The 243,793-nt window shown below is 38.9% G+C and overlaps 3 protein-coding genes and 1 long non-coding RNA gene across 5 annotated transcripts; 3 read left to right on the top strand and 1 right to left on the bottom strand.

The window, feature by feature from the left end:
• The first annotated feature begins 5,553 nt into the window (after positions 1–5,553).
• mboat2a (membrane bound O-acyltransferase domain containing 2a) lies at positions 5,554–72,929 on the top strand. Its single transcript, XM_046855691.1, has 13 exons — positions 5,554–5,834; positions 36,836–36,981; positions 41,943–42,020; positions 52,039–52,134; positions 58,180–58,235; positions 60,436–60,490; positions 61,802–61,985; positions 63,911–64,103; positions 65,635–65,738; positions 65,834–65,898; positions 65,986–66,118; positions 67,463–67,614; positions 68,824–72,929. Exons 1-13 carry the CDS (start codon positions 5,754–5,756, stop codon positions 68,990–68,992), a joined length of 1,512 nt encoding a protein of 503 aa, XP_046711647.1. The 5' UTR covers positions 5,554–5,753; the 3' UTR covers positions 68,993–72,929.
• Positions 72,930–74,334: 1,405 nt separating this feature from the next.
• Positions 74,335–127,397, top strand: kidins220a (kinase D-interacting substrate 220a). Its single transcript, XM_046856088.1, is given in 34 exon segments — positions 74,335–74,582; positions 78,073–78,330; positions 84,199–84,363; positions 85,213–85,311; positions 85,916–86,014; positions 86,819–86,843; positions 86,846–86,916; positions 87,140–87,238; positions 87,843–87,941; positions 88,575–88,772; positions 88,927–89,025; positions 90,062–90,160; positions 90,254–90,352; positions 90,622–90,799; positions 90,899–91,063; positions 91,186–91,365; positions 92,621–92,786; positions 93,089–93,192; positions 93,195–93,239; positions 93,337–93,623; positions 94,975–95,115; positions 97,067–97,304; positions 97,440–97,531; positions 99,098–99,242; positions 100,615–100,777; positions 112,793–112,971; positions 113,585–113,784; positions 114,170–114,286; positions 114,779–114,835; positions 118,737–118,766; positions 120,817–120,945; positions 121,916–122,014; positions 123,120–123,338; positions 126,018–127,397. Coding segments are annotated over 32 exon segments (4,947 nt in total). The 5' UTR covers positions 74,335–74,582; positions 78,073–78,330; positions 84,199–84,231; the 3' UTR covers positions 126,912–127,397.
• id2a (inhibitor of DNA binding 2a) lies at positions 102,436–131,394 on the bottom strand. Of its 2 annotated transcripts, XR_006926708.1 has the most exons (7): positions 130,902–131,394; positions 130,647–130,707; positions 129,023–129,825; positions 104,933–105,367; positions 104,287–104,427; positions 104,048–104,144; positions 102,436–102,712 (listed from the first exon to the last, which is right to left on the bottom strand). XR_006926708.1 is itself a non-coding variant. In XM_046856090.1 (3 exons), the coding sequence occupies exons 1-2, from the start codon at positions 131,253–131,255 to the stop codon at positions 130,651–130,653; spliced, it is 411 nt and encodes a 136-aa protein (XP_046712046.1). In that variant the 5' UTR covers positions 131,256–131,394; the 3' UTR covers positions 127,543–128,176; positions 130,647–130,650. The 2 variants fall into 2 exon arrangements, 1 of the variants encoding a protein (XP_046712046.1); XM_046856090.1 differs by lacking the exons at positions 102,436–102,712; positions 104,048–104,144; positions 104,287–104,427; positions 104,933–105,367; positions 129,023–129,825 and adding an exon at positions 127,543–128,176.
• A 96-nt stretch (positions 131,395–131,490) lies between these two features.
• On the top strand, positions 131,491–133,323 carry LOC124390261. Its single transcript, XR_006926709.1, has 2 exons — positions 131,491–131,624; positions 132,749–133,323. It is a non-coding gene; the product is annotated as an uncharacterized LOC124390261 (long non-coding RNA).
• The last annotated feature ends 110,470 nt before the right edge of the window (positions 133,324–243,793 follow it).

Genomic DNA, 243,793 nt, shown 5'->3' with positions numbered 1-243,793 from the left:
GACAGTGTACAGTGAATGCACTGCCTCCTAGCGGTCATTAAGTGTTATCCTAAAATGGGTTATTTCTTACATTTAAATACATACAAATCTAGATTCAAAGCAGAATTTTAAATAATATTTACTTCCTTGGTTAGAAATATTTCAGAATTCTAAACATTTCTGTTTTCTTCTTTCCATTAGTTTAATCTATTTGTACTTTTTCTTTACCATTTCGAATGATATATTTATAATAATCTGTTGTGTAGTTTGCCAATGGTTCATCTGAAAAACACTATTTTTGTGGATTACTTATTTTGTATACCAAAAACTATACAAGTGGCACATGGATAAACATGGCTTTTATTATATTTATCATATTATTATTATTATTTTACAAGTATTACACATACACTACAGAAGGTTGTGGACACCTGGCCTTGAGATTTGTATGTGCTTTTTGAAAAAGTCAAAGTCAAATCCAAGAGATATGTACAAAACTACACTGCAGCACAATACAATTGCTAGAGGAAATATTTTGAGAAAAAAAAAAAAAAATATATATATATATATATATATATATATATATATATATATATATATATATATATATATATATATATATATAATGAAATGTTTCTATGTCTTACTGACAAACACTACTTGAAACAGATTCCTTTTCTACCTATTGGCAAGTGAGAGTAGAAAAACAGGAGTAGAAATAGTGAGCAAACTTTTGGTCTAAATTTACCATTCCAGGAAGAAAATAACACCAAATATAATGTTGTTAAATTTCCCAGGCAGCAAAACAATGAGCCAACTTTATTCAGTCCACAGTGACAGGGTTGTTATAAAATTGGCTTCTTTGACAACTTTTGGTCAGTGTTGACCCAACATTTGCAGCCTTATTAAATAAAAAATGATCCTTTGCCATTAGTAGGCCAGCATTGAATCAGCTTTAACAGGATTGCTATGAATAGAGCTAATTTCCCAACGTTGCCACACACCCAGTATTGTATAGAAAGAGACAAAATAGCCAATTTGGTTCCTCAACAAGGTTTTCAAGAGCAATTTTAAGAGAAATTGAATGTGATATTAAATATAAGCACATCAGGTAGGTAGTGTTTTAGTGCTGAAAGATCATGAAAAGAAGATTTATTAATAAAGAAAGTCTAACTGAACATTGTGAAATGAAAGGAATTCACCATGTTGTCTGTCATCTCTCATCACCAGCACATGGTGGCAGTGTCTGACTGCTATAGAATTCATTGTCTCGCTCTCAGTGCTTTGGTTGAGAAACAATTTTTCCTCTATAATTTTAACAGTCTTGTACATTCACCCCAGGTACAGCACTGTTATACTGTTATATTGTTTGTATGAGCTGTTAGGAAGTTAAGATAGGTCTCTGGGTCTGTTCTATACTGTCGGAGTGCAGATTTAATATTTTGTATTTACCTAAATTAATACTGTATATTGTTATTAAAAATGTAATCAGCACAAGGTTGCAAACATCCTGAACCATCTAGAGACGTACCGGTGCCAATTGGATCCCACTTCATCTAGAGTTTGGACACTCCTTGAGTGTTTAAAGGCTCTGGCATGGGGAAGCTGGTGTTGGATCTGTGATGATTGGAAATGTTGAGCTATTTAATGAGTGTCTTAGATGCTCCTAGTTTTATAACCACAAATGACTGTATAAGACTGTAGAAAGGACATTATTTATAATCTTACATTCCAGCGCTCATGTTAGTTCTCACTCTCCAGTGTTCTGTATTGTTTAAAAGATTTATAATCACACTCTTGATGTCACCCAAATGAGGATGGGTTCCCCTTTTGAGTCTGGTTCCGCTCAAGGTTTCTTCCTCGTAACATCTAATGGAGTTTTTCCTTGACACAGTCGCCACGGCTGCTCATCGGACTCTTAAATTCTGTATAATAATATATATATATATATATATATATATATATATATATATATATATATATATATACAGTAATATATCAAATTTTTACACATTAAATATACTTGTTCAATCCTGGTAAATTTAAAAAGAACATATGCAGATACCAGATCAAACCAGGGACCCTGAATCTGTAACCCATTCATATGTGCTGCCACATGACATTTAGTTATGTTTAATAGTAACTGGTCTTTGATTAGAAATAATAAAGCGAAGCATTTTACTTTGTGACCAAATCTTGTTTGTTAAAATCCCCAAATTACTAAATTTGTTGTTAAAATTTGTTAAAATGACCTTCATATGGTTGAACTTTCACTCTTGTAGATCATTTACCCTTGTGTTTATTGTTGCGATATTGTTGTTGTCAAAAAATGCAAGTAAAAACTTCACTGCAGATTCTTCCCTGTAGTTATGTAAATATGAATCTGGCCAAATGTTTTCAACCCAACAGTGTTGCTGAGAAGTCAAAAGAATTTCATGCTGTTGTGGCTGATATACGTCTATCAGCCACACACACTTACTCTTCAGTGTCACTGCTGCAGTGTACTAATGGTTCCCCACCCAAATAATATCAGGCCCTGTGGTGGTCATTTTTCCGAGATAGCAGGCATAAAGCCGGGTAAACAAGCTGTAATCAAGTGCAGCAATTGCAACAAATGGATTACTTATAATACCTGTATACATACTTAACTGTCTAACATGGGAGGTATATCCAGGAAAAAAGTACTGGTCAGAGTATAGTATATAACCAGAGACGACTGATTGGAAGGAGTTTTTAAGCAAGGTCCTAAAACCCCAGCTCAATTAAAATCAGAATCAGAAAGAGCTTTTTATATACTGTATATATATATATATATATATATATATATATATATATATATATATATATATATATATATATATATATACATTTACATTTACATTTATGCATTTAGCAGACGCCTTATCCAGAGCGACGACAAACGTGCTTTAAATCTCTAGTAGTGAATAAATCTACACTGGTATGCAAGAATACAAACTCAATATAAATATAACTCGAATTCTACAAACTTGGAAAGTGCTAATTTAGGTATTTCAGGAAGAGGTAGGTCTTCAGTCGTCGCTTAAAGATAATCAGGGACTCTGCTGTACGGACATCTAGGGGAAGTTCATTCCACCACCTCGGTGCCAGAACAGAGAAGAGCCTTGAATTGTACTTACCTCTCATTCTGAGAGAAGGTGGTACCAGTCGAGCAGTGCTGGAGGATCTCAGACAGCGTGGTGCAGTGCGAGATGTGATGAGGTCACTGAGGTAAGATGGTGCTGGTCCATTTTGGCCTTGTAGGCAAGCATCAGTGTTTTGAATCTGATACGTGCAGCTACTGGAAGCCAGTGAAGGGAGCGCAGCAGTGGGGTGGTGTGGGAAAACTTGGGCTGATTGAACACAAGTCGTGCAGCTGCGTTTTGGATCATTTGCAGTGGACGAATAGCGTTCAGGGGAAGACCTGCCAGCAGAGAGTTGCAGTAGTCCAGTCTTGAAATGACAAGAGACTGAACAAGCAACTGGGCAGCCTGTATGGACAGAAATGGTCGAATCCTTCGGATGTTATAGAGAAGAAATCGACAAGAACGAGCAACATTAGCGATATGTGGGAAAAAAGACAGTTCATTGTCCATAGTTACCCCAAGGTTACGAGCAGTGGCTGAAGGGAGAGCAGAGAGTCATGAAGTGTTATTTGTAGATCTTGACCTGGAGATGAATCACCTGGGATGACCAGCAGTTCTGTTTTGCTGGGGTTGAGTTTAAGTTGGTGAGCCCTCATCCATAAAGATATGTCTGACAAGCATGCTGAGATCCGAGCGAAGCTGTGGTATCTGATGGAGGGAAAGAAAAGATGAGTTGAGTGTCATCTGCATAGCAGTGATAAGAAAACCCATGTGAGGATATGACTTCACCAATGGAGTGGGTATAGAGGAGAAAAGGAGGGACCAAGTACCGAGCCTTGTGGGACACCAGTGGTGAGTCTGCATGGGGCAGATGTGGATCCTCCATGTTACCTGGTATGAGCGACCTTCCAGGTAGGAAGCAAACCATTCCCATGCTGTTCCGCAGATACCAAGGCTCTTGAGGGTTGACAAAAGTGTCTTGTGGTTGACTGTGTCAAATGCTGCTGAAAGGTCCAGAAAGATAAGTACAGATGACAGCTTGGCTGACCGAGCAGCATGTAGTTTCTCAGAAACAGCCAATAGGGCCGCCTCTGTGGAATGTGCCGCTTTGAACCCAGACTGGTTCGGATCGTGGAGGTTGTTCTGTGAGAGATAGACAGACAGTTGGTTAAAAACAGTGCGTTCCAGAGATTTAGAAAGAAAGGAAAGGAGTGATACCGGTCTGTAGTTGTTGATGTCTGATGGATCCAGAGCGGTTTCTTCAAGATAGGAATGACCCTTGCTTGCTTGAAGGTAGTTGGTACATAGCCAGATGTTAATGACCCATTGATGATTGTGGAGATGAAGGGCAGGAGATCTTGCGTGATGGTCTGGAGCGAGTTGAAGGGATTGGATCTAGAGGACAGGTGGTGGGATTGCAGGATCGGATGACTTGCAGTATCTCATCTTCTGTTAAGGTTGAGAAGCTTGATAGAGACGTAGTGGATTGTTGGCTGTGTTGTGTAATCATAGTTGGAGAGGAAGTGAAGGTCTGGCAGATTTTCCTAATCTTCTCATCATAGAAGGAGGCAAAGTCATTAGCAGTCAGGAGGATGGAGCAGGTGCAGCAGGGGGGTTTAGTAGAGAAGAGAAGATGTTGTGAAGCTTACGAGGATCTTGTGCAGAGGCCTCAAGCTTTTCCTTGTAGAAGGCAGTTTTGGCAGAAGTCACCTCCAAAGAAAATTTGGTCAGGAGTGCACGGTAAGATGAGAGGTCTACATATATATATATATATATATATATATATATATATATATATATGTACACATATATATATATATTGTGTGTATTTGTGTATTTGTGTATTTGTGTATTTGTGTGTATATATATATATATATATATATATATATATATATATATATATATATATATATATACACACAAAATAAAATAAATAAATATAAAATAAATAAATATAAAAGAATAAAAAGTATTATTGCAAATGTTGTATTAAGAAATAAAAATAAAGAGTATTTATTTAAATAAAATAAAATAAGTGCAAGTCTCTTTTAATAAAGGATGTGTTCTAAATGCAAATGTAAGTAGAAAAATACATGTCTATGAGGACCCTATGAGTTTATTAGCAGTTTGGGGCGGTTTAGTGTTTGTTGATTATATAATCATATCATTTTTAAAAAGCAAGAAGAAATCTCGTAAAAGTCTTAAGCTAAATACATGAAAAAGCTAAATACATAAAACCCACAATTATTTCCCACTTTTATTACTGCACTATTACCCCGGCAGAGCTGCGAGCTGAGTGGGCGGAGTCACAATGTAATGGGTGGGAACGGACGCGCAACCACGCCCACACGGGATCAAGTACAAATAGCTTTCTTCTTCGTTTGTAAGTGCACTACTTTGGCGAACAAATGCTCCTAATCCTACAGCCTATGTAGTGAACTATGTATGCATTTAGATGCGAGCCGTGGTTGGGAGCTGTTGCGCCTCGGACAAGTTCCCGAGAGGAGAGCAGTGAGGCAGACAGCGCGCAGAGGAGAAGAGGAGGAGAGGAGGAGAGAAGAGAGAAAAAGAAAGAGAAAGAGACGGAGAGGCGACTGGATAAGGGGGATTTAAAGGACATTTTTTCCCGAAACGGATTCGGTGTAAAAGTAAAGGATTTATCAGACAGTCATGGCAACTGAGACGACGTCTTGTACAGGCTCCACTCTGCTGCAGCCTCTCAGCGACATGATTGACCTTCCTCTGGATCAGGTAAACTGATACTACTTTATTCATCTATTATTATCATTTATTAAAGCTAATTCAGTATTGCTGACGTCCAAGCTAGCGGGCTAGCATTCTCCTTCCCATTCCACTGTTTTGTAAAGTGATCATGTAATGGTTTTGTCCACACAGTGCGCTTGGGCAGAGAGAAGCTGTAATGTCACTGCATGTCGTCCTTCTTTCAGTTCTTCTCCTTCAAAACACAACAAGGATTACATTAGAGTTAGCTGTGGGATAGAGCTAGCTAACTATCACCATCACTTCTATTTCTATCAGCCTGGGATCAGCTTAAACACGAGATCAGATCAGATGAGAGGCTGAGTTTTGCTTCAGATCAGAGTAAGGCAGTATCTAATCAAGATCAGACCTGAGTCAAGATCAGACACCAGTCAGGACTTGACTCCAGTAAGGATCAAGCAGCAGTCAGGGTTACACACCCTCTCGTGATCAGACATCAGCCAGGATCAAGCTCCAGTTATGTACGATTAGACAGCAATCAGACTTCAATTAGGATCAGAGATCTTTACAGATCATGCAGCAGTCCGGGTTAAACACCGTACAGGATCAGACATCAGCCAGGATCAAGCTCTAGTTATGAGTGATCAGACAGCAAGCAGATATCAATAAGGATCAAGCAGCATTCAGAGTTAGACACAAGACATGATCAGACATTAGTAAGGATCAGACACCAGTTAGGTATAGCCTCTACTCAGAATCGGGCTCCAGGCAATGTATCATTACTACCAGGATAAGACTCTAAACTCCATCTGGACCAGAAACCAGTTAGAATCAAACACCAATCAAAATTAGACATAAGTCCGACTCAGGCTTTTCATCAAGGATCAGACTGCGTCATATCTGGAACGTTGTTTTACTCATGACAGTATTTTAAACAGCTTTCTGGTCTTTTTTAAAATTATAATAAAGAGAATTGAATGCATAGTTTTGTGGTTGGTGATATACACTCGACTGTTTGCTCTCCACCAGGAGTCTGGGAAGAGTGGACAAAAGTGTGTGTCTTTCTTCCATTGATTACGTTTAATCCATAACAAGAAGTAGTGTTTAAATAACAGTAGTGTGGTTTGTTGGTGGAAAGTTGAGGAAGAAGGAAAAAACAAGAAAAACTAGACCCATGATCACATGCACATCACTTTCTCTAACATTGACATCCTTCAGGTGACATTGAATAAGTCTCAGTCTCGTGATGACTGCAGCACTCCAACATGTCGGGTGTGTCTGAGCTGGGCCATCGAACACGGGATAGTCAATTTCTTAACACGCTCAAATGTTCCATCTGTCTGTGTGTCTTTTATACATTTCACTCGTCTTTGTGTGCCGTTGATGTTTATGACTAAAGTCCAGTGTTGACTTATGTATAGTGTTTATTAGAAGGATCACGGGGAGGTTCATCTGTCGTTACAGTTAATCGTCTGGTAAACACATTCGACATATGTATTACATGTAAATGAAAATTGAATACTTCAGTGGTTGGTGGTGGAAAAAAATGACACTAATTAAACACTTGCTTACGAAATCATATTGACATTTCTGAGTGCAAGAAATCGGATGAAAGGTACAAACTGTACATAACTTAAATACACATCTAACATAAATGTTTAAATATAGAAAATAATGCAAAGTGATTAACAAATAGAAAAATATTGTGTTATGTTTATGATGTTCGGTACTTCTTTAATAATATATCGTCATGATATATTGTCGGAAAAGTAGGTGCATATGATAAAACGCTACGAAAAAGACACGAGGCTGCTTATAGCCGTTTTTTGGGAGTCTTGGAACACATACACAACGTAAGGCAAGGTGTTTCTCTACGGGTTTGTTTGCAGTACACCAGGTAGGTAAACACCTGTGATCCAACCCGACAGGCAAGACAAGTGGGATGAGCAATTTGTCAATAAATAGACGGACTGTGATAAGCGTAGGCTCGTCCGTCCTTCCTATGACTCATCACGAGTCGACACATCCGAGCGTCATACAGACACTCGGGTTTAGCTTCTCGGTCAGCGTTTTGGCAGAAATGCATGCTGCTATCTCCACCCAAACTCTGGAATGTAGAGGGAAAGAGAGAGATCGTCACACCGCTGAGAAATCCGCCTTCCTTCTCCTCTGTGAGCAACGGAAAACAAAGAAAGAACAATAAGCGTCAACTTTCTCATGCTGAGTTTGCAGGTTTTTCCTTCTCGTCCTATTTTCGACGCATCCTGCAGCTCCTGCGATGGTGAACGTCCGAGGTGCTGTTTGTTTTTGATCTTCTTTTTTTTATATATATAACTGGCGTTTATGAATATTTATGAGATTTTTGTTTCAGTGACAATTCTTATGATATTAAACACGAATCAAGCAATGAAACAAGGATGCCTTTTCACACTGAAATAAGAGCCAGTTTTCTCTTTCCTCTTCCACTTGTCACCCCTTTGATATATGTATCCGTGTCTGAGAGTTTTATCGCTTAGGAGACGTGTGGGGGAAAAAAACGATTACGAGCACGTCCCAGTGATAAACATAATTCGTTCCCGATTGAGGCTCTGACTTATTACTGTACACAATTCTTGTGTACTTATTACTGTACACAATTCCAACCCGTAATGAACTCCTGAGCCTTTTTCAGGAACGAGATAGAAGCTTCTGAATGTGATGCTTCGCGTATATAGTATAATCACACACTCATTCAGAAAGTAAGAGAGTTTTACTGAAAATCAAACCTTTAAAGTGCCAGCTTTAGATTCTCTTTTTTTTGGGTGAAATTCACTACACTACTTTTCCAGCCATATCTGGTTCTTTCCCAAACTGTTACTACAAAGTTGGAGGAACACAAGTGTTAAAGATGTATTGGATGTGGTAGCACTTGAACTAGGAGACCCAAACTTCTTGGAGCGATCTCTCATGAAGAAATGCATATCGAGTCACCTGCTCCAAGCTTTGACCTCAGCTCTACTGAACACCTCTGGGATGAATTGGAATGTTGACTGCACTACAGACCTTTTCAGCAGATTTCACTAATGATCTTGTGTCAGAATGATCACAAACCCTCAGCCACTCTCCAATATCTAAGGGAAAACCTGAATGGATGAATGAAGTGTCTGTGACTATTGTAAACCAACAAACAGGGAATTTTTCCACATCAATGAAAGTTTTCTGAGATCAGGCCCACAAACAAGCCCAGAATCAGTCCTGGGTGTGAACTTGGAGTATTTGGGCCAAGTTTAAAAGCAAACTCAATCGTCATAGTTTATTTTCTGATGGATTAACATCGACATCTTACATGTAAATATAAATGGTTTAGTTTTAAACATGATTCTGACTCACAAACAATCTGCTTCTACTGGTAATGTTGTAGTAAACGACCACACTAGCAGATGAAGCATGGTTTACTGCAGCTGTCTAGAAACGATCAGTAATTACATTCAGCCGTGACTTCAGAAGGTCAAATACCCGACCCATCAAACTCTGACTGACACTAGAGAATTGTGGTCTTTAAACTTTCACACAAAGCCATTGTGCTTTTTGGTTTACGTGACATGATATTGATTAGGGTTTCCTTCAGCCCATTTTTGTTTACTTCGGCGGGTTCGTGTGTAGCGTATCCTCACGTCTGTGCTTCCTCCTGGTTTTCACAGCGCTAGCAGCTAGCGCCAGGCTACACTCTGATTTCTCAGAGGAGGACGAAGCGCTCGCTCTCTCCTTAGACTTAATTGTGCGTGTCTCGGGACTGACTGGCTTTGATTGATTTCTATCTGCTGTACTGTGCTGCCATGTTGCTAATGTTATTTTCCCCCTCGATGCACGAGAGTTCGTTTAGGTCAGTACTGATTTAGAATGACATAACCATTCATTAATAATGCGTCGAGCTTGTAGGACATGGCTCAGCACGAGCAGTCTAAATGTTGAGATGTCCAGCTTTGGAAGATCAGAAGATTAGTCTGGTGCCAGACTATCATGCGCAGAACAGTCCAAATTTTTCTGTCCTTCAAGCTTTTTTCTGAATGTGGCTTGAATTTGCAAGAAAGCCTCTGACTGTTTATATATTCAGTCCATGATACAAATCACTGAACATTGCAAGCTTGATGGACACATGGTTATAAGATCTTTATGTGCTTTTTAAACATCCCATTCCACATTTAGTCCCCAGTTACTGTTATTAATAACAGTCTCTTCCTTTAAGAAATTCCACTAGATTTTGGAGTGTGGTTGTGGAAATTTTTTACCACAAGCGAGCAGTTTAAGTCAGATACTGATGTAGGTGAGGTAAGGTGAGGAGGCCTGGGGTGCACTGTGCATTCCAATTCATCCCAAACCTGTTCAATATGGTTGAGGTCAGAGCTCTAAAGCAGGCCACTCAAGATCTTTTACTCCAAACCATGAAAACCATTTTTTCATGTGCACAGGAGCATTCTTATGCTGGGACAAATTTGGGTCTGCAAGATAAAGTGAAAGAAAAGTTTAGCGCTACTGCATCCAAAGACATCCTATACAATTGCGTCCCTCTTATTTTGTGGTACCAGTTTTCAGAAGAACCACATATGGCTAGAAAAGTCACCAGAAACGCCTTTTCCACCAAATTATAAGTCGTAAAATGATTATAAGTTGTAAAATGGAAATGACTCGGCTCAAACAGTCATGCTGTAACTGGCATCTGATTTCCATCCGCTTTTCCTTCGTGATTTTATAGACGCACTTCATCCTAACGCATTCAGTACTTTTGTCCGAGATATTTGCGACACGCTTGGCAATTACCGTGCCAGTGTGACAACCGGTACTGTATTTTAGCTCTTTCTTTGACAAGTTGACATCACAAGGAGATATTGTTAACACGAGCGCAGTTACAATGATGTTCAGTAAAAGAAATGAAGAATTCATCTCAAACACAAAGGATAACACAAAAGGTCTTTGTGTTAACTCCAATACACTAGAGCATGCATCATTTTCAAGTGAAGTCATACATTATTTAGAAAAGCGCCAAAGCGCCACAGGTGTTACGTACTTTTGAGTGCGATTGACACAAAGCAGCTACTTGGTGATGTACAAGATGACGAGCATGATTCTATTAATGGTATTCTTGGCATGAATATTGAAGCTACCAAGTATTTTTGCAGAGTTTTACAGGACTGACTACATTTCTACATTATTACTCACTGTAGGTAGAGATGAAGCATGAGGTCGAAGCAAATCCCAATCGCTCTATTATTGGTTGCCAGTCAAAGAAACCACCAGATCTGATTGGGCTAATTAGATTTTTGGAATAGTTTTTTTAAAAGGCCATTTTCGAAAATCTTTTAACCTTGAAGCCTATTTTAAGGGAATTCCTGGTTTACAAAGGAACAACATGAAGTACAAGACTCACTGGCAGTAGGCACCCAAGGAGATTTTTAGATTGAAACATTTGTATATTTTCATTTTGTTAAACTGCAGAAGTATTTAGGTTCGGAATGAGAACCCGCAAATTTTCCAAACAGCGAGTTATGAACCGTGAATTATCAGGGGTTTACTGTATTTTGGTTAGTCCGACTATATAAAATAACCCCCCCTTCTATGCCGTTTTGAGTCATTTAAGGCCACCTGAACTGCTCGAATTTGAAAAGAGACCGCAATGGATTCAGACAACTGAATAATCTATGGTCCAAGCTGGTGCCTGCTGGCACCAAGATACTCTGTTATTTCCTGCAAATAAGCTGCGTTGCTTTGCCGTAATGGTAATGTGGGGATCAGATGATAATAAATGTAGATGACAGTCTGCATTAGAGTATGGTGAGTTACTGTGCCCCTCCTAAAACGTGCAATTGTCCATAGCCATGAGCTTTGCATAAACCAACACGCCTAGGAAAAGCATGAACCCGGGCTTTTTTCATTCGAACGCTTGCATCCTGTACAGGGAAATGTAGCCTAGCAACTAGCGGCTTTTAAAGCCTGGCTTCTGACCCGCAAGTCCTTTCCGTTCTGTGAATCAGAAACCTGGAACAAGACTGACGAGACAAATGCTGAAGGTTTATCCATCCACTACAGATCCAGCATCTTCGTTTCAACCGATCCTTCAGGGCAGTTTTTTTTATGGTGTAGAGAACAAGGTCCCGGACTGTGATTGATGAACAAAGGGGCTGTAAATGAGAGCACAAAACAAGAGAACACAAGACAAACACACACACCATTGCTATGAGTATCAATAATTAAAAACATCAGACAGCTCCGTCTATGAATGAAATAGCCATGTGATGAAGGACAGGGGTGTGAGTGAGTGCCATTGTGTATCATAATATCAGCGTTAATATGTGTATTCACGTTTGAACAGTGACAATTGCCAATTACTCTTGTAGCACTTCTCTCGCACCTTTTAATTTTGTCACATTTTTGAAAAAGAGCCTTAAAAAAGCCCTGTTGCTGAGAAATTCCACTAATATCTGTGTGTTTATTCTACAAATGCTGCACTGGCCGAATGAAGGCACTGATATGGCCGTCCAGTCTCGCGTTTTGGTCGATAGACTCATAAAATGATAGTTAGCATAATGATATAAAGCATGCTGAGCTAGTTAGCTAGGTAATTACTTTAATACAATGGTTGACTACATGGCTGAAAGTATTCTACATCCACTACTAATAGCATAAGCATTAAAATCAAGCAGCTGCTCTATCCTCCAATATTCTGCAGTAGATTGTAGAAGAAGTAGGGCACTATTAGTGGCTGAGGAAAACATGAAGTGCAGCCTGACTTCCTCCACTTCCAATCCCAAGAGTGTTCACTGGGGTTGAGGTCAGGGCTTTGTGAAGGACACTTGAGTTCTACTTCAGCCTTGGCACACCATGAAATCGTGGAGGTCATCATTCAGTTCTGAAATAGGTTTGGGCTTATTTGTTGCAGTAAAGGAAAATTGTTAAGCTACAGCATATAAAAGACATTCTAGTTCATTGAGTGGCAATAATTTGAAGAAGATCCATGTAGTGTAGCTGTGATGTTCAGGTGACAAAATTTGTTTTTGTACATCCAGCATGATTTGATCGTGTTATTTCAAAGCCCTAGAATAGATTTGTAATGCCATAGATTGCCAAATCAGGTTTTTTAAATACTTTACCCATCCTCATACGTTTTCTAGTTGCCACTGGATCATATTAACACTACGTGAACTCATCACATTCACTCAACATACTGTGTTCTCTGATATCAGACCAACCTCATATTGCGTTGTATATAACAGTTGCATTATACGTTGCACGTTATTTTTATCTCATCTCATATATATTTATATCTCTTTTTTTTATGAATTCATTGTACACTCACGATTAGCTACGTATTTATCACGTCAAGTGGCTGGATTTTAAACTAATAGTGTATTTTGTATTCGGAGCATTAAGGTGCGTCACACCACCATGAAGCACGTTTTATTGAAATATTTATACCAAGAAAAAAAGTAAGAGTCCGTAGTTTTATAATTCCTTTGGTTTGTTAAATGAGAGAAAAACAAAGACTAACTTACTTCTTTAAATTTATAATCATGTCTTTAAAACACCGGACTGCTGATTTATCTATATGGGGTTTGTTCTATTTCTTAACAAAGCCAGGTTTGTGCATTGTCAGGACACAGGCATATATATATATATATATATATATATATATATATATATATATATATATATATATATATATATATATATATATATATAGAAGCATTGTTTTAAATAACAACCTCTTTGCTGTAGAATGTGTGGTCTTTTATTTTAAATTAAAATTTTACACAGATACAAATTGTAAATGGGACCCACTTTCACTCAGAGTGATTGCACCGGTGTGTATCATGCAGTCGGTCTATCTTTGTTTTCCACCTCTGTACCCTGTTGTGAAGCCTTGATCGCTGGCCTATTTATAGCCGAGCACAAAAAGGCTTTCCTCACTGTAACCATAACAGACCCACGCATGACTCTGCATGTGACAAAAAGCTGCTTGATGTTTTGCAGGAATGAGTATCGTAACAGCTCTCGATGTGCACACATGCCGACATTAATTTAATAGAGGGTAATAGAGAAGAGGACATGCAAGTAAACTCTGCACTTACACTTGGTCTTTTTGTCTTCTTCCTCATCCTCCTTCTCCTTGTTCCTGAGACGTCATGTCTAACGGTGTTGTTTGTTTAAGGGATGCAGTGTGATGTTCAGCGAGAGCAGACAATAGGGCCCAGCTTCTCTTTCCTCACACTCATCTCTCCGTCTCTCTCAGAAGTGATCAGGAGAGGAAGAAATAATTCTATGCTTCAGACTTGTTCTACAGTATATTAGTGAGGGAATAAAACAGAAAAGGGAGTTTTTGTTCAAGGAAAACCAAGCTATGAATCAGCTCGTAGGTAATTTTTTTTCCAGTACCAGCTCATCCAAATTTATTTGGATTAATTTGGAACAATCTGACGATTTCCCCCCACTTCTGTTTGTTAAAACAGTACATTTGATCAATTTATAGTTACAGAAAACAAGTAATACTTCCGTAATGTTATGACAGTCAAGTAGCTCATGTCACTGGGAAATTTCAAGGCACTTGGTCTTCAAGAAATTTGGAATCTTGTTCATTCTGACAACTGTTACTGGAGACTCCTTCCAAAAGTGATAAATAAGCATCTCCTGAAGAAACAGCGTGTTAGTATAAAGAGGGTATTTGCTTCAGTGCCAGAATGACTGTCACAACTGCTGTTACAGAAAATAAACCAGCCCTTCTGGCCAGTCAAATCTGAAAATGTTTATATGAACTGCTGTAATGAAGAGGATCTAACTTTCATCCACACACAAAAATGTACATACCGTAATTTCCGGACTATAAAACGCACCCATATATAAGCCGCACCCACTGAATTTGACAAAGATTTTTATTTTAAACATAAATAAGCTGCACCTGTATATAAGCCTACATGTCTACATTGAAACTAATGAACTTTACACAGGCTTTAACGACAGTGTCTGTTACACGGGTGAAATATGTTGTGGCTCCTTTAAGAGCAGAGCGGCATTTTGGGAATAGGCTGCCGCATTTTTTCCGGTATTACTGCATGTGTGCAAGACTGAGGAATATGTCCTTATTATTTTCTGATGCTCATTTCTAAGTTTCTTTGACTAATCCGTAATGCTGTTGCCAAGAAAAATAAAAAAAGCACGAGTTTTGGAAACCTGTCTGTGCTTATATGATTTCTATTGCAACTGGAGTTAGCGAGCTCTCCCTTCACCCAGACCCAACACGTTACAACGGCTTGTATCTAAACAGTAGCCGACCAAGAAATTCATTGTTCACTGTCTTCCTCCTTCCTTTCACAACTATTTCTCTCTGGAGTTTATCTTTTGGCATCGTCGTGCGTAAAAAAAAAAAAAAAAAAAAGTTTTTCTCCCGATGCCGTGCAGCTCAGAACAAAGGTGAGGTGCGTTTTTTTCGTTCCTAATGGTATGTTGCTCAGTTTTTTGGCTTGAAGGAAAAATTAATAAATTAGCCGCTTCATTGTTTAAGGCGCGGGGTTCAAAACAGAATGATCTTTCTCTGGGTTTTTATTTGCTCCCTACTAACGTAAGCTATTTTCATGCTGTTTCAATCACAGCCTGTGTGTCAGGGTTCAGATTCCACCTCTAAAAAAGCAGATAGTGATAATATTACTAGCAACATATTACCGTATTCTCACTTAAACTATGTGCTTGGCTTTTAGCAGACCTGACAAACTGTGACAGAAATATCTCTTTAACAAGCATCCTGTTTCTTTCACTTGTGATTTGCTGTTTGTGCTTGGCAGACAGCACTTAAAAAGCTTTTTATTTTTAAACATGTCCGGCGGTTCATTTTTATTTCCACTTATAGCCATTGTGTAATTTCTGGTTGCCATAAATATTCGCAGTGATGCCAAAGAGAACAACACTGTATGGCACTGACTGTGTATCAGTCATGGAGATGAAGACAATCGCTGTTGTATGTGAGATCATGTAATTTTAAGGGGGTGGATAACTCTGGCCTTTATTAGTAGGAATGGGATGAGACTAAATTTACATATAACAAGGGCTGCTATGGTGTTATCATGGACATTTTTGGAAATATGACAATGGTGCAGAATTTCTCTAAGAAAACCTTACAGCCATGTCAGAAAAACTTACAAATGTACGGATATTCATGTGAACATACACTATATGGCATTTCTTCTCATATGTGGGAACCCTACTTTAAAGTTGGAGGTGCAAAGTTATCAGTATAGGATATCTTCGGAAGTGGTAGCATTAATTTTTCCCTTTACTTGAACTAGGAGACCCAAACCTGTTCCAGCAATACAGTGCCTCTGTGCACAATGTGAAATCTATCCAGCTTTACATGGATTGGAGTGGAAGATCTTGAGTGGCCCGCAATAGAACTCTGACCTCATCCTTATCCACCTTTGGGATTAATTGAAATGGAGAGTGTGCCTCAGGTGTCCTCACTGCAATGCATAAGAGTACCTCACTGTGCTAATACCCTTGTGGCTGACTAAACCCAAATTTCCACAGTCACACTCCAAAATCTAGTGGAACATCCTTCCAGATAAGTGGAGGTTATTATAACAGCAAATGGGGACTAATCTGTCCACAAATCTTTGCCCATGACATATGATGAGAGGTGTATGTTGTTTTTTTGGCAAACAATTTTTATCCATCCTTTTCTGAAGTATGCCTTATTTGCTTGTGTGAATAATATGTCCATTAGCAATGAATTAGTTGTGGGAATATGAGTAACAGTGGATGAAACGATTCCTTGAGTGATTTGAATACAAAAAAGCAAAATTATTTGCCTCAATGCTTCGTTTAGCCCATTTACACACAGAGCACTGTGTTTCCCTACGGACCATTATTACATACGTACCACCCACTAAACTCTAGACCGCTCTGGGGGGTCTAATTTATAAATGTGGCGTGCGCACAAAAAATGTGGTGTGCGCAATCTGTGTAGCCCTCTGTTTTTCTGCAGGGCACAGAGTTTACTTACAGGTGCTCACTTTCTCCCGTCAAGTTTTTTTATTTTTATAAATCACAACCTTTGCGGGAAAAAGCGTACGCTCGTTTTCAGCCTTGTTTTGTGCATACGCCAGGTTTATAAATGAGACCCCTGCATAGGTAAACACAGAAAACTCTGCAGAATGATAAATGGAGGAATGGAGCGAGTGGCAAGGAGAAGATTCAGGCCAAAGAACACAACAGGAAGTTTCCAAAGTTTGGGATCATTTTGAACTAAAACATAAAGAAAACACTGCGTCATTTGAAATAGATTTTTATATTTTTACTTAAGATATATAATTTCTTTTTTATATATTTGCATTTATATTTTGATGAAGTATGGCAATTAAATGCACTAAATGGTTTTAGATTTTACAGATTGCAATTTAAGCAATAAACTTTCTTTCGGCTTCTCCCATTAGGGGTCGCCACAGCGGATCATCCGCATGTTTGATTTGGCACGTTTTTACGCTGGATGCCCTTCCTAACGCAACCCTCCCCATTTATCCAGGCTTGGGACTGGCACTAAGGCTTGTGCAACCCTAATGGCTGGGGTTGGTTCCCTAACCGGGAATCGAACCCGAGCCGCAGCGGTGAGAGCGCCGCCTCCAAACCACTAGACCACCAGGGAACCCAACAGGCCGCAGGTGCAATCAGCATTCCAATTCATCTCAAAGGTGTTTAAAAGGGTTAAGGTCAAATGGGGATTAAATGTGAAATGGGATTCCAAAAGCACAAATCTATACACTATATTAATATTTTGCAGGTTCATGTGAGAAAAGTGAAGCTACCATTACAAAAGGGTGAATAAACTTTTTGCATATTTGTATTTTCTGTGTGCTCTTGTGTCTGCATGGTGTACGATGATGTTTTAAATAAATAAGAAAAATCCTAAATGTTTGTGTATAATTTCACACTAAGTTAAAAAAGAGTAAATCTAACAAAGATATAATAGACCCTATTGCAATTTAAGCAATAAAAAAAAAAAAAGGAAACAAATTACTTTTAAATAAGAAGTACTTCCTTTTCAAATAATCGATGGACTAATCAGTAGGAAAATCGATTACTAAAATAATCGCTAGATGCAGCCCCACTTAGTTGTCTCCCTTATCCAGCTATATTGCAACGTTTATGCTGTATAATGTATAATGCTTTTAAAATGGGATGAACAATTGCATCTTCCAGACCCAGGAGAAGACATATTTCCTCCATTTTAGGTTTAAGGCGAGTAAGGAAAGGATGTAATAATATTACCATCTGTGCAGTCAGGACCTGCCAGCATTGTTGAGCAAATCAGCCTCATCAGAAGAATCTGGCTCTGTGCCTAACATAGTAGACATGCCAACATACACTCCTTTGAGACTTTAATTTCAGAGCTTCCAGACGACCTCTAACATCTAAAGAAAATATACTATCATTCTACAAATTATCAGCAGAACCACAACTGATATATCAGTCTAGAAATATTGCCATAATGTTTGGTATGGGTTATATTTAACTTCTAGACAGCTGGTCAGATGAGGTGTGGAGATAGTGGCCGGGTTGGAGTAGTCCTGAGGGAAATGCATGAAGCTGGAGCAGTTGCTACATTTTCAGCAGGTTCTTCATGTGACCTGCTGTGTTCTTACATGCGACCTCGGCCACATAGACCAGGCCCCAGCCCTCGGTGTTACCTGATGCGGTGGCGGGAGAGGAGACCTCAGCGCTGTTCGAGGAAGCGGAAGCGCGGCAAGCGGGCGGGTGTCCGTGCTAGGCTAAATGCTAACCCTAGCCAGCCGGCTCTCCGTCCATTTTCTTTCAACGTCTGCTCCTGGATAATAAACTGGACTACATCCGACTCCAGCAAACCACACGGCGAGTTTAGAGACTGTTGCGTCTTTGTTTTCACGGAGACGTGGCTCAGCGACAGAGTTCCGGACGCCGCCATCCAGCTAGACGCGCTAACCGTGTTTCGAGCCGACAGAAACACAGCTCTGTGCGGTAAGACTCGCGGTGGTGGCGTGTGTGTTTATATCAACACGGAATGGTGTAAGAACTCTGTGCTTGTTTCATGTTACTGCTCATCGCTAGTGGAGTTTGTGACTGTTAGATGCAGACCTTTTATTTACCACGGAATTCACCACAGTTTACATCGTCGGTGTACATTCCTCCCAGTGCTAATGCTAAGAGGCACTGAGTGAACTCTACGGCGCTATTAGCGACCTGCAGAATGCTCACCCCGACGGATTGTTTATTATCGCCGGAGATTTCAACCATGCGAATCTCAAGACTGTGCTTCCTAAACTCCATCAGCATGTGGACTTTGCAACGAGAGGAGCGAACACGCTGGATCTTGTTTACACAAACATCCCGGCGCGTATCGTGCGGGCCCGCCCCATCTCGGATACTCAGACCACTGCTCTGTTATGTTGATTCCAGCATACAGACCGCTCATCAGGCGCTCTAAACCGGTTCTGAAACAGGTGAAAACCTGGCCAGAAGGAGCTACTTCTGCTCTTCAGGACTGTTTTGAGTGCACTGACTGGGACATGTTTAGAGAGGCTGCAACCACGGCGATTCCATCAACTTGGAAGAGTACACATCATCAGTGACCTGCTACATCAGCAAGTGCGTTGACGATGTGACCATCTCCAAGTCCATCACTACACGCTCCAATCAGAAGCCGTGGATGACTGCAAATGTGCATGCGCTGTTGAAACAAAGAGACTCTGCCTTCAGAACAGGGGACAAGGCGGCCTTAAAAACAGCAAGGGCCAAACTGTCTCGTGCTATCAGAGAGGCAAAGCGCACGCACGCAAAGAAAATCCACGACCACTTCCAGGACAGTGGAGACACTCGGCGCATGTGGCAGGGCATCCAGGTGATCACGAATTACAAGACCACATCACCTGCTTGTGACCGTGACGCCTCCCTCCCAGATGCGCTGAACGACTTCTACGCCCGGTTTGAGGTACAGAACAACGTGGTGGCGAGGAAGACCATCCCTCCTCCCACTGACCAGGTGCTCTGTCTAACCACAGCTGAAGTGAGGAAAACTCTATGCAGAGTTAACCCACGGAAGTCTGCTGGACCTGACAACATTCCTGGCAGGGTGCTCAGAGAATGTGCAGAACAACTAGCAGATGTCTTCACTGACATCTTCAACATCTCCCTGAGCAGTAACGTTGTTCCCACGTGCCTCAAGACAACGACTATCGTTCCTGTGCCAAAGAAATCGACTGTCTCCTGCCTCAATGACTATCGTCCCGTCGCGCTCACTCCCATCGTGATGAAGTGCTTGAGAGGCTTGTCATGAGGCACATCAAGACACAGCTTCCACCCTCCCTGGACCCAATGCAGTTTGCGTATCGTCCAAACTGCTCCACGGACGATGCCATCTCCACAACCCTTCATCTGGCCCTCACCCACCTGGATAACAAGGACTCATATGTACGAATGCTGTTCATTGATTTCAGCTCAGCATTCAACACAATCATTCCTCAGCACCTGATCGAGAAGCTGAACCTTCTGGGCCTGAACACCTCTCTGCAACTGGATCCTGGATTTCCTGACTGGGAGACCTCAGGCAGTCCGGATCGGGAACAGCATCTCCAGCACCACCACACTGAGCACTGGAGCCCCTCAAGGCTGTGTGCTCAGTCCACTGCTGTTCACTCTGCTGACTCACGACTGTGCACCAACGCACAGCTCAAATCATATCATCAAGTTCGCTGATGACACGACCGTGGTGGGTCTAATCAGCAGGAACGATGAGTCAGCATATAGAGAAGAGGTGAACGGTTAACTGCCTGGTGTGGAGCAAACAACCTGTCTCTGAACGTGGACAAAACGAAAGAGATGGTTGTGGACTTCAGGAGAGCTCAGAGCGACCAATCTCCACTGATTATCGATGGATCCTCTGTGGAGATCGTCAAGAGCACCAAATTCCTTGGTGTTCATCTGGCGGACAACCTCACCTGGTCACTTAACACCAGCTCCATCACCAAGAAAGCCCAGCAGCGTCTATACTTTCTGAGAAGGCTGAGGAAAGCCCACCTCCCTCCCCCCATCCTGTCCATGTTCTACAGAGGGACCATTGAGAGCATTCTGAGCAGCTGCATCACTGCCTGGTTTGGGAATTGCACCGTCTCGGATCGCAAGACCCTACAGAGGATAGTGAGGACAGCTGAGAAGATCATCGGAGTCTCTCTCCTCTATCATGGACATTTACACCACACGCTGCATCCGCAAAGCACACAGCATTGTGGACGATCACACACACCCGTCACATGCATACTTCACCCTCCTACCATCAGGAAAACGGTTCCGAAGCATTCGGGCCGTCACAACAAGACTGTGTAACAGTTTCTTCCCACAAGCCATCAGGCTTCTCAACACACAGAACTGAACAGAACTCACACACTCACACACACTCACTTACACACACACACACACACGCTCACTGTGTGTTACTGTTACTGAACTGAACTGTACAACCTGGACTAAACACATTCATCACTCATCTCGATCCACTCCATCACCATTTATATATTTATTATTATTTATACTATATTCAGTACAATGTTTATATTCAGTACAATGTTTACATGCTGTTTTTGCACCTTTTATACTACAGTATAATGTTTACATGCTGTCTTTGCACCTCCTTGCTGCTGTTTTTGCACTACATTGCTCTTTCTGTTTGTATTTTCTCCTGGGTATAGTTTTTACATTCACCTCACACAGTACTGTATATGTAAGTATACAGTAGGTTTACTAGTCGGCGCTATACTTGGTTTTTGTCTTTTGTCTTGTCTTGTGTTGTCTGTCTGCACTCTGTCTGTCTGTACTGTTCTTTTGTTTGCACTGTTTGCACCAGGCTGCACTCGATGCACTTTATGTTGTTTTGTTGTTTTTGTGTAGCACCAGGGTTCCGGAGGAACGTTGTTTCGTTTTTACTGTGTACTGTGTACCACTGTGTATAGTAAAAATGACAATAAAAGCCACTTGACTTGACTTGACTTGAACCCGAGCCGCAGCGGTGAGAGCGCCGCCTCCAAACCACTAGACCACCAGGGAACTCAACAGGCCGCAGGTGCAATCAGCATTCCAATTCATCTCAAAGGTGTTTAAAAGGGTTAAGGTCAAATGGGGATTAAATGTGAAATGGGATTCCAAAAGCACAAATCTATACACTATATTAATATTTTGCAGGTTCATGTGAGAAAAGTGAAGCTACCATTACAAAAGGATGAATAAACTTTTTGCATATTTGTATTTTCTGTGTGCTCTTGTGTCTGCGTGGTGTACGAAGATGTTTTAAATAAATAAGAAAAATCCTAAATGTTTGTGTATAATTTCACACTAAGTTAAAAAAGAGTAAAACTAACAAAGATATAATAGACCCTATTGCAATTTAAGCAATAAAAAAAAAAAAAAGGAAACAAATTACTTTTAAATAAGAAGTACTTCCTTTCCAAATAATCGATGGACTAATCAGTAGGAAAATCGATTACTAAAATAATCGCTAGATGCAGCCCCACTTAGTTGTCTCCCTTATCCAGCTATATTGCAACGTTTATGCTGTATAATGTATAATGCTTTTAAAATGGGATGAACAATTGCATCTTCCAGACCCAGGAGAAGACATATTTCCTTCATTTTAGGTTTAAGGCGAGTAAGGAAAGGATGTAATAATATTACCATCTGTGCAGTCAGGACCTGCCAGCATTGTTGAGCAAATCAGCCTCATCAGAAGAATCTGGCTCTGTGCCTAACATAGTAGACATGCCAACATACACTCCTTTGAGACTATAATTTCAGAGCTTCCAGACGACCTCTAACATCTAAAGAAAATATACTATCATTCTACAAATTATCAGCAGAACCACAACTGATATATCAGTCTAGAAATATTGCCATAATGTTTGGTATGGGTTATATTTAACTTCTAGACAGCTGGTCAGATGAGGTGTGGAGATAGTGGCCGGGTTGGAGTAGTCCTGAGGGAAATGCATGAAGCTGGAGCAGTTGCTACATTTTCAGCAGGTTCTTCATGTGACCTGCTGTGTTCTTACATGCTGAATAGCACCTCAATAAGCAGTCTCTTTGCAAACCTGCTCGGAATGTTGCCATTAATGAGTAAAGTAGATTATTTTCTCACTACAGAAAAGCCCGAAGCAAGTGGGAGTGGCTTGAGAAACTCAATTTTTTTTTTCTTTCTTCCATACGCCAGAGTTTTGGAGTTATGAAAGTTATATAAGAATTCACTAAGCTTTGGCACAGCTTCCTGTTGGAATTGTGGCTTCGGCAGCATCACTTACAAATGTGCTGCTATCAGATGGTCCCAATGTAATAGTATGTGTGGCCAAGTGGAGCTGATGAGTCAAAAATATTTACATAATTGAGCTAGTAGTGTTTCTCACAAATCGTGACTGCGGATAGTTTTAAAGGGTGAACACGAGGACACGCATCTCTTGGGACATCTGGATCAAGATAATGTTTTTGTCAAACATAATATGTCTGGGCATCCCAAAGGAACTTGAGTATCCTAAAGGATTTCCTACTGCCAGAGAGCAAGCCTGTCTGGGGGGAGGTGGTTGCTCAGTGGTTAAGGTTCTGGGTTACTGAATGGAAGGTCTGGGTTCAAGCCCTGGTGTCATTAAAGCGGTGCTGACTCCAGCCAATAATATTCCTGGGATATGCAAAGAAAGATTTTCACTGTGCTGTAAAGTACATGTGACCACTATAAAGCTTTCTTCTTTACTTTCTTTTTCTTTCTGGTCAAGTTTATCTGCTTGTGCATACAGAAAATTTTTTAGCTGGAATTACTGTGGAATTTTGTGCCAAAGATTTGAACGTAACCCTCCATGAAATGAACCAAAGTATATAATATAATAATAGAAAAGCGCTCTAAAATGGAAAAAAAATTGGTAAATTCTGTAAATTGGTCCTGAAATTAGTCAGTTTACGCTCGCCATTCTGCTTTAAACCTCCTGGGAGGACAGGAATACTTCCATAGAAATCTAACTGAGGTATAGGTGTAAGTAAATTAAGAACGTTTATTGTTTATGAATTGTGATTATAACACTCTAGATCAATTGTATTCATTTTTGGTAACTACTGGCAAAATCAATCTTGACGGTCAGGAATGTCATCAGGATGTTGAAGGCATGTCATAGTGTAAAATAAGGAGGTGTATCTGTGAGGATTGTATGAAGGTTGACATCATCATGAATTTTGCTCAGTATCAGGAAACGTTCTACAATCTCTCTCTGCATACCAGGCAGCATCTTTGATTTTGATTTTATATTCTTTTCCAGTGTTGTTGTATAATACTGGGGCGAAGGCACTAGAATCAGTGCATCCTTTATCTTGTATTTTCTGAAGTGCTCATGCCACGTAGCACGTCTTCATGTGATACAAGTTCACAGTTCATCGAACTTTTGGAATGCAGTCAAGTTTCTGTGCGTCGGGTTTCCAGCGTTCAGTGCGTATAAATGGAGGTCAATGGAATGCGAAATGGAATGAATTCAACTGAGCACATGGAATGAAATCTGTAAAAATTCCAGCACAAACCGGTTATGTGAATGAGCCGTGGTTTTAAAATGATAACTTGTAGTGCACACAGGTAAAAGATTATGTTTCAGGTCATACCAAATAGGCAATACTGCTTCTGCTGCTTTATGTGTAAAAGACAATAAGCTTCACACTCATTAATTAAGTAATTTACTGGTTTTGTGTTTGTATTTACTTGTATTTTTCTTACAGTAGCTCTCTCTCTGACCTGCTGTTTCCTTACTCTGTTACTAGTTTTCTTTTTTTTTTCCTTTTTTTTTTTTTTGCTAATAAAGGAAGGATTATCTGTCTTCTTCCAGCTGTCAGCAGTGTTCAACATAGCACTCCATTGTTCGTCCAGAAAATGCGAGCAATACGGATCAGGCATGCTTTTTAGAGCACAGTTTGGTTCTGTTTGTGCTGGTTGCTAAGGAACACAATTCAGCAGCGATCTGTCGTGTAGAGCAGAAGTTTTGTCAAACAGATGGGCTTGTTTGCTCTGTTGAAGCAGTTGGCAAATCGTAAAACATGGGCATCCTCATAGTGTTCAGGAGCTATTGAAGCTATGACTGTCGGCAAATATCTTCAAACTTCCGAATTCTGGAAGAGAGAAAATGAGCAACAGATCTGCATTTGTTTTATGTGATATGGACAGCTCTGTTTTTTCCAAATTACCTTTAGTGTATTTTGTCTAATACAGTTTAAAATTAATGGCGCCCCCATGAGTAATATTTAAAGGGATTTACACCATAAAATCTTCTCCTTTAATAGGAACACAGTATAAATTCATGGAAACATACAATGGCGGTACAATGGAAAATATTTTTTTTTGTTCACGTCTGTAGGTTTACAAATTCAGTGATTATTGTCAGGTCAGTGCTGGATTTGAACCCAACTTCCCACTACTGCCTTTAAACATGGCTGCCCTAGAATCCAACTTCCCAACACACACACACACACACACACACACACACACACACACACACACACACACACACACACACACACACACACACACACACACACACACACACACAGACAGACAGACAGAGTGACTTTCCTTCTTACTGATTTAGCACGTGTGCCCTATTACATGCACGATTGCACACATTCACACTCTATTTAAAAGACTTTCATTCAGAAAAAAAAAATGAAGTGATACGATCACTGAGTCTCGCTCTTTGAGCGTTGCCAAGCCACGATACTTTGTTTGATACTTCAATACTGTTTCTGTTCATGGTTTTATCTGAAATTTAGTCTGTTTGTGAATCGCCTGTTTTTGTCCATGTTTTGGATTAGAGTTTTGGATTTGGCAGCCTTTATTAATTAATTAATTAATTACCTCTCATTTGCATCTCAATATGCAATAGAGGATTCATAGTATGAGAGTTTCATTACAAGTGTAACAGACTGTTTCCTCTATATATAACAATAAACTCATGCCTATTTAGTATTGGTCACATGATTTTTGCATTACGGTAAAAAAAGCGACTAAATGTGGTGTGAAAAAGTGTTTGCCCTTATTTCTTCTAGTTCTGATTTCTTTACCAAACTTTTATGTTTCAGATAATCAAACTAAACAAAATCCAAATCTACATGGCCCTGTGTAAAAAAGTGTTTGCCCCTCTGTCAAAACTGTGGTTTATCACACCTGAGTTGAATTTCTCTAGCCACACCCAGGCCTGATTACTGCCACACCTGTTCACAATTAAGAAATCTCTTAAATAGGACCTGCCTGACAAAGTGAAGTAGACCAAAAGATCCTCAAAAGCTAGACATCATGCCAGGATCCAAACAAATTTTGTCTGGAAAAGGTTATAAAGCCATTTCTAAAGCTTTGGGACTCCAGCGAACCACAGTGAGAGACAATATTCACAAATGGCAAAAATATGGAACAGTGGAGAACCTTCCCAGGAGTGACCGGCCAACCAAAATTACCTCAAGAGCACAGCGACGACTCATCCAAGAGGTCACAAAGACCCTACAACAACATACAAAGACCTGCAGGCCTCACTTGCCTCAGTTAAGGTCAGTGTTCATGACTCCACCATAAGAGTCTGGGCAAAGACAAAAAGACAAAAAACGCTGCTTAGCAAAAAGAACATAAAGGCTCATCTCAGTTTTGCCAGAAAACATTTTGATGATCCTCAAGTCTTTTGGGAAATTACTCTGTGGACTGACGAGACAAAAGTTAAACGTTTTGGAAGGTGTGTGTCCCATTACGTCTGGTATAAAAGTACCGCCGCATTTCAGAAAAAGAAAATCATACTAACAGTAAAATATGGTGGTGGTAGTGTGATGGTCTGGGGCTGTTTTGCTGCTTCAGGACCTGGAAGACTTGCTGTGATAAATGGAACCATGAATTCTGCTGTTTACCAAAAAATCCTGAAGGAGAATGTCCGGCCATCTGTTCGTGACCTCAAGCTGAAGCAAACCTGGGTTCAGCAGCAGGAAAATGATCCAAAACACACAAGCAAGTCCACCTCTAAATGGCTGAAGAAAAACAAAATGTAGATTTTGGAGTGGCCTAGTCAAAGTCCTGACCTGAATCCCATTGAGATGCTGTGGCATGACCTTAAAAAGGCAGTTCATGCTCGAAATCCATCCAATGTGACTGAATTACAACAATTCTGCATAGATGAGTAGACCATAAATTCCTCCACAGCGCTGTAACAGACTGATTGCAAGTTATGGCAAATGCATGATTGCAGTTGTTGCTGCTAGGATGGCCCAACCAGTTATTAGGTTTAGGGGCAAACAGTTTTTCACACAGGGCTATGTAGTTTTGGATTTTGTTTCCCTCAATAAAAAAACCTTCATTTAAAAACTGCATGTTGTGTTCACTTGTGTTATCTTTTACTAGTATTTAAATTATTTTGATGATCTGAAACAATAAAGTGTGACAAAAAAAAATAAGAAATCAGTAAAGTATTGTGTATAATGTTTTTTTTTTATACTGCAGGTTAATGCCAGCTGCCAGGACATTTTATATGATCGTTGTGATACATTTTTTTCTTAGTGAGTGTACCTCAGGGCAGTATGCGGGACATAATTCTCTTCATACTTTTAAACCGCAATAGACAAGTTTAAAATAGATGTTTTTCATGGAATTGTAGACAGTCAGCAGCATATTATTGCATAAGATTGAGTCTGTTTCCTTCCTACATGTAATTATTATTTTTGTAATGTCACTGAGCCAGTTTGACTTTTTGCCAAGAACAGTACTTATCTTTTTGTTTCTGCTTTTTGTATTTCCTCTACAGTGAATTAGCCAATCAGACTTGATAGCAATTTGAAGCGCAAGGGCTGATAGAATCAGCGCAATGAAATAACAGGGAAAGTGGAATCGTTTATAAGGGAAAACACACAGGTCATTTGGTGGTCATATGTGATGTTACAACCAAGAGGTATTGAGGCATAAGCGTCCAATCTGACCCTTTGTCTTTGTCCCCTTGTGCATGTGAGGGATTTGCACACTGTTAAACCAGACCCTTTATCTAACCCTAGCTTAAATCATTGTGATTGACCAGTCGTAGCTTAGCAACTGTAACTTGGCAGCAAAATTGAATATATACAAGTGGGCAGGAGAACAGACAGGTAATGATGTATAATTGTACGTTTTTGTGATGGGAAAAACTTACAGTTGCCTGGGTGCACAAGTATTCACACCCCTTAACCCTTAATTAGTAACCAGTCAGTATTTGGTAATTGGTATTGGCTTATTTGCCCTGGGAAACATGTTGTACATGTTTTATTCAACACCCACTTGTGCACCTCCTTGTCCAAATTTATGCTATGAATGATTTTTATTTTTTTTATCAATTGAGCAATTGATCAATAATTATATCTTCGTTAGTTTCAATCTTTTTTTCTTAGTGTGAAATTATACACAAACATTTAGGATTTTTCTTATTTATTTAAAACATCTTCGTACACCACGCAGACACAAGAGCACACAGAAAATACAAATATGCAAAAAGTTTATTCACCCTTTTGTAATGGTAGCTTCACTTTTCTCACATGAACCTGCAAAATATTAATATAGTGTATAGACTTGTGCTTTTGGAATCCTATTTCACATTTAATCCCCATTTGACCTTAACCCTTTGGAACACCTTTGGGATGAATTGGAATGCTGATTGCACCTGAGGCCTGTTGGGTTCCCTGGTGGTCTAGTGGTTAGGATGCGGCGCTCTCACCGCTGCGGCCCGTGTTCGATCCCCGGTCAGGGAACCAACCCCAGCCACAAGCCTTAGTGCCGGTCCCAAGCTCGGATAAATGGGGAGGGTTGCGTTAGGAAGGGCATCCAGTGTAAGAACGTGCCAAATCAAACATGTGGATGGTCTGCCGTGACGACCCCTAAGAGAAGCCGAAAGAAAGTTATTGCACCTGAGGCCTCCTCACCACACCTACATCAGTACCTGACTTTATCACTGCCCTTGTGGCTAAATGAGCACAACTCTCCACAAGCACATTCCAATATCTGGTGAAACATCTCAGAAGAGTAGAGGATTATTATAAGAGCAAATGAGGACTTAATGTGGAATGGGGATGTGGTGTCTACAAATCTGCACTTGCATCTTCCATTTATTTATTGCATGATGGATTGCTCGTCCAACCGACTTCTGAACTTAGGCTTTAGCATCAATCTGCAGATAGGCTCTCTTATGGATTTTCTGCTTCATTCAAATATTTTGGATTTTTTTTTTTGTTCCAAAAAATTATTAAACATTTTTATTCCATCCATGGATTTCCTGGCCAGGCATAACAACAGTGGAGAGAATGTGAGGTTTGGTAAATGATCACTTTAGATTTATTGTGTCACTTACTGTAATGGGATTGACTGCAGCATTCCTGCTCCACTCAGAAGTCTATTAAAAGACAGTACGAGAAAGCATTCACTGGGTTCAAAGATGCTATGAATAATGGTGACTAGCAGATCCTTGAGCTCTCTGAGTCAATCTGTAGGTGATTTGTTTCTTTCAATCTTTATGCCTTACACAGCCCTTACTTTGTTTTATCTTCATCTCAGGGCCTTTCAAGTTTTCACAGGGTTGTATGCTTATGAATGTGAGTGACAGTGTGTTTGATGTAAATTAGATGAACATGAGGGTACACCAGTGATTTAAATATGCATATGACATGTAAATAAGGGATTAGTGGATGGGAGCACCTATAGGTGATTCATGATTCTCATAAACACTTCCACTTTGGTACATCTTTATTCCCTCACGTGATTTGTTTTGATTTTCTGTTTATGCTATTTTTGCAGATGCATGTTTTTAGAGCGACTTGCAAATGTTCTTTTATACAACTGAGCAGTTGTCAAGGGTCCACAAGTGGCAGTTTGGAGGTGCTAAGATTTGAACTCATAACATTTTTATGAGTATATAGTTCATGTCCAAATTTGAGAAAAAATCTCCTTGTTGTATTTTTGTATTTGATATTTATATTAGTCATTTGTGTGGGCAGTGTGGGGTAGTCAGGGGAAACATCTCAGTATGACATTGTTTGAGGAGAAGTAGTTGTTTTAAAGTACACTATATGGACAAAAGCATGACTTTTACAGCCATATATGGACCTTCCCCAAACTGTTACCACAACGTTGGAGGCACACAACTGTATAGCATGTCTTTGTACCAATCTGTTCCTTCATGACAAGGCCCTTTTGCACAAGTCGAGCTCCATGAAGATACATTTTACATGGGTTTGAAGTGGAAGATCTTGAGTGGCTTTTTATAGAGCTGTGGCCTCAACCCTATTGAACACCTTTGGTATTAATTGGTATTCTGACTACACCGCAGAACCCCTCACTCTACACCAGTCTCGATTTTACTAATACCATTAAAGCTGTGACAAATCTCTACCAGCACTCCAACATCTAGTGGAAGAAGAGTGGAGGGTATTATAACAGCAAATGTGGAATGGGATGTTCAAAAAGCACACAGAAATCTTATGGTCCACTGTCCACAAGCTTTTGTTTATATAGTACACGGAGTTTACTCTCAAAGCATTGGTGTTGTCAGCTGGCAGGACATGTTCCAGATGTGGACCCTGTAAAATATTTCAGTAAACCAAGTGCTTGGAGAGTACTGCAGCAGAGTGGATCACTGTATGTGGAAAGAATAATTACAAATAAATGCATTGCACAACTATTAACAACACATTTTTTTGTTTTTAATTATAAATTTATAAACTATTTTTCAGTTATAGGAGGAAACTGTATATATATATATATATACATATATATATACACATACAGTGGAACCTCGGAGCTCGCGGCCTAAATAGTGTTATTTATTCATTTAAATCGATTTCGTATAGTGTTCTTTGGGTCTTTACTGGGTTGGAAGGGGCGTATCAAAAGGTCGCAAAAATTCGGAACTCGCGACCGGTCTTGTTATATAATTGTATATCAGGTTTTTGACTGTTTTTGACAGATAAATTACTTCAGAGTATTAGTGAAGTCTTTTGCATACTAGTGTTTTTTTCTCACAAGTGGTGCCTTTTCCAAGCACATTTGTGTCCTCCAGTGATCCAGTGCTAAAACTCCTTGGTTTGCTCTGTTAGTGGTTTCCTCAACGTGTCAATCTTTCATTTGCATAAGTCGCAAACAAGCGATGTTTGGCTCCGTGTCTGTAAAATGTTTGACAAAAAAACCCTGAAGAAAATGTAAGCTAAAAAGCTGCCTTTTCTTGGTTAATATTATTGCTGTATGTGTTGAAACAGTTAGCGTACAGGTTTACTCACATGCTCTCCAATATTGATTATTTTCAGTGAAGAAAAAATTGTGCACACATTTACTTTCTCTTCACTCGTTTACTTCATCTGAAATGTTCAGACAAATGTTTTGCCTTCAAGACTCATTGTCACAAGGCTACAAGTCAACATGTCACATACTTAACGAGATATCATGTTGATTACATTAGATGAATGACAGCTAGATTTTAAAACTTGACTCTTCATTCCAGAAATTGCATTGTTATCTGTTACTAATAGAGCACAGAGCTATTCCAAATTTACGTTGATTGTCTCTTACAGCTGATGCAATCGGTTGATGCCCTGGGACGCATCGAAACACATTTATGTTACCTTGTACAGTGCTGGCAACTCAATGATGACACATGATAAATCCAAGTTTTAACAAGTCCTGTGTGTGAGAGCCAGATTAGCAAATAACATAACATAGCATAATAACAATTTTATCATTTGCAATCTACAATCCCTGCATGGAGTCTGAGTCACCTGCCGTGCACATTCTATAAATGTCTGTATAAATAAATGTAGTCTTTATTTAATCATTTGAATTATTTTAAAGTTCCTCCAATCTTCCGGGAAGATTTTGCCTATAAGAGTTGTATGTGCTTTTTGAACATCCCATTCCACATTTAGTCCTCATTTGTTCTTATAATAACCTCCAATCCTCTGGGAAAATGATCCACTAGATTTTGTGGAGAATTGTGCTCATTTAGCCGTCAGGTATTGATGTAGGGCGAGGAGGACTGGGGTGTAGTCAGAGTTCCAATCCAAAAATCCAAAGGTGTTTATTAGTTTTCAGCTTTATAGCAACCCATGTAAAGCATATTTTCATGGAGCTTGCATTGTTCACAGGGGCAAGTGAAGTAAAGAAATTAAAAATATATACACCCGAAATATACAGTTGAGGAAGTAGTGAGAGTTTAGTATTTATTATAGTATTTGTTTAGAATGATAAAAAGCTGAATGAAAATGCCAATTTGCACAATGTTCTAATTACTGTATCTTGTGCTATATGACGTAGAATCATAGAAACAGATGCTTTGGAGAAGAAAAAAAACAAGAGTCCACTTGTACAGCATATGGACGTTTTCTGAGCCTCATTTCATGGGCTTGAAAGCATGCAGTGTGCTTTTTTTTGTTATGAGTAATGCAGAATTATAGGAGCTAAATCCCCAAAGTGTTATTTTTAGCATTGCAGGCAGGGGTTATTCATAGCTCTGGTTGGTAGTTCAGAAACTTCAGAACAAACACAAGACCACCGGAGAATGATCTATTTCATTACGTTAAGCCACCCTGTCTCTCTTGTACTTTTCCACCAGTCTCTGTGTATTTACATGAAGCAGATGCTTAATAGATTACGTGAGCTCTCTTGTGCATTGCTGAATTTCTTACAAAGGCAAGACTGATTTTGGCAACAGCTCCATCTTCACATCTGGACGGCATAAAATGGTGAAGTGTTTTAAAAGTTTTAAAGATCTGCAGATGATTATGACAAGAATCCCTTTTTTGGTGGCGATTTGAAAGTCGTGGAGGAGAGGAATGGCAGTATTGGGTCAGATTGTGGCTGACATCACAGCATGCCCAGGCTTATTATAGCTGCTCAGCTGGAGTGGTCATGTACAGAGAAGGAGAGTCGCTGATGCTAGGAGGACAGGACAGCACAGGAAAAAGAAAGCTGTCAGCTGATCAGTTCCAGGATCGAGGTTCATGATTGGCAAAGTTGATATTTATTCTTTTACATTTAGTTTGTAAGCAGTGTTCCATTTATGCCTATTTGTCATTTCTGGAAATAAGTTTTAGAGCTTTAATTTTTGAGCAAAAAAAGCACACAGTTTTCACATATATACACTATATGGACAAACGTTTGTGGACACCTGATCATATAATTTGTATGTGCTTTTTGAACATCCAATTCCACATTTAGTCCCTTGTTTTCTGTCATAATATCCTTCACTCAAGATATGGTTTACATGGGTTGGAGTGGAAGATTTGAGTGGCCTGCTATAGAGCTCTGACAGCCCTATTGAACATATTTGAAATTAATTGGATCGCTGACTACACCTCAGGCCTCCTCACTCTACATCAGTATCTGACTTTATCTGATTTAAAGCCCCTATGCCTGAATGAGCACAAATCTCCACATCCACAAAATTTAGTGAAACATTTTCCCAGAAGAAAGGAGGTTATTATATAGTAAATGGCTGTTCCTTATCTATGCAGAAACACATTTCAGTAACAATCATAAGTAATGTACAGAAAATAAAACGTTTCTATACTGTCACCAGATAAACATCTATAAAATTCACACAGACAGACAGACAGACAGACAGACAGACAGACAGATAGATAGTACAGGTACAAAAGCAACAAAAAGGCTTCGGATCTCTTCCCTGTTGGCCGATTCGTCATCGTTGCTGATCTGTCCGACCACGCTGCTGTCATTTGCATACTTGATGATGTTGGGTGAACAGAGAGTAGAGTAGAGGGCCCAGAACACAGCCCTGTGGGATGCCGGTGTTTAGAATGAGGGTTGAGGATACCTGTTCTAACAGACTGAGGTCACGCACAACGTTCTCTGTGATAATGGTTGTACAGCACTGTCAATTTAATTCAAACCAAGTGTGCTATTATATCAGCAGTGTTTACACTGTTTACACAAAAACACACTCTACACTGTATCCGTTTGTTCTTTATACAGTACAGACCAAAAGTTTGGACACACCTTCTCATTTAAAGAGTTTTCTTTATTTTCATGATTATGAAAATTGTAGAGTCACACTGAAGGCATCAAAACTATGAATTAACACATGTGGAATTATGTACATAACAAAAAAGTGTGAAACAACTGAAAATATGTCATATTGTAGGTTCTTCAAAGTAGCCACCTTTTGCTTAGATTACTGCTTTGCACACTCTTGGCATTCTCTTGATGCCTACTTTGAAGAACCTACAATATGACATATTTTCAGTTCACTTTTTTGTTATGTATATAATTCCACATGTGTTATTTCATAGTTTTGATGCCTTCAGTGTGACTTTACAATTTTCATAGTCATGAAAATAAAGAAAACTCTTTGAATGAGCAGGTGTGTCCAAACTTTTGGTCTGTACTGTATATATAATATATATAAACTTTTGGTCTGTACTGTATACTGTATATCTTTATGTATATTTTGTAAATCGCTTTTAGTATTCTTAATATTTAAGACATACTTTACATATAGTCTATCTATCTGTCTGTCTGTCTATGCAGCCATCTCATTCTTGTGTCCATAGTGTTCAATTAAATTCAAAACCATTCAGGAATATTCAACAATTATGAATTATTATAATTTTTTATTTTATAAATAAGTCTATATTGTTAGAGTTTAGTTTTAGACAAAAAGAATTCACTTAGTAAAAATGGCTGGAGCCAGAAATCAGGCAGGTCACAGAGTGAGTAAATATTTGCATGTTTGGAAGTTCATGTTTGGCAGATTGGATGCTGTGTTGTATTAATGATTTCTTGTGTTTGATTATAAAGTGTAGTTGAGTATTTGTACAGACATTAAATAACAAACCTTTTTAATGAACGAACATGAGATCAAAAATTTTTTTTTTTTTGCAACCTAGTTATATATGTGGTACAGGCCTGCTTTTTTTTTTTTTTTTTTTTTTGCAAGTTCTCCAATGTTCTTTATGCTTCTGTTTTCAGAGCACAGTTAGGAACTGATACTCCTGGCTCCACTGGGGCATCATTAGATGTGTGTGTGTGTGTGTTTGTGTGTGTGTGGTTTGAGAGAGGCAGGAAATAATAGAGGATGAAGTGAAATAAGTGTGAGTGTGTTTGTGTCACTTTGAGTGAACTATAGTGTGATGAGTAATGTGTTTTAGATTTGTTCCGGTTTGATCTAATGCACTGTGAAAATTGGAAAAGGCTTAAAGTGGAATGGCAAATGGGTGGTAACATGTGGGCAAGCATACTGTAGCTACGTTGCACTTTGATTTGATGTATCATTTTCTTTCAGAGTATCAGAGTCAGTGCACCAGTGAATGTTGAGTCCCTCAGATAAAACTTTTAAACCTTGACCCCCTGCTACAGCTCGGTGGGAGACACCTAAAAAGTCCTAAAGCTTTAGCTTGTTTGCACAGCAGTGCAAACAATGATGGGAAAAGATGGGAAGACAAAGAGTACTTTCTCTTTGCACTGATTTACTTGAAGTAAACCCAAACTTCTAGGAGGTTCTTAGACTTTGTGATGTCAGAGAGTCTGCGAGTCCATTATTATGATCGCTTGCATCGCAGATTGGATTCATTGTGAGAGAATAAGATCTTTATGGTTACAGGATTTGTTGATGGTTAGATTTCAAAAAATGCCTTTTTTTGTAGACATGCTTTTTATTGTCTTTTTAAGATGTTGGTTCAGTTTATCAGCTTAATTATGTGAAAATATTGTCAATTTTCTTTGCTGTTTAAAGCTAAAAAAAAAAAGTACAATAATGAGAAAACGTATTCGGCAGAATATTCAAGAAACTTGATTGTAATTGATGGGAGGTGCCTTTGTTGTGCAAACATCTCAGCTCATATGATACACTGGTGAGCTGGTGGAACTGAAATGCAGACTTAAGATGGAGTCAGTTTCTCTCATGAACTTATAAATGAACAGCTTTGATGGAGTGGCGAAGAAATAACACGTTTTAAATAGTCTTTGCTAATATTTTCAGGTTTTCCATTAGGAAAATTTCTGCTGCCATTTTAAGCTGTTTCTGTAATTAGGTTTCAGGTCATAGATGTTGTTTATCTAAAGGTGTGTGTGTGTGTGTACCAGGGTGTGATATAACAAAAAGGAAGTGACTCAAAGCAATGATGTGAGTAAACAGTGTGTGCAGATACGGGTGTGTGAGCACACAGCTACATTCTTATCAAAGCTCCTTCTTTGTGCCATGTGATTTTGATGCCGATGTCAGAGAAAGCTGGGGAAAGTGGAGCGAAAACCTATCCGTCATGCATTACCGATAACGAGCTGTGGACTTTCTGTCAGCTTGCGTAACACTAGTCATGGGTGTGAATGTATGTTTGTGAGTCAGAGAGTGATGTGACCGAATCGGAGCTTCGTGGTTCTGCGTACATGTGTGTGTGAAGACATTGTGAAATAGATTATTTGTTTAAGGATGAGGAAACTTGGCTTTATTGCATTCCCAATGACACAACATTTCCGGTTTTGTGTCCAAAGCTCAATATGGGAAAAAAAAAAAAAAGTAGTGTCTGATTTGATACAAACATTTTTTTTTTCCTATTTCTGAAAAAAATAACAATGCAAGGTACATGTGTGGTACTCCCGATTGCCAGATTTGGCATGCTGTAACATTTTATGCCATTTCTCTTTAGCGATCAGTGTTGTAACGATCCCTAATATTGATCAATATTGCATGTAAATATGATTTTATTTGCATTTCCATTGCTGTATAGTGCATGATATTTGCAGTGCTCTCTTCGACATGGCAAATTATACTGTTCTGAAGATCTGCGCTGATTAATTGGCAGTAATTAACAATATTTAGTTTTCCCTCAGCGTGTGTCTTTGTGAAGGCGAGAGGAAACATCTGCAAACATTTTTCGTATGCAAGCGTTCAGGGCTGCTGAATCTATTCATTTGACATGTCTAACAAAAAAAAAAAATCTGATGTAATTACTGATTCTGAAACTCCCTCTATCGCTGTCTATTTCAGGTAAATTTTGTGGCCTGCCAGATCTTTGCCCTGCTCACAGCCTGCTGGTTTCGTCTTTATCTGCACCCCAGCAAGACCAGTCCCTTTATCCGGCATGTCGTGGCTACACTGCTGGGGTTCTACCTGGCCCTCTTCTGCTTTGGCTGGTGAGAAACTTGCTGTGTCCATCTGTGTTGGTGCCTCTGGGGTGTGATTAGGCTTTGAAATGTTTATTTTTTATTCTCTTGTGGTCACAGTGTTAAGAGATGATGATGATGATGTAAAGTGATGATAATGATCCATGACTGACATTGGTAACTGAGGATTAGCATATGTAAATCTCACTGCCTGATCTAATTCATCTTAATAACAAATTGTTTTTTCTATACAATTGCCATAGTTTTAGTGTGGATGTTTAGGTCTTTTTTGGCTTCGTTCGCACGCACGCACGCACACACACCACACACACACACACACACACACAATACTTAAACTTAACAATCAAGACTGCATTGTTCTAGTTGTACTGAAGTAAGTTACATTGTGACCCAGCATTCTATTGTGTGTATATATATATATATATATATATATATATATATATATATATATATATATATATATATATATATATATATGTATCTATATCTATATCTATATAGTTTGAGCTAATTATCTGTGATGATACAATTCTTCTTTAATCAGAAACCAATAAAGGAATACCACAGCATTAGCATCTATAACAGATTCCTTATGCATTGTCCTTTCTGTAATGTAGTTTTAGAACTTGGTGTTGTTTGAATCGATCAGTTAAATCAATCAGGCGATTGAATGTTTTATAACTGATCGATTCATAGATCTGTTTGCCTAATAAATAATAAAGTTTTTTATTAACAGCATGCTGCGCAGGTCAATGTCAGATGCTCTCAGTGGAGGAATATTATCTGCTTGTCTACTAGCTGCCAAAAATTGCAACTCTGATTAAAGATGTCAGATGATATGTAGCTTGCATAATACCATATATTCAGTGTTGAACAGAGGCCAAGTTAATTGTCAGTGAAAAAAACAGTCAAAGTTATCAGATCCAAACAGTCTAATCTCGAGAATGTGTACACATGCTGCAGATAAAACCGAGATTGATTTGAATCGCTTTGACTTTTTCTGAATTTCTATAAATAAAATTACATAAAGTAACTGTTAGTCCTGTTGCTTTGGCTCATTTTCTACACAATGTGGACAAAAAGTACCTGGGACATGTAACTTTTCCAGCCATATGTGGTTCTTGTACAAACTATTACCACAAAGTTGAAGGCACACAATTGTATAGGATGCATTTGGATGCAGTAACATTGCGTTTTTACTTCACATGACCTAGGAGACCCAGACCTATTTCAGCATGACAATGCACCTGTGCACAAAGCCAGCTCCATGAAGATGTGGTGTACACGTGATCTTAAGTGGTCTGATATAGACCTCTGGCATTAACCCTATTGAACGCCTTTGGGATGAATTGGAACACTGACAGCACCCCAGGCCTCCTCACCTCACCTACATCAGTATCTGACTTTTCTAAAACCCTTGTAGCTGAATAAACACGAATCTTAACAGCCACACTCAAAAACTAGTATCTAGTAATTACGAGAAAAAAAGTCAGAATTACGAGAAATAAACACACAGTCAGGTATTTGATTTTATTTAAAGTGTTAAAAGTCCACTTGCTTTACCTTTTTTTCTTTACTAAACTCTACTTTACTCTCCTAAATAATTGAGCAGTCATGGTTGCTCTGTCATTTCAACATTTGCTCTGTTATTTCCAGACTCTCATTTTATTGCTAATCAAGAAAAACAAGATCCTTTGAGCTAATGTATATTTTTGAGCTGTTTTTTCTTTTAAAATGCACTGACGCCACTTTCTTTGGGCTGGGTCCTGCTTGCATGTCCATACTGGTAGCAGTGACTGCTCGAGATTGAAAGAGCTCCCTGCTGATTTTCTCTCCAGGGCTTGTATATTGCTCATCATGCCAGAAATGAGGTACATGTTTCTCCTGAGGCATGTCTGCCCATGGGTTTACGTCCCAATGAAGTGAGGCAAACTTCATCTGTCACTGTGCCACTGAGGAAGACCTGGGGTTCAGTTTGGTGAAGTAAATGAGAGTCAGTAAGAGCTGAAAGGACAGTAGCATGCATGGCTGAGTATGATGCAACTGCTCTGACCTGGACTCTTATATAACTCGTCAAGAGTAAGCTGTAAAACAGTTATGAAATCAGTCTACCATAGTAGCCTATATTAGATTGATGTCCATATGCAGACAAGACAACCAGAACTGTTCATGCTAGTTTTACTGAGCTAAGTTGGTTTACTGAGTTGGTTTAAAACTTTGTTCGAGGAAAATTAAATTTTATTTTTTTAAGTAGAAGTTCTAATTTGGGAACTGCCTGAAGAGGTATTTTGGAATCGTATTTTGGGAGAACCTAGGAAGGTTGAAAACAAGTAATTTTGCTGCATTCTGGATCAGTTACAATGGTATTTTAGAGCAGACCTGTTAGGAGCGAGATGAAGTACTTCAGTCCTGAGATTACAAATGTCTGAACAAGCAGAGAGAAGTCAAATGAGTAGATTAGAAAAGTTAGAGGAAATATTCACGGAAAAATGGATTGTCCATGGTAAATTTTCCCAAATCATTGATTGACCATGGTTACCCCAAGGTTGTATGTAGGGAGTTAAGTTAAAATCAGAGTCAAAATCAAGGTTGTCCATAGAGATTGCATGATATGTGGAGATAAACAGCAGTTAATCTTTTGAAATTACACTTCAGTTGTGAAGCTGCCATCCACAATGAGATATTTGCGGGATCTGAGTGAAACGAGTGTCTGTAAATGTGGGGGAGAGAATTTGCAGTGGTATAAAAAGATATGAAGATATGACCTTATCGAGAGTTTGAGTGTATATGGAGAATGTGAGAAAACCAAATACTGAGCCTTGTGGGACACCAGTGCATGGAGCAAATATGGATCCTTTCCATATCTCCTGATATCTCCGGCCTTGCAAATAGGACACAAACACATTGTAAAGCTGTACCATTAATTCCAAGACTCCTGAGGATGAATATGAGTTTTGTGGTTGTGGTTGTGAATGCTGCTGAGAGGTCAAGAAGTTTAAAGGCTGATGACAGCTTGGTAGTTCCAACAGTGTAGATCAAATGACGATACTTAGCACAAGATCTTGTGATCGGCAACTACTATGGCACAACGTATGAAATCCCAACTTTGTCCATATATATAGTCAGGGTTTGTCAGCAGGTGAACCCTGGCCACAGAAGAAAGAAAATTGTTAGTCAATACAAAACAGGAAGTTTTCTGTAACTGGGAAAGCACATGTGCTGCATCGCTTACGACAGCAGACACAGTTTTTGTTTTTTTATGGCACTTACAAAATCCCTGTTTTTGTGATTTAACATCCTTAATTTCTTTTAGAATGTTTCTATTTTGATTTGAATGATATAACATCTGCCTGTCACTATTTCTAGTTAAACACACTACTTTTATTACATGAAAGAAATCTTCACTGTGGTTAAAGATTCGATGTTCAGTTGATTGAAAAGCATATACCTGTGTATATAAAGGGTATAGCAGCTGGTAAAGTGTATCAGAGCAAAAACCAAGCCATCAAAGAAACTGTGTACAGAGCTCAGAGAAAGGGTTTTATTTTCAGACATGTCTGGGCTACTAATAAATTCTACTGCACTGAAGAATCCCTGAAGCACATATCTTCATAATTCTTAAATGGAAGACGTTCTGAACAACAAGGAGTCTTCTGGAGCTGGTTATCTGTCTAAAATGGGCAACTGGGGGGAAAAGTGATGTGAGCTCCAGAGGCCATATAAAAAAGTGAAAAGAATCTTGCAGAAGGTTCACACTTCAATGATCTGGGCTTTATCACTGTCTTGAACTCTCTTGTGTTCAAGGCAAGTGATTTAAAGAAATAGGATGCACTTTCTCTTTGGAAATATTCAATGATTTAGGATTTAAGAGGATTTAGGTAGCTCTATGTTGTTTTATGTAGCACAAGGCTACTGGAGAAACGTTTTCTCATTTCACTGTGTACTGCGTCAGCTATATATGGTTGAAATGACAATAAAAGCTTCTTGACTTGACTTGACTTAAAAGAGATTCACGAGTGTATATACAGAGGGTCTACGAATCCTCCCAGCAAACTCTGACATTATTTATACAGGACATAAGGCAAACACACAACATAAAATACAAAATTACAAATAGTGCAAAGATGCAAGAAGGAGAAACAAGCATATGCACATATGAAATGTATATATGCGATGTGTGCATGTGCAAAGTCCTAGAGAAGAAGATTCATTGCTAGTCTATGATGTTTTTCACATTTGTGAAGGGGTGTATGTATTTTTTGCAAAGCTTAATGTTAGATTCAGGAGTTTATGATGAAGTTTATATCAATAATGTATGTATCATTATAGTATATGTACTATGGAGTGATATGAAAGCAAATGGAGTGATATTGAAAGTAATTCAAGATATGATATGAATATATGTCATTCCAAAGATATTTTAAAGGACTGCAGCAGTTTGTTGCATCAGGTCAGTGTTTTGCAAATGCAAATACGTGAGAACTCTTATCGCTTCAACACATGAAATGCTTCCAAGCCACTTAAAAGGCACTGAGCAATTTGAATGATGATTACATTAGACATATTCGCTTTCCCAAAAACAATCCTGTTCTGCAAACACCTATTTAGTGAAATGACAGTGGCTTGTTATGAGATGCAACACTGAGGAAAGGTTGCTCCTCTGACTGTTTGTGTGGCTCAGAGTCATTATCACTTCATCACACTCTGTTCATAGTCTTATACAAGCCTCTAAACTGAATAGATATGATGATTAGAATGGATGTGATCAGCCTTTTGTCAGCCAAAGCCACTTTTACTTTGTGCCAAGTAGAAGCACTTGAGCAGGTTGGATTGTCACTGAGCGCTTTACCATTCTTTCTGCTTTGATTTATTAAATCTGGCAGGCCTGCTGCAAGTAGCTTTTGGATGTGTTTCAATTAAAAAGCCAGCATTTTTAGCTCTATAGTAACATTGTCTTTTTTTTTTTCTAGGTATGCTTTTCACTTTCTGCTTCAGAGTGGACTTACATATGGTATCATGATCTTCACTGGGGTGGAGCACATGCACAGGTAAGAACATCCTCAAATCATCTTTACTGCTACAGCCGGGGTTGAGAAAGTATGGATTTTTTTAGATGTTCTAATTAATCACATATTGAATACAAGATCACAGTGGCACACTTTTTTGTGGACACCAGACAGTCACCCACATATGTGCCTAATTAGTTTTTATAATAACTTCCATTCTTCTGGGAAAGATTTCCACTAGATTTTGGAATGTGGTTGTTGAGATGTGTTCTTGCAGCAGCAAGAGCATTAGTAAGATCAGGTGCTGCTCTTGGAGTTTGGAGGCCTGGGGTGCAGTTCCAGTTTATTTTAGAGGTGTTTTAGGTTTGAGATCTGGGTTGAGTTCAGTTGAGATCTGGAACATGTTTGGGCTTCTTAGTTTGAAATGAAAGAGACATTTTAAAGGTAAAGCATTTAAAGACATTATAGAAAACACACTCGATGCCCATTCGTGTTTTTGTCTCAGCTAGCTCAGTTACATCTGGTGCAGCTCTGGAAGCCATTTAATCTATTAGCGATAACTGTGTGAAGATGGTGCAGGAGAGGATGTCACATTACACCGTGTTTAAAAGAGTTTCCTTGGAAAACCAGGAATGTTGTTGCACCCAATCGTTAGAAAGTGATGGGCTACATTGAGGGGATAACATTGAGGGGAGTATTCGGATCTATATATACTGTAACAATACCATACCAAAATAAATACAATGCATGTCTTTGCTCTGTGTGTGCAGCAAAGTCATGATACAATAAAAGGAGTTAGATTTCTATGATTTTTTATGTTTAAATACGCAATATATCTAAGACTTTTCAAAATTTCTTCTAAATGGACGGCCGCTCTAATGACACTTCCTTGTTTGGACGCTTATTTTAGTCCTTAAGAAACACACCCTCAGGAAACGACCCTTAATCCGTTTGCCATTAAAGCCTTCATTCTATGCAGAATAGAAGGAGAATTCTGTCATGCTCTGACAGAAGAAAGTTGTCTGAAAAACATTTAAGGTATGGTATCGTGAACATGTAACACATTTCACGCTTCTGAATAAATCATTCTACAAATATTTGCTTCAGGCTTCCTGACAAAGCTGTGAAGTGATCTTGAATGTATTTTGTAGGAAATATTCTCATGTTTCTGTCAGCACTGCATGAGTGAAGGCAGGATGCTGAGAAAACCATTTAAAAACATCTTATATTTTCAAAACAGGAGAGTCTTGAGGGGTTCTTTTCCTTTTTATTACAGGCCAAAAAGTAGTGATTTGTTTATTAAATACCCTCTGCGACATTAACAACACATACAAAATAAAACGCGGTGGTGAAAGTTTTGTTTTTAAATATCATATAACAACAGGTTCAATTATGTTTTATTTCTATGATACCACAGTGATGTATGTGATTGTCTTGCGTTTATATCAGTTTATAGTTACATTGTAAATTATATTGTGGAAGGGAATGTTAAGCAATGTTGTTTTTTAGATCTCTTATATAATAGCAGTTAAAAACGGTTGTTCTTTTTCTTTCTCTTGATGTAAATGAGATAAAAAATAAAGACAGCATGTCACGTAAGAGAAATTAAATACCATATTTTTCGGACTATAAGCCGCCACTTTTTTCCCACGTTTTTAACCCCGCGGCTTAAACAGCGAAGCGGCTAATTTATGGATTTTTTCTTGTTTTTTCTCGGTTTCACAAGCTTCATGCCAAAAAACTGAGCACCAAAACATTAGACCAATGAAATTTCCAAACGGAAACGAAAAAACACACACCTCACCTGTGTTCTGAGCTGCACAGCATCGGGGGAAAAAACTTCCACCGGTGGTGTTTTTTAAACGCACGACGATGCCAAAAGATAAACTCTCGAGAGAAATAGTTGTGAAAGGAAGAAGGAAGACAGTGAACAATGACTTTCTTGGTAGGCTACTGTTTAGATACAAGCCGTTGTAATGCGTTGAGTCTGGGTGAAGGGAGAGCTCGCTAACTCCAGTTGCAACAGAAATCATATAAGCAGAGACAGATTTCCAAAACTCATGCTTTTTTAATTTTTCTTGGCAACAGCGTTATGGGTTAGTCAAAGAAACTTAGAAATGAGCATCAGAAAATAATAAGGACATATTCCTCGGCCTTGCACACATGCAGTAATACCGGAAAAAGGTTATTCCCAAAATGTCAAAGTACTTGATGGGTGACGTCGATGCAAATATAGTTTTTGCCCTTTCAGTGAAGTATTATCATATCCACCTTACCTCCAATATAGCATAAACCTTAGTATCAACACTAGCAGTACCAGTATAAATTTTCTTTGTAGTCATGGAGACAGACATTGAAGTCACAAATTCAACACAAACAAGACTCTGCAAATAACACCTATGCAAACAAATTTCAAATGACTTCCATGAACCAGAACACTGGAACTAGGGGTACCAAGTGGCATGTAAAACAAGACAATATGTAATTATTTTTTAAGCTTTTTAATGATTTTATACATTATATTCCGGGTTGGCAAAAGTACACACATCCTTCACTTAAGCAGACATACAGATACATAAAAATACTGTGCTAAACGATGAAGAACTGACTATACTTTTTTACTCAATGTTAAAGTAAAGAAGTTTGGGCTCTAAATGTACTTAAGTAAAATGTAGCCATTACTACTAACAGTTTTAGTGTCACACTGGCAAAAATAGTCATATATTAATATTAGGGATGTCAATTACTTCAAATATTTAATCATGATTGATTGCATCATCGTTATGAGTTAACTCAATTAATCGCAACTTAATTGCACATTTTTTTTGTTATAAATGAACCGTGAAATTAATACTTTTTTTTTTTTATTACTCTAATCAACATGAGCATAGACAAATATGGATGCTTTATGCAAATGTATGTTTATTAATAGTGAAACCAGACTCAACTTAGAGCATGAAGACAAAATATTCTTGTACGTTTTAAAGTAATTATGTTGGTTTGACTTGTGTAAATTCAGAATATCAGAACAACAAACGGGACTTTTGCTACTGTATGTTTCCACACGGACGGTTAATGAGGTGATACCGAAGAAACTGTACCTCTTTTAACTTTCATAAGGATTACATAATCAGAGTTATTTGTTTTCGATGTAAAATGGTTTATTTAAAAGTAGACCTTTTGAGCTTTCTATTTATATATTTATTATGTCTGTGAGGCAAGTATTCATTGAGATTCAGGTTGATTTATTTATGTGTTTGTAAAGCGAGATGACGGAGACAACAGGGAGCGCACCCTTTTCTTTATTTTACAAAAGCACAGCGTTTTGTTGTTATTATGAGTGTATACAAATAAAAGTAGACAAATTGCAGATTCGAATGATTTATTGCTCTCACTGTATGATCGAAAAAAGAAGGAAAAAAACGCCACAAAAATGCGCTGGTGCGTTTCTCGACCCAGAGAGTTATATGCCTGATGTGTGCATCATGGTGGATTTCAGTGCTGAATTGAGACTTGGCACATCAGTAAAACAAATGTTTAGTGATTAAATTTTTTTAAAAGTACCTCATGAATAAACTTACAATATGTTGCGCTGAAGGTTTTAATTTCACCTCTTTTATATTTATTTATTTATATTTTTAATAAAAATAGGCAAACAGAAATGCGGGCTGCATTATTCACGCGACAATACAATTAGAATGAACTATAAAAACGAAATTGACATGTTAATTATGACAGCCCTAATATATATATATATATATATATATATATATATATATATATATATATATATATATATATATATATATATTAATACAAATTGAATTTTACATTTTGTTACCTAATGAATGTATCCAGGCTGAACATCCACCATATAAATATAGGTTGATGGGCTAAAAACGCACAGTGAAAAGTGAAAAATATTGAAATTTCACCAAATAGATTAAAACTAAATTAGAGAGCCTGTTTTGAAAATGTAGAAAAGTAGAAAGTACAGATATTTGTGTAAAAAAATGTAATATGTGGAAGTAAAAAGTTGTTCGAAAAATAAATAGTGAAGTAAAGTACTGATAACAGAAAAATCTACTTAAGTACAGTAACAAAGTCATTTTTTGCTATTATTATTAACAAAACCCGCTGTGAAAAAAAGAAAAAAAAGACAGAAGTCAGAATGACAATTATAAGTATATTTGTATTCGAAAAATGTATTAAATATTTAGTTGAACAATTTAGTTAAAACAAATATTTTGTTGCTGTTCAAATGTGAACGTGACTACGGCAGAAATAATCTCGGAGAAGAATAAATGGTATGATGGCTAGCTGCAGCATTATTATTACTTACATTTTGCAACATTGGAACCTTTAAAAAATTACAAAACACTAGCATACATGTGGCACAGGCTGCTATTGTTTAAAAGGCAGTATTTATCAGCCCTTTAAAGCTTCAAGTCAGTTATTTTTAGCTTGAGTTTCACAAAGCTTTCAAGACTCCATTTTTAGTAGATCGATAGAACTAACATTGACCTTATTTTTGGAAACACTCCTTATTTCGGAATTGCTCTATGTGTGTCTGTGTGCACACACTATTATCAGAGAGTGGCTGTGGTTTATCATGACCTTTCATAGGTCAGAGAGGTCTCAGTGACAAGTTCCTCTTCCAAGGCCACCTTCATGTCATGAAACTTAAATCAGTGAAAGGTCCGTTTTAATACACAGCATTTGTTCATGTATGTGTGTGTTGACCTGATTTATTAAAGCTCACCTTTAAAAATAATTTAAATTATTTGATCATATTGTAAATGTTTTCTGGTACTGTTTTGTGTAAACAGCATTTCAAGTGAAAGCATAAACAGTGACTCATGGAAAGGAGAAAACCCGAAACACGTGCATGTTTATCTTCAGAAGTGCGATGCGACTTTCAGTGGGGTTCAGAATTTCCGCTATTTTGTAATATTTTGAGTTTTTTTATTTTTTACCATTGACATGTTAGAAAAGCAGAAGCTATCGATAATTGTTATCAGTTATGTTCGAGATCAGAAACTGATTTCTCCTATTAGATGCCATTGTAACTACATTAGCATGCTGTGAGGCTACAGATAATCACAGACCTTTTTTAAAGAATAACAAAAATAAGGCATCTCTTCTGTTTATTTAATAGACAGCTCATATTGTCTAAAGTGTAGACAAAACTTTGCAGTGAGCTGTAGTCTGCTGTATCTGCTTTGCAGTGAGCTGTATCAAAAGCCTAGACTTGTTGAGATGCCACTGCATTGAGAAGTGGAGTGCTGCAAACAGATATTATTGGAAACAATAAGAGAGAAGGACCTCAATAGCTTTCTCAGGGGACAGGTGCAGTGGAAAAAAAAACCCGGAAATTGAAAAAGCCAGCGAGAGAATGCTCGAAGCGCGTCTGTGGTGGTGTGCGGTTCTACGGTTAATGGTGCAGAAAGCAGAATTTGTTCGAGAGGCTCAGGTTATGTGCTGTCTGCTGGTCCCATGGTGTCACTTTGTCTTCATCGCCTGTACCTGTGTGTGAGGTGTGAGGTTTGAGACAGTTGAGAAATGCAGTCTAGTCAGAGTGGAGCTACCTTGGAGTACGGGAAACCTGCTTCGAATTGTTTTATGCTTTGTTCAACTGTTTGTGTTGAAAATTTTTCACATTTAAAATTTTTAAATATCGTATGTGGTTGTAGACTGAATGGTTACATCCTATGTGTGAGCACAAGCATTGATGGGAATGTTCAGATGAGAATTTATGCAGCTTTTTCTGACACAATTATTTCACTGTCATCATCATCATCATCCAGCATTAGCATCATAGAAAATCAATAACGGCACAGAGCAGCATCAGCAGTGACCTTATTCACCTATTCCATTCATTGAAAAATGATAGGGAAATTTGTCATTTATGTAATGTTCGAAAAAAACAACAAAAAAAACGAGATGCTACCAGAACGGAATAGTTTTTCGAAACATTTTCCCAGAAAAGGCCATAAAACAAGCTTTTCCCAAAAAAAAATAGTCTCCAGTATAAACATTTCAACATTTCTGCCTCCCGGATTTTCTCATACCACACTCTTTATATCATCATAGAAAACAACCAAGTTGAACCATGTGGCTTTCTTTTCTCATTCTTGTCTTAATCATATTCAGCTGAAGAGCTGTTTGCCACATTTTAGAAAAGAGCTGTTCAGCTAAATGTACTATTTTATGCATGTGAATCATGCGAAATGTATACTGGTGTGTTTCAGAGGACAGTGGTGACCTTTATAGATGTTTATGTAGCTTCTAATATCTAGTCTTTACATGGAATTAAATGTGTCACCTAGTTGTGAGAATTTAGTAGAACGTGCTTTTGCTATACATATGAGTGGACAACATGGTGCCATTTACTCCTATTGTTCCAAATGTGCACAATTGATAGCTTTCAGTTATCACTGACTGAGCCACTATACCATTTTCTGGCCAGCTGACATTGTACAAATAATGAATTTAGATGTAAGTAGCTTTTGCTGTGTACCAACAGAAAATATATACTAGCAAACAGCATGCAAACTGTATAGTCACATATCTTACTTTTTTGCATTCCCAAAAGTCTGAATGCTTTTTGAGTAAATAGACTGAGTCAGATAATTCCTGCAGTGCTTCTCCAGAACTCCTTAAGAATGAATAGAGCTCATTGATCTGATTGATTTGAGCGCTTTTATTATCCAGCTAAGCTAAAGCACTCCTGCTCTTGGTAGATAGGAATACATTGAAGTTTGCTTCATGCTATATTCACATACAGGTGCTCCGGTGCAGCGCAGACGTTTCTTAAAGCCCTCAGAAACCGAGACTGCTAAGATACCCACCCACTTCATCAGAGTAATGCCTGTAGAAATGTGTACATTAATGGCAGGGAGGAACCTGGTGGCAGCTCTGATGCTCTCTGGCATATTATTCTCCTACAACTTGTTTATCCCAGTGCACAGTGCAGTAAGGGGGTGTGTAGCAAGTAGTGGAGCTAACCAGTATGTTGGGATGTAGCTGGTTTATTCCTTAATATGTTGGCTAGTTACAGTGTATATATGCATTTGTGTGCAACACATTAACTCTGATATATTTGCAATCCATCATCCAACTGTGATGTGTTTCTAGTGATGTGACTCAGTCAGGTGACTTATGAAACTCAAAACCAGCAATTTTGTAGTCTTGACTCACCCACAGCAACTATTTCAGCTCTTTGTCCAAATAAGCATTTCTGCAAAAAGGAGGAAGGTGAATTAACACAGGAAAGAAATGTTGTAGGCAAAAACAAAATCTCACAGAGAGGCACCTGAGGCCAGAAAACAAGGGCCAGAGAAGTTTGAGCTGGGAATCTACGTTGACTCCAGTAACCACTTTTCACAACCGTGATCAGCAGAGAAGCACCTCATAATGCAAAACAGTTTCAAATCTTGAGGCGGATGAACCTCAAGAGCAGAAGACCTCATTGTGTTTCAGCACTGTAAACCAAAAACACGGATATAAGTCAGTATTTCACACTGACTTGCTGAATCGGGACTCTTGAAGGTTAAAAAAAGACCAGGAAATGTGTTTTTCTGTTATATGAAGGAGCAGGGGGCAGGTTTTTTCCCCCCTAGCAGCTCATTATACTCAGAGTGTTATTACCATGTGTACTTCTCTGCATTATGTCATACAGTAAATACGTTGAAATGTATCATGGTATCTTATTTTACAATCAAAGAAATTTTAAAAGTAAGACCATATGTGCTTTTTTTTTAATTAACTCCTTTAAATAAGTTTGTAGAGACCGCTTTATTGCTCAAACAGAACAAATCAGCCAGTCTTTTTGTGTACTTTGTGCCACCTGTTGTTTGCGTTCATATTTTTCTTTATGTAATATTGCTCTGCTGCACAATGCGGAACGCATACTATACTGTCGAATGCTGCAGGGTTGACATTCTAATACTTTGTATGCAGTCTGTGAACAGATAACGCATGTGCATTTGCTTGACTGCACATCTGTGTGTGTGTATGTGTATGTGTATGTGTGTGTGTGTGTGTGTGTGTGTGTGTGTGTGTGTGTGTGTGTGTGTGTGTGTGTTGAGATCACTGACTCTTCATGGCCAGTTGACTGCTGAATGTACGTGTGCAGCATTCGTTTATTTGCTCAACAATCGTATATAGAAATGCAAGCTTCTGACAGTGTTTGAATAAAAGTGTCCAATTTCATGCACCAAAGTCCTTCTTCAAATTGAGATTGTATACCAGAGATGCACAATTTAAGGCCTGTGGGCCAAAGGTAACTTTTGATTTGGTCTGCCATGCAGCATACAGCATAAAAAATACAGCTATTCAAGTTATAAGCTCTACAGCCATATGCATTGTAAGGTCAGTGACCTCTAAAGAAAGGCATGAAGCTAGTCCTTATATTTTTTTCAAGTCTAAATTTTACTTCTCTGCTTTTCATTTTAATTTACACGTTTTGCAGCTTAAAAATAAAACATGGTATATATAAAATTATAAATAAAGATCTGTATTAATGTCTTTTTTCCATTTTCTCTTTTCATATTTGGCATGGCAGGCTAAATCAAAAGTTACCTTTGGCCCACGGGGCATTAAATTGCATTAAACTATAAGATCGTTTCTGATTTTATTTTGTTCTATTCATAAATGAAATTGTACTAGAACAGAAATTAACTGGAAGTAAAACTGCATTACTACTAGATTACGGAATTATGTTTTTTATTATTTTATTTATTTATTTCTAAACATTTTTTAATCATAAATAAAGCGGAACCATGGCAACTTTCATTTTCATGTAATATAGTTTGTTATAATGTTAATTTACTTTCAGCCCAGGGTCACGTTTCACGTTTGATTTCTGGTCCTTCATAGGAAAGAATTTGGGCTGTTTTACACCGAAGAAATGTTGTTATACTTAATGACAGCTTGCTGTGAAACATCTGTGCATCTGGGACTTTCCTTTTCTTTCATTCAGTTCTCACTTCTTTATTCTCAACTGAAAGTTTGCTCAATACAAAGACAATGCAATCTCTCCAATTAAACAAACCCCATATTGATGCCGCTTTGTGTACAACAATAAGCAGCTTTGTGAAGAGCTCTGAAGGCCTGCATTACTGCGCCGGAGGAGTTGAGCCTCATCATAGCTCACCCACAGAGCAAAGCCTCACGCCCACCAGCAGAACAAGGCCTTTCACAGTGACGCCGTCGGCTGATAAAGAGAAGCAGTGTTGAAGCTGCAGCATTCGAATGCCTCTAGTGGAACTGGCGAGATCTTACGCTGGCACTGTCAGAAACCGAGGATATTAAAATCCGCCCTGAGTGCTTCTTCCCACTGGAATCTGGGGTGGTGTTCGAACATGGCTAACACTCTCAAAAGACTCTTTGTCTTGTAGTGATACAAGAACGGCTGCAGTAAGCTGGACAGTACATACATGTAGATTTATTTTTGATATATTAGTTTTTTGTTTACATCCTGCTGCTGATTCTGAAGATATATTAATAAGGCTGTGATGTGTTAAATGTGAAAATGTCAGTGAACTCTTCAGATAATTTTGCATTTCTATCACACTAATTCATTCCAGTAGTCAGTGTGCAAACGTCTTGCATAAATTATCATCTAAAATACCCATACAAGCCTTCTGTCTGTTTTAGGAGATGTGACAATAACAGCTTGCAGACTTTTTTCACTTCTGCTTAGCATGCAACATACATGCAGGTCATTTAAATATTAAAGTTTGTAACTTGTTTAGTATTTTATTGAATCTATCCTAACACTGGGAATCTTTGATTAAATGTGCAAGTCCACATCCAATTTTTTTTTTCTTTTGCGTCATGAGGTGCATTGGGTGGAAGGAGCCTGATGGCTTTCTTGCCATTTTCGTAGCGTTCTTTTTTTTACAGGGTTGGGTTGCTAGCCTTAACCACTTGACTCCCACCTCTACCCTCACATATAGTGTATAGTTTTTCATGGTGACTAACTAAGAGCAGCTGAGTTTTGCACTTTTGTTGAATGCCATTGCTAATTTTGGATATTCTCGTTGTTCTCTTCCAGATATTGTTTTGTGGTCGCTCTGGGCTACCTTACCCTCTGCCAGATCACCCGTGTCTATGTTTTCGACTACGGCATGTACTCGGCAGACTTCACTGGGTAAGTTCTTCCAGCACACCACTGCCCCTGGGATTGCAGGAGATCTTTCTGTTGCGTAATTAGCATTTTTTTATTGTCTGGACATCTTCCAGAGTTAGATTAAATCCATACTCACTGTGTAAATCTGTTTTTAAAAGCTAAGCTAAATAATTAATTGTTGTGTGGCTCATCATCTCAGGGTTCATGGTTGGTCCTAAGTTTAGGTTATAATATGTGTGTAAGGTTTGGGTGTTCTTACTATGTGTGGGTTTTGGGATTGCCTTCTTTAAATTGGCCCTAAGACTTGGTTGTAGGACTGGGCTTGGATTGGCCGCGGTCATCCTGTGTTGGAATTCCGAATTTAATTTTGTTAAATGCTCTATGACTGTAAATTGACTGTAAATCCAAACCTGGGTGTTTAGGGCATTAAGCTAACCCCCTTATCCAGAACGACTTACAATTATCTTATTTTATAAGACTGAGCAGTTGAGTGTTAAATCCTGGTTAAAAGGCCGAAAAGAAGCATTTTGGTGGTGCTGGGATTTGAACTCACAACCTCCCGTTCGGAACATCACAATTCTTGCCTAGATAAAACAGTTATTAAACATGATTTGAAATTATTTAGTTAATTGTACTACACATAGTGAACCTCTACAAAAATTTTGTTTTGTATGTAACTGAAGAGTCTGTGCGTAACACCCAGACACCTTCTTGTACCCATATGCATGGATGCTGAGACTTTCCATGTAACTTTCAAGTCAGACTGAATGTTGATGGGATTTATTTAAGTACATACTGTACAGTAAGTATGTGATAGGTAGACATTTCCCATAATATGTTTACGGGAATTTAGCAAATTTAGAGGTGAAAGACATGTTATGGTGATTGATGACCACTTGAGTCTACTAAAGGAAAAAAGTCATAGGAAGGTCACTAGATGGATGGTTATGTGAAAAACTGAAAGTGCTGAGTCAGACTGTTACCAGCAGAAGACTGAGAGTTCTGTAGTTAACTTGTGGAGAGTGTTGTAAGTGACAAGGGAATGATGAAAGCAGATAATGCTTTTAAGTGGACTCTACTACACTACCGCTAAAGATAATCTGGAGCAAAAGTCTAGGAGCAGCTTTGGGAAATATTGTGTCTGTATCTGTGCATAACAGAACAGAAATTGTATAGTTGTGGGTGTACTGTGTAGCTCTTATTTGGATGTAATTAAATCACTAGGGCAGTGGTGGTTTAAAGGCAATGTGTTACTTGTCAGATGGGCCAAGCTGCCACGGTTATGCAGCAAAGTCCTTAATTCTGTTTGCTCTAGGGTTTGTTGTACCATGGCTGAGCTCAGCTCTATTTCAATGTTTTCAACTACTTCAACATCACAGGCATTGTACATGTCCAGGTGTTTAAAAGCTGTGAGAGACTGAAAGGCAAAAAATACACCTATTTAACACCTGTGTTTGCAGAATAAGCAAACTACAGAGTGCCTGTTTATGATTATTTAATAACTTGCATTTAAGTTTCTTGAGATCATAGTGTTTGATACGTACCATGGCCAAGCGAAAACAAAATCATCTTAATAATGCTTTGTTTTAAACCATGGTATTTAAGGATTTTTTTTTTATCTTGAAAACAAACTGGCCAAACAAATTTTGTTTGAAAGCTAAAGCAGATTTAAAGATTATTTCATTCTCCAGCATTGGTCACTGACAGCAGTGTGCTTTTTTTTTCCTTGCCCAAGATATAATAAAAAAATAGATGCTGCCAAGATATGAGCAATATGTTGTTCATGTCCCAAAAGCTGAACTTGTTATTTCTGGAATAATTTTTTGCTATAACCACAGTAAGACTCTAGGTTACATCTCTAGGTTACATCTCTAGGTTACATCTCTAGGTTACATCTCTAGGTTACATCTCTAGGTTACATCTCTAGGTTACATATGTAACCCTGGTTCTCTGAGGGAATGAGACGCTGCGTCAACAATGCTTTGGGAATGCTTCTGAATCACATGTGTAATCTATCCAACTTCGAGGCGCGATGTCACTGGTGGGGTGACCTCATAACCAGGAAGCTATAAAAGTACATGCGGTGGAGACGATGCTAGCTTCTGCAATGGAAGGAAGCACTGCAGGGATGCAGGGTGTGTCCTGGAGACACAGCATCTCGTTCCCTCAGTGAACCAGGGTTACATACGTAACCTAGATACGTTCCCTTTTAGGATCTTGAGCTGCGTCAACAACGCTTTGTGAACAAGAGTACAATAACACCAGATTGACCAGTCCCTGCCTAATGTGGATGGGAACAGCTAGGCCAAAGGATGGAGGAGCCAGGAGTGGCCATAAGGTCGAGGCTGTAGAACCTGACAAAGATCAGCAGGGTGGACCAGCCCATAGCATTGCAATGTTCTGGAGAGATGCTCCAGAGGACCAGGGTTTAGAGGCCACCACACTCCGAGTGGAGTGAATTCTGACCCTAAAAGGTGCGGGGAGACCAGAGGACTCCTAAGAACCCCTTTTTATAGGGACTATTTTGGGACAGCTCCGTTCTGTGGTCAAGTTTCTCCTGGTCAGATGCCTGAAAAGGAGGAGTATAGAATGTCTGCAGCACGGTAGGTTGTGGGGGAACCGAGGGCACCTTAGGAACATAACCCGGTTTTGGGTAGAGAAAGGCATTGGCCATGTCTGGGATAAATTCCAGGAGAGACAGGCCACGGAAAGGGCCTGAAGGTCCCCCACCCTCTTTAAGGAGGAGATAGCCAGAAGAAAAACAGTCTTAACTGTAAAATACCTACCTGTCGCACCTCAGGCAAGGGCGACAGAAGGAAATGTGTACAGCCCAAGTTGGGTGAGTGAGGTCAAACCAGAGGGGTCCCACAGGAGGATCTGAGGATCCCTATCTCAGCCTGTATAGGGGGCGAGAACGCAGACCCTCCGATGGTTGATGTAGGAGACCAGAGATGTGTTGTCCATACAGATCAACATGTGGCGGCCTCTCAAGTCTGGGAGAAATTGCTTCAGAGCCAGAAGCATGGCTAGCATCTCCAGGCAGTCTGTGAAACTGCTTCACAGTAAGTGACTGGCCTTCTCTCACTTTCTTGACGGCTGTGAGGATAAATTTGAACCGAGCAGGAGACAGTTGTGCCTGCAAAACGGATGAATCTCACACTATGCATAGGTACGTGGTTCTCTGTACTAGAGAAAGTACATTTTTCTAGGCATTTAGTCTTAACCCCAGTTCCTTTATGTGGGCGAAAACTACGCCTCGATGCCGGACCGCAAAAAACTCAGATTTAGCTGGTATCATCCAACCGTCGATATAATTCAGAATGCGGATGCCCTGGAGTCTCCATAAGCTTTGTGAAGGTGCGGGGTGAGAGTGGAAGGCAGAACAGAAGGACTTGATATTGGTAAGCTTTGGCCTCGAAAGCAAACCTCAGGAACTTCCTGTGCAGAGGACGGATAGATATGTGTAAGTAAGCATCCTTCGGATCTATCGTGACAAACCAGTCCTTGTATCTGACTTGAGACACGACCTGCTTTGTGGGCGAGCATCCTGAGCCTGAGCCTCAATAGTGAGCAGTTCAGCTGACGTAGATTCAAAATGGGACACAACCCCTAATCCTTCACAGGAACTATGAAGAACAACCCGACTCTCTGTCTCACGGTGGGACCACCTCGATGCCTTCCTTTCATCTAGTCATGGGCCAAGAAGAGTGTGTTCCCACAAAAGTGGGACAAACCCCGTTGAACCGGGGGGAAGAGACGAACTGAATCGAGTAGCCCCTCTCTACAGTGCGCAGAACCCACAGAGACATGTCTGTCAGGCGTCTCTGTTCTGAAACCCTCTTATTGAAGATGATGGTCCTCACATCCATCAGATACTTGGGCTTTGGCCTAGAGCATCGCCCAGGGCAGGGGAAGTCAAAGTGGCAACGCTCCGTCTTTGGGCTTCAAAGAGCCCTTTTGTGCTGGAACGCTGCCAATTACTTTTTCGCCTTCTGAAACCTGTCAACAACCGTATTCATGGCATCGCTGAACAGGCCAGTGGATACTACGGGTGCATCCAGAAGAAAAGCTCTGTCCCTGTCAGGAATATCTGACAGGGTGAGTCACAGATGCCTCTCTGTAGCCGCTAGGGCTGACATGGACTGGCCAATGGCCCTAGCGGTCACCTTGGTAGCCCTGAGAGCCAGGTCCATAGCACAACATAGCTCTACGTAGACATTGTCAACCCCCATACTAACAGCCTCATTCAACTCCCGCAGCAGGTCAGCCTGGTATCCCTGTAACTCGGCCATCGTGTGCACACCTAACCTGATGCCTTGCCCACCAAAGTCGAGGGAGTCCGAAGGGGCTTGGTGGGTAGTGCTGGGGCCTTAAGGGATGATGCAGCACCCAGGAAGATCACCAGCTAGCGTCTCTTCAACCCGGGGCAGCACCCCATAAATGCACTCTTTAAGCCCTACTACATTAGCGTAGAGGGAGACATTGGGACTGAAGAGGCAGGCCGATCTGCTTTAGACATCGACGTGGAGTCAGTGACGTAGTTCGCAGAAAGCGCTCGACCAGCTTGCTTGGCGCACGCTGCTTCTGCTTCTCTTCTGGCCAAGCGATATCGAGCTTGGCGACAACACGAGTCACCACCTCCAAAAGCTTCTCAGGTAGAACTGGCTGTGAGGGAGTGTCAGCGGGTTCACTGGCATCCATGCCCTCCCCCTCCTCAGACAAATAGATGTGGAGCCCAGCGGTTTTTCTACACGAGGAAGAAACCACCGAATGGCGTGCTTCCTTGCCCTGGAAGAAAGTGCTAGATCTGGCAGGTGAGGCCAAAGAAAGGGACAAGCCACGACATGAATCGCCGCTTCGAGAAAGCGGGACAAGAACCGTAAGGAGCGAGGACCTTAGCGGAGGGTCCGCATGGACATGCGGCCACAATAAGAGCAGTTGGCTCCCTCGAAAGCCGACTGAGCATGCTCTGCTCCTAGGCAAGCTACACACAGCGGTACCTATGCTTGCTCTCCATTTATTTGTATTTTTTAAATATAATCATTTTATTATCCTTTTTTTTTTCTTCAATATTTTACAACTTACAACCATTACCACAAACACACACAGAGCACTTCCTGAACAAACAAAAGCTAGCATCGTCTCCATGTGCTTTTTTAGGTTCCTGGTTGTGACATCAAGCCTTTCTGTTGGACAGATTACACACGTGATTCACAGCGTGGACACGCGAAAGCGTTCCTAAAGCGTTATTGACGCAGCTCCAGTTCCTGAAAAGTCTGTCTGTAATCAATGTGATAACCTTGACTAAAGCACAGGTTTGTTTTTGTTACTGTCTAAACTCCCCTTCCTTCCCACCTGAATTCTATTATGTCTTTCTGTACAAGCACTGCCTTTAGCCTTTGCCATCTGGCATTTCCTAAAGGGCAGAAACAAGAGGTGAAATTTTTTGTGAGAACCAACAGAATTTCATGCAGTTGGAGGAATAGAACAGGTGCATGATTTGGTAAAAATCTGCTTGACCTTCACATAGTTAGAATGCTGAGCTGAGAATGACTATTCGTGTTATTTCATTGATAATGTCATTTATAAAGTTGTTACAGTTCAGCAACCAAACCTTAGAAAGAAGCTGCAGTACAAGCCTGGAAAAGCATCATGAATGAAGTGTACAACACTTTTATGATATCAGTGGGATGTTCGATGCAGTTATTAGGAAGAAGGAATATGCAACCAAAGTTTAAGTGTTATTTACTTTGTCTTATTTTTGCGATACTTTCGAACACACAAGGATTGGATGATCTGACACCTAATGTGCCATGTTCTAAGTGCTGCTTAATTTACATCTGAAATATCACGGAATAGGGTGTCTGTGATAATCTGCCGAGAAACAACAGACCAAAATATCCCATGGTTAACTCTGGCCTATTTACAGTTCTGTTTATAAAGATAATTAGAAGCACTGTGCCTGACACTAATGACAAGTGTAAGTAAAAGCAGATAGATAGTTCCACATTTTGTATTAATACTCTCCATTTTGCCTTTTTCTGTTTCTCTTCTTTCTTATTCAAGGCCCTTGATGGTAATCACACAGAAGATCACCAGTCTAGCATTTGAGATCCATGATGGTGAGTGTCAGCTTCAGTATGTTCACCTTCTCCTTTTCTCGTTTTAAAATGGGCGAAGGCATATATGTGTGCTGCGTCTGTGATCTGATGTGGAATATAAGTGACACTTTACATCGTAACTAATTAGACAGCCTGTAACTAACACACACCTGACAGCCTCAAATATGTGTTGTGTCTTAAGAAATATTAAAGAAATATATATATTTTTTCAGCTTCAGCTATCTATTGTCCAGAAGGTGCTTTCCCCAATTCCTACTCTACCCTGGTATATATATATATATATATATATATATATATATATATATATATATATATATATATATATATATATACACCATATGCCCTGTACTTGCTTGTTCAGCACTAGGAGGAGATGATGGAGGCATGTTTCCATGCCTTCATGTACTTAAAAGAGTAGTGCATGTTTGAAGCTGATCTCATCTTTAGTCATCATGCTGGCCTTCAGATCACATGTTTAAAGGGCTGTATAGACTGAACACTATTTGAACAGGATTCCAGACATGTCTGCAATGTTTCATGATGTTCATGATGTATGCATGACTGTCAAATGAAAGATTTAATGCATGCTACACACATTTAAAAAAAAAATAACTGTTTTTTTGCAAAGGTCTGGGGTTGACTATAACATATAGCCCCTCTCTGAAACTATCAGAAACAGCAAAACAGCAAAACACAGAGCATTTTTTCTATGCTCCACTATAAAGGCACTTTGGATTGAGATCAGGAAATTTGAAGAGATACGAATTTCTTGATATTTACATCTACTATAGACATGCTTTACATTTAAGAACATGGTAACTTCACTCACTAGCTCACAGCCGTTTTTTTAATAAGCATAAATATAGGAACAGATTGTCTTACAGCAAATGAAAGTGAATGACATTGTTTGTTGCATATCCCTTTCTTGCAACAATGACATTAAGCCGCTGACCCAACAAACCTATGCAATTTTGTAATTAATCCAAATAGGACTAAGGTCACAGCAAGGTCAAATAATTAATTAAAATAATTTACCTTTAATACCTTTTTTTCCTCGTGTGAATCACAGTGGAGTCAGCTGAAGGATTTGGTTTGTATTTGTGTCAATAGATCTAGTCTATTCTTTAGTTCTAATCTTCGTTGATTCTTATCACATGTGGACTATGTGTATGTGTGTGTACTGCATGGTCTCTTGAAAAAAAAAAAGAGGGTCAAACAACTAAAAGAACTGTACACTTTATTTCAAATTAGATTAAGATGTAAGCATGTCATTAATTAACTGTATTAATTATTGTCAATGGAACTTCCTTACAAGGTTAGTTGGACATATTCTGTATTGTTCTGTATTGTTTAAAGACTATAATCACACTCTTGATATTACCCAAATGAGTCTGGTTCCTCTCAATATTTCTTTCTCATAACATCCAAGGAAGAGTTTCCTTGCCACAGTCGCCATGGCTGCATATCAGAGATAAATACACATCGTTCACCTTAACTGTTACCGTATTTTCCGGACTATAAGCCGCTACTTTTTTTCCTCTCTTTGAACCCCACGGCTTAAACAATGAAGCAGCTAATTTATAGATTTTTCCTGGGTTTTTCCCGGTTTCACAAACTTCAAGCCAAAAAACTGAAACCCATAACATTAGACCAATGCAATTAACGAACGGGTTCAGGTGAACCAAATAAACTCTTTCTATTAAATCACGCTCCCACTGAATCGGGCCGCACCACATCATAAATATAGATGAGGTTTGTTTGACCTGCCACTCACTTGGACTGTCAACAGGAAATGCAAATTATTCATCACGCTGAAAACAACCGGGCATGAAAAAACGCATTTCACCTGTGTTCTGAGCTGCACGGCATCGGGAGAAGATTCACCGATGGTGATTTTTAAATGCACAACGATGCCAAAAGAAAAACTCTTGAGAGAAATAGTTGTGAAAGGAAGGAGAAAGACAGTGAACTATGACTTTCTTGGTAGGCTACTGTTTAGATACAAGCCGTGTAACAGTCACTGTCTTTCATTAAAGCCTGTGTAAAGTTTATTAGTTTCAGTGTAGACACCTGCGGCTTATATTTGGGTGCGCTTAATAGTCCGAAAATTACGGTAAATATTGTAAAGCTGCTTTGAGACAATATCTGTTGTAAAAAGCGCTATAGAAATAAACCTGACTTGACACGTGTGTTTTCACAGGTCTAACAAAAAAAGAAGAGCACTTGAAGCCTACTCAAAAGTATTTCGCTATCAGGTATGTGGGAAAGGTATGTTTATATCGGGGACAGGATTTTGTTCTTACACATTCAAGGCTCCGTCTTTTCTGCCATTATATCAACCATTAGCCATTCCCACTGACCTATTTCCCACACTGACTCACCGTCACTTCATCTACTGTAAATTAGTTATGCTGAGTTGTTTCGTGAGGTTTCACTAATCGGCAGGCACGTGTCTCAGTGAGCTCAGTACGAATCCCCTCCTTCACAGAGGGAACGCTGTCGCTCTTTTAGTCAGGAGTCGCAGGCGTTATTACCCAAACTGCCTTCAGAATCTGAGTCAGATAGCGGTGGCCGAGGCTTCATATTTCTACGTGAGGTACTGGAGGGTTGTTGCCAAGCAACAGTGTATTCCTGATGTGATTAGGAGCAAAGGAGAAAGAGGTAGAAGAAGAAGATCGGAGTTAACAGGCGTGTCTCTGAACAGTGATGACAGTAATAAAAAAGGTCGTGTTTTTTATAGATGGAACAGTCCTAGCAATCATAACATCATCAAGTCATTACAGCTAAGGTCCAGGATTTGGACTGGCTTTGATACCAAACGATGTCACAGTGCATTTTATTCAGTTATACAGTGTATCCGGAAAGTATTCACAGCGCTTCACTTCTTCCACAGTTTGTTATGTTACAGAGTTATTCCAAAATTGATTCAATTCATTATTTTCTTTAAAATTCTACAATCGATACCCCATAATGACAACGTGAAAGAAGTTTGTTTGAAATCTTTGCAATATGAGAAACTACCCAAAAATTGGTGTGCCAAGCTTGAAGCATTATACATGCTTAAGGCTGTAATTGGGGCCAAAGGAGCTTCAACAAAGTATTCAGCAAAGGCTGTGAATACTTATGTATATGTGATTTTTTCCTTTTTTTTTTTTTTTTTTTATTATTTTCTTTTGTACCTCAAATAAATTTGCAAAGATTTTAAACGCATTTCTTTCACGTTGTCATTATGGGGTATCGATTGTAAAATTTGAAAGAAAATAATGAATTTTATCCATTTTGGAATAAGGCTGTAACAACAAAATGTGGAAAAAGTGAAGTGCTGTGAATACTTTCCTGTTGCACTGTAAAACTTTGAGGGTTTTTATATGCCACATAAAATGAAAACGGTGATTATTTTTTATTTCTGTGCATTTTTTCCTCATGAACAGCAGTATGCATTCCAAGTCAATATCATCTAATGTAACTTATACACAAGCCATAAATAATGCATTTTTTTTTTTTTTAACTACTGATGAGAAAATAAAGTTAACACTTGATGCTCATCCTATGTTTGTGTGCTGCAGGAAAATGCCAAGTCTTCTAGAATATTTGAGTTACAACTGTAACTTCCTGGGAATCCTGGCAGGTCCCACCTGCTCCTACAACGAATACACAGCCTTTATCGAAGGCACGGGCTACCAGCACAATCATGTGGTGTCAAATGGCAAGGAGAATGGCAAATTCAAGCAGAGCGACCCCTCACCAAAGGTACAAACTCTAAGGCACATAAAGTGCATCGTGTGCAACCTGGTACAGTGCAAGACAAGACAAGAGAGTGTAGGACAAATACACAAAACACAAAATAGCGCCACCAGTATACTTCCTGTGCATTATACAGTGCAGTGTGTAAGACTGTACTGGATATGGGATTGTAAAAAAAAAAAAAAAAGCACAAAGTGTAAACATAGGTTGTGCAAAACAGCAATAGCAGCAGTCAATGGATGTACAAAAACAGCATGTAAACAGTTGTGTACTAATAAATAATATAATATGGGTGGTGCTAAAGACATGGATGTATGAAATGAGTATGAGCGTGTGTTTGAGTTCAGTTTGTAGCATAGTTTCAGTTCAGTTCTGTGTGTTGAGAAGCATGATTGCTCAGGGGAAATAACTGTTGCATAGTTTGGTTGTGACGGCCCGAATGCTTCAGAACCTCTTTCCTGATGGTAGAAGAGTTGTAGTGGAGATATTTGTTCCTTTCCTCCAGGCAGAAAAAAAATCTGCATATAGCCAGCTTAGGGCAGGTTGTGTTAGTTTCCTTAGTATTGTCCTGTGGGAAATGTTCCAGTAGAAGAACGTGGTTCTTCTCAGCAAATCTACAAAAGAGCGCAACTGCTGTGTAGGAAAAAAATAGATCAGATCAGGACGCACCAGTTCCCACATGTTCCCTTATCACTAACAATAGCCTGCAGCCATCTGCTTTGCGTGCTAACGTGTTGTCTGAGTCTTCAGATCTTCAAGTGTTAGGGATTTTTTTATCAGCTAAGCACATCTCCATATAACACAAACATCTGAATCCCATTGCACCACTTATCCACAGTGCGTTTCTTCTCTGTCTGTGTTGTGAAAATGTGGATATATGTATAGTGAGTGCAAAAAAGAAGATTTTTTTTTTTTTTACAGAATAACACAATGAATTCATTTCTTTCAATACATAATACATATATTCTGTAATCTTTTATTACAGAATGCCATTTCATCAATTTATTACAATAAATTGACAACAAATGAATGAATGAATGAATTGTCATGTTTAATTCATTTATTACAGAATGACATTCACTTAAAGTATTGTATAGAATTTATTACAGATTGAAATTCAATTAATTTATTACAGAATATTAGTCAATTTATTACAGAATGACACACACACATACATTTGCTTAATTTATTTCAGAAAGGTGGATAAAATATATTTATAACAGACTGACAGTCACTTCATTTATTATGAAATGACACTTTTACTACATTTACTATGGAATGAAGTACGACCCTCACAAGCTCTCTGAAGTTATTAAGAAAACAAAATCAGCTTATTTTACAGAACGGACAGAAAAGGCAAATCTTGATTTCCAGTAGACGTTTTTATTGTTGTTATTAAACTTGAAACAACAAATGTACTTATAACTTACAAAGCTGATATTTACTAGTACTGGAGACTCCAGTAGATTCAAGAATGCTGAATACATTTTTCCTCACCAAAAACACCACTGTTTACATACAAGCTAAGATAATCAGTTATCTTAGGTACCATCATACCCTATGCAGCTTGTTACTATGGAACGAATTATGTTGTGTTAAACTTCTGTCAAAGCTGCTTAACAGTCGTTCAAAAAAAAAGAGATTGTAAACTAAATTTTTATAAAAGATTTTTGTTTTAGTCGAATTCCTGATAAGTGTAAAGCTACACAGAAGTCAAGTTTCTATTAATGAATAAATGATTTATGATTTTGTTTTAAGGAGTTCTTTTCCTTGTAAAATATGATCTAGTTTGTCTGTCACATGCAGCAAGAAATTGGAAAAATTAGCTATGATTAAATATCTCTGCGCAGTAATTCATGTATGTTGTTTAGGTGGACATTTGGGGTTAGGGAATTAGTACACAGGCTGACTGCGGTTATGTGTCGTTTCAGAGAGATGTACTTGTGAAGCTGGGCACCTGCGCTATCTGCTTGCTGGTCTATCTCACCTTCTATCGCATATGTCCTGTGGAGCGTGTGATTGACGACCCATCCATCACCTCCCAGCCCTTCTACATGCGAATCCTCTACCTCTACCTGTCCATGCTTAGTCTGCGGCCCAAGTATTATTTTGTATGGACACTGGGTGAGTCAGGCAGCCTTTGCTCACTACATAAAAGTGCTGATCGTGTTTCCTCGCTTTGTATTTCGTGCCACATTGATGTGCTTCTGCCCTCTTGTGTCCAAAAAAGGAACACTATAAAGTGTCTATATATACTTTGTTAAAAGGAAGGACTTTACATGTATACTGTATTCTAGTGTTAATATAATATGCAAGGTATAAAATATGAGGAAGAGATGCATCCTATTTAAAGGATAATTGCTTCCACCTAAAAGCTGATAATTTTTTATCATCTGTCTTAAAGTGTTTTTATTTTTATTTTATTTATACCAGCAGGTTGCCAGTGATTTCCCTTTTAATTAATTTATGATTGTCACATAATTTGTTTTAACAGTTATAGTAGTAGTAGTACAGTAGGTATATTTAGGTATGTGGAACATCCATGACACAATATATATATATATATATATATATATATATATATATATATATATATATATATATATATATATATATATATATATATATAAAATGTATTAGGGCTGTCAGAATTACCACAAACGCAAATTCATTTTAATGTCACTTATATTTCTTCATATCTTTAACAAAAATGTTCAAACAAAAAGTAAAGAGGATGAAATTTTAATCTTCAACTCAACACACATTTATTTACGACCTTTCTTTACTCAGATATAAAATAAAATAAAAACTTCACCGAAATGTTTTTTTTTTTTAATCACTAAACATTTGTTTTACTGATGCGCCAAATCCCAAACCAGCACCAAAATTCGCCATGGTGCCCACATCCGGCAAATAAAACCGTCCGTGTGGAAACAAGGCAAAAGTTCCATTTGATGTCTTGATGATTTACGTAATTTAAAACACCATAATTACTTTGAAGCATTTACAAGAATATTTTGTCTTCATGCTCCATGTTCAGTATGAGTTCCACTAATAATAAACATACATTTGCATAAAGCATCCATATCTGTCCATGCACATGCTGATTAGAGTATTAAAAACTGAATTTAAAAAGTATTAATTTATGTTACATTTAAAACGGATAAAAATGTGCAATTAAGTTGCGATTGATCACAATTAAATATTTTAATCGATTGACAGCCTTTAGATAGATAGATAGATAGATAGATAGATAGATAGATAGATAGATAGATAGATAGATAGATACAACTTAATGCAGTAAATTGTAGTTGAGCATCTATAATATATATAATATAATATATATATATAGAGATATGTACAATATGTAATATGTACATTGTATGTCCACTGGCATGGTGTATATGCAGATAATATACAAGTATACAGAAGATGAACATGAATTACAATTATATACAGTAATAATTACACACAGAGGACACAGAGTGTACAGGTGCACGGTATAGCAGCTGTAAAATAGTTATTCGCTCTTTTTTTGTCATGTTACCAGGAAACGGAAAAGTGTAAAGTGGTATAAATATTTAGAGTATAATAATAGTGTGTAATAATATAATACAAGGTTACTTGGAAATTATTCATTTTTTCACTTTTCCAGCTGACGCGATAAACAATGCCGCTGGTTTTGGCTTTAATGGTTATCACAAAGACGGCACTCCAAGATGGGACCTGATATCAAACTTGAGAATACTGGACATAGAGGTAAGAAAAGGACAAACCTCTGTTATATAAAATGTTTTTTTTTTTTTTCCTCAAGCAGGAATAAAGTGTTCTTGTGCTTTTTTTTTTTTTGGCAGCTTGCAACGAGCTTTAAGACATTTCTCGACAACTGGAACATTCAGACAGCGCTTTGGCTAAAAAGGTACTGATACTGTAAATACACAACCGTAAATGTCACAGCATTTAGGTTGTGCTCCCTCTCATGCTTTTTTGTGTATTTTGCCTGCAGGGTGTGTTATGAGCGCTGTCCGTACCACCCAACAGCAGCCACCTTCCTGCTCTCCGCCATATGGCATGGAGTGTACCCAGGATACTACCTCACCTTCCTCACGGGCACGAGCATGACACTGGCAGCCCGGGCAGTAAGTATTGCTGATTCAGAAAGAACAAATGACATTTCAATCTAGTTCAGTATAGTTTGCATGATAAACTTTTTGAAAGTGTTTTTTGTAAGCTTGAAGATTAGCTTGAAGCTGAAAGACAGGAAGAAAAAGGGTGACAGACAGAAAGACTGGCAGACAGCAACTGGTAGAAAGATAGATGACAAATAGAGTGATACAAAATCAGTCAGTTGGACTGACAGTGTATACAGATAGTTTGATAGAAATATGGAGTGAGGGAGTGAGTGTGTGTGTTACATGTAGATACATAGATACATAGATACATATATATATATATATATATATATATATATATATATATATATATATATATATATATACATAGATAGATAGATACTGTAGATAGATAGATACCATAGATAGATAGATAGATAGATAGATAGATAGATAGATAGATAGATAGATAGAGTCTTTATTACGCATATAGCGACAAAGTGAAAAAGGGGGGCTTCAGGACATGATCCCCCTCAGGGGTGTGTGAGTTTTGACAGTTGCAATTTGAGTCACGAACACTGCAAGCCAGGCTCCAAACAAAGTTTTGAGTAAAAAGAAATTGATTAGTCAGAATGGCTTGATGGACTGTACTGAGTTTGGTGAATATAACTTAAAAGGTGTAGGTGTTATAACAGTATATTGGATTTTTGGCCAGTTTGAGCTTCTGTTAAAAAATTTTCATCAGTCCATACAGTTAAAAAGCTTGAGAAGGACTTGTGTTTAGAAAATCTGGGTCAAATCATAAACTTATTTAAAGAACATATTGTTGGGTAGCAAAATATGTAGCCGTGGATGTGGTGATTTTATTTATTTTTTCAAACAGAGTATTCGTATTTTGTTTCATTAATAAATTAATCATCTGCCATGTGTATAATCGCTTACTCATCATTTATGGAAAAATCGTATGAAAATTTGGAGTATCTTTGTGTTTTTAAACCAAACCTAAACCCTTGATATCCAAAGCAGCGCCAGTGTTTGGATTGCGGGTTACCTATTGAGCGCTTCTTTGTAATAATGGATGTTGTTGAAGTTTCTGTCTGTGTACGAGGATCTGAACCCCTCAGAGCTCATTAAAGTCAGTAGAAGTCAACATATTGTTTGCATTATTATTCCCAAATAGCACTGATCTATTATCCAGTCCATTTATTTTTTGTAAAGAGCTGCACTGAGCTCATGTACAAATTAAGACAGATGTACTCGTATGTAATTTGGCTTTGAAAGAAAAAAAAACAATAATAGCAAAACAAGCAAAAAAGCCTTTTAAAAAAAAGAAAAAAAAAAGAATGATTGTCTTTATTGTTCTCACTTCAGGTAAGACATAACTTAAGGCAACACTTCCTGGGTTCATCGACACACAAGTTGATCTACGATGTAATCACGTGGGCTAGCACGCAGATCGCTATATGCTACACAGTGGTACCATTCGTTGTGTTGGCAGTGGGACCTTCACTGAAGTTCTACTGGTGAGTATTATAGAGAAATATATTCAATGCTGAGCTCTCAGAACCAAAACACTGCACTCTGCCTGCTACCAGATACAGTATTATACAGAGGCATAATAAACCAAAACCCAAAATGACTTAGGAGGGCAATTATCACTGACAGGGGTGAACTGGAGAGCATGGCTTTGTCCCTGTCCACCAGAGCCCCATCATTAATCGGATAGTTTTAGTGCTAGGGTTAAAGGGAAGGGCTGGTTTTATGGACCGTGTCAAGATAAAAGAAACTCTACGATGGTAATTTGTAGCACTATTAAATTTGTCCTCAGAAGGTTATAAAGAACTCTTATTAAAAAAGTAACGAGGCAAAGCTTGATGATTGGTGTGCTGGTTGAGAGGCCGGCCAGGAAAGTAAAAAGGAGTTACATTTAAGTACATCTCTTAAGGAGCTTTATATTTTCAAACAGATGTGTATTGAGAAAACGTTTATTATCTCAACAGTGGTGTGTTTTCATGCTCCAAATCTTTGTCCACTTTGTGTGTCCATTTTCATTTCACAATTTTTTTTAACCGTCAACGTAAAATGTGAACACGGTTCACAGAGTCAAAAAAGGGGGGTCTTTCTTTACTTCATTTACTCTTTTGGGGCTGATTAAAGAATTAATTTTTTCCGAAAAAGGTCGATCATGGACGAACAGAACGTTTAAAGATGATTGGAAGGAGAAGTAGGCAGATGTTTAGAAACAGATCTGTTCATATTAAGGATATCTTACACTGCATGTACTGCATTTGCAGTCAGATATAAAGCTTGGGCTTGTAGAACAACAAAAAAGATATTGTACAGTAACATAAGAATGAATTAGTTGCTCATGGGGCTCTGGGTGATTACTTTTATACACACTATTGACACTTTATCATACATACTGGTATATTAAAGTGTATTGTTTGAAATTTTTGTGTTACATATGGGGCCCAGGGTTATTCACGATTGTTTAATATTTTCAGGATCCTGATCCTACACCTACAAATCCTGCAATCCTGCAAACACTTTCATTTATTCAGTTATAGCTACGAACCAAAGTGTGACGTTAATTGCTCAAACCCTACACTCATTTTTGATTTTGAATACCTCAGTTATGAAATGTCATGAGTGGCCCTTAAGGGTGCAGTAACCTGTTTCTCGTGTGTGTGTGTGTGTGTGTGTGTGTGTGTGTGTGTGTGTGTTTGTTTCAGGTCATGGTACTGCTGTCTGCATGTGATTTGTGTGCTACTGGTCTTAGCCCTTCCTGTGAAGCGCAGATCATCACATGAGAAGCAACAGGAAAAGCAGAAGCAGCCAGCGGAGGGCAGCGATTTCCCCAGCACAGACAGCAACTGCAACCAAAAGCAGAAACTGTCCTGAAAGACAAGTGCGTCACTCCACCTCTGACACGCCGAGCTGTGGAGAACTCACAACGAGACCGATGAGCCGGATCGTCTTTTTTTTTCTCTCTTTTCAACCTAGCCCAAAAAGGGATGTGACTTAAGGGTAGACAGATGAGTGTGGTGAGTCTCAGTGAAGCAGCACTGAGGCTAATCATGATTGAGTTTACAATGGGGGGGGGATTCTTTTAGCGTGTCTTGACCAGTTTGATTGCAATGATTTGCTAACAAGAGGAATCAATTGGGGATTAATGGAGCTTAACAAATACAAGTTGCCTTAAAAACCCTCTATTTACTAACCAGTCCTCAGCAGACTGGTATGGAGATCATTTGAGAACGGAACATTTGAGGCAAGCTCTTGCAGTACTTAGAGGGTTTTTTTTTAAACCATCTTCTATTCAACAATTTTTTTGTGCGTGGGGGGGTTTTGATAAAAGACTTTCTTCAATGCCAATCTCATAGGCCTTCCTGTTTTAGGCAGTTGTCTCTTCTTTACAGGATCGTTTTGTTGTTCTTGTTGTTGTTGATCAGTTTTAATACATATCTGCTGCTGTCTTGGGGAGAACTTAGTTTTGAAATGTGTGGATTACTTCTTTATATCTTTTTAGCCGTTTGGTTCGAAGGCTTTCTATTTGCATTTTGCTCTTCAGGGCTCGGAGAATTCCGTTCAGAAGCTTTTAGTGTCTCTGCCATTACAGTCATTAACATTAACATTCACAGGAAACACATCGTGAGCATGGATTGTGGTATATTTACTAGGACCGTAGATCTTTTTACAGTTCAAGATTTATCATATCTTAATTTGTATTAGTTTTTCTTCCTCATGCTGCACATGAAAAGGAAGAAGCAGCGCATTGTATCCTTGTTTATTAGTATGGCATACGTTAGGTTAAAGGTTGATCTGGAACGACATTGAGGTGCAAAACATATTTGCCACTCTGAGCCTTTGGGACACCTTCAACAAGTGTTAAACAGCCTTACAGTCACAGTCATTTTAAGATGTGGTACAGTGGAAAAGACCACCTTCTGAGTAGTAGAAGTGTTAGGTGCTGGTGCAGTTTGGAATTCGAAGCATTCGCAATGATTAAGAAACAACAGTTAAAAAAAAAAGATGTCAGAATGCAAGAAAAGGATGAATAAAGCACGTATAGATACACATTTGATTGTATTAAAAAAAAGACCACAAACAAACCGGTGTGATGAGTACAGGAGCACATTTCTGAAACATAACACAAGAAACACAAGAAATGAACACATTTTCAACAGCATCTCGTTATTCTGAGAAATGCAACGAATTTTTACGAATGCAAGAAGACATCTCGGTATTATTAGAAAAAGGATCTTGTGCATTTAACAAATCCTTATTCTGAGAAAAGCTTCGTTACAACAAGAAATCAAGTCTATTTTTAAGGAAACCAACAAAACAGTTCTTATGAAAAAATATTTTAGAATTACAAAAAGAACATCAACCTCTTGAAATGAGAAAAGCACCTGATTATTCTGAGGAAATCTATTGTGCTCTTATGAGAGAAATATTTTAGAAGCACCAGCCAAATGATCTTTTCTAGTACAATGATCTTTCTCGTATAATTCAATCTTTTCTTGTAATAATTCAGTGTTTTTTCTCATGCTATGAGTTTTTATATAAGAAAGTTTTCTCATAATAAAATGATTTCCTTTTATCCTGAGAAAATATTCGCTTAATATCAAGTGATTTCTGGTAATAAGGAGACGCTGCTGATTATTTCTTTTCTTTCTTCTGTGTTACAGGAATGCCCTTCTGTAAGTAAACACTAGGCTAATAAGTAAATAATTGATTATGCCATATGTATTGGGTTTTGCATTAGCTAATGTAAAGCGTTTTAGTTTACATGTACCTTTTTACGTTGACTTTTGTCCTATTTAGGTGAAAATTCTACCCTGCTGCATTTATTGCATATATAAACTCCCTATGTTTAAATACCTGGAAGATGTCATTATGTTCGTGTATAAAGAAGACAGCACACATGACGATGCTGTAAATGAAAGAAAAAACAAACAGGTGCATTCGATTTGTAACTATCTGAAAGGCCAAAGGGAAAGAAACAGTAAAATATTGTTTGAGCATGACAAGTGTCCCAGTCACATAACCAGCACATCAGTGCAAAACCACGTCTTGTGTCCAAAGTGCCAAATCACTGCACAACTGAAACTACATGCTCACTGTGTTTATATGTGGGGCAAGAGGGTGAGAGGTTTTGCACTAAAGAGAGAATTTTTTTTTATTTGGTCACTTGATAGGAAAACTTTTATTTACCTGTAGGAAATATGGAGAGCTTTTGTTCTCTTGGAATTGTGTGCACTAGGTGAGGAAAACATAATGTAGCCCCAAAAGTATGCCGTTGCTTTTTTTTTTTTTTCTCTCTCTAAACAAAAGTATTGGGAAATTTGGCATTTCCAGCCATATGTGGTTCTTCGCCAGTCTGTTACCAAAAATTTAGAGGGACACAATTGGATAGGATATCTTTGACGCATCAGCAATACATTTTCCATTTACTTGAGCTAGGACACCCAAATCTTTGGGATGACTTGTAATGCTGACTACACCCCAGGCCTCCTCACCCTACATCACTCCCTGACTTTAATATTGCCTCATGGCTGAATGAGCACAAATATTCACGACCAGTAGAACATCCCAAAAGATTCGAGGTTATTTTTACAGCAAAAGGGGACTAAATGTGGAAAACACATACAAATCCTATAGTCGGTTGTAGTTTTTTTCCCCCCATATAAAGTACCATTACAATGCTATACTGTGTAAAGATTCTTTTTTACACAGACTATGATATTGTCAGTGTCAAAGTCTGAATGAACACTTGTCTAGAGTAAATATTGACCATGTGTTTGAATATGAATTTGTATTTGTCGAGCCTAACAGCTGTTTGTCAGACGTTAAGTTATGTTTAGGTTATGTCGAGGTCAGCGTTATTAGTACATGTTACACAGAGCACATTTATTCCTTCTTCTATTGCAGTTGAGTTAAAGTCATATGTTTCACACAGTCATCTTTCACAAGACTTTCAATGCGTCACACACGGAAGAATAGAAGAATGAGCCGAGAGTTTACTGTAAGTCAGGATCAGCTTATTTTTCCTTCTCTAGCTTTAGTTTGCATTGTTATATTAATGCGGCCATACGCACCCCCAAAGACACGAGTATTGCACCGTCACTTAAACTCATTGATTCCATAATTTGTGTATTTACTGTTAACTCATTGTTTTATCATTTCCATGAATCTTGTATCATCAGGTTTTATCACTTGAGGCCAGAGGTGTACATCTGAGATCCAGCTGTAAGTCCATGTGTAGGTCAAAACAATGGCTCAATGTTAATTGACGTTGCGTTCGTAAAACATTCCGGGACCTTCCCATGAAAAGCAGCCAGTAACACAGCCATATTTTAACCCATATGTTTGATCTATGACGGGGGTTGTGTCATGCAGATTTTTTTTTTATCATGCTACATGCATTGACATTTCTGCAAAACCAAAATATATCTTTTATTATTATTGTGATCATTTTATTCTTTTCATTAGATTTGTCATAAGATGAAGAATAAACATGGTTTGCCTTTATGGGATTTGTTTAACCATTATTAGTTTTTTTTTTTCGAGGGAAATTCAAATGTCAAGAAATGATTTTATTATTTTTCATTTTTTATCTGGCTGACATAAATTTGGAGATTGTTCTTTACACATTTTCTAAACACTGTGATTTTTACCTCATTCAGATTCTATATTTAAAGAAATACTTGTATACATTCTAACAAGTCTCTTTTTTGTTGTTCGTTTTAAGACTCTTCATCCTGTCTTGTATGTCTTGTGTGTTTGACGGTGAGCTACTGATTTAACCAGATGATTAAAAATGTTTATGAACGTGCTTCTAGTGAAAAAATTCTTATTTTGTAATATTCTGTATGTGTAGGAAATGGACATTGGCTGCAATCTGAATAAAACCAGTGTGTAGCCAGGTGAAGTGTTTGGGAAGTAAAAAAGCATGGATATGCGCAACCATGTCAGAAATAATCAGTTCCCATATTCACAGTAAAAAACGAATTAACGTACTTGTTAGATCGCACAGATTATTTAACAAAAGAACAGTGTGTTAATTTATAATAAATGTAGGGCAAAATTATATAGAAATAAGTGCGACAGACCAAAGTATCCGAACTTTTGATTGGATTTTTTTTTTCTTTTTATTATTTTCCTTATGTTACAAATGTTATTTTATAGAAATCTGCTCCAAATGAATCATAAAATATATAATACATACAGGTAGCATTTAGAGCGGCTGAGGCACTGGAGAAGACAGACAGATTTTTCACAGATATGAACTCCAAAAATAATAAATTATTAGATTTTTAATTAGGCAATTATTAGGCAATGTTATAATTTAATATCACATTGTTTATGCACACATAGCCAACTCGAGTCACGTCTTGTTTACCAGTTTTTGATGCAATCTAAATAGGATCTGATTTTCATTATCACTTAGTGTAAAGCTTTGGGATGAACCAAGGAAAAACCTGTTACATTTTTGTATGGTGCTTGTTGTCAGTACAGTTCAGATAATCTCTCACAAATGAAAGTATGCATCGAGTTTATTTATAAATGAAATCTGTATGCATGACATTCTGGACAAAGATGTTTGTTGTAGAAGTAGGAGTTGTAAATGTAGTGCAAATATTTGTTGAGTATTTACTAAAATTTAGTTACAGCTAGCTACCAGAAGTAGAAAGAACGGTAGTGTAATTAGTACTCATCATTGCACCAAGGGTTATGGGTGCCTCTCATGCTACTATTTTTATTGCATATTTATTAACAGCGACGAGCCTAAATGTCTTTTACGCAGATGCGAAATAAGTCCCCTAGACGAAGACGATGAAATGCAAATAAGAGTCTACAAACAGTATATTGGTGATATTTAAACAAATAGGCGTTCATTTATTCCTTGTTTGAAGGGGATTGAACAATCCGAAGCCAGGCAGCGTTTACTCTGCTTTATTGTGCCTTGCCTGAAATTATATTTTGACAATAAAAACGAAAAAAAAAATGGCCTTTATAACACAGATCGAAAAACAAAATAACATTTTCCACATTTTATTCCTATTATTCATTTTTTGCCACATCACTGCCTCTCATGTAAAACATACACAAATATTTTTCCTATTTTATAAATATATTTAGAAATATTTTCTAGTAATTCAACATGCACACTTCTACCTAAACTGCAGGCGTTGAGTGGGCGGGGACTTAGAGAACTCAACTCAAGCCCCGCCCACTGGCGCATAGTAGCGCACTAAATAGGGCGCCTCTCTCTGGGCCTTTAATGCTGACTCTCTCTGCTCACTCGTACTGTGGACACGAAGAAAACTAGTATGTTTTGGACATAGGCTTTAATAAGACCACCCTGCTGTACAAAATGGCTGTGCTTCTGCAGGCAAACGTGTGGAAGACGCTGAAGTTTGCAGAACTACAAGACTTCCACTGACTCGCAGAGGTTCATTAGAGTGACTACGGACCGAGAAAAAAAGTAAGTTGACAGCAAAGAAATATATATTTCACCGCTGTAGAAAACAGTCGAGTTTTTGCGTGTTTGTAAACGTGTCGGGTGAATATTAAAACTGGAAAAACGTCTCAAACGTGTGTTCCGAGCTGCCCGTTAGAGCGACTGCAGCGCCTCGCAGGTTGACATATATAAAGGTGTTGCACGTGGTCACGTGACCAATGCCTGACCCCGCACGCGCTGTCCGAATTGCCCAGGTTCAGTGGACGCTTCTGGATTTTTCTTTCCCTTTCTCGTAGCTGTTCAGCATGAATACTAAACTCGATGGATGTTATAAAGTCACGTGTGCAAAAAAAAAAAATTCCTCATTTTAATTTCACGAATATTTTGTGTGCAATTTAGATCTGTATTAGTTTTGAACTACTGTTTCTGCAGGAACAGAAGGAAGAGCCTAAAGACACGTGCTGGAAACACATCCTCAGCATCCATGTTTTGGGCCTTTGTGCTTAATTTAGCTGAAGGTTTATATTTAGGGAGTATTGGGTTTAGTCAAATAGTGCTGCCAGACTAATCAGAGCAGCAGTGCAACCCTGCTTATAATGGCTTATAATGCAAAATTCTCATTGCAGCATCGACAACAAGTGCGAGCACAAATGAACAGGAAAATACTGATGAATAAAAATACATTTATTCAATGAAAACCATTTTTAAGTAGACACTCTTAAGCATTTAGCAACCATGAATTAAACAAAACAAAAAATCTGTCCTATGTTTTGCTTTTCCCTTATTTCACCTACAAATAACTTTCCAAACATACATGCACTGTTAGGACAAATATGACATCGATACCTGTTGACTTCAAGTTGTAGCAGTAGTTCCAGGGTTTCCAGTTTGATTATCTTGACCTCGGTTTACTTTCTGCGTGTTCCCTTCGGGTGCTCGGGTTTCATTTAACCTTCCAAAAACATGCAGGTTGGTGGATTGACACTGCTAAATTGTGTGAAAGTGTGTGGGCATGGTGCACTGTCTTGGACCGAGTGTGTTCCTGTCACACATCCAGTTCCCAAGCTCTGGATGCCAGAATGCCATTTTAGATTGGACCAGTACTGTTGATAATTAAAATCAAATTTAAAGGATTAATCTTAGGAGGCAAATTCTTTTTATTTTTTTTGTATATAGTTGTGTGTACAGTGTATACATGATTTTTGATCGAACAACCTGGTACTTTCTTGTTTTGGCGTAAACATCCCAGTAGTTATCGCTATACAATATTTGTTGCCATTTTACTTTAGAAAGGATAAATGGATGATGACTTTTAATCATTTTTTTTATGGTGTTTGGTGCCTATTAAAAGCTAAATTGTCTTGGTTGATTTATGGAAGTTTATCATTGTTTTAATTAAAATTATTTGAACCCTAAAATCTACATAATGTCTGTTTACATTTAATTTACAGGCAGAAGATGGGAAATGGAAGGAACAGTGTGGTTTATCATAATAATAAAGTTTATTTAGTAATACAAATATGACAGGATATGAGTTATTGTACTCCATGACACAGTAAAGTAATATAGGTAGTAGAAGTTCTCATCCAGTCTGATTGTTTAAATTTGCCTGAACGTTATGAATATACAGGGCACGCAGATATTAAGACCCCGCACACTGCTACATGAGCAGGATTAACCAAGACAAAAGTCCCTACATATTGATACTGATTGTTTGCACAGCTGCTCAAAAGTCAGAATCCTGATAATCATTAACAAACCGTTATAGCCCAAGATCATAGATGACCATAAATAAAGGGATCGATCAATGTGAAACCTAATGTATGTGTCACTTGCATATTAAAATACTTTCACTTAAAGGGTGTATAGATATTTAATTTTTTTCTTTTTTTTTTCAAGAAAATGATGAAATCCAGGTAGTTATTATCTTTATTTTTTGTCACATTCAAAATGATTTTTTTATTATATATGTATTTTTTTTTTGCTTAATAGATATATACAGGTAAGTGGGTTGGTTCTAAGGCAATGCAAAAAATGTGCAAGCTAATAAATATATATATTTTTTTAAACGCACGACGATGCCAAAAGATAAACTCCCGAGAGAAATAGTTGTGAAAGGAAGGAGGAAGACAGTGAACAATGACTTTCTTTAGATACAAGCCGTTGTAACACGTTGAGTCTGGGTGAAGGGAGAGCTCACTAACTCCAGTTGCAACAGAAATCATATAAGCACAGACAGGTTTTCAAATCTCGTGCTTTTTTATTTTTCTTGGCAACAGCGTTATGGGTTAGTCAAAGAAACTTAGAAATGAGCATCAGAAAATAATAAGGACATATTCCTCGGTCTTGCACACACGCAGTAATACCGGAAAATGCGGCGGCAGCCTATTCCCAAAATGCCGCTCTGCTCTTAAAGGAGCCACAACACTGGCTTTCATTAAAGCCTGTGTAAAGGTTATTAGTTTCAGTGTAGACATAAATAAGCCGCACCCTTCTATATATGTTCAAAATAAAAATCTTTGTAAAATTCAGTGCGTGCGGCTTATATATGCGTGTGCTTTATAGTCCGGAAATTACGGTACATACATATGTGTATGTATGTAAAGCACAATATGTGTGGAGAAAGAGGAGTATAAAACAAATACAGTGTGTAATATGTACATTGTATGTATAATTGTACAGAATTATATATATATATATATATATATATATATATATATATATATATATATATATATATATATATATATATATATATATATATATATATATATATATAGATATATATATATAGATATATATATATATATATATATATATATATATATATATATAAAATACACTTTTATATATCACCGTCCTGGTCCTTCAGTGCCACTCAGATTAGGGGTGAGTTCCATTTTGAGTCTGGTTTCTCTCAGGGTTTTCTACTATCTGAAGGAGCTTCTCCTTGCCACAACCGCCACTGGCTCGCTTATTACGAAGACGCTTATAAGGACCAAACTTATAGGTACTAAACTTATACATTCCAACTTGCCAAACTGAATTGAACTTTCCCATCAAACTTTTGTCGATCAAGCTTTTGTTCTTGCAGTAGATCAGGTGCTGACATCTACGTTCTACTCCCTGTCACACTGCTAACTTTGAGGTAGTTGTTGATGAACCTCTTTTGGTCATATGAAAATGGGTAAAAAAAAATAGTTACCTTTAAAGCTAAAAAAGCATGAACATCTCTAAATGCGCATAATGCGAAGACTCTGAGCGCTATTTGACGATCAGAGTGGGGTAGCATGCGTCAGATATACTCTATATAATAAATATATCAAATTAGATCAGATTTTAGAGAGAGGTCACCGACCAATCGAGGCTGATGACTTCTGTTCTTTCTCTTATTTCTTTAATTCTGACCTTTTTCTTTCATTGATTTGTTTTAAAAGTTCATCACATGCAGGCCAATGCTATATGTGTACTAGAGCTCTAATCGTAGATTTATTGCTGCCACGCGCTGCCACAGAGACCTGTCGGAGGATAAGGAGGAGAAGGAGTGTCACTTTGTTTGGAAGAGAACACAAGGGGCGTGACTGTGGATGAAGGAAGGAGGGACATTATTGTCCGGAAGAGTGGAGGTGGGGCATTAATGTATTCAGGATGAGAGAGGAGGGTCGTTACTGTTTCCTCTCTTTCATCCCTCAGTGATCCTCACTAGTCAGCACGCACTCTGAGAGACAGAGAGAGAGCATCAGCGGCACACCGCTCTACAGGAAATCACAAGGTGAGTTTTTTCCACACACATGCTTTTTCTTGTTGTTTTTAATTCATTTTATTGCAGTAAATCGATCGTGTTATTTGTCCCGCCGTGTGTAATGGTTTTGTACTCAGCAGTTTTGAGTGTGGGGATGGGTGCTTGGGCTTGAACCTTGCTCAGTCAATATTAGGCCAAGGGAATAATTCTCTCAGCTGATTGGCCTTCATCAGGCATCATGAGTGCTCTCGCACAGCAGGAAGGCAGCTGCTCTGGGGAGCTTTGGGGCACTGAAGGGTGTGTCAGGGCTTAAGAGCTACAAACAAAGGCTCAGCAACATGATTTTTGATATCTCTTTTTCAGCTGATCGTGGACATTTGAGCTGTGATGGGCCGAGCCAGCACACGCACACGTGTTCATTTTTAAGGTTTTATCCTCGTGAGAAATTGAAAACTAAGTTAGATTAGTATATTCCCATTTTCCAATGACTTTCTATCAGTTAAAAGCTTCAGGGGCTTATTAATATAGTACAAATTTAGTGCGAAAAATATTTGATTCAAAGTGTTTTGGAACAAATGAGTTTTGTAAATGTTGTACATTGCTGTTGTCTTATACTTGTTACACTGCTAGAACGAATGATTGCATTACTGGGTCAGATCAATCAGCGATCAGATTCCACTAGCAGTGCTAATGGGCTTGGTAAGCATGATTAGCAGAATTGTGGTTTCATTTTTCTTGCTCCTGTTCTGCATTTTGCTTAGACCTATTAAAGCATAATTAGATGGGACTGAAACAATCATAGTAATAATAATCTTTTACTACTACTAGTAATTATTATTAATATTTAGGCACATATTAATGATGTGTATTTATAATCTAATAGGTAAAAAGATCTAATAGTGTAAATATATATTGTTTTTGCAATACGGTAGACGATACTCAAGACTCCCCTGTCACACTACTGCCCTTTATGTAATCATGTTTATAGGACATCTTACATTGTCTTATGTCAGTCTTAGGCACATTGCTTTGAAATGGAGATTAAAAAAAAGAGCAAAACACACCTGAACTTCATTAAAGAGTCCCTCAGAGAAATGTAGTTTCCACACCATATACACTACATGGCAACAGTAGCATAACTACACAAAAGCTACAGTACACCCATGACTGCTGTTTATTAATAATAATGAAATGAAGCCGGGTGATATGCCGACTCCAGCTTTTCCTAACATGGAAAACCTAAACCGGGTGACTGACTATGAGCTCAGATATGATTAAGGTTTATTCTTTCAGCACTTTTAACACCTGACATTATCACACGACGGTATTTTACAGCAACAGTGTGCAAACTTTATAGTTTTTGATTAAAAATAAGTTGGAATTTGTCTATAAGGCAGATTTGGGGTTTTTATGAAAATAATGATAATGAAAAAACAATTCACACATTACTGTTATTACTGAGGGCACTGTTATGCTAGATCATGTTTAGAATAAAACCTGGAAATTGTATTGTAACAGCACACACATGTGGCAACATTTTGGGGAAGAACCACATACCGATGTGATGGTCCGGTGTCCACAAATTTATGACCGCATAGTGTAATATGGCAAGTTTAAAAATATTTTTTATTCCCTGAAACTTGTTTTTGTGGTGATTTATTAGTAGTGCTACATAACACTATGATTGGAGAATTTCATATACAGTCAACTACAGAAATATGGAGAAATGTTTTTTAGTTGATTAGCTTAACCTCTCACTGAAAATATGTGCAACATGTGGGAACCTTTAACCTAGAAATTTCCACACAACCCAGGTTTCTTCCTAGAACTATTTCTGAGCTTACAGAGTAAGAAATCCGAAACCAATTCTCAATACACATGATGTCAGCAGTTCATGGACTGGTGTGTTCGTGTTAAACCCATGATTTTGTAGCCATTGAACCATTCTGTGTGAAGGTAATTCATTGATCCTGCTAGAAGATCCAATCATGATCCAGTTAGAATACCTTGAAACAAGCAGCCAGTCCTTTTATGCTACAGTTTCACAAAAACCTTTCGAGAAAAATCTGTACTATATCACTCCAGAATCCTCCACATGCTTAACAGTGAGGATAAGGTTCTTTTACTGCCAAAATTCCAGTAGCGCCTAGTGAACTCCAGGCACTTACATTTTGTGTTTAGATGAAAAACACTTTCTTCTGGCATGCCTTCCAAATAGTTTTTTGGCGTGGAAGTCTAAGTACAGATTTGCTGACCCCAGAATGCTTCTACAAATCTCCAACTGTGATCCTTGGAACAATAGCAACATGCAGGCATTAACTAGTAAATAACACCGGCTTTATAATAAAGCCTAAATCATTTTTAGTGCTATAAATTACATTTCTTTGTTCCCTTTTTTTAAAGGTACAAGCATGCGCTACACTCATTTAGCAAAATCCAGAAGAGAGATTCCTAAATACACAGGAATTTATTTAATGTGGATTTGATTGTCAGCTCAGATTGAGTTAAAATAGGATTCGTTTCCCTTTTCTCAGAATAGAAATCCTAAAGACTAATTTAGTTTTGCTCCAGTGCACTAAACAGATGAAATCCCTGTTTGTATGCTGCATTGCAACTGCTGTGAAAGATTAATGGTTAAAACCAGAATAACATGAGGCCTTTTCATTTCATTTGTGTGCAACAAAAGAATATCAGGCTATTACTTACCTTTGAATGAGTAGAATTGATATTCTTTTAACTTCAAATCAGTCAGGCTTCTAATCAGAGTTGCTAAAGCCATTAACCTATTGTGTGGTTCATCATTAGCCAGATAGGTCTTGTTTGTGCTCTGTTTACTTCTGAGTACATTTCTCATTATTTCTGATTCAAATAGAAAAGTAGGGTAAGTTCTGTAGGCCAGGGTTATTCGGCATCACTAACAAGTCGGTCAAACTTGGGGAAAATAACAAGGTGCTTAATGTCATCGAAGAATATTTGTCTTCCACTGTTATTGAGCTTCATGATAACAGAACAACAGCAGGACATCCTATGCCTGTGGTTTATAGTAATCTTGATTTTTCAGCAGCACAATGCTGAAAAACAATTTGAAATCAGAAATGGTTTATTTTAGCAAACCCTAGATCAAAACAGAATGATCATAAATTAAGAAGGGACCAAGTCTATCTAAGGGAAGCATTATTAGCAGAGTAAAATTGCACACACTGATTCCGGGTCAGGCTCCAGTTCCACAACCCTGATGAGAAAGATTACAAATGAATCACTGAATGCATGCATTTGATTTTTGGAACATTCATCAGTAGAAGAAAACATGGTTTCTAGAGTTTTCTAAAAAAAAAATTGTAAAAATTTGCGTTCTATATTGATGGTAATCAACAAAATACAGTTTTGTTTCATGTTGTTTAAAAAAGTAATGATGCTACCACCTTGTCACACCGGTAGCTCTAGGAACTAGTGCAGACCTGTTATTACATGAATATAATTGCTGGAATGTTCATTTGTTTTACTTGTCAAGACAGATTTGCCACACTTTCACAGTATCCTAATTCTAGTGGTGTAAAGTTAGCTAGAAGTCTAGAATATAGACTTTTCAGTAAACCAGAAGGTAACATACATCACAAGTCAAGTCAAGAAGCTTTTTGTCATTTCAACCATATATAGCTGACGCAGTACACAGTGAAATGAAACAACGTTTCTCCAGAACCCCGATGCTACATTAAACAACATAAAACAACAATCACAGAAACAGAAAAACACAGGGCCAAGGACTAGTAAGTGTCCTCGCCACATACAGTGCATGTGTGCAACCTGGTGCAAACGGTGCAAAGACAACACACAGAACACAAAATAGCTCCGCCAGTAAACATGTTGTAACGAGACAGTGAACAGTAGCAAAAATGTAACCAAAATATTGTGCAAAAGAGCAAATAGCAGCAATCCAGGAAAGATGTGCAAAAACGGCATGTAAACAGTTTATGGTAATAAAGTAATGTAATGTGAGTGGTACTGAAGTCATGGGTGTGCGAAGTGAGTACGAGTGTGTGTTGAGACCGGATTGTTGTGTGTGTGTGTGTGTGTGTGTGTCTGTGTCTGTGTCTGTCCGTGTGTGTGTGTGTGTGTGTGTGTGTGTGTGTGTGTGTGTGTGAGGGAGAGAGGGAGAGAGAGAGAGAGAGGGAGAGAGGGAGAGAGGAGAGAGAGAGAGAGAGAGAGAGAGAGAGAGAGAGAGAGAGAGAGAGTGAGAGTTCAGTTCTTTGTTGAGAAGCCTGATGGCTTGAGGGAAGAAGCTGTTGCACAGTCTGTATGTTGCTGCCCGAATCCGAGTGAAGAGTGTGTGTGATGGGTGTGTGGGGTCGTCCACAATGCTGTTGGCTTTGCGGACACAGCGTGTGGTGTAAATGTCCATGATAAAGGGGAGAGAGACTCCGATGATCTTCTCAGCTGTCCTTACTATCCTCTGTAGGGTCTTGTGATCTGAGACAGTGCAGTTCCCAAACCAGGCAGTGATGCAGCTGCTCAAGATGCTCTCAATGGTCCCTCTGTAGAACATGGTCAGGATGGTGGGAGGGATTTGGGCTTTCCTCAGCCTTCTTAGAAAGTAGAGACGCTGCTGGGCTTTTTTGGTGATGGAGCTGGTGTTGAGTGATCAGGTGAGGTTATCTGCCAAGTGAACACCAAGAAATGTGGTGCTCTTGACGATCTCCACTGAGGATCCATCGATGATCAGTGGAGAATGGTCACTCTGTGTTCTCTTAAAAAAGACCACAACCATCTCTCTAGTTTTGTCCACGTTTAAAGACAGGTTGTTAACTCCACACCAGGCTGTTAACCGTTGCATTTCCTCTCTGTATGCTGACTAATCGTTCTTGCTGATGAGACCCACCATGGTCATGTCATCCGTGAATTGACGATGTGATTTGTGCTGTGCATTGCTACACAGTCGTAAGTCAGCAGAGTGAACAGCAGTGGACTAAGCACACAGCCCTGAGGTGCCCAATCGCAGTTGGTTGCAGCTTCCCTGAACATGTCCCAGTTAGTGCATTCAAAGCAGTCCTGAAGAGCAGACATGGATCCTGCTGGCCAGGTTCTCACCTGCTTTCGAACTGGTCTTGAACGCCTGCTGATTAGTCTGTATGCTGGGATCAGCATAACGGAGATGTGTTCTGCGTACCCGTGGTGGGGGCGGGGCTTCGCCCGGTATGCGCCCCGGATGTTTGTGTAAACAGCATTTAGCGTGTTTTGTCCTCTGGTTGCAAAGTCCACATTCTGATGAAATTTAGGAAGCACAGTCCTGAGATTTGCATGGTTGAAATCTCCGGCGACAATAAACAATCCGTCAGGGTGTGTGTTTTGTAATTCGCTAATGGTCCCGTTGCTTTCACATTTTATAAATAAAGAAAAAAACAATACCACTTAAATCAGAAATCTCCCCTACTTGTTTGACCTATAATTGCTTGTACAGTATATATAATTAGGGGACTATATGCATCACGGCCACAATTTATTGTGCCTCTATCACTGATTGGTCATGAATGTCCTCATCCCAGTCAGTTCACACCTTCACTTCCAATTTCTGAATAATTTTGGAATATGTTTCCCAATTCATCCATGATTTTAATGTGGTGTTCTTTTTGTCAAAAGACATTTAAAAAGGCTATCTGACAGTGTGTGTGTGTGTGTGTGTGTGTGTGTGTGTGTGTGTGTGTGTGTGTGTGTGTGTGTGTGTGTGTGTGTGTGTGTGTGTATATAACATTTAAAAAAATGTTAATTTTCCCTAATCTATGTAGACCTTCAGGATGCTCTGAATTACCTTTCAGAGGTTTAAATTGCTGTTAATTTTTATTTTTTTGCTAAAAGCATGGTGTTTTACTGAGAAGCAGAGCTCTAATGCATGTTGTTCTTTAGCCTGTAACAGGCTCGGAAATCAGCAGCATAAACATGGACACCACAGGCTCTCTGAAAATGACCGTAATGGCCTCCCAGAGCATTTTCAGCCACATAGAGGAGGAGAATCTGCCAGCTGTGAAAGCTTACCTGGACAAACACCGTGAGGTGGACAGCAGGAGTGATGTGAGTGAGAGACCATAAAAGAGATTTTGTGTGTGTGTGTATACAGTGCATTCAGAAAGTATTTGTACCCCCTTCACTTTTTTCATTTCTGTTATGTAGCAGCCTCATACTATAATCATTCAAATAGATTTTTTTCCCTCATTAATCTACATTCAGTACCCAATAATGACAAAGAGAAATCAGAGTTCTGAAAATGTCTGTAATTAATTTTTTAATTTTTTTAATAAAGAAAGAAACCCAAATTAAATAACAGGTACACATTCAGACCCTTAGTTTACTTAGTTAAAGAACCAACAATTACAGCCTCAAGTCTTTTGGGTTCTGGCACAACAAGCTTTGTGCACCTGGATTTGGAAATTTTCTTCATGACTAATCCTCTCAAGATGGGTCAGATTGGATGGGGCCCATCGCTGGATAGACATTTTCAGGTTTTTCGATCCTTTCTTTTACTAAGGTCCTCCATCCTCAGCATTCTCCTACTGATATACCCCATGTCCCTCCTCTGTTTTGGAAATATAATAAAGCAAAAAAAAAAAACATACTGAACAAAAAAGATTAGAATGGGTTTAAGGGTTTTTCTAGGCTGCAACCCAAAATTGTTAATATTATTATAATGATAATTTTAAATATTTTTTTTTACACTTACTAGGTCTATTATTATTATTATTATTATTATTATTATTATTATTATTATTTAAATAAATCATAATGGAAAGGTGTATATAGTACACCTATCGCACAGTTTGCTACACATTTTCTGTGAGGCCCTAAAGCTCTAAGCCAGTTTGTGACTGAATGTGTGTTTTTTGTTTTTTGTTCTTGTATTTTTTATTTTTTTTTTCTCTCTAGAATGGACAGACTCCTCTCATGTTTGCAGCTGAGCAGGGCAGCATTGAAATTGTGCAAGAGCTTATAAAAAGAGGAGCCAACGTTAACCTGGATGACGTGGTAAACACTTTTTTTATATTCCACCTCATTTCACAACGATAGCAGGAATATTCTTTACAGTGGAGGATCAGTACCACCACTCAGATAGGTGTATAGCATACCAAGAATTCATGAAACGGTAGGTATTTCCAACGAGTGCTTTTGAGGTTTTATTTTTTTTTCCAGCCTAAACTTATTCTCATCCAGAACCCTGACATCACTGGACTAATTTATAGGAAAAAACAAAACAATTGTTCTCATTTCCTGGTTTTCCACGTGATGTCAGTGTGGGTGGACCCTGCACTAAAGTGCTAGATTCCCCCAGGTTCACTCATAATAGCAGGTGGCCTGCAGAGCTGTGTGTAATTGGCATGCAAAACTGTGGTTCAGCAAATGACTGGGTGATGACATTTACCATACACACGCCCTAAGGATCTCATACCACTCTGGTAACATACAGTGTCCTGCACTTCACTGAGCTTTGCTACCCATAGAGATTGGGCACTCATGACTACTTGGTATGACCAACTGGTACGTTCAAAGTCTCAAAGTCTTTCAGGTTGAGAAAAAGGGCACTTTTAGGCATTTAGTCAAGCTTCTGTGTGGCTTTTTGTCTTTTACGCAGGATTGCTGGACTGCACTGATTTCCGCCTCCAAAGAGGGCCATGTTGAAGTGGTTGAGGAGCTGCTGGCCAACAATGCAAATCTGGAGCACAGAGACATGGTAAACCTCCTAAAGTACATATAAAACAACATTTTGTGTAGGTACAAAACCTACACAACTTTTGTAAGAGTTAAACATATATATGAATATGCTTTTTTTTGCACACAGTGTGTTTGTCTGTTCAACTTGTTACAAGCTGCAGTACATTTTTCTTGTGCTGCCTCATAAAACTAACATTTAAATCCTGTCAGTCATTTGTGCTACACATTGAAGAATTTTGTTTCTGTTGAACAGAACAAAGCTATTTGCCTTGCATAATTAATCACTTTTATTAGATAGTTTGAGTTATTGTGTTCATTTATATCATTAGCTGCTCTGATGATGTATCAGTATTAATGGCTTTTAAGCCATAAAATTGAGGACCATGTTTATGTTCCAAAATCACTGCTTCAGCAATTACATTTTGAACTGGAGTTTTATGCAAAGAATTGTATTGCTTTAAGTATCTCTGTTGAGAACTGTATTTTATCAGCAAATGTTCCTGGTTTATATTGATGAGTATATGTGTGTATGTATATTAAATTAGCAGCTCAATTCTATTGATTGCCCAGGTTTTAACTTGTGTGTTATTCATGTTAATCATTTCCTGTCACAGTGTTTGTCTGGAAAAGTGTGTCACGGTGCCAGTGTGTCGGTAGCACAGTGCTAATAATAACAGACTGAGTGTCTGAAGTAACCCTGCAATATGAGTAACAGTCTGACTCAGGTGGTGTGTTTAGGAAAACAACCCAGTGACTTTACTAAGAACATTTAAAAATACTGACGTGTGTGTGTGTGTGTGTGTGTGTGTGTGCGTGTTTGTAGGGCGGCTGGACCGCTCTTATGTGGGCGCCTATAAGGGTCGTGCGGAGGTGGTTCGTCTTCTGCTGGAGAAAGGAGCAAACCCAAACATCACTGGACAGGTACACAGTTTATTCAGACTTGACCGAGCTCCGCAACTCCATTTTGAAAAGTGGCCACATGATTAAAGCATTCACTCCAACAATACCTTTCTCCTTTGCAACATCAGTAGCATGGTGATATTTTTTATATAGGGTTCCTACAGTGAAATGAGAAAAGAAGGTGTGTGTATAAGTGTTTTTGTGTCTTATACGTCTGTGTTGTTTTTTTTTTTTTGCCCTACAGTACAGCGTATACCCCGTCATTTGGGCAGCAGGCCGAGGCCATGCCGAAATTGTTCGGCTCCTGCTACAACACGGTGCTAAAGTTAACTGCTCTGACAAGGTGACTACCATCATCACCACTATCTAAAGGTGTTGCTGACTTCACAGAGAAGTGATTCAACCTTGTTTACATAAACATAGTGTCTCTTGGCTTCTAAGATACAGGAAAATATTCCCACGAGGTTTTAGTATAATTGTGTATTATTATACCTGTGATTCAATGGGCTGTACAGTGTGTTCGCACATAAACCAAAAAAAAAAGGAAAGGGAATTCGCGCAGAAAACAAGGGGGTTTTCTCTAAAGAACTCAAAAGCAGTGTCCATTCCTATATACTATGCAACGTCTGGATGTTACATGGCAAAAACAGCTTTATATCAGTATAGATTCTGTTCTGTTCGGTGAACTTCTGTCTATTTGACATTGAATTGCAGTTTCCATGAAAATGTAAAAGAAAACCTCACCACCCCTTTCCCCCTTTGGAAAAACACTACTAATAGACTATTTGAACAAAAGGCAGAGCTTATTCCAGTGTCGGAAAGAACATTGCGTGGCATCAAATATTACAAATTGTTGTTTTCTTTTTTTTTATGTATATTTAACAATATGATATTTAGAAACTGATTACATCTTCAGTAAATCCCTTTGTCCTTGTTCTCTTGATCAGTATGGCACCACTGCATTGATCTGGGCAGCGAGGAAAGGTCATTATGACTGTGTGATGCACCTACTGGAGAATGGCGCAAACGTGGACCAGGAAGGAGCGGTGCGTTTCTTTTTAGCTTGATGTACATTTTTCAGGGTCTTTCATACCGCCATTTACTTTTTGTACATCAATTTTCTATTCATCAGTCTGTAGTGTTCTATGGAAGGCTGAAATTGACAGTTCAGAAAAGAATAAACCACTACACCACATACTGTTATAGGAAAGTAATTAATAACGAAGCAGAGTAAAGCCCAAAGTGGTACCTTCCATTTATAGTTACGTTTAACGTGTTGTTGAAAACAGCCTTTATAAACTTTCACTCCCCAAACAGTGAGGAAAAGCTCGCTGACTTTTACCAAACGCTGACGCGTGAGAATGTTCATGAATGTTAAATAAACAAAAATAAAACGATCATTATTAAGGGATGTGGTTTTGGTTAAATCAGATTTTTTTGTGTCATTTATTATTAGCTTTAGAACATGTGACACTATATAAGTACCTGTGAATAAGTTAAACATGTGAACTTTCTGACTAATACTATATCACATGCTAAATAAACTCCTTCAGATTGAACAACAAATATTATTCTCCAGAAAGCTGAAGTGGATCTCTCTCTCTCTCTCTCTCTCTCTCTCTCTCTCTCTCTCTCTCTCTCTCTCTCTCTCTCTCTCTCTCTCTGTCTCGCTGTGTCAGAACTCGATGACTGCTTTGATTGTGGCAGTGCGTGGTGGTTACACAGAGGTGGTCAAAGAGCTACTGAAGAGAAACCCTAATGTCAACATGACAGATAAAGACGGAAATACGGCACTGATGATTGCTGCAATGGAGGGCTACACTGAGATAGTGCAGGACCTCTTGGATGCAGACACCTATGTCAACATTCCTGACAGGGTGAATACATGATAAATTGATAAATATTTTCTAAATATATTTTGAATGCAAGTAAAGGTCACCAACATTTAATGCTTTGCATATTTACTGTATTGTTTGTATGGTTTTATGTGGGTTTCTTGGTTTTAGTTTTGTTTTGTTTTTATTGTCTTAGAGTGGAGACACTGTTCTAATCGCGGCAGTGAGAGGAGGCCATGTGGAGATTGTCCGCGCTTTACTGCATAAATATGCGGACATTGATGTTAAGGGACAGGTACTAGTATTTTCCTGTTTCATTTCTCTCAGATGTGAAGATTCCCATTTGTTTAAATTCAATTCTATAACCCACCGATTATATCAGTGTACGACATTTAATGTTCACATCAAGCATCAGAAGTGGCAAAAATGGGACTGATCATTGGGATCAGATGTACCGTAATTTCCGGACTATTAAGCGCACCCAAGTATAAGCCCTGAATTTAACAGATTTCTTTTTTAAATGTATAAGCTGCAGGTGTCTACATTGAAACTAATGAACTTTACACAGGCTTTAACGAAAGACAGTGTCTGTTACACGGCTTGTATCTAAACAGTAGCCTACCAAGAAATTCATTGTTCACTGTCTTCCTCCTTCCTTTCACAACAATTTCTCTCGGGAGTTTTTCTTTTGGCATCGTCGTGCGTTTAAAAATCACCATCGGTGAATCTTTTCTCCCGATGTCGTGCAGCTCAGAACACAGATGAAGTGCGTTTTTTTCATGCCCGGTTGTTTTCCGCGTGATGAATGATTCGCATTTCCTGTAGACAGTCCGAGTGAGCGGCAGGTCAAACGTCAGAGGAACCTCATCCATATTTATGATGTGGTGCGGCCCGATTCAGTGGGAGAGCATCTGATTTAATATAAAGAATTTCATTGGTTCACCTGAACCCGTTCGGCAATTTCATTGGTCTAATGTTATGGGGCTCAGTTTTTTTGGACCGATTTACTGGGTTCAACAAGCCATAAAGTTTGGACGTAATGGTGCGGGAAAACAAGTAACATCCATAGATTGGCATTTCTACAGGCAGAAATAGCATGTTCATCTTTGAAATTAGAGGAGAGTGGTCAGACTGGCTTAAGCTGTCCGGCCATAGTAACTGAAATGCACTCACTGTTCTGCTTTTGTAGCTCCTTCCAAGCATTCATGTATTTTATTATAGTGGCTGTGAGTGTATAAAAACATGTTAAAGCAGACAATCACCCTGTTTTATTTTCATTTGTTTCACTGCAGTGGCACGCTTCCATTTAATCATTTATTTTCTCTACACAGGACAGCAAGACTGCTCTCTACTGGTCTGTAGAAAAAGGCAACGCCACCATGGTACGAGATATCCTGCAGTGTAACCCTGATACAGAGGCCTACACAAAGGTAAAGCCAAATCACTGTGTTTTCATGGAGGCGCATAATACAACACTGAACTCATTACTTTCCTGCCCGTTTGTGTGCGATCTTGTGTTTTAGGAAGGGGAGACCCCACTTATTAAAGCTACCAAAATGAGAAACATTGAGATTGTTGAGCTTCTTCTCGACAAGGAAGCGAAAGTGTCTGCTGTGGACAAGGTAACAGGGCTCTGCGCTCAGAATACCGTTGTTCTTTCTTTCTTACTTTTTCTGTCTTTTAATTACGCTTGAAGTAGAATTTTTCTTTATTATAAAAGAGAGACATTCAGGACACGTGCAGACTTTCTCCAAACATCATGAATGAGAAAATGTGTTCTTATATTATCAGATCAGCTCATACACCGGCAGTTTTACTACATATACGGTAAATATTTACGTGGAACGTCAGTGCTCAGTATTTACAGGATCGATCCAATCTGCTCTTTCAGAAAGGAGACACAGCGCTGCACATTGCCATCAGGGGTCGGAGCAGAAAGTTGGCCGAGCTGCTCTTGAGGAACCCGAAAGACGGCCGTCTTCTCTACAAGCCCAACAAACAGGGCGAGACGCCCTACAATATCGACTGCACGCACCAGAAGAGCATCCTCACGCAGATCTTTGGTGCCAGTGAGTACTTTCCTAACTTGCATTTCAACCAAGTATTCTTTTGGCTACAAATAGATAAGCATTCAGAATTATTTTTTTTTCCCCCCTGACCTATTGTAGAGCACTTGTCCCCTACGGAGTGTGACGGCGACATGCTGGGTTACGACCTGTACAGCAGCGCGCTGGCTGACATCCTGAGCGAGCCCACCATGCAGCCACCCATCTGTGTGGGTCTGTACGCGCAGTGGGGCAGCGGCAAATCCTTCCTGCTCAAGAAGCTGGAGGGTAAGAGCAGCGCTGCACATTATACGGCAGTAAAATTTTAAATGGGCATTGTATAATTTAACAGTTTACACTTTACCGCTATATAAAGAAGACGACTAAATTACCCGTCGTGATGTTTTCAGACGAAATGAAGACATTTGCGGGCCAGCAGGTGGAGCCATTGTTCCAGTTCTCATGGTTGGTGGTGGTGTTGACTCTGCTGCTGTGCGGCTCCGTAGCTGTGATACTTGGCTTCTCCGTCGATCCAAAGCTGGCCATCGCTGTGGCCCTCAGCCTGCTTGCCCTGCTCTATATATTCTTTGGTAGGAGTCTCTTAGGAATTGATTCATCTGTTATGCCTGATATACAACAGTTCACACAACCTAGACTTTTTGTAATGATCAACGCAGGCTATAATCGCTCTTGACAGACTAGGTTTAGACCACTGTGACTGTATATTCACATCAGTTTTTATCAGTGAAGCATGCATTCAATGTTGCACCCCTATGAAGTACACAGATTATTATTATATATTTTATTTATATAGTAATGTTCATATGCAGCTTTCAGGTTGGAAACACATATTCACAATCATTTCAGAAGCACATAAATGCAGTATATTTTCAGTAAAGTGGTCAATCAGATAATTAGACTACTTTTGTATATAGGCTCCCAGCCTGCCTCCATTCTAACTCTAATAAGCTTTTTAGCACATGAAAGGAAGGAGCAGCTACAGCCAGACATGTTCTATTAATCAGCTTTCCAGCAAATCAAATTACTGAAAAAACACGCGCCGTGCTGTTTAGAATACGTGCGGCGATAGTCTCTGTTTTTGTCCAGCAGAGAGCAGCATTGCACAGTGCCAGAAATTGTTTAAACCGTTGACTGCAGCACTGTGATATCCTTCTGAGCGCGTGTGACCCAGACAGTGGTAGACAGTAACAAAGTAAATGTAATTTGTTACTGTATTTAAGTAGCTTTTTCACGTATCTGTACTTTACTAAAGAATTTCCGTTTGGGGAGACTTTAACTTTAACTTCTACATTTCAAAGTCAAATATCTTTCTTTCTACTCAACATTTTGCAAAAACAGTCCTTTTTATTTGAACTTGACGCTTGGTGGTATCTACTCAGCACCAACATACAGTTCAGCATCAGTTTAACACAAGCAGAACATTTTGAGAGGAATAAATTATGGAAGAGACTCCTGACTCTGACTTGCTACTGCACCTTATTTGCGTGATTATTTTTTCAAGAATGTTTTGGTCTCATGATCATTTTAATAGATATCAGTGTTTGACTCATTAGTATCATTGCACACAAAGCACATTTTTTAATATGTTTAATCATTGAGATACGGATTCAATTTTAGTTTAAACAAGTGCTAAAATCTAAGTGAAATCTGCTAAATCAGAACCGTAACTATAAAAACTCTTTCAGACCCTACTTTGAGACGCACTCGTTCAGAGCATGCTGGGTAGAGTACTGACTGAATGCTGCTGGACAGTAATAAGGAATTGTGGATTGGATTGGTGTTTCTTGATCATTCAGACGTTCTCCTCACTGTTCGCTGTTCTAGTGCTCGTGTATTTCGGCGGGCGCAGAGAGGGCGAGAGCTGGAGCTGGGCTTGGCAAATCAGCACCAGACTTGCACGCCACATTGGCTACCTAGAGCTGCTGCTCAAACTGATGTTTGTCAACCCACCGGAGCTTCCTGAGCAGACGACTAAGGCCTTGCCAGTCAGGTACTAAACACAGTGACATGACTTTTTTTTTTTTTAATAAAGCAATTAATTTTGGTAATCAAGCTGTGATTAGATTTCGATGAGTCTGACTGAACACATGCCCCATGTTTGGAAGGCTTAACGAGCGAGCGACCACTTTGTTCAGGTTACTGTTACCATTACTGTTTAGACACTGTTTAATATAGGATTAGTGAAGCTGTCCAGCTATTTACAGTAGTTAGAATTATGCAGCGTTTCTGAAGTTTAAAGCCCTGGTTACAGAGGTCAAAAATATCCAGCAACTGGTGTGTGTGCTTGTTTAGATTTCTGTTTACAGACTATAACCGCCTGTCGAGTGTGGGTGGGGAGACCTCCATGGCTGAGATGATTGCCACGCTCTCAGACGCATGTGAGAGAGAATTTGGTTTCTAGCTACTCGACTCTTCAGAGTCTTTAAGAACGAAGAGACACAAGGTTTGAAATGGCTCGCTTGAATTCCACTTCATGTTTCTGCACAAGATATCATTTGACTTGACAGCATTTGTCTGTGGCTCTTTCTGGCCATCTTCAGGAAAGAAGTGGAAGAAGACATGCTGCGTGCCATCTTTCGTTCTGTTCGCACTGACTCTGGCGTGCCTGGTGACAGGTATGGCCCTCTTGGCTATTTTTAAAGTGGACTCACCCAATGTGACGGTAAAAGCGGTGCTAGTAGCTGTGGCCAGTGTGGTGGGCCTCGCTCTGCTGCTCAACTGCAGGACCTGGTGGCAGGTGGCGGACTCGGTGCTGCGCTCGCAGCGGCGGAGGCTACACAGTGCCGCCAACAGCATGCACAAGCTGAAGAGCGAGGGTTTCATGAAGGTATACAACACTTTTGTAAACATGCAAGTCATACTGTACGTACAGGCTACACGAGACGGGTATTTGAGAGGTTTTCGAGCAATATATATATTTTAGAAATTTTGGTTTTAAATAATCAGGTGAAATGTAAATACCTGAACTGAAATTGAAAATCTTTTTTGCACACAATTTTTATCTGATTTGAAAAAGGCAGCTTTAATTAGGCACTTGCAGAAGATGTTTATTTAGCAAGACTTGGAAGAATCCTCCAGTGTCTGTAACAGAATGAGATTATGATTCATTTCATACATTAAACATAAACAAAAGTGGGGAAAAAGTGCTTAAAAAGTTTTTTTTTTTTTTTTATAAAATATTCTAAACCCTGACCATTTTTGCGCTACAAGAGTGAAAATACTTACTTCGAAAATAATCCACTTTGCTGTCATTTGTTTACCTATAACAGCACAATCTGTATATTAGACTATTATTTATTATTATTATAATAATTATTGAATACTGTGTTTGTGTGGATGGATGGATGGATGGATGGATGGATGGATGGATGGATGGATAGACAGACCAATGTATACCTTTATAGCCACTGACCAGCCTAATATTGTGTTGGTTACCTTTTTGCTGCCAAAACAGTCCCGACCTGTTGATCATTAACAGCATTAACTTCTTCAGCATTGTGAGCTACAGGAGCTCATTTGTTGGATCCCCACGTGCATCAATGAGCTTCGTGCGCCCATGACCCTGTCGCCGGTTTACCACTGTTCCTTCCTTGGACCACTTTTGATAGATATTGACCACTGCAGACCGGGAAAATCCCACAAGAGCTGCAGTTTTGGAGATGCTCTGACGCAGTCGTCCAGTCCTCACAAATTGGCCCTTGTCAAACTCACTTAAATCATTAAACTTGCCCATTTTTCCTGCTTCTAACACATCAACCTTGAGGTCAAAATGTTCACTTGCCTAATAAATCCCACCCACTAACAGGCGCTATGATAAAGAGATAATCTGTGTTATTCACTTCAGCAGTCATAATGTTATGCTTTGTGTGTGTGTGTGTGTGTGTGTGTGTGTGTGTGTGTGTGTGTGTGTGTGTGTGTGTGTGAGTGGTGAGTGAGTAGTAGTTGATACCGTTCTGTAGATTTCACCTGTATATTGCATTATATTAAAATCATAAATACACATGAATTATATTCTATAAATTATGTTTCATGTATTGGTGCATCTTTTTATAATTTCTGTATCGTTTTTTACTTGTTTGTATCTCTCTGTTGTTTTTCATTGTTCGACTAGGCTACGCTGGTGAAGAAAGATAGCAGCTTTTTTTATTTTTTGTGTCGGTTTTTTATTTTTTATCTAGGTGCTCAAATGTGAAGTGGAGCTCATGGCTAAAATGGCGAAGACCATCGATGGCTTTACTCAGAATCAGACTCGCCTGGTTGTCATCATCGACGGCTTGGACTCCTGCGAACAGGATAAAGTGCTGCAGATGTTGGATACGGTGTGTGTTTGTTTGTGTTTGTACATTTGGTCAGATTTCAAAATTCTGCAAGAAAACAACATTTCAGAAATTGCTTGTGCCTTGTCCCATCTTCTTCCTCCACCTAAATGCACAAATAACACCTCAAACCTGACTAAACGGTAAACACTTTCATCAGTTTCTCATTAACAAAGCAGAAACTACACACTCTAGCTATCAGAGTTCACCCCAGAAAGTTCAGATCCCGCTTTTCCGCCCAGAGTAATAGAATTTCCTTCAGCCAAACGTTATTATTTGGGGATATAATCCCCTTGTGTTGGCAGCCTGCTAAGTGCTAATGAAATCTCCCTCCTTCCAGAGCACCTGAAACCTCAAAGACCCCTTTGTGGCTCATTTAGTCGCATCACTTTTAAAGTCTGAGCTTTTTTTATTAATTTTTTTAGCTCTCAGTTTTAATAGAAATTACAAAATTGAATTTTTATCACACACTAAATGTTTTTTTAAGCTTGCTGGAGCGGAAGTTCCATAGCCGAAAGGATTTGCATACTGTTATGAATGGAAATGGCCTGTGGAGGATTATGGCATGTTGGGAAAGAGACAATAAGGTTTTTTGTGGCCCACTGCATTATAAACAAATATTTGAGCATAGACGATCGCCTGAGGCAGCAGACATCAGTAATTAACTTTTTAAATAGTGTACAAATCAGTGTCCTGTGACACTCGGCCACGCTCGAGTCTCTCATGAGTCTGGAAAGTCCCTGTCATTTCCAGGACTGGAGCTTTTTCCCTAGATTGCAGACTTTTCTATTTGGTGCCTGCCCTGATAAAAGGTGCTGTTTATATAATTTGAAAACCAAATTTAAGTGCCGGAATAACTCAACCGAATTCTAAGAAGGACGTTACAAAATGGGCAAGAAGCTTGTTCTCCGACAGATTTCAGGGACGGGATAAGTGGCTCAGCCTACCACAAATCATTATTATTGAATGATACAGTAATGTCAATTTAAATGCGAGCGCCACCACATTTAATTTTGATTTGATTTTAGTTAAAAAAGAAATATATTGAATTAAGCGTAGCACTATGAATCAAAACAAGACACATAAGTAAGAAATGTGAAACATTACATAAAATGCAAAACAAAAATGTTAAGCAACACTTATATTCTGCATTATACAGAATATATAATATATAATCTTCTTAATTTAGATTACTATAGAAATAAAACCTGGATCTATTTTATAGTAGTCAATGTGCAGTTTGTATAGCAGTACAGATTTACCATCTTCTGAAAATAACTCGACATACAGCCATTATTCTATTATTGTCCAAATAACTAGCAACAAAAGTAAGTATAGCCTAAGTGATAACAGCTGTATGTTGTGTGACCATGCAAAGCCACATGTCCTCATCATCATGTTCATGTTTTTGTCTGCTTGACAGGACCATACAAATGTTGTATCTTTGGTGCTTTGGGTACACTTCTCTCATACTGACCACAATGTTCAACATGGCACCTCATTGCAAAAAACTCCCTGAGGAGTTGAGATTTAGAATTGTTGTTCTCCACAAAGATGGCTTAGCCTGTATGAAGATCGGCAACACCCTGAAACTAAGTTAGAGTAAAGTGGCCAGGGTCATACAGAGGTTTTCCTAGGCGGGTTCCACTCGGAACTTCCACGAGGAAGTTAAGTCCTCGTGCTGTGCATCAGGTGCAGAATCTGCCATGAGTCTGCATGTGTGGTGCCAGCACTGCTTTAGAATTTGCAGAAGCGGAAGTTCCACTTGTCAGTAACAGTAAATCTACAAGCTGCAAATTGACTAAAATATATCCAAGTTTCATTTCTATATTATTGTCCATTGAGAACATATAATAAAATGGTTGCTGAAACACAGTTGAAATACACAGCAAGACAGGGTTACTCCAGGACCTGGGTTAGGAAATTGTGTTCTCATGCATCTCTTTCACTGCAGGTGAGGATTCTCTTCTCCAAAGGCCCATTTATCTCCATCTTTGCCAGCGATCCCCACATCATTATTAAAGCCATCAACCAGAACCTGAACAGTGTGTTGCGTGATTCCAACATCAACGGCCACGACTACATGCGCAACATAGTGCACCTCCCTGTCTTCCTGAACAGCCGCGGCCTCAGCACGGCCAAGAAACTCTCAATGGCTTCACCAACCAATAGAGATCTGCTAGCTGCTGAGGGTGAGCAAAAAGAACATGTGAAAAGGTTAAAATAATCGACAATGTATCATTAACCTGCAGTATGTTACGACTTTCTAACGAGCTCTAAAAAGGATGTAAATGCCTGATTATATTTTTGTTTTTCTGCCTCTGCAGCATGGCATGAAGAACTGGAGAGGAAGTTTCAGTCTCAGAACAGTCTTGGAGAGCAGGCCAAGCAGGGCAGTAAATCGACTCTGAACAGGAGGGTAAGTCTCATCTGACTGGGGGAAAAAAACAAACAAACCAGTGGGTCATGGATTTGCAGAACATATTTTGTGCTCTGTAAATTCTCCTCAATCCTCATGCAAATATCTTCCTCGTTCGGTGAAACAAGACACGAGCGTCACGCAAGCACTCCCATATAAGACACACGCGCTCGCGCTGTTGGCGTGCTCCTGTTTGTTGTTCTCGTGTGTTCGCCACAAGGCTGGCAATGTGGAGAGGGATGCTGTCGCAGCCCCTGGATGTCGCCGAGGAGCATCTGTAATTGATTTAATGTCTGTTTACCCTCCCCGCTGAGATGGCATTGCCTAATGACAGGGTGCAGCAGCAGTGGGGCTCAGTGACAAAGCTCTGGCATGGCCGGCGTCTAGTGGGAGGCTAAATGGCTCCGCTGCCTGCCCTGCGAGTGCCCCATTTGTTCGCCTCGCTGATTTATCAGCCCGCTTTTCATTCGGCTTTCGGGGACGCGATCCTTTTTTTTTTTTTGCTGCCTCCGCCACTGGCGCGCCTGGCAGTCGTCCTTGTTTTCGAGAGTGCAAGTTCATGTTTCGCCCGTTTACAAGAAGCTCATAAAGTCTTTCCAAATCATTACAGAGAGGAAGATGCATTGGCTGTACCTCGTTACTGCTACTTTAACTAACGTGAACTTGTAAGAGCTGTGGTCAATATCTGTCCATGCTCCTTCTGGAGTTTTTATCCCTTTTCTTTCTTTTTTTTTTGAGACGCAAACTGATCATGTGCCTTACCGCTGGCTTGAAAAGGGGTACCTGTATGTTCATTTATATTGGTAGCCACACACTCCACTCACAAGGCCGTCATTATAAACATCAAAGTGAACTTAGAGCCATAGCGTTCTCGATCATCAGCTGTCGAGAGCGACCTGAGAAGTTCTATAAGACAAGGAAGGAACAAGAAAGCAGCTGTGGATAAAGTACCCGATGCTAAAGAATAATGGTTGCGATCATGTGACCTCAATTGTCAATTATAATTCATAGAATACTATAAACAAAAAGGGCATTTTTTTTTTTCTGGTACGATTATGTATTTTTTTGTAAATTCTCTCATGTATGGTGCAGTCTGGGACGATTTATGGGATCAGTGATTATTACATGCAGAAAACATCTTTTTAAGTCTAGCGTTTTAGCAGAATTGTTTGGAAGAGGGTCTCGGTGTCGCAGCAGGAGGGAAAAACGATGTGCCTCTTTGTGTGAAAATGAAGTGACCAGGCATGACATTATGACATTTTTATGAACAGCGATTATCACCTGTTAGTTGGTGGGGGATGTTTGGCAGCAATTGAACATTTTTTTTCTCAAGGTTGATGTGATAGAAGCAGGAAAAATGGTCAAGCTCAAGGATTTGAGAGAGTTTAAGTGAGAAGGGCCAAATTGTGATCGCTCCAAAACTGCAGCTCTTGTGGGATGTTCCCGGTCTGCAGTGGTCAGCATCTATCAAAAGTGGTCCCAAGAAGGAACTTCTTATTAATTGTAAAATGTTGCAAGCTGTTTAAAACGAGCCTCTGTGCTGAAGTGCGTCTGTATGTTCTGCAGGATACGTACCGGAGACGTCAGATACAGCGTACAGTAACACGCCAGATGTCTTTTGACCTGACCAAGCTGCTGCTTACTGAAGACTGGTTTAGTGACATCAGCCCTCAGACCATGAGAAGACTCCTCAACATCGTATCAGTCACAGGTTAATACAGCGCCATCATTTTTGTTTTACCGCTTAATCATGAAATCTAAAATATTTGTATGGTTTTTCTAACCATTAAAAGAACAAACATACCAAATACAAGGGACAGATATAGTAATATTCTTTTCGCTTTTTTTCGAGAAAGTTTCAATTTGCAATAGTAACTCGAAAATGATTTGCCTCGATGCTTCATTTAGTCCCTTTAACTACACGCGGAGCACAGTGTTTCCCCACAGACCATTATTAACGCACCACCCGCTAAACTCTGGACCGCTCTGGGGTCTCATTTATAAATGTGGCCTACACACAAAACGGGGACGGAAACGTTCGCAGATTCCCCTTTCTCAAGTTCTGTGTTTCCACGTCGCACGTACACAGCGTTCAGAATTTACTTACAGGTGCTCACTTTCTCCCTTCAATTTTCTCATAAACAAAAATAAATAATCGCAACCTTTGCGGGGAAACTGCCCTACGCACGTTTTTAGCTTAGTTTTGTGCGTACGCCACGTTTATAAATGAGAGCCCTGTACAGGTAAAATGAAAAACAGAGGAAACGGAGAGGAAACAGCGAGGGGCGAGGAGAAGATTTAGGCCAAAGAACACAGCCGAAAGTTTCCAAAGTTTAGAATCGTTTTAAGCTAAAACATAAGGGAAAACACCATACAGTGCGTTTACCTTTTTTTATTTATTTTTAAGTAATTTGAAAGAGATTTTATATGATTTTTTTTTTTTATATTTATTTAATTAATAATTTTTTTGTATATATTTGTATTTGCATTTTGATGTAATCTGGCAATTAAATGCACTAAATGGGTTTAGTTTTCACAGATATTCTTGTTCACAATTTCAGCAATAAAAATGTTAATTTCACTAAAAAGGAAACAAATAACTTGTTCATTTTAAGAGACCCGTCTTCTTTTCAGTTGTATATTTAGCATTGCTTTTTTTAATGAAGAAAAGGTACTTCTCATACGTTTACTCAAATAATCAATAAACTAATCTATAGCTGTAATATGAATTCGATCATTGGTAGATGCCACTAATTAATAACTGAATACCTGGACACTTAAAGTATGTTTAAATTAATATTTCATTCATTACTTGCTGTTTCATTGCAGCTGGTTTGTATTAAACCTGGGGAGAGCTTTATTTCTTCTCTTTTTACTGTATTAAGACAGAAGTTACAAAGTGCTAAAATTGTAATTGATTATTATTGTTTCCTTATAGCAACAGTCTTGTTTACTAGTTTGTAAATTTGTAATACGAGTACAAATCGATTTCATAGAAATTATTTTCCTGAAACAATCTCCTCATCATTGACTTTTATCTATTCCGGAGAATTTTGTATAATTGTATATACGTGCTATGACAGGGCGTCTCCTCCGAGCCAACCAGATCATCTTCAACTGGGACCGGTTGGCGTCATGGATCAACCTGACGGAGGAGTGGCCCTACCGAACGTCCTGGCTCATCCTCTTCCTGGAGGAGAACGACCTCGTCTCGGACCAGGTCACGCTCAAGACCATTTACGAGAGGTCAGGTCCGGTGCCAGCCGTCCTCCTACGCTTGCTCTATGCTATTCTGTGTTAATGTTGGAACCGCATTCGCATCCTGTGCGCTCGAAATAGCTGCTAACAGCCCAATCAACACATGCACTTACAACAAGTTACTTTTCAGTTTGACACACAAGTTCACAGCCGTCACAAAGCTTAACAGCTCGAGCTGCTCTGTAAATATTTGTCTCAGGGCTGTTCTTTTCCTCTTGCCTGACGGTGGCAGTAGAGAATTTTTCATCATTTTTTATCTTCTGTATCACTTCTGACCTGGCCAGGAAGAGACCTTTCGATGAAGTAATGGGTTTTGGCCTTTTTGTTCAGCCAGTGAAGCTGCCTTCATGTGTCAAATGTCACCGAAAATCGCAGGAAATCCGATGCTCTTGTAGAACAATGTATTGAACATTGACCTGGTAAGTATTTGCCTAATTCTTTACTTCTTTAGAGAATGTAGCTTTGTGTGTATGTGTGTGTGTGTGTGAAGCAGTTGCTGCTGTTGCTCAGGGCTTGGCCTTTAAAGGTTGCTTTCTGTCACACTGCACTAGCATGCTGTGACTCCCCAGGCTGTGGAAGTGTCAGAGCGTCTCAGTGTCAGCATCTGGTCCCTCTCACACAGCCTGGCTCGCTCTCTCTCTTTCTCTCTCTCTCTCTCTCTCGCATACATTCTCTCTCCATTTCACTTGCTCACATTATTCTCTCTCATCTTAAACTCATGTCATACCTGTAGTGTATAAATGCACCTGCTTCTTCCCTCCTCTCTCTCTCTCTCTCTCCATTTCACTTGCTCACATTATTCTCTCTCATCTTAAACTCATGTCATACCTGTAGTGTATAAATGCACCTGCTTCTTCCCTCCTCTCTTTCTCTCTCTCTCTTTCCCTCTCCCAATCCTACCCCCCACCTGTTAAAGATGAAATAAAAGACTTCCCTGTAGTAAATTAAGTTGTAAAATTAGAAACTTGACAGTTGTGATGTCATTCAAGCTCCCGTTTTTTTTATGGCAGTTGATGAGGTTTATTTCTCCTGACGTTCCCGAGGACTGCAGTGTGAGCTAAACGGTAGCACATTTCAGGCTGGACTCCTTTGATCGAGTCGCAGAAACAAGTCAGGCTTTACTGATAAAGAAAGTGTAATTTACAGTGACAGGCAACCCAGAAGAAGTCGATGCCAACGTTCGTTGTTGATCGATAACCTCATCTACAGCTGCACTGTTAATCATGTGCTTTTTATGACATTTGCCCTTATCCAGAGCTACTTACATTTATCTCATTTATACAACTAAGCAGCTATGGGATTAATTGTCTTGCTCAAAGGGGCAAAGGCCTAGGAGTGGCAGCTTGCTGTGGCTGGGATTTGAACTCACGACCTTCGAATCCAAAGTCCAATGCTTTACCCACTAAGCGACCACCTCCCCCTACTAGCTAGTTAGCTTTGGCTTTGCTAACGCTATTCATTAGTGATTGCATATTTGCATTAATACTTTTCATTTGCTCATGTGTATATAAATATATTTTTTTAACATACAGTTTTGAACTAGCTAATTTAAAGCTCAGCTCCCTCCTGTCACTGTCTCGTTATAGCTGCAGGTAGTATACAGGAAGTCCCTAAGTTACGATGGTTTGTCAATCTTACAATGACGGTAGCGATACAAATATTTATTTTTACAAATATTACAATTTTGCCGCATTTTCATGTTCGTATGATCCGTTAGGACACTGCCAGGATGTCTGAAAAATCGTAACCTCGCCAGCAGTCAGAGTTGAGTTGTCTCGGTGTCGGAGGGCGTATATTTGTTCTGGGATTTTGGTGTTTCAAAGCCCAATTTTAGCTCTTGTTCCTCTCATTTTTATTGGCGTCGCCGCACACAGTCATTTGGCTCTGCCCCTTTCCTCGCGAACTGCCGCTTGTCCACGCGCCCTGCTGAGACATACATACATACTGTAAAGATTATACATTACGGTACTGTAATTTGCTTAAATTTGCTATTTGATTGTGCTCAACATTAACCCATACAGGTCACCTTTCTTTAATGCTTCTGGGTAGGTTAGGCCGTGTCTGGATTTTTCAGGTTACGATGGGATCATCAGAACACATCTCCATTATATCTCTGTGACTACCTGTGCATATAATACTGTTGCTTTACTGTGAAACAGCCATTTGCTTGCAAGTCTTAAGTTTTTGAAAGAACATTAAAATCGTCCTTCTGACTGATTCGGCTTCTGCACCCTTGCCCTGTTTTCCTCCACTTTAGTGTTTGGCTCAATACATGGTGCTGATATTTATCTCTTGGAACATGGTGCGTTCATTAGAATTAGGTCATTTAAATGAAGGTTTAAAGATGTTTAACTTCACTGACGGTGAACTTGGCACATAAAAACATGCGAAGGTTATAGCAAAGATATAAGTATGCACTACTCTTGATCATTTTAAAACACAACCATCAGCAGTTGAGATCTTTTTTTTTTTTTCCTGAAGAGAGCTAAAAAAAACCCCAGCTGACATGTTGCGTTCTTATCTGTGCCAGATATGTCTCCTGATGATAAACTGTCAACTTTTTCTTGATGCTTGCTTTTCACCTCCGCTTCCCTCGTTTGGTCACGTGGCCAAGCGGCTGTCTTATCTCTCGCTAGTTCTTTTTTAGAGCGACGTGAGTCACATCACTTCACAAATCCCTCGGCTGATGTTCGCCGGTTGCCCATTTTAAGCCCTTTTTGTTTTCATCCTCACCCTCTACTCCTTTCTTCCTCTGTTTAACTGTCATTCTGCGGTCAGCGTCACGTTAAAACACTGACCCACAAACAGTCATTTTCAGATTCTTGCTTCCCTCGCGGCCTGTGTGTAGGGGCATTGTGAAACATCACTGCCCATGTGGCTGCGAGTTCAACTTTCCACATACGCCCCAGGGCTGTATGTCGCCCCAGACGCATCAGCCTATCAGAGAGGACGTTACTAAAAGAGTGAGTCAGCGATTCATAGGTCAGCTGTCACTCTGAATCGCACTCACAATGTGGCTTCTCTCTGTTTCGTGTGTGCGCGTGTGTGTGTGTGTGTGTGTGTGTGTGTGCGTGCATGTGGGTGAGAAAGAGGGGGCTGATGGACGCATCATGTGCTTGGGAAGAGGACATACTGTGTGTGAGAGCATGTGGGCGTATTGCCTAGTTTAGATTTGTTTTTATGTTTCTCTCCTCCTCCCTTTAACTCACACACATTGATTTCTGGGAGAGAGAAGTGATAAAATACCCTTTTACTGACCTTGTTCTCTCAGAGTGGATTAGAAGTCATGAAGCCTTTAGGCTCTTTCAAGTTCTGTACCAAGTATTATCTTCCTTCTCACTTTGCTTTCAAACTTCTGCAAAAAAAAAAATAAAGAAGAGTCTCATGACGCAGAGCGTTAGAAATACACGTAAGTAGCACAACACAACCACACACACACCCGCACCTTGCTGCAATTACTACGCCTTAAAGAAAGTAAGCAGAAGAGTTCCAGCTACCCGTGCTGTGTGCTGTGTCACTGACACAATGCCTCTGTAACGATGTGTTGCTTCGGTTCTCTAGATACGTCTATCCCATAGAGCGGCGCTCTCATCATGGAAGCAACTTCTTTCTCTCCCACGGCACGCCAGTGTTTTAATCTTCTGGAGAATGTAAATAATCTGTTAATAACATTAGCCTGTTTTATGATTAACACAGAGAGGCAGTGCAGGCTAAAGTAATCTGTCTTAGAAACTGTGTGTGTGTGTGTGTGTGTGTGTGTGTGTGTGTGTGTGTGTGTGTTGGAGGGGGCAGCTCTGAGCACAAAGATCGCTGTGTCCTCAGGAGACACAGGCCGAGTCTGCACCTACACACAAAAACACCCTGACCAGCGTGATTCATCCGTTCTACTGGGAAAACTACAAATTGCATGTAGGAGGCCAAGTCTTCTGCGGCCCCAGCACACTTAGGCAAATTGAAAGCAAAACAAACCCCCGAAAGGGCTGCGCACATTTATTTATTTATTTATTTTTGTTATTTATAGCTGTCAGAAGTTGCAAATCAACACTTGGGGCCGTGTTGCCTGAATGCATTCACCTTTTTTTTTTTTTTCGAATTCTAACCGGACATATTTTTCTCTGCGTCCTCTGCTGTGCACTCGCTCACCTGCTTCTTCTCTCCCTCACCTCAGGAGGGGAAATCGGGAAGAGCGTAATTACACCATAAAAAGTAAAGTCCGGCAGCAGGCGGAAGCCCAAATCTAGTGCGCCGGCGGAGAGGAAGCGAGAGTCCTTCTGACTGCTGGTGGCCGTGATCTGGTGTGGAGTTTTTGAGCGGAGTCAGGTCCAGCGGGAGGTTATTTCTGGTTGCCGCGCTCCGATTTTAGCTTGTCGAAAGGTGTGGCCCACCGAGCCGTCTCTGCTCCGACATCTGGTGTCCTGCGCGTGCCAGCACGGCCTGACGGAACCCGAGCGGGCTGAGCACCGTGCCCAGACCAACCCCTCCCTCGTCACACACACATACACACGCGCACCTGACATGGGCCGCTAGCATATGTCGTTCACCCTACACACACACACACACACACACACACACACACACCTCCCATACTGCCAGAGCCCCTTGTTAATTAACCGTTAGGAGAGCTGGTGACACGTGCTCCCACACAACCTTTCGCACCCAGGAGCGAGTGTGAAAGCTCAGGAAAGAGCACATGCCCCCTCACCTTTTTTCTTCACCTCGCAAAGCATCACTTGGCATGGCTCCCTCACACTGTCCTTCAGTTTATCTGGATGCCTAAACGCTCCTCCTTGTTTACAAATCCGCAAGCGTCTTCTCTCCTGTCACGCTTCCCCACGTCACACATTCATCCAGCGGACAACGAGTGCCGCGCTGCGCCCTTAATCCCGGCTTTTAAAGGCGATTTCTGCAAAACTTTTTAACTAATGACACTTAAAATGAATCTGTGCGAGGCAATCAGAGCTCATTAGAAATACTCCTTTTTGCAAGTACAGAAACATTAAGATGATATACTGTTCATTCAGGATTACTTTAATTGGACCACTTATTGTAATTTTGGTTGCAATTACCGTCAGTGATAAAAGCATTTTTTTTTTTCTTCCTGAAGCACATTTTGTCTAATTCCCTTTATGCATGCTGCCTAATAAGGCTTTAAATATCACTTCTCAACAAAAGAGAACAGCTTCCTTTTTTTTTCCTTCTTCAACACTTTTGAACTTTTGTGCCCCTGAGTAAAAGATTCTTTTTTCATCTCGCTCTTCGTTGCTGTTTCCGTATTTCCGTCACGTAGCGAGCTTGTCTCGAACAAGTCTGAGAGTTTTGCTCAGTATGCCTCTCTCTTTCTCTGGATTGAGCCTCTTGTGTAGCTACTGAATCCTTCTTGAGACATTTGGTGGTGAGAACCTGGAAAATGGATAGCACTGTCAATGATCAGGTTGCTGGAAAATAGAAAATAGAAAGAATAGATTGTTTCCAATAGAACGGAGCACTATTTCTGAAAAGGAGCACACAGTCTCGGGTTGGCAGAGTGACCTCCAGATGGTTGAGATGAGCTGGGGAGTGGGAGAAAGTGAAAGTTAGAAATAAAGTGAGAGGCTGTGTGGTGAACAGAGGGAGATGAGAGTGGATGTAACACTGGGTTGGCGCCGCGCTGTCACAGAGGAATTGTTTTTTTTTTTTTGTGCTTTGTAGTTCCCAGGCTCGGTTTTTTTGCGACATCATGATGATGACGAGAGTGGGAAATGAGCGAATGTTACACTGGTGCTTGGCCAAAGCTCTAAAGTCTTTTTTTTTTTTTTTTTTTTATGGATTAAAAGATTAAAAATGAGTGTACCAGGGCACTCGAAAGAAAATTTTATTAGCATCGCAGAGAAACGAGCGAATGCTTATCGCCCTATCTTCTCTGGCATTCTAAAACATGCGTATTTGATTAATTCAGTAGGATAATTGCAAGGTTATCAAGGTTTAGGTTCTGTGGAAAACATTGGGGCCCTGAGAAAATTATGCTTCAATCAACTTCTCTTAGTGCAAGCTTGAGTAGTGCTATGCTTTTAATCCGTCAGTTGTTTTCCCAAAGATACAGCCGTTGAATTTACTCTGTAGTTCTCAGAGTTCCCTACATCTCTACTTCATAATTCTCAGAAACCTTAAGACAGCCGTCATTGTTTCTCACAAAACCCCCCACTTCTGTCTTTCTGTGTTGCACCATTTGTTGTTTCTGCTGAAAAGTATATGGTAGTACAAGTAACCTGTTAAAGAGGTGATCGGATGATGTCAGAACAGAGAACTGAATCAATGTTAAGACTTTAGGGATGGTGGGTTGAGCCGTACGCGTATCTCAAAGGGAACGTGGTACGGAGTGGTACTGACGAGTGTAGGTGGGAGCTGGTTTGGCTTTGACAGCAAGCATCAGCGTTTTTAAATTCGCCGCAGACAGGAACATGAAGCCGTTGGAGAGTTCGAGAAGTAGGGGAGGTTGAAAAAAAAAAGATGTGCAGCTGCAAAAGGTAGGCCCATTTGACGCTGGAAAGGAGAATACTGCATGACCGAGTCAGATAGAAAATGATAGTTAGCTGTCCAGCAATACACAGGTTTTATGAGTTGGCAGATAATCAGAACGTTCAGAGGAGATTTGGCAAAACCTTGATGTGGGCCTGTATCTCCAGGAACATAGACAGATATACATGCCAGGCAGCTGTATGACATGCTGAGAACTGAGCAGGGACATGCATGTCTAAGAAAGTCATTGAAAAAAAAATATTCAGGATAATACCTCACGGCTCGAGTAGGTAGAGTGAAAAAATGAAAGAGGACCAAGTACTTGTGGCATTCCGGTAGCGAGTTTGCATGCAGCTGATTAATGGATATCTTGCCGTGGCCTGATGTGTCTGTACCTTTAGGCTGCTCAAGAAGTATGAGTGCACCTCTTAGGTCTCAGTGGCAGTTCTTTTCTGTAAAAAAGACAAATTAACAGCTCATTTCAACGTTTTATAGAGAGTACAGAGATGTGATACTGGTAAAGAATAGTTAATGGACCTTTTATATAATGGGTATGACCATTTTGGATTCTTATTATTGCACACAATGAGTGCAAGATAATTAGCCTAGATGCTAAACAAGTATTTGAATTCCCCGATTTCTTTATATTTCTTTTTTATATAGTTTTTACTATTACTGAAATTATATAGTTTAAAGATTGAGTCGAATTCTTGTTTAAATAAGCTGAATCAAATATGTTGGTGATTTTTAACAATGTAATTTATTTAACAAAACAATAGCTATTCATGTAGGAAAGAGGCATGTAGTCTTTGCATTTACTTGCCTTAAAAAATTATAAAAGTACGGGAGTGTGAAGGGTTGATGCTTAACCTCTGACAAGGAGCAGAAGACACTTATGTTACGTTTATACAGGAAACAAAATGTGGATGATGTTTTAGCTGACCAGTAATGCAAATTCAGTTCCATGGTATTTCCAAACAACTGCTTCTTGAGAAGTTCCTTGTTTCCAATCTCATCAATTAAACCGTGAGAAAATTTTCAACTCCCAACCAATTTTTAACCAGGCCTTTCTTCTAAGCATATGCTGAACATCTTTCAATGTTTGTTCATCAGCAAGGGAAATCTTGTTTACCAATTTGGCAACCATTTGGAAACAAGTGAGTAATAGCTTCTGGTTGCCTGGAATAAGTTAGCACTTCCTGAACTCCTTCAGGAACCAATGTCTCATGCTATGACATCTTGCTGATATTTGACTTCTCATGGACTATTGCTGAAGTAGAATTGACCATATGTTTCATATAGCACTTGACTTCAAAGTTTGCCTTGTTTTTTGTTTTGGTTTTGTAGTAATTGACTTTTTAATTAACCTTTAGCCAAGGTGTCGGCTTTCTGTAAAGACTGGTGTCCTAGTTTCATTAAATGGGTTTATTTTGCTTCCTTGGTTTTCTATAGTTTGGTCTTTTTAACCAGTGCGCTTTGCTTTATTAAGCCAATATCTTTCAGTCTTAGTCAGGCTTAATTAATCCTGTCTGCCAAGTGTAAGTTGGATTCGCGAAAGGAAGTTTCCAGTCAGGGGAGCAGTAAAAGGAAAACTTGAATGCAGATGTGTTTGTACTTGCATGTATTGGTCAGTTTTGTGTATCCAGCTGAACTGGAACCCACTGAGAGGTTCTTAACAGAGTGCTGTCTTTACATGCAATTGCGAATCAGCAGTACGGCCATGAACATGTTTGCTCTGCTTGCTTGATTGAGCGCCTGGCAGCTCCTCACCCTAGGGAGTGTTGACGAACGCCTACAGCTCCACGTGCCAGCCTGCCAGCTGCTCTCGGGGTCCCGCCTCTACGAGGATACCATTGGCTGTCACTAGTCGTCTTATGATGTGCAATTTCGGCCGCGATTGCTCTTTTTGCAGCGGTAAAGTCGATTCTCCTTATTACTCTCAAAACTCGAATACGTTAGCTTTCCTGCATATCTGGCCATCTTGAGTAAATACTGAAAGGCACTCGCCTCGCACCATCATCACAAGGGTGGCTGGAAGCAAAGTCAAGTGGCACGTTAATCGGTCAGCCGGAGGGGGAAAGAGTGGGAGAATTATGCTCCTTCCCGTCAGCTGCTGCTGTGTAGGAGTTTTTCAAAAAGAGGAAGAGGAGGAAGAAAAGAAGGCTCAGTCAGTGTCAGGATTGATCAGCATTTAGTGAAACGCAGGCCAGAAACCTCCCAAGGCAGCCATGCCTCTAGTCTCAGAGCCACCACATGGCTGCAGTCAATAGTCTTATTGAACACGTGCAAGCCAGTACACTTTTATCTGCCTCTGCATTTATTAAAACAAAAAAAGTAACAATGTTTTCACATGAAGCAACTCTGCTGATCCCAGTGTTCCCATGAAAGATGACTGACAATGCCTTTGGTTATTTGCATTTTTTTCCCAAAGCAAAGTAAAAAAATATCACAAGCAATGTTGGAACCAATTACTTGATGTTTGGGCCAACTTTTCCTCCTAACTGCATGAAAAAATGCTGTCTTTTTTTTTTAAGCGGATGGGTTCCACTGGTGCGAGCCAACACAAATATCAGCCTGCATGTTTTAGCATTAGAAACTGACGATAGTCCTTCAAACAATACGTTAGCAGCTTATGTGATGAGACTAAGGTTTCAGTCGCGATGGCTCTCGGTGTGTCCATTCTCATACAGTCTGCAAATGCAAGATTGTGCAAAAAGGAAAGAGGACAAACACATATCTGTAAAAGGGGAAGATGAGTAACTACCCATATGTCCTCAGTGACTGACCAACAGAACCACCAACCCCCACATCCCTTCTACCATAATTCCCCACTTACGCCAGTATGGCTGCTGTCAGCTCAAGCTGTTAGAGCTAGAGTGTTGTGATGGTATGTTTATGCTTTGGTCTGGGTGTTGTGTTGGCCGGTGTCAGGACATTTGTGTTCTTTTGCTTCATGCCAGATAAAATAGAAAGGCTTTGGTGGAGCTTTTACACACCCAAAACCATTCTGCATAGCAGTCACTGTGTTGCAGTGTTATGCTTTGTGTATTTGGAGTCGGAACGTCCCCAACATCCACTCGTGTTACAGACGAGCAACACATTTGAACTTTTTAAACTTGAAGTTTCAAGTCACAACTCTGCTGAAATATCGTAATATTGCGTATATCGCACACGTGTCCTGTTTACAGTGTTTCTATCCCCCTTCCCAGAATGGCCTATTATTCCTCCTCTGATTTGGCAAGTCTGCGATTCCATAAACAAGTGGAATGCGCATTAGTATTTAGACTGTGTGCCTCAAAATTCCATTAACTCTAATGCATCGTGTCTGGAGTAAATCATATAAACTGGTCGTTACCCAATCATCATTAGGACATAAACCACAATTTTATGGCTGCTTGTAGAGTTAAGCATTATATGAATTTGGTGTTCAAACAGTATTTCATGTGAAAGAGCTATTGTGTTAAGGATGGCAAATTTGTATTATTCCCTATGAATAAGACAATAAGTCATTTTCCAGATATGGAGTATATGCATCAGTTCATGCTGGGAAGTCTGGTGTGTATTTTAAGTGTCTTTAACTATGTTCCTAAAAAGAACTTCTTAAAGACGTCATTATGTAGCCATGTTAGTAGAGGAACATCAGTGTGTGTGTGTGTGTGTGTGTGTGTGTGTGTGTGTGTGTGTGTGTGTGTGTGTGTGTGTGTGTGTGTGTGTGTGTGTGTGTGTCAGTCTTGTAACAGAGGAAGTCTCTGGAGAGGCTCTCGTCACTGGCTCCTGTTTGTCTGCGAGTGAACATATATAAGCACACAGTCTCACACACCCCAAATAAACATTTCCAGCTGGATTTAAGGAGAAGCAAGCCACCAGTTCTGCCTAATCCAGTGCGTGGGAAAAGCACCAGAGCCATTCCCTTACAGGCACCATGTGTTCGGCTTCCACCGCCCTCTTCACTGTGGTGTCGTGCAAGCCTATTTGCGAACGAACTGCTCGTACATCTATACTGCGTGCTTTGCGGGTCCCTGATTAAGATCACCCCACACCCCCCCATCCTTGTGCACTTCCTTTTATGTTGAGCTCATCTCCACCTCCGTGCAGTGACATTGTGTGGAGGGTCAGCCGTCTGGTCACACGGCATCCACTGATGATGCCACTGACTCTAAGGACTGTGGGCGCACACTGCACATCATTGTCCAGTGCATGTAGTCTTTTCTTCCACCCAGTATATCACACACAGTGTCATACACATTCACTTTTGGTGAACGCAGCTGTGGACGAGTTCACTGTGTTTTAACAGTTATCTTTGTTTGACTCGGATGTCAGAAAGAGGGAACTAGGTGTCAAAGCCAGTGTGGACCGGCCAGATATAGGTTCTAATCTGTGTTTTAAATAAAAATGATTTGTGTAAATTTATAATAGAAAATTGCATCATGATGCCTACAATGATTTTGACATGACTGGATTAAAGTGTCTTAGCTAAATCTTTGTAAAGTAGAGGAAAGTTTTACAGAGTATGCTGGAAGCTACAACTTCCAATGAGTAATTGGAGTAAAAACATTTTCTTACAGCGTGTAAGAGACTCTTAGGGACTTCGTTATTCATTTAGCTCTTGCTTAGAATCCAGTAGCACCTTCCACACGTCAGCTTGGCCACTGAGCTCCATTGTGCTCGCCTCAAATCGGATTACTTAACCCACTGCAATGAAAGCATGCTAAGTGGTGAGCTCAAAAACTATGTGGTAAAGTCTGGGCCCATTACCAAAAAGAAGCCCAAAAAACTGTTTCCTAACCAGTTAGTACTTGGGATATAGCAGTTGATCCAACCCTCGCAGCGCAGACAGACAGAACAAAATGTCTGCATTCATCAGTTAACAAATCTTGATCTGCATCTGATATTAACTCCCATGCCCGGAAGTGATTTATCACATACTGCCTGACGTTGTGGTTTGTTGAGTTCAAGGCTAGTTCTGAAGCATTCTTGGTGTTTTTTTTTAAGGTGGTGTGAGTGGGCCAGAAGCATTAAGCCAGTTTCACACTGTGCAATTAGTTTGTTTTTGTTTTTTTGCTTGGATTATTTCTTGTCACAAGATGACCGTAATAAAATCGGGGCCAAGATTTATAGCATGTTCTCCATGCTAGTGCGTACGATATAGCGAGGGATCGTGACTACAGCATGATCCGGACTCACTCAGAAAAAAGGAGATACGTCATCAGAAATATTTCGATGTGAGCTTGAAATACTAACTCCTTTTGTAATTATCACTCTTGTATATCAGTTTGCCTTTCACATCGGCCTCTGCCTGGTTTAGATGAGTCCCCAAGCAGGGGAATACAGTCTAAAACTGCCAGAACAGCTGAAAAAACTGACCAAAAAACCCATACAGTGTACAATGTTTAATTCTAATGAAGTTCCGATAACGCTGGAAGGATGGGCTGTATTTTTGTTGTTGGACGTCAAAATGTAAGGCTTTTGTCTACAAAATTGCTTACTGAACCATTCATTGTGCTGCAGGATTTCCAAAAATATCCCCACTACCAAGGATGTGGAACCATTGCTGGAAATCGATGGAGACATCCGCAGCTTTGAAGTGTTCCTGTCCTCGAGAACCCCTGTGCTCACAGTCCATGACGTGGAGATGTTCCTACCCTGCACTGTCAACTTGGACCCCAAACTTCGAGAGATCATCGCCGGTATACAGACACCACTCATTCCAGCGCAGATAAAACATCGACCTATTAGAGACGCTCAGTTTTTAGTTACTGGTTTTATCCAAGCGGGATGGAAGTTCCCCTGGTTAACCATTAATGCTTTTCACACCGTCGATCTTCTCTATGAGGTGTGTCGAAAACCCAGACCAGAATTGTAAACGATTCCACTATTTAAGGCAAGAGAACGAAACAAGGGTTCTTTTGTGCTTAGTTCAGGATGTGAAACATCATTCAAAATTGCCTCCTTATTCCTGAGTTTCTCTGACTACTTCTTTCCCCCGAGCAGAAACGTGTGATTACAGCACACAGGGAAAAAAAAAAAAAAGTTGTGTTGTCAGACTTTTTCTGGCACGTTGCACTGGTAATCCACTGAATCTTTTGGGAGGAGACTGTTTGGTCATCACTGTTTGTTGTTTTGAGAACCAGGCCTTTTTTTTTTCTTTCCCTCTTTTCTCACAGGACTTACTAAAAATGCTGTGCATCATTTGGCTAAAGTTAACCATGAGTGGGAGTAAATGAATGCCTTTAAACACATGTCGAAATTCTAATCTTCCATCAGAAATGATGTCTCTCTCGTTCTTTCTCTCTCGCAAAGATGTGCGTGATGCCCGGGAGCAGATGCACCTCGGCGGAGTGAGCTATCCCACAATGCCCCTGCAGGAGGCTCCGGCGAGGCCACACTCTGTGTTTGGCCAGGGTCCTGCAGCCTGCTCGCCCACCGGCTCCTTTCCCGCACAGACTCACAGCAGTTACTTCAGCGGCCTTACTGGGCCACAACACCCATTCTACAACAGGGTGAGACACGCGCACACTGAAAATAATGTCCTCTTAGGAAATACAATATCTTGAATATTGTCAAATATATCTAGTATAGATTTTATTGGGTTATTGTAATCATTAGATTTGATTCAACTTTGTCATTGTGCAGAATACAGAGACAATGAAATACAGTTAGCATCTAACCAGAAATGTATAAGTGGCATATTTATAATAGAATCTATTTAATAAAACATATTTGACCAATTCGACCATATTCATGATGTCTCCACTTGATGATAAATGATTGTTTTTGTTTTATTTTAGCCTTTCTTTCTTTTTTTTTGCTTTGCTAATATCTAGCCCATCCCATCCTGTCCTCATTTGTTCACGTTCTCCCTCTCTCTCTCCTCCACCTCCATAGCCTTATTTCCCTCCTCATGTTTATCACGTGCCCCGTCATTATCCCGGCAACCCCCTCCATGCCCCCTCCCGCCCTTCCTCCAAACTGGCCTTCCATAAGGACCACAACTCTGGACTAGTAAGTACATGATCAACCCTTAGAGCCATGTGAGTGTTGCAGTGTGGATAAGTGCTTCTCAGCCCCCAGTTTTCTTGTTTCATTACACCTAATTTAACACGCTAGCGAGTTTTCAAGCTCTTCATAAACTCCGATGTGTTAAATCATGTGCCTTTGCTTACTGGTATTGGGATTGAGAACCACTTTACATGACTGCATAGAACATATCTCTATTGTTGCTTACTTTTGGAGGATTTTTTTTTTTAGGTCTGAGCACCATCTTGTTTCAATTCAATACCATCATCTATCGCTTTACAGATTCTATGACGGTAGTAAATTGGATTAGATGTAGCAGGAAGAAACAGCTGCAGAATTTATATCCCATTACTGTGTGTGTGTGTGTGTGTTTGTTTGTTGTATACTTGTGTACTCCTACCATTCTACAGATTTCTGTCTTTCTCTGCTGGTTCACTTTCACCCATATCTTTTACGCTCATCATCTCTTTTCGTCAGGGTGTTATCAGAGAAGATGCCCTCGAAGGCCCCCCCTTCCTCACCTCCCCCTCTATGGTACCCATTCACTGTTATTCTGTGTGTCTCTTTTATATGCATTATAGGCCAAACTTTGGAAGAAACACCACACATTTGTATTATTATTAATAATAATAATAAATTTGAATAGACAACATAAAATAATGTAGCACTTTTTAAAAAGTAAATTGCAATAAAAACAGTGTACAGAGGCTTGTTTTCTGCTGAACTTTTTGATTGTGTGGACAGTGTAGCCTCCTCTGTATTTATGTATGAAAAATACAGTCAGCTCTGCTACACAAAAAAAGTATTTAATTCTAATTTATTTTGCACATTTCTTTTTTTATTTAAGTCACCATCATATACACTATATGGATAGAAGTTTGTGGACACCTAAACATAAGATTCGTATGTGCTTTTTGAACATCCCATTCCACATTTAGTCCCCATTTGCTGTTAAAATAACCTCTACTCTTATAGGAAGATTTGTGAAGTCAGTTATTGAAGTAGGGTGAGGAGGCCTGGGGCGCAGTCAGCATTCAAGTTGAGATCAGAACTCTATAGCAGGAGATCTTCCATTCCAACCTGTATCTTCATGGATCTGGCTTTGTGACAGGGGCATTGTCATGATAGAACAGGTCCTATTTCAAGTGAAGGGAAAATCTAGTGTGTGCCTCCAACGTCAGGTGTCCTGATATTTTGGTTCATATATTGCATACTGTTTGTCTTTACTCTAATACACCTGCATAATCTCATTATTAAATCCCAGTATCTAGTGTTACATAGAAAATGATCGAATCCGATTTAAATCTGGTTCCTCCTGAGTTTTTCCATGCCACACTCAACATTTGACCACTTAGGATATCAAGTTGCTGTTTTGTAACTTGTCAATGTCTGTGATTAAATACACTTTATCAGTAACTTGAAGTGAATTGAATATATAAATATAAAAAAAATGTTGTGCATTCTCAGACGCCTAGAGAGGCACGTTTGGTTATAAAACCCAAACCAACAGTAAACTAACTGAGAAAACTAGCTACAGTATATCAGTTTTTAACCCATGGCATAAGTGTACTTAAGATACTTCATGTATAGGTGTGCTGATAATACAAGGGCTGTGCCCCCAATAAATGAAGATTTAAAACTAATTTTAGCAGTAAAATCATATTTACATATTTGCCACATTGTACAGTTGGGGAAGATATTGTTTGATCCCCTGCTGATTTAGTACATTTACCCCCTTACAAAGAATTTAAATCTTTTTTTTTTATGGTAGGTTTATTTTAACAGAGGGAGAAAGAATATATATATAAAAAAAATGTAATTATATATAAATTAATTTGTATTTGATCGAGTGCAATAAGTATTTGATCCCCTACCAACCAGCATGAATTCTGACTCCTAAATAAACAAATTAGTCCTGTCCATTTAAGAAAGTACCCCTAATATCAACTCTCTGACACCCGTCACAGAATCAACCTCTTTCAATCAAACCTCGCCACCACCATGATGTCAAAGGACATCAGGGACAAGATTGTAGCCCTGCACAAGGCTGGAATGGGCTACAAGACCATCAGCAAGAAGCTTGGGGAGAAAGAGACCACTGTTGGTGAGATAATTTGGAAATGGAAGAAATGCAAGATAAGTCAATCGCCCTCGCTTTGGAGCTCCAGGCAAAATCTCACCTCATGGGGTAAGGATGGTTCCGAGAAAGATGAGGAATCAGCCCAGAATAACACGGGAGGAGCTTATTAATGATCTCAAAGGAGCTGGGACCACAGTCACTAAGAAAACCATTGGTAACACACCAAGGTCTCTCTGCTCAAGAATGCACATAAACAGGATCGTCTGAAGTTTGTCAGTGAACACCTGAATGATTCAGTGAATTCTTGGGAGAATGTGATGTGGTCAGATTAGACCATCGACTTGACTTGTCGTCTTTGGAGGCAGAGAAATGCTGAATATGACCCCAAGAACACCATCCCCACTGTCAAACATGGAGGAAACATTCTGCTTTGGGGCTGTTTCTCTGCTAAGGGTACAGGAAGACTTCACCACGTAAACGGGGCCATGCACTGCAGAATCTGGGATAAGAACCTCCTGGCCTCAGACAGAAGGTGGATGGGTGGGTCGTTAATGGGTCTTTCAGCATGACAATGACCCAAAACTCATGGCCAAGGCAACAATCGAATGTTCTCGTAGCCCATTCCAGCTTTGTGCAGGTCTACAATCTTGTTCCTGACGTCCTTTGACAGCTCTCTAGTCGTCCTCATGGTGGTGGAGAGGTTTGAATGGAAGAGGTTGATTCGGTCACTGGTGACTTATATACACATAATGAGTTGATATTAGGAGTACTTTTTTTGAGGGACTGGACTAATTTGGGTGTGTGGGTGTCAGAATTCTTGCTGATTTTGTCGGGGATCAAAAAAAGATTTGTATTTGATTTTATTTATTTTTGTTACATTTTCTGTTAAAATAACGCTACCATCAAAATTCTAGACTGTTCATTTCTTTGTAAGGGGGAACATAATTGAATAAATAATTCCAAATAACTTTCTAAATAAAATTGGTGACTCCACAAAGCTTTTCCATATATAAAATGAAAGATTTGATTTGCAAATGCAAATTGACTTTTAGAATTACAACATACTTGCCTTCCATACTTTTGGTCCGTATTGTATGTTAAAGAGAATCGTGTCTGTTTGCTCATGCATCATGACTTGGACTTGCTCTTCCACCAGCACACTTGCAAGAGGCCACATCTATTGCTTTAATCCATGTCTCTATGTCGTCTTTATGTTTTGTCCGTTTTCTGACTGACAGTGTACTAACAGTCCTCTGCTATCAGACCTCATGCTGTTTCATCACAACTTATTGCACTTTTGAGCTGAAGCTAGCTGCAGTTATGCCACCATGAATCGCTTGTATGCCCGTGCATCTTTTCTGCTTGTATGCCTTTTTGGATTGTTTTCATTAGTCGTTCACACTTTCTCTCTTTACGCATGAAATCAGTATTCGATCGTACAGTCAGAGCTGTATGATCAAGGAGAAAGCTGCAAGTATACATCCTTTTTTTTTTTTTTTTTTTTGCTGTAACCCACTTTTCCTTGTCGGTCACACCAGGGTGGGTGCTTCTAAAAATTCGATGCCTGCTTTTTAGAGTTGCAGATACACACTTCAGCATGCCTGCTGTCTCTCTCCCAATATCTCTCCCTATATAAATACATATTTCCTGCACCCCATTATATGAATGCTGTCAGCTTTGACTGTTCCTGTAGTGAATTTGCTTAACCGAATCATTGTAATGAAGACTCAGCATTGCAGGTGGGTTGCTGTGGAAGAGTCGATTTGGATAATTGTGTTTAATGATATGTCTGTCTATGTGTTCCCAGCTATTCTCACTTATAAAGGAGGTGTTTACTACAAGATATAAGCCTGGAGAGCATTTTACTTTTAAAACTTAATGTTAAACAGCATTTCTGTGGTAAAAAAATAACACAAATGTCCTCAACTCCTTAAGGCTTCACTGTAGTGTATCTGTGTATCTGATTTCTCGTGTCATTATAAATTTTAATGACATACCTTAGAGATATGTCTGAATGATAAAATGTTTATTGAAATCATTTAGAGATTTCCAACTGCTATTTTCTAAAAACTCTACCTTCAAACAGTGTTATTAAGAAATCGAGGGGTCTCCTTTGGTTTTTGGGTTTATTTATGATTTTTTTTTTTTTAAATCAAATTACATTAGCTAATACAACGACTAAACGAAATGTTATGGATTTTTCCAGCCCCGTTAAAGAATAATGATATGAGCTTCATTTCCAGTCCTGAATCCTCCTCTGACCTTGATGATGATTTAAAATGTTTGTCTTAATATAACCACTCTTCCCTCCTCCTTTTTCTCATCTTCTTTCATATTCTCTCTTCTTCTGAACAGATAAAGTCTCAGCCTCCCAGAGTGAAGCAGGTACAGGCTCCTACGCTTGAGTCTATTCCTCATTTTTCTTTAAATCTGTTATTATTATTATTGTTTTTTTTTTGGCTTTGGCCTTCCTTATATAGTACATTTAAAATGCCTTTCCTGATATTGTTGCTTTAAAAAGTTTTCTATTATTCTACTCCTGCTAGACCGATAGGCTTGATAGTTGAATCAGGTGTGTTTTAGTTGGAAAAGTGTAAAAATAAGTAATTAAATAAATAATGTGCATGAGGTCTGGACAGGGTGTGTTTTTCTTTTTTTTTCTTTTTCACAAGTCATGTGAAAATTGAGAGACAAATTCTTTGTAAGTGTTTGGCAATGTTGTACACTAGAACTTTGATGAACCGGCTAGAAAAAAATAGCCACATTACATAATTGCAGCTGGACACTGAGCTTTCACTTCTCACACCAATGACCTTTAACATAAATCTTATTCCTCATTCAGGCTAGTTACTGTCCCTAGATAACCAGTCTGTTCCCAGAACAGCTCCAGTCGCCTGGTTTGGACACATTTTTACAGTTAATTTCAAGGTGCACAAGCAGCTCACGTGTTTTTGTTTTCAAGCCAAATTTCCCATCATCCTTATTTAGAAGTGAAAAGATATGCAATCTTTTACGCAGTATAGTAGAAAGGCGAAAATGTAGTAAGTCCAGAACTTAACATGTGATGGTAAATTCCACCCAATACCAGTTTTCTTGCCAACATCTTCTTTTTTTCCTTTTTCTAAATGTGCTTACTCTGGACAAAATGACTAACACTTCAGAGTGCTGTTGGTGAACGTAACCGATTTAAAAATCGCCTGTTTCGTGATTAATCATTCATGGAATGTCTTGCATTATCAGCAACAACCCATTAAATACTCTTGGCATCTCTCATCTCTTTGGCTACCCGAGACAGAGAAAGTGTATAGGAAGATGAAGCCGGTTTGATCTAGCTGACGAATCTGGCACCAGTCTTAACTGTACAGAGGCCATTAAGAATATATAGTTAGTGGGCCCAGCTGAAGCTGAAATGAAATTTGGCATCGGACTAAACGAAACTCTTTCTTCCTTATGTAACTTTTAATTTGTTCAATTCTCAGTAGAGAAGGGAATGCGGTATTCTTTAGAAGTTTCTCAAGATTTACTTTTGAGGTCTTATTGGAGCTGTGAGTTTTTTTTTTTTTTTTTTTTTTAAATCTGATAGTATGCGACTATATTTAACGCTGTCAGTAATATCAAAATCTTCTTAGAGGAGTTTCAGTTTAACACTTGTACAGATGCGGCAACGTCTGATCCTCGAACCAGGCGTTGCACACGCTACTTTTCTGTCAAATGTAAGTATTTTCAAGATTCTGGCTCGACAGGTTTGAAATTAGCTCTAAGGTGTATTTGCCAGTTTGACACAACAAACCTGTACTTCAGTCTGAATATACACTCGACACCGAGACCGAGATACGGTATCTCGACATTCCCTGTCAATGAAGGGGAAGCTTAAAGAGATGACAGCAATTCGGTTTGATGCCTTTAAACAGCAGAAGCTTTATTTGGTCAGCATGTCACCGTTTTTTTTATGAGACGCACTCAACTTCGAGCATTTGATTTGATTCATGATGACTTATATTGATGCCATAAATACCTGCTTCTCCATAAGGAACTGCAGTGTCTGCATTCATTCCAGCCCTACATGCATCCACCTGATTCTGCTAATGAGCACTCAAACACAGGAGTTAATTAGGTGGAGTGGTGTATCGTTGGAACAGGCTTTGTATTTCTCGATGTAGCCGGTTGAGCATGCGGGCCATAAATACACAACTGCTTGCGTTACAGTATCATTCTTTACTTATTTGCTCAATGGTAAGGGTTTTTTTGTTTTCCCATATTTCATGTTTTTCCTCACTACTTTGGCCTGATCACGGACATGGCTTTATACATTACATCATACATTGTGTTCTTTATCGCTGATGCGCTACATACCCTTCCACACGTTTTCAGAGATAGCAATGCATGAATGAAGAGTAATATTGGGGATATGTAAATCGCCTGTGTGTGTGTGTAGGGCTGCGATTCTGCAGTATCCCCTGGGCTCCTCAGCTCCCTTAGCACTGATGGTGTATGTGAAAGACTGCGACAAATCGAGGGTCTGGACTCTAGCATGATGGAGCAGTACATCGGCACTATTAAAAAGGTATTTTATTACCCAACACTCAACATCTCCTTAACATAAGGTGTGAACATTGCAGGCACTTTTTTACATGTAATATTCTGAACAAACTGAGTGACACTGCAAATTATAAAGCTAAAAGCATGTCATCGTCGTGCAATAACGGATCTGATCATGCTGTGTGTAAAAGGATTTTTAACTCTGACAAAAATGGAAAAAGCCCTCCTTAGAAGCTGTGCGTTTGGAAACTCCCACGTAAAATTACGTAACAGTTCAGCCAGTGGAAATGTGGGCCAGTTCTTTAAAATGTCTCTGTACATCCACATAGTACATTGTCAGTGAAAGAAAGAAAAAAAAGGTGTGCGAGGGGTTTTAACATTTCTTTAATTGACAAATACATTTCTCACATTTACTGTGAAAACAGAGCACTGATATTTGTGTATGGTTCAGAATCAGAAAAATAAAACACGGTGCTTTCACCCACCCGTGTTACATCATCAGCTTATAACACATACGAGAGAGAGAGAACGCAGGAGAGGCTGAGCATACACTATAATGTTTATTGATCATAGAAATGAACTTTCTCATACTTACATGTTACATTAACAAATATTCATAGTTCGGTGTGTCAGTTATTTATAAATTGTAATCATTCGCAGATCTCAGTGTAATAAATGAAATAACACACTTCATTTGGTCATGACAAGCTTCATCATCTAAACCGGATTTGATCTGCTTGTTTTGCTGCGATCACCATCTGAGAGTTGGCAATGACATGAATAATGGCTTCAGACCTTCATTATCCAACCTAACAGCTGTGCATCAACAGCCACTGAAAGATCTCTATTGTAGTGAGCATCCAGGCCTCCAGAAAGTTCTAGCACCAAACACAAGCTGGCCTCTTGTTTTCCCAAAGACCACGCAGGTCCAAATCATTCAAATTGGTGCTTCACAATCCGATAGCGGTTTAAGACGTGAATGTTTGTGTTCCCAGGCGAACGTGAACGGTCGTGTGCTGTGCCAGTGTCAATTGGAGGAGCTCAAGAAGGAGATGAACATGAATTTTGGGGACTGGCATCTCTTCAAAGCAATGGTAGGGCATTAACAGCTTTGATATTTAGTGCTTCAGATGAAAAAGCAAAGTGTCTCTCTAATACCTCATATTACCTCTTCTGACTTTTTTTTTTTTTTTCTTCTCCCCCACTCTCACTGTCTGATGCGGGCTTTTTAAACAGTCCATCTTTCGCTAAAACATCCGGCACGGGGTTGCAATCAGGAAAACATGTAGCGTGTGTTGATCAGATCTCCATTTGTGCTACCACAAACGAATGTTGTGTTGCCAACAAGCAGGCAGCCATCTGGTCCAAGATGGCAGCTCTCAGAATGAACGAAGGTTATTGTCAGTGGGAGCTCAGCATCCACTCAACGAGCTGAATAGCTTGACTTTTACAAGAAAGTAGCATTTATCAAGCTCAGAATCAGGGCTGTGGGAAATAAGGAGCACACAGGACAGATATACAGACACACTGAAAGACAATATTCACTGCCCTTTCATTAAAACTGTCTTCGATAACTTTCCTTTAATGTTATAATCCTATATATAGTTATTATACAGTGCTGTTAAATTCTTGAATCTGGTTGGTCAGAAAGTGTTGGGTATTATGTGAGGGGATTAATTAAGCATTTTTTATTTAAATAAAAATAAATAAATAAGAAAAAATGAAAGAAAGGTCTGCAATGCTGGTGTTCCAGTGGGAGGACTTTGTGCTTTCTTGAAGCTTTTCTTTTTCTTTAATCTTGAGAGAAAAAGAGGCAAATGAAAGAACAACTGGTGATTGCGCTTTAGGCTGTTAATGATATAAGCGATAACAGGAACTAGCTGGTTTTTGTAGATGTTCCCCAACATTAAATATAACTATAATCAGATAAATGTATGATTTTGCAATTAGGGATGTTCTATTAATAAAAATAATCAGCTGCTCTGTTGAAAAGATAAGTGGTCCTCCTCTTTGTCGGGGTGTATCACCTTTTACCGCTGATAGTTTTTGTATAACAGTATATTCAGTCACGTTTTGTACATGGCATACTACATACTGTAGCCTGTCCACATCTGTAGGGAACCATATGCCATGTTTTCTTAAACTAAGGCCCAGTTGAATGAGTGTGGTCTGTGCTGTTTCTGTGGCCCTCTTCCCCAGGTGTTGGAGCAGAGGCAGGTGGAAAGCCAGCTGCTGCAGGAAGAATGTTCAAGGATTAGTGAACAGGGCAGCAGTGCATTGGTTCAGCCTGAACCTCCTCCTGTCTGTCCTACAGCAGCCCCCCACAGCAATCTTCAATACAGCCTGAACCTAAGCTTCGAGGAGCTCAGCACTGCTGGACTGGAGGAGCCCACCAGACCCCTCAACAACCACTGGATGGTGGGTTCAGAGTTACAACCTCCATTCTAATTAATACACCCATCACACGGTGTTCATAGATCTATGTAATAATTACGCTACATCCACACTAGCTGGTCACAAGTCACTCAAATTGTAGTTACCAGCTACCGTGGTGGTTTGTAAACATGCACTGTTTGTTTGTTCTGGCGAGAAACTAAAAAGCAGGCAAAAAATTTATTACTACCACAGTACAAATGACTGTGGTTTAAAAATGTATTTAAACTTGATGTACATGCCACGTGCTAGAACAAGATGAAACCACATAAGTTTTTCTTCCATTTTTGCATCAGTAAATGGGAACTAAATGCAAGCGGGAACTGAATAAGTGAATGGGGAATTGAAAAAATGTTGGATCGCATGTGCTCTAAGTTTGGTTCGAGGAATCGTTTGGTTCAGTGTTTGGGTTTTGTCCCTTAAAAAAAAAAAAAAAAAAAAGCATGCTTATTTTTTTACAGCAAATTGAGTAATTCTCAATTCAAATGTCACTTGTGCTCTCACTGAGCTCTGTGTCAAACGGTCGCGTGTTTCTCCGTCGCTCCTGATGTCAATGCAGGATTAGAAAGTATTAACAACTTTAAATGAGCTGTACAGTGCCACTGACTAAACAGTTATTAGCCCACTTTGTGTCTCCTCGCTATATTCGTTAACGCATGCATAACGTGCGTTCGCAAACGGATTTCATTAACGGAAACAAATAAAACTACCACAACAAATCATCTCTCATGAGCAGATTACTCAAGAAAGAGGCGAAACGAGGCTGATGCAAGCTACAAGATTCTGAAGTGCAAGTTTGTGAAGTGCAAGTTTCTGGTACAGTCAGTCAGCTGACATCTCGAGAACAAAGGTGCTAGCATTGTCAGTCACACACTCTTGGTTTAATGAGGCATGGCAGGCTTTTTGGCTCCATCTATAAGTTAGATGCACCTCATCCTTCCAAGTGAGACCTGACTATCCGCATAACACCGTGTTTATATATAGGTAAGTATTTAGACAGCCGCTGCACAAATACACGTCTATAATCCTAAACACATGCTCGCATTCAGACTCTATTAATATATATAGCTTCGATTCACTGGCCGTGCTGCCCTATAGTTATAAATATATACGAACACAAACACACCCCCTTCCCAACTCTTTGCATACACACTTTCAGAGAAACACTTTTTTACCACACCACCTTTTTTTTTTTTTTTTTTTTCTTCGAACAAAGAAACATGCCCTAGCTTCTGCTTTTCAGTAGTCTATCAGTAGAGTGGAAATAGCCTGTGGTTTACTGGGTGACAAACGACTCGTTCTCTGACCTGAATGAGCAGAGGAAGTGAAGCGCTGGACTGCTTTAACAACACACACGCACACACATTAAATGCAGGGCTGCATGTGCAAGTCTGTTCCTGACACACAGAACTGGTTATTTCTGCTCGTTCTGCTCATGCACAAAGTTGCCAATCTAGATTTACCAATCACATCATTATGTACTGTATAGAATTGTTGATATTGCAGTGGCTTACCCCATTTCCACATTTTTGTAGCTGTTTGAATTGGTATTATGTCATAAATCTGCACAATTGTTTTCTATAATAATGAAATGGGAGAAGGAAAAAAAAAAAACCCACCAAAAATCCAAACTACAAATAAAAAGCTGAAATTGTAATTGCATACGTTTTTGCCCTTTTCTTTGAAAGTCGTTCCGGTGCATCAGAAAACACAGTCATCATAAAACCAGGCGCAAGAGAGGGAACATGCCCAAGCCTCATGAAGACCAATGAGCTATCAAACTGAAACTATTTATCAGGGTTGCAAATGGTTCTAAAGAAAACAAACAAACAAACTAAAAAAGATCCCATGAGCACCATTAGGTGCATTATTCGAAAATGGATGCATTGTCCACCATATGAGAGTGAATGGCTAAGGCATTTTGAAAAAAAGCAACCTTATTCCCAGCATGATGCTCCCACCATCATGTTTCACTGTAAAGCAGTCTCAGGAAAACATTTTCCTCATCAAATCAGAGAAAACTGAAGTACTGAACATGTCTTTTGACAGTGTTTAAATTGACAGGATTGAATAAAGTCCAGCTTTGTGTGGGGTCTGGACTATGGTTGTCCTGTGAACTGCTTCTCCCATCTGAGCTGTGGATTTCTCCAGCTACTTCAGAATTACGTTGAGGGTGTAAAGGGAAGTGGATGAAGGTTACAATTTAAATAAAAAAAAATAAAATAAACTGCTTTTGTCATGTACTTAGTATCCATATAAATAGATCTGTGGGGAAACAGTGAGTTTTATTTTTTATTTTTGGTAGAATGCTGTTGTGAATTCCTCAGTTCAAGTTACTTCATATTTGAAACTCAAATTACTTCATACTTTCATTGCTATCATTCTGTAGTGTTTGAAAGTTTGATGAAACTATAACATTTAACAGTAAGGTGTTTGTCTCATCTTAAGGCCTGTAGTGTAGTGGTTCTTACCTCCAGTGGTTCTGGAGACTCTCTAGCCTGGATAGTTTGATGTCTTCCATCAGTAGGGAAACTGTCAAGATATGCTGGACTGGGTTTCCAGAAAACTGGAGTTAAGCCTATGCTACAGATGTAGTGGATAGACTTGGAAAAATTCTGAAAAATTCCTTTACAATGTCCAAAAATCCTTGGTTTGCCCCTCCAGGTTGTGACCCACAGAACTTCCAGCATGTCCAGTCTGAACTCGCAGGAGTCATCCAATGACATTAGTAAGTTGACTGACAGGCAGCAGGCAGAGTACCGCAGTGCCTACCAGGACTACATCACTCACATGGCCCAGCTGGAGGTAGCCGGCTCTGGGGCTGAGAAATCAGAAGACAAGGGCAAGGAAGGTGAGCAGGAAGGCCGCAAACCTTTCAAGAAAAACTCTAAACCAGGAGAGAATGTGACTGATTATTCCACCTCCCAGGACACTGGTCTTCTCCATCCAATCACTGAAGAGGACGAGAAACCAGAGCGTAAACCCTATGTGAGCCGCACCAAGGGACCGGGGCCACGCTACCACAGCATACCCAACGAAGAGGATGAGGAAGATGATGTGCCCGAGGAGACTGATGCCACACCCCTCCTCTGGGAAGAGAAGGTGCAGGCAAAGAGCTTTGTCTCTGCCGAGACGGACAAAAAAGAGTCGTCCGACTCCGGCATGAGGTCGAGCGGCAGCTCATCTAATCATTCACTACAGGACGAGGAGAGTGAGGAGGCTCAGGACGAGGACGAGAAGTCAAAAGAGGAAGACCTTGTGACCACAATACGTATGTCCATCTGCTCAGAAGCTCTGTCTGAGGCCAGCAGCCCCGAGGAGAACTGGGCCACCTCACATACACACACACAGGCTGTCACTAACCTGAACCAGGCAACCAGCAACAGCTCAGCTCTCAACAACAACAACATCGCAGACGAGCGCAGCCTCATCATCTCTCCGGGATCCAGCACCGGCACCAGAGCTGTGCTCAACCACAACCTTCTCGCAGTGCGGATGAAGAAGAGCACAAACACCACGCAGGACGAGGGCAGTGAAGAAAGAGAGAGCGTGCTTTAATGAGCAGGATGACCTTTTTATTTATTAATTTCTTAATGAACTGAATTCACACCACAATTGTTTGAGTTTGTCCTACTACTCTCGAGTCATTAGTATAGTGTGCAATCGTACCGAGCGAAGATGTTTAGTAAAATGATTCTATGTATTGAATGAAAGATTTTGAAGCGGGCTAGAAAACAATAGGGTGCTAGAAAGCAAAGCAATCATCAAATCATTTAGAATTGAAATGTAAATTGTGTTCATCATTGTGTTCCGTGTAAAGCAATCTCTCAACAAATTGTGATCGCTCAGTGCACCGAAGGTAAATGCCTTCTGTTTCTTATTTATGAATCATTTGTGGAGCTGTTGGTGAATATTAAGTGTTAGCTAGTGAATAAAAAAATGCTTGTATGAAAATCTTGTGTGCTGTGTAAGTGTAATGAGTAGGTGACATTTCCTCAAAATGCATGACCATGTTTCAGGAAGTAATAAACACTGCATTCGAAATACTTGTTCTTGGTATTTTTGGTGCTATTCAAGTGCACATAGCATGTGTGTGCACGTGTGCGTGCGCGCGTTTTTCTTATAGGAACCCGAGAGCAAATTTTTTGCGTGCACAAGATTACTAATATGACATCCTTTCACCCTGTAAAACTGATCAGGAAAGAGTTTAGTCATAACTGGCAACCGCTGAGAGTTTCTCATCCTTTTCTCTGAAAAATCAAACTGGATAAAGAGCCTTCTGGTTCAATTGTCTCTTTTGAGATTTACAGTCAAGTCGTATAAGCATAAGTGTTTTACATTCGTTTATAATTGCGATGCTAAGCTTTGTGTTTTCATGGAACCCCATAGTGCAATAGACTATATGGATTTAACATTGTGGGTTTTATGACCAAACACCAAAATAAATATATATATTTTTATATATAGGTTGTTACTTTTCTAATTTAAAGCACATATTTTAATCATTGCAGGAGCAGGTAGTTCAATAGAGCAGGTCAGTGGATGCACACGAGGTCGAGTCCAGGTCCCTTTTCTTACATTGGTACGGGTTGTATGGCGTGTGATGGATTTGGCCAGTAGGTGGTGCACTTTTCATAAATTCACACGGCGCTTAAAGTGCGAGTGCTGGTTGGAGCAAAACTTGTGCTCCATACTGGCTGAGCATGAGCACAGTAGAGCAGTTCTGTTAACAAGGTTGAGCTCCATTTCACATCCACTGGACCCTTTCGTTTTTTATTTTAGGGCGACGCTCTTTTCAGCTCGCAGAATCTGGTTCATTGGGTCTAAAAAAAAAAAAAAAGATTTGACACATTCCTGTTAATCACAATAGTCTGGAGTTTCATTTTAGACATTTGCAACCCTAGTGTTTATAAGGTCCTGGAATGCGTTATCCATCATGTAAGCAGAATTCGTTCATTAAACGGATGGATAAGGAAGGGCCCAAGACAGGAAAGGCTTCACTGCAGAACCAAGCAGTCGTTTTTAAACCCCAAAAAAGCAGCACCCTAAACAATACATTACCTCACACCACCATCAACAGTGATATGAACCGGTTAGTACGGCTTTACCACTACAATCTCTCCTTTTTTTTTTTTTTTTTTTTTAAATCAGCGTGTGTGCTCGTAGACTGTGCAGTTTAGTGGTCTCGTTTATTTGAGCCTTGAACCAGAGACCTGGTCAATAGGGGAAGCAGTCTTCCATGTCACAAGTCATGAGACGAAAATAAACAGAAGTCAGTAGGTGATAAACAGCAAAATTTGACGCTCTGAGAAAAAGAAAAAAAGGAACCAAACTGCACCAATGCTTGTTGCTTGCGTTGTACTCTCAAAAAGCTACGCCTTTTTTTAATGTTGGTAGCTTGGCTTTTTAAGCTACAAATGTACTCGCGGTGTACATTTCAGATTTTATTCCCAAATTCTACACAAATAGTTCTTTGTTATAAAAAGCTACACAATACCAGTGAGAAGGAACGATGCAGTTCAGAACCTATTTTTCCACCAACACGATGAAAAGCTGTCGCAGGTTCAGCGTTGGGGTTTTTTTTCCATATAATCAAACCAACGCGGGTGATCACAAAGTTCACATTTAATTTCTCAGACCTTTCCGAAGACTCTTGACACAGTAAAGACACACACACACACACACACACGAGGTTCAGGTGAACTAAATATACCCTCCAGCAGGAACAGCTGTCTGAAACCTGCCACCCAGCACAGGGCCGCTTAAATATAGCAGGCCTATGAACTACAATAGACATGTGTGTGTTCAAATAAAGCATTTGATTTATTTTATATATAAAAAAAGGTACGATTTACAATTACTTTTATAAAAAGTTTCAGCATAATTAAATACAGCATGACACTTTGCAGCGTGGTAGGCCAACGTCTGCAACTATACAAGATATAACTCAGAGAGAGAGAGAGAGAGAGAGAGAGAGAGAGAGTTCACAAGATTTCACGCGAATGTCAGATCGGCTGTCCAGTCCTTCACGTGCCCAAAGAATGATGGGAAATTTATATAAAAAAAAAGTTAAACTTTGTACAGTAAGTGAAGCACACTTGCTTCTATTCACACAGTCATCACACACACACACACACACACACACACACACACACACACAAAAATAACAGGCAATTTTTCTTCCATGCCTCGTTTTCTTCCCTCATGGTTTAGGGAATATAGTGCTTCTTCGTCTTGAAGAAAAAAAAAAAAAATGAGTCTTTAGATAAATAAAAAAGATCAATGTCCAAACTGAGAAACACGTCACATACATTGTCCTTTAAGAAGCAAACGCCTCTTCATTCAGGAGGAGGGGGAAAAAAAAAATGATTGGAGATCCAGGCGAGAACACCATTTGAGTGTGTGTGTGTTGGGGAGAGAGAGGGAGAGACAAGGTCCTGGGTTCCTGTGTGTTCACGTCTTAAGCAAACACCTGCAAGAGATTGAGAGGGAGAGAGAGAAAGAGAAAGCATTTAGCACAAAGCAAACAGGCCGGAGATCCGGACAGCCTGGCGCCAGAGAGGAAGCCGCAGCTCCAGCATTTAACCCAACACTCTAAGACAGAAGGGGAGAGGAAAAAAAAGAGACAGATAGAGAGAAAGACTGAGAAACAGAAAGACATTAAGAGATACAAAATGAGACACAAAAGGCAAGAGAGACACACAAAAAGACAGACATAGAAAAGGAGAGCGTGATTGAGAGAGAAAGAGAGAGACGCTGTGGACCAGATGGATCTGCTCTAACCACGGCCAGAGGAAACACTCCTGCTGACTACTGATAGGACGCAGGCTTGTAATTAAACCCGGCTCCCATCCTTATGTCCATTTCAACAGACCGGAAAAGCTGCGAGTGTGTGTGCCCTAAAGTCTAGCTCTGAGTCCTGTACATTAGTACTCTTGGTACCCAAAGTCATCACGTGGTCCAGTTCTCAGGAGTTCAGATCATATTAGATCAGAATGTCATGATTTCTTGATTAGGCATTCACATCACAATTTCTAGCTAATACTCAGGATTCTGATCGGACTGTCCGAGACGCATCAAACGCGCATCTCTGACTCGCACATTCGCCACTTTCCGGTCTGATCCGACAGATTTTTTTTTTTTTTTTTTTTTAAATGGACATTTTTTATTCCTGGTAATATCTACACGTGATGTATGGGTTGTTTTTTTTTTTTGCAATCGCGACTTTTTTTTTTTTTTTTATACATGAACATCATTTCTCTATACTCAAGATACAAAAAAAAGGTTATTTACCTGGTTAACGGTAAAGTGTCCGACTGTCCTCTGTGATCAAGTCTGACTGAAACTCCGGCGTCTGGAAGAGGTGACAGACAAGACAAGTTATTATTCATCTTCACGTCTCATGAGCTGTCAAAATAAATAACTCAAATAATGTAGGAGATCGCAGAGGTCTACAGAGAAACGCGTGTAGAAAGTAAACTATTGTCGTTATGTGTATGAGTGTGTGTGTGTGTGTGTGTGTGTCCTGGTGATGTCCAGCAGGTGTACCTGTAAGGACAAGATCCTGATGTCTGTGTTGATGGTGGTGAGCGGTGTCCTGGAAGAGCCCTGGTCGGCTCGGGGAAGATGGAGCGCGCTGCTGATCGCGGAATGCGAGTCGAGGGCGATCTGCAGATCCAGGATGTAATCGATGACATGTTGCAGGATCTCCATTTTGCTCACGTGTTTGTTCTGCGGGATGCTGGGCACCAGCTCTTTCAGCTTCGAATAGCAGTCGTTCATGTTGTACAGCAGGCTGAGAGGATCGTCCGCGGGGGTTTTGCTCCGAGACACTCCGAGGCTTTGCTCCGTCGCGCTCGCGCCGCTTTTCCGGAAAGACCTCACTGGACTTATCGCTTTCATAATTCACACAAATACACGACGGTTCAAAAACAAGAGAATACTTATAAATATATTTCTATATATTTTTTTTCTCCTCTTTCTTTTCTCCTAGCTATGCTCGCAGTTCTGTGGAAAGAAAACGCACTGGATTAACAAGCTGTCATCGCCGCATATATACCCAGCTGGGTGGGTTTTGACGCGGCGTTACAGACCGCGCTGATTGGTCGGAGGCCGCGCGTCGATCATCCCTCTCGCGCCGTTTCATTAGTCGCTCATAAATCCCGCCCCTCCCTCTGTGCCTGCCTTCAGCTTTCGGAACTAATTCCGCAATTCAGTCTACCTGTTCCTGATCAGGAGGATCTGCTCACTTCTGGAGAGACCACTGGCAGGGTGGTGTTTTGTTCCGACTTTACACAAACGCACATTGTATTTATTCTATTAATCAGGTCTTTACCTTGGATCTCTCTTCATCCTTATTCATTCAACATCATCATCATCTATTTGCTTTTGGTTATGGAATCCAATGAAACCATGCATACTTTCTACATTATAGGAAAAAAAAAAAGGCTGTTCGTGTGCCATAAATGAGAAAAAGGGAAACACGTGATGCACCCCAAACTGACAGATTATATGATTAATAATATAGGCTTAAAGATCTTTTCCTTTGCTATGTCCACACTGCAGGTGCACCATCACAGGGTCCTTTATACACCCCCCCCCCCCCACACACACATATATATACACACACACACACACAAACAATATTCCCATGATCATCAGGATTATTTCATTATCACTAATGTATGGAAGTGTGTGCAAACAGACCATGTTCACTATCACCATGAAATAATATTTAATATAATATTCAATCATAGGTACTAATGCATGTTTATGTGCAATAATCCCCAGATTATTCAGGTGCTAATATGTAATGTAAATTTAGAAAAGAAAAATGTGCATGTGTGTGTGTGTGACAGTGTGCCCAATAAAATCCGCGAGTGTTAAATGAACACGTGCAACACTGTAAATCTTAATGCAGCGTTGCAGATTTTGGATGCACAATAAATCTTAAACAAGAGTCGAACTAGCAAAACATATAACCTATGCATGATTATAACCGTGATAACTGAGTTATGAGTTTTCCTCCTCATCAGTTAATCCCTCATCTGACCCAGGAGTGTTGTTGCAGAAATGTGCTGGAATGCGGTGCAATGCTTGTGTGCTGGAATGCACGGGGTTTTTTTTGTTTTGTTTCATGCAAGTCAAAAAAAATGACATGTTGGCTTTTCTGCACGAGTGTATGTCTCGTGCAGGGCTGCACTTATTGTGCATTGTGCTTCAGAGCACGCTTCAGGCGCAACATTTGCAATCCTGGGGCGTCACACACGAGTGAGCACTTATACGATGAGATCTGGGTCTCTTGAAAGATCCTGTCCACATCTGGTAAAATCGTGGATTTATCCAAGATCGCTCTCTTTTTTTTTAATTTGTATTTATTTTTTGTTCTCCCACAGCTGTGTAAATGTCGGCACGGCGTCCCGGCTGATTCCTGACAGGTGATGAATTGGCACCGGGTTTAGGCAGATCAGCTCCGATCAGCTCCGATCAGCTCAGTGGAGTGGAGTGGAAGGGTGGAGAGGAGAAGCGAGCTCGTGCTCTCGCAGACTCTCTGGCGCCAGGCGCGTGACGTCACTCATTGAGCGCGGCCCATGCTTCGCGGCGCCGCTCGGGCGGCTGCTATGGAGACGAAAAGGGGGCCCGCGGGTTCGCGCGCGGGCGCGCGCGCGCGCCGACATCGCTGAGAGATCCGAGCTGATCGCCGACACCTCGGAGTCGGGTCTCGCGCTCCGGGGCCCGCACACCTGCACACATCTGCATGACCTCGTCATCCACTCAGAGTTGTGCAAGAACCCAAAAAAAAAGAGGCTGCATTGAAGAAAAAACAAACAGGTGATCGCATACCAAGGAACCTGCATATAATTAGAACCTAACCCCTTGGGTTCATATATAAATCTATCCCATAATATCCAATACCTCGATTGATCACCCGTATGTTTTATAATGGATAATTAAAAATGTGTGCATTTTCCATTCCGCGGCGTGTGTGGATCTTTTTGAGACGTGTCGAAAAAAAAATATATAAAAACATTACAAAGTTGCCAGAAAGTTGAGAAGTTTTCCGCGGCCCGGCGTCTGGGAGTCTGTCCCGCCCCGCGCGCTGCTGTTCCACTTCAGTGCAGCTGCACGCGCTCTCTCCTCTCCTCTCTTCTCCTCTCCTCTCTTCTCTCCTCCAGCGCTCCGGTTTAACAAACCCGTCCTGATAGAACGTGGGAATTCCCTGAAATCCTAACAAACCTCATTTTCCAGCATGCTTTCTCTGAAAGTCATGCATTACCCACATCGGGTTTGTACACTGCCATGTGGCATCCTTTTGCAACTCACTACAGAGACAGTGATATGCATGCTTAAAAACAAACAAACAAACAAAAACATAAAAGCTGCATTATAGATTTCGGGCGTAAACAAGACACAACTGTGCTACTGTATGCGATTGAACAGCGTAAGTAAGGAATTTCTCTTGCACTCCAGTTTAATCCTAATATAATGTTAATGGACGTTTGTTTCTATTTCACACTTTTGTCCATGTCCAAATCCGAAGCATTCGATTCTGAAGCGGTCCGCTGTATATACCCTCCAGCAATCCCCCCTCTCTCTCTCTCTCTCGCTCACGCTCCCAGCGCGTGCACCACTACACATCATAAATGCGCAGCGCGCGACTCCTGTAGTTACCCCGTGCCCTCAGGGGGCGTGGTCTTCTTCCCCTTTTTCCTGTTTTGTTTTTGTGTGTTTGTGCACCCCCCCCAAGACAGGGGGTGTCATCTTTTACTGTTTGGATCAGCAAACGCTATGCACTCAGGGAGCCCTTGGGCTGTACAAGCAAATCCCACTGAGCCATAAAATATATAAGATATATAACAAGAATCATTAGAATCCAACTGAAGTCCAGAATGCATCAGGTCGAAGATGCTATGATTTCTAAGAGTTCTTGATTGTTCTTGGCTATTGAGATTTGGACTAACTTAATTCACTGGTTACTAGTTAAACAGAGTAATAATGACAAGAGCCTATATACACTACAGGGCGATAATAAATAAATAAATGGATTAATAAATAAATAAATCTGAAGCTTTTAATGCTCTTAAAAACAAATCACTGGACAGAGAATCAACAACATCTAAACAAATGCCTTCCTGCTTGTTTGCTTTTGCTGTGGTGAACTGTTTGGGGGAAAAAAAAAAGAAATTAGGAAAAGCAAGGAGATTCACATATATTCATCTTTTACACAAAATTAAACTTGTGGTCATGCTTATAATGGTGATGTCTGTATATACAACATTTTTCCCATAATGGGGTGTTTTCTTGTCTTTTTTTCTTACCTGAAGGACTTGCCATTATTAGTTTTTTTTGCCACCTGAGGCAACCCCTTAAGGCCAGATAGCATGCACATTTTTTTATTCTCGCTCATTTTCCAACCATTAATTTGTTGTTAAAACAATTGAATTGAACAAATTGAAATTTGTACCATGATCTTGGACGTCATGTAGAAAAAAAAATGCCGTGAAGTCATCACATTCATATTAGCATGAAAAGAAGTAAAAGATGAGAATGAATTCGAGTCAGGCTCTGCGCTAGATAAGAAGAGCTTCAGTGTCGAAGATCAATGCTGGCTGTGTATCAAGAGGATTTCAGATCGAAGGGCAGTATACAGTAAGCAGGCTGTCGAAAGTAAAAAAGTGTCAAAAACAATCCTGTAATTAGAATCATGTGCTTTTTTTTTTTACAGTTTTTGTGCAAAGGTCCAATGACATTGGACTCATCTACTATATAACACTGAGCACTGGGTTTCTCCTGACTCCATGAGCTAATCTTTCACTACATAACAGAATATAAAACTGAATGATGAAAACTGGCTATAGAGCACACTCTGAGGCTTTGCACTGACTGTCATACTGTTCTCCGAGAGCTATTGTGGGTAAAATTGCAGGTGATTTAGATCCGCAGGGACCCAAAAAATGGCTCTATTTGCATCCCCAATTAGCCAAATTCCATAAACATGCTCCTTGACCAGGTGATTTCCCCAGTGTGATCCGTCCAAAGACCAAGCCACGTGTTCATTTCATTAGATCACCCTTCTGCCCACGAGCTCTGCAATGACAACTCTATATTGTGCTTATGTGCGATATATATTTTTAACAAGGTTGAGTTGTGGCTGTTTTTTGGCAACCATATGCGTGCAAAAGTAATGCATGTGGGTTGGCTCTGGGCTAACACTCATTTGTAACTGAGAATAAGTAAATAAACCTAATTCTAAATATACTTATAATGGTATCGTTATAAAGGTTATAAACAATATGAGAAAAAATATGCTTGCTAAATAAACATTAAGGTAATAGCATCCAGAATAGCAGAACAGTCGAATTGCTAGATTGCTACCAATCTGCCTACATTTATAGTTAGGACACGAGATTAGTCAGTGTTCAAGATGTAATCAAGATCAAACACACTGCAGGCTCATGCCAAATAATAGCTGACTACAAAATGGTGTCCTTTCTTCCTTTTCATCTTCGACTGAGACGCTTTCAAATTTGAAGTCGTAAATCATATTCCTGAAAAAGAGCGATGGGTTTGTGCCTGCTGTTGATGTCAGTAACATTACCGTAGCAACCGGAAGTGGACTTTCATTGGGCTAACACAAAAGAGCAGAGTGATACACACTGTGTACATCATGGTAATGTTACACTAAATATAAGCACTGATAGATGACCTCACATCCATTCAGATCAGTAAACTAATATATGAAACATAATGTAAATATTTTAAATCTCTCACTGTTTAATGGACTATGTGGAAAGATGGCAAAGGGTTTTTTTTGCTTTTGACTAATTTGTTAATTAAATAATGTAAATAACATCATATGTCTGTATCATTTCAATCTCTAAACCTAACACGAGAATTCGAAGATCATATTAAAAACATATAACATGTACAGTAATTGCTAGTCAGAATACTATGGTGTGTAAAAGCTGTATTAATATGAATATTATACTCTTACTATAGCCCTGATTGTACAAGCATATTGTGTGTTCTTGTTCACCAGATACAGAAGGTAGCATAACCACCTCAGCTCCAGAGTCCCAGATCCGATCCAGATCTGGGTTTCTGACTGCATGGAGTTTGACACAGTTTCCTCTCACTGTCCAAATTGCCCTAGGTGTAGTATTTGGGTCTCTCCTGTGATCCAGATAACCTGCAATTAAAATCAGTTCGGTTCAATTCTTTGAATAACCCATTTGCCATTATTATAAAGCAGCTTAACAGTAAGAAATACATTTGAAATGTATACGTTTTTTTCTAATGCAATAAATGTCTAATGAGCAAACCAGGAAACTGTGTCAAGGAAAACCCCCTGAACCAATATGTGGAAGAGAGAAACCAGACTCAAAAGGGAACTCGTCCTCATCGTCTGGGTGACACCAGATTATAAATAATTTGTTCTTCAACAACAGTCAACTATGTGGTCAAAAAGTGCAATTGTGTAACCAGGAAAATTCATTATAGCTTAAACATAAAGTGTATTTTGTTGAAGTTGATCAAGGTTAACCTCTCGAGCCTGACCAGGATAAAGCAGTTACTCAAAATGAATGAATGTTCCCCAGGCTCTTCACAAGCTTGATGCTTTGAGTTGTACAGTATTTTTTTGACAAAATGTAATGAGATGTAGGGCTTCTGTTTGGTAAGCGGTACAAAGAAAGTACAGCAGAGATGTGCACTAGGGAAGTTGTATCCTGAAAGGCTACTATCTCGGCCCACACGCCACAGTCTTAAGTGTCACACGGGAATTGAGAGTTTTGTAGGAGATCTGAAACCGCCTGATGCTATCTGATCCTGCGTCAGCCTGCAACTGGTTGGTTTTTGTGGTAGCGCTTTGCCACTCCGACTTCCCTAGCTTTGTTCTCAGACTCCGTCGGTTCGAGCGCTGCATAGCCTGGCGCTGACTGCAGAAAACAGCAGGTTTCTCGTGCACCACTTCCTCCCTGGGTTTGGCTCTCTCCGAGCTCTTACTCAATCCTCTGTTTCTTTATATAGCGCCATGGGAAGACCGGGGCAGTGCAGGACTCTCTGTTTGATACGAAACAAAACTGCAAGATGGGGGAAGAAGTCAAATTCTGCTGTGCCTGAGGCAGTGTGTGCACGGCTAGTTGCTTTTAATTTACTTAATTTAATGTTTCACGTTTATACCAGACTTGTTTTCTTTTCTTTTTCCCTTAGATTAGCCAAGCTTGGTCATGGGGTATCCTGTGATGCTTCTCATGACAACCATTAAGGGGTGAAAACACTGTGGGCTGTGGATAGCAGATAAGAACTTGGATAAGAACGCTGTGTGTGAACTGATGCAAAAACCCCATAACACTTTTAGCAGAACATTTAGGGGTAATAATTCTCCCTCACACACTGACCCACATATTATAGGAACAAACATGCGGTTTTAGTAGTAAGTTTTTATTAAAATAAATTGATATGTAGCAGAGCGTTTTTTGGTTTTTTTTTTTGTTAATCACTATAAATGATCAACAAATCACAAATCTCTATGAATATCAAAGTTATCCACAGTTAGTCAGCAACCAGCACCTGGGAGATGTCTACTGCAGCTGATTTGATGAAGATGGATCGCTGACCAAAGTCTTGCCTTAAAAAAATTGGACTTGGCATTAAATGGATGTGCACTGAATAAGCAAAGATTTATTTTTGCAATCTCTTTATATCATTGAGTTTGAATGGTCACTTCATATCCTGCTGAAAGAAATACACAACCATAAAGTTGTTCCATAAAGAAGCAAAAGTAAAAAGTCTGCGATCAGGAAAAATATACTAATTCTTCATTTAAGGTATGTGGAGAAAGGAGGCATTTACAAAGTGTTTTCTATGCTAAGAGGCGTTTTCTATGCTAAAGTTTTTTTCATGGCATCAACCTAAAAATAAAAAGGATACAATAACAAGAAATCCAAATCTAAAACTAATTATACGTACATGAAATGAGGAGTACAAAAAGACATCCTTGTATGAAGGTAATATGGCTTGGCTTTAAACTAGAGAAATCCAGTGATGAGTAGAATCTTGTTTAGGCTAAAACATTAACATGCTAATGGAACAATAATGCTTTAATTAGGGACAGTTTAGTGTGTAATCACCGTTCTGTAATGCAGCTGGGAAATGTGTCATCAATAAGTGTGTAGACTAAAGGTGCTTTAAAGTGACGCATCGGTAAACAAAAACGTCTCATTTTGTAAGCACACGTATTTGCCGTTCTTTATATCCTCCTTTCCTTTTCTTGTATCATTGCGAAAAGGGATATTGATTCCTGTTGATTTGTCAATTCTTTTTAAAAATATTTGGAAAAAAGTTTCCTGACTAGCTATTTACTGACACTTGTGTTTCATGTACAGATGCTTGAAAGCTTTACCCTTGTACTCTGCAGCCTAATTGAAGTGTACTTGATGTTCTAACTTAATGGATTAGCGGTATCAGCAAGGGTGTCACTGAAAACCATGTCGGGATCATTTTTGTGTGGTTAGGAATTGTAGGGAGGTTATGGAGGTGAGGATGTGGAGCTGTGCGCTCCCATATGGGTTTTCATGTTTCATTGAGTTGAGCAGGTGAAGGATTGGCTGGCTAGGTGCCAGTATGCACATGGGGATCACATCCAGCAGGTAATCTGTTTATTCAAGTGTTCAAGGCCTGTAAATGCAATTAAAGGAATGTTTCCTCATGCTAGAATCAACAGTTTGTTAGTTTTAATTGGAGAGCATCCATGACAATATTAGGAAATTAAGGAAATGTCGTCGTCTCCATGGATTTGATTTAGGCATTGGCCAGAGTGTGTCATTACATAATTGCTGAACTAAAGTAATTTTGCTTGTTTATTAAACCATGCACACAGTACCTTAAAGGGGTTTCTGTCTTTCTCCATATAAAAGCCTGCAGAGTGAAATTGGTGGTACTGGTTTACAATTGATTTATTTACACATTGATAAGGTGACCTTAACTTTAGGCATTCTCAAAGAGACAACTGAAATTCTTCCAGTCTCTCACAATCCTGATAGATCTGGGGTCAGGAATGTATCACACAAGCTAATGTCATGCTGTATTGATTTCTCTCTTCTTTACTGAGGTGTGCACTCCTGAGAAAAGGCAATGCGCATCCTGATGGAAGTTGTTTCTCATTATTCGCTTGGAGTTACCCTTCCCCCCCATCTCATTGCCACATGAATTATTCAAACTATGATAATGAGCCTCTGAGGAATTTCGAGGGCCTCTTTGATAGTGGTTCAATGCAGCACCACGGAGCGAGGGAGGGAAAGGATCCAGAGACAAAGGCTGAATGACAGAGGCGCTCTGGGTGGGGTCAGGTCTGTGTGTTTTTTTTTTTTTTTCCACTGACTTTGCTGAGGGCCCTGTGCCTGCTTGTGCCATGTCACAAAGCTATACTATAAAAGGGCCACCTTTGGAAAGGGGATGTGAGACAGAGAAGGGGATGTAAGCCTTGACTCACACCTTCTTTATGCCACGTTCCACAGTCGACTGAAGGGTTGACTGAAGGGATCCAGTTTCATATCCACTTCTGGTCCTAGCATGAGAGTGTCATGCCTGCCTTTGTGGGGATGGGGCTTATCGGGTTTGATTATCAGTTCTGCCACAACTTTCTGCAAATCATTGAAGTTTGAGTGTGTTACTCAAGTGGACAAATTACTCTAAAAATTATTATAAAATAATAGAGGGACGTGTATATATCATTATTTGTTGTTGTTATTATTAGTAGTAGTAGTATTTGACAGGCATACAGACTGACCCTTCTACTCAGCTAACACTCAGGGCTGGGTACATTCATTTGTTGAACATTCGTTGATATGTTCATGCCGCTGTGACTACCAGTTTTTACAATGAGCGTCTGTTTGCATGTTCTTTCTGCGTCCATGGGTTTCCTCTCTGTTCTCTGGTTCCATCACATGACGCCAAAACATCCTGTTATTTAGTTATGTAGATAGTGACTCTAAATTTCTCCATAGGTGTAAATGACTGTGTGTGTGGATGGTGCCCTGTAATGAACAGGTGTATTCTATCCAGAATATATATATATTCCGATTCAATGCCCAGTGTTCTCAGGATTGGCATCATATTCACATGACCCTAAGCAGGATAGCAGAACGTGGTTACTGACAATAAATGAATGATTATCTAAACAAAACAAAAAAATATTACTGTAATGTACCCCTTTTTGCCTTAATGAGCATTAGAACCTGATCAGGAGAATCAAGTTGAGCAGTGTTACAAACTGGACAGAGGGGCTTAAAAGGGTCTATAATGAACCAGGCCAAACATGAAAGCCTGTCATTAGCCTTTCATAGATACCCATACTGTTTCCAGCCGGTTCGAGGACTTGACAAGAATGCCACAAAAAACTCCTGACATGGGACCAGTGGAGTCAGATGGTGGGCATCAGGATGAAGCCTGGAGCCTGGAACTCAGGCCTGGTCTCAGAACAGCTCCTCTGATCTGCCTCTTCATTACCATATGAATCCTGAGGATAGGCTGTGTAAAAAAAGGAAGGGGAGAAAGCCTGGGCGCAGCAGAGGGCCAGATCCATATGGAGCTGCCGAGTCCTGGAATGAATAGTGAATGGGACGGCTGCTGCTGCTGGAATCTGCCTCACAGCTTTATTTTGTGAACAGGATGACCAGTGACAAGAGGGATCTTTCGCAGATGGCCCACACTATAAATAGGTAGACGGTCGATCTCCTTGGCTGTCAGTCTGTCTGTCCTGCTTATTCCAATCCGTGCCTGGCCCTTGCTGCGGAATTAGGCCACACAATGGCTGTGGGTTCAGAAGCATGACGTGTTCCATTGGTCAGATATTTGGTGATCAGATGTATTCAGCCAATTTGATTATCAATACGAGAGCTTTTTTTTTTTTTTACGCTAAAAGTAAATCTATCCCCGATTTGCAAAATGATGGCTAATGCAAGGCTCGATGTTGAATTCCATCCGGCTGTGTGTGTGCATATGTGTGAGTTTGTAAATAGACTAGACACAAGACACAATCCATTTGTAGTTGTGTGAGCACAGACATGCCTTTTAAAGTTATGCAGGCCAAAAAGAGCCGCACTTGTATTTCTCTTTCCCTTTTTGGCTGGTAGTGAGATACCTCTGGCACTGCTCATTTAAACACAGATATAGCGATCTGTCTTGTCTCTCACACACACATACACACACACACACACACACACACACACACACACACACACACACATGCTCTAGCTGTACAATAGCACCTAAGATAATCATTAGGGCTGCTGTGTGTCCTTGGAAAGGCAGCTGTAAACACTGGTCCGCACGAGAGTTGGACGCTTTGTGTCTGGACCACACAGGCAAACATAATCAGTGCCGCTGCCAGGCAGCCGCACGCCAGCCATGCCAGATAAGATGGCACCTGGCTTGGCACACTCTGGTCATTCAATGATTACACACAAATGTGCGTTCCTAAACACACAAAAAAGTAAGAGAGAGAAACCAACTGTGGAAAAATGATATAAAACCATAAAAGTGAATATATTCTCTAATGACTATGATGACGCTTCAGTGAAACTCATATAAATCGCTGAAGCTTATGACATAATATTAATGTTTTCTTTTAGGAGCAATTTTGGTTGGTATTAGGAAATGTGTCCATGTACTTAGTAGAAGTAGCAGAACCCATATTAGAGAGGTGACTATTGGTTGCACCAATGAATACTGCAGAATTTAAAATATACACTGAGACGTTACTGCTATTTGATAAGTGTACACAGCACATGGAATGACGTACAAACTAATCTATATCTGGTTCTTGAAACTGCTGCACAGCATTAATATGAATGGTGATTTGAACGCAAATGATGAATCAGTCTCCATTGCATGCACGCAAGCTCCTCCCACTGATCATCCATTTACATATCATATGCATACAACAAGCTCCCATTCACCCTCATCTGCATCTCATTTAAAACCTAATTTATGCAGGTGTCATCATAATGCACCAATAATATAGTGTTCAGCAGCAAATAGTTTGTAATGAATGGGTGGTGTCGGTATCCAAAGTTGCTGCAAATAAAGATTTTAAAAGACTTTAAAAATGTTAAAAGGTTCAAAATAATAGGTGAAATAAAATAAAATGCATCATAACGGAAATGTTATGTGTTATGTAACTATGTTCTGTTTTATTTAGCCGAAGTCATATTTATTTCTAGTTCAGTTTCAATTAATAGGTTTAGAAATAAAGAAAAGAGAGACACAAAATCTAATTGAATGTATTAGTGTTGTCATGAAATAATAAAAAAGCATTATGAAAGCCTTTTCTTAGTCCCTGCACACATTTTAATGTAAATGTACAAGTTATTGTTTAAGTAAGTAAAGGCATTTCATTGTAATGGTTTTTCTGACTGTAAAATAAGCAAAAGCGACTGAAATATTAACTTATTGTTAAACCTAAAAATGTTAAAATGCATTAATAAGGAGACTCCTTGAAAGCTTGTACAACCAGACACTTCAGACAATGTAAATCTCTTCCATATATGAAAAGTACCTTCTGTTGAACCAGATTTGATTGGTACTGATTTTGTTTCTATTTGATTGGATATTTTTGATTGATAGATGTTCCTAACCATACCATACAGTCAGCTGCACATCTCGCAAACCCAGAATCCGTTCTTGGGTCAGCGACGTACTGATCGGAAGGTTGTTATGTCGAATCCCATTTGTCAAGTCACAAATGGGTCCTTGAGAGTAGACCCTAGAATGTTGATTGCTTCGAATAAAAGCTTTGTCCAAATAGATAAATGTAAAATGTAAGCACTGTACACAGACTATTCCAGTGTTACTTGTTTTCTAAGAATAAAACATTGTCATCGGTGGCATTTACCACTGATGAACAGTCAAATGCGGAACTAAATGTAAATAGCAACCATAATAGAGGAACAGAGGCGCACAAAACATTTGTACTAATGTAAAATTGTAATTATGTCCAATTAAACGTAATAAAAACCAAATAATCAGAGACCTTGAGGAAAAACATTTAAGTGAAATAAGTAATTAGTCACTTTTCACTAAAGGACTTGATTGTCTTGCTCAAGGTAAGACTGCTGGCTCCACTTGCATGGATAACCATTTTTTTTTATGTCCATGGCCAGTTCTGTGTGTGTCTGGCAGCCATTGTGCTTTACCTCAATGTGGGGTTTCTAAATATAGTGTGCAGACTTGCCAAAATGCTGAGCCATTCTTAAGCCTTTTGCTTAAGCCTCATTTCAACCATGAGAATGAAATTTGTACCAATGGACAATGGATTCCCAAGCAGCACTAAGCACAATTATGTTATAATGTTGTGATGTGATGTTTCGAATTTTTGGGAATTTTATCAGTGGTGATTGAAGGTGTGCATGTGTGTTTGTGTGTGGGTGTGTGAGGGGAAGCAGACCTCCATTCTGTTGCCCAGCCTGAGCAGCAGACTTCAGGGAGAGGGCAGATGGACGAGGATCAAACTTCATTCTCTCTTTTTCCCACTCTTTCCTTCATTACGTTCTCTCTGAGTTCATTCGAACTCTAATACATTGTTGTTTAATTAACAACACATTTTCCTTTGCTATTCCTCATAACAAAATACAGTGTGTCTATTCAATTAACGGCAAACTGTCATGGAAAATGATGGCTACAAACGCCATTACCATAAATCAAAACCTTCTCTGGCATTCCCCTTCTGGCTCCAAAGGTTAGAACAGATGTTGGGAGAGAGGACAAAATGGACATCATCCCCGCAGAGGGGAGCTTTTTTTTTCCTCTCCCAGTGGCTATTGCAGGCTCCTTGAAATGCTAATTCTGAAAACGAGTGTGGTCCAGAGCCACATGAACAGACGGTGAGAATGGAGCATACTCTCTCTCTGAAAGTACCTTTCCCTGAAAATATGTTCCTCAAGCCTGAGCATTAGCCATTAGTCACTAGCAAAAGGAGAAGAAAAGTATCAAACGCATAAACACACATTTTCCGATGTACAATCTAAATGCTACGGTCACTGATGAGAATTCAGTCACTATTCCACCTCAGCATTTAAAATTTCCTTCACTTACTTTGGAATTTCATTAACACTCATCAACTCCTGTGTAGGATGTTAGCATGATTTTCTCCTCCTTTCCTCCATCTTTTTCACACCAAATGCCTGTTATCTCTGAACAGCTTATCGCAATGTTTTTACAAATCTGTTAAATATATGATTAAAAATGTTTAGGGGAAAACATTCAAGTAAACATAAACAAATAATTAGAACTTGGTTATACCTGATTATTGCTGAAAAGCAAGTATAGGTTTTGTATCCAGTTTCACTAGCTATTTTTTCTTACAATTGCACTAATTTATCTTGCACGCTTGTATTTCCTCACACACGCACATGGACACATATACACACACACACACACACACACACACACACACACACACACACACACACACACACACACACACACTTACATACACACATGCTGGTGGCCCCAGCAGCAGCTGGCAGGCCAAGCTGAGTGGAGATTCTCTAAAGCTGGGATGTAGAGGCCATGTGGACACTTTAAAGCTCATCTCTGCAGCCTGTGAAGTTGTTAAGGAGCTCTGTACATTGGCGGATGCCACTGAGAATTCCATGCCAGCTGTAGCACGTGGCCCGAACCCCCCACTGTTCTGTCTGTCTCTCTTTCTGTTTCTTTCACTCACCATCTCTGGTGTGGTCTCTTGTCCTGAATGCCATCTGTGCCGAGAGAAGCCTCTACCTGCCCGGGCTGTTTAGAGACCCTTCACAGAGGGGGAGACATTTGTTTCTGGTTTGTACTGGAAGCAAGTTTCGTGTTTGTCTTGCATTAACAGCATTTTACTGAAAGGTTGCAGAGCTGTGCTGTGGAATGGAAGAGAAATGCACTGAAAAGCAACACTGAACGCTTAATCATACATACCATACACCAAAGAATGTTATAATAACACACCATTTATAATACAATGCTCTCAAGTTTCCTTCACAATATGTACTTTAATTAGCAACAAATTAAACCAGAACCGTTCTTAATATCTTAGTATAGTGTAAAAAACCTCTGGACAGATGTTAGATTGTAGATGCTGACGATCTCTTTTATCTCTTCTTTGTTGTTTGAATCTGAAGGTGAGGTCACTATAGATCTGGCGTCCCGCTCTTGCGTTCACACTTCGTAAGTGTGCCGGTGGGGCTCGTTCACAGGCGTGTCACTGCACAGCTGTTCACACTTCCCCGAATGTACCCCAGTGGATGAACAGTTCCAGCTGGGCTGCTATCCTCACCTGAGGAGACGTACGAAGGTGTCGCAATCGCAAACCTGTCCCTCTTGCTGTATCTCAACTTTTCCTTCCGCTCTTAGCAGTTGTACTCTTAAGCATGTGTGGCAGAGGTAATGCCACCAACAATCTGGCTCTGAAACGGACCTGGCAGGCATCTCCGTAAGCAAAGCAGTTGGAGCATTCTCACTCCACCTGATGGTCTCACCTTTTCATTTCCTGCATGTTCTGCCTCCCTTTTCTCATATGAAGAGAAATTACAGCTCAGAGAGCTATGTAGAAAGGTTTGTATGCTGGAGGGTGTGTGCTGGAGATTTGCCTGTTCTCTGCTCATGTGCTCACACCTTCAGTAAACCAACCTATGCTGCCCACTTAACTCTAAACCAATTTGGACATGTTATTAGATGGTGGAGTTTGGTATTGTGAATAGTGTATTGTGAAACATTTTAGCTCCTTCAGTGAGTCTAAAAGCTCAGCAACTCATAACAGGTACAAACTTTTGGCAGAATTTGTACCGTTTATAAATCGATGTACTGTAATCATAGTCAGAAAGCAGGCAGAGAAGAACTGTTTGGATCTACAGTACATAGGGAAAAAACATGGAGAGCAGAAGCAAAAATGATGAGACATGTAGCACAAAAATGTTTTTATTCACAATCTATATGTACTGTTCATTCTTGTTTCATTTGGTGAAGGTTAAATAATGTTTATACTGACTTGATTGCAAAGAATTTACACTAAATAAACGAAGGTTTGTGTATTTTACTTGGAATCGTATGTGAGTTTTGAACATTCCACATTTAGTCTCCATTTACTGTATTATAACCTCCACTCTTCTGGAAAGATGTTTCACTAGATTTTGTAGAGTGGTTGAAGAGATTTGTGGTCATTCAGCAACAAGGGTGTTGTGAGGAGGCCTGGGGTGCATTGAGTGTTCCAATTCATCCCAGAGGTGTTCAATAGGGTTGAGGCCAGAGCTCTATGGCAGGCCACTCAAGATCTAAACTATATCTTTAGGGAGCTGGTCTTTGTGCAGATGGACATGGCCATGCTGGAACAGTTGTGGGTCTTGTAGTTCAAATGAAGGAAAAATTTAATGATACCACATCCAAAGAAATTCTATACAATCGTGTGCCTCCAACTTTGTGGTAACAGTAGTTAGAGGGAAGAACCACATATGGCTGAAAATGTCAAGTGCCCCTTTTTCTATTTAGTGTATTTCTGAACACAACGTTCTTTCTTCTTTTAGGTGCAATTAGGCTGGTATCACTTTTAGCTGAATTGATTTAGTCAGACATGGACATTTCGAACTGTCTGTGCGGGCAGGCAGAGGTGAAAGGAACAAACAAAGTCATTGCATCCAGGGGGACATTGATCGCTTCTATTTTTCACTTTGCCACATGACTGAGGCAGCATGTTGGGCATGCGGCATCAGCGTCCGCCTGTTTCAAGATGTTCTTCCCTCTGCTATTTGTACAAGGAGAGCGGAGATAGGTTTAGCTATACTTCCCTACCATCTGCTCAGTGGACATATGGGCTGGGGTTATAGGATGGAATGTATGCTGGTTGGGGGAAAAAAGATTCGTCTAGTTGATCTTTGTGCATCTTGTAACTTAAGACTGGCTATACTTTCTTCCCACTATACACTGCCAGTCAAAAGTTTTAAAACACCTACAGTTTAGAATGTTTCATTACAGTTCAGACACTATTATTACTACCAAACAAACATAGTGCTAGAGTTAACCGTATGAATGCTGTATGTTCTGTGCTACAAATACCTTCTTAGAATAAGAAGGTTTTGGCCTTTTCTGATAAGATTAGCCCTTGTTTTTTTGTCACTTTTGTTAGGTGCGCATAAGTGCAAGCTCTTTATTTGAAAAAAAAAAAAGACTAATTGGAATCAGTAGACACAGACATAGTCTATGGACTATGATTCCCATCAGTCAAAACACCCTTACATGTCACATGCACCTGAATCCTCTTGTCTTGTTATTAGGACGTGTATATAGTAATCATTTTTACAGCACTCATTGTCAAATGTTTGTTTTTAATGGATGTTGTTGAATGTTCAAAGTCCTCGTCTTTCTGCTAAATCTGTTTCTGCTATTCTGTTAGAATTACAATTATTTGTGCTTGCATCCCCTTCTCCAAGTATTACCTGATACACGCTTACAAAGCAATAAAGGATATGCACCCTAATGCATACAGGAGCAGAATGCACCCCAATGCATACAGAAATTGGCAAAACCTTGCAAAGAATAGAGACTAGTGTGTGAGCTGATACAAAGATACTAATAGCTATATAATTAAACAGGTGCAATCAGTGATATAATGTTTAACATAAAGGTTCTTAGCCCAGAGCAGAGATTAATTATAGACAGTGATAACTGCTCGCTCTTATACCTGCAACAAATATCTCATTTGGAAAGCAGTTCTACACTCGCAGTCTAGCATAATTAAGTGCTATAATGATTGGGGGACAATATATTAGTGAGTTTTGCGTAGTTATGGGTAGGAGAGATGAAAATAGATAGCTGTTGGATTACTCCAACACAGGTAGGATCGTGAGCACTAATAATGTATAAATGATCATAATGACCATCTGCTTGCTTACAGAGCTCATCATGTTAATTTAGTGTTCTGTAGATGTGTATTAAAGTGGTGGTAGAAAGTGTAGAAAATGCGCTTGAGTAAAAATACTGTCGAATAAAAGAATTTATAAAGATAATTCCTCAGATAAAACCAATAAAGCTAGCTAGCTCAGGTGAATTAATTTATGTTTCGAATTATTTAGCTATGAAAAGATATTACACATTATCCTGAGAGATACCTGTAGGCTGCCACATCATTTTGCAGCAGATACACTCTATAGACAAAAGTTTATGAACACCCGATCACAAGATTCGTGTGTGATTTAAAACATCCTATTCCACAGCTAGTCCCACCATTTGCTGTTGTTATAACCACCACTCTTTTGGAAAGATGTTCCACTAGATTTTGTAGTGTGGTTGTGGGCTTTAGTAAAGTCAGGTACTGTTGCAGAGGGAGGAGGCCAATGGTGCAGTCACAAATTTACAAATCATCATTGCAAATCATCCCAAATGGGGATGAGGTCAGAGCTCTATATCTTGTCACAAGATTTTCCACTTCAACCTATGTAAACCATATCTTCTTGGAGATTGCTATGTGCACAGGGGCATTGTCATGGCGGAACAGGTTTGAGTCTCCTAGTTATAATATGGGGAGAAAATGTAATGCTACTTCAATCCAAAGACTTCCAAAATAATTGTGTGCCTTTAACCTTATGGTAACAGTCTAAAGTAGAACACATATTGCTGGAAAAGTAAGGTGTCCCAATACGTTTATGCATATTGTGCTTATTTAACAAAACAGGCAGTTGACTACCAAATATGGAGGTTATACATTTTTTCACCGTAAAACAAACACAACATTAAGACCTGCCTAGCTAGCACCAAGCACATGTTTTACCTGTATTTATTTCCACAGATTGGAGGTGAAATTCAATATTTATTTTTTCCCCATATTTTTTTTCCATAGGATTTTGATATGCACAATTTAAAGGCTGTTTTCATGATGTTTCCTTTAAAGAATTTGGCACCTAATGCTTGATAAACCGAGCAACCCGTCTTGCCTTAGTTTATGTTGGTTAAGCAATATTTTTTTTTACAGGAAGCTGCGCTATTTTAACTGGGTCTTGAATAGAATTGTACACATTCTGCCTTTTAATTGGTTGACAGTCTTCAGGGATTATATGCATTATTATATAATAGAGAGCTTGTGATAGAAGGGTATCTGCAAGAGTGAAAAGACAGGAGGTGGAGGTGGCAGAGTTGAAGATGTTGAGATCTTCATTGGGAGGAACGAGGATGGACAGGATTAGAAATTAGTTTATTAGAGGAACAGCGCATGTAAGACGTTTTGGAGACAAGTTGAGAGAGGCCCGATTGAGATTGTTTGGACGTGTGCAGAGGAAGGACATGGGGTATATCAGTAAGAGAAAGCTGAGGATGGAGCCACCAGGAAGGAGGAAAAGAGGAAGACCAAAGAGGAGGTTAATGGATGTGGTGAAGGAAGACATGCAGGTAGTTGGTTTGAAAGAGGATGAGTAGTATAAAGACGAATGATCCGCTGTGGTGACCCCTAATGGGAGCAGCGAAAAGAAGAAGATTATATAATAGTGCTATAAAAATGGACAGAGATAAACAAAATGGCACTGTTGTAGTGAACCATTTACTTAAGCACTGTAACAAGAGCTCATTACTTTCCGCTTGGGCTACATACACAGAGACCTGTGTGAAATTTACCTTAATAGTCCATATTAAAGCACATGCACACTCTTTTGTCCTTTAGTGATAAAAGCAAAGAAATCCTTCCATTTGTCATTTTGACTCATAAACCCCCCCCACACACACATACTGTCTCCTGACTGACATTTGAAATTGTATAAAGAAAGATTCGCTTCAACCTTCCATATGTCCAGTTTAAGACACTGAACCCGAAGTTTCCTGCGCGAAAATCAGCAACTTTTAATAGCACGCGCAAGCTAAGCAGCTTAATGTCCTGCCACGCAGAGACTTCTAAGCCACATATGTCAGGGTAGGAGTTTTGTGTGAGTGTAATGACTACTGTGGTGCTCTCTACCAGCCCTTATCGGCGAGTTAAACGCATGCAGTCTGTCACGATATGTGTGGATGTGTGTGTGTGTGGGTAGCAGCAGATTAGCAAGCAGGAGCTGAGCAGATGGGTGCAGACCTCAGCATCCACATGCACAGAGCTGGAAGAGCCGCTTTACTGCTCCTAGCTGGGCCATATCTAAGGACATTTAGGATGTATGCTGGCCTGGGCTGGGTGAGCAAGGGTAGTGCGGTTGCTAATGCTGCCAGCTCGGCACTCAACAGCACTCTTATATACTTTGAGTAAAAAAGGATGAAGGAGTGTAGCAATGCTGATCAAAGATGATCAGGGGGTGTGTTTTTCAGACACTTGTGCTAGCCAGATCTCACAGTCCTCTGGGAAACAAGTGTGTCATGTCTGTTTTTGTCTCTTACACACATTTCCTGTCCTTTCCTTCTTCTTCTTCTTTAGATTTCCCCTTAGCAGAATAGATCCTTAAACGCAGATGTTCTTTTACAAGTCTCGTGAAAAATGTTTGAGGGGAATGACAGTGAGCTAGAAGTGTGTGGAAGGTATGATGTAGAGTAGACAGCTGCAGTCTGTACTGGATCTTGTGGCCAGGTGTGTGGTGTAAAGTGGTGTGTGGCCTGGATACTGCATGTGTCTCTATTACTTCTAAAACCTCAAGAAAAAAAAAAAAACATTCTGGAGGCCGGTAACCAATTTCTGCTTTGATTGTTACAAAAATTGCTGTACTGTAAACACTTTTGATAACTTTATGTAGTCAGTCATTCACTTATCCACTCACCCCATCCCTCTTTCTTTCAATGTGTGGCAGGTTGCATTTGTCATCATTTCCTCACTGCACTGCATGGCTGCTCTGTAGACAGCAGAACTCCTCCGTGGAGCTGTTTCCTGGTTACATTTGTGTGTGTATGTGTAAATGTGTGTGTGTATGTGTGTGTATTGGGGGCTGGGTGTAGAGGAGGATCAGACAGCCATGCTCTAATAAGAACTAATTATCTCTCCTCAGTAGGGCTGCTCTGCTCAAACTCAGGTTTATTGCAGGGTCACCAACAAACATCACTGACTAAGCCACAAAAGCTTCTATTAATAAATCAACATCACTGTATCGATTTTGGGGCAAACAAAACATAGTGATTTCTATTTTTATAACCAGCAATTTTGTACAGTGGTTCTTAAGTGCAAAATACATTATTCATTAATCTGGTCGAGAATGCAGTGAGTCATGAGTCCACAGAGCACACAGTTGAAGAATTTACCCTATAGGAACACCAGCATGAAGAAGAGAAATTGAGTGTAGTCAAATAACCTTCATGCATGTATTTGGACAGCAAGAGGAAACTGGAGAACCCAGAGGAACCCATGTGAATACAAGGAAAATTTGCTAAACTCTGCAGACCCAAGCTCAGTTATAATGTGGCAAAGGTGGCAAATGAACATCACGTGTTTTGCTGATTGGCTACAGCATGAGGCAGTCTGAGAGGCTGCATTAAATGGAGAGCAATAAATGGGATGTTTACAATAACAGGAAATATGAATATACATTAATGTATCAATGACTTTAAATGTCCTTGTTTATCAAGGGTATTCATATGATAGAAAGATATGCTTTTTATACAGGATCAAATGGGTATACTAATGCTGACCACGTTATTAAATGTAGGAGATTGTGTTATTTAGAAGTAAGAACTGCTCTTCATAACAATGACATACATAACTTGGCACAAACCTTTTTAATGCTACCCCCCCCCCCCCTTCTTTGCCATATAATATTAGATTCATAATCAGAGTTGAGCATTTAATGTTCAATAAAAACATGCTTTTTGAGGTAAAGGTTTTTTTTTGCATTTTTAGTTTTGCTGTTGTGTTTTTGTTTGGTTGTAGTGTACTTGTAGCATAACCCACTGTAATTTCAGCCTTTTCCCTGTGATGTATTGCGGTTGAAAAACCGTTACATCAGCTGATGCTTAGATTACAAAGCAAGCTCATAAGAGTAAACATCACACTGCAAAGTATACAAAGATGCATCTTTACCCTTAGACTGCTTGATAATCCATTATATAGTTACTAGTTTCCGCTCTGAGCAGCAAGTTCACTGAATGTGAGGAAAGCTTTGGTAAATATTACCGGCATATCAGTGTAGTGCATTACAGAATAGACATTCATTAATAGTCAGAGATGGCAAAAGCACACATCCTTCACTTAAGTAGAAGTGCAGATGTGTTATGTTTTAAAAGACTCTGGTAAAAGTTGAAATACTGACTACACTTTTTCACGCAAGGTAAAGTAAAGAAATTTGGGCTCCGACATGCACTTAAGTAAAAAGTAGCCTTTACTACTACCTGTTTTAGTGTCATGCTGGTAACTGGACCTCACATCATATTGATATACTAATACAAAATAATTTCAAATATTATTACCTAATGAATGTAACCAGGTTAAACATCCAGCATATAGAACACAAGCAGAGAAAGATGATGAAGATCAGGAATGTGCCTGTTCTCAGTCATGTTTACATCACTGACTCTCTCCTTCTCATCCACGTTAACCCCATACTTTATGCCTTCTGCCTTACTTGTTGTTAGCTTCGCAGGCTAGCCTATGTCTGTGGTGTAAGAGCCAAGAAAGATACACCAGTGGTAGATTGAAAAGGCCACGCAATGACAAGAGATAGGTTGATGGGCTGAAAACAGGACACAACGAAAATAAAAAATATTGATCATGTCACCAAATAGATTGAAACGAAATTAACAAGCCTGTTTTAAAAATGTAAGAAGTAAAAATGTTACCTCAGCACTCGGCACACTCGCAGCGCCGCCTTTATACTAATCACCTTCACCTGTCTCCAGTTATCACCTTCCCTTTATAAGGCCCTGGTTCGCATTCATATACCGTCCAATCTATGGTTTAGTCTGGCGATCATCCCTGGACTACCTGTGTTTCGGAATATACCCTATATTTTCCGGTATATGCTGCATCCTAGCTTACGTTAGTTTCCCAAGGCTAATAAATGTCCTATTCGTATTCTGGTTTCCGACTCTTGATCAAAGCATAACAATACGATTAAAATCATCTTAAGTACTGTAATAAATTATTTATACTCCATTACTTCCCATCTCTGTTCATATTTAATATGTATTGTATAAGAAGTGAATATAGTGTGTTCTTTGTGTGCTCATATTCGTACCTTAGGTTGTAGGTATTACATTGCCCTTTTCTGATTTAAAGCATTTCTGTAAATTGCACATATGTACTGTTTTAATTGTTTACATAACATTCGCTTCTGTTTGTTTTCTTCTTTAATACCCAAAACCGGTTCCACCATTTTCCATGTAACAGTGTTTCTGTCTTGCTGTTGTTTTTTCATGCCAGATGTGACTTGTAATAACAGGCTACTTTTGGAAGTTCTTCTGTTGAGACACAATTGCAATCATATTACTAATCGTTAATTATAACAAATATAACTAAACACTAACCAGCCATAAGATAACTGCTTATAACATTATTAGCTAATATTTGGTTTTAACTCAAAAAACGCTGACCTCTCCTCAGTATGTTATGTGCCTATTTTCTGATAGATAAATAGATAGATAGATAGATAGATAGATAGATAGATAGATAGATAGATAGATAGATAGATAGATAGATAGATAGATAGATAGATAGATAGATAGATGGATGGATGGATGGATGGATGGATGGATGGATGGATAGTTGATCCACTTTGATAAATATTTTGCCTAATTATTTTGTGTTACTTTGCAATAGCAGCTGTCTAGCGAGAATTTATTTATGTGTTTTTTTAGTTTTTTTAATCTCCTTTTTTCATTCAGTTTTAGACTCCTGCTTTGACCCACTTTTTCACATATAAGGCATATTATACTTGCTGCAGTTGCAGGCTTTTATGAGAAAAAATGTTTATGTTTTGATCCTGCCAGAATTGCCCCCTTTATACTTTTTTTTTTTGTTGTTCTCCTCCCTGATAAGATAGCAGAACGCTGGCACTTACAGTACAACAGCATAAATTGTTAGTTCTTACTCACAGCATACACGTGTACTCACTATCTGTTCAGGACTTAACAAGCAAGGCTGGACTCTTGCCAAATCACTGACTGCTTAAGGTCCTCATGAGGATTAAGCTAACAATTGAGGGAATTGAGAGGCCTTATGGGAAACCCATATGATTATAACAATACATAAATAAGGGCTTCCTCTATATATTAACACCACATTATAAAATAGAATCCATTGATTAATTTGATTCCCTGCAAAAATAAACTGCTTTTGGCTTTACATCGTTTTTGTACAGAATTATGTCAAGGACTTGATTCTCACATCGCTTTCTGTTAAGTTACTGCCGTGTCTTTAAATCTCTAAAAATTCAGTCCAAACCAGAATCTGGTATGTAGCAGTGTAGCTGGATTTTGTTTGCAAATTAGATTTTATTTCCAGGGTACAAAAGGAAGTTGGTATCTGTGTTCCTCCTTTTCTCTCACTTCCGTTATTACTGAATTAATTTCAATGAAAAAAAAGGAAACAAAGGACAAAGTCTGTCTCCTGGCAGAAGCATTTGTACAGAGAAGCCAGGTTCCTTACTGGCTTGTTTTTTTTTCTTTAGCTAATGCTGCCCAGAAAGGGCGCAAAATGCTAATTAACTCATTTTGCTTAGCTCGGCCCTCAGGATGACTGGGCCACATCTACTGCAGCATGTGCTTTAGGTTTTGTGAGTGTGTGTGTGTGTGTGTGTGTGTGTGTGTGTGTGTGTGTATCTGATTAGCTACACACCCTCCCCTGCTTTCTCAGATCAATGACACGGTCAATCCTCCCAGTGCCAAGCCCATGTGACGGTGGGTATTAAAAAGACGAGCAGTCTGCTTCTCACCTGAAAAAAAAAGAAGAGGGGGGGAAGAGAAAGAAAGGGAGAGAGAAGTGTTAGCATATGCTAGCACACTGAGTAATGCTGTTATAAGCAAGCTTAGCCACCATGTCCAGCTGACCTTCTGTGTTCACACTAATGTCCCAGGCCAGATCAGAGGAGGGATTTGTAATTACAGACAGCATAGTGACAGTGAGGTAGGTGGTATAAAGATGTATAAAAAAGACCAAGATGATCGTGAGATCAGATGAGAAACAGTTTTAGATTGTATTCCAGGGGGGTCATTTTAATTTTAAAGCCTTTTTTTAATATCTTGTGTCACATGGCTCTACTTGCTCTTAAACCTATTAGTGACAACCAGGTGTGAGCCTGTGTGTGTGTGTGTGTGTGTGTGTGTGTGTGTGTGTGTGTGTGTGTGTGTGGTTGTGGGATGCCCAAAAGAATCAAGTGGCCAAAGCAGATTAGAAGGAGCTCACATGTTGCATAACAGATCCTTCAACCATGTCTGAACCTACTACTACCAACAGAAGATGCGAAGCTAAGCCAACCAGAATCTACCATTTAGTAGCACCTGATACATACATATACACACACACACACACACACACACACACACACACACACACACACACCTACCTGTAATAATACAGTAATATGAATGCTGGTATTCATAATAAATGCAGCAGGAGGTACTGCATATGCCAACATGCATGCATTTAATGTTCATTGTTTCTGTGGTGCATGGTGGGGTAGAATTGGTAGCACTGTTGCTTTACTGCTCTAGGGTTTGATTGTTACCTAGGGTTACTGCTTTTGTGGAGTTTTTTATGTTCTGTCTATAGTGATCATGAGTTTTTTATGGTTTCCTCACACTGGTTACTTGAAGATGAATAAGAATTTAACTGCACATACTGTATATATTATATGGACAAAAGTTTGTGGATCACAACATTCGTTTGTGTCTTTTGACATCATATTCCCCATTAAGTCCCCATTTCCTGTTATAATAACTTTCAATCTTGTAGAAAGATGTTTCACTAGATTTTGGAGTGTGCTTGTGGAGATTTGTGATCATTCAGCCACAAGGGTTTTAGTAAAGTCAAGTACTGATGTAGGGTGAGGAGGTCTGGGGTGTTCCAATTAATCTCAAAGGTGTTCAGTAGGGTTGAGGTCAGAGATCTGTAACAGGCCTTTCAAGATCTTCCACTACAACCCATGTAAACCATATCTGCATGGAGCTTGCTTAGCAGGGCAATGTCATGCTGAAACAGCATTGGGTGTTTTGAGTGAAGTGAAGGGACAATTTTATGATGTTGCATCGAAAGACATTCTATACAAAGACGTTCTGCACAGTTGGCTGCCTCCAACTTTGAGGTAACATAAGAACCACATCTGTCTGGGAAAGTCAGCAGTTTCAGAACTAATACCTTGATGCTCAAAATGCTGATAATTTGTGCATTGCGGACTGCTGTTAGTGAGACAGCAGTCTTGAATTTTGGCATTCGAATCTCACATCAGGACTGTTTCTAATCAAGTTACAAGTCCTAAACAGGTCACAATGAGTTCTTTAAAAATGAGCTTTTTAAATTTGAAGCTGCTCTTGCATCTGCTATTCTTGAATCACAGGTTTTACTTGTTGCAACCATTTCATTGTCTCAAACTAAATAATCTTTGCAGTTGTTGTGTATTAGATAATTGGCTGTCTGACCTGAAAATTAGGCTTGATGTTGAATCGCTGATAATAAGTTGTTTGTCGGAAAGAAGGCCGGTTGATTCACTACACACTTTTAAATGTACTGTAGAGAGGGCTTAAGTACAAGCAAAGTCACAAGTCACTGATGTCAAAGTTGAGTCATGAGTTTTCTTTAATTATGCCAAGTTGAGTCAAAAGGTTGGCAAATTTGTGAGTTGAGCTCACACTGGTGCAAGACTTGGGCAATTAAATTAAAATAAATGACTATTTTTTGTTATTTCTTCACTTAACACAAGTTAAAAAGGAACTACATTTAAAGATTTCACAAAGAATGACTGAAATAGAAAATAATTTTTTTCTAAAAAATATAGACATTTATATAATCTGAGAAAAAGTTCCATTAATGTTAGAGAAACATCTGACAAAACATACAATTTGAATATAAAAAATATAAATGTTTCTTTGTTAAATAACATGATTTTTTAAAACCCATGTTGATATTTAAGGTAAAATAAACAACGAACAAGCCACTTTGAATAAATGGTTACTATAGAAACATAGTATATTAAAAGTAATGCATTAATATAAACCTGTGTATAAATATAAATGTACATTTTAGCTGGAACTATTTTTACATTGGCTGTTATTTGAAATTATTATTCTGGGATTTCAACATCTCTATGGCACAATGATAAATATCATCTGACGTATAGACTGTACCTATGTTATAGTGAGCTGAAATGGAAGCCCAGTCTTCACAGTAATTTTGAGCAGAGTAGGAGTGTGCTTGGGGGTGTTTGGGGGTTTAAATAATAAGCCTCATCACTATGGAGACAGCAGATGCAGCCGTGGAAGTGGTAGCAACAGCAGCAGTATGGGTCCATTGAGGAACATAAACACAGACAGGCCATGACTCCCAATACTAGATCTCTAAGGAACTAAAATGCATAAAGGTAGACATTCTGTATATCTTGCTTCAAAACCAGCATGATCAAATGAGGCTTAATAATTTATGCTGTAAATCAGAATGGTTTTAATTGAGCTGTGAAATTATGACACTTTATAGCAGCAAAATGTTTCATATTGAGAATGCCACATAGCAGCACACCACATGATTTCAATTTTGCAACATATTAGCTTCATCATGCTTTTATATACTATAAACTTTTAATTGAAAATGGGTATTAGATTGCATGTGGAACCGGAGGCTTAAAAAATAACTTAAAGAAAACTTAAAAAAACATCGAGCAAATTTAAGTCAGAATCTTAACATATAGAAAGGAATTCTATGTATAAGCACAAAATATATATGTCTATGGTAAGTGAACATATGCTACAGATGCAGTAGATAGTGATGATGTGATGATGACTACTGATGATGTAATGCTGATTGCTTACATTCCATCTTTAACAATAGGTGCATAATCAATTGGGCAGCGACACACATCAGCATCAGTGAAAACAGAGGAGGATGGCACCATGAATACCATTGCTATCATAAAGTCAGGTGAAGAGGAAGCTGAAAATAGTTCATCATGAGGCCTTGTGCTGGCATGTTGTACTGATTGCTATAGTGACTGCTCCACTTTGAACCTATTGTAGACCTCAGACTTCTATAACCACAGACTTATATGCTAGGCAGAGAGCTCGAGGGAGATTCATGTTTATGGTGGAGTTTATTGAAAACTGATGCATGTGCCAGTTTTACTTTGAACTTATATTTTTCGTATGCAGCATCTGCTCCAACAAGGTGAAATATTAGTCTCACATTATCTGCCTCTGCTTACAACGTGTCTCTGAAGTTCATGTTTTGGGCATGGGACATTTTGAAATTTCTTTTCATAAACAATTTATTACTTAAATAAACAGTAGATATTGAATAAATTCAATACAACAGTTGATTAATTCAATTATTAATAGTATTGTTGACCGAAAAAGGACATCTCAAGAAGATAAGAAGATAAATATTATAATAATAATAAAATATGGAAATAAATTATTTAAATTGCATGTTAAATTGATTGATATTTATTGTACTTTTTTAATTTAGATTTTTTTGTACCTTCATTTGATTTTGTATTATTGTCATTGGTAGTTTGATAAAGAACTTTCACTGTCATACTGTTTAAGGTTGTGTATGTGACAAAAATCTGAATTAGAGAAAACATTTTTTTTATTTTACTGTATGTTATTAACTTGATGAATCAAAAATAAGTTAATAACAATCTTACACATACCAAGATAAAATTCCATGTATGCATATACAGTGGAACCCGCTTATCTCGCCCTCTGTTATCTCGACAACCCTAATAAGTCAACATTTTTGAAGTGGAACCACCAAATTCTCGCTTTTTCTTAGCATTTTTTATCGGTTATGTTGATAAAATACCCTGATATCTCGAGCACAAGGGGGGAAAAATTTGCCATTTAACGTCGGTTATCTCGGTGCAGCTGCAGAAGAACTCGCGAAAGTGGTGGAAAAATCAAGCCTTACAGATGCTACAGGTGTTGTATTGTATACTGGTGAATCTCTGCTGTTAGTTAGTGCTAGTGTTCGTAGTGTTAGTAGGAGCGTGGTGCGCTTTGGGAAGAAAAGAGCAGCCGTTGAGAGAGTGCCGGTGGGAAGGCACGTACCGGGATACGCATGAGCGATAACAACAACCGCCGTGAACCAACATATACCAACAATAACGGACAGTGAGAGTGTGGAAGTTTAAATAGGAGCTGGTGATGATGCTAAACGAGCACCATATGTGCGCGATTGAAACCGGGAGCTTCAGAGAAAGCGGCCGAGAAAACACCTGCCACGCTGAAGGGGGCCGAAGGGGGCGTGGCAGGTGGATTCCTGACAGATAAACATGTACTGTATGTATTTTTATAGCATGCCTTCATCAAACAAATCGCGGCAACGCTGTTGTGTAAAAAAAACCCTCCAAAAACACGTGCATGCACATTCTCATTTATTAACGCACATCATGTACATAAAGAAATTTCAATCACGTTAATATATTGCCGCCATATTGATTTTCGTTTATCTCGATCATCGGTTATCTCGATGCTTTTTGGCGACCCCCTAGGACATCGACATAACCGGGTTCCACTGTAATTTCAAGACCCTGCTTTAATATCTTGTGGCCACATTGTGCACTGTGTGAAATAGAGTTTGAATTTGATTGTTTGCTGTTAACTGCTAATAGTTTATAGCTTGTTTTAAAACCATGACTTAGTTTTATAATAGAGGTGTGAGTGTTCAAGATCTTTTTATTTCTTTTTTTCTAAATTGCTCATGTTTAAGTTTATTTCTATAGCGCTTTTAACAATGGACATTGACCCAAAGCAGCTTTACAGAATTGAAGAATTAAAGTGCATTATGTGTGTGTATTTCTGATGAACTAACGAAAGGAACAACTCCCTTTGATGTTATGAGGAAGAAACCTTCAGAGGAACCAGACTGTAAAGAGGATTGTATTGTATTGAATTTCATATTGTATTTTAATTGATATTGTACTGCAAATAACAAGAAACATGCTATCTGCTTGTTCAGGCTTTATTTTTATTCACTGATTTTAAACATTACTATCAATGATCCAGAGGCTATTAAAGGTCCATCTTTGCTTTTGTTGGGTGTGTTGAAAATAGTCAGGTGGATAAGATGGATGCTGGAAGAAGGCAAAGGACACATCTTATGTCTTTCTTTATCCCCAGAAGTGAAGTGGATATTGTTTCTACAGAGACATAGTAGATATACTTTAGGATAAAGGCCAGGTTTTTACATTTTGCTTAATTTATCACATTAGTAAATTGCATGTTTTGGTGTGTTGGTTCCTTATCAGGTCCTGTTGACTCCCTGGACAATTTCTACCATTCTCTTAATGACAAATGTCAATTTAGAAGTACTTCTGGAACTGGGTTACAGAAAAAGCATCTTTTGGTTTGTCTAGTGGTTAAAAGCCTGACCTTCTGGACCATATGGTGCTCCACACTACACCTTCTGCAGAGCCAGAACTTTACTTGCCACGTCCAGGCTGCTCACTAATATTCCAGTAATCCACATGATTATGGGAGTGGTTATTAAAATGAATATGGGTGGTAGCAGAGAAGCAGATGTCTGATGACCCACATCTGTGCGTTCATGCTGAGTGGGATGAGTGGGATGAACATGTGTGTGTGTGTGTGTGTGTGTGTGTGTGTGTGTGTTTGTGTGTGAACTACATGCCGGTTGCTTTGCTGTCCACCCACCACTGGCAGTAATGCTGTGTGCTCATCATCGCCCTTCAGAGAGCTCTCTGTTTCACGTTTAAAAAACGGATTTGACCTCCACAGCAGAACATCTCCAAGTGCCTCAACAGTCCAAAGCTAGGTTCTCACCTCCTACTGTATGTTAAGGTGTCCAAAGTGTCTGCTTACAATGTATACCAGAAAAAAGACACAAAAACAGCAGTATGTATGTATACTGCCATTGACTTACAGCAGTATGCCACCGTCCTGTCATTGTTCTATTGTGTCCAGTGATAAGGCAAAGATAAATCACAGATTATTTTATGCCCAAGAGCATGTATAGGATATAGCCATATGCAACAATAGGAGCTCACTAGTGTTGATTTCTCCCTTCAGCTAGCTTTATGGATGTAACACAGTAAAATAGATTCAGGCATTTCCACACTGACATGCCATTCAATAGACTCCTGTTCAGCTTGGTGTGCTGAAACCTATATACAGCATTTGTGACTCTATAGAACCATTATGAGCTGGTGGCTGCTAAGCAGGGAACACCAAACAGAAGGTTCAGATGGGTTTTTACAATTTAGTAAGTTTAATTAAGAGTATAAAGCCGAAAGAATGTCAATGCTCAGAAATGTGCACTGAAACAACAATTTAGTCCTCGCTTAATTTTTTCACAACTTCCAGATTCAAGCTTATTGGTCCAAATAAGTGAAGTAATTTTTCAAATGTTTAATTTAATATTAACCACAATTAGTGGCAACATTGCCATTTAGTTACTAATTCTCTTTTCCTCTCATGTCAATATATGGCTTTTCTTTGAATACTAATTCTAAAGGCCTTAGTAGGAAATTGACAGCCAAGGCCAGTTAGGTGACATAGGACAGTGGTCCCGGCATAATGGCTGCTCTTCCTGCACCAAACTCAGCTTGTGACAACCAGTGCAAGCCATTTACTCCAGCCACTGTTAAAGTCCCACCATCATCATCATCATCATCATCATCATCATTACAGCTCAGCAGAGGGAGACAACCAGTGTTTCCTGAAACCATCTTCCTCCGACTGCCATAAATCAAAGGGAATCTGCGGGAACTTAATTAGCTTAATTGCTATGTTTGCTCTAACATAACACTGATCACTCCACCGATCCAGCTACAGCATTTGAATAGGGGTAAAACAGATGGCACACTTCAGTTTTTTTTTCTGGCCTCATAGAAATGCATCTGGGGAAAATGATCAGAGTTGTTTGTGGGGCAAAGTATTTAGTGGACTTGGGGTTGGTTTGTTGGGAATATTTGAATTTTATCACTTTATCCTAAAATATACTCCAATGTAGTAAAAGCATGTGCCACAAGTGTATATGTAAAAGCAGATTTTTCAGCATTATGGATATTGTTAGCTTGAGAAGGGTCAATTTGGGAAGAATAATATTAGACTCTCTCTCTCTCTCTCTCTCTCTCTCTCTCTCTCTCTCTCTCTCTCTCTCTCTCTCTTTTACTCTCCTTTTACTTTCACTCAAAGAATCTTACTGCCTTCGGACACAGAGAGGAAGTGCTGATCCAGCCCATTAAACAACTGACTACAGGTGAGTGGCCTTTCATTAAAAGATGCTTTGTTTTTTTTGTTTTTTTTTAACTAATTAAAGGGACTTTATCAGATGAGTGAAATAGCTTCACTTTCTTTATCTGAAGACTTGGAAATTTGATGAAACCAGGTTAAAGTTTAAGATTAATACACCTTAAACCTTACCTGTCAATGCTACACATCTAGTATAACTTACATGGGAATAAATGTGCACACATTTCAACCACTGTAGAATTAATTTTACACTTTCCATGAAAAACGAAAAAAACAAGCAGATTATCAATGTTTATTAAAGCAAATGACTGAGCATTCTCTAAACATTATTAGTTGCTTAGCTGGAGGGTAAATTGTGCATGTTTGGGGTATTTTTAGACTCTTCAAAAGCTGTTGTTCAATGCTATTTTCAGGCTGTAAAATGTTTTGAGTGTTTGAGTGTTATACTTTTAAAGCTCACAGCAATTTTAGATATTTGAGTGTCTTGTTATTGTTCAACTTTCTGGTAATTCTCTGAGGCTACAAGCATACTTAAGGGTTCTTTCAGTAATTATTGTGTTGGCCTGACAGCGAGCTAACATAGAGAGCTGTTCATATTCTTCCTGTTCTTCAGCTTACATGTTTGACTTTGGAGTTTGTTTTTTAACCACTTATCTGGTTGAGCTAGGTACTAGTTGTTACAACATGATATGGACAAGAGGTTCTCTGGGGTACATGGGAGAAGTTTTAAAATCCTCATTGTCTCTTAATGCTTTTGCTATGTAACGATTACACGATCAATTAAAAAAAGAAAACCACTAAAAAAAATGACCGTTTATGGCGTCCGACTAAATTGGTAGTATTCCTAGCTACATGGAAGGAGATGAAAGTATTACAAAGATCATGAAAAGAAATTCAGACTCTTAATTTGATGCCAGATGATTTTATTAGTAACCATGATGATATAACCAAATCAGATCATTGATTAGAATGTTTAGAATGTAGAATGTGCCAAATTTTTACTTTTGCTACTAAATGTTTATAGTACTACTGTAAAAATTTTCATTGATTCATTGATTCATTGATTCATTGATTCATTCATTCATTCGTTCATTCGTTCATTCATTTAATTATTAATTTATTTAATCAGTCAATTAACCTTCAGCAGTTCCCTGGTGGTCTAGTGGTCTCACCGCTGCGGCCCGGGTTCGATCCCCGGTCAGGGAACCAACCCCAGCCACTCTTAGTGCCGGTCCCAAGCCCAGATAAATGGGGAGGGTTGCGTTAGGAAGGGCATCCAGCGTAAAAACATGCCAAATCGAACTTGCGGATGATCCGCTGTGGCGACCCCTAATGGGAGAAGCCGAAAGAAAGTTTTTAGTCAATTAATCTTCAGTAAGCGCATTTCAGGATTGAAGTGGATCTTGTGCTGTTCCTGCAAACACTGGGCAGTATGGGATGATTGTCCATTGCAGTAAACAACTTGTAAAATGTTCAAAGATCTCAACCTGAATCTTTGATAATTTTGGTAGCCAATTGTACCCCATAATGCAGCACACTATTTAAGATTACATAACAACCGCTTCAAGGTAACTGTTTTACACTCACAATATTTTGCTCACAAGACCATCTTTCCTTTTATCTATGCCTACATTATTATTTCATTAAATAACTAAACAAGATGAACATATCTTAGGTGACTATATTTGAGATAAATTTGCAAAACGGGAAAAATTATAGTAAACGAAACACCCTTTATGTCCTTAATAAAAGTTGTTACTACTTTGGCTTCTCTCAGCAGGTGGTTGAACATACGCTTGCAAGTTTTGCCCAGAATTATTTTTAAAACTTTCCATGGATACATTCATATGCTAAAAGATCTTAAACATGGTTGACACGAGGCTCTTTTTTCAACTGTATACATTTGCGAAAGGATCCGAGGATCATAAAAAAAAAAATCTTTACAAAAATGTTGCTTTTTTGAAAACAGATGCATTTGTAATCTGGAGCTTGCTCTCTGTGATCAAAACAGTTTCCACACAAGCGGTCTCTGGCTCCTGGGATAAACCAGGCTCTTTTCTGTAAGCTTCCCCTTTCTGCATGGGGGTTGAAGGTCTTTCAGTTCACCGCCACCACTGTGAAATAACAAAGTGTTTATGGGAGAGGAGCCAGCGGGTTAGATAAGAACAACTCTCTGCTGCAACTGCACAAGGCCTCTGCTGCCCCTCTGGTTCTGCAGTAAAAAGAGGTGGAGAGGGCAGCACAGGGGTGAAGGTTCTACCACGAAAGCTGTGATGAGCTACAGCCTGCAGGGAGCTACAACCATAGCAGTAAATGCTTCTTCAAATCTTTGCAAGCAGACAGATGCATGCCAGGAAGTTCAGGGTTTCAGATGATTTCATTCCAGCGTTGTGACCCTGAAACCAAGTGCATTTTTTATGGTATGCACTAAGCTCCATTAGAAATTCAACATATTGTAAGTCTCCAGACATAACACTAAGAAGTATGCTAGTGTAAATGGGATGTAGTGCAGACAGACAGAAGACCTTTGCAGATATTCTTTGTTTGGTATGAAGAAGTATGTAAGTGGCTATGTCCAGAATGCTAGGAACAATGCTGAATATAAAGCACTTGGCTCACTTCATGCGGCAGGTTTCTTATAAATAATATATTTATACATTCAGTGAGCATTTTGACAGTAGCTAAAGGCAAGTTTGATCTGCAGCACACTCTCTATGGTCCCCCACTCATTGAACTGATAGTCCAGACGCTAGTGTGTGTGTATGTGTGTGTATTTGAGATGAAAGAGGAAAAAAGAGAAGCATTCTGGTTTGCCCTTTTTGTGTATTATAATTTATTTTTCTAGAACATCCATGACAAAACACTGCTTTTTTTTCCCCCACAGGTCTTTACAGTACATGGCCAATTCAAGCCAACAACTCATTATAAATTGGTACAACAATGTCCATACAGTACAATGTAATCCTTCAAGAGATCCTATACTAGTAAAATAGCCTTTCACTCACCTTGTGACTCTATATTTCCCAGCATCAACCCAACCTTGGGCACTTATCTAATTAGCCCTGGGAAAAGCTGAATTATTAATGTCACTTAAATCATTCAGAGCGCCTGGCCAATGTCTGCCACGTTTCTGAACACAGGAGCCAGCGGAAGCAGGACGATAACCTCTACACCTATTGTTCTTGCTCTCAGAGGGGTTTTGTTCTTTGAAAGATGTTACCCAAAATCTTCGGGTTATGTAGCGCCCTTGAGTGACACGATCATTTAAAAAATGGATCCTGTTCACTATCCATCTCATGGTGTTTTTTTTACAAGTCAAAAAACTAAAATGTGCTGGTGGCTTTGCAGTTTACCTGCTCGGTCAATAATAATTTCTCCTAATTCCATTAATTTTTTCTGTGGTTTTTTTTTTTATACTCCTTGCCATCTTTGGCACCTCTTCCTTCTCATGTTGGGGAAAAAAAAGTTAGTTTTATGTTGACTGATATAATTTAAGTAGAGTGTACTCCAGAACTGGAGTTCTGTGTTTGGCTTGTGCTGCCATCATTCCAGAAAGGCACTGCTATGGAGACCTTATCTAATAATGACATGAATTTTGTGAGAATTGATTAGACAGATGTGGTTATTTAGAAAATGCACCTAAAAAGAAAGTATAAGTGAGTACACCCCTCACATTTCAGCAACAATTATATCATTATATCTTCTCGTGGGACAATACTATAGAAATGAAAAGTGAATGGATTTTAGTGTAGTCAATGTGCAGCTTGTATAGCAGTACATATTTACTGTCCTTTAAAAATAACTCAACATACAACCATTATTGTCTAAATAACTGCCAACAAAAGTGAGTACACCCTAAGTGAACATGTCAAAACTGTGTACAAAGTGTCAATATTCTGTGTGAGCACCATATCTAGCACTGCCTTAATCCTCCTGAGCATGGAATTCACCAGAGCTGCACAGGTTGTTGATGGGATCCTCTTCCACTCCTCCATAATGACATCACGAGCCTGCTGGATATTAGGCACATTATGTTTTATATTATGTATATTATGTTATATGTATAATATATATTAGATGCTTCTACACTTTCTGCTTGAGGATGCACCCACAGGTGCTCAAGAGGGTTCAGGTCTGGAGACATACTTGTCCACTCCATCACCTTCACCTGCAGCTTCATCAGCTAAACAGTTGTCATCAGCATTGTGGTGTGTTTGGGGTCGTTATTATGTTGGAAATCTGCCGTTCAGAAGGAGATTTATTCTGGGATGAAGGTCATGCACACTGACTTGTTGCAGTGTGTGGCGTATGGGCTGAGCACTGACAAGCGGACCTTCCCCTCCTGCAACCTCTAAATCAATGCTGGCAGCACTTATGCATCTGTTTTTCGAAGCAGCTTCTGCACCTGACGCACAGAACAAGAAATCAAATTCTTCGATCGAACCGTGCGAGGCCTGTTCCGAGTGGAACCCGTCTAATTCAAATTGTTAAATCCTTAGAAAGTTCTTTGCCATGAGGTCAGTATGAGAGAATTGTACTCAAAACACCAAATTTGTATGGTCCTGTCAAGCAGACAAAACATATATACACTAATGTATATAATGTATATAGTACATGTACATACATTAGATAAACAAAAGTTTGTGGACATGTGACCATGTGACCATAAGATTTGTATGTGATTTTTAAACATCCCATTCCAAATTTAGTCTCCATTTGCTGTTATAATAACCTTCACTCTTCTGGGAAGATATTTCATTAAATTTTTGAGTGAGCTTGTGGAAATGTGCGCCTGTTCATCCAGGTGTTAATAAAGTCAGTTACTGATGTAGGGTGAGGAAGCCTGGGGTGCAGTCAGCATTCAAATTCATCTCAAAGGTGTTTAGTAGGATGTAGTAGCTTTATAGAAGACCACTCAATACTCTCAACTCCAACCCATGTAAAAAAAGGAAAATTCAGGTTAAATAACAGCATATGCATAGTATATGCATATTAAGAAGTTTTTATTCACATTGTTTCATACTATTTTGTTTTACTCAAGGCTATGTTTATTTCGTTCATTATTGCTTGTCAGGTTCACTGTGGCTCTGGTACAGGAATACTGAGCAAAAGCACACACATTTACAAAATGTACCTGTTACTATTTACCAGCATACTTTTGAGAGGTGGGAAGAAAGCAGAGAACTTTGAGAAAACAAACAGACATGGAGAGAACATGAGTCCACAGAGACAGTAACAGGAGCTCAGCATGGAGTCGGGGAAGCTGGAGCTATGAGATTATAATGCTACAAGCTGTGCCTCTGTGCCACCATATTACAATTCTGACTTATCAGGCTGGATTTGTACATTTCTGAAAAATCAGGACAAGAAAACGATTGAAACCCCCCAATGCCAATAGAAATTTTAAACTTCTTTAACAGTGTCAGAAAAACAGTACCGCCTTGTCATTACTGCAAGAGTAAGGTTTTCTTTGCCACCTTGTAGGAGACATTTATTATAACACATAACCCCTTCACTGATAATCACGTAGCTCGGCTGAATAATATATAGAAATACAACTATAATTACAGTTCTGTCATGTTAGCCGTGTACACAGTCGGATTTGACAGTCAAGTCTGGAAAGATTGCATTCCCACAGTCTTTCTGAAATTGCGTTTTTGGCATGGGGTTAAATTACCTCTGTGATGCAATTCACAGCAGTGAATGATTTGAAAAGCACATAGTGAACGCTGAATGCTGATTCTCTATATTTATTGTTTTGTTATCGATCAATATGATTTATGCAATGGATCCCCTTTCAAAAATTCTGTAACCTTCATTCATCACTTTATCAAAGTCATCAGAGACATCAGAGCCTATCATGGGAATTAATGTTCACTTTAATAGGAAAATCTGCCGATATGCTCATTTATGTAGGTATCCAATCAGCCAATCATGTGGCAGCAGCACAAGTATGCAGATACAGGTCTGGAGATTCAGTTAATATACACATCAAACATCACAATGTGGAAATATTGGCTCTCTATGACTTAAACTGTGCCATCGTTGTTGGTACCAGATTTGCTGAGTTGAGTATTTCAGAAACTGCTGATCTTCTGGGAAGTGAATACATTACAATCTCTAGAATCTACACAGAAAGGTGCAAAAAACAAAAAAATACATTCACAGTGTGCAGATGGTCTGCAAGCTAAAACTCCTTGTTGATAAGGATGATCAGAGGAGAATGGCCAAACTGATTTAAGATATCAGGAATTAATTATAATAAGCATTATTTATGACTGTGATAAGCAAAAATACTATTTCAGACTCCAAAACAAATCCAAACCTTGTAGTATATGTGCTAGAGTGGCAGAAGACCACATCATTTTCCACTACTGTCACCCCAGAATAATAATATTCAGGCTAACCTGGGCATAATTTCCCACAATCTGGACAATTGTAGGTTGTAAAAAGACCAAGCGTTTTAGTTTTTAATGTCAAATGTTAAGCATCTCAGGTTTTGTCCCTTACAGAAACTACAGAGATTTGAATATGCTCCTAAATACTTAAAGGTAATAGATTATATGCATTAGATTATACAAAATAATCCACTTTAATCTAATAATAATAAAAAAACGATGAATGTGAAGAAAAAACATGCAGCAGAAAATTAGTGGCCTTCTCTTTTAAGCTTGTTAGGATAGCATGCCTCCACCACTTCATTTTAATTATGAACATTTTTGTTCAATCAACACAATGATTCATGCTTAACTGGGTAAAATGTATTAAACAATTAAAGCAGCCAGTGAGATTTCGTGACTTACAGTAAAGCTTTTTGATTCTCCTGAATAGGGAAGACATATTGGGACATGTATCATATTATAGGAAGATAAAAAACTGTAGGAAAACAGTAAGAAAAAGCAGAAGGGGAAAATAACCATGGTCGACGGACATTAGCTTCATAGGCCACATTGGCCAGAAATGAAGCGCATCATCCTCAGGCAACATCCTGAATCATATTTATGAACTCTACAACAAAAATTTTTATCACTCTGCAAATTATTAGCAACACAAAATGACGGCTGAAACAGGACCATGGCATTTCTGTAAAGACCACAGATGCTCCTTTGCGCTCTCTCTCTCTCTCTCTCTCTCTCTCTCTCTCTCTCTCTCTCTCTCTCTCTCTTTCTCTCTCTTTCTAATCACCTCTGTCTGTGCCCGACCGGAATGATTTATGCTTCCACAATTACTGGATAATCCCCACTGTCATTACTGTTAGCATCTGCTCTGTCACAGTACTAAGGGCTTTTGGCTGCAGCCTTACTCAGTTGCTGCATGCGTAAAGCTGCGCTACACACACACACACACACACACACACACACACACACACACACACACACACACACACTGCCTTTTAAATGTGGAGTTCGGGATTAAAAAAAAATTAAAACAAAGTTCTTTTGTTGTTTTGCAGTGGCGACTTGTAAGTGTTAATATTCCACTTCAGAGTAATTATGAGCTCACTGAAGACATTGTGAGAAAAAAACCAACATAGTATCATCCACAATGGCGATTTTCTTTTGACTACACATAATGTTAACATTGCTTAAATTTCTTTACTATATTTCTTGGCATAGAGCACACAACAATTTTGCATGCATTTTGGTCTTCTGTATACTTTCTGTGCCACATAAGAGTTCATTTATCATTTTGCATATATAAAATATATAGATATATAAATATGCATATAGATGCTTGAAAGCACTCTCTATGCACAAACTTGATAATGAAACAATTGCGAACGACCTATTCACAAGTCAAGTAAATATATATATATCTATATCCTATATATTTATAGAAACCTTCGTTTCTTTCTTTTCATCAGATGATTATTATAATTTAAAGCACCTCAGCAGTAATTTTAAAAACTGCAAATCCATAAACAAAACCCTTCAAAGCTAGCCTCACTCAGTACCTTAGTGAGTATTTCAGTTAAATGCTTTATGAATGTCTTCTTTTCATAATTCCGGTGTGCTGACCTTCCTTTTTTATATATAAAAATGTATGCTATTTATATTTTTTTTTATTAATGATGAATGGCCTCTTCTACAGCAGCCTATTTTTCTTCTTTTATAAAGTGTAGTACGCTGGCCTTGATATTCTTGTATTTCCAAATTGTTAATTTCCCTTGAACAATTACATGTTCACGATGGCCTCAAAGCATGCAGAGTATTTTTTTGCTCCATTTTTATCCCCCACTACCTTTTTTCAAACAGTTTCTTTTCTTTTTTTCTCTTCGCCTGGTTGGTGGAGTCAAACTTTCTTGTAGATTTGTTTTGTTTCCTCACCCATTGCGGGTGTATAAACTTGTTCAGCATGCTCTGTCATGACTGAACTCTGTAGAGGTTTGGATGACACAATCCAAGAGCGAGTGATTGAGATGAATGACCTGTTTTTGTCGGCCATTTTGCAGGAACACGTTGTGACCCTCCGCTCTGGACCCACCTGAGGCTATCGCTGGCACCGGGGGTGAAGTGATGATTAAAGACAGAGGGGACTCATGGCAAAAATTTGGATTAATGGAATCCAAATGAAATTAATAGCCGAGCGATTTCCCAGCAGAAGAGCAAAAGCAAATGAAAATATGTAGAGGGATTGGGGGGGGAGCGGCGGATTGAAGGGCTTCCTGATTGTTTTGGATACATAGTGACAGGAAGAGAGCGGAATTATGTCTGCTATCCTGGACTGTGAAGAACATATTTTGCTTCAGTAAGAAAAAACAGCTTTTAAACACTTTGATCAGAACTAGAGGAAGTCACCTTAAATAGTTTCACTTTAATCACTTATTGTTACAAGCTAAATATTTAGCTCTAAAGTTGGAGCTGGAGTTTACTAGCCAGATAAATTTTTTATTTTAGCTATAAATGGTTTTCTAATCAAGTTGCTTTCAAACAATAAGAAGGTTATATCCAGTTATAGAACAAAACCATATAAGGAATTCCTTTTCCAAATAAATGACTCATTCATTGGGTGCCGATCCATGAGTAAATGTTTAGTCGACATTGGTTAAGTATTAGCTTTTTAAAATCAGCTCCTCTGCTTATGGGAACAAAGTCAGTGTTGCAGAGCAGTTCCCATAAAATGCTTCATGTAGATCCTTATCATAAATGCAGCGTATTCATATGTGCTGTGATTGTTATGTTGCTCTGTTGATTTTGTCTTTTTTATAGTGGTAGTTTTATGTAACTGAAGCTTCCACACTAATTAAAAAAAGGCATATTTTTCAATCAGTTTCGTCCTTCCGTCCACACTGAGATGGCGCTTTCAGTCCATGAAAACGTGACTTTTTACATTTGAAAATGCCGTTTTCATGTCACAGTATGGATTGTGAAAACTGAGGTTTTTGAAAACGATAATGCACTTATTTTTGAGACATTTCAATGAGCTGGAAAGTAAATAAACGGCAGGTGGGAGGCAGGTGGGGTCTTACGATTTGCTCATGGACAGTACAGCGTTTCAGATGTGTCAGTTTGGATAAGCAACTTTTGGGAAATGGTTGATAACAAAAGTGTGGATGAGAAGCGTTTTTAGATGAAAGCATAAATTCATTAAGGAAACTCACCCAGAATGATCTCAGGATCTCATTTTTAAAGATCACATACAGTGTAGGACATTTGTGGGACAAACATTAATGACATCTACATGATTTGGATAAAATTTGTTTTGTGCACATCACTAGCTAAAACCAATTCTAAACATAAGTAGTGCAAAGGAACTGAACCAGAATTTACAAATCATGTTGGCATTGCTGGTGTTACCCAGTACTTTTGGGTTTGAACCAAGTATTTCTAGAAGAATTAGGGTAGCGATATTTGGAATGTCAAAAGAGATACAGATGTGATACACATCAGGAGGATTATATACATAAACATCATTAATGATTTGTGTCATTGTTATACTTTAGCGGGGATCTCTTTTGGTTGCTAACACAGTCTAGGCTGCAAAATGAAGACTCAGTGGCTTTGGGTCTCAGGTGCTGCAGCTCTCCTTATTTAGCTTCCTGCTGTTCCAGGCTCCGTACCAAACACTCTAGGCATATGTGGATTGCTGTGGGATGCACAGACCCCAGAGGCTTCTATAACTACTTGGGATTTTATGTGTTGTGCTGGTGTAGTTGCAACAACGTCACATAGAATAACCACACGGTTGTTTTCTAACTGCTATTAAATCCACCTAATCCTCTTTATTGTCTCTTCTCTTCTGACTTCCATTATTTAACCCTGAATTGTCTTTAGAATTTAGAATGATCTATCCAGCAAGACCGGTCCATACTGGAACTACAGGGTCAGTGTAAACTAGAAGCTAAACAAATGTCACTGTTGAAAGACAAGTGTCAAGATGAGGGAGTGGCTCCATCTACAATGATGCCACCTTCACCTTGTTTCACTTTCCACCTGAGGCAGGCAGAGAGCTTGCTTCTTGCTCAGCTTAGCGTGAGAGCGAGAAAAGACATGAATTTCAACTTGCAGGTGTTGTCACCTCAGGGGATAGGCGACCATGACAAAGAGATCTGACAAGCTACATGTCTCACCTATTGTCAGGTGTCTCTTACACCGAGCCTGCTTCTGTTGGCAGCTTCCTCCTTGTGACTAAAATCTAGCAAGGGCGACAGCTTTGTTCTTTGCTCAATGCTGAAAAATAGCTCTTAAGAGCAACAAGAAAAACAACAAAACAGGTTTTGTTGGCAATGTGACATATTGATATGCTGATAAAGCTAGAGTATTTTATTTTGTTGACTATAGGACAAAAAGCGTTTGTAATGTTATCGTTTATCACTTTATAAAAAGCCCCACCATTCTGTCTTTCATGAGCAGATCTATGATTCTGTTTAAAAAGCATGACCAAATGCGCCTGCTGTATCTGCTATCACCAGTCACTCTGAATTGTTCTCGTTCTACCTTTGGAAGGAGTTTGTATCCCAGCTGTTCTCTGTACATTGTTGTTAGTAACGCTGCTGTTCACCATTACGAGTGCATTAGCTCTAATCAGAGTGGACTCCTCTTCTTTGCAAACAGCCGGCCCCCATGACGCCATGACTCTTGCGGCAATCTCAGACCCGTAACAGCAACACCTGTGTCACCTGAGACATCTGACCCTTCAGTCAGCTTTCCCCTAAGACTCTCTCCTCCTTTTTCTCTCACTCTCTTCCTTTGGCTCTCACCATTGTTTAACGGTTTGTCACTGCTGCAGTGACTCTGCAACCTGAGCCAGGGACAACAAAACACTTTTTGTGGGACTTAGAGGAATGGTGTAGGGGGGATAAGAGAGCGAGAGAGAGAGAGAGAGAGAGAGAGAGAGAGAGAGAGAGAGAGAGATGTGGTCCAAGCCTGGGAATGTTTTTTTTTTTACCCCAGGTGATTGCTATACCATCACCCAGTGCAGGTGTTGTTTTTATTTAACTTTTCTCAGGAGGTCTGGGATTTAGGTGGCAGAGATGACCTAGCTATTTAGCTTGGTCCAAATGTTTTTTTAAATCAAGAGGACACCTTTTCACATCTCCATTATTCAAGTTGTCCTAATATATTTTCCATATATATGTATATTCTCCTCAGTTTATAACACTGGGTTCCTAGATAAACAAATAAAGAGTTGAGAAATTTATAATAATATTTATTAGTCTCATGTCTATCAAAACTCCATATTTCCCCTCCCTTATTGTGTTTTTAAATATAAAACTTTCAGCAAAAATAATAATAATTAAATTTCCATTAGATTAGCATGCACTGTTGCATCATCACAATTGATACATTTACGTTTACAGCATTTATTAGATGCCTCTATCCAGAGCGACTTACAAAACTCTTATCAGTGAATAAATCAACATTTAAAAGAAATAACATTTATACAATTCATCATGCTGGAAAACTGTAGACATGTCATATACAGTAGACTTTTGGTCTCCAAGGAAATACCGTGCTTGTCAAAAGTTTGTTAACACCTAGTCTTTTTTTTATTTAGCTTGGGTCGTTTTTGAGACATGTTTTTTATATGCAACAAACTAGGTAAAAGACAAAAACAAACACAAATTGAACAGTGAATGACTGGAAGATAGGTCTGTGTACAGATGAGTACACGGGAGTCCAACAGAAAAAAGGAGGAGATGTTATCAGACTGCCTCAAACCCTCAATCAAACATGGAGGTTATTGAATTTGGGTTGTTTTGGAAGAAAGTTGAAGAATTATTCCAGGTGCAGGGAATACTGAACCAACATGACTACCATTCGATACTTTAGTGCCATGTAACTCCATGTAACCAACTTCTCTATGCAAGAAGACAATGAACTAAAAAAACATGTCCAATCAGCTGGAGTGTTAATTATCATTGAATGGCCTGCCTCTGGATCACAAGGTCAGAAAGAAATCTCCAAGTGAAGACCACATTCGGCAAGAGGCATGGCAAAGTATTTTAGCTGAATGATTGGAGAAACTAACCGTTTGAATGCCCATGCTAAGGGAGGTTCTTTCAATGAAAATAAACTTTTATCTTTTTTTTTGTTTAGTCAAAGTAAAGCTTCATACTGTTTTGTGTGTGGGAATTTTCTTTGTCTATAAAGTGCAAAATACATTGCACGGTATTTAGATTTAGAAACCTGCACGCAAATGAACAAGTTTACTTTGGGATCTTATTAAATTAGAGCTCAGATGTGAGGGAGGAACAGGTTTAATAGGATCTCACACTTGATAAAAACACTTTGTGAAATGAATGAAATGAAACCCAATCTAGCCATATCAAGGATGCATGTTCTAAGAAGAAACCATTGCAATTCTATTTACAAAATAAACATAAAATAGCAGAAAGTTACGGTTAAATACATTAAATTTAACTGCTACAAGTTAATACACACAATTACACATTAAATATTGACAGTGACCTAGAAGACCTTGATGTGAACTTGCTTATAATCATCCATCAAGCCACCTCTTTAAAAAGGCATGTACAGGCAATGTTACCTTGCCTTGTCAGTGTCAGTACTGCTGGAAATATTTTCCCCTTTCCATTCTTACATTCCTGTGCAATTAGGAAATGTAAATCGAGCAGGTGTTTCTGGCACCCGTTGGAATTTGTATTTGTCTTTCCTGAGGTCTCAGATCTTCATCTTTCTCAACAAAACACTAGTAGGAGCTTACACGCACGCACGCACGCACACACACACTCTCACACACACACACACACACAAGCAGCTTGTTGCTATCAGTGTAATCAGAGCACCTCTCTTATGTTGCGCCAACTTGCTTTAGCAGCCCTTCAGAGGTCAAGGTTACTCCTTTTTAATCATTGGTTTTATTTCACTATTCATCCATGTTTGCTTCTATTTAGAAGAATAGCAGAGTATTTTTTTATTGTACAAAGCTCATTTGCTACATATAGCCTGAAAACCACAAACATGTCGATAGTGCCTATAGCACAAAGGTTATGAACCTTAGCCCTTAGCCCTGTAAAAAAAAATCTAGCTTGTAAACATGGGATGGGTACTACTTAATACGTTCTTTAGATATTCATAGGCACTCTATAAATAGTTATAAGTAAATATAAATAATGATATTATAATATAAATATGTAGAACTTTGTATTGGTGCTAATGATTGTGACCTGTTCAAATCCTGTGGTAAAAACGAAGCTAATTCCAGAACTGAATTGTGAGATGCAAATGCTTTTAATGAAAACTATTTGACATGAGCACCAGCCACATGGCTAATTGACGTTCTTAAATCTAAGCTAGTTAAAAGCTGTGACTGATGACAAACTGGTAATAAAGCTGTAAAACTATATGAGTAAAAAAAACAACAAAAAAAACAGCTGCAAATGCTAACTGTGGTGCTAATTATGCATTACTAAATAACTTTTTCTTTATCGATAGCAAATCCTTAAGTAAATCTGTCTGGAGACAATTTACTCAATTATGCTAATAGACACAAACTAATACAACTAGCTTCTTTTGTTCATGTTCTCTCTGAATCCCGGGGCCTGTGCTCTCAACACTGGTGCTTAATATGTAAAATGTCTGATTACACCAAATCACACAGCCTCCTAATTATTATGCTAGTGCTTGTGTTAGAGTCAGATGCATCCTGACCGTTCCATAAACCCGAAGTGATGGTTTTCTCTACAAAAAGCTCCCACCCATTGTCATTTCCTAATTATATTGGTTTTCTTCTAATTAGAAGCCCTTAAGGGTTTCGGTTTACTCCAAACACACACAGAATAAAAAAGGGGAAGATGGGAGAGGGGTGGTGCATTGTGTACTAATATTAAACTCTATGTCTGACATAGTACAAAATCTCCACATTTAATCAAATATAACAATCATATAGCCTCCATTAATATCCTCTTTATGTCTTATTTATCAAAATTTTAAGTAAAATGGCTGAAATTGTTTGCATACATGGAAACTGGGTTAAAATACTGCTTCCAGATTTACAAAAGTTTTTGTGATTCTCTTTGTATTCACATGTCATTATGCCTATAGCTGCAGAACTATGTCTTCCACCAGCCCCTGCATGTCACATGACCTAGTCACATGTCACTGATTACTCCAACCTGTTCCTTGTGAACCGTAATTAGCCCATGTACACTATACAGTATAAGCAAAAGTATTGGAAAGCCTGACTTTTCCAGCAATTTTTTGTTCTTTTTTAAAGTACAAGTACAAAGTTGGAGGCACACATAAATATAGGCTTTACACTGTAAATCTAAACTTTCTCTTCACTTCAACTAGGAGACCCAAACCTGTTCCAGAATAAAATGCCTTTGTGCACAAATCTAGCTCCATGAAGATATGATTTCATTGGTTGGAGTGAAAGATCTTTAGTGCTCTGCTATAGAGCTCTAATCTCAACCTTATTGAAAAGCTTTGGGATGAATTGGAACATCCTCATCCTGCATCAGTTCCTGACTTTACTAACACCTATGTGGAAGAATGAGCACAAATCTCCATAAGCACACTCCAAAATTTTGTGAAACATCTTCTAAGAGGTTAAATTTAACCGCAAATGAGGAATAATTGTGGAATAGGATTTTCACAAAAGCAAATATGATGCTTGGTCAGACATGGTCAGATGTCAGATGTCTACAAACTTTTCTACAAATCTTCCTTATGAGTTGTAATGAGGTTTACATTAGTGAATTTCTTAATATGTAACTTTATATGAACTCGATGGACTACGATGTGAAAATGTTTATAAACTAACTGATTATTCATGAATGCCACACTGTTTTGAGTAAATGCTCCTGAAAAAAAGATGTTGGAACAAATGCATTTATATCCAGCTTGATAAATGAGACCTACTGATAGTTAAAAATATGCACAGGCGGTTCTATATTACTTGATGCCGCACTCTTGTCACGTGTTGTAAATACCAGCTTGATTCACACCAGTGATTTAGTTTGATTTATCACTCCACTCAAGACTGAACTGAACCACACAACAGTTTGTTTTTTTCTGTTTATTCATGAAAAGTTTACATTTGGAACTGTCACAGATCTTATGCAGAAACTGGATATCAAGGCCTAGGTGCTCATATTTAAGCTTTTATCATTGTGCCTGTCTTTATAGTCTTCTGGCAATGGTCCTATTCCCACCTTGGTTGGGGAAAAAAAGTGTGTTTAATTCTGCAATTTGAACCACCGCTTATACACGTGTTTAAAAGTGCTTAAAAACTAGCAGCTGGTGTCAACAAGGTAATAAAAGGAGGCGCAGGGGAGCGCTCAGAACCATTAGCACACACAAGCTTTTTAAACCGAAGCAGAAGCACGAAGACGAGCTGCCTGGCAAGTGTTCATGCCAGCCATGCGTGTGTGGCAGCCATCAATCCCTGTCGCCTGGAGAAACCACACTCGCTCACTTTTTTCCTAGGCATATGTCTTCTATTCACTTCTATTCCCTCTGCTTTTCTCAGTCTCTTATTTCACACAATGACAGGAGACATGCATTTTCTACTTAATGGCATGCAGTCTAAATAAAACCATGCATGTAGCCTTAAAGCATGTCTCCGCCTTAAAATGACCTATGAACCTAACGTCCTGTGAGGTACCCAATTTTGATATATCTTCAACATAGGGTCTGAGGTAAATTCAGGAATCAGATGGCATATTCCGTGCCATCATCCAGTCATTCACCGCCAGTCGCTCTGTCTTCTTGCAAACACCATCATGGCCATATTTAGTGCATCCATTTTCGTCTTGACAATTTGCAGCAGTTAGTGCACCACCCAAGCCATCTGCTCCCCGATGCATCACCGCTCCTCTGAAACACCAAGTGTATAATTCATTTAACGGATTATATTTGGAAAAAAAATACGAATACGACTGCGGCGGCATATAAAAGGTCACTTCAATTACTATAACGAGATAAATGTAATTATCACTGTTATTTGACAAGACCTCGGGGTGTTCGCTTTGAATTGTCAAATGTTGTTGTTGTTGACTTTTCTACAGAAAAATTGATGGAGGAAAAATTGTAATGTAATTAGTGAACGTCGTGGAGTCTGATCAAAACTTTAAAGAGCAATTCTTCACCCAGAAACAGCAGTGTTGCTAATAATTAATGAAAGCCGACAGACACCTTTTAGGTTTTATTTATTTAAATTTGCATAAGCTCACAGTGTTTTTTTTTTTTTTTTTAAGTTTGATTTTAATACTTTTGATTTGTGAAATAAAAGAAAGAGAAGTACAATCTAGAGGCAAAAACATTTCAAAGGTTTACAAATTACTCTTCCGTATGAGGAGGATTTTCCTACTAATCTAAAAGAGGCCCTGATTTGATCTGCAGCTGCACATGTAATTTTGCATTTATTTCAGTAAAAAATTAAAGTAGAAAAAAAAAAAACGTAGCAGTGCTTTAAATTGTCAAATTGCTTGCACATGATAAATGCAATTTGGTGTAACATCGGTTTCTCAATTATCCTATTAAATCCTCAGCATTCAAGCTACTCGATAGACTGCAAAGATATAGTCTTTTATCTTCCACATGGTTTTCATTTGCCCTCTTTCTACCTGCTACTAGCAATTCACATATACTCCATGGCATTTGTGTTCTATTATAACAGGGAAAATGTGCTGAAATGCAGCCAAGACAAATACTAAAGAGATCCGGCAGTAACTTTTAAACTTGTTAGATCTGCTTTATAAACAAAATGCACTCAGTGAATCATAGCCTAGCAATCGAGATTTAGTCAGATGATGAAGGTCAGTAAAGGTCAATGAGAAAGTTGTCACATTATTGGACCCATGGGGGCAGTTTGTATTAAACCTAGAACATGGAGATCAGATTCTGATTAATTGAACTGCTGTTCATCAGCATCAACACATGTTCCATCGTGTTCCTCTGAGACATTTTGCAGTGTGATCTCACTAACAGAAGCTCTAGCAGCTGATTTAGATTTCCCACCTACCACAGGATACACATGAGGAACTTGGGGCCAGGTCAGAGGCAGTTGTCATTTCCTGAGCTGCGCCGACACCAGTTCATTCAGTTGGGAACATACACAGGAGCTAAATCACAGCTCCAGCACCGGGGCACAGGTTTTTCTTTTCCTTTTTTGTGTGAGGCAGAATATGATAATGAAGCGAGCTTGATAGAGTAATTAACTTGGCTAAATGAAAATCCCATGAGGTTGAGGAATGGAAAGCAGATGTTCTTTGAAATCCATTAAAGGGGAGGAAAATGTCTTGCAAAACGGGTGTGTGGAGATAAAGGAAGTGAACAGTGGCGAGGTGCTAGTGCGCTGATTGGGAAATGGTGTGTGCGTCCATATGTGAGCTTGATGCCATTTCGGAATGGGAGAAAGGACCTTTATTTGGGTATGACCTAACTCTGCAGCAGCAGCTGGCTGACTTCAAAGTGTACAGAAAGAGAAATAAAAAAGACAATATAAGAATACAGTTTGTAATATATGTAACGTAATGTGTGTCTGTGGTAAAACAAACAAAAAAAAGGAATATAAATTGCCGTTTGGGGTAGTGTTTTATTAGTTACGTCATTAATCAGAGTATACAGTTTGTATACAGTAATAAGACAGAATTGTTTATCTAATGAATGTGTGTGTGTGTGTGTGTGTGTGTGTGTGTCTTTGTTGGAGGGGGAATGACTGAACAGCCTGACTTCACCGGTTGGCTATTGACTTGGTAAAACATCAGTAGCACAACCAGAGGCAAAGTCACACTCCATTGCAAACCCACACAGAGAGGAGCCATATGCTGCGCTCTTGCAACTCTGGAACACACACACACGCACGCGAGGCTGTCAGAAGTTCCCAAATGAAGAAACACAGCCTGACATGCTCATGTGTGCACGCTCACACACGCGTACAGATGCACGCTCACCAGTTGGGTCTCATTTTCTCTACTTAGAGCAAATGATGTTTCATTCACTCCCATTGACTCAATCAGTGATAATTGGAAACTTGACAGAATTGCTCACCTTCGTAGCCCACTTAACACGCAAATAATCCCATATGAGGAAAACTTGATGGATTCTAGAAAAAAAATCTCAGAGGCACACCTTCCAATGTGAGAAGTCGTTCTAAATCTGATTCCCAATGCACCAGGCTAGTATCAGAGTGGAAATTCTTGGGAAGTGATAGTAGATCTGTAGATCACAATGGGGGTGAGCGGGAATACTTTTACCAGGATACAACAAATACTGAGAATGAATGATAGAAGTGATGGAAATGATGTAAGTGATAGAACATACTGTACATGGCATATAAAAGCATCTTATAGTTTACCCTCTGACATACATGTGTAGTTACTTGTATTAGAAAATGAAAGTAAATGTTTTCAGCACAGCCGTGTAACACTAAATGTTAAAGGAGCATTTTCAGAATGGTGAGTGACGTGTCTTTCCCACAACCATCTCCACTGAAAATAGTTGGATTAATCAGTTACCATTCAACACTACTGCAGCACACACAAGCATATTGTGTTGCATTATTTCGAATGGCCTGAGACGTTAGCCATTACAGCAGTCTTTTTGCTTTATGAAACCACTGTATGAATCCTTTTCCTTTTCCTCACATTATCTTTGTTGGCTGCTGGCTATGACAGAGCACTCCCTACTGAACTTCTCCATTAATTAGGGGAACTTTTAAAGACTTTCACAAGGGCAAGCATGTTGAAATGATATATTTTTTCTTCTCCAAAACTATTTGTGACAAGATGTGAAATGCAGAGCTATGATAACATAGTTATCAGTGTTACCAGACATCCAGAGCACCATAATTGCTGTTGAACTTCCTCATCAATGAAATACAGCCATTCAAACAGAAGTGCTAAATCACATTGCAGGGCCAAGCAGCTTTCCGTTAGGCTGATAGCATACATGATATATAGTGTTCTTTTTTCATTTACATGGCTGCTGTATGTTTTCTTAAGCGGTTTTCTGTGTGTCTTTTACAGCAGCTTTGAGAACATTTATTTGCAATCTCTTTCTTTTACCCAAGTTACACTTTCTTCAATGAGAATATGCCTTGAGCTAGCAGAAACGTGCATGAAGCTCTATATCAACATGACAGCAAATGGTCTATGGCATATAATGCATAAGTATTCATACCATTTGAACTACTGTACCTGGAACTGAATTGGACATAATTCATGCCAATTGCCATGAAAGAAAAAAAATTGATTTACCCCTCCTAATTTAAAAAGTCTAAATTAGTTCTGGTGCAACCATTAGCATTAGGCATGTTGTAATTATTCAAAAGTGGTTGCAAGAAATGAGTGTCATTTCAATAAAAAAATAAAAAATAAAAAAAAATAAACCCTAGAAACCTGTTCCTGGAAGGCCCCAGAGGTTGTTAGAGAACATACCATGAAGGCTAAAGAGCTATCAAAATTATTCTAGCACAATGTGCTGGAATTGAATATACAAAGAAAGAATATGATCTAGTCAGTTCTTCCGAAACATAAAATAAGGTAGAATAAGGTAGTTGCTTGAGAATTGTGGCCTTCCACAAATGCAAGGTGTGCATATACTTGGATACATTATTGTGGTGCTGTGGAACTGAGTTTTTACAGTATTATGCTGAGCCAGTGGTGTGATTTGCGTTGGATGCTCCCTTTGGGTCAGCAGTGCGTTTTTTTGTTGAGTACATGCTGCTGCCAAGGAAACACTTGGAATGCTTCATTTAGAATCTCCATGGGACTCTGCTCTACCTGCCGCTTAGGCTGAAGGCACCAATAACCTTTATAATGCAGTTGTTCTCTCTCTCTCTCTCTCTCTCTCTCTCTCTCTCTCTCTCTCCCTCCCTCTCTCTCTTTCTTACTCTCTGTCTTTCACTCTTTCTGTATGTCTATTTATTTCCTTTCATTTCTATTATGCTCCGCTGTGTCTTTATTGTGCCAAAATAAACCCAAGTTTAGGATTTCAGTTTCGGAGTCTGATCTGCTGTGTTACAGCAGAAGTTTTACACAACCCTATCTAAGCTGATTAACCCTGGTTAAGTATTTCTGCACAAAAGTCAATGATTCTTAGGAGTGAAATGTTAAGTGGATGAAGTTTCTCTTGCTCATCCTGTCTTTCTCTCACTCTCTCTCATGCACTGCTCTTACTTCATCCGGCCCTTGTTGACATCTGGAGTCCTGTGACAAAGCTTCCCTTTCACGCGGTCCTGAGGCTGAAACTCTTGGGAAAGCACAGAGTGTGTGCGCGTGTGTGTGCATGTGTATGTGTGTCGCAAGTCCACCATCTGCCACCAGGCTGTAAGCGGATGATAAAGTTAGCATCATCTGCGCTGGCGTCTTTGTCCCACCTCATCCTCTTCTCACTGCTGGCCTTGTGCAGGAAGTGTGTCTGAGTCAGACACTCAGCTGAGAGCTGCTGCCCGGGCCTCTCCCCCCTACTAGGCCTCGTGGGAGAGTGGAGGAGAGGAAAAGCAGAGAGAGCAGGGGAGCGATGTTGTGGTTGCAGGTGTTTGGCTTTCGTCAGGTCTGCAGGACTGGGAGCTGTGTTGTGTACATGCGAGATGTGATGTGTTGCTGCTTAAACATTTACCAGAGCACATTAGCAACCGCGAAGCAGAGGCACAATACTACTGGCTTTAGCAGAATTAATTGTAGGTTAAATAGAAATACTTCAGGTGCATTTTAAGTGCACTCCTAGACCTACAGTCCTTTCTCTTATACCTACACACATTCCTTTTAGTTTTGCTGGCTGTGGTTACTGAATAATCCATAGTGGTTACTGAATAATACGCCTTGAAATGTCTAAGTAAATAAGAAGCTAGGGGTTTAAACATTCTTGTACTTTATAGAGGTATCAGCCTGGGCTCATTTAAAAATGGTATCCCTATCCTTAGGCAACTTTAGCTTATTAGTTTCTTGATGTATATCTAAAGCTCATAACAGACTAATCTTTAATTGCCATCTCCGTCAGCAAAACAATCATAAAAACCGAGCAAGATTAGCTGACCAGGGCAGTTCGGCTTTTTCTTCATGTGTGTCATGTGTAGCGATGGCCACTCTTCTCAAATAGCAAGGCACTGGGAGCAAGAAGCATCGGGAGATATTTAATTAAGACAACAGTTCAATTAACAGCTCAATTAGCCGAGGTAATTAGAAGCTCTCTTGGAACAAAAGCCAGCGCACTCATTGAGTCCCTGTGTGAGAGCAGGGTGTCTCCGGTCTGCCACAGGCCTCATAATCCTACTTAAGTTAGGACTGAAATGTTGGTGCTGAGTGCTTGGACTGATATAATATAATAATTTTTTATAAAGGCAATAATTTAGAAATCTAAGATTCCACTAGTGCTAGAGGGACAATAAGATTTTCTGTAGCCCAACCAACCTCCCTTACCTTTGCTGTGGATTTTGGCTGATCATTTCTGTCTCTTTAAATATTCACAACACTTTATTTAGTCGCTGTTGAATATGTATGCAGATCTTCTCTGTGGCTCTGCACAGCAGGGCTTCCTGGAAAGGGCAGAGGTCTCTGGAGGGCGCAGCTGCTTGGTATTGCATGCTCAGAGTGTGCACGCCCCGGGCACAGCCTCTCCCCAAGTCCCACACACCCAATCAACGCTACTGCTCGGCACCAGGTGAGCCTCCTCGTTTGTTTTGCACGTAAGCTCAGCTCTCCTGCATCAGGCCCATTAATGGGTGCAGAAGCACACCTGATGACATGGCTGTCAAAGCTCGGGCCTGTCTTAGGTCATGACCCCGGGGGCCATGAAGTGGGGCGCCTGCCTATGTACTGGCTGTCTCTAGGGAACGAGAGCATGATTGGTCCTGTGCCTGTAATGAGATCTGCTAGAGCAGAACCCAGCTGGGCAAATCAGGGCAGAAGACATAGGCAGAGTGGTGACAGATTCTCAGATGAGATGAGAGCATATGTGAACCCTATTACCAAGAGGCTGAGAGCACAGCCATTTGTAATGGTACAAGAGTCATTTCAGTGGTAGCTGCAGCGAATTAGTGAAGCATGGAAATTAAGGCTATATGTAGAAGTCTTTTATGTCTTTTATAGAGTAGAGGTGTATTTTTAATATACGTATGTCTTAAAACGCATAAGAAATAGGTGAATCAGTACCATCTATTGTCTACATTTTTATTAAGTTTCATTATGGTTTATAGAAATACAAATTTACTGTATTATGTTATTTGATATTAACATAGTATTAAACTATATATCAATCAAATCAAATAAGTGTGGTGACCTAGGTCTCAGGTGCTAAAGACTTTCTACACAAACACTATTGAGAGCTTTCTGACGTGTAGCATCAATTCCTGGTTTGGGAACAGCAGTATGCAGGACAGATGAGCCCTCCAGAGGGTGGTGCGGTCAGCTTAATGTACCATCCACACCAAGTTCCCTTACCTGCAGGACATCTACAGCACGCGGTGCCAGACCAGGGCCAAGAAGATTGTGAAAAACCTCAGCCATCTAAACAATGGACTCTTTTCTTTGTTGCGTTCAGGGAAACGCTTCCGCTCCTCGAAAGCAAACACAGAGAGAATGAGGAGGAGCTTCTTCCCGCAGGCTATTCAGAGTTTAAACCAGGAAACACCCAGGATCTAGAACTGGTCCTCTCTCTCCATCTTCACACTTTTTCTGCACAATTTACTTTTGCAATATGACACTTTAATCTCTGGACTGTCACTTTAACTCTGGACTTGCACAGCACAGTGCACTTTATACCACACCATACTGCACACGGTCACTTTAAGGACAATTACGTTAATTACCTTAAATTTTACTGTTTACTGTCATACGCATCCTTGTATATACACCTTTTTTCACATATATCTTTATATATTTTATATAGTTTATACTTTTTATTTATCTACCTTCTTTTTTTCTTGGTTTATTTTTCTCCTAATTTTATTCCCTCATGCCGGACCGTCGTAAAAAGCATTTTACTGCATGTTGTACCTGTATGTATGTGTATGTGACAAATATAATTTGATTTGATTTGATCTGATCCGTGGACAGTGGTTCACATTCAGTAGCTACATTACAGCTCCAGAGTCCCCAGGTTGATCCTGAGCTTGGGTTAATGTCTGTGAGATGTTTTACATGTTCTACTTGTGTCCAGGTGCATTTCCTTCAGGTTCTCCAGTCCATCTTACTTCCTGCAAACAAGCAATTTGGTTACCAGACTGGTTGCTTAAAATTCCTAAAAGCAGTGAATGTCCATGTGACCAGTGTGTGCATAGTGTCATGCAATGAAAAGGCATCCCATTCATCCTGCATCAAGTCCGGGTTAGTCTCAGAATTCATTGGACCTTGAGCAGACTACAGTGATTAATTAATATGAACAATAATATTTGTGAAGCTCTTATTAATATAATGATCATATATGATCCTTATTAGCAGTTTGCCTTTGAAAATCTTTTTATGTTTGTGGTTAAGGCAATATTTAATAGAAAGCTTTCTCAAGTCAACCATTGAATGCTCTCTAAGGCTTAAAGTCAAGCTCTTAGCACAAATCCTACACCCACTGTGCTCAGATCAGAATCAGATCCCCCACCAGGCCCCCAAGTCATTGCAGGCAGAGGAAATGCCACAGTTGTGGTAAATCTTGTGACAGGATGACTTGCTGTTGTCAGTAACAGTTGAAGACAGAGGGCTGTTGCCACATTTGAGCCCGCACTTCCTCTACAGTTACTTCATCACCTCTCACCAGCTGGGCCTCTTGGCCACTATCGTCTCAATGTGGGTCATGTGACTGCACGGCCAGCGACCCAGCTCCGACCCGAACCCCACAGTTCCTGTCTCTGGCTTGCATTGTTTCCTGCTGTTACCATCTTACAGAATAGCACACTGGAGCACACAGGCATGCTGAACAGTACTGAGAGAAAACAGCAGAAGGCTCATTGTGTGGATATTTTTCATGTGCTTAGAGATAAGATGGTTTCTGTTATCTTCATTCATTCTTGCTGTCTTAATAGCAATCTCAAGATCATGAATTAAAAAGATTTAATAAAAGGTATAGTATTTTGTTATAAATACACACATCAGACTAAATTAATGATTTAATCATAAATTAAAATCAATTGAATTATATAATACTGCTACTACCAGGAAAAACGCTATACACTATATATTCAAATGATTAATCATAACATACTGTGATACACAGCATAAAATGAAATTTGTTAAAAATTGTATTTATAATCTTTATAAAACTTAGGAATATCCTTAATAAATGTCCTTTTTTACCCACAGATATTGTCCAGTGAAGAGTATGTTAGGACTGCACTTTTTGGAGGCTAACTGAACAATGACTTCAGCTTCTCATTTAATCGCATAGAACAAAAAGAGGAGATGAATGGAGAGGGGGAGAGGGGAGAGAGAGAGAGAGAGAGAGAGAGAGAGAGAGAGAGAGAGAGAGAGACATGTTAAAGGAGAAGCAGTCACTTCTGATGGAGGCAGAAAGGGGTTGCGCTCATCCAGCTGAACAATTGTGGCGGATTGCTGTTGTTTGGCGACAGACAGACAGACAGACAGACAGACAGACAGACAGACAGACAGACAGGCGCATACACGTGCCCACACACACGTGCACACAGACACACGCACACACACACACACACACACACACACACACACACACACACACACACACACAGATAATCACTGTTCATATACTGTAATATTTTGGAGCAATAATTATTATAATTTAAGGTAAGGGCTACAGTAAACATATGATAATGTGTACTATAAAAGCAAAATATTAAATTTTTTTCTTTCTGAAAACACAAAGAGCAGCAAGAAGCTATGAACTATGACATTAAAGGCAGAAATAGGTCAACCGTTTTGCCCTGGGGATACCTGCACAGTTAGCATTTTAATGCTCTTCAGTGGCTCTTTTCTTTCTTTCCTTACTTCATTCTTTTGGCCTTTTCTTTAAGTGTACTATATAGAACATTATAACAAAAAAATTGTGTATGGGAGTTTGGAAAGAATAGCATGTCTGGGTATGTTTGTTTGACAAGAAAGTGCAGGCTCTGGAAAATTCCAGTACAGGACTCTTTAATTGGCCCCGAAGTCTTTCCTCCAGTCATGTGTTATCTGAATAATGCATGGGCTTCTCTTAATGAAGCGTGATCCTCTTGTTTCATGTGTAGAGGATATAGGGTAAAATTAGCATAGTCCTGTGTCTGCATCCTAATAGAGCTTGATCATCAAGGTTGGTTTTGTTTATTGCTTCCCACCGGCCCATTGTTCTTATAGCCGCTCCTTGGGAATGATACTTAAAACCCTCATACTGAAATACTCTCGAGTGTCCTAAATGTATGCCAGGATTTGTTCATGCAGCGTTAAGTTTGAAGATTCCCTAATACAAGATTAGTATCTTTGATCAAACCCTATAGTTCAGACTGTACAGTTGTCTTTTTTTCACTCGAAGAATAGTTAATATGAGTAAAATCTCAAACTTGAAATTTGAAAGGAATGGTCCTGTTTAATTTGCGAACTACAGTTAGCTTGTTTGTTAAACTAATCCCCATCATTACGCATGCACATTCTTTTTCTTTTATTCTCAACAACAAATTTTATATTTTTGGAAAAACAAAAAAGAGTTTGGATTTATATTTGCAGTTTTCCAATTTGTACTTGAAGATAGACCTTTTCTATGATCACAATGATGTTGGTGAAACACTTTATAGCTAGTGTACTATTTGCTGCCAGATGGCCAAACAAGCTTTTAGTTCATCAAAAAGATTTTTGCTAGCAAGTCAAACAGTTAATTAAATTTTATTAAACATTTTAATAAAATACAACCAACTCACTAAAGATACATACTCGTAATTTTCACCGCTCCTCAGAGGCTGTAAGCCAGTGTTACTTTTTGAGTATGTCCGTGACCAAATCAATTTCTCTTCCTCCGTAGGCCTAAAAAAAGTCTAACTCAGATGCATTAATGTGTGCAGAGTGCTACACACTGGTTTGCCAGTCGAACTTGGTTGTTACAGTTTTCCTCTGACCAACCAATCAGAGGATGGAAAAATGCTGACGCTATTCTGTGAGGCGAATATGAAATCTGATTGGTTAAAGAAACAGACCCGTTGGTAATATTCTGTAATGGTAAAAGGGCCAGCAGTATAGAATTTACAGGCCCGGGGCAGATTAGATTGACATGGCAGCACATCAAGGCTGAAATTTGATTGGACAAAAAAATCTAACATCCACATCCACGTACTGGAAGCAGTGCAGCCAAGAGAAACACTACGAAATGAAGAGAATAAACTTCATGGAACAAATATTAGAATTTAAATTGTATATGTAGGTTAGTGCTTTCGATAGTGTATACAGGTATACATATACAGGTTATATTACCGTATCTTGCCCTCTTTCCATGCAACATGGTGGATGTAAAAGTATCACAAAATTCCTCTATGCAAACCCTGAGATTTGAACGTGTCTAGATTATTGTTATTTTATTATTTTTTTCCCCAAAAACCTGTTTATTGGTTTCTTGCATCCATGTTTGTTTTCTGATCTCATTCCTTGTTTCTCACTAGCGCTATCTTCTGTGTTATCTGTGCTTTTTTTTTCATGTATCTTATGTAATGCATAGTGTGAAGTGTTAGTTATAGTGATACTCTATGATGCATTATGCATGCATGCAAGGACTAATGCTAAAAATGTATAAAATAATTGGAAAACAGTGGTAGCTCAGTGGTTCATGGTCCTAAACTAATAATCAAAAGGTTTATTATTAGGTATGATTCAAATCAACTGCTACAGAGTCACTGTTGGGAACTTTGGGCAAAACCCCCTGATCCTGAACTGTGTAGTGGATTGTTGAACTGTAAATTCCTCTCTATAAAAACATCTGCCAAATAAATGTGGAGTCAAATAATAACATTCCTACGTGTTTTTTTAGTCATCATTTCATGTTGGAGGTGGATCATTTCAGAATCACCAAGGGTTACAAAATAGTGACTAATTCTGCATCAGTGGAATCGCTTTCATCCACTGGTTTGCAGATGCTGGTAGCTTTGCTGAAGTGGTGCACACTAGCCAAGGAAGTTTAAATGTTTTTCTTTCTTTCTTTAGTGTCAGAAAGAGTGTATCCTGCTGAATTTGTTTAAAAATAACAGAATTATTTTTCTGTTTGTACTGTATTTGCTCTGAATCTGAAGCTAACGTATCGGAAAACTATATTAAAAACGTACACAAAATTCATGGTTCAGTACATACCTCGGGTTTAGGTCACTGTTTGGATCAATTTTGATGCGGTTAGGGGGAGAAATGCAAAACATAATATTGCTTGTTGTTTTTTATTAATGCAGTGTTCTTTTTTTGGGAACATCAACAGTTTACATTCTAAAAACATTTTTTAATAAAATGCCTACTTGGTTAAATAATATATAAAATAATTTTTAATAAAAATAAAATAGAATAAATCAAATGAATGCAATCCACTTTTTTATTATATTGATTAATTGAATTGGCACAAATCAAATTGATTAAATAAAATTTAATAATGTAAAGAAATGAAAATAAATAGTTTACATTTGTTAGACCCCATTTGGGTGATACAGATGTGTGCAGTAAATGTGTATTTAATTAATATTTATTATTATTAACTTTATGTTTCTAAAGATAAGACCGACTTAACTGTTTTACTTATTTCAGCATACTTTAACAAATGTCTTCATCCCTTCCATCCCTTATTCATTCACTCCCTTGATATGTGGAATTGCCTTGAGGAGAAATTCTTGATGCTGAAAACGGTAAAGAATCCATCTTTTTTTATATACACATTTAAAAATAATTATCATAATTATAATAATAACAATCATAATAAATGCACTCAAAGTGCGAGGCGGAGACTCCACCACACATACCATTCTCGAGGGAACTCAAGGTTTTAACTATGTTCCAAACGTAAAAAGGATTGCACATGTGTACCGAACCGAAAACCCCGTACCAGGAACATTAGGTACAAATACATGTACTGTTACACTCCTAGTGTATTTAGTAATTAAAACAACAACGCAACCAGACACTGCATCTGAAGATGTGTATCTGTGTATCCTTGAAACACACGGACACACATGCACACACACATATACTTACACATGCACTGTCACGCCTTAGACAACAAAGAGCAATCAATCCAACTACTGGCATGTTTTTTGGAGCTTGGAGGAAACTAGTGAACCAAGACGAAACCCACACAGACATGGGGTTAACATGTAGAACTCTGTACTAACAGACAGATATTTGACTTTTTAATCTGATAAAAAGTATTGCGATTAGAATATAGCAATTAACATTCTAAACAAATAGTTTAAAATGTTATTCCTGAACATGCAGCGGATTCCCCCAAATTTTAAGATAATCCGCAACTTGTTGTTAGTTAGGTTCAAAATGAGTACCTGCAAATTTTTCCGTGCCACGAGTTCCGAACCATGAATTATCGGGGGACTGTACATTGTTTCATTCATTTATTCATTCATTCATCTTTTGCATTATCCTGGTGAGATCCCTATCAGGGGAACATGGGGTGTTGAGTAATAATACACCCTGAATTGATTGACATCTCATAAACACACACACACACACACACACACACACACACACACACACACACACACACACACACACACACACACATCCTTGTTAACGGCAGTTTAGAGTAGCTACAGTAATTCACTTAATGACGTTTTTTGAGGTAGGAAGAAACCAGAGAACCTTGGGGAAACCCACGCACACCAAAAGAACATGTGAAGTTCCATACTGGCAGTATTTCGAGTTTAGGATCGAAGCAAGGACCATGAAGCTGTGAAGTGCCAGTACGTCCTGCTGTGCCTAGTGTTAACTGGTTCGAGGTTACTCGTTATAAAAGACACTTCTTCTTTTCATAGCAAGATTGTTTCCTTACACTTTAATCGATGCATGTAAAATTAGACACGTTTTGGAACAGCGTTAGCTCCTTTGACGTCTGCGTAAAAAAAAAGAAGTTGTTATTAGGGTACCTGACTTTACTCCAAGCGTGTCAGAAAAAGTGTCACTGAATATCCACTCACTGAATTATTTAAGGCAGATCTTGTGATGACAGAAGATTTAGACAGCTGATTTTGGCAGGCTATGGAATACCTGTCAATTCACACATTTTCTGCTGTCTACCAGGTTTAGACAACTTTTCTTTTTAATTTCTTGGATTGAAACACAGGCTGGGCGAAAGACCATAAAAAAAAAAAAAGAAAGGGGAAAAAAAGAGACAAAACTTGAGTTACAAGATGTTCTCTCTCCAGGCTCACTTTGCCAATTGAAAGTTTCTAGAGTGTGACTTCACTGAACCAGACAATATTTCTGTATCTTCTTTTGAAATCTCTCCCCTCCCGTTTTGCTATTCCACACACTTTTTTTGCCCTAACTTCAATCTCTGCTGAGCCGGGTGATTTATGTGCTTGTCACAGCTTGGACCAAGGAATAACCAGAATAGTGGAAATGAAAGGAATGAACAGGTGTAGAAAACTCTGGCCAGGTCTGCGGTTGTCACAGTTACATTTGAAAGAAAGTACAGTTGAGATTGGAGCAATTTTGCTTGAATTGTTCAGGTGAAACTAATCATCTGTCTTGTAAAGAGGTTTGATGACTGGCAGTTGTGTATGTGCTGGAGGTCAGTCACAGCACAGCTAGCTGAATGCTAGTCACAGGTCAGTAAGAAACATTTTGACAGAGTTGACAGAGTGATGTATTACTGTCTCAGTTTCATCAACAGTCACTAGATAAATGTGGAAAGTAAACTGATGTTAGCACGTCAGCTTAGTTTATCATTCATGATGTGCAACGGTCCATCTAAACATTTATTCAGCATTTTTTTCCCACCTATAGCAAACATAGCCATGGAGAATACACCCTGAGTCAACAATGAAAAACTTTAGAAAGAGTCTAGAAAGTGTGAGTGTTAATCAAGAACTTTAATCGAAAATCTATGCCGGGTAAAAAAACATGGTCAAAGAAAACATTTAAAAAGCCCAAAGAACAGGAAATAGAGCAAAGGTTATACCAAGCTGTTATGTACTTATAAAACATGCACTAAATGAAAAGCTAGTAAACTTAAAAATGTAGTAGGATGTGAGGTAATAGCAGTTTTTGTTTCTAATCTGTTTCTATTTATATCCACATCACTATCTGTATTCAACTTTAATCATGGACTATTTATTGCCTTTTAAACCCGCTGAACACATTTCACATATTATATTCTGGATAATATAGTAATATTTGGTTTTCTTTTCTCTGAACTCTGTCAGTTAAAATCTTGATTGACCTGTTATTTCTTTCTTTGTATATATGTAGTGCATTAAGTTTTGTTCCATTGATGAATGCTATTAGTGCAGTTTCCTGTAAACATAGTAGAACTATATTCTTTATTATTATTCATCGACTGTGGGCCCTTTTTTCATGTTGTAGCATGCCATTTCACACCTACAGCAAGCATAACAGAGTGTAAGTCATCCTGCTTTATATTTGAGTAGATACACCTGTATTTCAAGCATTAAATCTACAATTAGCAATTTGATATGAGTCAGGACAGAAGAACAAATTAGGGGATTTCATACAGGCTTGGGTGGGTAATGACCTATAGAGATCTTATATAAACTCAGAGAAAACTTTATTATTGTACAAGTTTAGCATTTCTTCTTTAACAGAGTGATTGCAGAATCAACAAACAATAATATTCATTATATACAGTATTATATTATAGACATTCAGACCACAGAAAAGTCAGAATGTTAAATGGAAACATGGGGAGAAGGCAAAATGGAAATAGATAAATATTTTATTTAAAAAAATTGATTGTCTCTTTTTAGTACTTTGTAAAAATAATGAGAAGAGCATGATCTCAGAATCTTTTATAAAACATCTTTATTTTTCAGTTTTAAACAATCCGTTTACTCTTGCAAATGTCATATACCAATTAAACAAATCAAATCCAACGAATTTGGATCCTGATGAACGTTAAATTAACAAGGAAAGCAGATGCCCTTTGAGCTGGCACACTTTTGTTGCATTTGGTGAAAAACAATGAATAATTCTCTTTATGCTATACATGTGGGCGTGATGGCAAGATGGCAGGAGTACTATCTGTTCTGCAGATCAAACGGCACACTGGCTTTTTAATAATCATAGGGACTAACAAGTTAGTGGGCTTCAACACAATTTCTGGAATGTTTGTTTGTTAGTCTTGTTAGATACTTTTCGACCACAAAAGGGTGTGTGTGTGTGTGTGTGTGTGTGTGTGTGTGTGTGTGTGTGTGTGTGTGTGTGTGTGTGCATGGCAGCTGCACCTCATAAGATGACTTGCTTCTGTGTTAGCTGCTTTCTTTTACTGTTCTTAAGAGTGTTTTGTTTATGTGCCTGCTTTAATTGTGCTCAGTTTATGTAAATAGTAATGTTCGCAGTGTCATTTGCATCCATGCATCACTGGCTACGCATTTCCATGAATACACACCTGCCAAGGGGAATGTTAGGGTTCTCAAGTAGAGTTTGATAGAGCTTCAAAAACCAGAACATCTCATCCCCCTGATCTGCCGTAAAACCTGTTTTTTCCTACTCACACCCACAATACACCTCTTCATTACTTCCCTGACAGATACATAAATGTCCAATAGTCCAATCGTCTTTACTTGTCTATAGAATTTCTTTGCCAAGATTCCAAATCAAATAAAGTAGACTTTAACAACTTTTAGGATAGAGAGAAATAGAAAAAGGAGAAAGATGAGACGAAAGTGTGGGCGCCCAACCTCATGAGACTGCAACTGAACCTCAGACTACACTCAGCCCTCTGCATTGCAGTGATGCAAAAAGCAACATAGAGACCCATCAAGCCATGAAGGGTTATTATTACCGAACGTGCCAGGAGGCACAGTCACTCAATAAGAGAGTGATGCAGTGCATATGTTTACCGTGATTGGGTTTGGAAGAAGAATTCAATAAAGGAGATGAAGAAAGCCGGGTGAGAAGCATCAAGACGGACTGCTTGGCAGTGCATTCATATTAGGGAGTGTGGCGCTGGGAGGAGAAGTGATTACTGTCAGTAATTTCACAGGAAATGTTGCATCTTACTGACATTTTAGTAATAATTTCAGCAGCTGGGAACAATAAACAAAAGTACGATTGCACAATAATTGGCTCGCCGTGTAGGCTTCTGGATACAAAAAAAGCGATGCAATAACACATATTATCTCCCAGCTCCCAATTTTTTTTAAAGCTTCATCACTTACAAGAAACAAAAGTAGATTCAGCATTTAACAAGCTCAGGTTGTGTGTGGGTTAATGTGTTTTTGGAGATTACTGACTAGGGGTCTACAGGGACTAGAACCAGTTTTTTTAGAACTTTTATTTGTTTTTGGGTTTTTTTTCTTTATAAGAAAGTCACCATGTGAAAGAACAACTCCCAAAGATTACATGTCTGTTTAAAATACTATTTGTTCAGGAAAAGATTTCTGGACATGTGGTATGATTGTTAAATAATTTTGCTGGATGACATCTTTAATAATTATGTTTAACTATGAAATAAATAATCTGTGTATAAATCACAGAAATGGGAATGTTTGCATACACTGGTGTGATATCAAAGGCGAAATATAATATTAATATTAAGTTATTAATTAAAACCTAGAAGAAAAGGCTTGTTTTTCTGTATATGTATTCACATTTTCAAGGTATTCTGTAAGCCTTATAATGCTAAAATTTCACCTTTATTATATGTAATTCTCAAATAAAGCTAAGCTTGTATGCATATTAAGCTGCATGTATATAGGCTATACCTATCCTAGGATATTACACTTTACTATAAGTCTTGCCAGAACCTGGTTTTGGTTTATTTTCTACAGAGAACAACAGATGCTGTAAGAGCAGTTCCTGGTGTGCATCCATTCTGTAGGAAAGTGTGGAAACAACTGGCAAAAACAGCATATTAAATTAGATTGTTTAAAAGGTGATTTTAAAAGAAGGTAAAATATAGAATGATATTTGTTTTTTTTACAGTTAAAAATAGTTCTGATTTGATGGATTAATTGAACTAAAATTCAAAAGAGGTAAAAATCATATACAAATATTCTATTCTGCATAGATTTGGCAGATTCTCTTATCCATAAGGACTTTCAAAAGTACTATGAAGTCTCTATCAATAAGTACATTCTGACACAGGTTCATTAGGTCACTTTTTAAGAAGCAGTTTCAGTATCAAGCTGAGCATTTATGGCTTAAACCAGAACTTTCTTTTTTCATGGTAGTATGATTTAGAAATGTGAACCTGCATGTAAACGCTTATTTATCTATGTGGACAGACTCTGAAGGTGTTTCCCATAGGTCCACTGAGGGACAGATGAGTGTCAATGAGAGCATAGGTGCATTAGCCAGTTTATGTGACTTGAATTGTTTGTGTCTGTGGCAGTGTGACTGTGTGAAAGATATGGCTGTGTGACTGTTAATGATTGAATGCCAGCAATGCCGTGCTGGTGCATAAATATCATTAGTCAGGAGATCTGAGAAATTCTGGCCTGCCACTGATAAAAGGCAACAATGATGCCCCTGCTCTAATAATCATACTTCTATTCCACACATGCTCATTAGAACAGCTATCATTCCAATGTTCTGTGTGTGTGTGTGTGTGTGTGTGTGTGTGTGTGTGTGTGTGTGTGTGTGTGTGTGTGTGTGTGTGTGTTCACATAGGACCTGCATAATGAGACAAAAATTCAAAAATCACATTAATTGTATGAAGTATCTATTTTTGCACTGTGGTTTGTAGGTCTGCATCTGCATATATTACTGCAGTGGTTTTTTTTAGAAAGAGGCATTTTTTTTTCTTTCATGGAAAGCCGTAAATGTCACTAGTTAGCCATTAAAAAGAATTCTGTGGTATGACTCAATTTTCTCAGCTTTAAAATCCCACTCAGCTTTTTGCTCATACTAGAGATAGAAACAGTTTGCTTCAGTGTATACCTGTAGTTCTGAAACTTGGGGTTACTTTTGTTTAGAAGAAAAAAAAGACCAAGAAAAAAAAAAACAGGTGATTTCCCTGACTGTAGAAGAATGCAAGTAAGTAAAAAGTGGAGGAAGTGGAAGAACTGAAAAAAAAAAAAGCTGAATGTTGTGCACCACACTCCGGAAGCCTGCTGTGCCAGATATAGCTGGTTAGAACAGTCTTCCGGGAGACTTTCTCTCCCGTTAGTGCTTTGAAGAGGGTTATCAAAAAGCTGCTCCAACTCACTTTCATCTTCTCTGGCCTGTGTTTCTGCTGCCCAGGTGCTTTCCCCTTGAGGTCTCTCTCTCTCTCTCTCTCTCTCTCTCTCTCTCTCTCTCTGCCTCTGTCTCACAATCTAGTGTCATTGACTTCTATTTTCTCATATTGACACTCAAACCACTGTCACCAAACTGTTGAAAATGCTGACAATAAGGTGTGTGTGTGTGTGTGTGTGTGTGTGTGTGTGTGTTGCAGCATGTAGGTGAACATGTTTTCAAACCCACACCGAGTGCAGCTCTCTTGCTGATGGAAAGATGCATTTTTGTTGTTGTTTAAACCATGCTGTGCTGCTGGTAACTCCTTTGTGAGAAACCATCTAATCGCTAGACTTGTTAGCATTTAAAACTAGCCACTGGTCATGTTACATCTTATGTTAATGATGACTGCAACAAACATAAATGCGTGATGTGACACCAGAGACATTTTGTAAATAAACTGCACTATGAATGACTATCAGCAGGCCATCAGAGCTGACATTTAAAGCAGGATGGAAGTGTTAACATTGCCATATGTTGTGTAATGCAGCATGGAAAGTTTCTGTTTCAGGGTCACAGTATGGTTGAAGATCTGATGTGACTGCAATGTTGACATACAATATTCACTTTTGTTTTCAGCTCACTTTACACAGGATATGAGTTGATTTGCAACCCTGAATTAGCAGAAAATTTTTGACACGGTTAAAGAATGGAACCTGTGCATCCTGTCCATGATTAGAAACTAAGAATTGTAGAAAGTATAAGATTATTTTACATAACTTAAGCAGGGCAGGATTTTCTGGACATACTATGTGATAAACAGTCACTTGATTTTATACAGAATATAACTGTAATCTATAACCCCTGCACATACATGCTGTTTTCTAATTGGCCAATCATGTGAAAGGAGCACAATACATAAAATTATGCAGGTGAAAATGTTCAGTTAATGTTATCAACATACATCAAGATGTGACTTAGTGACTTTGACCCTGGCATTGTTGTTTGTCTCTGAAGAAGAAGCTACTGATCTCTTGGGAGTTTTCCTGCAAAACAAAACAAAAACATTTTGGGATAGAAAGCCTTTGTCAACTGTGCTGAACTAAAAAGCATCTCAAAATGTCACATGTTAATATGGATTGAAACTGGACAGAGAAAGTACAATATTTTGTCTCATCTTTCTCCTCGTTTTCTATATTTCTTTTCTAAAACTTGTTAAAAATTGGTCTATCCATTGTAGCCTCAGATTTCTTTTTTCGGTTGATGGCAGTGCACTTCAATGCACTTCTGCTATTGTAGGCCATTTGTCTCAATGTGTAGCATGTTGTGCATTCAGTGTTCCTACCTTCCTGTCAGCTCTTACAATTCTCCTCTCATCAGCAAGATATTTCTGTTCACTAAATACTTTTCACTTTTCTTCACATTTTTTTTGTGGTAACTCAGTGGTCAAAGCGTTGCATTTTAAATCACAAAATCAGAAAACTGGGCAGTTTGAGCCCTTGAGCAAGACCCTTAACAATCAACTGCTCAGTGTATATATTTCATAATTGCTCTAGATAAGAATGACTGATGCTTTGAATGTATACTCTAAAGACCACTAAAAATCAGATTTTTTTTTTCTCAAATACCCAAATCAGACTGTTGGGTACCAACAACCATGCTATTGTATAAATCAAGCTTTTTCCACATTCTAATTGATGTGAACAATCCTTGACCACCTTGACCTGCATGTGCATGATATTATGCATTGTGCTGCTGCTAGGTGATTGGATGCCTGGATAATTATGAATCATAATAAATAAACAGATGTACAGGTGTTAAGTTAATTTATCTGATATAAAGATATAGCTAATTCATTTAAAAAGGTATGAAAATGTATGGAACTTTGATTCTTCAGTGCCTTAGTAGAACATAATGCAGTAGCACATTGCACTTTCTTATGGTTTTCTCTAACACTTGAACTTTTGTGTTCTATAAACGTAGCTAAGGATTCACCTCGCGCATTCCATCTGTACAATCAGTGATGACGTCACGCCTGTGAGACCCGAAATGCTGTCCGGCTGGTGAAAAACAGCCAAATTAAACTGCAATTTCAGACCCCTGCAGAGAGGAAAGGAGTGGATGGGGGGAGGCTAGGAGGAGAAAAAAACGAGAAGCGTTTGTGTAAAAAATGGAGGAGGCGGGTGGCAGTGTGCGAGTGTGAGCGTGTGGGCGTGTGTGTGTCTGTCAGCTGTGCTTGGCTCTGTCCTCTTCCCGAGCGGCGCTCTGGCCCGGGCCGCCCGTTTCCAAACAAACTCGCAGGAACATGTTGCGGGCTCGGCCGTCCCCGCAGGGCCCCCCGCCGCGCTCCAAAGCTGCCGGCCACAATGCAAGCAGGTGGCCGAGCTTGCCTCACTCAGAAAGCATGGCCACACCGAGTGGGCGGCAGGCAGCAGCGCTGAAAAAAAATCTTAAAAATCCCCACTGACCTCCATCCTCGTTTGTGCTCGCCAAAATGAAAAAAAAAAGTTTTGGACTGAGTGTGTTGTTTTTTTTTTCACTTGCTTTTTTTGTGCAGTGAGCGTATTGTATGACACGAGCACGAGTTGTCATTTGCTCAGCTTGTTGTGGGAAAGCGAAGGCGGTGAGGTTGTTGCTTCAGTTGTTGTGAGTGACAACAAAGCAAAAGCTGCAGGTTAAACCAGTGACTTGCCTCAGCGAGTAATATGTGAAGGAGAGGAAGCGCAAAGTGCTAACTCTAAGCTAACTGACTTTTCCTTCTTCATGGTGTTAGCAGGTGCTCTTCTAAGGACTCAGAGCGGGTGATTTCCACTGCCTGACTCAACATTCGCTCACGCTGCCTTGCTCTCCTCTGATCGGCCTTCAGCTGCTCTCGAAACAGTTGAGGTTTCTTTCCACTGCTGAAGCAGTTACCGTTGCTACGGTACTTCTGTGGTTTGATTGATGATTCTTTATAATGGAAATAAAAAGTACAATAGATTCTAAATATCAAACATACTTTCACTCAAAACTACACTCATGTTCTCTCTGCTTATACAAGTTTTAGAAAGAAGTCTGGTGACATTAAAGTCTTGAAATATAGGCCAGAATTTCAACATTTAAAGAGGAAGTATTTAAAAATGGTTTGGTGGATTTTGTCCGGTGTCCATTGTCTTTACAATCAAAGTATTGCATGAAAATTTGCAAAAAAGGAAAGAAGAACAAACCAGATGGAGCGATGGAGACCCTGATTTTTATCCCTCCCTGCTTGCCCGCCTGCAAGCCTGTCCAAAAATAACAAAGAACAAAGAGGGATAAATGAGCGCAGTTTGAACGCCGGCCGCTACTTTGGCAGTGCACACAGAGGGGGTTGAGGAACATGCGCTTGCGCACATCTGTCCACACAGCACGATGTTCCAGAGAGACGCCCACCCAAACCGGGCCCAAGCTCACCTCTCCCCCAACACCTGGTCATTAGCATGAGCCAGTCCATGCAGGGCCACAGCCATGTCCCCTCTCTTTCTACTCACTTTCTCTGAGCGACGGATTTGTAAAAAACAAGCACAGTTTTTAGTGGAACGTTAATCTGCCATCTGATTCAGCCGATGATGGCTGGGCCATCAGAAGAAGACATGGCCAGCTTTATTGGACAGAGATAAAAAAGCACTTGATGAATTTTGTCTAAAGCATGCAAAGAAAAAGAGCATTAAAGCATGAAATTAAGACAAAACCAAAACCATTATGTCAATGGTAATTATATTTAGCAGCATAAGAGGACCTAAACAGGCCAAAACCTGAAAACCTTTAAAGCTGTAGGAGGTGAAAGTAAATGGCCTAACACGGGGAAAATAGCCAATGCCAAACATTTCACATCGGGAAAATGCTATGTATTATTTTTAATTAACCTAAATTGTTTTAGGTTTCTTAGCAAATGAAAGTCAGAAGTTGTTTTAAACAAACACACCCTTCAGTGCTTTCTTTGAAAAACAAGATGGCAGGTGTCATAAGGAAACCTTATCTGGGAAGAAGGCTGATGATGGAATGCAGCACCCTGAAGAGTATACATCTCAGTGGAGGTTGAGACCTACCATGTTTTTTCTTAACTATCTTTAAAACATGCCAATATCAAAAAATTCAAAAGGTTATCAAATCTGCACATGAACATGAACATGGATGCACAAGATCCTCTGAATAAAATAATAAAGTTGTGAAATATCTGAACCCTCTTACCTGCACCATGCACTAAATCTTCCAATAGCTTCCAATAGAACCATTACACAGACAAACCCACACTCTTTTTCTATGCTACCAGGTTTTCATTATATTTCTTTGTTATATACAGAGCATTTGGAACAGCGTATTCAGAGCCCTCTCTCTTTTTCCAATTTTTGTTATGTTGCAGCCTGATATTACCCTCAATTTTAGTTTCTTTTTCTCTCATTAATCTACACTCAGTACCCCATTATCACAAAGTGAAACAGAATTCTAGAAATGTCTCAGAAAAAGAAAAAAAATGAAACATAACATGTACACAAGCATTCAGACAACACCATTTGAAAATGAAACAACATTTGAAAATTAGCCTCCCCGTTCTCTTGATCATTGCTGAGATTTTTCTAGATTTTTCTATTTGGAAAGGGAACACGCCTTTCTATAGAAGGCTTTACAGTGTACATTGCATATCAGAGTAAATAACAAACCATAAAGTCAAAGGAACTGCCTGCAGAAGGTTACAAAGGTTACAAAAAATTGCTGCTGCAATGAATATTCCCAAGAGAACAGTGGCCTCAATAATTCACAAATGGAAGTGTGGCACAACCATGACTCTTCCTAGACATGGTCACCTGGACAAACTGAGCAATAGGGGAAGAAGGGAACCTGAATATTACTTTGACTGAGCTCAGGAGATCATGTGTGGGGTTGAAACAAAGTTCCAGAAGGACAACCAGCACTGCAGCCCTTTACCAATCTGGGATTTATGGTAGAGTGGCTAAACAGAAGCCTTTCCTCAGTGCAAAACCAATAGGGGCCTGCTAAAGGACTCTTAAACTGTATGGAAAAAGATTATCTGGTTTGATGAATCCATGATTGAACGTTTTGGGCCCAATTCCAAACGTTATGTCTGGAGGAAACCATCTCAAGAACAAAGCATGATTGTGGCAGCATCATGCTGCGGAGGTGTTTTTCTAGGGGCTGGTGTTTTGTTCCTCGATAAAAATCTCTTCTAGTGCACAGGACCCCAGACTGGGTCAAAGGTTTAGCTTCCTACATGACAACAACCCTAAGCACACAGCCAAGACAACACAGGAGTGGCTTAGGGACAACTCTGTTAATGTTCTAGAGTGGCCCAGTCAGAGCCCTGCCTTTTGAACATCTAATGAGAGCTGAAAATGGCTGTCCACCAATGGCCTTCTTTAAAACCTGGCCTACCTTGAAAGGATTTATCATGAAGAATAGCAGAAAATCACCCAATCCAGGTATGCAAAGCTTGTCGTGTCATACCCAAAAAGACCTGAGGCTGAAATTGTTCTGAGTAAAGGGTCTGAATACTAACGTAATGTAATATTTACATTTTTTTTTATTGTAAATATTTACAGACATTTCTAAAATTCATTTTTTACTTAGCCATTATGGGGTAGCTGGCCCAGAATAGCGTCAGCATTTTTCCGTACTCTGATTGGGCGGTCAGAGGGAAACTAATACCAAGTTCGACTTGCAAATCACGTCTGTAGTGGTCTGCACACATTAATACATTAGAGTTAGACTTTTTTATGCCTATGGAGGAATAGAAATTAATTTGGTCTCGGACATACTTAAAAATTCATTTTCAAGAAAAGCTAGACATTGTGAGGAGAGCTCGGCCAACCCCGAAGCTAGCTAGCGTGTCTCAGCCCGGGAAAGGGTTTGTTCTTCACTTCCAGAACAGTGAATGCGAGCAGAACCACTAGCTTACAGCCTCTGAGGAGCGGTGCAAATTATGAGTCTGCATCTCTGGTGAGTAGGTTGTATTTTATTTACATTTTAATGTTTTTGTCATGTCATTAGACAAATAATGATTCTGAACTGCTCCAGATGATGTAGGTGGCACAGTTGTGGTTGTAGTGTAGATGTTTGGAGTTGTCTTAACTGGTTTTCTTGTTTTAGTAAATGGTATTCACTCTCCATTTGCGAATTGCCTCTCTCTCTGTTGTGCCACCAGTTGTTATAATGCGTTTTTGTATTGTATTGTTGGTTTCTAAAATTGGAACGTGATAGTGGTGGTATTAAAACTTAAAGCAATACAAAACTAGACTCTATATATATATATATATATATATATATATACTCATAACAAAACCAAATGACATTGACTTCCTGAGAAAATGAAAGGCGGGTCTTCTCATTAAGCTCACAACCGAATTGAAGTAACGTGTTAATGATTTCAGTCTGTCACTCCAATTACCCTGCACCCCCACTAATAGACATGGACCCCTGGTCGGGAGTCCGTCTGCCTCACTTAAAATGTGAAAAAAATAAATCCTGACCGAAATCCTGTTTAATTTAATTGCTTTTGCTCCATGTTCGGGTGATGACAGGGACAACTTAGCAACAACATCTCAATTTACTTTCCTTCCCAGAACTTTCCATTTCAATGAACCCATTTAAAAAAAACTTTCTCCTTTGTGCTCACCCCTAATATGAAATGTCATGTTCAAAATGCGCCTGCCAGATTTGTGCTTTAGTTGTTTTTGCTTTTTTTGTTTTCTCCATGCAAGCTGAAGCAAAGGACGAAGGAACCTTGTTACCTTATAACAGAAAAGAGAGAGAGAGAGAGAGAGAGAGAGAGAGAGAGAGAGAGAGAGAGAATGCACTACAATACTTTTATAATAATGTTTGCTCTTTTACTTACATTAGACACACACACACACACACTACACAATTGAGAACAGATGAAGAACACATTACATGATCTTTAACCTGGAATTCTCAACAAGATATGGCTGATCCACAAACGAAGCTCTCTTATCATAAGCAAGAACTCTTTTCATTCATTTTAATAAAGACCGAAAAGGAAGAGAAGCTTTGCCATTTATACTTGTTTGAGTGCTTTTTGGATAGGTGAAATTAACACAGGCTCACCACTAAAGAAGAAGAAAATGGTGAACAAAAAGTGGGCAGCAGAGACAGTGTGTTTTGCAGAGATTTGGAGAGGCCTTCTTGAATATCATGCATTATGCTGTTTAGTTTTCAGTCTGTATTCTGTATTCTATATTGCATACATTTTTATTACATCTGGGCCAATATAAAGGTGATGATCGACAGTTGTATCTAATCTGGAGGGTTTAACAATATAGAACATTTAAGCCTAAAATTGTCCATTGTAGAGAAAAGGACAAGTGCTTTTGGACAGCAGAGTACAGCCTGGTAGGAGAATATTTTTTTATTATAATTCCCACAGGATACATTTTCCTCTGGTCACTATTATTAGGTACAATTTTTGCTATGATTAAGATTTCTGCCATATGGTATTGCTTTGCCAATTAACCATTCATTCATGCATTTTCTATCCACCGAGAGACCTGAGTCACCTGAGAAGGTCATTTAGACATCTCTATTCCCAGTCACAGATACCAGCTTTTCTTTGGCATTAACCAAGTTGTACTCCTTTAGACAAGGCTTGTGTCTGTCATGAAGTCTAAGTGTTACAGACGTATGCTCTTGGAATAGCAATGTTATTCAGGGTTATGCTCCTGGAATAGCTTTAGTAGTAGTGATCTTGAAAGTTACATGTTACATTACAATTTTTGGTAATTTATGAGTTTTTGATGAGTTGTTGAAAATTTTCCTCACCACATTTTCCTCACAGTTTGATAATTTAACAAACCCTGAGTAACTAGTGGGATCTTCTCTGTTAAACAACAGCTACCAAGTAAGTCTGGTAAAGGCTTGCTATGTGCTATCTCTGATACAGCTCATGCTACATCACAGAGGAGCTGAACACACTTGTAGAATGTACTAGCTGTCACAATCATTTACAGTATGAGTTCACAGGTACCCACAAATGGCCATTGTGATTGACAGTGGAGAGAGTAATGCTATCCCTCCCAAACAGAGAGCAGGGCAAATGTTGATCTTTTAATGACAGAGTGGTTGATAGGGTTGACAGCTTTTCGGTTGTGTGCTACTTGGGAGCCCTTAGAGTTATTATTTAACCAAGCTTCCTATGGTCATAAAGCCTTAATACCCTAATGTGTGGCTATAGAACTGTATTTTTATAAATAAGCACAAGACAAAAATTGGTCACTTTATTATTGCTATAAATAATACTAAATAAATAAATACTGCTTGATAAATAATATAAACAATAGTTTAATGCTACTGATGTGAACGATACCTTAAAATGTTTCATCAATGTAAAATCTATATAATGTCACTTTAACACTTTTATTGCATAAGGGCTCAACTTTCACTGACTCCCCACTGTAACTGCAATATTACACATCCAAGAATACTATTTCCACCTAAACAAATTGCAATGCATATCTGCACATCTGGCTGAAGATGGGATGTACAGACAGTGTCCCTGCACCAATCAGACTGCACACTATTTAAATGATAAGCTCCAGACATTGCAAAACAAAAGACAACCGAAACCGAGACTACCCGGCATGAATCTCTGGCGAGGAATCCAGAAGGCGCATTATTGCCTTTCATCAAAAAAAAATATTACTTTATACTTGATAAGCTGCAGGGGAAAGCCGATAAGAGACGACACCCTGTATCATAACTTTATGTATGCGATAGGTTGACGCATAATCCTTTAAATAAAACCGACAGCAAATTTAAAAAGTCAACGTATGATTACCTCCAGCATTTTCTTCCCAGCAGTACCATCATAATCTTTAAGTAAAAGTATCAGAAGGGTGGTGCCATAGCAATTATCCCACCATAAACACATGGCCTAAAGAATTTACCGCTCTTTGTACACACAATAATAAACATGTGAACCTTTGAAATGCATAGCTAAGCAGATAAGATAAGCCAGTTTTACAGGATTTTATTCTGTAAACTACCCACAGCTTCTGCTGTTCAAAGGCTAACCCTTATGCACACACACACAAAAAAAAGAGTTTCATAAAAATAAATAGGGTGATGAAGGAGGGAGTGGTTGTATAGATGACTAAGACTAATAATTTCCATAGATTTTCTTTATTACATATCCATCAAACACTTTGTTGTTTGCCATACTTTGTTCAGTGTTACTGTTTAACCAGGCTTCCCACGGTCAGCCTCAGACACAGTGTGAAACAGTGTGAGGACACTGGCATAATATTTGCCAACAATTAAAGTTAAACACTTGGTTGTGACCCCGTCTTCAGAAACTTTATGCTAACGATGATAATGAGCAAAGGTACGATCGTTAACCTAGTGTGATCTAGAGGTATGCGTTAAACCACTTTCATTAAAAAATTCAGACCTTAGCCCATGAATGGTCTCTAAGGCAAAGGCATGGCTGTAATGATTCCTTATAATTGCGGAACGATTCTCGGAAAGGCACGATAATGCTGTTGTAAAATGTTTTCGGCCAGGCTGCTGTTTTCTGTAGTGCAGAAGTATCAGTGGGTTTGCTTGCTCTTGAACTGGGCTAATATATCTTTTTGCAAGCCTAGACTCCAATAGTATAATTAGTAGGGCTGAAGATATATATAAAAGCTAATTATGCTGGATATTTTGCTTCATGGGGCAGATTCAGGGGCTTATGGGGGTGAAGGTTAGTTTCAGGGACAGACTCTTCATTCTGGGGACCCCCCGTATTGCAAAGTTTTTTCCCCTAGGCTATCTATACTGGATTGATCTCCTCACCTGGTTACCATTCTTGAGTTGAATCAGGTGGATTGGGAATATGGAAAATGTCAGTTTGTGCAAAGCCAAAGCTAATAATTATACTAATTAAAGCTAATAAACAGCCCCTAACAGGTAGTAATCAAATTCATATTTAAACTTTACAGCTAAAATAAATTGTGGCCACTTTCTTTTTTCCACTTCTAACTTTATTCCAAGCTAATATTCAGCTAGTTACAGATCAACATCTCTCTTTCAAAATCCTGTCTGCATTACTCACCAAATGTTGTCACTATTGCAGCACCACAATTTATTAATTACAGCTTAATTACAATGAATCTCATTAGAATCCTCAAATGTCAGTAAAGTCATCCCTTGTTCCCGTTTCCCATCTCATACGCTAGCTCTCAGAAGGCCTCAAGATTCTGTGTAGACCTTTACACTCTATTGGAGTCTTACAGCACCAATAAACTCGTTATCAGCTGATGAAATGATGGTAAACAGGTGAGTGCAGGTTCCTCCATAAGTCAGCAGCAGAGATTAACGGTGTTCCCTCTGTGGTAAGAGGGCTCCCACCACTGTTCCAGTTCCCAGTCTGCATTTTTTTACTGCACTCCAAAATCATTACTGGCAATTAGCGTTCGTCAGGGAAGACAGCAGCTGGATGTAATTACAGGTAGCCCCTCATTACTCCTGCATGTACTGCGGAGGATGAGGGAAAAAACGTGTTGGGCAAGCTGCTGTTTATCCTTATTTATTTATTTTCCCAGCTAAATGTTGTGCTACTTACAGTACAGCTATTGTGGAACAAGTAGCGCAGGTGCATGGAGAAAATGAGAAACGTGGTATTTTGGTCGGGAAAAAAAAGTTTTGACATTCTAATATAGTGTTTACCTTTATTGTAGAGTTTCTGGGCAGAAGGACAGAAGACTACACATGGATTTGTTGCCTTCACATTTGTCTTTACGCCTTAATGGAACTGATCTACATATCTTTGAAAGAAAAAACTAAACAAAACTTTTTTTTTGTGTTAAAGGTATGTTTTGGAATAGGGTAAGACAATCTATTATCCGTAACCACAAATTGTCAGTATAATGATATAAAAAATTGACAGAAAGTAGGATGAGGTTAATATGACATCAGTAAAGGTGAACAAAACTTTTAGAATTGAGCAACTCATCGTGACACAAGGCCTCATCTATGTGTTTTGCCCTACTCTGTTCTTGTTGTGTTTCCTCCTAATACAAAACACCTTACTTCAGAATAATAGTAATTCATTACATAAATACTTTTCTCTATTGCTGCCAATAACTGACACTGATTGTCATTTCCTTAAAATGATTGCTGATGCTTCTGTGCTTAGCGCCACAAAGTCTTAACCAATTCTATTAAGGCCATGATTTAACTGATGACATGTAGATGCCAATATGTTAATGTTAGATCGATTTGTTAAACTCTGAAATATAAAGGAGTAGGTCTGCTGGTCCATTTTTCTAGCTGTCCTTTCAGACCAAACAGACATATTGTATCACAACATAATGCATTTTTGAGGAATGATGTGTGCTACAGCGTCTAACACACCACAACAAACTTTCTTTAAACACCCGTCAGCAAAAGGCATTCCATCCTAATCACCACAACAGAAAAAGTCTGGTGGTAGAGAACAGCACTGTGATCTCAAGGTGAGCCAACTCATTAAATTGTGCCTTTCTTCAGCGTAACTCACCCCTCCAAATTCCTTCATAAGGCACAAACCCTAGCTGACTCACTCGAAATATATTTCAATGAATCCTCTGCTTTCTATTGCTCAGTAGTATTCTTCTGTCTGAATCCTATTTGAAATGTCAGACTCAGGGTTGGCAGTGCTTGAATTTTAGTGTTGAATTTATTTAAAAGGTTTAATGGGATCATTTGGTGGTTTAATGAGCCAGAATGCTTTTCATTTGAGTTTATTTTCATGACGTCTGTGAACCGTCTTGTTCTGGTTTGTTGAACATGTGGATCTTCAGCCAAATACTTTACATTATGAGTGCTGGATTTGTGAACGAACGTGCAATTTAATGCCTTGGCCTTGCTTCAATTTGTGACAACTAACTGGAAGGTTATAGCTAATTAATAACATATGAATGCAGTGTTCGCTTTGACACAAGGCCGGAGTTCAGAGCCAGGGCTCTGAAGTAAGAAGCAATCATCAACCCTTATCGAGTATATGAAATGCTCTTGTGCTTACATTTGCAAAGACATGAGGGTCATTGATTACACGACTGGGGTTGAGCACTGGGCTAACACATGATTAGCATGGCGGTCTTTACCTTGCAGGTCAGAGCAGTATGTTCACTTCAAAGGAAACATGTTTCTGTTATGATTTAACTGCTCCTGGCTGTGTAACAATTGTATTTTTTTTTGTTTAAATTAAATCTGTACCTTCTCATAAACTGTAGCAATGAAAATATCTGAACACAGCAGCATCAATTTAATTGTATTAAACATTAAATTAAACAGTTATGTTGAAGGCACCACCCATTTGGCACTATACCATAATGACATATTCCCTGATCAATGTGTATGTCATTATGATATGCAGTACATTTTACTTTAAACTCTATACTTGTAATCCTTTTATAACCCGAGTGAGAACACATTAAATCAAAAACAATTGAAAACTGCTGTCCACAAAATCAATTATCTTCTATATTCAAAACCTCAAATGTAGAATTTCACAATTTACATGTTAATTTCTTTTCCTGGTTATGCTTCCTTTTATTGATTGATATAATTGTTTTTTGCCAGTAGATGTTTCTTCAACAGGTTGCCAAAGTAGATTTTAGAATTGGCTGATGATAACAGAATTCAAATTGGCAACAAATAAAGAGATGAATCACATACTATTTTCAATCCTTTTTGTAGTCCCTGTACCAAGTCCGTATTTGCATAAATGTGAGGTCATGTTGTCATTTTTGTTGTCATTGCATGTCAATGCAAGTCACCGTATGTGCTAATAAAGCTTTAGATGGAGATTACAAAGGAATCTTCAAAAATGCTGATAAGGATTTGTTGAATTTACATTACATTTGACATTGAAACAGCTTTTATCCTCAAACTTCTTGTTCTTTAAAAATTCTTTCTCTTGAGAGAGAATTCATTTGGTGTATTTAACAACTAGATATTCCAAAGAAACATCATTTGCAAAACAAAATCCCAATATAACGCAAACTTGTTTATTTATCATTTATCAGCAATTAAGTGCATTTTTGAGCTATTATACAAATTATTAATTATTATTATAGAAAATGCTTTATTGTTTAAATGACTCTATTTAATATTAGACATTTAACACTAAACTTATTATTCCATTGTAACAGAAAACATTTCATCAGTCATCATCATTTGCATGTTTCCTCTAAATCTGAAGTATCCCCAAAGCGGAAGACATGGTTCTGGACTTGAGGAAACAATCTTGTAAATATTGTTTCACTCATCTTCCCTGATGAATTTCTTCTCTCTCTGGTCATCCCAAAGGCCCTGATGTTGTCTCGCTGAAGAGAAGAGTGCTCTCTCCCATTTGAAACACTTTTCATATCTACCCAGCAGTCTGGCGGAGAGACAATTCTTAATTTCTATCACATTTCTCAGTTCCACTGTAGCCCGGCCAACGCAAATACAAAGGACAACTGTCACGTTAAAAAATGTGGGAAAAGAAGGCTGCTGGACTTTTTTTTTATTATTCTAGTTTGTCCGGTTTTCCTTTTTATATCTCGCCACGGAAAAAGTTGGAACTGAATAAGAAATGGCGCTTTAGAGAAAAGATCAAGTGTGTAACAATTTAACAGATGGAATGCTGACTAAATGAGCAGCTGATACATGGATAGTATTTATACATCATTGGCAGTTAGTTCCAGTGTGTTAGATTATTTGATATATGGTTGATAGGAAGAAAAATATTTTCCATGAGTTTTAAAGCACTAAATAAACCAACACAATGTTATGGTCAGTTAATGGTTACGGTTCTGTGCTAGGGATTACAGGCCTGTAAGTGAGGCAGTCTTAGGCCAGTAAATAGCAAATGCTCTGTTGCATTCGATTATATTCTGTCGTAATTGTTTACTCATATGAGAAAAAAAATAGATTTTCATTTATAATACAAACGGATGTAAATTGTGTTAATGGCATTTTTTTCAAATTTCCAATATATTATATATCCCCAGTCTCAGCACAAATATCTTTTATACTTCATCGATTTACTTACACTAGCAATTGTTATTGGGTTACACTAGCAACTGGCATTCAATAAATAATGTCACAGAGTAAATAATACCCACAAATAGCAAAATAAAATCTTTTAATTGTCTAACCAAAAATCATTGGTCAGAAAATTGTAAGAATAAAAAAAGGTACTGAGGTTTTTACATTTTTTGCTGCAAGAGAAAAACTAGTAAGCGGAAAAATCATATGCTTAGTGTTCTCGTAGATAAAGGTAAAATCAAATCAGCTACAAACAATCAGTCTTTCACTCTTTTTTGTTGCAATTGATTAGACAAGAAAATACAGGTTTTTTGTTGCAGACAAAGCTTTTTTTTTTTATAACTACCTGGAATATTTTTCTAACATCTGGCTCTGGAAACTTCTCTCAAAAATACTAAATAAACATCTCCTCATCAAATACAAAATCATATCAGTGGCTGATCTTCTACAATACAAGTCATTGTGAAAGTTGTTACTATAGAAAAGACTGTATTAATATATACCTGTAATTTGCAGTCTTACAGACAGATCATAATGACAGCCTTTATTTAGCATACAGATCGCAAGTGAGCTTTTCAATTACTATATATACACGATATGCCTAGCTTTTGTGTAAGTGAAAATAAGTATTGTGTACCGTGATGACATACAGCTGGCACGCTGTTATGTTTCATACTAGTTGCTCAGGGGATTCATGAGGCTTGACTTGAGTTACATCAGTGTTTCATTGATGCCAGGAGAAGAGTTTGGAAACAGAAACACTTACAGAAGCTCAACCCTGATAACAGACTTGGTGCATTGTATTATCTGTTTAATAAAATGTGCGACATTGTAGACATTTGTTTTATAAATGTGAAATGCCTGTTGTTTCAAATAGAAACTGTGGAAATAACAAAAATAAATATTTATCACTTATAGTCTTGTCTGTCTGTGTTGCATAGATGTGGTGCATGTACCACAAGTGTGCGTGTATTTGCATGTGATTTTCACAGGTTTTATTATGCTATTATGCTGACACAAAATACAGTGTACAGGTGTGCTCTTATACACACAAAGTAGAGCACATGCGTATACTATAGCTATAACAAATTACATGTTAGTGCCTGGGTACCATCACACATCTCTGCACACACACATACACACACACACACTTCCTTAAAACACAATATAAAACAACGGCGAGAAAGATAGACAGGTTATGGTGCTCGACCCGTACACATGATTGTAGAAGCCACATCAGGCACAAAATGAGAGAAATAGCTATAAGGAAAGGCAGCTTTTATAGAGCAAAACTCTAGGTGATAAGAAACTGTGCTATAGACAAGATGCAGAGAGAATGAAATTGGAAAAAGATAGACAGAAAAAGAAAGAGTGGGGGTGGGAGGGGAGTAAAGCCAGACCTGAATCTCAATGGGAGGTAAAGGCTGATCATTTATAAAAGGTAAATGCTGTCAGGACGCGGGACGTTTAAGTAGCGCCCAGCCTCAGGTGTGATTTATGAGCACACTGCGGGGGTTATAAATCATGACGCAGCCACTGCCTCACACTCACACTGCATCACAAAACACACACTGCACAAGCACCGGACACCACGGCAGGAGATGGATGGAGGCGCAGTGAGTGAGTGAAACAGAGACAAAGAGAGAGATGGAAAGTTACTTTAGATGAAGTCTATCAATATGACTGCAGAGTCTAGACAGAATAAATAGTCCTTTCTGACTTCCACTATTTCTCTCTGTCTCTATCTCGCTGCCTTGTTTCTCGCTCGCATTCTTTTTCTTTGTCTTTCTTGCTTTCTCAGCACTATGTGATTTCCACTGTCTGGCAGAGAGACGCCCAATCATTTACAGCTAGAGGGGCTTCTATAGTTTGGGTGGAAAATGAGATCTGTCTGTAGTGCTTTATATTTGATGCCCTTAATTACCTGCATAATTACCTCCCAATAACCACAGTTGCATGGCAGCAATGTACAATTATGTCAAAGTTACAGTCATTTCACACTAAATGTTAGTCAGACCTAGGATAAACTGTATTTGTAGGTTATTTTCAAATGGTTCCTCAGTGGATGTTCCATGTGGATTATCTATCCTTCAGATAAATAATCACACACAAATGTGTAAAGCATTCCTCAGGCTTTTTAAGCTTGTTAATAGTTTTGGCTTGCTGAAAGAGATTGCACTTGGAGCACTATTTCAAGGGAGCATGCTCACAGAACCTTTAAGGGTGCTTATTAGAAAATAAATGGATAGATAGATAGATAGATAGATAGATAGATAGATAGATAGATAGATAGATAGATAGATAGATAGATAGATAGATAGATAGATAGATAGATAGAATATTGCATTTACATCTGTAACTCTCCATACATTCATGTTAATGAATATGATATTTCTTTGTGCCATTAACATCATATCCAGATGCACAGTTGCAGTCAAATGAAAGTTATAACATCCAGCTCATGTTCCTCTCCCAAGGCACACATGTAGTTTCAACCAGATGAATTTAGATACCTTCCAAAATGCTTTTTGAAAAAAATGATTTGTATTTAGCCAAAGAAATACAGACAGACAGACAGACAGACAGACAGACAGACAGACAGACCGACAGACAGAAGGGCCAAATGAAAACTGTCAAATCCTGCTGCAATACTTGCAATATAACTTCAGTCATAATTCCTTTCCTCAATAATGTTCTTTTACCAGCACTCATATTGAAGTTACTCTCCCGAGAACCCTTTCAAAACACATCTGATAAAGACGCGGCCTGTGTTCCTGAGAGCTGTGTGTTTGCGAGTGTGGGCGTGTGTGCGTCACTGCCAGGTCACTTGTCCCTTGTGATGCAGATGATGGATGCATTGTTGGCATTCTACAAATCTCGCAGTACTTCTTTCACATAATAGTTCGTGTTGGATTAGAGAAATGAACTCTTCCCACCCTTCATGCCCATCATACTTGGGTCTTTGGGGTGAGTCAGTGGATGCAACGAACAAAACAGATAGCCTTTTGTTGTCTTTGAAGAAGTGATTATTCTGCTAATCTACTGATCTTTCCCATGTCCGACTGAATGTAAGGACTAGAAATGCTTGCGCTGAACAGGGAGTGTACTGTTTATTAGGGATGTACTGTATTATAAGGGAGGTCATAGCATTATGTAAGATCTATGGGTGATGATTTGTAATCACTGTTATGAGTCTCTATGGGCTACTGCTGCATTTATGCTTATGATGAACACACCATTATGAGAAAATTGCATTGAACTGAAAACAAGAGGACATTCCCATGGTAAGTCTAATCTCTTTGATTAATTAGATTCTCGAAGGCCACTTATCTTATACTAGAAGGAGCTGCAGACCTTCAAGCATTGTAGTATAATCTGTGAAACCTAAGTGTGTGTATATATATAATGTATATTGTTGAGTTGGATAGAGGTTGAACCCTGGGTAAGCCAGTCCAACCCCTGTACACACACACACACACATGTTTAATGAGAAGCCTTCTCTCAGAGATAACAGCTCTCTAAAGCTGTAATCACTCCCTTCGCCACCACTCCTCCAGATGAGACGAGCCTTTTAAGTGCTAGAGCAAGGTCAAGCTGCACATGGGGGTCATGGACTCAACTGACCTGTCGCTCCCTGGCCCAAGGATACCCGAGGTGTACTCCCAAATTGTGTCACATTGATTTGTGCCCAGCCATTATCTCAGCCATGGAAAATGGATGGTGTTAAATCTGCATGAGTGACAAACAGTATACTTAGAGTCTTTGACCTAACATTTGTTTAATTTTGTGTGTTGTTATTTATTCTGGTAATGAGCAGATTAACGTTGCTATGCATACGCACTTGTAACAGTATAAACGTTAACAGTGAGCGCAGAGAAAACATATCCGAAATGGCACCTTTTGGTTTTTTTTGATTAACTTGTCTGTTTGTTACACAAAAAAACAAGTCTATATTTAGAGCCTGTTGCCATTCACCACTTACATATTAGGATGCAGGGGTGGTACAAGTGCGAAAAAGCGATGGTTGAGCTGCAAATAGAGATGTAACACAGGATCTGACCTGAATTGCTGCTGATATGTTGATTTCCCCCAGGAGCTCCTCTCTGCCCTGCTACACTGTTTTAGATTCCAGAGGGAGGTCGTTAATGCATGGCCCAGCTAGCGGGATCCATATGTATGACCAAAACCCTCTCAGCGCAGGGAAAATTACCCCTTTTATGTTTCTCTCCGGAGAAGTAAGAACAAGTGCATTGTAAAATAGCACAGAGGACACAGAGTAATACAAACATATTCTGTATTGTATGAATATCCTGCATAATATGTATTGTATACACCAGAATAGCCTTACATTTGGCTTTGTGCATAATTTTTTATATTTACACAATTTGTTTCACAGTACTGTTGTGTAATATGAATGAACATGTATGTTGTAATATGCCTGTAACATTACTTTGTATGTACAAAATTAACATGTTGAAATAAAACCAGCAGAATAGACATCACATGTAAACTAAAAGCATGCTAGTATATTGGCAATAATTTAGAGTTCCTGGTTTGATCGTCCTTTTGCACTAATGCCTTTGTCTACAGCAGATGATATTGGTTTCGAGATCAACTGGAGTCCCATCCAAGATATATTCAAGCCTCCAGGATGAATTTATGCTTTCAGTTACCTTGGATCCACCATGAACCCTGACCAAATAATTACATTAAAATGTTTTTTAGTTTTTGTTTTAGGTGCAGCATAAAAAAAAAAAAAAAGATTTGAAAACTTTAACACCATGATGTAAAATCTTTTTTTCTCTTCTTTCTGACACACATGATCCAAATCACGCTTGATAATTAGCTGAAAAAAGGAACAGGTGTGCAGAGTAACCTTCAAAATAATGCTAAAAACCTCTACTTTATGCCTACTGAGGATGGCAACACTTGTGGCATGCACCTTATTAAACACAGCAACATCTTTCTTTTTTTCTTTAGAGAAAAATGCATTTCTATATTGATTTGAACTACCAAGATTCTATCTATCTATCTATCTATCTATCTATCTATCTATCTATCTATCTATCTATCTATCTATCTATCTATCTATCTATCTATCTATCTATCTATCTATCTATCTATCTATCTATCGATCTGTCTGTCTGTCTGTCTGTCTGTCTGTCTGTCTGTCTGTCTGTCTGTCTGTCTGTCTGTCTGTCATTGCACCATGCTCATGCAGCATTGCTAATTTATTCTATTTATAATCCTGGAAAAGCCATCTGAATCTTTGTTGTGTTGTAGCTTAAGGTATATCAAATAGCTGTAACTAACATATGACACTCCACCCTCCATCCATTCAATTGGCTGTTTTTATTACATACACTCCTACACAGCCCAACTGCAATATATTAAGCTGGTAATGGTTTTAAGGCTTTAACAAGTGTGGTCAGGAAATCAGCAAAAATTTAATATGTAATATGTTTAATATTCTATTTATGAGCAGTTTCAGGCTCTTGATGAGCTGCATCAGAGTGGCAGGTAACCAAATAATGACTAATCTTTTAAGAAAGAGATATTTGTGAAAATATTTTGCACATCTAGACATTAATTAGTGTTTTTATTTTATTTTATACCAAACATCATTATTATTATTATTATTATTATTATTATTATTATTATTATTATTATTATTAATTATTATTATTATTATTATTATTATTATTTTTATTATTATTATTATGCTTTTGCATAAAAGACTATATAATTGCATTTCACTATTTCTAGCTTTTCCACCAAAAAATTCACTGCAGCAAAATTAAACAAGCAAATGCTGGCACAGGAGCTCTCAGGGGTGCATTTGTAATTTTCACACAAATTATTTGTTTTTAAGACCATTAAAAGTTTAATATTCACCATTTTGAGGCATTTTTATTATTATGCTTTGCTCGAAAGGTGCATATGAAATGCTTAGCTATAACAACAACAACAACAACTCCTTCACATTATTATTATATTATTATTATTATATTTTTTTTATTAGTAGTAGTTAATTTATCCGTTTTCCATTTGTTTCTAATTTCTTCAAATCTTTTATATTTTTAGTTCAAAATGGTGCATACAACACCATCCTAATAGACATTAATACAGTTGGTGCTTTAGTGTCTGCTTTTAAATAAAAAGGGATGGTGTCTTTAGACTGGGCAAAGCTCATATTTATTTAAAGCCTGAGTTTTATAAATTAACCAGAATCCCACAACCACAGACCTATAAATCCCCAAACAAAACTAGCTGGCTGATGTTAGAAAACATCTACAGATATATTGTTAGAAAAGATCTCACGGCAAAGCTAATTAGCTAATGAGGGCCAAGTGTGTCAATCTTGTCATGCATGTTATCCATGTCTATCATGAGCTAGCATAACTCTGAGAATATAGTAAAGCTATTACTGATTTTTTATATTTTTATTTAGTTCTTGTCAGATTCATGCAAGACATTCATAATCCAAATCCAAAAATCATATTTTATCTTGTAAAGTTATAATACTGCATATTTTGCTGCTCTAATCTGTTAACATTAAATATCACCTTTTCCCTGCTGCTGAGGCTTATCTACTTCTGCCTCCAAGTTATCACAGATTTTTGTCAGTGTTCTGGAAATGAAAATTTGATGTGAACCTGCCGTGCTTGGATCTCCCATCTGCGACATTTGGCACCTGTCTGTTAGTCAGGTAGAGCAGGTGCAGAAGGGGGATAGAAAGAGAGAAAGGGAGGGAAAGTAGCGAGAGCGAGAAGCAGAGATTGACTCACACCATGTTCTGTCTGCTGTGGACAGATACAGATGATCGTGTGCATTATTATGCTAGCTGGCACACATATTAGCATGTTCACTTGTTTAATTAGCGGAAAAAAGACACGATCACACTTAACCCAAGTGGGGACTCAGGGCCAGTTTGGCTGTAGTAAAAGTCTGGGCAGCCTATCTATCCTATTTTTCATATCTCATGCCATACCATCAACTGCTTTACTATGCTTCCTTCAAATATTTGACAAGCTATCTTGATTCGCCTGCCATTACCTTCGCATGTCTTGCTTGCTACGAATCTTCATCAGAGGCACTTATTTAGAGCAAGTGATATTCAATATTCATACAGCAGGCAACAAGCACTGCTGTGGGCTTGAGATAGCAGCATCCCACAGCCCCCCGGATCCCCCTTCATTGTTTCATGGTAGCGCGACTGCTTTTACGCTAAGTCATTTTTCCGGAACAAATTGCAGTATCTAACCGGCGTCACAATATATTCGTCACATCAGAGCACATGACGAGAACAGGCCAGTCAGAGGAGGAGAACTCCTGGAGATCAGGTCAGCAGCTCTCATCTTCAAACCGAGCAGAAAATTTAATTAATGCCTATGCTTTAGGGTTTGGGATGCAGGGGAAAGATACTGCCTTTCATGTAACGAGCAGGCCATCCTATCAGCAGCAGCCTGCTGTCTTTTTGTGCTGCAGAGCATGCTAGGGTTTCTACAAATAAGAGGGGAAAGTAAAGATTAGCAAATTAAGCAGATTAATGTCTGACTAAAAACAGTGTTGTCAGTTTTTTTTTTTTTTTTCTCGCTGAAAATAAATGAGGTTGTAGATTGCCCTGTGGAGGGTACACTCATATTACATACTATCTTTACATATGCTATATGTATAATTTAAAACCTGAATGTTCATAAGAACTGCACTGGAGGCTCTCTCACACAGCATGCATACAGAGCATGCACACGGGACATAAATCAATGAGTGCTGTTTGAAACAAAATCTTCAAAAAGACACAGAGGATGGATTAAATCGATTTTACCTTTCAAAATCTCGCTCTGAAACTATCTTTTTCGGTCGATTGTTTTGCAGGTTGAAATGGAGTGCTATCGACTGCCTTTGCTGAAGAGGCATGAAGGTTGAGCTTAAAAATAAAGGGAAGCAAATAAACCTTGAACTGATTTTGTGTAACTTGCTATTAAAACTGCCTTTCCATTCACCCTAATCTAATTAGCAAACACATTTTATGATTAAAGAAATGATTAAGAATGAGGTTAAGCAAATAGCTTACAACTCCCACCTAAATGCATTGTAGATTTTTTTTTTTTTTACATATTTCCCTGTGGATATTACCATCACTTCAAAAAATACAATATCCACACTCTCCAATTTAACACATAATGACTGCCTCTTGAGTGAGAAGGGCTGTAGTTGAGACACTTCCCTTTCCCTGGTGTATGAATATGACAGCTCAGTATTAATGATGCCTATCACGACCAGGCTATGCTTCTCTAGGAGTCAAGGAGTGCTGTAAGTCATTTCACCCAGTAACCAGCCTCCATCTCCTCCTCAGCTCCTTCTGCCGCCCTTTTAGCTGGCCTTTTAAATGCAGCGCCTGCTCACTGGGAGCCATCATCTCCAGTTAAAACAAAGGGGATTCATCAGACCTGTCGGTCCCTCCCCTTACCATTCCTTGAGACTAAATTATGCCTCGAGTGCCTGGCTGGAGGTGCTGAAAATAAATGGGCCCCGTTATAATGGCTAGAGCCTATGGCTAATAGTCCTGAGAGAGGAGGGTGAGGGAGCAGGAAAGAAATGAAGGCACAGACCAAGAGAGAGAGAGGAAGAGAGAGGGAGAGAGGGAAAATGATAAAAATGGCTGTATTGAATATGGTTGTGCTGGAGGGGCATTAAAATGTGTCCTTATTTCATACTTTTTTTGCCCTCCATCTATCTCCTGGCTTTTTTTTGCGACATGACTGTCTATCTCTCCGCTTCCATCCTCCCAGTCTATCTAAGCTCGAACCTTTACACCTCTTGGTGGTACAGATGGTTTCATTTTCTACGAGATAAAACCACGTTAGTTGGAACTGATTAAACAGAGAACAACATCCCCATCTGCCATTTAGGCCCATATAAAATTGCTTGGGCAGATGCTGACATCTTTGGAGATGATTGATTCACCTCTGAATGGAGGGAGGTGGGGAGGGGGAGTTCTCATAGGATTCCAGCTGCCCGGTATACACATACACACACACACACACACACACACACACACACACACACACACACACACACACACAGACACACAGACACACACACACACACACACACACACACACACACACACACACACACACACATGGTCACTTTACCAGAGCAATCACTGGCTGACTTGATTGGACTCGGGCAGGTGAGTGAGAGCCGCTTTAATCATGATCAGTCCTTGGCCTGATAATTCCTCCTTTGTGTGTGCATGTGTGTGCGCATGCATGGATTTGTGTCAGAGAAACAGTCCAGGTGGATAATAGTTCAAATTGCATTTATTGCATTCATCAAATAATTACATATATACTGTTTTATTTTCTTTTTCACTGAAACCTTGCTTTCTCTAATTATTCAATGTGAATGTGCATCTTTGGAGCAGCTTTTACACATTTTATTACCTTTATAACACCAATACACTCTTCTTTTACAGCATCCTTATCGAAGGCATCTCGATTCTTTTACTGAGCTCACGTCCAGTAATTACTTGTAAACTCTGGTGCATTTTAAGAGCCAAACGTTACACATGGCAGCAGGTCCAATCAAAGGTAACCAAATCCAAGAGCTTGTAAAACTCAAGATTTTAGTCAACTGAATAATTTGTTTTAACTCAAAGAATATTCGATGATGGCTGAATAATAACATGCCTGGCCAGCATTACAATATTTATAAAATCCTAACCAACTTTGAAAAATATCAGAGACTGCATGTAGAACAGATGGTTTTGTCCTCAGGTGTCCTTCAGTCACATAATATTTCTCTGAATAAAACACGACATGCTTACACTAACACATGACATGTCAGAGGACTTTAAACATGGGATCTTACAGAATTTCCTATTAGCAAACATGACTTTAGATCAAATCCATCATATATCATACTCAATCATATTCAAACCCACACATCTCCTTCCTATAAGGCTTTATCTTTGTCTGTAACCCAAGCTCACAATTGCTGCTTTTGAAATATCAAGCTCATTTTCAGGTTCTCCTCCTCTGTTTCTTTCCGTTAATAGAGTCTTTCATGGCCACTCATCTGGTAAGTTTTACATGTACAAGTAGTTACAATACAATGCTTTATTTACACATTTTTTTAAAAAGAATTTTAACCCTGCCAGCTGACCAAGAAGTTAAGTATGAAATAAACCATGATGGAGTATCGTTATAGGAAAATAATATAATATGTGTTGTTATGAGAAAATAATCTATGTTACTTATTATAAATCTTTATTACAGTTATAATTTATAGACTGGTATTTTTGTGATGTTAAATAAGAAATGCTTGTCATGTTACAGAGAAACAGAGGTGGAAAGTAACGCAGTACAAATTCGATTTTTCTCTTATCAAAACTTTACTTTACTATTTATTTTTCAGACAACTTTTTACTTTTACTCATTACATTTTTACACAAATTTCTGTACTTTCTACTTCTTACATTTTCAAAACAGACTTGATACTTTGGTTTTGTTCTATTTGGTGACAGGGTCAATATTTTTTCTTCTCACTGAGCTCCGTTTTTAGCCTATTAACCTATTTCTTGTTATTGCACAGCTTTTTCAACCAACCACTGGTGTATCTTTCCTGGCTATTACACGCCACAGATGTAGGCTAGTTTACAAAGCTAACAACAAGTAAGGCAGCAGGCAAAAAGTAATATATCTAATGTGGATGAGACAAAGGAAGACAGCGATGTAAACATGACTGAGAACAGACACATTCCTGATCACTTTTTACATGTCAGGGCACAAATTTCTTTACTTTAACTTGAGTGTAGTCTTCCACTTTACCAAAGACTTCTACTTGAGTAAATAAGCTGTGTACTTTGCCATCTTCCTGAATGGGACTTACTGTTAAAAAGCCGATGTTTTGCAAGTGAGGACTCTTCGAGGGGATGACATATCCTATGCTAATTTAATCAACTAGGGCTACTTTTTTGATACACTCAAAAACTATATAAATAAAAACCAAGTCCATTGGAGGTGGGTTTAAACTGTTCTACCATGGTGTGGATGAAATGAGGAATGGTGTATTTGTGATTCTGAGGGAAGAGTACAGTAAGAGTGTAGTGGAGGTAAAGAGAGTTTCTTAAAGGTTGATGAATGTGAAGCTGGAAGTTGAAGGGTTGATGATAAATATCATCAGTGCTTATGATCCACAAGTGGGCTGTGAGATGGAGGAGAAGGAAAAATTCTAGAGTGAATTAAATGATGTGGTAGATGATGTACATAGGAATGAACGATTGGTGATTGGGGCAGACATTAATGGGCATGTAGGTGAAGGGAACAGAGGTGATGAGGAGGTGATGGGTAGGTATGGCTTTAAGGAGAGGAATGTGGAAGGGCAGATGGTGGTAGATTTTGCTAAAAGGATGGAAATGGCAGTGGTGAACACTTATTTTAAGAAGATGGAAGAGCATAGGGTGACGTATAAAAGTGGAGTAAGGTGCACACAGGTGGACTATGTTCTATGTAGGACATGCAACCTAAAGGAGACTGTATGGTGTTGGCAGGGGACAGTGTTGCTAGACAACATCGAGTGGTTGTCTGTGGGATGGTTTTGGAGGTGAAGAAGAAGAGGAGGAGAGTGAGGACTAAAAGAAGAATTAGACGGTGGAAACTGAAGGAGGAAGACTGTAGTGTGAGGTTCATGGAAGAGGTCAGACAGGGGCTCGGTGGTGCTGAAGAGGTGCTGGATGATTGTGCAACTACTGCAGAAGTGATAAGGGAGACAGCTAGAAAGGTACTTGGTGTGACATCTGGAAATAGAAAGGAAGACAAAGAAACATGGTGGTGGAATGAGGAAGTGCAGGACAGCATAAGGAGAAAGAGGTGGGCAAAGCAGAATTGGGATCGACAGAGAGATGAGAAAAGTAGGCAGGAGTACAAGGAGATGCGGCAGCAGGTAAAGAGGGATGTGGCGAAAGCCAAGGAAAAGGCATATGAGGAGCTGTATAAGAAGTTGGACACTAAGGAAGGAGAAAAGGATTCATACCGATTGGCCAGGCAGAGGGACTGAGCTGGGAAGGATGTTCTGCAAGTTAGAGCAATAAAGGATGCAGATGGAAATATGTTGATTAGTGAGGAGATTGTGTTGAGAAGATAGAGGGAGTATTTTAAACAGCTGATGAACGAGGAAAATGAGATAGAGAGAGAAGGTTGGATGGTGTAGAGATGGTGAAGCAGGAAGTGGATAGGATTAGTAAGGAGGAAGTGAGAGCAGTGATTAAGAGGATGAAGAGTGGAAAGTCGGTAGGGCCAGATGACATACCGGTAGAATCGTGGAGATGTTTAGGATGTTAGGCAGTGGAGTTTTTAACAAGATTGTTTAACAAGATTCTGGAAGGTGAGAGGATGCCTAAAGAATGGAGAAGGTGTGTGCTGGTACAGGTTTTTAAGCATAAGGGAGATGTGCAGACCTGCAGTAACTACAGGGGAATTAAGTTGATCAGTCACACCATGAAGTTATGGGAAAGAGTAGTGGAAGCCAGGCTGAGAGAAGAGGTGACCATCTGTGAGCAACAGCATGGTTTCATGCCGAGGAAGAGCACCAAAGATGCCTTATTTGCTTTGAGAATGTTGATGGAGAAGTATAGAGAAGGTCAGAAGGAGTTGCATTGTGTGTTTGTGGATTTAGAGAAAGCATACGACAGGGTGCCAAGAGAGGAGTTGTGGTATTGTAGGAGGAAGTCAGGTGTGTCAGAGAAGTATGTGAGGGTGGTGCAGGACATGTATGAGAACAGTGTGACAGCAGTGAAGTGTGCAGTAGGAACAACAGACTGGTTTAAGGTGGAGGTTGGACTGCATCAAGGATTGGCTCTTAGCTCTTTTCTGTTTGCAGTGGTGATGGACAGGTTGGCGGACGAGGTCAGACAGGAGTATCCGGGGACTATGATGTTTGCGAATGATATTGTGATTTGTGGGGAGAGTAGGGAGCAGGTTAAGAAGAGCCTGGAGAGGTGGAGGTACGTGCTGGAGAGAAGAGGAATGAAAGTCAGTAGGAGTAAGACAGAGTACATGTGTGTAAATGAGAGGGAGGGCAATGAAGTGGTGCAGTTGCAGGGAAAAGAGCTGGAGAAGGTGGAGGAGTTCAGGTACCTGGGGTCAACAGTGCAGAGTAATGGAGAATGTGTTAGAGAAGTGAAGAAAAGAGTGCAGGCAGGGTGGAGTGGGTGGAGTAGGGGGGATAGCAGGAGTGATTTGTGATAGAAGAGTATCTGCAACAGTAAAAGGGAAAGTTTATAGGACTGTGGTGAGACCTGCGATGTTGTATGGTTTAGAGACAGTGGCATTGAGTAAAAGACAGGAGGTGGAGCTGGAGGTAGCAGAGTTGAAGATGTTAAGGTTTTCGTTAGGAGTGATGAAGATCGAAAGGATTACAAAGGAGTTTATTAGAGGGACAGTGCATGTAGGGCGTTTTGGAGACGAAGTTGAGGGAGGCGAGATTGAGATGATTTTGACATGTGCAGAGAAGAGACATATCGGTAGGAGAATGCTGAGGATGGAGCTACCAGGAAGCAGGAAAAGAGGAAGGCCAAGGAGGAGGTTCATGGATGTGGTGAAGGAAGACATGCATGTAGTTGGTGTGACAGAGGCAGATGTAGAGGACAGGGGGTTGTGGAGACGGATGATCCGCTGTGGCGACCCCTAATGTTTTATGCATAAATTCTGAATATTCTACAGTAAAATACTGGTGGCCTGTAAATTGGTGTGATTATTTTTGTCAAGTAAAGTCAAAAGCCTTTTATTGTCATTTCAACCATATGTAGCTCAGTACACAGTGAAATGGGACAACGTTTCTCCAGAACCCAGGTGCTACATAATAACAAAATAAAGCGACATCGCACAACATAGACACAGAGCTAAGGACTAAAAAAAGGTTGTCCTAGCCACATAAAGTGCATTGTGTGCAAACTAGTGCAAACAATGCAGACAAAGACAGTGCAAACAGACAGTACAAGACAGTGTGGGACAGATAAACAAAACACATAATGGTGCTGACCAGTAAACCTACTGTATATATTATACAGTAAAATGTGAAAAAGAGAGCTAAAACAAGAGTGTACTTGTGAACACAAAAGCAATGTTGTGCAAAAACAGCAAGAGCAGCAATCGAGAGATGCAAAACAGTATGTAAACAGTATAATATGATTATAATATAATATGGGTGGTGGTTAAGACATGGATGTGTGTGAATTGAAATGAGTATTGAGTGTGTGTTTGAGTTCAGGTTGTACAGTTACACACAGCTGAGTGAGTGTGTGTGTGAGTTTGCTACAGTTCGGTTCTGTGTGTTGAGGAGCCTCAACACAGAGAAAAAACTGTTGCACAGTCTGGATGTGAGGCCTGAATGCTTCGGAACCTCTTCCCTAATGGTAGGAGGGTGCAGAGTGTGTGTGCAGCGTGTGGGGTCATCCACAATGCTGTTGGCTTTGCTGATTCAGTGTGCAGTGTAAATGTCTGTGATATAGGGGAGAGAGACTCTTATGATCTTCTCTACTGTCCTCACTATCCTCCGTAGGGTCTTGTAATTTGAGATGGTGCAGTTCCCAAACCAGACAGAGCAATGCAGCTGCTCAAGATGTTCTCGATGATCCCTTTGTAAAACATGGCCAAGATGGGCTTTCCTCGTCCTTCTCAGGAAGTACAGATGCTGCTGGAGTTTCTTGGTGATGGAGCTGGTGTTGAGTAATCAGGTGAAGTTCTCCGCCAGATGGTATTTGGTGCCCTGGATGATCTCCATGGAGGATCCATCGATGTTCAGTAATGAATGGCCGATCTGTGCTCTCCTAAAGTCAACAATCATCTTTTTTGTTTTGTCAGTGTTCAAAAACAGGTTGCTGGCTCAACACCAGGCTGTTACTGTTGCACCTCTTCTGTATGCTGACTCGTCGCTCTTGCTGATGAGACCCACCACGGTCGTGTCATCAGCGAACTTGATGTAGAAACAACGGCGCTGCTCAGGGAGATATTGAAGATGTCAGTAAAGACATCTGCCAGATGCCCCGGGAATGTTTATGTAAATCTTGTAGCGTTATCCTGCATTCAAACTAGCAGATAACTAGTTGCTTATGTAGTTTTCTTGTAAAAAGTGCTAATGTGGTTGATGGTTTTTGGGTTTTGAACATAAATGCAGACTTAGATTTGTGAACTGTGTTTCTCATCAAACAGCCCAGACCTGAATCTATCTCAATGTCACTCTCTTCACTACATCACAGTAACATGCTATTTTTACATAATATTTGCTTAGTTCTAAGCATATTATTTTTGCAATGGCTCTATGCACATTAATTACTAATTACTAACTAATGTAAAACAAGATGAAAGGCAAACTGTCATTTGCTATTGTTAATGAAACCACCTCTCTGTGTCATTCATGTATATAGAAAACAAATCCTGATATGTCGCTTTGTTGCTGGTGTGATTTCAGGGTTAATTCGAGAAATAGATCTACTTAACATAGCACATGTCTTATTTTCACAAAGGGTTGATAGACTTTTTAATTGACATTTTACATTTATTTAAATACCTATCTGCTATCAGGACTGTCAGCAGTGGTCTTTCAGCTTGCCACTGCTTCATTTGACATTGTAGAGAAAACCTATTAAAAGAAACAGCCCTAAACAAGTTTATCTCTGTTCAGGTTTATTTGTTAAGGCCAGACATAGTGTCAGGTGAAATTTGCATATTAATTAAATCTGGTGCTGCAGCAAGAAGGTGGCAGACTTAAGTGTAATTGTCTGCAGGCTACTCACCTGCACATTGTATTCTTTTTGCAGAATATTGTTCTAACTGAAGCAAGGAACCATATTCAAAATCACACACCTTTTTACATAGGCCTATTAGGCTTTACTGCTTTAAAAACAGAGAGAAAAAGAATGAAATGTTTTTTTTTTTCTGTGAATGTACAAATAATCCAATTTCTTTTTTTAAAGCATCAAGCTCATATTTATGTTCATAGATTTGATCATCGATTTTTTTCATGACCACTCTTATAGAGTCAATTAGACATGTATAAGTGACTATATTTTTCATCAGATAAATGCTGTAATAAAAAAGATCTAACCAATTTACAGTAGTTAACCATGTAGTTGGAACATATAAACCGACCAGACCTAACATTGTGACCTTATAAGGATTATAATCATTACATTAGGATCGGTAAAGTAAATAACACTCTTCATCATGGCACCTGTTAGTGGGAGGGATATATTTAGGCAGCAAGTGAACATTTTGTTCTTAGTGTTGATGTGTTAAAAGAAGGAAAAATAGTCAAGCGTAAGGATTTGTGTGAGTTTGACAAGTGGCAAATTGTAACGACTAGACGACTGGGTCAGAGCCTCTCCAAAACTCTTGTGGGGTGCAGTTCCCGGTCTACAGTGCTCAGTATCTATCAAAAGTGGTCCAAGAAAGCAACAGTGGTGAACCGGTGACAGGGTCATGGGCGGCCAAGGTTTTTGATGGGCATGGGTAGCAAAGGCTGGCTCGAGTGATCCCATCCAACAGACGAGCTCCCGTAGCTCAAAGTACTGTAGTTAATGCTGTTAATGCTCAACTGCTCAGGACTGTTCTGGCAGCAACACAATATTAAGCAAGTGGTCATAATGTTATGCATGACAGTTATATATATATTTAAGTGCACAGGACTTAGTGTGCAAATATAGAGGTGCATTGTGCCGAGAAATGAGATGAATTGCTGCGGTAGAACAGTAGTGATTCTGTTAACCTCATGTTGATTTCTTTCTTTTGTTTGCTGAAGAAAAAGTTTTAGCTTCTCATGTTACACAATACCCGGAGTGCACAAATGTTTCTGTCCTAGAGAGAGTCCTCACTCATTTGCAGTAAATGTTTCATCTTGATCTGTGTCATGGAGTCTATAATGGGAACAATAATGGTAAGGCCTATAAAGAGGACACCATTTCATTGCAAGGCTGTGAAAAAAGTTGCTGTTATAAAGCTCTTATACTACAGGCTCTATTCACATATCATAAATAATCATCCTACAGGAAGTTTCACCATATTAATAGCAATTTTTTTTTACTCATTCTTTAATTGAAGTGTCGTCCATTAAAATTCATTGCTGAGAATAAAATTTTAAAAACATTCATTTGGATTACAGCTTGCACTACTGCTACAGTTAGAAAATGAATCAACAGACCAATCAGATGAGTGTATCTTCATGATTGGCAGCATTTTAGCTTTTCTGCCAGCAGATACTGTAAGTGTAACTGAACAGGGAAGTGACGTCTAATATCTATTTTTCTAAGTGTGTATATATGGGTAAAAAAATTGCCTGTTTGTCGCACTGTCATTTTTGTGTCTTTAAGTGTGTGTCTCTAACTTCTTTTGGGACAAACTTTTGGCTTTTACAGCATCATAATATCCTTGCTATCTTTTGGAGCGAAGATCATCCTGACATCCTCTTACACCTTCCTGGGCTGCATGCAACAAGGCAGTGTTACTAAGTGACAGGAAACGTGTGTGTGTGTGTGTGTGTGTGTGTGTGTGTGTGTGTGTGTGTGTGTGTGTGTGTGTGTGTGTGTGTGCAGAGATGAGACCAAGCACAGGGAAGTAGCTTCTTCTGCAGATGCAATTAGACTAAATCGGATTAAGCCTATCGCATTGCAGCCGGGCCTGGCCCCATGGCCACCTGGGAAAGGGGGATGGTCCTGTCCTAATGGCAATGCGGCAACCAGGGAGGAAATCAAGCCCAGCGAGCAAGCATCTGAACACAACCATGGCTGAACTTGTTTTTGCATTCTGATACTGTACAGCTATATTTTGGCTGTACATATTTATTAAGTGCCTAATGATTTTCTGTTTTCTTTACACTTGCCATGACTCAGACAAGCCAAGAGAAAAAAGAAATTGAATTTTAATTTAAATATTTTTGGTCACACACAGCCATAATCAGTATGCTTGTGCAAGGAAAAGGGTTTATTTCTTTTTTTTTCTTCTGTACAACTGGCATAAAAAGGAAGATGAACGTGGGATAAGCCTCTTTCTTTGAGGTTCACAGTTAAACAACAAAGTAGTTCTTTTATTCTCATGCAGTTCCACTTGGGTGGTGTTTTTTTTCCTGCCGTGCTAAATGTCGCTATAAACAAAGGACTAGTCTAAAGAAAAGGCTGACATTTTCACAGTGTGTGCGTTTCATCAGATTGTCATACATCCTTCTCTCTGCCTCTGGGCTGAGATGAAGAAAAAGAAAAATTGAGAGGAGGAAAAAAATATAATACGGTGTCCGATGAAACAGAACTAATGGCGTGCTGGAATGGCCTTTCTTAGATGAGGCTCTATCCAGCTGTGACGTCCCATCTACAGAATACATTGATTTCACGTCTTTTGTTCGTAGCCTTGCACAAATTTGATATCACATCACTATGACAATAGGCCGTGTGCACTCAGCCGAACATTTATTCATACGCAATGTATCAGTCTCTGTGTGTGTGCGATCTGTGTGTGTCTGTGTGTACGTGTGTGTGTGTGTGTGTGTGTGTGTGTGTGTGTGTGTGTGTGTGTGAATGGCACAGTCTGTCCAACTACTACTATTACTATCTCTATCTCACTCTATCTTTCTTGCTCTATCACACACACACACTAACACACATATACACATACATACATGCACACACACACACACACACACGCACATGCGCACACAAACACAAGTACACACATTTCCCAAAAGCAGTGTTCCTCCTTTTCAGCACACCACTGTATCTGGTGGCAGCAGCTGTATTAGGACAGGCTCTAAGAAAGAACCGAATTCTCGAACTCTTTCATTGTTCGTCCTTACAGCGACACACAAGCCTCTTCCAGCTGTCCAAATGCTGTGTTCCTGTCTGTTTAGAGTCTGCACACACCTCACGTTTCCCTCAAACAAGCACACAGCTATGTGCGAGATCTTAATGTGTATTTTTCCCATTACGTTTTTTTTGCATCAATTCTGTAAGTTTGATGTTCATGATAATACATAAAAAAATTATCCAGTTCATATTATGCTGATATGAATTGATACTGAGAGTTCCCTTTTTTATTACTAGTGTAGTAATATGCAAATGTATTATAACAAGAAACATAATAAAATAATTTAATACAATAAACATATTGGTTACTTTTACGTTTTAAATCAACTCCAACTTTTCTACAATGCTGTATATAGAGTATAGTATGTGCAGCATACATAGTTACATAGTTATCTCCCATTTTTTAAATAGAGAATTGTCAAAACTGTCGCAACAAAATGTCCCTACTTTTCTATTAAACTAAAGGCAGTAGTGACTAATAATATTGAGAGTTAATACTAAAAACTGCTTTTTTTTTTTTACCCTAAATTAGAAGCAGCTTGAGGGAAGTGTTACAGCTGCTCTGTGCTCTAAGTCTAACCTGCAGAGAAAGCGTTTCAGCAGGTACATTGTGCTCACATTAATGCACTTTTAGGCAAGCAAGGATTCTAGAAAAAAAAGACAGCACATTAGGCTAACACTTTCACGGGTGGGGTGCTGACAGATTACTTAGGCTTCTTGTTTCCCCATCATGTCATCTCAGGAATATGTAGACAATTCTTTGCCTTAGCAGCTACCTAAGCATGGTCCATGCTTGATTTACAGCAATGTGTGTGTGTGTGTGTGTGTGTGTGTGTGTGTGTGTCTGTGTGTGTGTGTGTGTGTGTGTATGTGTGTGTGTGTGTGCATGTGCGTGTGAGGATAGAGAGTAAGCCTTAGTCAAAAGTGGAGAAGGATTCATTCCACAAGGCAGAATAAATAGATATCCACAAGAGCAAAGCAAGCGTTCCTTAATGATGAGGGATTATAAAGAAACACAGTAGCAGCCGCAGAGTGCAATATGGTTCTTGTGCTGTAGTGGTGGCCTGGTGAACTGGCCTGGCGCTACGGCCCATTAATTACCCGATCCGCTGACGGTGTAACAAATGGCTGTGTGTTCTGTAGCCCTGAAAGCATTCAGTAACTGACAGCACTGCGGCCCAAAGTCAGCACAGCAAAGCAAAACGCAGCACAACAGATTTACATTATCATGCACAGGAATGTTACTAATTTGTGTAGAATTGGTGTAACTGTTTACTAAAACAGCAGCAACAAAAACAAAACTGATGAAAAAACATGAAATTGATAATTGTGACGAGAGTAACAAGATAGATTTTTTTAATCATAATATTTATTAATTTTTATTAGTAGTAGTAATAGTAGTAGTAAAAGTAGTAGTAGTAGTAGTAGTAATAGTAGTAGTTGTAGTAAGATTAATAGCAGTAATAATATTTGTAGTATTTACAAATTGTATAATCTTTGGTTCCGTAAATTTGCTGGTCCATTTACAAAGTAACTGCACCTCTGTATGCTTTGTATTTTCAGTAGTGTATGCACAAAAACTCTCTCCCAAGGTAATTTTTTTTTCGAAACATTCATATCTATATAGCAGCCTTTTTATAGTCTATGCTCGAATAAGAAAATCTATCACTCAGGAGGGGGTTGATGCAACAGAAGGCTTGTTAGCTGAGTGAAGCATGTGAAGAAAAGGGACAGTGTGTGGATGTGAGCACGGTCAAACACAGCATTTATATACTCAGCTGAGGCTTAGCGGAGAACACAGTGGGCCAAGTGTGGGGGCTCAGAACACCTTCACCTTCGCAAATCAAATCTCAAGCTTTCGAGCAGTATACTCAGAATCTGATTTCTCTCACTTTTTCTGACATCATCCATTTAGTCATAGGCATCTAAAGACCCTAGTGAAATATTAGCTTTTTTATGTTTATCTTTGGCAGATAACCAGGTATGAATTTGGATATAGATACAGTAATTGATATTTGCTAAGATTGGTGGCTAAAGATCTGTATGTCTTTACCTATTATATACATGTGCACACATTACAGCATGCTTCTGCTAAAAAATCTATGAATCAAATAACTATTCATTGATAAATATTATTTGAAAATTGTATTCTCTCGTTAATCTCATCATGGTAAGACAACTGTAACTCATTGTAGATTAATCTTTCTTAAATGCCATTATTCCACCTACAGTTAGTTCAAAATGCAGCAACCAGGCTTTTAATGGGGTAAAATAAACAGGGTCACATATCTCCAGTAGTAGTGTCACGTCCCAAGAAATTTAGGATTGTGATTAAAATTCTGCTTCATGTTCAGATAAAACTTTCTGGTCTTGCACACAAATACAGTAAGCAACTTTTTTTGTTTTATAATATAAAATAAATAATCCCTCACTAAGTCATTTGGGTCTTCTTGTCAACGTCTTCTGTAATTTTCTGTTTTTCACTGTAAAACAAATGCTGATCAAACTTTTCTGTGGTGAACCCTAAAATCTTAAACAGCCTTTCTGTCTACTTCAATACCTCATTTTAATTCGTCAATGATGACATATTTTATCGTCAAAGTTTATTAATTGGTTGAAATAGGAAAATTAATATATTTTTTATGTATCATTACATTGATTTGCTAAGTACTTTAAGTTCTTTTAACTTCTGTTGTTTTAAATATGCTTTATAAGTAAAGATTGGCTTCATTTGACAAGAGCTAATTAATCTAATAATAAATGATTCGATTTTGCATGTGAATGAGCCCCGTTGTTCTGACACAATGCATAATTCTGCAATATGCTTTTAATAATTCAAATCTTATTTAAAAAAAAAAAAAAAAAAAATATGCCAGTCTATGGCGCAGTGTATGCATTATCTTTCATGGGATATAAATGAGAAGGCTTTCTCTGAGTTAGCGGATGTGACATTGTGTCCTCTTTGAATGCGTGAATGGGTTCCTCTGTTGCTTCCATTAGCAGCCAGTCAAAGTGCCAAGCCAAGTTTGTCAACATATTTTTACTAGACGTGCGCAGCTCAGTGTCGCACTTCTCCCTGGCGCTAAACGTTTGCAGTGCTTCTCAAGAGAGGTCAGTATGGATTTAAGAGCTAATTAAGATGAGCTCTATTATTTGTTTGTGCATAAACGACTGGTCCCTTAGGTGTGCTGTAACAAAGTGCGGCTTAAACGCTTTCATTTTTCACTCGCTCTTCCTCTGGTGAGACCCCACACTAAATAATGGGGCTGTTTTTGGGAAGTCAAATGGTAGGTTAAGAGCCAGAGGAGATTTTTCTAAGCAAAACTTTTACCTCACAACTGGTACACTGACGTACACTACAGAAGTCAACTGCATGCATATTTATTCTACACGTACATTTTCCTGGCTATTCTCTCTTGGGTCATAAAAAAAGGTGCTTGGAACGTGGCAAATGCAAAGGTGCCGGGGGCCACGCTTCATCTAGAGATAATGACAGTCCCTGCAGACCCAAGCAAATGCCAGATGCTGCGTACTGGCTGCTGTAAAAGATGGCAGCAATTAGACCTTGCTCTTAAAACAAGGTGAGTCAGGACCTCTTAATGGTGTGCCGTTCCTTCAGCTCCCACACATGTGGCTGTTAGAATTCCATCGACCGGAAATAAAAAAGAAAAAAAAGAATGCATATGAATATGCAGCTCCACAGTTATTCAGGCACATTTTACATGATTTATGCAACTATTAATCCTTATTGAAATTCAAGAGATGTCATGGGTTCACCATTGCTTTATTAATTATGTTTATTGAAAATTTTAATTATGTTTTTAATAATGTGTTATCATAACACGTTGTTGGGGCACTTTAATCAAATAATATAAATATTACACAGATTTCAAACATAGAATTTATGATTATACATACATTTATTTTCTTCAGCATTTCCCCCACCCCAGATCACAAACCTTGAGGGCAATAAAATTAAATAGCTGATGTTTAGACTATCAGTTGTTTTGCAGTCCCTGAGACATTAGCCTTGAGTGGAGTGTGCACACACAGGACTCTGAGTGATGCTCATGTTCTTTAAGAAGGTCAGGGATAACAGAGCCGACATCATCAGCATTTCATATGTGGCACATGCAGCTGCAGTCTTCTTTATTAACTTATTTATGTTCTGTACTGCATCTAAGCAAATACGTATTAAATAATAGTAAAATTAAATAATAGAAAAAATAAAGTAGTGATAGGATCTACACACTAGGGTTTTATTTTTAAAATGTATTTTTTATTTAAAAAAATGTGTACATGCATCACTATTGTTTGTGCTTCGTCCCTAACAATATAGAATAATTAAATATGTATAAAATATATTTACATTTTTATATTGGTTCCTAATTCTTTATTTTTTAAACCTGTAATAATATTTTAAGATATAGCTCAAAAGACTATTTAAGGAAATTTATTGCATTTTTTGATCAAAATGTCACATTAAGAGAACTTTCTGCAATAATATTTGCAGCACAATGGAGACATAGTGGGATTCATGATAAAGCAACATAATTGAATAAGTCTTGATGGTTAATTGGCAAAGATTTCACTTATTAGTATTGTTCTATTTTTTGACACATTTTTTTACACAGATATGGCAACCACGCTGACCAGTTCAAATTTCAGCCACCTGGCCTGTACAGTCTATTAATAATTCTAATCTTGCAATCACTTCTCTTTAAAATAGTAGACACATGAAAAAAGAGAACTGGCCTTTCCTTTCCAGTGAAACCGTTAATAGTTTCATGATGCAGCGATTACTGTGTGCGTCACCGCAAACACGTGCCCACTTTTAAAGCCTAGGTAAATCCAACCTTGTTCAACCAATGTGGCACATATATAGTCTTTATCTTCTGTTAGGAGCCTTGAAATGTTTGATATGCATGTCTCGATTTAGTTATTTGTTTTTTTAAATTAATCTACAGTAAATATTCTGTGAAGAAAATGAAGGAACACAGTTTGGTATTCTAAAGAAAATGCTTCACATTCACATAAGACCCTTTGATATTTAACTGTTTCCATTGATCAGCTTTTAAATGATTAAAATTCAGATAATTGGCCATGATTTTGAAGGGCATATGAATTCCCACAATTGATAGTGGCAAAAAACAAATATTAAGTAAAAAAATTGTCTGACGATTGTGATGTAGAAGGGAACTCAGATTAAAATAGTAAACAAACAACAGAAAAACCTTTACAAACAAATTGGCTTCCATCACAGTCAAGGAGGCAACTACGTCATCCGTCCTGGATCCAGATGGGAGAAGAACCAGTCATTTCACCAGTCATGCCTCCCTGTTAAAGTAGCTAGACAGAAGGCATTCCCCAGTTAAAGAAATAAATCTAAAGTGCCTGTCAGGACACAAGAACAATAGTTATATGGATTGATATACCAATATGAAACAATTTGGTCTATTAAATCTAAGTGATACATTTCATATTACCAGAAAACATGGTGGTTGTAACAAAGTGTTATAAGCAAGGTTTTTTGACAACAGGGACTGGGAGACTTGTTTAACTTAAATTTGACAAAGAATTTGACCAAGACTGAACACTTCTGAGGAAAAGGACTTGAAAATAGCTGTGACAGTTGTTCTGCAGAGAAAAATGGGTAGAGCTTCCTTTCAAAGATGGCCTAAAGCTGTAAATATTGCCTATTACAATCAATAAATATAAAAAGTAATTTAAATACATATATATGAGGACATTTTATTATTATTATTATTATATATTTTTATGATTATGATTATGATTATGATTATTTATTTATTTATTTTTATTATTATTGCATAGGTAAATGTTCTTGTTGTATTGGCAGCAACATAAAATGCTGAAAACATCTGGATCTATCGCTATCTCCCATCGTAGTTCAATTCTATCACAAGTATGTCTAATATAGAATAATTACACATTTAGACATGTGTGCTACAGCTGGTATTTATCACATGCTGTATGTGAGTACAGTAATATTAATCAGGTAGTAATTACAAATAGCATGGTGTCTTAAAAAGGGTCTGTAATGCCTCAGCTAACACAAAAAAAGAGTTTTGCATTAATGATATTGTCAGAATGCATGAACATAGAACAGTAAACTTTCAACTTTCAACTTGGACTGGAAGTTAAGGGTAAAGCATGTTGTGAATGATAGATGTTTTCATCAAACATGACTGCATTAATGATAGAAAGTCTTCTTTGCAGCTTTTTCTAAAATTAAAAATACAAAAATATGGCAAAAAAAAACAGAACTATTGAGCAGGTAAAATCTTGTAGCAAACTTTAATGGACATCATTCCCCAACTTTTTTGAAATTGGGGTTGTATAAAGTGTGGCCAGGTAATCAAGTTTATTAATGCGGAATAAATGTATTATATATGAATTTCCAGTAAGTGAACAACAGTGTAGCCATAGTCCTGATCCTCTTCAAGCACTGAAACTTCATACTCTATACATATTAGGAAAATGCTTCTTAAGGGATTGACGCTCCATGAATCTAGTGGAATGTCATGATTTTCGGACTATGAACTTGGACCTTATGTGTTCTGGCTCTATTAGGAACTATGGATCTAATACTTAGTCAAAAATCATTCAAAGTTAAAGTTGAACTCACAAATTCCAGTTATTAACTTGATCATATGCAGCAACCGAGACAGGAGAAATTAAAATCTAAACATTTGTTTAGATGTTGTGCTTTTGCCATTTTATATAATCTGCAATATCTACAGATGAGTGCTAATTTTCTGTTTTTGTAAGTTATTGAATGTTCAGCTATAAACTCAAGGCCAAAGTCAAGCAAAGTGGCAGGGACTTTAATTCTCCTCAGCTCTTAAAAGAGCCTCAGAAAAAGTGTAACTTTACTTCTGTTTTCATCTTTCTTTTCGAGGTAAAAATGGTTTCCATGCTGAGCATCATTAGTCCAGGTCGACGGCTGCAAAGCTGTAACCGTGGAGACGTAGCAGCCATTCTGGTCACAAAAGCTGTGACAGTTTCACCTCAAACTGAAAAAAGTGCCAAAAACATCATTTCAGCTTGGCTTGGCCTTGCAGACTGTGTGTGTGTGGGTGTGTGTGTGTGTGTGTGTGTGTGTGTGTGTGTGTGTGTGCGTGTGTGCGTGTGTGCCCAGTATAGATTAAGCCCCGAGCTGTCACAACTAATTGAAAGTAATAGAGCCTGCAGTTATTGGATTAGCATGTCATACATTGATACTTTAGGGGTGGAAACAGTTGGTCCAGAGATTGAACGATATTAGAATTGGCAGAGGCTGTTTCCAAAACATGACTATGAGATGAAGCATTTGTTTATTAGGTGCTTAAATCTTTTATAATGGTGTCAGAATGTAGTGCTAAATATTGAAATAAAAGGTGAAAGTGCTTTCATTTATTCCTTTGTGACAATTTTGGCCTTTTAAACCAACTTCTTATATGAACTGCCACTTTACAAGAAATAATGGCATCTATTAAGAAGTACTTAATAAATAAGCAGCTGAAGAAATATTAATCCCATCAAACTTGATTGGTCAGAGGGTGTTCTAGCTCTGGTATATTTAATTCCACATGTTCTAATACGTTATTGGTTGTTTAATAACATTTATTCAAAGTATGGCAGATGCTACACATTTTCAATCAAAAAAAAGAATAATAATTTTTTTTTTTTAACAAAGAAATATTTACAATAATTGACGCTGTGTTTTATAAGGAATTGTTTAACATGGAACAATTATGTAGCGTTCATTCAATGTTCCACCTTTGGACAGAGGTCTTTTAAAAAACAACTGGTGGGCACAAGAGGGAAATACACCCTGAACAGGGTGCCAGTTTATCACAGATGTTTAGCCCCAAAACAGCAGAATATTATTAAGTGATTCATTTTAAAATGAAATGCTAACCAGCTAGTGAAGAGATGCTTAGAAGATATTCAATCATGAGACCCTGGGGATCAGCAAAACCATCTATCACAGAGCAGCACCTCAAAATGCCCTTTGCAATGACATCACTATGGCACATATTAGTTTTGCTTTAAGCGATACACAAAGCTGAAGACCCTCACCCTCACTCCCACCCCTTTCAGTTAGGAAAACAGAGCAGTCAGGGGATCAAGGTTTATTTTGTCCCCTATGCTTTTTTTGGATGGAGGGGGGTTTATTTATTCTGCCTAAGTGGGTGAAACATCAGCGTCCTTGGCCACAGGAATCTCCTTCTCTGCCACAGGACAGATCTCATTAGGAGATAAAAGCGACAAAGATAACTTGGGATGCTTCAGAGAAATTTAAAACCATTAGCAGGTCATTGTCATAGCTATAATGTGTCCCTTTAAGCGGCTTAGTGAGCTGGTGGTGAAGTGCGATATGGGGATTAACCTATGAGGGAGTATTGCTGAGCGGCATCGAGCTGGCACTGATGAAACTGTGACAGAGCTCCAGAGGGCAGAGCAGAGCAGACGCTATGCAAAGAAGCATTGCAGAACTAAAACATGAGTGGGCCTAATATGTGTGTGAAATGATTTACGCTCTTATGTTTAATTTTTATCATGTGAAATATTTTCATTTATTATAAACAGCTTTTTGGGCTGTGTAACTAATATGATGTCCTAGTTCAGCTTAGTTCCTACATACAGTATACATGGTTTGCAACCCCATTTCTGCAGGAGTACTGCCCTGTACATTAGTGCTAAGTGTGCTCTAACACAATATGTAGGGCAGAGTTGGAGCAGGGCTTACAATTGTTTAGGAATACAATGTAACCATGAAGCTTAGATGTTTCTCAAGGGTCCAGTAGTGACTCTCTAGAACTTTTGGGAATCACAAGATTGCTGTTGAGGAGCAGTGACCTATAATCACATTACCTTATGTGACACAGATGAGGAAAGGCTTTCTTTTAGTATGGTTCTTAGCCTGCTGTTTCTGGGAGTTTACCACTGGCTTGCTTATTAAGAATCTGGAAATTTGTAACGTTTCTGTTTAAAACCAACGTCTTTTCTATAAACTGCTATATAAATAAAATGTAATGAACTACTGAGATACCACTTCTAATAAAAAATAAATATTTTAGGTTCTTTAAAATGTATTGTTTTGACTGTGATATTTCCCTTAACTTGACAGTTCCTATAGCACATCCAGTCTATTTTATACCACACAGTTTGTCAGTTCTAACAATAATTTATGTATAAATGTATAATTATAATTACATTAAATGCCATGAAATGTCTGCAAAAATGAAGGTATAGTATGTCCTGTTATCCAGTATTACAGCATCTATAAGCTTTCATTCTCTTACTAGCTTCTTTTTTTGTTAATAAAACAAAAAGCTTGCCATGTTTCCTGAAAACTCGCTAAACACAAAGCCTAATGTGCTGTTGGAAACCCTATAGCCTTTCTGTACTAGTGACACTATAGACTCTATAGAAAAATGCAACACTAACTTCCATAAACACCTTATAGAAAACATCACTACTCTTTCTGTAGAATAAATAATGTATTTAAAAAGTGCAGTTATATAAGCATGCAAATTTCCATTCAGCTGTATATACTGTCTGACCATATCCTCTTGCACACAATGGTAGGCATTTGTGAGGGCAAAACATTAAGATCTTAATGGTTTTAACAATAGCAACAAAAATAACATCATGCAAGAAATTTCCATATCCAGACAAGTGTTTTTGGATGCAAATTTTACATCAAACATTATAATCATTTTCATTATTTTAAGTTATGTATAAAACAACTACAGTATATAAGTGAATTTCCATGTTTCCTTGTCTTTGTCTTTAGCAGTTCATTGTTAATGTAATTAAATGGTGGCACAGCGATTCTCAGTTTTTTTTTATTGCTTATGTTTTACTGTTCTGACAAGTAAATAGTTCTAAGCCCATTAAAAGCTTAATATTCACCATTTTGTGTTTAAACATTTATAATTTTTTTATTTATTTATCAGTAGTGTATGTGAACACTTTAAACACAACTGATAGGAAATAATCTAAATGAATCTAATTGTTTAAAAGAGCTTTTTGTACACAGAGAAATAATAGACAGGAGAACATTATTGCATTTCTGAGTGTCTGCTCTGCAGTAGGAAGTTATTACTGAATCCTATCAATCAACTGTATCATTAACTCGGGGTAAGCCTTTGACATCACATTACTGCACGTAACCCATTATGTAGATGGAAATTAGTCTAGTGAATATTCAGCTATGCACCATGCCACTCTGTCCCTGTATTAAACACAGAGATGTTTGATGGCTATATCTAGTAGAGTTGATGTTGATGAAGTAATGGCAGATCTGCAGTCACACTCGAGTCTAATTTATCATTAGTGGCAGCATCACAGGTCGGTAGTCTTACGCAGCTGAGGAAAGCTGTGACATTTTCACACGATCGCGAGTAGCATCCAAAATATCAAACTTCACAGATAAGCAGGCCAAATCGCACAATAGAGAAATTAGCGAACGCCTGAGCATACTGTTGAGTTGTGAAGAAAATTGTGAACTTGTTTAGGAGAAATATTCCTGGTTGAGAAACAGAGAGAGTGAGCTCCTGCTAGCTAAATCTGTTTCGCAAGCTGCCACAGAGATTAAGAATCAAGTCAAAGATGAGTTACTATGAGCGGCACGCACACACTCATAAAGCTGATTCACTGTGCCATTCAAAAAGCCCTTAGGTCAGGGGCTAAATTAGTGAGCTCCCAGGCGTTTACAACATTCTGCTCGAGCAGATGCATCATATCCAATCCCCTTTTGATTACATTCATACAGCTATGACCTTCGATGGTGTAATAATAATCAATAGAGTGGTCATTAACATCCAAGTAATTGCCACAGAAATAATTATCTAACAGCCTCCAAATCTTCTCTCCCATTTGTTTAGCAAGCAGATGGAGGGACCTAAAGAGCTTGTAGGAAAGATGGATTTTATAAATTAAAACCCAGGATGCAAATTCAGATTTCTGTGATTACACTAGCTGATCATAATGATTTTTCACGCCAAACGCCTTGCCGCCTCATCGTTGCTAGCGCGTTAGTCCTTAATAAATTACTATGAACACATGTTCACTGGAAGTGATGTTCAGTTCTAGTGATGTTCAAGATGCACGGCAAAGCAGCGAAGTTGCACGCTCATGTTTTAATGATGGTTATTAGCATTCAGTCATTGTAAACAGGGCCAGTGATTAATCCATGCTTGTGGATTTTAATATAAAATTATATTATTCATGTAACTATACCAAAATAAATGTAACAATATTGTTAGTGGCTATTCAGATCTATTCTTTATATTCAGTTTTTTAAATCTATATTACATGAAAAGCATACAAAACTGAGTATAAAGGATGCAATAAGCTACCCTCTCACACATGGTAATGGAGGCATGGTTCAGTGTACTCTCTCTCTCTCTCTCTCTCTCTCTCTCTCTCTCTCTCTCTCTCTCTCTCTCACAAACACACTCACACACACACATATATAAAAAAAATCCATTTGGACCTCTTACTCTAATGGAGGCTAGAAAATGGCACATTGTTTAATGGCATTGATCAAGGTCTACTCAGTACCTGGGTCTTTTCTCAAGCCTTTATTCATGGATTTTTGGGTAATGGTGCCCACACACCAATTACTGCCAGCTTCATATTTCTTTTAATGAAATAATGCATTGAGGTGCTGAAATCATGTTGGAAAGGAACTGTGAGAAGTTATTTTGTCAAGACAGAATACTGGTGATGAGCAACATGAGCAACACTTCTTATTGGCTCTGCCTTGGTCTATTTCTCACACACTCTTGCATTATGACAACAGGACAGCGCTTGGCATGTACAACCGAGTGCTTAGGGATATATTCTCTGCTACAAATCTGCAACAGCTGGAGTGGCGCTGAATGCATGTAAACTTTGTATATATAATTTGGTGACAAGTCAGGCTTAATAACGCTCCAATGTGCCTGAGTAGAGAAGACCATGGGGGAGAGGCATATGGGCTGTAACTGTCAAATGACGAGCATTAGCATTAACATGCAGGCTATGGGCTGCGCGACGAGCTGCAGCACTCTCCTTCCTACAGCTGCTGGAACTGTCACAAATACAACATTTCTTCCTGCAGCGCTAGGTTAAAACATATGACGATTCCAGCATAAGCCTTTGAAGCATGTTCTCAGCAGACGAGCTCAGATTTACCTCAAATGAGTGTGTTCTTCCAAAAACTTGTGTTTAGAGGATGCGTTCAGCACATATGGACTACAGATGGCTCGTGCAGATAATTAGACCATATGACGGTGGCCGTTTTGCTGACTACCGTGACCCTCTGACAGACATTCTGCTAACTTTTTTTCTCTTTTTCTTCTTTTTTTTTAAGCTGCCATAGTCTGGATATGTGTGTTTGAGTGTCCTCAGTTGCAGACTGGTGTGAGGATGAGTGCTGGCGTAGGAGCTGTGTGCGCGTTGGAGAGAGCTCTGAGTCACGGGTCCAGCTGGTCCTGTCTCCACTCACATCTGCAGAGAGAGCGAAAGTAAGAAAGAAAGAAAGAAAGAAAGAAAGAAAGAAAGAAAGAAAGAAAGAAAGAAAGAGACAAGTACAAAGATAGAGCTCAGAGGGACACCGAAGATACTTGTTTACCAAGTATGCATCTGATATATAGTCACTGCATTCTTCATGACACAGTGAGATATCAGTTGACTGTAATCTTATTCTTAACTTTCTATGTAAATCCTTCACTGTATACTGTATACAAAACTGGCATGATTATAATATTTTTTCCACGTTTGGATATATTTCCTACTAAATCAAGAGAAAAAAAGAAATTTGCCAAGCCTCCTTGGAAACAAGTGACCCACACAACATACAAACAACATATGGCCTTTAACACCAAGCCTATTCTTGTGACAAAGTGCTGTTTACTAGAATAATAAAACAAAACATATCATCCAGGCGTTACATGGTAGACAAACCAATAAATCACCGATCTGGAGCAGGAGTTCTGCAAAAAAAGCTATCCAAATGTGAACAAGGTTTATGTTGATATGAAATATGGACAAATGCTTCCTCTTTTGTGATGATGTGTATGTGCATGTTTGCCCTCTTCTCTTTGTCTTAGCGCTGTCGTGATGCATTCTAGTTCCTCCCCAGGAACACATGGCAAGGTATTTACCGAGCCATCTGCTCCAAACTGCCATGCTAACTCTATCTGCTGTTCAGTTGCTAAGCAATGAATGTTTTTTAAAATGAGTGAGTCAGTAGTATTACTCACCTGTGAAAGTTAAGGTCTCTTTGTTTGTCTTCATCCTTTTGGGTGTGATGATGAAGGTTAGTTTGTGACACAGCAGTACATAGCTGCTTTTAGGGGCTTTTTTTTTGTCTCAACAGGGCATGTTTTTTGACGGTTTCTTATTGAAAACTAAAAATAAAAGCAAACTCAGTTTATCCATTCTCCAGGTCCAGTGATGCATAAAATAGTTTTAAGTATTTAAATCTAC

The sequence above is a fragment of the Silurus meridionalis genome, chromosome 8 (assembly GCF_014805685.1).
Source record: "Silurus meridionalis isolate SWU-2019-XX chromosome 8, ASM1480568v1, whole genome shotgun sequence".
Taxonomy (NCBI): domain Eukaryota; kingdom Metazoa; phylum Chordata; class Actinopteri; order Siluriformes; family Siluridae; genus Silurus; species Silurus meridionalis.
Note: the sequence above shows the minus strand (reverse complement) of the source record. Positions and strands in the feature narration are given on the sequence as shown.

What these genes read in the sequence shown, in the direction of transcription:
- mboat2a (XM_046855691.1), top strand. Translation starts at nt 5,754, where the DNA reads ATGGCAACTGAGACGACGTCTTGTACAGGCTCCACTCTGCTGCAGCCT. An exon ending in TGACACTGGCAGCCCGGGCA is followed by an intron (nt 66,119 to 67,462) that starts GTAAGTATTGCT and finishes TTCTCACTTCAG; the next exon opens with GTAAGACATAACTTAAGGCA. An exon ending in CCTTCACTGAAGTTCTACTG is followed by an intron (nt 67,615 to 68,823) that starts GTGAGTATTATA and finishes TGTTTGTTTCAG; the next exon opens with GTCATGGTACTGCTGTCTGC.
- id2a (XM_046856090.1), bottom strand. Translation starts at nt 131,255, where the DNA reads ATGAAAGCGATAAGTCCAGTGAGGTCTTTCCGGAAAAGCGGCGCGAGC. An exon ending in TCAGGATCTTGTCCTTACAG is followed by an intron (nt 130,708 to 130,901) that starts GTACACCTGCTG and finishes CACCTCTTCCAG; the next exon opens with ACGCCGGAGTTTCAGTCAGA.